Raw genomic sequence first — 285,472 nt, 5'->3', positions numbered from 1 at the left:
TGCACTTTTAATGTATGTTTTTCATGTAAATTTTATTGGAGTATAATCATCCATGTTACAGTGAATGCATCAAAAGTATATCTATTATTTTCATGTTTTAACTATATATAGTACGCATTATACCAATTTATCATTCTGCATAGCCTTTTTTTGTTTCACTCAGCATTATATTTTTGAAATTTATCCCTTTGGATACGTGTAGCTCTAGATGATTCATTTTGTCTGTTGTATAGGATTCTATAATGTGACCAAAGCACAATGTGTTTATCCAATCTGTTGGATTATAGGCTGTTTCCAATTTTTTGCTATTACAAACAGTTTCGCAATGAACGCTCTTATACATGTTTCCTTACACACAAACAGAAGAGTTTCTCTGAGCACATACCTAGAAGTGGCATGGGAGCTGCATATCTTTAAATTTATTCAAATTTCTCTTTGGCTATATTCATTCTACTGTTCAGCCAACCTACTGAGTTTTAAATTTGAACAATTATTTAAAAATTTCAAGATCTCTTAGTGACTCATTTTAGTAACAGCCTGTTCTCAATTTATGGATGTGTTAGCGTCTCCAGTCTCCCTAGGGATGGTAATCACACTACTTTAAAGACTTCTTTTTTGTGTGCGGTCTCTCTTAAGTTGTATTCTCTTTAGTCTTATGTCTTCTCTTTGTTAAGTTTTATGTCTGTCTTGCACAGTGTTGATTTTCCTCAAATGCTTGAGTGTTCTTGGTTTTCTGCTCACCTTTGCTTTAAGAATCCTTTTTTTTTGCCTGTTTCTGAAGGATGATTTCAACCACAAGATCTTGCCTCTGATCATCATTGTGAAGGAGTTCTGCCTATGAATGGTGTGTGATAGAAGTTGGTCTTCTTCCTATTTCCTAGGGTATCACTGGATTCCTCAGAGCACATTCCTCACTCTCAGACCCAAATGTGTTCACTCCCTATGCTGGTTTGTGTGTAGATTCCCTTGACGTCAGCTCCTCAGCACAAGGGGAGTGGTGGAGGGCAGCTGGGCAGAGATGGGTCAGCCTGGCTGCTCTAAACGCAGCTTCTCGATTGCTCAGTCTCATGATTGCCCCAGGTCCCCCGTGCTGCTCTGGATACCCCCTGATCCTGTTGACTCTGAGTTGGGAGCATTCCTAGAGCCACCCCGACTACTTGCACAGTGATGCTCTCCTTATGTGTTTTGGGCTATGGGCTCCTCTGTCAACCCAAGCCTACGTACTTTCCATCTTTCAGGAATTCCACAAAGTTTCTGATCCACTGAGGACTTTCTTTCTTGATTTATACAACTGTTACAATAGAATACATTTACATTAATACATTTTTTTTTTCTGTTATAACTAGAGATTATAACGGTCTGTCATTTTAATCCAGTCTCTCATGCTTCTTTTCTTTAAGTTCCACCTTCTCTGTCTTCCTTGGAACTCTTGCTCCTTGGGTCTCTCTGTCTCTCTTTGTGTCTCTGTCTCTGGCAGTGGTTCCATTTCTTTGTCTTTCTCTGACTCCAGTTCTGATTCTATTTACATCTTTCTCCTTGGCTTTTCTAAGCCTTTCTGCCTCACCATCCCCTAATCTCAGTGGCTGGTCTGCATCAGTGGGAGGCTCTGGCCCCCACGGCTGGCTGGCTCTGGAGCAGTTTGTGGGTGGGGGAGCCCCAGATTGCTGCAACGTGGAACAAGGATTTCCAACACATGCTCCCTCTGGCAGCCTGCCACCACAGCTCACTGCCTGCCAACATCACACTTCAACTTAAAGAGGGAAAACTGCCAGACCAATGTTTTAGCTACAGCCCCGTGTCAGGGTTGCATGGGGGATCTCACCGCAGGCCCTGCCAGAAGTTAGAGCTGTGAGGGGACTGGGGAAGGGGCTTGGGGCTGCTCAGTGTTGATGGGGGGTCCTGGCTGCCACTCTCTCCCATCTCACTCACACTGAATATCAGTAAGTTTGCTTGGAATGTACTTTGAGTGTCTCCCAGGATGGGGGCTCTTCTTGGGCTTAGTTCTCACCTGGGCAGGTAGACACCTCGTGATCCTGCTTTCTCTCCTGTCCTGTGCCATCCACAGTGTGGTCACCTCCTCCATCTCTGGGCAGAGTAGCTCTGTGCTGTGAACTGAGACACTGTGAGCTCAGGGAATGGTCTGGAACTGAGGCAGTCAGTGGAATCACTCTGGTTTTACTGGTCAAGAGTTAGGAAATGTCAGCATTTCCTAACATTTTGTTCTTACCACTGAAGAAGCATTCATTCTCGCCAATGAAGACATTCCCTTCCCTCTCAGTGCAAAAGTTTTTTCTTTTCTAGAAGTGTACCCCTGCCAGCCTAGAAGTGCCCATCCTTGCTGGTACAGACATGCCCATCGATTCTAGCAAACATAAGGATTCCTATTCATATCAGTGTAGAAGCACATCTCTCTGCTTGTGAGATGCACCCTTCCCCTCTAGTATAGACTCACCCGTTCTTTCTTTCATGAGAATCATTCCCAGTTCAACCACCTCAGATGCTTCTGTTCTGATCGGTGTAGAAACATCCACAGCTGTGCACGCTATCCTTGCCAATACAGAAGCACCCTCTTGCTGACTCCTGCCAGAACTCAATTTACATGTCTCTTCTTCCAGGCAGCCTTCTCATTCTTTCCTGCATGTGCAGAAGCTCTCAGTCAGGGCAAGGGAGAAACATGCTCATTTCTACAATGTAGAAGTTCCTGGCACAGTCAGTGCACTATTTATTATTCCTCCTAATGTGACTTAGTCCAGTGTTCCAGCAGGGATGAGCCCATTCCAGACTCAGGCATGATGCCTTTTATTTATTTTTCACTATCATTTGCAAAATTGGAGTGTAGTTGCTTTGGACTTCACAGGTGGCGCTAGTGGTAAAGAACTGGCCTGCCAATGCCAGGAGACATAAGAGACATGGGTTGGATCCCTGGGTTGGGAAGGTCCCCTGAAACAGGGCATGGCAACCCACTCCAGTATTCCCGCCTGGAGAATCTCATGGACAGAGGAGCCTGGTGGGCTACGGTCCATAGGATTGCAAAGAGTTGGACATGACACACATAGTTCCTTTACAATGTTGGGTCAGTTGCTGCTGTACAACAATGTGAATCAGCTATCTGTATGCAATATCCCTTTTCTCTTGAGCCTCCCTGCCATCCCAGTCCTCTAGGTCATCACAGAGCACCAAACTGAGCTTCCTGTGCTATGCAGCAGCACCCCACTAGCTGTCGGGTTTACACATGATAGCACACATATGCGGAGAAGGCAATGGCACCCCACTGCAGTATTCTTGCCTGGAAAATCCCATGGACGGAGGAGCCTGGTAGGCTGCAGTCCATGGGGTTGCTAAGAGTCGGACTCAACTATGCGACTTCACTTTCCCTTTTCACATTCATGCATTGGAGAAGGAAGTGGCAACCCACTCCAGTGTTCTTGCCTGGAGAATCCCAGGGACGAGGGAGCCTGGTGGGCTGCCATCTATGGGGTCACACAGGGTCGGACAGGACTGAAGCGACGCAGCAGCAGCAGCATCGCATATATGTCAATGCTGTTCTCTCACTTCATCCCACCCTCTCCTTCTCCACTCTGTGTCCACAAGTCCACTCTGTCTGTGTCTCTATTCCTGCAGATAGGTTCATCAGTGTCAAATCCTCCTTTTAAGAGTACAGTGGTCTTAGAGCTTCAAATATAAAATTAAGCACGCATGTGTGCTAAGTCACTTTAGTCGTGTCCAACTCTTTGCAACCCTATGGACTATAGCCTGCCAGGCTCCTCTGTCCATGGGATTCTCCAGGCAAGAATACTGGAGTGGGTGGCCCTGCCCTCCCTCAGGGATCTTTCTAACCCAGGGATCCAACCCATGTCTCTTATGTCTCCTCCATCGGCAGTCCGGCTTCTTACCATTAGCGCCACTTGAGAAGGCTGCGTGTAAGCGTAGCAGTACACATTCTAACTAGTATAGAAATAGTGATTATTGAGAACACAGAGGTTCCCAATCCTATCTGGGCAAAAGTGCCCATCGGTATGGAAGCATCTCCCGGTGGGAGTGTAGAGGCTCCCAGCGCTGCCAATGTGGAGACACTCCTCTGCCACTGGAGGCAGGCACCTGGAAGACACTGAAGGAGTGTGTATCAGCAAGGGAGGGCAGCTGGAAAGGCAGGGTGGGGAGAGGGAGCCACTTGATCAAACCGACAGCCTGGCGGAAGTGCCGGCTGCCAATATAAACAGATAAGCACTAATAATCACTCTTTCTTAAAAGCCCCACTTGCATGTCCCATTTTCCTGAAGACGCCACCTGCACAGCTGCTCCTAATCAAGGACCATTTAATTCGCTCCCAGATCATTGTCTGCACTAATTGTCTTAAACAAACCGAAGTTCATTTCACCTTATTCCCCAAAGGCCTGGAGGGCTTCTAATTACCTGTAGGTGCTTCTCCACACAGCCCAGCTTCATTAAGGATCACAATATGTTCCTCTAATACGTTTCCCATTAAAATCCAATGGGTTCCCATCAAAATGAGTTATGTCCCAAGAAAAAAATCCACTAAAATATATTTTAATTAAAGTGAATTAGATATTGCATATGTCTGCTTCTACCAACAGGTTGCACTTGGAACCAATGCTGGCAGAAAACTGAGGGGAGAGATGTGAAAGAGAGAGGATGAGAAGGGGCAAGAAAGTTCAGTTGTGGGGAGAAGAGTTTGGAATCAGACAGTGGCGAAGCTACTGGCATTGTGACTTTAGGCAGCCACCTTATCTCTTTGAGCTTCAGTTTCCTCATATTTAAAAAGGAGATAATAATTCCTAAGCTTTCAGTTTATTTTTGACTGGAATAGAGATCATATATATATATAGTGCTTCACACAGAAAAAAGTACTCAATAAATGTTACTATTATATAACATTATAAATAAATACTGTATTAGTCAGCCGTGCTGAGTAACAAACAACCCCCACCCCCTCCAATCTCAAAGGCTTACAACAACAAATCTTTATCTCTCAAAAGAAGGACTGCAGGTTAGCCCTGCCCCTTGTGTCTTCTTGTTCTGCAACCCAGGCAGAAGGATCAGCCCCTCCCTGGGATATGTCATTCTCATGGCAGAGGGCAAAGAGCAAGAGAGCAAGCTGAACTATGCACCTGTGTTCAAGGCTTGTGCTACACATTTGGGTGTCACGTCACTTACTTTCCAACGGTCAGAGAAATTCACTCATTTGAGCGTGGCCCTTGTGCTGAGAACACTACCCACTTACCAGGAGGCAGGGCAAGGGCGGGGTTTATAATCTTCCTACAGGAAAGGAATGAATAATTGTCAACAATAAAATAATATGCCACAATCCTATCACTAGTGATTATAGCAGTGTTTCTCAAGTTTGCCTTGCAATAAAATCTCCTTGGGATCAAAATAGAGAGACCTGAGTCCCAATTCAGAGCTACTAAATCAAATTCTCTGGAGGAAGGTCCTAGGAATATGTATTTTAATGTATCTCAGATCATCTTTATCATGAAGAACATTTGAGAAACATAGATTTATGGAATAATGGATAAAAACTTTGATTCAGAGAGATCTGAGATTGCAAATTGTCTCCACCATGTATTAGCTGCGTCATCATGGGAAAGATTCTTAACCTCTGAACCTCTTCATTTGTGATAACATGTGCAAACCATACAGCACAGTGTGGTACAGGGCAATCCTTCAGTAAACATTAGCATTTCCTATTTAAAAAATAACAATAATAATGATGATAATCAATACATTGCAATAAATAGTAACTCCAAGAACAATAGTATTAAAAATGATAATGCTAATAATAAATATAATAATATAAATATAATAATAATGTACAGGTAAGAATTCAACAGGAAGAGCTATCTACAACCATTGGCTTTTGCTCTGAACTTTTTGGTAACAGTCCTTGACCCCAGCTACACATTCGAATCACCTGTGAACTTTAAAACATCCCAGTGCCTTGACCTTATCCCTGGAGATTATGATTTTATTAGTCCCAGGGGTGCTCCACGCTGGTCAAGCTCCCCAGGTGTTGCTACTATGCAGCCAAATATGAAAACCACTGCCCTAGGGTCTTGCTACTCAACGTGTGGTCCAAGGACCAGCAGCATCAGCATCCTCTGGGAGCTTGTTAGAAATGTGGAATCTCAGGTACCACTTTGAACCTGAAGAATCAGAATTCAAAGTTTGACAAGACTCCTAGGTGATTTTGCACTTGCAAAATTTGAGAAGCGCTGTCTCCAAGGACCTCCTTCCCCACCCCCTGCCCCACCTCTGGCCCAGTGGTTGCATCCTTCATCCTCTCGGTAACATTCAAGGCTGATGTTCCATCTTTTTAATTTTTAATTTAATTAATTTATTCGTTTTTGGCCGTGCTGGATCTTCACTGCTGAGCAGGCTTTTCTCTAGTTGCAGTGAGTGGGGACCACTCTTCATTGCAGGGCACGGGCGTCTTCTTCTGGTGGCTTCGCTTCTTGTGCAGCCGGGTTCTAGGGGCACAGTCTTCAGTAGTCGCACTGTGTGGGCTCTAGAGCGCTGGCTCAGTAGCTGTGGTGCATGGGCTTAGTTGCTTCATGCCGCATGGGATCTTCCTGAATCAGGGATCGAACCCATATCTTCTGCATCGGCAGGCAGACTCTCCACCACTCTGAGCCACCAGGGAAGTCTGATATTCCGTCTCTAAAACCCCTCTCCCCCATCATCTTCTATCACACCACACACCTCTGGTTTTCCACATTTTTGGCTTCTCATCTTTTCCCTCACAAACACGTCTCTGTCTGCCTTGCTCTTCCTCTCACTGTCTCTGTCTCATTCTCTCTCCTCTGTCACTTTCCTTGTCTCACTGTCCCTCCTTCTGTATGACTGTCTTTCTCTCTCATCTTTCTTGCCTCTCCCATAAGCACATTTCAGTCTCTCTATCCAGTCTTTTTTCTGCTACTTTATGAATAGGCAGCCAAATATGGCCCCCTGACCCAGTTTTATGACTCGTTTCAAACAAGCAGCCAAAAAGGCAGCCCAGCATTTCTGAATCTCAATACCAAAGTCACAAGAGAGGAGCTGATTGGCTCCACTTGAGTCAGCATCCAGCCCTGGTCCAGCCAGCTGTGATGAGGGGAGCAGAGAGATGGGGATACTAACAGGGTCTGTGGAACTCTGCTCTGGGAGAGGGGCTGGTCTCCAAGGAGGGAGGTGGGGGGCTGGAGGAGCACAAAGGATGCTCACCACACCTGCCTGCCCAGGTGGATCCTCTTGGTGATCAGTTTTGACTTGAATCAAGCTTGACTTGCCCATCCCTTTGGCCACTGTTATCTGAACTTCCGGTGGGTACCCATTGTCTTCATTCCAGCACAGGCTTCTTCTAGTCTTGGAGCCTCAGCTTCCTCATCTATGAAATGGTGACAACAGCCCCTCCCAGGAAGGCAGTTGCAAGATCCTACATGCCATCATGTGGGCAGAGTGCCCAGGGCCCTGTTGGTCAAGGTACCATGACACATTCAAGTTCCCTAAAGTCCCAGAAGTTCCCCTGGTCTTCACCTGCCCACCCCCTCCTCCTTCTTCCTCTCCTGCCATCACCATGCTCCTCCACTTCCAGTGTGGTCCCCGGATGCCTTGTGGTCACAGTCGGTGAGACACACCACCCTCCTCACCACATTATGTATCACTAATTTGGAACACAGACCAGGGTGTCCTCACTTAGCTATTGAAACCACAAGCTCCGATCATCTTTTCAGTCAACTGAGCCTCATGGCTAGCCTGGCTGGGCTCCTTGCAGACCAGCCATTGCCACCCAGCCCTCCTACCTGAAATCAGGTGGGGGCTACCAGATGGTGAATAAGGGAGGCAGGAAACCCCAGTGTCTATAGGACATCAAACATTCCAGGTACCTCTGAGGGCCCGTTGCTTTATGTTTCTTGTTGTTGGTATTATTTTCTCATCCATTGAGCAAATGTTCCCCATCATCATTTGGGTAGGGGGCTGGTCACTGGAGACTCGGAGATGCAGTCGAACAGGTGCTGAGCTTGGGAACCTCAGCCCATGATCTAAGGCTGGCCAGGTCTCACCAGCCTATGGATGCAAAAAAAAAAAAAAATCACCTGCAGATACGTACCCAGTCCCCCAGCCCAGCTCCTTGCCCCAGAACTCCAGTCTACCTCAAACCCCCCACCTGCCACCCCCATGAGATAGTTCTGGTTGTCCCCAGTGGAGTCTTGCATGAGCCCACGAACCCGACTGGGTTGTGTTGCTCTCTGTTTCCTCTGCCTCTCTCACTGGGCCGTGGTCCTCTCTGGCCCTGTGGGCACTTAGGCTGGCCCTTGAGACATTCAGTCTGTAGCACCAGGCTCTGCTCCACCCAGACCCTGCCTTGGCCTCGGCCCAGCCTCAGCCCTCTTGAAGATTTCCATGCCCGAGGTCCAGGCAGTTCCTGGGTCTGTGACAAATCGCTTTATGCTTAGTCAGGAGGCCCCTACAGCAGAGGGGCCCCACAGTGATGCAGCTTCATTAGAAACTGCTTTTTCAGTTTAAACCGCACAACAGCTCTCTCCCTTGGGTGTGGCACCAACCTCACTGGGATAGTAGCAGTAGGGGCGCTTCAAATCTGGAATGCTCCTTTTTGCTCAGACCCTGTTGCATACTCCAGAATCCATGTTTTCTAAAGATTAATTCTCCCTTCAAGGCCCTGCAGCCTCTCCCTGTGCCCTGGCTTCCTTTGGCCATCCTCAGCTGCAAGCAGCAGAAACCCCAACCCCACATGCCGTCTCACAGAGGAGGCAGAGGACCCGAGAAGCAGGGCTCCTCCCAGGTCCACAGCTCTGTGCTGGGTCGGGTGTGTTGCTCAGCAGGTATTCACTGGCCACCCCCTCCCCTGGGGGGTGGGTGTACATCCCAACCTGCCACGCTGGCCATGGCCGTGGGGCTTTCTTTGGCCTTTGGAATGTGAGCCAAGTCCCTAAAGTGCTTGTGTGAGTTAGACTGTCTTCAAGCCCCCATGATCTCCCAGGAGAGGAGCTCTCTTCCACTCACTGCAGCTCCTTCAGCCCTGGCCCCAGAATAAATACGTGTGGAACAGACCGGAACCCAACCCACAGCCTGCAGTGTGGTGCCCAGCCCTGTCTGGAGTAGCTGAACCACAGTGAACCTGCTGACCTGTGACCTCAAGCACTCTCAAGAAAGCCCGGTGTCACTTGCTGGGTTTTGGGGATGTTTGTCTTGTGGCATTATCCAGCAACAGCTCGGGCACTCTGGGTTGGGGGTCACTTCCTACAGGCCTGTCCCCACAGGTCTCAGATGGCTGCTGCAGGGCCAGCAGTTACGTTCTCAGACAGCCACGTGGAGAGGCAGGAGAAGGGAGCTTTTCTGCACGTGTCTCTTGGTTTTCATCGAAAGGGACACATTCCCCAGAAGCCTCCTCCCCCCTTGACGTCTCCTTCTGTCTAATGGGCAGACACACTCATGTCTAGTGCCTGTCACCTGTGTTCTGATCCATCACTGACAAGAAAAATGGGCTCACCGAGATTGGGTCACGTTAGGGAACATCTCCTCTTACCTTGTGGTGGGGCAAGGGACTCCATAAATCGTAGTGATGCCTGGCGGTCAACCAGACTGAGCGGGTTCCATTAGCCAGGAAGGAAGTGGGCCACGGCAAGTGAGTGGGAACCCACAGATGCGGCCACAGACTCTTGTGGCCCCAGGAAACCGACAATCAAGAGTACTATTTCTTAATGCATATGTCAAACACCTAATGCACAAATGCATGTGTTAAAACAGCACTCTGATCCTTATTTCTCTGTGTTTCCAGCAGGTCCTCTCTCCATTTGCTTAGGCAGAGGTGGACTGCCAGATTTTTTGCAGAACCATTAAATAAAACATTAGGCAGACCTCCAAAACATAAGACAGATAAGGACAGAACACTCTGGTTTGTAGACGATATGCGTGTGTGACAGTGGGGGCCAGGGAGAAGGATGAAGGGAGACCTGACCCACATTTTCTTGGCTTCCCTCTTCAGCCCCTCCCACCCAGGACCACTGAGGTATTGCCAGAGAACCTAGGATTCTGCCTAAGTCAGTTAGGAAATCGTTGTATAGCAAAAACAAAAGCCCCATTTATTGAGTAGTTACCATGTTCTAGGCAATTGTGCATACATTTGCACCTTTAATCTGACAATATCCTTTATGCAGGGTTCCATTCCCTCCCTCCAAAGGGAACTGGCCTCAGGACCGTGCCCCAAGCTGGCAGTGACGTGTTTGGGAAGAACATTCATTCTGGAAGCCAGTGGTGGCTTTCGGGAGGCCTGGGTTCGAGTTCCAGCTATGACTTTGACTTGCCGTGTGTCCTCGAGCAAGCCTCTTAACCTCTGTTGGTCTCTGTACCCTTATCTGCACCATGACACATTGGGTTCTCATGCTCTGATGCCCCAGGACCTACATTGAGGCCACCTCCGCTAGCCTGAATTGACATGTGCTAGGCGAGTCCTCCCTGCCGAGGAGGCAGAAGCAGCCTTGAAGGGCTTGGGCCCCTTAGAGAGGAAGTGGATCTGGAACCTCTGCACCTCCACCCGCCCGCACACGCTGCCACCATCTGACCTGATTAAAACCCAGCCGGTGGGGCCTGCCGGTGACTCAGTCCCTTGCTCTATCTGATTGTCAAAGTCGATTCCTAGAAGTTGAAAGTCACTTCTCCTCTGCCGCTACCAGCGCCACCACCTCCCCCACGAGGCGAGCTCTAATTCTGTCCCTTCACCACAGAGCCAGGACGCAGGCGGTGACAGTGTAAGGGGCTTTCAGGGGAAAGTCTGGGTTGGAAATCTAGAGGTCAGGCCATGCTGGAAGGGGTGAGAGAGGCCGAGAACCATCCTCGCTGGGGAGGAAATAGGATGTGTAAGCAGGAGGGGACACAAGACTGCACTCACCAGCCGTGTGCCCTCAGATGCAGTATGTCATTTCTCTGCCTCAGTTGCGTGTAAAATAAACAGGACGACTCTCCTTCCCAGTTTTACTTCTCAGAGATAACCAAGGCTAATAGCTCAGAATGTGTTCTTCTGGACTCTTCTCTTTGCAGACACAAAGCCAGGAGAGGGACAGAGGGAAAGATGGAAATAGAGATGAGAAGATTAGAGTGGCCTTGACCATTGTAACCACAACAATGGGATCACACTGGACAAGGAAGCGGCAAGGATATGCGCATGCTATGAAGACCTGCTTTGGGGAGCGTTTTCTGTCTCCCTCACCAACCTCCAAGAGAATCACAGGCACGACCAGAAGCAGGAACTTGGCCTTTCTTGTCACATCCCAGCACCTGGAGTGGCGCCAAGAGAGGTGGGAGGCAGAGGAGCCGCAGCAACGTTCAGGGGCTACCACCACGTCTCATCCCCCGCACCCACCTTCCATGGCTGCTGTTCACTTCCACCTTCCAAATCTCCTTCTCCAAGTCCTGAGAAGGACACACCACCCCTGAGTTACACAGTGAAATTCTGGGAAACATAGTTTCGTTAAGTTGACACAAAGCAAAACCACCCCCCTCCAGATGCTCAAGATCCCTTGGGGTGACACTGTGACAGAGAGCAGGAGAGTGAGGTCATCTGGGGTACATCAGTGAAAGTGTCTGTTGGCCCTCTGCCCAGGTGAGTGTGAACTGCTCTGACTCTTCTGAGGAGGATGGAAAAGATCATTCTACAGATCGATAGTCACACTAGGTGCCAGCATCTATGGCGTTCTGATGCAGTATTGGTGATGGGGGCTACCACGTACTTGAGTCTATGGTGGTTCCCCATCATCTCTGATCTACTGGGTTCTTACAGGGGCTCCACTGCTGAACCGAATGGGGATATAACAGAAGCCACCACTCCTGTATCCTTCCCGTCTTTGAGGGTAGTACTAATCTCTGCCATTTCTCCCAGCATGTGGCCTACCTCTGGTTTACTATTTTGTCTAGAAAAGGGAGGTGCAATTTAGAGCCCTCCTCTCCTGTTATAAAGTCTTTTATATCATAGGGCAGGGAACCAATGAGAATTCTGCCAGCTATTAAGTATATCCATCCCAGTGACACACGCAGGGACTGGAGAGATGACCGTGGGTGAGTCTATGGCCCAACAGACCCACTGCGAGATGGACAAAAGCCAGCGCTCATCTGTGGCCTCCGTCCACTCAACAATGGCACGCGGGTGGTTCTGTGGTCTTATATGACGCATCCATTCTCATATGTTCACCCTCTGAACCTTTTGATCCCTTCTCTGCACTCAGCCAAGGCAGTTTTGTTATCTCCAGCTCCCTGCAGACCAACTATGCCTCATGTCTACATGTCCCAGCAGTGTTAGGAGTGTCTCAGGGCTCCTGAGTCATTGCAGAGTTGTTCAGTCACTCAGTCATGTCCTACTTTTTGCGACCCCACGAGCTGCAGCACGCCAGGCTTCCCTGTCCTTCACTATCTCCCGGAGTTTGCTCAAACTCACGTTCATTGAGTTGGTGATGCCATCCAACCATCTCATCCTCTGTCATCCCCTTCTCCTCCTGCTCTCAATCTTCCCCAGCATCAGGGTCTTTTCCATGAATCGGCTCTTTGAATCAGGTAGCCAAAGTATTGGAGCTTCAGCATTAGTCCTTCCAATGAATATTCAGGGTTGATTTCCTTTAGGATTGGACATTGCACAGTGCTCCTTGTCAATCTAGCCCTCTATTCTCCCTGCCCTGATAGAAGACCTTTAAGACTTCCTCCCAGGGGTGTTCTGGCTCCTTCAGCTCTTTCAGTAGATAATTTGTTTCTTCCTATTAAAGAGGAAATGTGAACTCCCTCAGACCACGTTGAGAACTGATTTTAGTTACTGGTCTGCATAACAAGGGGCTTCCCAGGTGGCTCAGTGGTAAAGAATCTGCCTGCAATACAGGAGACGTAGGCTCTATCTCTGGGTCAGGAAGATCCTCTGGAGAAGGAAATGGCAACCCACTCCAGTATTCTTGCCTGGGAAATCCTATAGACAGAGGAGCCTGCCAAGTTACAGTCACAAAGAGTCAGACATGACTTAGCAACTAAAGTTAAAATTTTCTGCAGAGCAGTAGGAGAAGTGGGGGATGCCATGGAGGAATCCACATCATTCAGAGAGGCAGGCACCCCAGGGCAGACCTTTGCATTGTCTGCCACCACCAGGAGACTCTAGCAAAGAAGAGAGACCATTTCTACTTTCCAGAGGTTCAGGGGACTTTGAGGCTCAGGTTTATCAAGCAAATCCACACAGATGTTCCCATCCCAGTTCTCAGGGCCCCAGCTTTCTCTGGCAGCTCTTCTATCAGCCTGGAAGATCCACAGGGGCTGTGAATTCAGCCCCTGTTCCTTCACTACTCTTTCAGTTAACTCTTGGGTCTGATTTTCAGTACAGTCTGCCCCCTCCAGCTTCAGGAATTAAGGGGTGATCAAAGCACTGCCCTGGCAACCTTCTGGCTTTCCAGCTGAACCCTACGATGATAGTGGGCTGACCTGAGCCTGTCATTTTCTTCCTTCAGGGCTGTCATGGCAGTTGACCTCAGCCAAACAAGTTTGTAATCCTTCAAGTTACCATTGTGCCCCATCTCTCAAGGGCTAGAGCTACTGGATAAACCAGTGCTTTCCCTTCCACCTGCACCTCTAATCCAGTAAGATGAGAGTCTCAGCAAAGATGAGGCTACAGCATCCCAGGTACTTGCTAATGGTGTCATCCCACTGCACTCAACACCAGCAGTGTGGTACTGGCTGCCGTCTGGCTAGTGACGGATTCCATTCCAGAAGCCCACCCTGAGAGTCTATTCCTACGACCATTTGCATTACCAACTGTCTTTGGTTGGGTGCCCCCAGAAGCAGATCCTGAGGCAAGGATGGAGTATAAGCAGCTAGTTTATTTTACAGTTCCTCCCATAGAAGGAAAGGCAATAACACATGTATTAAAAAGCAGGTTCCCGCTGCGAGCAGCTGAGGCTCAGGCTCCCTGGGACGCTGACAAAGCAGAACATGCCCTAGATGATCCTGCCCGAAGGGCAAGAAAGCTGGGGTATGTATCCTCCTGCTGCTGTGTACCCATGGCTGAGTGTTGCCCCTGGGGGTGTTAACAGCCCAGTGCTTCTGGCCTCTGATAACCAACTCTGCAACAAGGTGAGGAGGAAGCACCAGAGCGGATGAGCACAGGTGCCTGCATCTGACACCATCAGCAAGTGCAGAAGGGATACAGGTGGGGCACCCACAAAGGCTGCTGACACCTATCCGTTGAGAATCAATGTACACCACAGGCATTGAAATGATTCAGTTCAGTTCAGTTCAGTCTCTCAGTCATGTCCGACTCTTTGCGACCCCATGAACCGCAGCACGCCAGGCCTCCCTGTCCATCACCAACTGCCAGAGTCAGCATACAAAGAGCTGAATTACTGACAGCGTACTATACTTAAGCCCTGGGCACGGTGTTACTCATCTCAATAGCACTGCTAAATGACTGTTATTAGGATCCCCATTTTACAGATGAGGAACCGAGACACAGATATTGAGCCAGTGGCCCCAGATGGCAGAGCTGTAGATTACTGTACTTCAAGCTCCACCCAGGCTCTAACTGTGTCTGGTTTTCTTTAATAATGCATATGAATACATACTTAATATACTACATGAATGATAAATTAATTTCATATCTGTGTGCAGTAAATTCTCTGAGGGCAGGAATAAGATTTTTTGGCTTCAGTATTCAGAGTACCTAGCCCCTAGCTGGGAGAAGGCAATGGCACCCCACTCCAGTACTCTTGCCTGGAAAATCACATGGATGGAGGAGCCTGGTAGGCTGCAGTCCATGGGGTCGCGAAGAGTCAGACACGACTGAGCGACTTCACTTTCACTTTTCACTTGCATGCATTGGAGAAGGAAATGGCAACCCACTCCAGTGTTCTTGCCTGGAGAATCCCAGGGACGGGGGAGCCTGGTGGGCTGCCGTCTCTGGGGTCACACAGAGTCGGACATGACTGAAGTGACTTAGCAGCAGCAGCAGCAGCCCCTAGCTGGTATTCGACAGGAACTTATTGAGTAAATGAGTGAATGACTCAAGAAGAGATCAAGAACTAGCAGTTTCTTCCTCAGCTACTGATAACTGTGTGATTTTGGATAAGTCTCCTTCCTTGTGTGGCCTCAGTTTCCCACTCTATAAACACCCCACACTAACCCTTGCCTCCTAGCCATCCAGCCCCTTGCTCCAGAGCCATCCTTACAGAAGTTTCTGGATTCTCGTGGAGCCTAACACTCCATTAGCCTTCTCACTGCTCTCCTCCAATGACCCCATCCTGGCTTCATTTCTCATCTTGATCAGCCCCGCCATCATATCATCATATTCGCCTGGTGACACTGGACACTAATGTCATCTCACACCACTGAATATGGCTGGAGAAAATCACACAACAACATTACCAGGTTCCATTCTAAATTCATGACCACAGGCCTCAAATGGGCACTTCAAGTTGCCCCATGGAGCCCTCTGTTTCTCTTCTTTGGAGTGACTGCTTCTGGCTTTTCCCCTTTCTTCTCTCTGTCACACTTATCAGCCCCTGGTCACCCCTCTGGCTCTCAGTAGATGACCTCACCCCAGACATCAGTTCAAAGAGCAGGTGCCAGGAGCCATGACAGTCTCCTAATCATGCCCTAGGAGACTATCCCATGGTGCTCTAGGTGCCATCCCTCCCTCCTCCCATCTTCTCAAGAGAGTCTCCTCCTCCTCCCCTCCTCCCCCACCTCCCATCATCCTCTCTGTCACCCAACCCAAATGGCCTCCAGGGACGTGCTCCAGGGGGAGAGGCAGGAGGCGGGGAGCCTGCATCCACCGCTCTCTCTCCAGCCTCTGTGGCAATGTGCTTATCTGTCTGCCCTGGTCTGATCCAGCTTGAGCCACCGAAACTCCCTGTTTGATCACCCAAATGGAATCTCAGCTTCTCTTCCATTTGGGGCTCCGTTCAGGGACACACCCCTCGACTCTAGATCTGGGCCCAATTTCAGCCAGTTCAGAGAGGTTTGAGCTGGTTCAAGATGAATGCATTCAGCTAGGACCAATTCCAAAAGATTTAAATCAACTGCACCGGTTTATGTAGCTCAGAAAAATTCTGCTGATCCAGCAGGGCTAAAACAGGCCAACCCAGGGAGCTGTGGACAGGTAGGGTCATGGAGCCCCAGCCCACAGCATGTAGCTTGAGCCAGTCCAAACCTGTTTGCTGATCCCATCCAGTTTGCTCTGGTCATAGTGAGCTTTTTAAGAGGATTGGGGCCCCACACAATTTTGCTTGAAAAAAAAAAAAAAAGCATTTGGAAACCACCAGGGGAACGATTGCTTAAGATGCCTTCCAGCACTGTTCTTTTTTAAAAAATAATTTTTATTGGAGTATAGTTGATTTACAATGCTGTGTTAGATTCAGGTGTACAGCAAAGGGAATGAGTTATACACATACATGTATCCACTCTTTTTTAGCTCTGCTCTTAATGGCATCAAGTGCTAAGGAAAAGGCCAGTACTGACTTCTGCCTAGGCTGTTTTCTTTTTAAATCTTTTGTTTTTATTTCTTATTTTTAGAGCCTTTGATTTTTGGAGCAGTTTTAGGTTTAAAACAAAACGGAAAATACACAGAATTCTTATATAATCACCCACTGTCCCTATTATTGACATCTTGTATTTCTATGGTATGTTTATTACAACTGATGAACCAATATCAGTTCGTTATTATTAACAACTAAAGTCCATAGTTCACATTAGGGTTCACTCTGTGTGTTGTGCATTCTGTGGGCTCTGAAAACATGATATGACACGTAGCCACCATTATAGTACCACGTGGAATAATTTCACTGCCCTAAAAATCATCTGTATTTTATCTACTTATCCCTCCTCCCACCCACTGATCTGTTTACTGTCTCCATTTGTGTTCTTCAGTCACTAAGTCATGTCCAATTCTTTCCAACCCCACAGCACACCAGGCTTCTCTGTCCTTCACTATCTCCTAGAATTTGCTCAAACTCATGTCCATTGAGTTGGTGAGGCAATATAACCCTATCACCCACTGTCGCCCTCTTCGCCTGCTTTCAGTCTTTCCCAGCACGAGAGTCTTCCAGTGAGTCAGCTCTTCACATCAAGTGGCCAACATATTGGAGCTTCAGCTTTAGCACCAGTCCCTCTAATAGATACTCAGGGTTGATTTCCTTTAGGGTTGACTGGTTTGATCTCCTTGCAGCCCAAGGTTAAGAGTCTTCTTCAGTACCACAATTCGAAAGCATCAGTTCTTCAGCACTCAGCCTTCTTTATGGTCCAACTCTCGCATCTATACATGACTACTGGAAAAACCATCAGTTCAGTTCAGTTCAGTCGCTCAGTCATGTCCGACTCTTTGCGACCCCATGAATCGCAGCACTCCAGGCCTCCCTGTCCATCACCATCTCCCGGAGTTCACTCAAACTCACGCCCATCGAGTCGGTGATGCCATCCAGCCATCTCATCCTCTGTCATCCCCTTCTCCTCCTGCCCCCAATCCCTCCTAGCATCAGAGTCTTTTCCAATGAGTCAACTCTTTGCATCAGGTGGCCAAAGTACTGGAGTTTCAGCTTTAGCATCATTCCCTCCAAAGAAATCCCAGGGCTGATCTTAAGAATGGACTGGTAGGATCTCCTTGCAGCCCAAGGGACTCTCAAGAGTCTTCTCCAACACCACAGTTCAAAAGCATCTATTCTTCGGCGCTCAGCTTTCTAGCTTTGACTATACAGACTTTTGTCGGCAAAGTGATGTCTGCTTTTTAATATGCTGTTTAGGGTTGTCATAGCTTTCTTTCCAAGGAGAAAGCCTCTTTTAATTTCATGGCTACAGTTACTGTCTCCATAGTTTTGCCTTTTCCAGAAGGTTATAGAAGGTCATACAGTTGGAATAACACAGTATATAGCCTTTTCAGACTGGCTTCTTTCATTTAGCAATATACATTTAATGTTCCTCCATGTCTTGTCATGGCTTAATAACTCTTTTTTTTTTTGGTAGTAAAATATACATAACATAAAATTTTCCATTTTAACCACTTTCAAGTGTATAGTTCCATGACCTTTAGTACATTCATAATGATGTATAGCCATCACCAGAACTAACCCTCTCCAGAACTTTTTTCCTTTTCCCAAACTGAAATTCCACTTGCCATAAACAATAACTCCCCGTTCCTAGTTCATTTCAGTTTATTTATCCATTTACTTATTGAAAGACATCTTGATGGCTACCAAGTTTTGACAATGATGAATAAAGTGACAGTACACATTTGCATTGGGGATTTCCCAGGTGGCACAGTGGTATAGAATCTTCCTGCCAATTCAGGAGACGCAAGAGACACAGGTATGATCCCTGGGTCAGGAAGATCCCCTGGGATAGGAAATGGCAACCCGCTCCAGTATTCTTGCCTGGGAGAATTCCATGGACAGAGAAGCCTGGCAGGCTACAGTTCATGTGCCAAGAGCTGCACACGACTGAGCAACTGAGCACACACACACCCCATTTGTTGTTGGGGTTTAGTAGTTAAATCATGTCAACTCTTTTGTGATGCCATGGACTGTAGCCTGCCAGGCTCCTCCGTCCATGGGATTTCCCAGGCCAGAATACTGGAGTGGATTGCCATTTTCCTTCTCCAGGGGATCTTCCTGACCCAGGGATGGAACCCACGTCCCTTGCATCTCCTGTATTGGCAGGCAGGTTCTTTAGCACTGAGCCACTGGGGAAGCCCTATCCCCAGTTTACAGATGAGCAAACTGAGGCTCAAGGAAGTGAAAAAAGAACCCTTGCCTGTGGTCATGACTCTATGAACTGGCAGAGCCAGGACACCAAGCCAAGCTTTCAGGTTTTGAGAAACACGCAAGATGCAGGGGGAGGACAAAGAGATGATGTCCAGGTTTTCATCCCACTCTGATTTGCTCCTTTTTTCTTTTTGACGAAACAAATACATTTGTTTTCTGACCTAATCATTCTTGGAGGAGAGTCCTTCCCTTCCCAGTCACTCTGTCATGGGGATAGCTTGCTGACTCAAAGCCAACAACCCACATCCCCATCCACCTACACACTTCACTGCAAATCCCCCTTCCTCGCCCAGCTACAGCTCTGGACTCACTTAGAACCAAAAACATCTTCAAGTTGATGAATCCCTTTCTCTTACAGATCTCTTCTCCCCTTGGTGTCCTGTGACTATGGACTCCCTGGGAAGACCAAGAGGGGCAGGCCTGTAGGGAGATGTTGCAGGCATCAACTATTGTGGGTGGTTTTCCCTATGGTCAGTGGTGGACTCCTCAACAGAGCTGAAATTCATGGGGTCATGTCACTCTGGATTCAAAGGATTCTCAACCATCAAAAGGACTGTACCAATCCACACCCACAGCTCGGCCCCTGGGCCCGGTCGGTAACCCCCAAGTGGCCTTCCTTCTCTCCCCCACACCCTGCTTATTCACGCCATCCCCAAGCCCCCTTAAGTACCAATAATGGAAGTGCTTACTAGGCCTCACAACAATTCACCCTTATGTTTTATTTATAGCTGACAAAGCTCCAAGCAGGAAAAATACAATCACACTTTAAATAATGGAGGTTGTAGGTATTAGAGCTACACGGGCAGTTACTGGAGTTGCCTCCATGTCTCCCTGCAGACCTGACGGGGCGCGTGCCGACTGCATTTTTAATTTTTAAAACATATTTCTTTCCAAATTATTCCACGTTACAGAGGAGCCACATTTATGGGGGTGATAAATTACTGTAATAAAGTGCCTCTTCCTCAAATATATAGGACACAGCCACGCTGAGCACAGCCCGGCATGGGTAGCCCCGGGAGAGTGGTGGGATGTCCCACTGCCTCGCTTCACACTTTAATTATTTGGCCGATGTGTCCTACATTTTTAATACAGTCACAACTTTTCTTTAAGCAAAGAATTCAAACTGCCCACTCATTTGTATTTGTGTGTGTCCTTGTGCAGAGGGGCACACCGATGCGGGTTCCTGGGTGTGTGCCCATGGGTAGTGAGGCATGCATGGGTGAAAATAAATGTGTGTGGGGCATACGTGTGCATCTGTCTGTGAATATGCACATGTGCTGATGCCTGTTTTCACACCTGCAAACGTGTGTGTGGCGGCAGCTGGGTGCCCTGGTGCACATACCGGTGTATAGACACAGCTCTGAGGGCATAAGGCATTTGTGTATTGGCACACTTATGTGGACATGTCTGTGTTGGCTAAACGCACATGTTTGTGTACTTTTCTTTGTGTATACACAGCACGCTGGTGTGGAAGTGTGGGTTCAGGTGTGTTATTCTAAGCTGCCCTGCCTTCTCCTCCCAGACCTTCTTGTGCATTTGAATCATTTCTTCTGCATCAAATCAGTTGCCCTCCTTCCTCAAACTGTAAAGCACAGACACCAAGCCATGGGCTCTGAGGTCAGACTGCCTGGATTGAAACGGTCCTTACTAACTGCGGCACTGTGGGCGAAACTCTCAGTACCTCACTTGCCCCGTCTGTAAAATGGAGCTTGGATTAAGAGTACCTACCTCCTAGGACCGCTGGGAAGATGAATGCATCTAATATGTGCCAAGCAGCTCATGTGCAGGGAGCGCAAGCAGTAACTGTCGTTCTTCCTGACGGCCATGGCACAGGCTGCTGGAACCATCCTTGGAAAGTTACCTCCAGAAGAAAGCCAAGGATGGAAACCAAGAGTTGATGAGGGAGTGGCTTAGCTCAGCCCTTGCTCCAGTTCTCCTGGTAGGAGTAGGGCCTCAGGAGTGTCCCTTGGGAGCCTGTGCCTATCTCCACAAGCTTGTGGGTCCCAAAGGACAAGGCTGTGCCCATTTCATCTCAAGAAGAGTCCAGTGGAGCAGGCCCCGTGAGCATGTGTTGTGTGGGCAAACGCATGAATGGATGAACTGGGTAAGGGATGGGTGTAGGCAGTTTATTTGGGAGGCAGTGATCTTGGGAAGTAGGAGTGTGCAAATGAACTGATGACTCGGCGGGAACTTAGGACTCAGTACCCAAGTGGCTGTATGAAATGTGCCTGGAGTTGTCCACCTGGTGACTGGCAAGCTGGGGCACTTTGTCGTCCATTCCTCCCTGGGTAAGGGCTCTCCTGGGGACACTTCCAGCCCTGGCACTTCTGGGTGCCCTGTGAAAAGCTATCCAGCTCCTGTGGTACCAGAGAAAGTTTCAGATGGGGAAGTGGAGATGTGGGAGCTGGGGTGGGAAGATGCCTTCTGCGGTTAGGATGGGCCCTGCTTGGCAGGGACTTCAGAAATGGATCAGAGGGATACAGGCAGTGCATGCAGAGCTTCTGATCTGGGTCAGCATTGCATGTACAGACTCACAGATGGATGTGAGGGTGGACAGACGTGAATGCCCATGTGAAGGTTGGCAAGCTTTCTCTGAACAAGGAGGAGAGAAGCTGGTTGGTGGGGTGACCTTGAGGCCCACATCCTCCCCTCCAGGACAGATGAAGGCTCCCAAATTGTCAAAGCTAGAAACTCAGGAGGGGAGGCAGCCAAGAGGCTGGTGTCAGAGACTGCCTCTGGCAGATGTTCCTGGTCCACTCTTGACTGTCACACAGCAGGCCTGCCCCTCACAGACACTTCTCCTGCAGGACTGAAGCCCCTGCTCAGGATTGGAACCCAAGAAGAAAAGCAGGAATCAGAAAGCTAATTCTACAGCCTCATCTGTGCTATTCCTGGCCACACCCACCAGATCTGCAACCTCCTGGCTGCTTTCGCTTCCCCGCAAACACTCTTCTGCCTCCTTGACTTCGCATATGCTCTTCCCTCTGCCTGGAATGCCTTTCTCCCGTGGTCACCCTGGAAAATTCCTCTAGGAATCCATCAGGGCTCTCTTCAAATGCCATCTTCTGCACTAAGCCATCTGGCCCAAAGAAGCCCTCCCTCCCCTCTGCTCTCTGAGGACTTTCCTTGGTCCCCAAACCAGGATCCCTCTGGGGTTCTAATAATGTACTTGCTGGCACCCCTGTCCCCACCAGCTTTGGGCTCCTCAAGATCAAAAACCATGTATGTGTTACAGCTGCATTCCTGGGACCCAACCCGGAGCCTGGCTGGCCTCCGGGGCCTCAGTTGCCTCATCTGGAATTGAGGGTGATAATGGTGATATTATCATGGTGATAATGGGGTGATAATCACACTTACCTGATCATATTATTGTGAAGATTAGATGACTGAAATTTTAAAACGCTGTGCTTAGAACAGTCCCTGGCATGAGGTAAGCACTAGGTAAGTGTTGCTATCATCAATGTGCTTTGGAATGAATTTACAAGGCCTGAATGGAAGGGGAAACAGAATGGCCAGTGCTCACAACTGCCTTCCATCACCCCATTATACAGATGAGGACACCGAGGCTCAGGAAGAGCCGCACAGCTAGAAAGAGGCCGAGCCCGTGTCCTCCTCACCCTGGAGAGCCCTGTCTCCCTGTGTCCCTGTCTTTCATCCTCTTGGTCTCTCTTCCTCCTCCCCAGTGTCCTCCTCATCCCAGTGGGCTACAAGGGTCTGTCGAGGGGTGTGAGTAAAACATGGGCACTGATTCATTAGCAAACCTGGGATCACCAGCTGTGTGACCCTGTCGTGCTGGTGGTGCCCCCTCCCTTTTCCTCAGTTTCCCCATCATCTCTTGGGGACTTTGGGGGCCCTCTCCAAGGTCAAGTTTGCCACGACACTGGAAAAGCTGAAGCTTCATGGCTCCTCAGTTGCACAGGCTCTCTCTACATAAAAACTCACTTTCATAGGTAAATTTGTATTTGTGATTCTTTTGTTCTTAAAGATGGACTTTCAAAGGACAAGCCTCTGCAACGCCCCCAGCCTGAACCTGTCTTCCCCAAGACACTCTCTCAGGGCTTTCCAGCTGGATGTCAGCAAGGCTGGCAGTGCATCCACCCCACCCCACCCCACCCCATTCTACCCAGAAGTCAGTTCCTGCCCAGTGTCGGTCCTGTAGCACAAATGGGCACGTGGCCTTGGAGGAGGAACCTGGAGATCGTACAGTAAGTGAGGCTCCAGGTTGGGCTTGAACCCTGGTCTCTCAGCTCCAGAATCAGGCTGGTGCAGCTGTGGGGAAGCATGTGGGCTGTTCCTCACCCCTGAGTGCTCTGAGCTGTGGCTCAGAGAGTGACTGGGTGCCTCTGTAGGGGCCCAGGCACAGGGGCAGCTGTGGGTGGGGGTGTCCAGGATGGCTGCTAAAATAAGTAGCAGCTTCCTCTGAAACGCCTCTGCGGTCTGTGCAGGGGAAGGAAGTGGAGGCCCGGAAACAGGAGGAGGCAGAGAGGTGAGAGGCCTGAAGCTGCTGCCAGCACCTCAGCGACCAAGCTAGGGCAGCCCCCACCCACCCAGATACCACAGGGGGCCTGGGCCAGGCTGCAGCCTTGGAGCCTGAGGAGCTCAGGCCCAGCCTTAACACAGCCCAGACTAGAGAAGCCGTCGGGTGAATCTTGGCCTCCCCCAAAGCCTCCCCAATCCCTGACCATCTCTGGCCTTTTCTCTACCTGGAATGCTCTTCCTCACCTTTTGCTGTAAGACCCAACATGAATGTCACCTCTTTTAGGAAGCCTTCCCTGATTGCCCCATAGACACACACACAGGAACAGGTACCAGAGACCTTCACTGTAAATAGTGTATTCACCGTGACAGCGGGCATTTACTGAGCGCTTCATGTTTACTGAGCGCCAGGTGCTCTGCCTGGATGATCTACTGAATTCTCAAAAAACATGATGCTACGTTTCTATCAATAGCTTCATTTTACAGATGAGTAAAGTGAAGGTCAGAGAAGATGAGCGACTTCCTTGAGGCCACACAGTCAGATGATGGCCGAGCCGAGAGTGTAACCCAGGTCCGAGTCCACAGCTCGGTCATTTCACCAGGCGCCGTCCTCTTAGACTAGGATGTGAGTGGTTGCCCCCAGAGTAGTGTGACACACCTGCACGCGGGAGTCTGGGCTGAAATACTAAGAAAGCATAAGTTTCAGCCCCGCCTTTGCCTGCTCCCTGGAGTAGCTGGGACCTCTCATTGTTCTAAGGGGAGAGAGAAGGCCAGGTTGTAATCAGGAAGCATTTCGGTATAAACATTTCTGGTAAACTGTGAAGAGATCTGAGAAATAGGTCCAAGGCTTCTCTGTCGAGTTGCGTTTTCTGTTGATAGATCTGCCCCCCTCAACCCCACCCACCACCCTGTCAACTGTGAGCTCCTTGTGGGCAGAGACCAAGCCTTGGTTTATTTGTCCACTGGAGGTTGCTTGGTACCCAGGAGGCTAGGACAGACTTGTTAAATGAGGGAATAAATGAATGAATGAAGATGGGTCCCTCCAATGCCATCAATTAATAGGAATGGCATCATTCCAGCTTAAAAATGCTAGGTTGACCTCCCTGAGTGCCAGCCTGTATAGGTGCCAGGGGTGGCTGACCATTTGGACAGAGTCCAGCTCAGGTCAGTGTCTGGCCAGGAGGTCCAGGAAGACTTCCACAAGCTTGCCCTCAGCCAGGGCTACACTCTAGCCCCTCAGGCCCGGGTCCACGGCTGCCCCTCATGGCTTTTCCAGCCTCCAAAGAGAAGACCTCCTTGCTGCGGCTGCAGCAGGTCCGAAGCCTCCTTGAGAGAAGGAGGAAGTGAAAGTGCTGTGCGGGTGAGTCATCGGGGGGTCCTGGGAGGGCCCAGGGTCAGCGTGGAGGGAAAGGCTGGGCTGGAAGAGACGTCAGAGTGGGAAGCCTTCCCAGGGCCCTGGAGGAAGACCTTTGAGGGTGCCCCAAGGGGAGGGGCCTGAAATCACCCCCTGCCTCCCTCCCCACCAGACACCAGGATCTTCAGCTTGGAAAAGAGAATGTGCAGGAGACACCATCCCGTTGCATGTCTGAGAGCTGTTGGGGGGCATTTGGGGCCAGACAGGGAAGTCACAGAGGCCATTCCCACCCCGAGGGCCACACCCTGGTGCCGAGCGGTCTCCCGGCAGACACAATGGCTGACAACCCTGGCGGTGGTACTGGGCAGTGGTCAAGGCATGGGCTCCGGGTTTGGACCTCCCGACCTGGAGTCCCAGCTCTGCCCTCAATGAGCCACACAGCTTCTCTCCATACCCTCAACTTCGTCCTCTGTACAGTGGGGTCATGGTCCCTAACCTAGAGTGACATGATTAAATACATTAACACATGGAAAGTGCACAGAGAGGGCCTGGTCCAAGGAAACTCGCAGTCAACAGCGACAGTTGTATCAGGCACAATCTCCTCAGGAAAACTGAAACACTCTCAGTTTTGAATAGAGGGAAGATCACTGCAGATGGTGACTACAGCCATGAAATTAAAAGACGCTAACTCCTTGGAAGAAAAGTTATGACCAACCTAGATAGCATATTGAAAAGCAGAGACATTACTTTGCCAACAAAGGTCCGTCTAGTCAAGGCTATGGGTTTTCCAGTGGTCATGTATGGACGTGAGAGTTGCATTGTGAAGAAGGCTGAGTGCCGAAGAATTGATGCTTTTGAACTGTGGTGTTGGAGAAGACTCTTGAGAGTCCCTTGGACTGCAAGAAGATCCAACCAGTCCATTCTGAAGGAGATCAGCCCTGGGATTTCTTTGGAGGGAATGATGATGAAACTGAAACTCCAGTACTTTGGCCATCTCATGCAAAGAGTTGACTCATTGGAAAAGACTCTGATGCTGGGAGGGATTGGGGGCAGGAGGAGAAGGGGATAACAGAAGATGAGATGGTTGGATGGCATCACTGACTCAATGGACGTGAGTCTGAGTGAACTCCGGGAGTTGGTGATGGACAGGGAGGCCTGGCATGCTATGATTCATGGGGTCGCAAAGAGTCGGACATGACTGAGCGAATGAACTGAACTGAACTGAATACAGGGGATGGTGACTCAAGCATCAAAGAGCCGAGACACTATCTGAGAGACGCTGCCGCCAGAGACCAGAGACGGTAGGAAGCCTGGAGGCCAGCAGGAGGAGGTGACTTATCAAAGTGGAGCATGAGCGAGTAGAGACAACAGACACGACAGCAGGGAAGGGTTATGGGCCAAAGAGGGTGAGGAAAGAATCTGGAGGCGGGACAGGCCAAGAACGAAGGGATACAAGAGAGTGCTACAGATGCAGATAGACTTCAGTCCTGTTCTACTTCCTCGTAGTACCACCTTCGTTCAGAACCTTAATTTTACTTCTCAGAGCCTTAATTTCCTCACTGATAAAACAGAAATAAAATAGCATGTAATAGTACCAACCACTTATATGAACTTCAGTTCTCACAACAGTCCTGAGTAGCAGGTACAACTATCAATATCACTATTATACCCATTTCACAGATGAGGGAATGAGGCACAGAGAAATCCCGTCACACAGCTGGGAAGTGGCAGAGTAGATGTGACCCAGTCTGTGTCCTACTCTTAACCACTAGCCGCGGTTCACAATTTTACCATCACTGGCTCTCCTCCCAGCTGGTCTCATCCGACTCAATGCCTCTCTCCATCTCAGAATTTTACCACAGCCCCCAACTCAGATTGATAACCAGCATCTGCTCCCAACATCTGACTTATCACTTTCCTCCCAGGTTTGGGCCCCTGGAGTCCCACTGATGTGGGTATGAGCCCTGACTCTGCCATTTTCCCTCTAGGGAGCCTGGAAGAAGCCACTTCCCTTCTAAAAGCCTTGGTTTCCTTGTCTCTGGCCCAGGGAGCTTTGTCCTGAGTTTGCTGGGCTGTGGTGGGGACATCATGAAGCCACACTCAGGACACCTGGGGCACCGGGAAGGAGGTGCGGTCCATCAAACTCTTATCAGAAGTTAATCATATCCGCAGTCCTGGGGACGAGGCCAAGTATTTCTTTGCTTTTCCCAACAAGTCCTCTGCAGGTGCATCATGGGAAAACATGTTAGGCATTGCTCGTTTGCTTTCAAGTGCAACTGCTCATCTCCTGCAAACTGCTTTTCCTGGGCTCCTTTGCCAGGTTGAGCTAATGGGAAGTTCTGGGAGGAGATTAGAGGGTGGGAGAAGCCAGGATATCCACCCCACTGCCTCCACCCCCGCGTTCTCTGCTTAAATGGAGGAGGGGTGGTGGAGCACGTCGTTTTTCCAGCACTGGCTGCCGTCTTTTGTGTCTTTAGCTCCTAAAGAACCTTTGGTTCCTGCCGTGATACAAACCACTGCTAGGCAGTACCATTCGGCTTCCCTGGTGGCTCAGACCAGGGAAGAATCTGCCTGCAATGCGGGAGACCTGAGTTCAATCCCTGGGTTGGGAAGATCCCCTGGAAGACGGCATGGCAACCCACTCCAGTATTCTTGCCTGGAGAATCCCCATGGACAGAGGAACCTGGTGGGCTACAGTCCATGGGGTTGCAAAGAGTCGGACATAACCGAGCATCTAAGTATAGTACAGAAAGTATCATCACTTTCTCCACTTGTCACTTCTGCCCCTGCCCGAATTGGATTGCCTCACCATTTACTATTTGACTCTTCCCTCTCCCATGTAATCAATTCCCTGTATTAAACTTCCTCTGTTTGAAATACCAAGACTGGCATCTGTTTTTCTGTCTGGCTCGACTCACAGCAGGCATCTAGGATTTTCCGTCCCCTAGAATATCCTCCACTTCTCCAAGCCTGGAGTCTTTATCCTGGAGGGTTGGAGTCAGATCCCTGAGGGCATGCGACGGGGAAGTGGACAGGGCTCTAGCTCCTTCTAGCTCTTTGCAGTGAACCTGCTCTGAGGGGACAAAGCTTTCCGATACTAACGCTGTCTCCTGCAGCATAAATGGTGTGTGTCATGTGAGCGAGGCTGTCTCCTTACTGTCTTTTCCCAGAGGTTCTCCAGCACCAAGTCAGGGGAGAGGAGAAAACAGTGAAGGAGGCAAAGAATGCCACATCGGGCCACACTAGCAGAGGACTTGGATGGAGCAGGTATTCAGCAAGCCTGTCTTGTCTTCCCCCTTCAGAGTCTTCCCCCTTCAGAGTCGTCCCTGGGACTCAAGCCAAAGCCTTGAATTTTAAAACCAGCCCTAAGGAGAAGGCTTCCCAGGTGACGCTAGTGGTAAAGAACCTACCTGCCAATGCAGGAGACTTAAGAGACGTGCGTTCGATCTCTGGGTCAGGAAGATCCCCTGGAGGAGGGCATGGCAACCCACTCCAGTATTCTTACCTGGAGAATCCCATGGACAAAGGAGCCTGGCAGGCTACAGTCTATGAGGTCGCAAAGAGTCAGACACACTGAAGCAACTTAGCACAAGGGGAATGGAGGTTTTCTTCAAGCCAGGGCAGCTGCCCCAGGGGCCCACTCCACCAAGAGCAAAGGACCAAGGCACAGACTCTAATGAGTGAATTGAGGGTGTGGTCCTGCCTCCCAGCCAGTACCTCTGGGGCTCCCATTGAGGGCTGCTCACAGAGGTCCTTCCCTTCCCTTCCAGAGCACTGGGTAAAGGTCACTTCAGTCAGCCCTCTGACTTTAGCCCACAGCAGAAGCCAATCAGCTGGGAGACTCTGGTGGGTCTCTCAGATCCTTCCAGGTGTCTTCTATCTCAGGCTCTGGGTTCCTGGCTTCATCCATCACTTTGAAGCCTCGTTCCCCTCACCCAGGGACCAAAGCAAATCCGAGGATTTCTGGGCTCTCAAAGTCTCCCTATCTGCATATTCTTTGGGGCACATGCAAGGCCCCCACAAAGGTAAGAGGAGCCCCAAAACTGCTCCTGTCCAGCCTTACCCTCTGTGGTAAGTGGGAAATGAGGGCTCAGAATAGAGACCTGCTGGAAGCCTGCAGTCACTGGCAGGTTGTGGGGAGCCATGGTGGTGAAGCAGGTGATGAACTGGACCAAGGCCCCAGGGACACCCCATCCCGCATCGGCATTTGGACAAGCACCCATACTTCATGTCACTCACAAGTACCAGAGGACACAGGCATCTACAAACCATCATATGCCCACAGAGACCACAGGCTCGGCAATTTAGGGGCTCACACTTGCATAAACACAAGCAAACATGTGCACTCCAATGGGTAGACATACGCACCCCTGATGTGTACCCATCCGTGGGTTTATATCTATATGCATACTCCTCAGCCCACACTCATGTACACATGTCACTAGGGAATCACACCCACATGCACAATATCACATGTATGCAATCTGCTACACATCCCATAACATGAGCGCATGCAAACAACTCACACACACACACACACACACTCATTAGCTCGCCAAGGTGCCCTCAAACATCTGGACACACTTCACACTCTGCAGGCTGGTGAACTTATGCTTGTGCACCCACGTGAGCAGATAGACACCCCTCCAGGATGGCTCCCATGCTGGTGACCCTGGGGATGACCGCAGGTGCAGGTACAGTGATGCCGCCTGTGTGCACACACCTGGCCACACAGAGCCTCCTCCGCCTTCTCCATGGAACGGACCCTTCTTGGTAAGCCCTTCTCAAGGAATCAGCAGCCACCTGGCTGCCCTTGGGACTAAGAAAACACCCTGCTCCCTCCCCAGCTCTGTACCCTAAGCTGGGTGGCCTGGGTCCTGGGGGAGACGGGGAGGCCTGCCCAGCTCAAAGTCTGGGGCCAAAGTCTTGTTTGCAGGCACAGGACGGAAGTTGCACAACCTGCCCCTGCGGCCGGCAACCCAGCTCATTGTCTCCAGCTTCCCCTTGGCCGCAGGCCCAGGCCCAGCCGGCCAACCTGTTTCTCTGGGGAGGATGGGGATGGTGGCTCCTCTCTCCCCTGCCTTGGGAACTAGTGGCCAAAGGACACTCCACTGGCCCTCAGCCATATATGCCACTCACTGGAGGTGGAGATGCACAGAACTTAGAACCTGATCTCTCCTCTACCAGTTGGGGAGCTAAAACATAGGACAGGCAGGAGGTTGGCCCAGGGTGACACAGCAAGCTGGAGGCACAACAGGGCTTGCATCCAGGCTCAATTTTCTCTCTAAGTTTAAGAATGATCATGCAGAAGCTCAATAGTTCTCATGCAGATGAGCATCTGGATTTAGATGGAGGGGACCCCAGAGTCTGTGAGTAGGAACCACCCTTCACCCTCAATCCCCACCATGGCTAAGTTAATTCATCAGAAGATCAGTTTGCTGTATCACCAACTCATTGAGCTAACCAAATTTACCCCTACTTTAAAATACTCTTTTTGATTTGTAAAGTTTCTAACAATGCATATGAGATGAATCAGGAAGGCCCTCAAGGGCCATGGAAAGCCAGACCCCTCTTCACCTCTGGGAGCTACAGCTCAGGCTAGGGTGCAACCCCCTGTCCCTTGGTCTTTATTTCCAGTTTCCTCAGCAACATGGAGGTGGCTTAGAGATAAACAATCTGAAAATCCCAGAAATCTACAGCTATTCAAAACCATCCCATGCCTGCCCTATTTTCTCTCCTTCCTTCCCTTCCTCCCACTTCCACTCCCTCTATCCATTTTTCCTTCTGCCTTTGATTTTTCTCATCTCATCTAGTTGAAACTCACAAGGCAGGTCCTAGTAGGCTGGTATGATAGCCCTTATGGGCAGAGTTAAAGTTGGGTGGGGCAGCAGCCCAGTGGGTCAGAGCATAGGTCTATATAGGGGATGGAGCAGATGAACAATCCACCATGGATTAAAGGAGCCAGTTTTCTCAGGGACAGTTCAGTTCAGTCACTCAGTCATGTCCGACTCTTTAAGACCCCATGGACTGCAGCATGCCAGGCTTCCCTGTCCATCACCAATTCCCGGAGCTTACACAAACTCATGTCATTGAGTCTGTGATGCCATCCAGCCATCTCATCCTCTGTCAGCCCCTTCTCTTCCTGCCTTCAATCCTTCCCAGCATCAGAATCTTTTCCAATGAGTCAGTTCTTCGCATCAGGTGGCCAAAGTATTGGAGCTTCGGCTTCAATATCAGTGCTTCCAATGAATATTCAGGACTGATTTCCTTTAGGATTGACTAGTTTGATCTCCTTGAAGTCCAAGGGGCAAGGACATGGACAAGGGAGGTACAAATATGGAAAGGAGGACCCTGAAGAACCCTGTGGTGTTGGATTGAAGTTGGAACTATCAGTGAGCTGCTGCTGCTATCAGTGAAAGACATGCTTTAAGGTGTTTGTGCTTGTGTTTTCTTGGCTCTGTTCACGGAGAAGGTCTGAGAGTAGCAATGCTTCAGTAGCAATGAGCACACTTACCACCAAGATCATATTTTCAGAATACCATTCTCCCCTAAAAAGGAATTCAGCTCTTTGGAGGAAGAGTTGATTGCCAGACTGATTTAGAGAAAGTACTAGTTGAGGCTGGACATGTTGTCGTGTCAGAAGGTAAAGAATAAGGGGATGTGTCAAAAAGATACAAGAGCCATATGGAAGGGGCTTTTTCTGGCCAAATCTGGTGTAAATTGAATATCAAAATAAATGGTATGGCTGGATCACAGCCCATCGAATGAAACAGAAATCCATGAATCCACATTTCTAAACAAACAAATAAATGAGTACACGGACAGAAGAGAATGCTTTTCCCTATAGCAGAGTGCCAAACAATAAATGAAAAAGGAAACTCACCTTTTGGCAACTATTATGATTGTTATTTTAGGTCAGAAACATCAAAGACTACTAAAACAATAGAAGTAAATGGAGTGAAGAATGGGATTTTTACATCTTGATAGATACTTATTACTTACAAAAGTAACAAAGTATCTTTACAATGGGGAAACTGAATAAAATGATGAATTAATCAGTTAACATCACCAGTGTCAACAGATCAAGGTTGTGCAGCACTTGACAGGGGGCAATGAGAAAGCATAGCTTATTCCTGGGATAGTCATAACATGTAATCAGGAGGAAACAAACACAAAGTGAGCAACATTCTCCAAAACAATTGCCTTGTTATCTTTAAACACCAAGAGTGTGAAACTCAAGGCAAGAATGGAGGGAGACTGGAGGCACATAGACGGGATGTTAGGTTGGGTCACCCTCTACCCCTGGCATCACGGGGGCAACTGGTGAAGCTTGAATGAGGTGTCTGGGTGAAAGGCACATGCCATTCTTCGTACTATTCTTGCATGTTTTCCACAATGTGAAATATCTTAAAATTATTTTTAATCCCATATAGCATAACTTTATGAAAGTGTTAAAGGAGGCTCCTGGATGGATGTCTCCAAGAAAATGAGGAAGTGGAAGTGTTGCCTGATGACCTCATCTCCTAAGGGAGGATTTAGGATGAACTGGAATGAGCACCCAGAAAGCAGGCAAGCAGAAAACAGGAAAATGAACAATGCTGGGAGAAAGAGAAAGACTTTCAAGAAATAGTTGTAGGGATTCCCTGGTGGTCCAGTGGTTAAGAATCTATCTTCTGATGCAGGGGGATGTGGGTTTGATCCCTGGTCAGGGAACTAAAATCCCACATGCCTTGGAGACAATGAGCCCACAAGCCTCAACTAGAGAGTCCATGTGCTGCAAGGAAAGATCCCACATAATATAATGACCAGCTGCACATCACAACTAAGACCTGATGCAGTCAAAGAAATATTTTTCAAAAAGAAAAATAATAAAATAGTCATTATAAAAAAGAAAACACTTAGTCATGTCCGACTCTTTGCAACCCCATAGACTATACAGTCCATGGAATTCTCCAGGCCAGAATACTGAAGTGGGTAGCCTTTCCCTTCTCCAGGGGATCTTCCCAACTTAGGGATCGAACCCAGATCTCCTGCATTGCAGGCAGATTCTTTACCAACTGAGATATCAGGGAAGCAAAAAAAAAAACCAAACAAACAGTTGTAATCATAGTACTCTACATGGCTGGGCTCTCAACTGTATTTACATTGTCACAAAATAAACCCAGAATTTTTATCTAACCAAAACTTATGATATAAGGAAGATAGACCAGGAGAAGCAGGGAAGGAGATTCTACGGGAAGGAAATTCTTATCGTCCAAAGTAGGAAGATGATAGATTATATTTAAAGCTGAAAATCAAGAAATAACAATATATTTGGGATAGAAAAGAACTTTTTCTTATAACTTGTACCTTGTTTAATGATAATTGTGTATATTATGCATTAATTCCTTCTGTGTGTGTGTATATATATATATTTTATATATATAACTCAATGAAGAAAATGTCAAAATAAATTTATATAAGAACCATATGAGTCTGCTATTTAGAAGTATAAAGGAAGGAAAAAGAAACTGCTGTGTCTTGCTGAAAGCAGTTGCCCCTGGTGGCTGGGAATTGGGGGCAAAGACAGATTAGACAGGAGACTGCATCCAGAACAAAGTACATGTATAAGTTTAATAAAAGTTGAAATCAAAATAGAAAAATATAATGAAAAGAAATACATTTTGAGCAAAGCAGTAAATTTGGACAACTGGTGAAGCTGACTGTTTAGCAAAATCTGCAAAAGAATTCCCCAAATGCTAAAGTGCTGATGAAACATAAAGCTACTTTTTAAGAGATTAAAAAAAAAATCAGTCAATAATGAAAATTTCCCATGTGATACTATGGAAAAAATATTCATAGGGGATTATTTAAGAAGAATAAATGAACTAGAAGAGTAAATATTTTATGACCCTTAGCTTTGGCCACATTGAATAGACCTTGAAATGCTACCAGGAAGGAAATATGTCCGTTAGAAAAACGTACATTGAACATAAAAAGAGTATTACTTAAACAGGTTTTTGGAAAATCAGTCAATTTAGTAATATGGGCTAGTGGTCCTTCAGTGAGACTTTGGAGAACTAATATTGGTCAGATTGGCCTTCAGAGGTTTGGCGGGTAACCCTGCATCCAGAGACCTTTCCCAAGACCCAGTCCATTCTCACCCAGGTCCAGCACCAATCTCATCAGCAGTCTGTCTCCCTGGAGGAGAAGGTGCATACTCTTCTACACTACAACCTTCTTCTTCTACACTACAACTCTGTGTAGTGTAAACTTACAACCCTATTTTACAGATGAGAAAAGGAAAGCTTGGAGAAATGAATTGACTTGCCTGAAGCCTCATAATCAAAAAGTAGCTTAACTGGACTTGTCATATTGGTCCATGAACTCTAAGGCCAGGCTTCTCTTGCTCCCTGGCCCCTGGCTCTCCCACCTGCTGGCGCCAGACCTAATTAGAGCCTTGCTGGCCCCCAAGATGGGCTGGGAGGCAGATGTGTCATTAGAGCATGAGATGCTGGGAGCTCACACCATGTGTCATTATGTTTAATTACATGAGTTGAGGCTTCTGCGTGGGCTGGTGGAGCCAGAGCGTCTCTGTGCCCAGGTGACCAGGGAATTTCTGTAGCCAAGTACTGGGGCAGGGGCTGCTAGAGGTCCTTACTACAGCCCTGGGAGCAAGGCCCGTGTTTCCTGCGTCTGCTGGAGAAAGCCTTCTTTCTGAGGCTATGGGGAGGGTCTTGGTGGGAAGGTGCTGTCCTTCATGCCTCTCTGGATGTTTTTATCCAGACTCCCACCTGGGCAGGCAATGGAGTAGAAGGAGAGAGCTACACAAAGGGAACAGTCCCCAGGTCCCCTCATCCTGTCCCCAGACAGATACAGGCTCACACGCACACACACACACACACACACACACACTACATCAAAACATGGTTTTGCAACTTTTATCTGAACCTTTGGGTAAAGAGCTGGTTACACATTTATCAATGGCCTTGGGTGCTTCCTCTGGGGGAAGGGCAAGTGAGAAGGAATGTCGAACAGGAAGATGGGGTTTTGTCCTCTCTGGGCAGAGATGCCTGGTGGAAGCAACCATTTGCATATGTTCCACGAATAAACAGGTATTGAGTTGCTTCTGTGGGTCAGGCATTGTTCTAAGTACTGTTGTTGTGAGGTAAAGTTCCTGATTTTAAGGGGTTTACTTCTAAGGAATAAGAGACAATAAGCATACAAATAAACGTGCAAAGTACCAGATGGTGACAAGCGGTATACAGAAGTAGGGTGAGAGTGAGGAGCACATATTCATAGATGATGATTTGGTTGGAGAAACAGTCAAGGCACTCTCCCCTGGTTTGCCCAGCCAAACCCAAAGGATAGATGGAGAAAAACGTGGGTGGTAGAACTAAGGAGCTCATCACTGCCGCTGCCTCTTCCTCTTCGGCCTCTTCCTCTAATATTTCTTTTCTTTAGAAAATTAAATATTTTAAATATACATAAATTATGGAAAATTTCTGACAACTACTCATGTTTGAAAAATGAAACTTTAGATTTGTGAAAAACCAAAACCAAACTTACAAAGGCAATCAAAGCTCCCTATATTAGTCAGGAAAAGCTAGGTATGTGGTAATAACAAACAATCCCCAAAATCACAGAAGTTTTAAATAATAAAGATCTATTTCTGTCTCATCCTCTGTATCCAAAGATAGTTGACCGGAGAGAGCTGTATTCATTCAGGAGCCCAGACTGATGAATGGTCCCCATTTTATGGTGCTGTGATATCAGTAGAAGACTTCAGGATTCACTATGTAGAAAAGGAAGTATGAAGACCCACACGTTTGCCCGTGAATGCTTACAATTGGCAGGGGCATATGTCGCTTCTGCTCATGTTTCCCTGGCTAAAGCAAGTCATGTGTCTATGCCCAACTTCAAAAGAGCAGTCAAACATAATCCACTTATGTGCTTTGAAGAAGACAAGAGTTGACACATCGGTGAGCATTGTTAATATCTACCACCTTCCCCATCCAATTTCCATCTATCCCTCATTCCCAAGTATAAGCCCCATCTGGAAGTTGTTGTGTATAATTTTTATTTATGAGCTTTTGTTTAACTTCCGATACACCTGTGTATGCATACTAAGTTGCTTTAGTTGTGTCCAACTCAATAGCCCACAAGATTCCTCCATCCATGGGATTCTCCAGGCAAGGGTACCAGAGTGGGTTGCCACGCCTTCCTCCAGGGAATCTTCCCGACCCAGGGATGGAAGCCGTGTCAGGTTCTTTACCATAGTGCCACCTGAGAAGCCCTAATATACCTGTATGTATCAGTCAACAATGTGTGTGTGTGCTCAGTCGCTTAGTCATGTCCAGTTCTTTGCCACCTCATGGACTATACCGAGTCAGGCCCCTCTGTCCAGGCAAGAATACTGGAGGGGGCTGCCATTTCCTTCTCCAGGGGATCTTCCCAACCCAGGGATCGAACTCTTGTCTCCTGCCTGTCTCCTGCACTGGCAGATGGAGTCTTTACCATTTGAGCCATCTGGGAAGCCTCATCAGTAAATAATACATGGGAAGAAATCACAAAGAAAATTAGAAGATAGTTTTAACTGAATGACAATGTAAACATATCAAAGTCTGTGTGATGCAGCTAAAACAGTATAACAGAGGAAAAGTTATAGCATTAAATGGATATCTTAAAAAAAGATGAATGTACCAAAACCAAGTATCTAAGCTTTTAGCTTAAGAAACTAAACAAAGGAGAGCAAATTAAACCTAAAGCAAGCAGAAATTTGAAAATAATATAGATAAGAGTAGAAACCAGTGAATAGAAAACAGAAAAACAAAAGAGAAAATAAATGAAACCATAAGCTAGCTCTTTGGAAATATCAACTTGATAAATCTCTAGCCAGACTGAACAGAAAAAAAAAAAAGAGAGAGAGAGAGAGAGATACAAAAGTGAAAAGGGGAGTTCACTGGTGGTCCAGTGGTTAAGATTCCACACTTCCACTGCAAGGGGCGCCGGTTCAATCCCTGGTTAGGGAAGTTTCACACGCCGGAGGGTGTGCCCCGCCCCCCACAAAAAAGGAACATCCCTGCAGATCCTAGGAACTTTAAAAAGCTGTAAGAAAATGTTTATGACCAACTTTATGACCATAAATTTGACAACCTAAGTGAAACAAGCAAGGGAATTCCCTGTTGATCCATTGGCTAGGCCTCGGTGTGGTCAAGGGCTCCCCTGATAGCTCAGTTTGATTCCTGGGTTGGGAGAATTCCCTGGAGAAGGGATAGGCTACCCACTCCAGTATTTTTGGTCGTCCCTCATGACTCAGCTGATAAAGAGTCCGCCTGCAATGTGGGAGACCTGAGTTCAATCCCTAGGTTGGAAAGATCCCCTAGAGAAGGGAAAGGCTACCCACTCCAGTATTCTGGCCTGGAGAATTCCATGGACTGTATAGTCCATGGGTTGCAAAGAGTTGGACATGACTGAGCAATTTTCACTTACACTTACAAGGAACTAAGATCCCACAGACTATGCAGTGAGGCAATAAAAGAAAAAGAAAAAAAAAATGAAACAGGTGAACTCATTGAAGGACACAAACTATCAAAGCTCACTCAGGAAAAAATAGACAACCCAAAGAATTGTATATCTATGAAGGAGCAGGAACTAATGGCTAATAAAAGGTTTCCCATGAAAATATTTCCAGGGCCAGATGGCTTCACTGGTAAATTATCCAAGTTAAATTCACTTTTAAAAATGTCATTATACATAAACTCTTTCAGAAAATAGAAAGGGAGGGTGCTGCTGCTGCTGCTGCTAAGTCGCTTCAGTCGTGTCCGACCCTGTGCGACCCCAGAGACGGCAGCCTACCAGGGATTCTCCAGGCAAGAACACTGGAGTGGGTTGCCATTTCCTTCCTCAACTAATTCTCTGAGTTCAGAATTACTAATATCGAAACATGACAAAGACAGTATAAGAAAAGATAACTATAGACTTACATCCTTCTTGAACCTAGGTACAAAAATCTTTAACAAAATATTAGAAAATAAAATCCAGCAATATCTAGAAAGAATAATGCATTAAAACTAAGTGGGGTTTATCTCAGGAATGTAAGGTTGGTTTAACATTAAATAATCAAGGTAATTCACTATATCAACAGATTTAGATAGAAAAAAATATATCATCTTAATAGATGCATGAAAGGCATTTGACAAAATTTGAAACACACTCATGATAGAAAAAAGAAATTCTCAGCAAACTCGGAACAGAAGGGAACTTCCACAATCTATTAAGACCTACAGCTAACACCATACCTAACGGTGAAAGATTGAATGCGTTCCTCCTGAGACTGGGAACAATGCAAGGGTATCCACTGCCACCACTTCTATTCAGCATTGTATTGTATATCTTAGCCCATCCAGTAAAAGAGCAAAAAATAAATAAATAGCAAACAGATTGGAAAAGAATAACTAAAACTCAACCTATCCATTGACAACATGATCACCCATGTAGAAACCCCCCCCAAATTAACTTAAAATCTAATAGACATAATAAGAATATTTAGCAAGATTGCAGGCTACAGGACTGATATACAAAATTCAATTGCATTTCTATGCAATTTTTGAAATGAAAATTAAAAATCAGTATCACTTACAATAATGGCACCAAAAACATGAAAAAACAAAGGGATAAACCAAATGAAATGAAATTTGTACACTGAAAACCATTGTCAAGAGAAATCAAAGGGGACATAAATAAATGGATAAATATACCATGTTCATGGATCAGAAGACTCAATACTTTAAGATATCAGTTGTTCCACAATTATGAATAAACACAATTCCAATCAAAATCCCAGTGGGCTTTTTTTGGTGCATGCTGACAAATTGATTCTAAATTACATATGGAAATACAAAGGACTTGGAGTTGCCAAAACAATTTTGAAAAAGAAGGTGAAGTTGGGGGATTCACACTACTTCGTGTAAAGTAACAGTAAGCATGACAGTGTAGTAGTGGCCTAGGTTTAGATCTATGGATTAGTGCAACAGAATAGAAAGTCCTGAAATAGACCCCTACTCCTGTGGTCAGTTGACTTCTGGCAAAGGGATCCAGGTAATGAAATGTAGAATTAATAGTCTTTTTGTTTTTCAAGAAATGATGCTGAAACAATCATATATTTATTTTTTAAAAAAGAACTTAAAACTTTGCCTTTCACGATATGTAAAAATTAACTCAAAATGGACCATAAACTTAGTGTAAAATGTAATCCTACAAAAATTATAGACAATAATATAGGAAAATATATCTGTGACCTTGTTGGAAAAAGATTTGTCAGGAGGCAAATAGTATAAACTGTAAAAAACAAAAAAATTGATAAACTGCACTTCCTCAAAATGAAAAACTTCTGCTTTATGAAAGTCACTGTTAAGAAAACAAAGAGAAAAGCCAAAGACTGCGAGAAAATGTCTGATAAAGAACTAAGATCCAGAATTTAAAATCTTTTAAGTTATTTATTTATTTATACTTTTTGGCAGCACAGCCTAGCTTGTAGGATCTTAGTTCCCTGACCAGGGATTGAACCCAGCCCCTGAGCAGTGAGTGCAGAGAACTAACCAAGGACCACCAAAGAATTCCCTTAGAGTTCATTTAAGTTAACAAATGACCCAATAATAAAATGAGCAACAGCTTTGAAGAGACACTTCAAAGAAGACACATGGATGGATGGCAAATAGTGCATGAAATACTCAACGCCATTATTCAGTAGTCAATGCAAATTAAAGCCACGGTAAGTCAGCACTACTCATATATAGAATGGCTACAATTTTAAATCCTGACAACATCAACTTCTGGTAGGATGTGGAGCAACTAAAAAGATACACTGCTGGCAGGAATGCAAAATTGTACAGTCACTCTGGAAAAGAGTTTTGTGGTTTCTTATTTAGTTAGCTATATGACTCAATAATCCTACTCTTGGGTATTACTCAAGAGAAGCGCTAGTGGTAAAGAAATTGCCTGCCAATGCAAGAGACTTAAGAAATGCAGGTTTGATCCCTGGGTCAGAAAGATCCGCTGGAGGAGGGCATGGTGACCCACTCCAGTATTCTTGCCTGGAGAATCCCAGGGACAGAGGTTCCTGGTGGATTACAGTCCAAAGGGTCGCAAAGAGCTGGACATGACTGAAGTGACTTTAGCACGCAGGCAACAAAAACACATGCCCATACAAGAACTTGTAAATGAATATTTATAGCAACTTTAATTGCAATAGTCAAAACTTGGAAAGAACCCAAATGCTCAACAACTGGGGGACAGATAAGCAAAATTAGGCCATTTCCACATTGGAATACTGCTGCTGCTAAGTCACTTCAGTCGTACTCAGCAATTAAATACAATAAACTACTGAAACGTGGAACAGACTCAACATGGATAAATCTCAAAAGCATTGTAATGATTAAACAAGTCAGACACTGAAGTCTCACACTGTATGGTTCTATTTATATAACATTCTGGAAAACACAAAACTATAGGAACTGAAACCAGATCTGTGGTTTCCAGTAACTTGGAGTTTGGGTGAGGATTGACTACAAGGGAGCATGAAGAACTTCTGGGGTATTGGAAATGTTCCATATCTCAATTGCAGTGGTGGCTACAAGACTGTATTCAATTTCTCAGTTCAGTTCAGTCGCTCAGTCCTGTCTGACTCTTTGTGACCCCAGCAGCATTCCAGGCCTCCCTGTCCATCACCAACTCCTGGAGTTCACCCAAACTCATGTCCATCGAGTCGGTGATGCCATCCAGCCATCTCATCCTCTGTTGTCCCCTTCTCCTTCTGCCCTCAATCTTTCCCAGCATCAGGGTCTTTTCAGATGAGTCAGCTCTTTGCATCAGGTGGCCAAAGTACTGGAGTTTCAGCTTCAACATCAGTCCTTCCAATGAACACCCAGGACTGATCTCCTTTAGGATGGACTGGTTGGATCTCCTTGCAGTCCAAGGGACTCTCAAGAGTCTTCTCCAACACCACAGTTCAAAAGCATCAATTCTTCGGCACTCAGCCTTCTTCACAGTCCAACTCTCACATCCATACATGACCACTGGAAAAACCATAGCCTTGACTAGACGGACCTTTGTTGGTAAAGCAATGTCTCTGCTTTTTAATATGCTGTCTAGGTTGGTCATAACTTTGCTTCCAAGGAGTAAGCGTCTTTTAATTTCATGGCTGCAGTCACCATCAGCTGTGATTTTGGAGCCCCCAAAAATAAATTCTGACACTGTTTCCACTGTTTCCCCATCTATTTCCCATGAAGTGATGGGACCAGATGCCATGATCTTAGTTTTCTGAATGTTGAACTTTAAGCCAACTTTTTCACTCTCCTCTTTCAATTTCATCAAGAGGCTCTTTAGTTCTTCTTCACTTTCTGCCATAAGGGTGGTGTCATCTGCATGTCTGAGGTTATTGAGATTTCTCCCAGCAATCTTGATTCCAGCTTGGGCTTCTTCCAGCCCAGCGTTTCTCCTGATGAACTCTGCATAGAAGTTAAATAAGCAGGGTGACAATATGCAGCCTTGACGTACTCCTTTTCCTATTTGGAACCAGTCTGTTGTTCCATGTCCAGTTCTAACTGTTGCTTCCTGACCTTCATACAAGTTTCTCAAGAGTCAGGTCAGGTGGTCTGGTATTTCCATCTCTTTCAGAATTTTCCACAGTTTATTGTGATCCACACAGTCAAAGGCTCTGGCATAGTCAATAAAGCAGAAATAGATGTTTTTCTGGAACTCTCTTGCTTTTTCCATGATCCAGCAAATGTTGGCAATTTGATCTCTGGTTCCTCTGCCTTTTCTAAAACCAGCTTGAACATCTGGTTTTAGTGAGATTAGAGGGGAAGAATGATAAAGCAAACATACATATACATATATATATTTATATATAAATACATATATATATATTTATATGTGGTAGAGAATGATAAAGCAGATGTGGTAAAATGCTAACATTTGGGGAATCTGAAAGTATACAGAAATTCTTTGCTCCATTTTGCAATTCTCTCTAGTCTGGAATTATTTCAAAATAAAACATTAAAAATTATCTTTGAGACTTCCCTGGTGGTCCAGTGGCTAAGACTCCACACTCCCCGTGCAGGGTGCATGGGTTCGATCCTTGGTCAGGGCACTAGATCCCACATGCTGCAACTAAGAATTCACATGCCACAGCAAAGACCAAAGTAAATTAAAATTTTAAGTTATATATGATTGTTTTTGCATGATAAAAATGTGCATATATGGCACTAGGCAACATCCATGCTTTTACAACTTGATCTTTTTCATATCACATAATGGTTTTGAAACGTATTGGTGTTGATACATATACACATAGTCATCATTTTCACAGTCACAGGATAGCCCACTGTGTGTGTTTCACACTGTAGTTAATCTTTTCCCTGTTGAGGGACACTTAGGTTATGTCCTTTTCTCCTCTATTACAAACTGCTGTAGCCAGCTCCCTTACTTAGATTTGTTGTGCACAGATGCAAAAGTCTCTCAAGGGTTTAAACCGGGAGTGGAATTGCTGGGTCATTAGACATGTGAATTTTTACCTTTACTAGGGAATGTGAGGTTGCTGTCTTCAGCGAGCCAACCAGACAACCCTCCACCTGGGACCGCACAGGGCCTTTGGCTGCCATACTTCATCCTGGTTTAGGCTCATCCCTTCCTTGCAGGGATTCTTCATCCCCATAGACATAAACACTGAGGCTTCATGGTTTCTCTTTTGGTGATAAAAATGTGCTAAAATTGACTGTGCTTATCATTACATATCTGTGACTATACTAAAAACTAGATTTTTAAATGTGTTTCCTTTCCAGCTTTACTGAAATAGTATTGACATACTTGTTGTTCAGTAGACAAGCTGTGTCCGACTCTTTGCGACCCTACAGACTGCAGTCCTTTTGGCTCCCCTGTCATCCACTATCTCCCAGACTTTGCTCAAATTCGCTTCCATTGAGTTGGTGATGCTATCTAACCATCTCATCTCTGGCTGCCCCTTCTTCGTTTGCCTTCAATCTTTCCCAGCATCAGGGTCTTTTCCAATGAGTTGGCTCATTCACATCAGGTGGCCAAAGTATTGGAGCTTCAGCTCCGGTATCAGTCCTCCCAATGAATATTAGGGTTGATTTCCTTTCAGTTCAGTTCAGTTGCTCAGTCGTGTCCGACTCTTTGCAACCCCATGAACCACAGCATGCCAGGCCTCCCTGTCCCTCACCAACTCCCAGAGTCCACCCAAACCCATGTCCATTGAGTTGGTGATGCCATCCAACCATCTCATCCTCTGTCGTCCCCTTCTCCTCCTGCCCTCAATCTTTCCCAGCATCAGGGTCTTTTCAAATGAGTCAGCTCTTTACATTAGGTGGCCAAAGTATTGGAGTTTCAGCTTCAACATCAGTCCTTCCAACGAACACCCAGGACTGATCTCCTTTAGGATGGACTGGTTGGATCTCCTTGCAGTCCAAGGGACTCTCAAGAGTCTTATCCAACACCACAGTTCAAAAGCATCAATTCTTTGGCTCTCAGCTTTCTTTATAGTCTCACTCTTACATCCATACATGACCATTGGAAAAACCTTATGAACTATATAACACCGTGTAAGTATAAAGTACAAAGAGATGACTTGATGTATGTATATGTCATGAAATGATTACCATAATTAGGTTAGTTAACACATCCACCACCTCACCCATTACCATTTGTGTGTGTTTGTGGTGAACACTTTTAAGATCTATCATAACCCTCAAGTATGCAACACAGTATTATTAACTATGGGCTTCCCTGGTGGCTCAGCGGAAAAGAATTTGTCTGCCAATGCAAGAGATTCTGGTTGTATCCCTGGGTGAGGAAGATCTCCTGAAGAAGACAAATGGCAATCCAGTCTAGAATCCTTGCCTGGGAAATCCCATGGACAGAGGATCCTGAAGGGCTACAGTCCATGGGGTTGCAAAAGAGTTGGACACAACTCAACAACAACAATTATTAACTATAGCCACCATGCTGTACTTTAGTTGCACAGAACTTACTTATCTTAAAACTGGAAGTGTGTACCCTTTGAACACTCAAAACCACGGGCTTGTACCCTTTGAATGGATGAGTTGTATGGTCTGAGAATTATGTCTCAATAAATTTGAGATTAAATTAAATTTAAAAATTGAGCCTGGTGTGTTTTCCCTCTCCACTTCCTTTCTCTCTATTTTTTTTTCTTCAGTAATATTTCTGGACTATTCCCAAGCAATTCTTGTTCTTAATTCTCTATCTCTGCCTCTTTTTTACCAAATGTCCTTATTACGATCAGCCCATGAACTAAACTGCCAAAAGAAAGGATGGTACTGGGAGGTGGTGGGCAGAGGAGAAGTTACAAGCAAACACAAAATTCTCTCATCCACGGGGAGGCTGTGGACACCAGGACCAGGGTTAGAGTGAGGCAACCAGGGCACAATACGTGAGAAGACAGTCACCCTCAAGGCACGCAAGTACAGGTTGGCACTTGACGCTGATGCTTCCTTACATACGATTTACCACTGAAACCATTTTAAAGCATAAATCCAGGGGGTTTCAGTGCCTTCACAGTGTTGTAGAATCATCGCCACTATCTAGTTCCAGAACAGTCTCATCACTCCAGAAGGGAGCCCCATATCCATTAGCACTCCTTCCCCGTTTTCCCCTTGTGCAGTCCCTGGCAACCATTAATTTGTTTTTTGTCTCTACGAATTTGCCTATTCTGGACATTTTACGTAAATGGAGCCATACAATATGTGGCCCCTGGCTTCTCTTATTTAGCATAATGTTTTCAAGGTTCAAGCGCACTGTAGCATACACCAGTACTCCATTCATTTCAGTCAGTCAGGCAGTCAGTTCAGTCACTCAGTCATGTCTGACTCTTTGCGACCCCATGGACTGCAGCACGCCAGGCCTCCCGGTCCATCACCAACTCCCGGAGCTTGCTCAAACTCATGTCCATCGAGTCGGTGATGCCATCCAACCATCTCATCCTCTTGTGTCCCCTTCTCCTCCTGCCTTCAATCTTTCCCACCATCAGGGTCTTTCCCAAGGAGTCAATTCTTTGCATCAGGTGGCCAAAGTATTGGAGTTTCAGCTTCAGCATCAGTCCTTCCAATGAATATTCAGGACTGATCTCCTTTAGGATGGACTGGTTGGATCTCTTTGCAGCTCAAGGGACTCTCAAGAGTCTTCTCCAACACCACAGTTTAAAAAATCAATTCTTCGGCACTCAGCTTTCTTTATGGTCCAGCTCTCACATCCGTATATGACCACTGGAAAAACCATAGCCTTGACTGGATGGACCTTGGCAGAGTAATGTTTTTGCTTTTTAATATGCTGTCAAGTTGGTCATAGCTCTTCTTCCAAGGAGCAAGCATCTTTTAATTTCATGGCTGCAGTCACCATCTGCAGTGATTTTGGAGCCTCCCAAAATAAAGTCTCTCACTATTTCCATTGTTTCCCCATCTATTTGCCATGAAGTGATGGGACCCGATGCCTTTCAGTAGCCACATAGTATTCCATTACATGGATGGATCACATTTTGCCTCCCCCCTCATCTGATGATGAACATTTTGTTTCCATCTTTTTGCTATTGTGAATAATGCTGCTGTAAACATTCACATGCAAGTTTTTATTTGAACCCCTGTTTTCAATTCTTTCGGGTTTAAGTTTAGAAGTGGAATTGCTGGGCCGAAGGCTTCCCAGGTGCCTCAGTGGTAAAGAATCCGACTGCCAATGCAGGAGACGCAGAAGATACAGGTTTGATCCCTGGGTCAGGAAGATTCCCTGGAGGAGGAAATGACAACCTACTCTAGCACTCTTGCTGAGAAAGTCCCATGGACAGAGGAGCCTGGAGGGCTACAGTCCATAGGAGTACAAAGAGTCGGACACGACTGAGTGATTGAGTACACACACACACAAGTGCTCATCTATGTTTAACTTTTTAAGGAACCATCTCCTTACATTGGGTTTCCCTGGTAGCTCAGTCAGTAAAGAATCCACCAGCAGCTCAGGAGACCTGGGTTCCCTGGGTCAGGAAGATTTCCTAGAGAAGGAAATAGCAACCCACACCAGTATTCTTGCTTGGAGAATTCCATGGAGAGAGGAGTCTGGCAGGCTACAGTCCATGGGGTCACGAGAGTTGGACACAACTTAGTAACTAAACCATCATCACCACCTCCTTACATTGCGTACCTTGGGCATCCAGCTTGCTTCAACCTAGTCTAGCCCTCCTAACACTTGCCCATTTATGACTTTCATCCCCTTGTCCCCACCATCCCCGTCCACAAAAGCAGTTACGAGTCAGAGGGACTGACATGGGCAACAAACCTAAGTCACACGCAGAGGCCAGAAGGATGTTCTGTGAAGCTAGAACACAAACGGAGCGTGGCAGTGGGGCTGGAGGAGTCACCGGATGCCAGATCAGCAGGCTGTCACCCGCAGAAGCTGCGACTTCAAATCGCTGGCCGCAGGAAGCCAGGAGGAGAGACGCCATCAGGGGAGGGAAGGCTGCAAAGTCTGCCTTAAGATTCAAGACCTTCCAGAAACATCGAGGGAGGTCATTCTAGTACTGACCTGCCCTAACTCCATTCGGGAGTTGAGGTGAGCCCCTTCCACTCCTTGGGTCTCAGTTTCGAAGACTGGGAAGTGGACGCAGTAAGCTTCTGCTGTTGATTCCAGGTAGAGTCAGGATGTGAGCTGCCTTCATGATCTGTGCAGCGCAGGGTAGAAGCTTCCACTCAAAATGCCTGCCCAGGTGACTTCTAGAACATGGAACAGTTAAACCCTACTTTATTTGGCTCCACAGAAACACCTGAGAAATGTGTAGATTGAAATTCTATCAAGGGAGACTCATTTACAACATACAGGGGGGAGCTGACAACTCAAAGGAACCCAAGAGTGAATCCTCAGGCATGACGTTTGTGTTCAACAAATTGGGATTTTCATATATTGGGTTTGAGCTCAGCCAAATTCTGAAAAATTAGTTCAAACCACACAGAGGTGGAGGTGGAAGGACTTGGATGTCTATGGTTTTCAGAGCACAGGGACTTTCTCCAGAGCAATAATCTCATCTAAAGGAGGCCCAGGCCTCCCACGTGGGCTTGAGAGGAGAGGGCTCTGGGCAGAAGAGGAAAGGGGGTGCTGTGCTTTCCCCACCCCCGGTGCACGAAGCTCAAACCAGATTATATTAAGGCAGGGGGAGAGCTGATCTTACCTGGGGAATTTGTAGATCACCAAGACTGGCAGGGAAGGAAACAAAGGACTTTCTCTGGAGGGACAGGGGTATTTTAGACTCCACTTCAATCCCCACATAGAAAGAGAACGTCAGCCCCATGCTAGGCATTCGGTACTTATTACTCCATCTAATTTTTCCAATAATCCCTTCATTTACAAAGCCAGCAAGGGTCAAAAAGGTCAAGTGGCTTGCCAAGCTCAGCACTGGGGCCAAAATTTGAACCCAGATCTCAGGGCTCAAGGCTTGGGGCTGGTTCCATCAAGTCACCTTCAAGTCCCCTTGAGAGCTGCAAAGAGTCGGACATGGGGTGACATCTGGGGCAGAGAGGACCTACATGGGCAGGGCTAATGTGACCCTGTGGGAGGATCATTTCTGTCTTCTCTTTTTGGTTTGTCCTGGAAAGTCCCACTTCTTTTGCAGAACTACTTCCTAGTAACCTTATCTGGAATGGATGTCAAGGGCAGCCAAAGACCAGGCTTGCCTTGGAGGCCTGACAAGGGAGGCCTAGGACAAAAGGTCAGTCCGTCTCACATGGCCCTCCTCGTCAGGGCCCCGCAGGTGGGTGGAGTAAGTCTATATTCGTCAGCAACCCCCTCACTGTCCCGAGCAGGTGTCTGGCAGGGTAGGACAGAGTCCCCACGCTAAGGCTGCCCTTCCCCACACAGGGCTGCCTGGGATTCAGAGACTCCATGGAGACAGCAGGGACTATAGGTTGTGACCTGGGTTCAAATCCCAGTTTCATCACTAAATTGACTAAGTTTCCTCACCTCTCTGTGCCTTGGTTTCTCCATCTGTAAAGATCAGATGGAAGGGGTGAGCCATCATGAGAGCACGTGCAGTTTGTGAGCCTGTAGAATAAGCACTTCCCATCAAGGAATGGGAGCCGTTTGAGGTTTCCTGGTGCTCTTCCAGATCCTGGCCATCACCACCAAGGAGCTGAACCTATGCTGCTGTGGCCCTAGGGAGATACCCTGATGGCCCAGTCACAGTCCCGGCCCTTCCGGAGCTCATGGTCTAGGGAGGAGGCAGAGGGATACAGAAGACAGCCCAGGAGGTGGGAAGGAGAGACTTTATGGGGTCAGGGAAGACTTCACAGAGGGAGAGTCTAAATATTTAACAACCCATTTGTCATGGTCACTGACCAGTCAGAAAGGACACTGACTGTAAACACATAAGACCCATCAGTGTGATTATGAATGCCCTGGGAAGGGGTATTTGATTTGGGTCCTGATGGATGAATAGGAGTTCTTCAGACAGGAAAAAGGGCACTTCAGGCAGAGGAAACAGCATGTGCTAAGGCTTGGTGACCAGAAAAGGCAGGGAATATCTAGAACCATATGGCTGCAGCATAAAACGCAAATGGGGAATGGGAAGAAGAAGAGAGTGTCCTGAATACCACACTAAGTTTGGGCGGCACAGTTAGGACACTCCTGATGTGGCATTCCACCCCAGTGACCCTGATGAACAGGAACAGCAGTGGGAGTTTCCAGGGTCTGGACACTCCTCGCATCCTAGGCCCATGGCATCTACCTGAGGCAGTGGAGTTGCTTGGGTTTCTGGCTCCATCCTCCTGGAAGAGGGTCCAACAAGGGTGGGCCGGGAAGAAAGGCTCAGCAAAGGGCCCCAGAGTATCAACAAGGCCCCCTATCTACTCAGGAAAAACGCAAGGATGCTTGGGGAATAAGGGGCCTCATTCTAGCATAAGCTCTGCTGTTTACGTACTGTGATCTTGAGTAAGGCACAAACCCTCTCTGGGCCTTGGGGTCTCCATAGACAGCATGAGGAAGTCTGTTGATTTCTCCCTTGGAGATTAAGGGGGTGCCAAGCTGATCCTCTCCAACCAGCCACACTGCCTGGCCTGGTGGGAAGCATAAGGGATTCAGACTCAGGCAGAGCCAAGAGTGGGTCTCAATTTGGGGATGTCCTGAATCTTTGATTTTGAGCAAGTGTTAAGCTCTGGGTCTTCATTTCCTCCTCCCTAGAATGTGGACTTGATTGGCAAGGTCAGTATTGTATAGAATAAATGAGAACACTTGGGATGGCTGGGCAAGATAGCGAAAGTGTTAAAGTCTTGCTCCCTCCCGCGACTTCTATGGCTGTCCTTTGCTTACAAGTCTGCTGAGGCTGGAGGCCATTGGGGACTGAAGAGGAGGGCTGCACCGTTCACTCTTCTCCCAGGACACGTCTGAGTACGGAAGGGGGCACTATTAGTACTAAATAGATATAAGCCAAGTCTGTCCAGAGGAAGTGGGAATCTATGACCCGGGCGGTGAGACGAGATACAGAAATCAAGAAAGAGCTAGCTACAGAGAGGAGGGGAGGCGAGGCGGGAACAGGCACTGTGAGAAGAGGGAGTGAGGTCTCAAGCTGGCTTTAGGACATTTTTCTGCAGGCTGTGCTGACTAGCCTATGTTTAACTCCCCTCGCCAGTGTTCTAGAAGAACTTCAATAAAGAGCTGCTCCGCTTTGCAGCAGTTTGGGAATTGGTGGATTTGGGCTGGAAGATTTGTTTTTTTGTTTTTTGTTTTTTTTAATCTCATGCATTTGCTTGCTGGTTGATTGCTTCGTTTTCTTCTTGGACATGACTCCCGGCTGAGCTTGCTCTAGGGTTGCCCAGTTACAGCTGGGCTCTGCAGGTAAAGAGCTTTACGGTGCTCAGAAAACACTCATTGCTCAAAGCATATCCTTCTCCTTCCCTCTTCAGCAACAGCGCCCTGGCACTGGGACCCTGGCCACGGTCTTTGCAAACCCCCAGACTCACCCATGCCTGCCTGCCCTGCAAGCGGTCTGAGTCCTCCTGACTCCCCCACCTTTCCCCACACAAGAATCCTGAACTCTGAGAGCCGGCTGGATTGCTGTCCTTTCCGCTTCCTTTCTCTTCCTCTCTGTTGGGGGCTGGGCTGGGACGCAGCTGGCGGGGTTGAGGGAGGGGGGCTCTTCCCCAGACCGCTTCTCTGCACACCCGGGTCTGCATTCCACCATCCTTAATGCCTCCTCTGGGAGCACAGGCTTTCAGAAATCTGAGAAGAGCAACCAGCCGGTGCAAGCCAGAGGGAGGTGGGCCCAGACGGGTTGTGGAGGGGCGGGGGTGGTGGTCTTGGCTTCTGCCTTCACTGCAAAGAGAAACCTCAGGCCTTCCCATCCCCTTTCAGCTGCTCTGGGCTTCCAGGCCAGGGAGAAAAGAGGGTTGGCTTTTGCTCAGTCCACTTCGGGAGATGAGGGCCAGAAAAGGAAAGAAGTTGTGAGAGTTTGTAAAGGTACAGGGACTTTGCCACATCTACCTGGTGCAAAGGTTTCCGCATCAGGGACCCTTCATTGTCCCTTAGGCTTCCAGAACAACGGGGAAGACTACTTGTGGGACCAACCAGAGAGGTGGAGCTACTAGTCCGTGGTCACACAGCCAGGAAGTGGAGGTGCTGGAGTTCAAAACCAGGCTGCTTCTGTAGCACTGCCCCGACTCCAAGTGCGCGTGCTTCAGGCACAGCTGGAAATACGCCCTTCCTGTACACCATCCCCCATCAACCAGCAAAACTCTTCCCTTTAGGTATTTATTCATTCCAATGATGTAAGTTCCCACCTCCATCCCACTATAGTCTTGGGCTCTCAAAATGACGACTCAGTCCAGAAAGGATGGTTAGAAATTGATTTGTCCAACTCCTTCTTACAGATGGGGAAACTGAGGCCCAGAAAGGGCCGGGACTTGCTCATGCCAGACCCAGAGCTCCCAAGACACAGTCTGCTTAGGTGGAGTCTTGTCAGGCAGACTGACCTTGAATCCTGACTCTGCCGTTTATTCTCTGGGTGACCTTGGCCAGTGGACGTTACCTTTTTGAGCCTCAGTTTTCTCACCTATAAAATGGGTATCATAATACCTTCATTGAAAGGTTGTTGTAAAGATTAAAAGGGGTTCTAGGTTCAGACGCAGTGGCAAAGTTCCTGGCACACAGTAGGCACTCAGTACAGACCAGCAGCTGCCCTTCTTTCCCAGAGAAGCAAAAGGGAACCTTAAAGCACTGAGACTAGGGCTACCCTTTACGGGCCCTGCTGCTGCTGCTGCTGCATCGCTTCAGTCGTGTCCGACTCTGTGTGACCCCATAGGCGGCAGCCAGCCAGGCTTCCCATCCCTGGAATTCTCCAGGCAAGAACACTGGAGTGGGGTGCCATTTCCTTCTCCAATGCATGAAAGTGAAAAGCGAAAGTGAAGTTGCTCAGTCGTGTCCGACTCTAGCGACCCCATGAACTGCAGCCCACCAGGCTCCTCCGTCCATGGGATTCTCCAGGCAAAAGTACTGGAGTGGGGTGCCATTGCTTTCTCTGTTACGGGCCCTAAGTGCAGGACAATGGAACCCAGTGATGTATGAGAGCCAGTTTGCATAGGCTGGTGAGAGCTAACTGTTAAATGAGAGCAGGTTGTTAAATATTTGGGAATTGCAGGGCAGTTGTTGATAGGTTTAAATTAGCCGTGCCGGGAGTGCTTTACACCATTGAAATTGGCAAATGCAACATTACGGATTTTTTTTTTTCCTAGTAAAAGCATATAAGTATGGGATTTGCCGGAAGTAGGAAGTGACTCATGGTATCATTATGCTTATGTTACAGATGAGACCCTGGAGCTATTAATAGCTGTGCCAGCAAAATGTTTCTGCCTATCACTTATAAATTACAGTCTATTTCCCCACTGTGTGACCTTGAGCAAGTCAATAACCTCTCTGAGCCTGTTTTGTCAGACAGAGAAACCAAAGCAAATAACTGGCTTATATGGGCTTCCCTGGTAGCTTAGTTGGTAAAGAATCCACCTGCAATGCAGGAGACCCCAGTTTGATTCCTGAGTCGGGAAGATCTACTGGAGAAGGGATAGGCAACATACTCCAGTATTCTTGGGCTTCCTTTGTGGCTGAGCTGGTAAAGAATCCGCCTACAATTCTGGAGACCTGGGTTCGATCACCGGGTTGGGAAGATCCCCTGGAGAAGGGAAAGGTTACCCACTCCAGTATTCTGGCCTGGAGAATTCCATGGACTGTATAGTCCATGGGGTCGCAAAGAGTCGGATACGACTGAGCGACTCACTTTCAAAGAAAGGTAACCCTGGCACCCACCTTGCAGGTTTGTTGGAATTAGTAAAAGAAATGACAATTGTAAAAGGTAAAGTGCTAGTTTCTGAGTGTGACAAACAGCTGATACTAATATTCTTTTCAGCCAGGAGCTGGCTTGGTTTCTTCATCTCATCATAAGCTGGTGATAAACTTTCTCAATGAGGAAACTGAGGCTCTGGTTGGTGAGGTGGCTTGTTCAGGGCTGCGCTGCTTGGAGGCGGCAAACTAGGCTCTGAAACCTGGTCTGATTGGCTCCAAGGCTGGGTTTCTGCCAAGGGTCTTGGCCCCAGCCCAGTTCTGGGGGGCTGATTGCACAGTTGGGTTGTGGTATTTGGCAACTGGCTGTAGGCAGAATGTGTGAGGTCAAAATGGCTGCCTAGCTCAGGTCGGCCTGAGCAACTCTGGCTCAGAACCCAAAGTCCACAGCTTTGAGCCGAGCAGAGCCCAAACATGCCTCCTTCTTCAGGGGCTCTGGAGCCCCCCAGAACTTACTGCCTCATCTGTGGTGCACCTCTCGAACCATACATCCTGGCACAGGGGAAATCACCCTAAAAGAGCAATGACCACCCCAGACCAAGTTCCTCAGAAAATCCCCGAATGAAGAAAAATGGATTTTCTTTCCTAAGGATGGGTTAGAGCTTTTCTTCCCCGACTCCTGGCTCAGAGGGCTGCTTTGGGGCTGGGGGTAGGGAGTGGCAGTGTAAGCCGCTCCCCAGAGAAACTTAAACCAGCCTTTTCTGATTCCCACCCCTCCCTTCTGCCTCTTCACTCCCACTCCTGTTCTGCCAGCCTCCAGTCTTCATCTGGTCCCTCCTCTCCATGCCCCCCGAGACAATCCTGGCAGGTCCCGATGCCTGGAAAAATTACACCCATTCCCAGCAAGCCAGGGGCAGGGCTGGGAAACCCAGCAACCAAATGCCCGTGTCCTCCCTCAAAGCTTCCCTCACAGGGAAGATCTGGGGTCAATGGATAGATGGTGTCATCAGCCCTAAATCCAGAGGTGCCCTTGCTTCCATCTGTTCTGAGAACAACCAGTCCTGAGTGGGTCAGGGGAGCCCTCAGGCCCAGAGGAGACTTACCTTAGCCCCATATCCCAGGAGTTTCAGAGAGGGGCAACTAGGCCCCTCTCTTGGCCCCCAAAGTCAAGTGGACACTTGGATGCTTCAGGGAGAAATATAGCCAGCATGAGACCCTGCTGACTCAGTTCAAAGCAGAACTCTGGACCCATTAGATGGCCCCTTAAACTGTGTTTTAGACAAATTGGTTAACCTCCCCATGTTAATTTTCTCATCTGGGACATCGACACCAATATCACAGAGCCAATGCTTGAACTACTCAAGGGTGTGGCTCAGTGCCCAACTGAGATGATCAGTTATTTATTTACCTGGCAAGTTATTGTTTTATTTCAGCTGAACAACAGGGTGACCATATAATTTATTGTCCAATCCGGGACACTTCTGAGAGTGAAAGGGGACACTACCATTGATGCCAGGATAGTAGGCAGAGCCCAGAACCATCCTGGGCATGCAGGGACTTCCGGTCACACCACGAACCTTAAGGCTTTCTTGTGCCAGGCTCTGGGCACCTGCAGGCAAATCCATCACCACCGCTCCCCCAGGGAAGAGAAAAAATAAGTCACAGCCAGAGAATCGCTCAGCTCAATATCAGGAGGAACAGGCAACCAGAAGGCGAAGTCCCAGTGTTTTGTGAGTTTATGAAAGCCCTCCAGAAGCCAAAATGACATTTCCATGGTTCCCCATCTCCATGTCTGATGCCTCTAAAGCAGCCATAAATGTCAAACCTTTTAAATAGGTGCGCAGTGGCAGGGACTGACAGAACACCCACTCCCTGGTTAAATTAATATCAACAGTTTCTGAGTCTGTTTCCTTATCTGCAAAGTGGGCAGATGGGCATCACTAGCTCAAAGCGTAGTTGGCGAGGTCAATTAAGAGAACACACACAAAAGGCACAGTTCTTGGTGATCATTCCGTCAGGATTTTAATCTGTTCATTGAAATGCCAATCACTGGAGGTCGGTGGCGGGAGCTGCAGGGAGGTACAGGGGTGTAGTAACATCATCGAGTGCATCTCTGCCTCTTATTGGCTGCGTGGCCTTGAACCAGTCCCATCTGTAAAGTGAGAGTTGAAATGACAGGGTTAGGGTTATCCAAAGGACACCCCCTACCCCCACCCATCTTAAGGATGACAGTTAACTTGTATTGTTCCCACAGCCCGGGGCCTCCTGAGTGTAGGGTGTACCATGTTAAGCCTCTAGCAGACACAAACTTGGCGACTAAGGCTGTCAAAGGCTGGGGGAGAGAACGTTTAGCAGGTCCTATCACAGGATCAGCAAAGCAGGAAAAGCTTATAAGACGGCAAAAGGCAGAAGAGCCCTGACACCCTACACTTACTGTTTGGTTCCTTAGAAATTCATCTTAGCCTCCCAAGATCCTCCAGCTGAGGGGGAACAGCACTCAATTCTACAAAAAGCATTTTCAGAAATACAATTTCATGTGACCACTGTCATCCCGTGACAGAAGCTAACTGTCCCCATTTTACAGATGAGCAAACTGAGGCCTAGAATGAAGACATGGATTGGCTGAACTTGCACAACTGAGTTTTTAACTTTCAGAAGAACCCATGTCTGGGCTCTTTCATTGACCCAACATATCCCTGGAGTTGAGAATAATAACAACGGAAAAAATTAGCCCCCAAAGCCAAGCCTCACAAATGAACTTGGGTCCACTGGAGAAATGGCCCTTCTAAGTCCCTCCAGATGTTTTCGGTTTTTCTTGTTCCCAAATCAGACTGTAAATTCATGAGGGCAGGGCCCATGGCTGAAACGTCTGTCATCTCCCACCGTGTTTAGAACAGTACACAGAGCAGCTGCTTGCTAAATGTGGATTAAATGAAAATATTTTAAAATACTACGCAGTCATAAAAAAGGAAATAGTTCTTTGTGGAGTGATAGGAAGTTAGCCTCCAAAAACTGAAGGAAACACAAGGGGTACAGCACTGTAGATCAGATGCCATCACTTGTGTGAAAACGAAGAGAAGAAAAAAATACAGACACACATGTATACATACACACCCACACAAAACACAGCGTCTGGGAACAGAGTGTGTTTGGCAACACTTGTTCCCTCCAGGGAAAAGGAGATAACTGGGAACTAGGCTGCAGACTTTCCACCATTTTTTTCTGTACCTCTGAACTTTGAACTGTGGGCAAGTATTACATATTAAACTAAATAAATAAATATTTAAAAATTAAACGATCTAAAAATAAAGTTTGCTATTTCGTTATTTTTTTGCTTTTTAAAACTTTATTTCAACATAACTATGCTTATCAGTTCAGTTCAGTTCAGTCGCTCAGTCATGTCCGACTTCTTGTGACCCCATGAATCGCAGCACGCCAGGCGTCCCTGTCCATCACCATCTCCCAGAGTTCACTCAAACTCACGTCCATCGAGTTGGTGATGCCATCCAGCCATATCATCCTCTGTCGTCCCCTTTTCTTCCTGCCCCCAATCCCTGCCAGCATCAGAGTCTTTTCCAATGAGTCAACTCTTCACATGAGGTGGCCAGGAGTTTCAACTTCAGCATCATTCCTTCCAAAGAAATCCCAGGGCTGATCTCCTTCAGAATGGACTGGTTGGATCTCCTTGCAGTCCAAGGGACTCTCAAGAGTCTTCTCCAACACCACAGTTCAAATGCATCAGTTCTTCGGCGCTCAGCGTTCTTCACAGTCCAACTCTCACATCCATACATGAACACAGGAAAAACCATAGCCTTGACTAGACGGACCTTTGTTGGCAAAGTAATGTCTCTGCTTTTCAATATGATATCTAGGTTGGTCATAACTTTTCTTTCAAGGAGTAAGCGTCTTTTAATTTTATGGCTGCAGTCACCATCTGCAGTGATTTTGGAGCCCAAAAAAATAAAGTCTGACACTGTTTCCCCTGTTTCCCTATCTATTTTCCAGGAAGTGATGCTTATAGGAATACACTAATATGAGTTAATAAAAAGCAATTCAAGTTTAACTTATTCTACACAATTTAGACCAAAAACCTGGTACGTGATTTGCTTAAAAAAAAAAGAAAGAAAGAAAACACGACTTGCAATCTGGTTTGTTTTTCATCTATTAGAAATATATGTAAAAGATCCCCCATCAAATGCTGCTAAAGCAAACAAGAACCTTAGAAATTAACCTCTGTCTCTGAAAAATAACGTGTATTGCACTGTAAACGTTTATAAAACTGGTGCAACAAAACATTGTTGTAAAGGTTTGCTATTTTCAAAAATGAGGCATACAATGTCATGGAGGGGTGTGATGCTTCCTGCATTCCGGTCCTTACCAAAAGGTTCGATTGGTTTCCCAGCTTGCGCTGAGCAACGGGAAATCCTAGAAGGTCAAGGTCGCATTTGGCCAGTCAAGAAACTGACATTGGGTCACACAGGGAGTGAAGGGCGGGGCTGGGGTGGGACGGAGCCTTGAGTCCAGTTCTGACTGCCTCGCCAGCTAGTTAGCTGGGTTTGCTGCTCTTGAAAATCCCCGTAAACGCTTGTGAAACGTCTTGGTCAGACACACAGACGTCAGGAGGTGAGGAGAAACCCGGCAGAGAAGCGGCCCCAATTTCATAAGGTACAGTCTGAACCCCCGCAATGTGGTGACCTTTGCAAGTAACCACGGTGACCCTGAAGTTTATCATCTAAACCAAGACACTTTTGAAGTGAAAAGGTCTCACACTCTCAGAGGACGACAAGTATAAAGAGTTTCTGGGTAAACCCAGACCATCCCCAACAAATGTCCACCCCTGGGAAGTTGGCAACAGAACATTTTGGACAAAGGGCCTTCAAAGAAGGCGGTCTGATCCAGTACATTATGGCTCCCTCTTCCCCGACTACCACTCACCCAAAATAATGACAACAGTATAAGCTTTGGATAAGCCCAGAATCCATCTGGGCTGGATCCAAACCACCTTAGACTTTCTTCTCTGAGCTTCAGCTTCTTTATCTGTAAAACACAAATCCTGACCCCCGCCACACCACCCCCGCTTGCCTCAAGGGATACAGGGAGGATGCAGAGAAGGATGGAGAAGGTGCCCAGCAAGAGTAGTTTCTATTCCCCTAACGCCAAGAGATAATGAAACGACACGGGCTTAATCCTGAAACCCTTGAGGGTGAACAGAGAGCCGGATTCACAAATGCTGTGGGAGGAAGTGTCAGGCACCGTGTGTGGGGAGACGTTGATTCTAATTCTGGGAGTCGTTTTGCAAAGCACCTCTTCACGGTGACTCATCTGGGGACTCGCAGAAAAATCCTTTGCGTTAAAAACAAAAGTCGAGTGGGGCTCCGGTTGCACTGTACCCTTTCTCTCTACCAATCTCTGCTGTGTCTGGGGTAGTGAGGCTGAGGCAGGGCATTTGCAGGGTCTCTGGGCAGAGCTTAACCTGATTTTCCCCCAGCATGTCACCAGGGGCTGGGTCCAGGCCAGAGGGAAGGAAGTAGGAGGTGAGGAAGAGGAAGGCCAGGAAAACCGGGTGGAGATGACTCCCCTCCACGCCCCCAAGTCCTGCTGCTGCACCCTCCTATCTCTGGAAGCCTACATCGAGGCCCCAGCCCCTCCTTTTCCTGAAAGATATGCCCAGAGGGAGGGAAGACAGTGAAGGACTTCTTCAGTCCCCTAACACTCAGCAGCAGCCAACAGCTGGCTGCAGCCAGACCTGTCTCTGCTGCTGGCGGCTGGCTGTGTGACCTACGGCCCATGTCTTTACCTCTCTGAGCCTCAGCTTCCTAACTGGCAAATGAGGACATTGGGAGTATCTGTTACAGGGGCTCTGTGAGGATGGGAACAGACTTTACAAATGGTAGATTCTTACACATATATGTGTGGGGTGCTTCTTTTTCTCTTTAATAAGACTTTTTTTTTGGCTGCATCTGGTCTTGGCTGCAGCCCGTGGGATCCTCACTTGTGGTGTGTGGGCTCCGTAGTTTCTGTGCCTGGACTCAGCTGCATGCAGGATCTCAGTTCCCTGACCAGAGATCAAATCTGTGTCCCCAGCTTTGAAAGGTGGATTCTTGACCACTGGACCACCAGGGAAGTCCCCTCAGAGCTTCTTTTCTCAGAGGTCTGGTGCTGCTCTCAGTCTCCTTCAAAGAGGAATTTCAGGGTCTTGCTCTGTAGCTGACTAGCATGGTCCTTGGAACATGGGGCCTGTCCTACACAGAGGACCGTTTTCCTCACTCCCTCATGCAAACCTCCATTCAAATGTCACCTCATCAAAGAGGCCTTCTCCCAGTACTCTCTATGAGAAAGCACCCCTGGGGGGCTCTCCTCCCCCTTCCCTGCTTTATTTTTTCCACCAAACCTATTTTTCTTCCCATGCCAGACACTTTCCTTTCTTCCCTACCCTTTACCCCTAGACTGAAGCCCCATGACAGTCTGGGTTATATTTTCTTTATCACAGGATCCCAGTGCCTAGAATAGCATCTGACCCATAGAAGGCACTGGGCGATATGTGTTGTGAATGAATGAATATTTGCTGCACAAATATAGCCAAAATCACCCACCTACTAGTAAGACTGCCCTATATTGTCTCAGACCCGCTCCAGTGTTCTTGCCTGGAGAATCCCAGGGATGGGGGAGCCTGATGGGCTACCGTCTACGGGGTCACACAGAGTCGGACATGACTGAAGTGACTTAGCATAGCATAGCATAGCATATTGTCTCAGAACTTCTAATACTTTCTACTGTTTTATGCAACATTTATTTTTTATATTTAACTCTTTAATCTACCTGACACTTATTGTGAAGTATATCATGTGAGGTAAGGCTGTAGACAGATCCCCAGCTAACAGCTAACCAATCTGTAGAATGATCCACTTATTGCTGTCGGCTTGTGGAAGGGCTGGTTCCTCTGGACCGACTGACTGCTGTCCCTTCTAGTATCAGCAGCACCGAGGTATGCTGCTAGATTGGGCCTGCAGACACTGGACTCAGACCGTCTACAGTCCAGTTTCCAGCTCAACCACTTATCAGCTGGGTGACTATGGAAAAGGGAATTTGCTTCTCTCAGCTTCAGTTCTGATTTCCCAGGTGGCTCAGTGCCAGAGAAGCCAATGCAGAAGACACAAGAAGCATAGGTTTGATCCCTGGGTGAGGAAGATCTCCTAGGGTAGGAAGAGGCAACCCACACCAGTATTCTTGCTTGGAGAATCCCATGGATAGAAGAGCCTGGTGGGCTACAGGCCATGGGGTCACAGAGTCGGACACAACTAGACACACATGTAAGCTTCAGTTCCAGGCCTCATTTATGCCATCTGTAAAATGGGCACGAAAGCAGCACAAAGCCTCCTTCAAATAATGGCTGTGGGATTGAACAGCACCAGGCTGGCAAAGTGTGCAGCCCTCAGTCCAGCGCACAGTGGGTGTTCAGTTGTTGTCAGAGATTCCAGCCAGGTGAAACCTGCTCACTCACTGGGCAAACAGGCCCAGTGGTCATCCTCTGGTGCCCAGCACAGCGACCAAGCTGGGCAGCTGGCAGGCAGCCAGTATCAGGCCTTGGTTCCTGCCCTCCTGGGGGACACAGCACAGTTTTGCATGTGGAGGAAAAGCCCAGAGTGTGGAAACAGGAACTGTTCGGGCCAACTTTGTGGGGTGGGGTCCTCCAAGGAAGCGAAGCAGGGAACTGAGCTGCTGCACTTGGGCCCCCATGCGGACTCCTGTCTCCTCAGAGTGGGTGTTAGGCATTCATTAATAGCATCTCACTTCTTCCAGAAAACTTTGCACACTGACCTTTACTGGTTTGGGGGGTCCATGGAAGTGGGGAGCTACAGATGAGGAGACCTTGGCCCTCTGAGGGCAGAGAGCAGCATCTTCACCACATGGAGATACCCTTGGAGCCTCCTTTAGTGCCCGCGTTCAGCAGACGTGAAATAAGTGCTTGTTGATTAGCCAGTTTCAATAGGACCAGGGCTGTGACTGAGCAATGTTAAGTGGTGGGTACCCAAAGATGCATGGGAGGGTCCACGGGGCTGACTGACTACGAACCCTAACCCTAAGTGTCTAGAGTCTGAGAAGAAGGGGAGACGCTGGGCCCGACTCACAGTGAGAGTCTGGGCCTCAGTTTCCCCAGCTTTGAAATGGGGAGGGGTTCCTAGGCTACCCCGGCCGTGGAGAGGGCGCCGCCCGGCGCGCCCCCAAGCCTGCGTGGCGGCAGCGCGCACGAGCACAGGGGGCGGCGCGGTCCCGCGGCGGGGAGGGGCGGGAGCGCGCGCGCGGGCCCGCGCAGGAGGCGGCGGAACCCAACGGACGAGCGTGCGGCCGCGGCGCTACCAACTCGTGTGGGACCCACCGCTCCCGCCGGCCGCCCGCCGGTCCGCGCGCCGGTCCTCCCGCCGGCAGCCGAGCCCGCCCGCGAGCCGGTGAGTGGCCTGGGGCCCGGGGCCCAGCCGGATCGGGCCGGGGAAGGGGCGGGGGCCGGGCCGCGGGGCCGTCACCCACACGGGCCGAGGGAGGTGCGCGTGCCCGCACGCGCGCCCGAGGCTCCGCGGGGGAGAGCGAGCGGGTGTGCACGCGGGAGGTCGGGGCGAGCGTGAGCGTGCGAGTCTTGAGTGTGTCCCAGGCCGTGCGTCCGAGCGCGCGTGGGCGGCGTGTCCCTGTGCCACTCTGGGTGTGCTCGCGGGAGTGTGCGCGTGCCTGTGGCCGAGTTGGTGCGTGTGCACCACGGAGCGTCGGGGTCGTGGGGTTTGGTGTGAGTGAGTGCGTGGGAAGTGGGCCCGGCTCCCACTTAACCCATTTATTGAGTGTTTACTATGTGCCAGGCGCTTCATGTGAGATCTCATTTTTGTGACCGAGAATGTGTGGATTCTGGGGGGTATGTGCGTGCGCGCACACGTGTGAGTGTTCGCAAGTGATTTGTGTGCGTGTTTATGAGCCTTTGAGGACAAAAGCGTACATATGTGGATGTGAGGGTGTAACTTGTGTACAGGAGTGTGTATGTTTACTGTAGAGGCCGAGGGCCCCCTTTGCGCCCACCAGGCCTAGTGCCCTGATGTGCCTGCCGCTGGCTCCCATGCCAGGGAACGCATGGAGAGAAGTATGCCTGGCCTGGGCACCCAGTGGGTGCTGGGCCATCTCTGGTGAATGAGAGGAAGGGGTCAGATGTCACAGCCCAGCCCGGCCTGGGCAGGGCCACTGGCAGGACCTTCCCTGGGGCTCCAGACGGAGCTGGAGCCTCTTGGCCTGGCACTGGAGGACTTGTGTTCAATTTTCCTAAATACTCTTCTGGGTCCCCTGGCTTCTCTCCCCTCTCTGGCCCTGGTGCATTTTAACCCTTTCCTCAGGCCTGGGGTGCAGCTGACCCTGGGGAGACCAGTGGGGAGACCAGGGGTCCCGGGATACTTGTCTGTGTATGTGGGGGTCTCTCTCTGCCTGCCTTGCTAAGTAGATAGATCTTCATCTAATTTATTTGTATGGAGCCTGGGCTCCAGGAGGTAGCCCCTCAGATGGTGACAAATTGATCATAGCAGGCTTGGGACACAGTCTTCTGAGGTCTGTCCTTGAAGTTTTGATTGACAGGTTTTCTGTGTGTGCTTTATAAATGTTGAAAATCTCTGCAGTCGAAAGTCTTAACTGCTTTAAGGCAAACTTTAAAAACTGGAGCTCCCTAGTTCCTCTGGAGTGTCAAAATTCGGCTTGCCTTTCTGAGGGGAACATGTCGTCTTAGGAGCTCAGTGTGTGCGCAGGCGAACCTTGGAGGCACATTTAAAAGCCGTGGCGTTAATGGAAGAAGAATTTCATTGAAAGGGATGCAGAGCCTGCCGAAAGCGCCTGTTCCCCACGCTGCAGCTTACCGAGTGAACTTTGGACGTCTTCTTTTAGCAAACAAAACCTGGAAGGAAACAAAAACGACCCACATTCTTTTTCTTTTTTGTTCTAAAAAATGAAAAACAAAACCCACCTCTGGGTGTGCTGGAAAAGCGGCCTCCCCTTCCCCCAGCAAGGCCAGGCCCTCCCCCGATCCCCCACCCCCAAATAAAATATGCCTGTGGGGAGCTGTGGATGAGTCACTCGCTGGCAGAGAGCCCCACGGGCAAACATTTGGGAAGGTTCTTGCCTAACTTCCCAGAAGAAAGGCCCAGGATTTAAAATGGTCCCTGTGGTTTGTCAGCCTCTGCCGTCCCGTCTACTTCGGAAATGACTAAAAAGTAGTTTCTACCTCCACAAAATAAAGTCTCAGACTTAAGCAGCAGCCCAGGTTGGTATGGGTAGAGGGCCGCTCAGGTTTGAAGAAATGGAGCTCTGGCTTTGCCAAATGGCACTTCTGGACGTTTCAAACAAGAAAGCATGGGAAGGGGAGTCACATTTATGAAGCACCCATTGTGTGCTGGACACTGTTCTGGGCACCATAATCCTTCCAAAAATTAGGCTGTGGAGCACAATTCTGGCTTTAATGCACAAGGAAATTAAGGCTCTGAGAGCTCAAGCCATGTCCTGGGACCACAGAGAGGAGGTAGAGGCAGAATCCTGTCCCCTGCCTGACTTCAAGCCCATCCTGTTTCCACTGGACCAGGTGCTGAGTGCTTTAACGTACATACGCTTAGTATTCACTGTGAGGTAGGGGTTATTATCTCCATTTTACAGATGAGAAAACTGAGGCTCAGTGATGAAATGATGTGCATAATTTTATGAAAGTTACGCACCGTGGCTAATGGCCACCGTTTATTAAGGGTATTCTATGTGCTGAGCATGGGCCTAAAAGCTTTAAGTGCCTTATTTCATTCAGTCCACTCACCAACACCATGAAATGGGAACAATCAATGATGCTTGTTTTACAGATGAGGGCACTAGGGCACAGAGAGATTAAACAGCTTACAGAAGATTCCATGCTGATATGCTGTTGACCTTGAATTTGAACCCAAGCTTGACTGAGCAGAGCCCTTCATCTTCTCACTGAACCTAGAAAGTCACAGTGGCTGTGTACCACGTGTCTGGCGCAGTGTAAAGGTTTGGGGTTGTTATTCTGATCCTACAGAGAGGAAGATAAGTAACTTGGGCAAAGTCATCGACTGGCAAATGGCAAAGTCAGGATCCAAACCCACATCTCTGATTGCAGAGTTGAGGTTCTTAACTTTAAACCAGGTCTGTCTGCCTTTGTCCTTCTGTGGTTGCTTGCTGGGCTCCAGACTCCTGGGAGAGGTCTTCCTGAGGCCACTGCCATCCTTGCTCCTCCCCTCCAGCCCCTCTGGTGCAGGTGACCAACGCCCAGGGCCAGTGCTATCAGATAGGAAGGGCCACAGTTCACATTTCTTCTTTCCTCTGGAAGTGCCAAAAATTGGTTTCAGAAGGGAAGTGTCAAAACAATTGTCAAAAAGAGAAGAGTATTCCCTTCCCCTTCTCGGGTCGGACCAAGCCAGCAAGCTGGAGGGTGGAGAGTGGAGGGCCCTGGTGAGTCATCCGAGATTAAATATGGGTTGGCACCTCCAGTCTTGTGTGGGGAGGAAGCAAGCTAGGACACTGCCCTCAGGAAGAGCCTGGCATGCTGACCCCTGGTGATGGCGAGTTACCTCTGTGGGGCCTGACTCTCAATTCTGAACATCCTACAACAGCATCATTTCTACGTAGGCTTCTTGTCACTTGCCATTTCAGTCCCATGCCTGTCTCTTTTCCCAGTTCATTTCCAATTTACATCACGGTTTATATGACACTGTACTAGAATGGAATGCTGTGTGCGAAGATCTGTGTGGTTTGGGGTGTAGGGTGCCCCCGTGCATGTCCTTTGGTATTGAAAAGAAAAGGTATCTCTCTCCCTTCTGAGTGTGTTCTGCAAATTGATGAACATTTGCAAATTGCCTTGAGATGCGTTAATTTAAGGTGTGAAATAATAGATCTTGTGCGAAGGCCCAGCCACATTTCTGGCATGGTGGATTTCTCTCCCGTCTGGCCTGTGATTTAGGGAGGTAAAAATAGTCCTTCTTTCTACATTTTTATCTCTCTCTCTCTCTCTCTTTTTTTTTTTGCTGATGTCATTCTTAGGAAGCGGTTTTGCCCATGCCACGGGCCTTGCCTTGGCCATCTCTTTGGATGGTGGTCAGAACTTGGAGCTCTGGGGAGAGGGTGCTCGTGGAATGAGGAGTTGTCTGAGTGTTTGTGAAATTGGTTTGAAATGAGTGGGGCGATTCATGGCCCACCTTGGCCAAAGACCCTCAGTGGCTTTTTGGTACTTGGCCATTTTCTCACTTCTGACTCTTGGGTAGTGACAAGATAGTCTTTGGGAAAATGTTAGTTTAAAGAGGAAAAAATCAGGCCAATGGCTTCATCCATCCCTGCCTGATCTGGGTGACATCCATACAATCCCTTCCTTTGGCCCAAACTGAATTAAGCCGATGGCCTCCTCTGACTTGACATCCAGACAGAAGCAGACACTGGGGCAAATCTGTTGGTGGTGTAATTTCCTGTGACGTTCAGTTTGGGAACTTTGACTTGCAGAGTGATCTAGCGTTTTGACATCTGTCCCTCTAACAAGACTTGCTTGTGTGGAAACAGACCCTCATACACAACCTCTCCTGTTGTCTCCAGTTCTGGATTTTTCCACAGACCGCTTCTCTGGTGGTCTGGTGGCAAAGGCCAGGTCTCCGAGCCACGCCTTCTTGGCGTCTACTGCAGGATCACTGCACCCCAAACCGACTTGGCGCTGTAGCTGGCTCTGTGTGGGGGGTGCGGTGGGGGGCGAGTGACGCGCCTGACGAATTGAAAGGTGGCCAGCTGGGATCTGAAAGGCATTCAGTTCCAACGGCCTTGATCCGCGTGGAGCCGGTCTTTCTCTTTCTTAGACATCTGCGTGATGGTGACCTCACAGAAAAGAAAAAGGGGCTTTATGTAGGAATTCCATAGAGTGTGAAGGAATTCGACAAGGGAAGGGGGAGGGAGGCGGCCATTGAGAGCCTGCAGACTCTGTGTTTCCTTGGAGTTGTTTAACCCTCACACTTCAGAACTGGGCTGGGGGAAGGGACAGTGCTTATTTAAGGAGAACTTCTCGAGGCCCCTGAGTTGAAGTTGAGGCCACTAGTGTTTAGTCCCTCTCTGGTTCCTGGTTGTCCTCAAAGTCTTGGATACTGGGGATTGTCGGGAAGAGACCTGCCTCAGTTGTGTCTGACTCTTTGTGACCCCATGGACTGTAGAGTCCATGGAATTCTCCAGGCCAGAATACTGGAGTGGGTAGCCTTTCCCTTCTCCAGGGGATCGTCCCAACCCAGGGATTGAACCCAGGTCTCCCGCATTGCAGGCAGATTCTTTACCAGCTGAGCCACAAGGGAAGCCCTGCCAGGGGACACTGTTACTTTATAAACGAACTTTGGCTCTGATCAGTTTAGGCTGCACATGAGGAATTCAGTAGGCTTGCCATCCAGAGAAGACCTGTGTGCCCATTTTACAGAACAGAAACTGAGGCCCAGGGAGAGAAGGGCACTCACTCACAATCACATTACAAATGTGAGCTTTGGCACCCAATGAGTGAGGTGGGAGGCTCAGACCTGCCACTTGTGAAGTCAGTCACCTCTGGGGGGGCCTCAGTTTCCTCATCCGGAAAACAGGGATGGTGTTATGACCTCATAAAATGTGAGGGAAGAACTAAAATAATGTGTACAATATGCACGGCATGTGGGTAACATCTCGTAAGTGTTTAATGAGAGACTAGGAACTATTTAATTACCAAGGACCTGCCCAGGGTCACAGGGGCGGGAAGGTCATCTCTTTGTCAGAAACATTTTCAGTGCCCCTATATCTTGAGACTTGAAACAAGGCTGAAAGGGAGGTTGTCAGGGGGGCCCCTCCAGGTGCCGATGAAGCACTTTTCTCTGACCATGACCCTCAAAATAGATTGTGGGGGAGACAGTGACAATTTGGAAAGACACAGGATTTAAATGTCAGGGTGGCCCTGGGCATCTCAGGGAAATGTTTTGAAATCGGTGTTTGGCTTTCTTGTCTACCTACCGTCCCTCCTCTGTCCCACCATGGCGAGGAAAGTGAACCTTATAAGTTTTTGGTGTGTCCTCTTGGAGTTGGAGGGTCTTGGGAGGCCCGGAGAGCTGTGTCAGCCTCGGTGTGTTATTAAGCGAGGCATATGTTTTGTTAATTATTTACACAGTGTCAGCCCCGTCAGAGGTCTGTGCGGACAGAGCAGCTGTCATAGACCTGGGCCGGGACAGGTTGTTCTCGGTTGGAAGTGAGCAGGTGGCCCTCTCTGCCAGCAGGGTCCTCACAGAGGGTCTGCGCAGCGAGGGCTGAGGGAGTCTGCATGTTTGGCGCCCTCTCTTAAGCTTCCCTTGTGGTTCAGCTGATAAAGAATCCGCCCGCAATGCAGGAGACCTGGGTTCGAACCCTGGGTTGGGAAGATCCCCTGGAGAAGGGAAAGGCTACCCACTCCAGTATTCTGGCCTGGAGAATTCCATGGACTCTACAGTCCATGGGGTCACAAAGAGTCGACATGACTGAGTGATTTTCACTTCACTTCATTTAAGCCCCTGGAGTTCCCTCAAGCTGGATTGTCTTCTCTGAGAGGAGAGATTTTGTCCCTCGGGACTGGCCACCTTCCTGAGGTGGCTTCTGTGTTCCTTTGTCCAGCTCTTCACATCCGAGACCCTGCCATGGTGTTTGTGGTGACGGAAGGGCCTCAGCGGGCTCTGGAGATCTCTGAATCCCGTACCTCCCCAGCAGTCGCCTCAGGCTAGGGCTTCACATGGGCCCAGCCTCTACTTTCTCATCTGGCAAATAGGCCAGTAACACCAGGAGCCAGGCTCTTGATTCTGGGGCACTGTTTGGGGTGATTTGCCTTAGAAATCCAAGTTTAGGATTAGAATTCTGAAAAGGAAGGTCCTGGGATCAGAGCTTCCCCTGAGAGGCCACTAAGGATGAGGGGACATCACCTCCCTGAAGGGGGAGGGGGCAACCCAACTCGTCTTACCTGTTTGATATAAGGAGGTTTTGCTCAGGCATCATTTTAATAAGAGAAGGTTCTTATATGAAATATTCAGAATCTATAAATCCTTAGAGACAGAAAGCAGATTGGTGGTATGGGGGGCCAGGAAGAATGGGGAGAAACTGCTTAATGGATACCGGATTTCCTTTTGGGGTGATGAAGGTATTTTGGAGTTAGGGAGAGATTGTGGTTACACAACATTAGGAATGTATTAAATGCCCCTTAAGTTTTAATTTTCAAATGGTTAACTTTATGTGGAAAAACATTTTTATAAGGAAAGTTTCTGATGCTTAAAAGTAAAAGCTTAAAAGCCTCTCATTTTACAGATGGGGAGAATGAGGCTCAGAGAGAGGCTACGACCAGCCTAAGGTCTCCCACACAGGCTGTGGTGGTTCTGTGGCTGAAATCAGATCACTCTCTAAGCTTTCAGGCTACGGCTATGGTCATCGCACCTGGGCCCAGGCTAGGGTGAAAAGTTCGATATGGAAACAGACCGCTCACTGTTGTGTGGGTTGAGTGGACTCCATTTTGTTAACCAGATACGCCCTTGCTGGCTGCTCTGTGGTCATCTGTCCACTCATTCACTGAAGAAATACGTCCTGACATTCTGGGTCAAGTGTTAACCCTGGGAGCTGGCATCGAGACCCTCTAACGGCCCCGCCCCTGGGCTTCTCGCCACCTGGTAGGGACAGAAGTTGCGTCATGACCCCACTGTGGGTGCTTGTGAACAGTTTGCAGCAGGCACCCTTTGGGACTCACTATCTGGGGAAATGGGCGGAGGGGAGCTTCCAGGAGGGAGGGGCTCCCCAGCCTTGAGGGAGACATGAGGTTTGCCAGCAGGATGTCGAGGCCTGGAGGCCTGAGGAGGCTGAGATAAAGGGCGGGTAAAACTGAGGGTGGGTGGGTGGGTGGGGCCGTGGGACGGGGAGCTGGGAGCTGACTGGGGTCCAGGCTTGTGGGCAGACCCCAGGCTGTGCAAAGCCAGGAACTTCCTGCACTTCCTCAGCCTGTGAGTCCTTCAATAGAGCCTTTGTCCCAGACACTCACTACATGTTACATTCTGTTGTAACCCTTTATGTGGATTAACTCACTTCATCCTCCTGCGGTTCTGTGACTCGGGTACCGTTATGCCCATCTGATGGACAAAGAAACAGAATCCAGGCTACGTGGTTCTAATCACCATCAGCCTTCGTGTTGTGAGAAGCCTGTGTATGTGTGGCCTGGTCTGAAGGCTGCCGTCTGGAAGTGCCCGTTGTGTGGGCTGTGAGTTAGTGGCTAGGCCCAGGGCATTGGAGAGGGCCTCTGGGCAGCAGGAAGGAAGAGTATGAACCAAGAGGCAAATAGTAGGAGAGGAAGTCCCCCGGAGCCAAGTCCCCCGGCATCTGTGAGGTTTGGTCTTCAATGCAAGAGCAGGGGGGTCCCTGCTACTTCTGCAGCCTTACTCTTCACCAATGTCCCCCTCATTCACTCTGCCCCAGCCACACAGCCTCCCTACTCTTCCTCAAACATGCCAAGCGAACTCCTACCTCAGGGCCTTTGCACTTGCTGTCCTGGCTTCATGAAACCCTTTTCCTCCTAATATTCCCATGACTTGCTCCTAGTCTTCAGCAGGACACTGAAAAAGTCACTTCTCCAAGGAGACCCACCGTCCCCACCCTGTCAGGATGAATCCCATGTCCATGGCTCTCCGTTCCCTGGACTGGTTTTATTTCAAGGCCCCTACCCGCCCCTGGCACCATGTTTGTTACCTGCCTCCCAGAATGGACCGTGACTCCGTGCGGGTGCGACTTGGTCTGTGGGCCGCAGCTGCACCTCAGTGTCCAGCACTGCACCTAGCAGTAGCAGATGCTCAATTAACTTTTGTTAATGCATGGAGAGTTTTAAGTGTGTGAGTGGCAGAATCCTCAAAGAATGTTTAGGGACTTCCCTGGTGGTGCAGAGCTTAAGAATCTGCCTTCCAATGCAGGGGGCGTGGGTTCAATCCCTGGCTCTATGGGATCTTATCCCATGGGGCAGCTAAGCCCCCACACCCCTACTCGAGAGCCCACAACTTGAGAGCTTGTGTACCACAAGGAAGAGCCCACACAGCCAAAAAAAAAAAGAATGTTTATATAGAGTTACCGAGCTGGTGGCAAAGTTGACTGGCTTTAGGGACCCCTCTTCATTCCTCCCAGTGGGCAGCAAAGGGCTGAGTTGTGTGTGACAGAGCCTCCCTGTGCAGAGGTTTCTTACAGAAAGACTCATCCTTGGATTATTCCAAGAAGGAGGAAGCTAAACACAGAGGTTCCTGCCCAGAGTTGTGGGGGGGCTGTTCTCCTTCCTCTGCCCCTTTTCTGCAGAGGTGGCTCCAATTCTGCAGATAGTCTGTAGAGGAGGGGCTTTGGGTAGGATTGGGTGGGCACCATGTCTTAAAGCTGTGTTTTCTGTCAGGCACACTTATTTTTTTAGAAGACATACCTTTTGGGGGCTTCTTGGGAAAGGGGTAGAGATTAACTCTCCCAAGCACCTTGGGCACAGACATTTGCTATGCAGCGAATGAACAGGAGCCCCGATTCTGCCCCCGTCCAGAAAGCAAAGAACCCTTGGTTGAAAAAGGAGACAGTTCCCTAGCTTGGTGTGGCCTTGGTAAGCCACCAGGGTGGGTGCCCCGATGGCAGGACCACTGGGCACCACATGACAGACAGACTGGAAGCCCACCCCATGTGTTTGGCGGGTCCAGCCAAGTCTAGCTGGATTTAGTTACACCACGATCTCAAGCGTGGACTTGGAGTGCCTGACTCAGTATGTGTGCATTTCCTTTGTTCGTCTCCCCCAGGAATTTTAGTGGCCTTTTGTGTTTGTTTTAAATGCCAACCTCTTCAGCCAACCCAAGAGGAAATGAGGACTGGGGTTTTGTGCCAGAGGCTGGGGACAAAGGTGGGGCCTGCCCGTTCTCGATGGTGACAGAACGACATTTGGAAAACACACAAAGAAAATACTTGTACTCTAAACCAACAACTTTCATTTGCGAATATTTTTATGATCTCCTGGGACATCAGGCGTCAATCGTCTATAGGTTGGACACATGACCACTGTTTCCAAACACCCAAGATGGCAGTGGTCTGTGAAAGCATTTTAGTGACATTTGGGGACAGAAGAGGCAGTTTGGAAGAAGGTGTTTGGTTGATGGTGTGTGAGAAGTTCCTGGATGCTAGCATGGCTTAGGGGGTGGCATCTTTGAAACTGCACAGCGCTGAAAATTCCGGGACATATGGTCACTGTGATGTGCTAATGTTAGCAATCGAGATATTTAATTACCCAGAAAAACCCCTTTGCCTACCCACTACGTGTTACTGGAGAGCTTTTATTTCTCAGGAGGTGGGTCTTACACAGTATAATTCGGACCAGCAGACAGGGAGTCATTATCCCTCATTCATTTATTAGCTAATTAAGTGATTTATCTGGTCACGCATTTATTCCTTCAATTGCTGTTGATCCAGCAACATTCAGTGGATCCTACTGCAGGCTGAGCCTGATGCTGGGCACTTGCAGGGGGCGGGGAATGAAACAGGGGAGCAGTTATAACTGAATCCCTGCTGGGTGCCAGCCCATCGGGCAGTTCTGTGGGCAGCAGGTGAATTAACTTACATCCCAGTGGACATTTGTAGAGCACCTACTATGCGCAGACCTGTGAAGATCCAGAAAGGGACATGACAGCATTCAAGGGGTTTGAACTCTAGGCCCATCTCATGAGGCCTTTCTTCAGTCCCGGCCCTCCGCTTGCTGTGATAAACCTGGCCAGCCACCATTCACAGGCCACACAGTGACATCCCCGGAATGAACCAGAAACAATCCAGAGGCCCCAGGAACCGGCGTGAGAACAAGGCATCCCCTTCACACGTGACGTCTCAGTTCAGCGTCTTGCCACCACCCAGCGTTCTGAGACAGAATGTGAGATCTCGTGGTTGGCTAAATACATAAATATTTTATGTCTCGATATTCTGAAAATGAAGCCCAAATGCGCAGAACTGCAGCACATCAGTGCTATAGATCATATGTTATAATAATCTGATGACATGTTGTTTAAATATTTATGGACTGATGTGACATGACAATGGGGGGAGAGAGCAGTCTCGGAGCAGAGTCGTGGCAGATGCTAGGAAGGAGGGAGCAGACTTGCCCGGTCCCGAGAAGCGTGTGCGATGCTCAGATTTCTCATTGAGTGATCTGGGGTTTCACGGCCATGGTGCTGGCTGTGTGCTGCGTCCTGCACGCACATCACCTCACTTACCCCTCACAGCAACCCCCTCCAGGATGGGACTTTTATTAACCCCAAGTTACAAATGAGAAACTGAGGCCCAGGGTAGGTCAGATCTGCCCCAGGGCACACAGCTGGGGGTGGCTCAAGGGTGTAGTCTGAGCTCTTCGCTTCTGTGAATTCCGCTCTCTCGGTGACGAGTCGTGTCAGAAAAGCCTGGTTGACCCCAGGCTCGGTACCAACTGGACTTTACAAACTGTAGAAAGGAAGGGGATGTCTGTAAGAGGTCAAGTGGGAATACAAACCCCAGGAATAAATATCTACCCCAGGACGAGGCCCCTGCAGCCTGGAGCTGGCGTGCAGTAGGGGCTCAGGATACGGCCTCCACCTTGTTTTTGTTCTCTGTTGGCTTTGCAGTCATTTGGGGAGGTCACCGCTGACTGTCCTGCTTTAGTGTCTTTGCCTCTGCTGTTCCCACTCCCTGCACTGTCCTCACCGACTGGCCAAGGACACCCCTCCAGCAAGGGAGCCCCTTCAGTCTCCAGTAGCCCCAGGAGGTGAGTGAGGGGGTCCTTGCCTTACAGATGAGGGGCCCCTGCCCACCTCCCAGAGCCAACCCCATGCCCCTGCCTTTGGGAGGCATCCTGCCTATGCCAGCTCTTCCCTCCACACCCTCCCTGCCCCTTTGCTGGACTGGCCCTCCCCACCTGACGGTGCTGCCAGCGGTCCTGCCCTGTGATCTAGTTGATCGTCACCTCCCCACCCTGGTCCACAAGACAACCATAAGTGACTAAGGATGGGACTTCAAAGGACAAGACCGGGAGGCAGGGTGGGTAAGGGGTGGGGACCTTGTTCTAAGAAGCTCCTTAGGCAGTGATGGCCTTAGACCTGGCAGCGGTGTCTTCTAGCTCTGCCAAGGCCCAGGGATGTCCCCAAGAGGCAGTAAGCAAATGGAAGGCAGGGCCAGCTATGTAATTTGGGGGCCCCGTACAAAATGAAAATGTAGGTCTCCTTGTTCAGAAAGCAGGAAGAAAGCTTTTTCCTTCCCTTTTCAGTCTCTCTCCCCACCTGCTGTGATGTTTTTAATTTGCTGTTTAATGCCATGATACCTTGGGCACAGGGACCCTCACAGGGCGAATATGGATCCTAGCAGATGCCACTGGCCCTACCCTATGGCTCGGCAGGCAGATGCACCTGACCGCACCCCTCGCCATGCCTGCACCCAGACCCCTGTCAAGAGTGGAGAATGTCAGAAGTTACTGGGAGTTGGGGGGCGGGAGGATGGGAGCAGGCAGCTGTGATCCTGGGCAAGGCAGGACCACTCCAACTCTCCAAGCTGAAGCTCCACACCCCCAGCACGTGCAGCATTGTTCCACAGGCTTCACTTAGAAAATGCAAGTTCAAAGATAAAGTGGGCTTTCAAGAGAGTGAACACAGAGCATGAAACCCCAAGCAAGGGGCTTCCTGCTGAGGACAGGGCCAGATGCGACGATGTGGCCACTTGCCCATGAATCTGGTGCTGATGGGAGGACTGTAACCTTTCAGAAAGAACAAGGTCCCTGTGTCGGGTCTCGGCCCAGGACTGAGACCAGTCTTACTGGAAGGGAAAGTTCTGCTGCAGGTACCTTCTGCAGACCGCTGGCCCCGGATGTGACTGCTGTCCGGTGGCCTGCTGGCCTCCCTCCTCACCTTGGGCCTCTCGAGAAGGACACTTTGTGATCATGGGCCCCGTCGGAAATGCCCCCCTCCCTGCTGTAATCCCTTCTGTCGTTGCCGGATGTTCCTGCATTGACAGACCCATCCCCTCTAACTTCCTGAGTGACAAGGGTCAGAAATCAAATGATAAGGTTGCTGACCTGCTTCCTCGGGAACAACGCCAAGCAGGTGGTGCCCCGGAGATCAGAGGGGGCTGGGCACTCGAGTCCACTGGCCACCCACGCTGTTTCCAGCCCTGGAATCACGGTGAGGTGGGGGCATGCAGCTTCAGGACGTCTGTCTGGCCACTCCCAAAAACATGAATGAGGGAGGCTCAGGAAAGTTAACTAATGCTTAGTATTCAGTACCTACTGTGGACTGGTGATCTGACCACCTGCTTTATCTGTGATGCCTTAGTTAACCTTTGCAACAATTGTAGGCTCCCCCAATTTTCCTGATGAGGATAACTGAAAGATTCAGAGAACGAAGCCATCAGTACAAAGCTGTAAGCCACTTGGTTTGAAAATAGATTTGAACCCAAGCCCAGATGACCCCTCAAACCACTGCTCTGCACACAGTCCCAGCCACGGCTGGGTGGCTGGGTCACTGCCTGGCTGGGACACTGCCCCCACCGCTGTGTGTGCATGGGACGGGCAGGGAGCTGGACCCCAGCGGCTGCTGTCTGCAGGCTCCTGCCTCTGGGAAGTCACCCTTCTTGGCAGGGAGCCGTCCTGAAGCTGCAGCTCCATCTCTTTTCCTCCAGGATCCAGCCAGCCCTGGGGCTACTCTTAGGATCGGAGATGAAGGCAGGAGAAGGTGGGTTAAACACACTGGGATGCAAGTCACACCTCTGCCTCTTGCTCACCGTGTCTCCTTGGCTTGTCGCTTCCCACTGGGGCCTCGGTTTTCTCACTGCAAATCAAGGGGTAATTTTAGTTCCTGTCTCAGAGGGGTTTTTGTGACCCCATATACAAAATGGGCATTCAGCAGTAGGTGGCTGTTTTTGTATTGGTAATTCATGGCACTGTGGGGCAAGGACTGCATCTTGGTGGCACCTGTGACCCTTGAGAGCACCTCTCCATGTTGGGACACTTTGGAAGTCCCTCAGCCCAGAGCCACCCTCCCCAGGGAGTTCATCCCTTTCTTGCTTTGCTTGGTTATTCATCGATTCCACAGATCTGGACACTGACCTAAGATGTATAACGATCAAGAGACAAGATGGAGCTGGCACTTCTGTGGGGAGAACAACCAGAAAACAAGAAATGGGGGAAGTAGGTCACTGGCCCAGGGGTTGGAGACAGATGACCGGGGGCCGTGGGCTTGGGGACTCAGAGTCCCTGGGCTGCCTGGTGGAGTGATGGTCCCCGAAGTCTCCCAGAGAAGGCAGTTGCTGGGGATTTAACATGCTGCCTGTTGTTCAATGTCCTTGCTCTCCCAGGGGGCCTGGGTTGGCCTCTTGGGGTCACTTTACCTCAGGTGTCTTTGAGAATGTGGTTTTCCCAGTTGGGAGGTGGGAGCGTCTCTCAGGCTCCCCCAGGACTCTCACCGGCTCCTTCTCAGGGCTACTGGTCCCTGGGGCCACGCCAGGAAGGCCCTGACTAGGTATTACCGCACTGACTCCCCTTGGTGACCCCGTGATGCAGGTTCTTTTGGTCCCATTTTACAGACGAGGAAAAGGAGACTGAGTCATTTGCCTAAGGGCTTCATAGTAGGTCTGTGCCTGAGCCGGGATTTGAACCCAGGCCTTTGACGCACAGAGCACACACCCTAAACCGCTCAGCTCTAGTCGGAATGGCCTACTATGTGTCTGAGCGGTGCTGAGATTAGAAAGGGCATCAGTGCTCTAAGTGGACTGAGAAGTGACCATTTCCCAGGGAGCTGGGTTTGCACTTACTCCTGGCTCCCAGGCTGTGGGGTGGGTGCTGGGGATCCTTGTGTTAGGGATGAGGAAGCGGGGGCCCAGAGAGGTTCATGGCTTGTCAAGGTCACTGAGCCCCAGGCAGCCTGACTGCAAGATCACTTGCTGTGCCTCTCGTTCACCTTGGCTATGTCCATCCCAGCTTTGACCTACATACATATTTTGCATTTGGACAAACTAAAGCCCCCTGGGCTTCCCAGGTGGTGCCAGTGGTAAAGAAACTTCCTGCCAATGCAGGAGATATAAAAGATGTCAGTTGCATTCCTGGGTCGGGGAGATCCCCTGGAGGAGGGCATGGCAACCCGCTCCAGTCTTCTTGCCTGGAGAATCCCATGGACAGAGGGGCCTGGCGAGCTGTGGTCCATAGGGTGGACACAACTGAAGTGCTTGGTATGCATTTACAAAGCCCCCAAGATAATTCAGCAGTGTGATCCCAAACTAGGGAGAGTGTGAGCCGTTTGGGTCATTGTGGAAATGGACACCCCGTCCACAGTGAAGTTGCATTTGAGATCCCACTGATTCTCAGGGCAGGAAAAGCCGGGAGAGATTGATGGTGGTTATGATGGCCTATGGGTGTGAATTCCCCTGGGGACTGATGCGAGGGCCATAGGGCTTTATGGTATCTGGGACATCAAGCCTTTTAAAAGAAAATGTTCCCAAAGCTGTCCCATCCCACCAAAGGCAAGCAGTCCTTAAACGGCAAAGGAAGAGCTGTGTTCCGTGTTCACAAAATGGTTGAGCTGGCGTTCAGGCCCATTTATTTAAACCCAGAGTCGACGAGGCTAAAGACTTCAGCTCTGAGTGGCAGCTCGCCGCCTCTCTTGCAGCAGGGGAGCGTAATCTTCAGGGTTTTCTTCCCATTTACGGGTTTTTGTGTTGTTGTATATTTGTAAAATGAGGCTTCTGCTGGCAAAAGCAGGTTTTAGCGAGCGCGGCAGCTCTTTCAAGACCTAATAAGGCCCCAAAGGAGGGTGTGTTCCGGCAACACTTTCCTCCCCTCCGGGGGCGGCTGATTCCAGCTCGCTTTGTACACTTTGGGCACTGGGTACCATCCGTCTTGCCTCCCATTAACGGAATTACCGCCATCACTTCTGCGGGACAAGATAGGCCCTTTGGAACTGCCTTGGGGACAGAGGCAGGAGCAGCCGCCAAGCAGTTTTGCTTAGAGGGGAAAGGAAAGAAAAAAAAGAGACAGAGAGAAAAAACCAATCTTCTGCACAGATTGATGGTTCCTTGGGTCCTGAGAGCCCGGGCTGAGGTGGAAAGGGGCAACAGGCTGCACCGGGACACCACCCGGAGGAAAGTGGGCAAGCTGGATGGCCCCTGTCCCCAACACATAAGGAAGGGCTGGTCATCCTGAACTCACCCCTTGAGTTCAGAGGAAGGGAAGGAGCGGGACCCAGCATTTGGGGGGTCTTTGCATATGCCTGACCCTGCACCGGCTGCTTTGGGCGCGTCATGGGAAATGGGTGTCACTGGCTCCGTATACAGATGAAACAGAAGAAGCTCAGAGAGTCCAGGAACTCGCTTCAGATTATTTCACATGTGGTGGCCCTGGGTTCGTTCGTTTTCCTGGGCCGCCCCCTGGAGAACAGCAGCGCCCCTCAAAAGGTGACGAAGTAGCAGAGTGAGGACTCCAAGTCCAGACGCCTCTGCTTCACCCCCCAACACCCCCAATTCCACACGGCCGAGCCAGCATCTCGGGGGACTTTGCTGTTACACAATGAAGCTGAACCTGTCTCTTCATCTTTGTGAAATCAAGTCCCTCGTGGGACTGTGGCGAGGGGTGGCCGAGGAGGTAACAGCCACGGAGCCCAGAGCGGATTGGTGTTCAGAACTGTCCATGCCAGTTGCCCACCCTCCCCGCCACCCCCCGCTTGCCAGGCCCCCTCCCTCTGCTGTGCTGAACTCAAGGCTCTTTTGGCCTGTAATGCCTTGCTTCTCGCTTCTCAAACTTCACCACCTTCTGGAGGCTCCTCTGACGTCAGGACACTGCTTAGGGTTTCGCTTTGGGCCCCAGGCCCCGCTGTGCTTCCCTCCTAGGCATGTCCCCTATCCCCTTCAGGCCCACTGACTGGTCAGTCCCTTGACTTGAAGCCTCTCCAGAGCTGAAAGTCCCTTTCCTCTGTGGTCCCAGTGCCCAACCCAAGGCCCGGCCCAGCGAAGGTCTGGGTGACAGAGAGAGGGGGAAGAAGTGGTACACCCTTAATTTGCTCCTCAGGCCCTGCTACCATGGAGACAGCTGAAACTTGGAGACTGTGTCTAGAATCCAGGCCTCTGTTGGGGGCAGATGGGTTGGCTGGAGGGATGGAACCTGTCCTGTGGGGTGAAATTTTGTGACTCCTACACCCTGTGGGCCTGCTACAGGTGATTCCTTAAAGAAGGGTTTGATCCTGTGGGTGATGACCCTGTGGTCCTGTGATGACCCAGAGTTTGATCCTATGGGCCATGGGTGTTGGAAGGGTCTTGAGTTGGGGACTGGCTCCCTGAAGCCCATGTGGGACGGTGCTGCAGAGAGGGGATGGGGGCTGGCCTGGGGAGCAAGGGAGAGGTGGGCAGCCTGGAGCCGAGGTGAAGAGGGGCCTGGTGTCAGCACTCTGGGCTCCTACCCAGAGACCCCTGTGTCTTGGCAACAAAGCCAAGGATGCCGGTTCGAAAGAATGGTCTGTCGTGGCTTGAACTGCTTCAGGGCCTTGGGAATGATTCCCAGGTCTTGGGAGTGATTCCTCATGGGTCCGGCCTCAGTGTCCTCCTCAGTGAAGAAGGGGTAATGAGCTGCCCTTTGACCCTATACCTGGATTTGGGGTGGTGCTGGGGGGAGACCAGGGCCTGTAGGGGGTCAGACTTGAGAGTGAGGGAGGAGAATCAGGGAGCAGTAGTGAATTCCTGCAGAGACTGAAGGGGCTCTTGATGCCCCAGTGGCTTCGCTGTGAGCAGGGGCCCTGCGTGTGGCTGGGGCGTGTTGGGAGGGAAAGGCCTGGCTTAGGTGGAGGCTGCATGCCACGTGCCTGGTGCCTCCTCTGCAAATGCCAGTTCTTTCCTCTTAACGGTGTGGAATTATTTACATAGATTTATCAGCTATCTTTTTGAAAAAAAAAAAAAAAAAAACAACAACTTCCCCCTACTGCTACTGTTTCTTTTTAACAGAGCATGCATCAGGGCTTTACACGTGCTGTCATCTTGCAGTCCTCACCTTGTAAATGGCTTCGTTTTATAAGTGGACTCAAGGCTCAGAGAGGTAAAGTGACTTAGCCAAAGTCACCCAGCAAGGATCTGAACCCAGATCATCTCCCCTGGAAGCACCTGGGGATCCATAGGGGTTAACCAGTTTGGGGATGGGAGAGCTAGATGGAGGACACCAGATATGCAGGGGCCGGAGGTGTGAAACCTCCAGGTGCCAGGAAACGATAAGAGGCTCCATGGAGTCAATGTGTCGGCTGGGATTAGGATCAGAGGTCAGGAGGCCTTGGATGCTACGCTCTGGAATGATGACTTGATCTGGAAGCTTTGAAGGTTGATAAAGGAGGGAGATACAGTCAGGACAGTGTTTCTGGTGGTGTGTGTGGAAAGTGGTCTGGTGTTATGGAGGGTGTTCAGGCCAGGAGACTGGGAGGCTGGTGTGGTTGTCCGTGTGGGCTCTCCCAGAGCCTCTCACCTGCCTGCTGCTGAAATTCCTCCCAAAAAGAACCTTTGGCTCTCTCCCACCCACCGGCCCAGCCCCTCTGCTGGGTGTCGGGGTGGAAGGCCCCCTCACCTCCACACTCTCAGCCTCTTTCACAGCTTTCTTGTGAAAAACAAGGCCGACGCCTATCAACTTGCTGGGGACAACGTGCGAATAAATGATAAAATATGTAAAGCTCACAGCAGCTGCTTTGGGAAGGGGAGAAAAAGTGCCACGGATGTGTTATTTCCCCTAAATCCGGATTTCTGCATTTTTTTTCCTTTCCGGGCATGAGAAGCTGGAGTTAATGGGAGTGTGTCCGCCCGGGAATACATTTATTTCCCCCGATTTTCAGGCGGTCTCATTAATCTGTTAGAGACCCAGTTTTCTAATGCGCTTCCTGGGAGCCCGTGGTATCGTCACTGTGATCGAATTCCGACTCTCTCCTTATTGATTGATTGATTAGTCTGGAGGAGGCAAAGCTGTTCGTATGAGCAGCTCTGAGCTTTAATGTTTGTCTGTGGCACGTTGTTGTAGGGTTGTGGGGGGAGTGGGCCGGGGTCCGAGGTCCCCCTGACCCACCCGGTCATTGGCCTGGCTTGCAGGTGACCTGTGGCACGCAGCGAGGAGCCAGCGTCAGTTTTGGTGTGAGGCTGCGTTGAAGGGTCGGTGGTGCCTGGAGGGTGAGCTGGCTGCTCCCTGGAGCTGTCTGGGCATCGTTTCCACAAAGCATGAGCCTAGCTTAGCCCAGGAGCCCTTGCACGCCCCCTCTCAGAGCCAGGTAATGCCAGGGTGGTTCCAGAGGAGATGAGTCTGTCCCAAGGGGCTGGGCGTACCCCTCCCACCCTGGTCCCTCACAGGGCCCAGCACTCACTTGGGATGCAATCTAAATATTTTTGTCTTAAAGGGATGAATGAGGGTGACTGGACTGACGCGTTAGTTACTGTCTGGGTGACTTCATGTGCCCGGGTGGGGTCTCATTTCATCATCACCAGAACCCATTTTTCAGCCGAGGAGACTAAGATTCAGAGAGGTGAGGATCGTGCCTAAGACACCCAGCAGAGAAGCCTCGGCCTGCTGTTCATGAGACGTGTCTGGCCCTCCACTCTGGTTAGAGCACCAGCCCCTCTACTTGTTAGCCTGTCCCTCTTTCTTTAAAAACTATTTATTTATTATTTATTTGGGCTGTGCCGAGTCTTAGCTGTGGCACTTGGGATCTAGTTCCATGACCAGGGATCGAACCCAAGCCCCCTGCACTGGGAGTGCAGTCTTAGCCACCGGACCACCAGGGCAGTCCCATAGCCTTACCCTCTTGATGCCAAGCTCCCCAAGGGCTGGACCTGGCTGCCCAGACCAGGTCCATGCTCCCTCCTCCCTCTTCCTTTCCCTGAGCTGTGTTTTCGCAGGGGAAGGCAGTAGCCGGGGCAGGTGGGCCTCCTATGTGCCACGCACACCCTGAACACTGCCTCCACGGTCTCATTAAACACGGCAAGTGAGCTTCTTAAGGAGGGCTCCCTCCCCGTTTTCACATCATGAAAAGCGAAGCTCAGAGAGGCTATGAAACTTGGTCAAGATTTCCCAGCTGATAGGTGAAGGACCCCAGCTTTAGATTCAGGGAGGACAATCGCCTGCTGAAACAGACCTGCTGGTGGAGAACGGGTGGTTTTTTGTGGGCTGACCAGGGGCGTGGTGATTTAGAAGGCTTGACTTTTTCAGCGGTCTAACCTGGGGGCGTGATGACGTCAGAGGCTTTCTCACCAAGAAAGAGCAGGGAGTCCGCTCGGGTCAAGCAGGGTGACCGGGGGCTCCCGGGGCCCCCTGGGACACATGGGGCAGTAAGGCCCCCAAACCACACCAGTCTCAACCACCTGCTCCAGCGTTTCCCTTTCTGGCTTCAGTTGCCCTACTGATTATTTGCTAAGCAGTTTGCTGCACGATCTGATTTAATTGTCCCAGCGACCCCATGAAGCCTTATTTATTCCACCCCAGCCCGCTTCTCAGCTGCGTTTCCCTCATAGCACTTATTGAGTCTGAAATGGCCGCGTCTGTTTGCTGCTGTGTCTGGATCCACCTCTTGACCACACACCTCTAGAGGGACAAGGCTCTCTGCTTTGTGCCTCAGACAGCCCTTGGCTCTGTGAGCTTCTCAAGAAAAGCCTGGCAAATGATGACGGAATGAAGGAACCTCGTTTTCTTGGCCCACAGAGCACAACTCTGTGCCCTTGGTCACCCGCCGGGGCAACGTGGACCCCCTGCCCGTCGGGGGCCAGCTGGGGCCTCTCTTGCTGACCAGCCTTCAGCCTGGAATACCAGGTGTGCCTGGGTGCCCGCAGGTTCACGCCGCCCAAAGAAACTTTCAGACTGCGCCTGTGGCTTTGGATCGGCTCAGAAAAAGCGTGTCCTGTGACTGCTCAAGGAATCTGGGCATTTAGCCCAGAAAAGAGTGTGTTTCCTGGCTTCCTGAGAGCTGGGGCCCACCCTGCCCCTGGCCTGGGCGTGTAGAAGGGGAGGGAGGGAGAGATGGACACCAGCCCTGGAAAGGCGAGGACGTCTGGCCTTATCATCTAAGGTTCCTGAGACTGTCCAGGCAAGGCCACCCCAGCACGGTGGGGCAGAAAGTTTCCCCAGCGTTGGGGGCATCTCTAAGATGAGATTAGCACTCTCGAGTTACTGGAAAAGAAACATTCCTTGAACTCAGACAGCTTGTGATCCCCAGCGGCTCTGCAGGCCACCTCACTGGTCACCACGCGGTAGTCGTGGGTGCAGTGGTCACAGAGCTCAGGGTGACTGGCCTCCACTGGGTCATTGGGCCGCCCCCTGGGGCCAGATGTTTCGAAAGCCACTCCCCGCAACGCCAGGCATCTGGCCTCTCCCTCCAAGGCTGGGCGCGGGTTTACGAGGTGTCTTTGAGGAAGGCTGGAGTCATCCGGCCCGTGATGTCTGCTCGTTGCATAATTTCACAATTCGGTTTTCTTTTCACAAGAAGGGTCAGTGCTTCTCTCTCCTTCTCCCTCCTCCTTTTTCCTCTTTTATTTTCTTTCCCTCTTGATCCTCCCTCATTGACTGGCCCGGAATGCCTCCGCCCTCTGGCTGGGAGATCACTGAGTCCTCAGAGGAGATTAACTGGAATTACCCACAGGTTAACTGGAATATACTTGTCAAGTCTCTGAGATGGAGAAACCTCCTTTTTGTACTCAGCGGAGAGTGGAGGAGGCCAGCCTCCCTTTTCCTCAGCGAGGATTTAAAAAAGTCACCCAGGAGGGGCACAGCGGCTGGAATTTGGTTCCCAAACCCCAGACCCAGGCCAGGTCTGGGGCTGTGCAGCTGTCTCACTGATCCTTGGTGACGTGAGAAACTTAAGGACAGGCCTGGCCTCAGCTGCTTTCTTGTGTTGGGTGTCCTTTTATGCAGGATGGTAACGACAGATAGAAATTATATTCTAGATGTCAGACAGCGCTGGCAACCTTATGTCCATCTTCAGAATTTGGGAGGATCTTTACAGGCCTGTGAAAGCCCTAGGCCCATGCTCAGTCACTCAGTCGTGTCCGACTCTTTATGACTCTGTAGCCCACCAGACTCCTCTGTGCATGGAATTTCCCAGGCAAGAATACTGGAGTGGTTTGCCATTTCCTCCTCCAGAGGAATCTTCCTGACCCAAGGATGGAACCTGTGTCTCCTGCATCTCCTGCCTTGGGGGCAGATCTTTACTCCTGAGCCACAGGGGAAACCCATCACTAATTAACTTCCTCTGAAGCACCCGAAACAGAAGTAGAGTCTGAAGGAGTCTTCGACGCCTGGAGAAGCCGGGGAACCTCAGCTGCAAGTGGAAGGCCAGCTGTGCTTGTGGGGCGGTGGGGGTGGAGGGGAGCGTGTTGGTTTCCTTGAGCTGCTATGACAAATCCCTGCCAGTGGGGTGGACTGAAACAATAAAAACTGATTCTCTCACAGTCCTGGAGGCCAGAGGTCCAAAATCAAGGTGTTGGCAGCGTTGGTTCCTTATCGAGGCTCTGAGGGTGATTCTGCTGGGTGCCTTGCTCCCGGCTTCTGCTGGTTACCAGCAGTCCTTGGCGTTCCCTGGTGAATACACACACCTCTCCTATCTCTGACTCTGTCGTCATGTGGCCGTTTCCCTGTGTGTCTCTGAGTTCAGGTTTCCCTCTGCTTATAAAGATGCCAGCCATTGGATTTAGGGCCACCCTAATCCTGTGTGACCTCATCTTAATTCAGTTGCGTCTGCAAAGACCCTGTGTGAGTTTTGTAGGGATGCTGTCTGACCTGGTTCAGGGCTGAGGGTAGGGCATAGCTGAGCCGTAGTCCTCTGGACTGTCTGCGGCCATTTGCATTGGGTTAACCAGGGTACCCAGGGGTCCCGCCAGCATTCCCACGGAGGAGACAGATGTGCACAAGGACCCCAGTTCAGGAAGGAGAGTCATAACCCCCAACTGTAAAGACTGAGAAACCCTGGAGGTGACCCGGGCAGGGGCTCGCTGACCCCAGTGCTCTGCATCCTGGACTTGCTGGCCACAAGCATTTAGTCCTTCGGTGGCACCAGCCCAGGTAGCTTAGAGCCAAGAGCCGCTCCTCTTCCTGCACGAGCCGCCAGCCGTGGCCGGGCTCCCCCGTCAGGGAGAGGGGCCCCTCCCAGTATGACAGGGCCCCACCACTCTGGGTGGTGCATGCCAGTGTGGCCTCCGCCTGCTATGTGGGTAAAGGGCAGCCCGCAGGGCATGAAGGAGGGATCCCAGGCTCTTTTGTTTCCCCAGGGACTCTTATCTCTTTTGGCAAAAGCCCTGTGACCAGTCGTTTCCGGAGACACGTCCCAGCCTGACACCTCCTGGCCAAGTGATCTTGAGCAAGCAAGTCCTGGGCCTCTCTTCATCTCTCTTGGCCTCTCCCGGGCGATAGTAGAGTTTCCAGCCGGGCCCGTTTCTGAATTAGGGAACGCTGCATGAGAGTTTGTAACAATCTTTTGTGAATCTTTCTGGTGCCTAGCACGGAGCCTGGCACACAGTCGGTGCTCAGTGAATACTCAGCAAATAGGAGAGCATGTCTCGGAGCCCAGAATGTACACTCCGTGGCCCTCCTGAGTTACAGCCCCAGAAGGGTCTCTCGAGAGGGAGATTCTGTAGGCATTTCCTTCCTCCTGTCTGTGACGGTCACCGGAGATGACCAAGGCAGGGGTGGGGAGGTTAGCGTACGGAGGCTTGATGCTGCTGAACTGTGATGGGGGCTTTCATTCATCACATAACTCATTGAGTAAAATCATACCTCAACTTGGTACCATGGGTGACAGAGTGTGAAAAAGAGCCTGGAAGAGGAGCCTGGAGACCCGAGTTCTGGTGCTGGCTTTGCACGCCTTACCGGCTCTCTGCGCTCAGGGTCGCTCCCCCCACCTCCCCGCCCATTTGCAGAGCTGAGGCCACGGCTGTCGTAGGGCCTCTGTCCCACACCTAATGCTGGGCCCATCCAGCTTCCAGGCCTTTGCACAGGCTGTGCCATCTGCCTGGAGTGCCCTCCCACTGCTCCTCCGCTCAGAGCAGCTTCCTCTTCTGAAGAAACAACCCCCCATTCTTCGGGCAGACTGCAAGATGCTTCCTTGTGTTTCCACACTCTGGGTGTGCAAAGCAGCAGTCACACTGGCTTGTAGCTGTGTTGGCTTGTGAGACTCCTCTCTCTCTCTCTAAATGGGGAGCCCCACTGAGGATGGACACTGGTTCCAGTACCTGCTGGTTGATTGAACAAATGATTGAAGGTCCTTGGGCCCATTACTTCTCTGCTCCAAGCCTCAGTTTCCTGTCCTTCTGCTTTCAAGCACAGGAAGTGGGCTGGTAGATTCTTTGGGGGGTTATTCTTAGGTCTCTGGTGAGACATGAGACCTCAGATGAGTGGATTCAGGGTTTTTCCTGCTCCCAGGAATAGAGCAGTGCCTTGGCGGTGGCTGTGAGTGTGTTTGATGAATGACTGCCTGCTGTTGGTGCAGTGGTAGAACACTGTGTGGGAGATGTTCTGGATTCTCCGTGCAACATTCCCGCTTAGTGGATTCCAGTGTCTTGGGAAAGCCTAGATTGCGGCAGCCTCGACGGCATGGTCCTGACTGCCGTTGCGTCAACCTTCTCCACCTATCCCTCCGCAGGGGTTCTCCCCACTTTGAGAGGGAAGCGTGTGTGCTTCCTCTAAACATTCTCTGTCCAATGCCTGAGACTCCGTATGCACCCGCCCCGCAGAACTCCCCCTGTGCGTCCTTGTCTGGCTGGAGCTCCCCTTCATAATGTGGACGGCAGGCTCCGCCGGGTTCATCCCCATCTCCCAGGCAGGCAAGGAATTTCAACCTCCACCTTTCCCAGCTGTGGGAATCGGCACCTCTGTGAGCCTCAGTCTCCCCATCTGCAAAATGGAGATAGTAATGCCACTCTGGGAATGACCCGGCGGACCCGAACACGTGACACAGCGCGTGGCTCGGAGTGGGAGCACGTTCTCATCATGAGTGCGTCTTCCTGGAGAGATCCGAGTGACACAGAGATCAGCAGTCTGTTTGTCGAAGCCAAAAAATGTCCGTTGTCTGAAGAATTCTGTTTTGGAAGACAAGCCCAGGTTTTGGGTCAGAACCTTATTCCCTCAGGAATTTCACGGTTGAGCATCCAGACAGATTTTATAAGCTTGGTGACCACCCAAGCCTTTGAGCCTTCCACGTGGATGTTCCCAGGTCAGGCTTATTCGGGAATCTCTTGCCCAGCTGGGCTGCTTGTCGCGTCGGTAGCATCATTTCCAAAGAGCAGGTTCTGTCTGGCTGTGAATAGATGTTTTTCTCTGTCTTTCTTGGATGTCTGAATGGCAGTCTCCCTCCTGCGGTCCCAGAGGCCGACCTGAGCGTAAAACTCCAAAATGGACATCAGAGCAGGGTCATCCATGCCTGCTCGGACTCTGGGCCCCCAGTGAGCCTCAAAGAGGTGGGTCAATGGCTGCTGTGACCTGGGAGTTTCCTGAGGGTCTCCCGGGGTGTGGTTATAAAGGCTGCTGAGCAAAGTAAAGGAATCAGAGTTCGTGGACAAGGTAGCAGCTGAGAGCAGCAGGCAATTTAAGAAGGATGGCTCGGGGTGTCTAGAAATCTGCCTTCTGGCATCCAAGACACAGATGCAAAGCCCCTGAGGGCAGGAGGGACTCTGGTGATATGCCTCCTGCAGGCTGAGGGCTTTGTGCTCAGTGGTTAGAGCCACAGTACCTGAGTTCATACCCCAGTTCTCCCACTTATGCTGGACAGCACACCTAACCTTTTTGTGCCTCCGTTTCCCCCTTGTGTAAAATGGAGCTAATTATGTACTATAAGGGGGTCAGGAGGTTAACCTCACTTAAGTGCATTAGAAGAAGGCTCAGGGCGTAGTAAACTGTTGTTCAATCACCAGGTCGTGTCCAAATCTTTGTGGCCCATGGACTGCAGCACTCCAGGCCTCCCTGTCCCTCACCTTCTCCCAGGGTTTGCCCAAGTTCATGTCCATTGAATTGGTGGTGCCATGCCACCATCTCATCCTCTGTCGCCCTCTTCTCCTTCTGCCTTCAGTCTTTCCCAGCATCAGAGTCTTTGCCAATGAGTATCAGTAAACTGAGGCCCTGAGAGAGCAAGGGGTTCATCCGTGGTCATCCAGCAAGTCATCGAGCAGCCAGGCAGAAACTCATGATTCCTCATCTCGTGGACACTCCCCCCCCCTCCCTCTGCCCCCTCAGTCAGACTGTTTCAACTCGCCTTCTGCAGAGGAAATCGCGTGACCCCCTCAGCCCACAAGAATTCAGACTGTACAGAATTTCGGAAACCTCTTCGGGCTGGCCAGGGGCCTTGTTGCAATTCCATTCAGCTGCTAGTTCTTTTTCCTTCCCTTTTTTTCTTTTGAAAGCTGCAGAAGCTTTCCTTTTCTATCTTCTCAAAGAGAAAAATTAACCTTCTGGCAAAGGAATTTGAACTTAGGTACCTGCTCTGTGTCTCTGAACCAACCCCTGCCCTCTTTCTGAGCCTCAGTTTCCTCATCTGTAAAATGAGAAGAGTTCCCTCCCCCCACCCCCCGCCTTGGCTGGACGGCCCCCACCTGCCAGCCGGTAATTGCTCTGGGGACAAGTGAGCTGAGACGTGCCACCCAGAGCGCGGATCCGCGTTGACGGTCGGGTGAGCGCTGACTAAACTAAAGCTGGTGACGCATCCTTCTAGGAAGTGAGGTGAAACCCACCAGAAATGCTGCCCACTTCCGCCCACCTCCTGGTTGCAAAGGTTATTTGAGTCATCAGAGTTGCCTGTACTTTTCTCACTGTCTTGTTTCAGTGAAATGCTCCTCGGCCCCTCTGGGCTGATGCCCGATGGCCAGGACTGTCCCATCTGCAGACGTCAGGACCGAGGGGCTTGGCGGGCACCCCAGCCACGAGCTCTGGAGGCTGCCAGCCCAGGGGGTGAATCCCAGTTCCCAGGCTGGTGACGCCACCCCTCTCTGAGCTTCAGTCTCCTTATCTGCGAAATGGGTGGGTGAGCCCCACCAGCAGGGTGAGCTGGCAAGCCCCAAATAGGTGGACGGGAGACCCCACTCATGCTCTCTTCTCTCCTGCTTAAGAGGCCCTGGCTCTTCTGGGCTCCGGCTGGGGCACTGGAGATGTTTATAGGCCTGAGTCCTCCCTGACTGTGGGGGACAGAGGGACATTCGGCCAGGCCAGGAAGTCTGGAGGCAGACCTTCACCCATCAGGGCCAACAGCAGCCTGAGTGCAGCCCTCTCAGCCTTCCAGTGGGGAACCACGGGCCCAGGCGGGGAAGGACCCAGAGCAGGGAGGCCGTGGAGCCTAGACTAGAACCCGGGATCCTAGACCAGGAGTCCCTTTGCCCTGGGTTCTCCTGGCACCATCGGGGGCCAGCCTGGCTGAACCTGGGAATTTAGAGATGGGTGCCATCATGGGCCTGGAGTGGAATTGGGACTGAGCCCTATTTTGATAGGCCCTGGCAGGGCCCTCAGGCAAGTCATGTCCAGCCCTGAGCCCCTATTTCCTCATTTCAGAAAGAGGCATGTATCCTGCTGGGCCCACCTCTCAAAGTTGTCCTGAGGCTTCATAAGATGGTGTGGGTAAAAATCCATCTGCAGACCAATCAAGAACTGTCCAGATGTGAAGAATTTGATAATTGTCATCCCATGGGGCTTTTCTGTATCCCTGTCCCTCAGTGCCTGGTACAGAGTAGGTGCTCGTTAAGTGTTGAATCAATGAAGAACAATAGGTATCATTTATTAAGCACCTGCTACATACTAAGCATCACCCAGGGAACTTGCTGTGAGGTGCTGTAATCCTCACAACAACCTTGGATTGCAGGTATGTCCCCATTTTACAGATAAGAAAGCTGAGGCTTAAAAAGTAAAGTCATTTATCTAAGGTCATGCACAAGTGGAGTGTGAGGAAGTCAGGATTCACACCTGACTCTAAAGTCCGTGTGTCCTTCCTGGTGCTCACAGTGGCCTGCTAGGTCGCCCTCTCCCTGGGCTATGCTGGTGTTTAACAAATAGGTCCCCAGGCCAAGGGGTGGTGGGGTGGGAGGGAGAGGGATTTGCACAAAGCCTTGATTTGTAGCATTTGCCAATTTCCATGGAATAAATATCCTACCATGCCTGATTGCAGGCAACCAACATGATAACTGTCTCACAGAACCCCTGAGAATATAGCAAGCAGCCCCCCACAAGCCAGTAGTCATGGCTCCAGTACCCGTGCACCCCTCCACTTTGCAGCCCCTCCCATGTCCAAGGAAGGCCACCGTGTTAGCAGCGCCCCCTCTGTGGGACGACAGACTGGAACCAAGCAGATGGCTTGGGTGGGCATACCTAGACCCCTCCCCACAACCCTCTCCCTTTAGAACCCCTAGAGCTCCCTGGGGTCTCAGTATCACACAAAGACCTGGGGAGAGGGGGATGAATGAGATGCGAAAGCTGATCTGTAGCACCGAGACTGGAATATTAAGGCCTGCCAGCCCCACCGTGTGCAATATTCCTGCCAGGCCCGGAGCAGAGCCCTGTAAACGCTGGGATATAATGGACAATAAAAGTCGCTGGAAAATAGTGAGTCTCCTAGGACCACTGTCATCCCTGCCACACGCTGCTTGCTGCAACCACGAGCCCTGTGATCATGAGGCACGATCGTCATGTAAATATATAGGGTCTCTCGCCAGCCATGGGCCAAGATTTATTTTATTGAGACAGTGCGGGGAGGGAGGCGGCTCAGGTTCATCGTCCTGGTAACTTTGTAAAATGCTTTGCCATCATTTCCAGCTTCCTGGAGAATACAGCAGGAGCCAGTGTGATCTCTCCCATTTTCCCCCAAGGGGGGACAATCCCTAGAGGCGAGGTCACCTCCTGCCTCATTCACAGGTCATGAGATCAGGGACCCCTGAGGAATGAGGACCAGCCTTGTTGTGACAGTCGGTTCACAGAGTGAGTTGCCGGAAGTAATTGTGGGAACATTGCTGTTGAATGAGCGCTGGTTCTTTATGGCGATAACGGTAATCATAATAGTAGTAACAGCCACATTTATTGAACTCTTGTGTATGCCTTGTCCTGCTAGTCCTGAGCTGCTGGTGTTCCACCTGCGTATCCTCCACTTTGTCCTCATAACAACCCCATGAGATGGGTCCTACCCGGCCCCTGTTTACAGAGGAGGGAACTGCACAGAGGTAGCCCAAATTCCTGTGGCTGGACAGAGGCAAGTGCAGGATTTGAACTTGGGGCTGTCAGAATCCAGAGTCTGTGCTGGGCTGTCTCACCTCACTTCCGGGCCCTTGGGTCTCAGATCAAATGCCACCTGCAGATCCCTGCAGCCCCCTTGATTGGCCCAAGTTGGAATCAGTGGCCCCTGCTTTGATTCTGCAGTGTAGTTAAGCACTTTGGTCTGGTTCCCCCACGACCACAAGGATTCAGGCCTACCTTTCCATCCAGGCTCTGTCTCTCTCCAGCTGGGACATGTCCGGCGAGTCATGTGACCTCGCTAGCCTCAGTTTCCTCATCTGTCAAATGGATGCACTGTCTGCCTTGTAGGGTGGCTTTGTAAGCACACATGCACCCGACACCCCTCAAGGATCTGGCCTGCATCTCTCATCTAACAGGTGCTCTGTGTGTGGATGCCCCGTGTACACATTCCACCTCCATGGTTGTGTGTCTGAGAGCCAGGAGGCCTCTGAGCCGTCTCCCCACATGGCTGTGACTTGTCACGAGGGAGCATGACTTGTGGGGAGGGCAGTGTGCAGGGCCTGGGGGTGCTGACAAAGCCTTCCAAGGCCAGAGAGAGAGTCCCTTAGCAATCCCAGACCCAGATGGTCTGGTTTTCCTCCCAGACCTGAGCCTGGGATTAGATAGAGGCTCCCAGAGCTCAGATACAGTCCACGCCAGTGAGTTGCAAATCCTCCGTCAGCCTCATAAAAATTGTTGGCCCATGAAGAGCCCTCCTAAGACTGCAGAGCCTGACCCACCATGTTGTAGGTGGGGAAACTGAGGCCAGGAGATAGGCCATGACTTTCCCAAGGCCATGTGGCCCTTTGAGATTCCCAAGTGAGTCCTGAGCCACCACGCCACACCCGGGGGCTCAGAGCAGGATTCACCCTCGAGGAGTTAAAAATGGCCGCCTAACTTCCCAGGCCAACTCAGGGACCGCTGGGGTCCTGGGGATGGAAATGCGACACAGGAAGGTCCAGGGCCACACCAGAGATTATGTGCTGGCCCAGAACTCCTCAAGGGGTGGCAGGACTAGAGGGAGGAGACACCGTTGCCCACAGACTGAGCCACACTGAGCCACACGGAGGTCATGTTGGAGGCTCATGGTGACCCGGGAGGCTCTGAGAGTCTGGGGACCACTGGGACTATGCCCCTCAGCACAGCTCCGCCCCCTCTTACGAGTCCCAGGTGGACAGGTGGGGGGTGACTGGCAGGGCATATGTGCCCACAGGCATGGAAACTGATCAGAGCCAAGGTGGACTTCTGGAAGGTTCTGGCTACTCCAGTCAGGAGGAAGAGAAAGACTCCCATAATCTGTGTTTCTCCAGGGTGCTAGTATGTCCTAGATGAGCATCCTGGAGGGCATTCCTCTCCAGCAAACAGCAGGCCAGAAGCAGAAGAGAAACAATGGTTAGGCAGAAAGTGCCCAACCCGAGGGCCTGACCGGCCTGTCTGGAGCCTCTACAATGGGTGCAGGCGGATGCCTCCCAGCTCGCCGGGTCATGAAGGACAGTCCTCGAAGGGGTGCCCCATGTACTGGGGCTCCGCACACCCGCAGACCTGTGGACAGCTGGCCAAGGGCCCAGCCACAGCCACCCAGGGGGCCGACACCTGGCATATGCCCGACAGTTGGACCCGGCTGGTGGGGAAGGTGCGCTGGCAGGTGGCCGAGCCCCAGTGCCAGGATCCGGCTCCCTGTGTCCTCCGGGGCCTCAGCTGCCATATGCCCGTGTCAGTCCCAGCGGTGGAGCTGCAGATGGGGCCCAGGGTGGAGCTGGCTCTCATTCTGGAGAAGGAGGCAGGTGCCGGCCACGGGAGTTCTTTTCGGAGACAGAGGGCTGGAGCGGGCCTGGAGGCGTCCCTGTCTTCTCTCACGTGCCTGCAGGTCCGCCAGCCTCCATGCCTTTGATCCCACTGTGTTCTCTGCCGGAACTCACCTCCCCTCTGGTGCCAACCCTGGTCATCCTTCCAGGCCCCCCCGGACTCCACCTCACTTAAGGAGCTGGCCATGACCTTGCCTGGTTCACAAAGTGAGGGTCTATCCGGCCTTTCCTTGGGGGCTGTCTTACTGCTCTGTTCTGGCTTGTGATTATCTGTCCCCGGGTTGCTGGGTGCTCTCCTGCAATCCCATAAGAGCAAGGGGGTTTCCATCTGTCTGGTCTTGGGGTCACCAGTGGTCAGCACTGGCCCTGAGCAGAGACGGCAGCTGGAAGGACGTGTGGAAGGAAGGGAAGGTGGGAACTCTGAGCTCTCAGTTTCTGGACGCACGCAGCCTGGTTTGGGAGAGCGTGGGGCCAGAACGTAAGGATGTAATGACACTGACTCCATTGACTGGGGCTCTGTCATGTGTCAAGCCCGGGGCTGAGCATTTCCGAGTCCCGTAATGTAGCCCTCCACAGTCTGGGGCGCTGTGTACTCTTGGCGTGTCCCCGTTTTACCCGTGAGGGCCCAGGGCCCACGCAGCTGGGGCGCGGCCAGAGCCAGGACTTGAACTTGGTGCTGCTGCCTACCAAGGCTCTCATCTCTTAGGCAACAAGTCTTTTTGGCTTAGCTCACAAAAGAGAGATTAGAAAGCGTTCAGCTTTTATTTTTTTAATTTGTTTGGCTGCGCCAGGTCTTCGTTATGACACACGGGTCTGGTTCCCTGACCAGGGATCCACCCAGACCCCTGCCTAGGGAGCGTGGAGTCTTAACCACTGAACCACCAGGGAAGCTTCTAGAAAGGGTTACAGTTTTAAAGAGACAGCAAGAATATTTATGGTTCTTCGTGTTTGCTGGGCCCCAGTGGGAGTGGGTGAGGATGGAGCACCGGAGCTGAGGGCAGGACCCCTCTTCCCTCCAAGGCTGGTGTAATCTCTGTGTCTGCGGTCCCGGTTCTGGGTTCTGGGTTGGGAGTGAGGGGGTGGTGGAGCCTGCAGGGCAGATTCTGCTGCCTGACCGTGTGGGTGTGGAGTGGGTTTAGGAGGCAGGTCCTGGCCAGGCGCTGCCACAGCTGTGTCTGTGGCCCTGGGCCAGTCTCTTGCCCTCTGGTCCCAATTTCCTGGAGAGTAAAATGGGGGAATAGGACCGAGCGATCCCAGAGTGGACTCTGGTTGCATTCCAAGTCCCTCAGCTTCGGGTACACAGGTGCTCTCTCTTAAGACTGACTGGTAGCCGCTGCCGTCAGATTCCTGTCCCTGGTGAGCAGCGGGCTCCCTGGTGGCAGTGACAAGTTCCTTTCACCACAGAGGTGGCAGCCGGAGCTATTTTTGGAGCAGCTCGTGGTGGGGGAGTTTCCTTTTGGCAGTGGCTGGGGATGGGAGTCTTGGGCAGGGGAAGTCCCGTGCGGAGACCAGGCTGGCCCCTCTTCCTCCACCAGCCCTGGCACGGAGAAGCCACCCAGATCTCCAGAGGTCCTGGGACCGTGTGAGCATCTACCTTTCAACCCCGAGCCGACACCTTCCCGGAGCTCCTCAGGAGCCACTTTGCAAGGTACTGGCCTTTGCCCTGCCTCCCACTGTCAGGAGCCCCTCACCCTCTCCAGCCCCCTGGGGCTGCTCTCTTTGCCCTTGAGGGTGTGCCTAGCGAGTGACAGGGAGGCCCTAGAGACCTCTGGGGCCTGGGCTCACAGAGCACTTGACCTTGGCTGCCTCTCTGCCACCGCTGTCCCCTTGACCACACACCTGGTGGGGACTGCCAGTGGGCCAGGGCCATCAGCCTGGCATGGCCTCTGTCACTGCCCAGGTTGGAGGGGTTCACACTGGGTGATTCCGGACTTTCCAGAACTCCCAAGGTTACGAGGGAAGTGGAAAAAGTACTGATAACTCTTCCCTCTCTGGTGTGGGTTTTGGCTTCCTGGGCCCTTCCTGATGTCTGAGCAGTGAGGACTCCATGGAAGTTTCTTCTGCTGGGAATAGCCATCTTTTCAAACCTTAAAATGAGAGCAGGAGAGAAAATTAGGGGAGGCCAGGGGTTGAAGAACTTCCCCTGTGGGATTATGGATGTCCTCCTGGGGCCCAGGGCGGGCTTTTTACAAGCACTGAGCCTGCATCTCCCCAAGGGTGGCTCTGTTGGGCTTCCCCCTCAGCTGTTGGTTGGCAGGGCAGTATCCGTGGTCTGAGACAGGACACAGGGCCAGAGGAACTTCTGCTCTTCCAGGCTTCTCCCTCCTGCCCCCCACCTCCGTGTTTATGTACTAGATCACCCCCCGCTGGGGCCACAAGGAGAGTGATTTCGTCTCTGCCTTTGAAGAAATTCTCCATTTGAGGGAGAGGAAAACGTGGGAACAGGCAGTGATGGCATAGAGACCAGGCCAGTGGAGACTGGGAGTCACTCACTCACTGTCTGAGGGAGTCCAGGAAGGCTGCCTGGAGGAGGTACCCTAGTTTGTGCCCAGAAGGAGGATCCAGGTTTGCCAGGAGGCAGTTTATTCCAGGCCAGGGGAAGCAGAACCTACCAAGGCCTTGAGGAGAGAGCAAGTTCGTTTCCATGGCGGATTGGGGTCCTTGGGATGGTGGGCCTGCCCAAGGGAGACCCCCAGCTCCATGGTCTCCAAGGATGGCACTGGGCAAATGAGATTAAAACCCAGACTTCAGAGAGTCGGAGCTGGGTTCTGACACAGGTGCACGCTGTTGCCCAGCATCACCAGCTTGGCAGGTCACTTGGCTTTTCCGCTCCTCGGTTTCCTCATCTGTAGGAGGGTGGTGCAGACTCATGGGGGAGCATGCTGGAGTGCTCCAGTCACTCCCCGGTGCAGAGCACGGCTGGGCAGATCTTCCTTCACCACGTCCTGGCGCCAAAGGCCTTCCCGGGGAAGAAACCAAATGCCTCATTGCTCTGAGAGATGCTGACGGTTCCTACATTTTCTTTTGCTCACAGAATTGAGTTTTATTACTGAAGGAGGAAAAAGTAAAAGGTGATCGGGAGCCTCCTTGATTTTAAAAAGGCTCAGGAAAGCCCCGCAGTGCAGGCATGGTGTGTTTTCAATTGCCTGGTGACCTCTGCCTGATCTGAGACCTCGGGGAATCTGAGCATGGAGGCAGGTGTTTCTTGCTTGGGGCATCAGGAGGATGCAAGGAGCCCTGCCTACACTGACTGGTCAGAATTTTACTCAATCAGCTCCCACTGGACACCCGTTTTGTGCCTGGTCCTGGGCGAGGCCTTGACGGTTTAGAGATGACTGCTGAGCTCAGTCCCTGCCTTGAAAGGCCAGCAGAGGAGGAGGGCAGAGTGACAGAGGGAGCAGTTTGTATCCAAACAACTGGACTTTAGGGGAGAAGCCTGTGTGAAAGCCGTCAGATGGGGAGGGGGGCCTGGTACAGCTGACTGCCCCTGGGTGCCTACCCCAAGGGATCCAACTGTGTCCACTCTATGGATGCGGGAGGGGGTGGAGCTTTCACAGGGTCCCACGAGAAGTCTGAACCTGATTAGGGCCCAGAACCCAGTCCTGATACAGGAGACGACCTTTGCCTCATGGGAGGTCCTAGGTTCCAGGCAGAAGCTGCAGCATGGAAGGACGTGGAAGGTTCAGGTTGCTGTGTGGTTGGGATGGGAAGGTCCTTACGTGCAGGGGCCTGGGGCGGGGTAGGCTTGCAGGACAGCAGGCCAGCGCCAGCTGGACAGAGTTTGGGATGCCTCGCTCAGGAGTGTGGGCCTCTTTCTGGGGAGTTGTTTTGTTTTTTTTTTTGGGTGGGGAGCAGCAGGTTGCGATTTGTGTCATGTTGAGGGAGGGAACCTCTCTTGATGGGAGATTGGGTCATCAGGCAGAGCCGACTCCAGGGACCCCACTGAGAAGGGCCCAGGCCAGCAGAGGGCAGGGTCTCTGGGTGAGTGCAGACTTGTCTGGGGAAAGGACCAGCAGCCTAGATGAAGCCCAGGTATGGGTTGTGAGAGAGGGCGAGGCATCCCTGTGATGAGCCTGCATTCCCACTGGCTTCCTGGGCAGACAGGAGACCCCATTGCTGACATGGGGACCCAGGGAAGGGCAGGTGAGTCCTCAGTGCCTGGGACTTTTGGTAGTCGGGGTTGGGAGCTCTGGAGAGAGGCCCTGGGCTGGAGAGAAATGGGGGTGAGTGGTGGGTGAGGAGATGCAAGCCAGAAGAGAACGACGGGGTGGGGGTGCCAGAAGGAAGGTGAGCTGAGTGGGCAGAAAGGCCCCATTGCTGGGTGGGCACTGCATTGTCCCTTCAGCCACTGGCCTCCAGGTTCTGCAGGCCCACCCTGTGGGGAGACCCCGCTCCCCTGAGGAGGGGGCTTAGGGACCTCTCTGCACAGGCCACACCGCCCTTCCAGGGGCTGCATGTGGCCCCAGGTCTCACAGAAGCCAGCCTCCTGCTGGTCGTGGAGCCATGGAATCTGAGTAGTGAGTGTGACTTTGGGGGTGGGATGAGGGGACCCAGGACCAGTCGGGAAGCCAGACACCGTCTGTGGCTCTTCCCCTGCAGCTCCCCGGCCCCTGTAACTCTGGCCTGAGATTGAGCTGCTTCCTGTCAAGTGATGAATGGGCAACGTCTCCTTATCTCAACCCCAGAAGAGAAGGGGGGCTGGGATGGGGGAAGCAGCAGCCAGAACCACACCCCTGAGCTGGAATTCATTCATTCCCTCCCTCACTGTCCAAGGAAGTATGGACCAGAGGAGGCAGGCACACTTTGGTTTCAAATGTCAGTGCTGCCTGCTGCCTGCTGAGTGACCCTGGGCCCGTCACGTAACCAGTCTGAACTTTCGTTTCCTCCTACGTGGGTTGTAGCAGCCCCCGCGCGGAGTGGCTGTGGGGTGGAACCAGGCGTGTACAGCTCTTGGCATGTCCCTGGTGCGCACACAATGAGGGCTCCACTAGCGTGGGCTGTCATTAGGACTGGTCCCTGTGTGGGGGGCGATCCTTACTGCCCAGGCCTCACGCGAGGACACCGGGTCATCAGTGGTGTCCCTTTCCCTTTTACTCATAGCCTCCCTGGTCTGAGGAACAAACGGCAGACTAAATCCAAACACCCATCTCCTTAGGGTCACGCCCCACTTTAGTAAGAGCCCTGCTGAAGGCCAGGGCGGGAGGCATGTGTCCAGGGGCTTTGCAAAGGCAGCCCCAGTTCTCGGAAACACTGAGGAGGGTGTTTGCTTTGGCAAATCACGTTTTCCCTTGGAGCCTTGGTTTCCTCATCTGCAAAATGGACCTGGTGGCACCACTTGGGATTCCTGGAAGATGTCAAATTACGCGGCCTGCGGAGGCATTGCTGTGGGTGCTGGCTGACGCTGAAGCTGGTCTGGCCTTGACCTCCCCAGTGGCCAGCCTGTGAACTGCTTGGCCTCCTGCTGGGCTTCAGAGTCCATCTGTGTAGGGGTGTGTTGGGCCATGCGGGCCTGTGGTGCCTCTCCTCCCTCTGCCACCCCAGCAGTGGGCACCTTTCCTAAGCTTGCATGGCCAGCATGGAGCTTGCTGGACCAGCAGAGCTAGCCCCTTGTGCCCGTTCTGGGGTCAGGCCACTCCTTCTGTGTATGTAGGAGGGTGGGGAGTCACCAGGTTGGCTTCTTGCTTTGGAAAAATGACTTGTGAAGCTTTTCACTCAGCTGGCAGGAATAGAGAGGGGCCTTCCCCAGAGAATGGGCAGAGGGTACGGCGTCCAGCTGAGACCGGGCCTCTGGGGTTGTCGGTGAGGTTCTTCTAAGGGTGTGGCAGCCTCTCAGCCTGGGAGCCACACAGGTCTTCACCAGCTCCACCCCCAAACCTGGGGTAGTGACGACCCTGCCCCTGTGGACACACCAAGAACGTGGCTCTGCATAAAGCCTGTGACCTGATTGCATACACGTGTGCACATGCACGCACACGTGCAGAGAAGGGCAAGTGGACACTCGCTGTTCCCACTTCAGGGCTAAGGAGCATGGTGAGGTGTAGACAGATACTGGCACCCCCACGACCCTGGCACACTCAGGCCTCCAATCCTGGCCCAAGCTGGGTCTTTGGTCTGAGCCTTCCTGGTGTCCTGGGTCGTTTTTCCTGGGAGGATAAAGCCTCAGTGAGCCACCATCGTCCACAAAGTGTGGTATTTGGCAGGAGGCGATGGAGGGACATGACTTTGCCCTAGAGGAAGTTTTAGAAATTGGGAGACAAGCGCCAGGCGACAGTGGTGGTCAGAAAGTCCTCTTGGGGAGCCTAGGAGCCCAGCCTGGAAGCCAATCCCTTCCAGGAAGTGCCCAGACTAAACCCACTCACCCACCTCCTTAGGGTCACACCCAACATTAGTAAGAGCCCTGCCAAAGGCCAGGGCCAGGAGAGCTTGTCAGGGGATTTGCAAAAGCAGCTCCAGGTCTTGTAAACGCTGAGGAGGGTGTTTGCTCCAGAGTCACCCCAAAGAAGCCATGCAGTGGAGTAAAGAGATCATGATCTGGGGTCTAGCATCCCAGCTCTGTCTTTTACTGGCTGTGTGACCCTGGGCAAGTCCCTGCCCCTCTCTGAGCCCCAGTTCCCATGTCTGTCGCATGGAGTCAGGCCCTCCTCCACTGTCCGGAGGTGGTTAGTGGAAACGATGCTGGTAGCAGCTGAAGCCTCAGCGGACCCTCCTCTGTCCTGAGGCGTTTACATCTGTTAGTGCAGTTAATTCTCAGTGACCCTCAAAGGTAGATCTTAGCCCCATTTTCCAAATGAAGGATTAAAGGCAGCCAAGCCAAGATTTGAACCCAAGGCAGGTTGGGCTCCCAAACAGGCCCTGGGCCTTCCCCACCGAGCTCATCCCCATCCAGTCCCCGGGCACCTGGGGGACAGGCATATGTGTGAACCCAGGCTGGAGAGCCCTGGAAGTGCAGGGCTCTCACTCCCTGCAGAAGAAAGGCCCTCTGTGAGGTGGCGCTCAGTGTGGCCTGCGGCTCCGGGTCTCACATTCCACAGATTTTTGGCCCCTGACTTGGGCTTGGCAGCCTGGGCCCCATTGTTCTGCGACTTGGCAGGAGCCATGAGACAGGCAGCTCCTGGAGGTGCCCTGTGTGCAGAGTCCTTACCCTGCTCTTTGCGTCTCATCCCTTTGCCTTGATCTTTCTGCAGCTGAACCCCCTAACAAGGGGTTTCTGGCAGGAATTTCCAGGGGTATGAAAAAAAGTGAAAGTGTTAGTCGCTCAGTCGTGTCCAACTCTGCGACCCCATAGACTGTAGCCCGCCAGGCTTCTCTGTCCATGGAATGCTCCAGACAAGAACACTGGAGTGGGCCTCCATCCCTTCTCCGGGGGATCTTCCCGACCCAGGGATTGAACCCCGCTCTCCTGCATTGCAGGCGGACTCTTTACTGTCTGAGCCACCAGGTAAGCCCTGAGATATAGCCACACAGGATGCAGATCCACTGAAATCCATCACCCTGGAAAACCCTAAGAGGCAGAGGCTGTCTTGAGCCTGGGTGGTGCTTTGGAGGCAGAGTAGGGTTCAGAGCGTTCTTCTGTAGCTTATTCCCAACATGGTATTTTGTGTTCGCTCTCTGAGCCTGAGTCTCCGCCTGTAAAATGGGTCTTTCGACAGCCCAGGCTAAGTGGAAGAGATCTGGCACTGGATGCCTTGGAGAGAACCTTCACTTCCTTGCTTCCTCTCCATCCCTCCCCCTCTGTCTCCGTCCTCTCTGTGTGGTTCTCTCTGGCACTTGGGGGTGCTGTGACTTGCAGACTCCTTTCCTGGAACAAAGGCCCTTCCTCCTCACAGGGGCATGAGCTGCAGCCAGTTCTATTAGGTTCTGGACAGAACCATTCTTAGGAACAGGAAGTTACCCCAGGGGGTTGGCAGACCAGGCATGCGGATGGCAGTACTGCATCCGCTCGGTGCCATCCCGAAGAGAGAGAGCTCTGGGGTCCGTGTGGGGGAATGGCCCCTCATGGCCCACCACCCCCGGGATCACCCCTGCCCACTCAGCACCGCCCCGTTTGTGAATTGGGGGGCGGGAGTTGTTCTGTGGGGACTGCTGGAAAGGAAGATGATGTTCTGCTGGTAAAGGCCTTGGGGGTGCAGAACCAGGGGTTTGGGGCAAAGATGCTGTCACAGGTCTGCACCCTGGCTCTGCTACATGTGATCTGGGCAAATCTCTTAACCACCCTGGGCCTCAGTGTCCTTGTCTGTTAAGTGGAACAGTAACAGAATCTGTCTCGTGGAGGTGATGTTAAGAGATGATGGGCTAATGGAGGTGAAGGGTATGTGGGCCCCAGCGTGATAAGGACACTCAGTTCAGTTCAGTTGCTCGGTCATGTCTGACTCTTTGCGATCCCATGGACCGCAGCACACCAGGCTTCCCTGTCCATCACCAACTCCCGGACTTCACTCAAACTCATGTCCATCGCTTAAGTGATGCCATCCAACCACCTCATCCTCTGTCTCCACCTTCTCTTCCTGCCTTCAGTCTTTCCCAGCATCAGGGTCTTTTCCAATGAGTTGGTTCTTCACATCAGGTGGCCGAAGTATTGGAGTTTCAGCTTCACCATCAGTCCTTCTAATGAATATTCAGGACTGATTTCCTTTAGGATTGACTGGTTGGATCTCCTTGCAGTCCAAGGGACTCTCAAGAGTCTTCTCCAATACCACAGTTCAAAAGCATCAATTCTTCGGTGCTCAGCTTTATTTTTACTCTTTTTGTTTATATTTTTACCTGTTGCTGCACATGGGCTTTCTCTAGTTGTGGCACGTGGGGGCTACTCTCTAGCTGTGGTGAGCAGGCTTCTCGTTGCAGTGGCTTCTCGTTGTGGGAGCAGGGGCACAGGCTCAGTAGATGTGGCACGTGGGCTCAGTTGCCCCGCAGCATGTGGAATCTTCCTGGACCAGAGATCGAACACGTGCCCCCTGCACTGGCAGGCGGATTCTTAACCACTGGACCACCAGGGAATTCCTATTACTGTTACTTCTGATGAGCCCAGGGCCCCTTACTTTTGGGGCCTGTGTGAGAAACGGGGTGAACTCCTGAGAGCCTGCAGACCACCTCTGGATACAGGTGTTAGATGATCGCTACATGGGGACGTGGGAGGTGACGTTGACAAATACCTCCTAGGTCTCTGCCCAATGTGACTTGCCCAAAGTCCCAGCTGGGGAGTGACAGAGCCAAGCTATAAACCTAGGCCCGCTGGCCCCAGGAGGCTGAGTGGGGCAGGACATGGGAACTAGAGATGGCTGCGTTGTGGTTTCTAACCCACGTAGTCTCTGAGCAGGTAGGCAGGTGAGCGAGTCACGCGCGGACCTGGCCTGTGGGCCGCACCTGGTGCCTTCCGAGATAAAGACAGAACCTTCTTGCTGAAGACAGTTCTCCTCCAGCCTCCCCCCAGAGGTCTCCCTAAGGGCGGAGGACGGTGAACATGTCACCCCGAGGGGTCTAGGGGTGCAGCCTGAAGCAGCTGCAGAGCCTGCAGGAGTCTCCGGTTTTATCTTAAAATTCATGCGCATTTTACATTTTGTTCCCTCTGTATCCAGCTTATTGTCGCACACATTTCCCTCCTGAGTAACAGCACTGCCCGGGGAAGCTGCTCGTGTTTATCTGTTTATCCCGGGGCTTTTCGTACCCAGGTCCTCACTGTGTCACCCAGGGCAAGGGGGTGGGGGGGTGTGCACTCCAGTGCAGAAGCCCAGGCACAGATGGTTGGGAGGTGCTGAGAGGCTGGGGGCCCATCTGCACTTCAGGAATCCTCCTCAGAGGCCCTTGTGGAGGAGGAGACCCAGAGGTCCAGGCGGAGGGAAGCCTGGGCTGGGCCAGAGGCAGGGGGAAGGGGGTGGGAGAGACTTCAGAAGTACAGGCACACCCTGTAATACCCTCTGAGGGACTCTCATTAGAGAGATGAGCAGAGAGCGATATCGAGAGATCCACCTCTGTCTACACATACACATTAGGATGAAGATCATAAAATGCCATGAAAATGAAAACTGATAATGTTTGTCACTCAGTCATGTCCAACTCTTTGTGACCCCATGGACTCTAGCCCGCCAGGCTTCTCTGTCCTTGGAATTCTCCAGGCAAGAATACTGGAGTGGGTTGCCATTCCCTCCTCCAGGGGAATCTTCCCGAGCCAGAGATTAAGCCTAGGTCTACCTCATTGCAGGCAGAATCTTTACCATCTGAGCCACCAGGGAAGCCCCAAATTACCATGTGTGGGGGTCAAAACTGGTGACTTCACAGGGAGGAGAGCATCGGGCCAGGCCATACTGGGCAGGGGGTCTCAGCACCCGAGACTTCCTGCTTGGCTGAGGTGGGCACCACCTATGGACAGTGCCCTGCCCCACGTGGCCTCGCTTCCTGCCATCTACTAAGAGAGGGGTGCGAGGGAGGAGCTGGGCCTGTCCTGGGGACACAGGAAGGTTGGGCACTGGACAGCACTGTGCACATTCTAGGGAGGCTCTTGGAGGGCAGAGCCAGGGAGGCCAAGAGTCAAGGTCAGCGGGTGATTCAGGGCTTGGTGGCCACACTTTGACAGGTGTCATAGTCATCTCGGAGCCTGGGAGGGCTGGCTTGTTGACTGCCAGAAAAAACTACAGTGGGGAGAAAGGAAGAGCAACATGTGACCAGGTCTGCAGGGCTCTGACTGTGCCAACCTCAGTTGTGAGGGGGGTGGGTTCGGTGTGGGTTCCTTCCCGCTGCCCAGACCACCCCCTTCACGTGGGGCATGTGTGCACTCAGGAGACACGTGCAGCCAGGCTTGCCGACCCCCTGGACCAGAAGCCTGTCAGCTTGGACTTCGACTGGTGGGGATGGCCAGGGATGACCAAGTTACACATAGGTGGCGATAGGCAAGGTCCGTTCAGAGAGAAAGATGGTGTCCGGGTTCGGGTTCTCCAGAAGTGGATGCTGAGACGAGGCCATGTGGGCGAAATCATGAGGGAGTAGGGGAGCAGACAAGCAGGGGGTGTTATTTTAGACCAGCTCACCCCGCTTGGGTGTCTACAGCTCAGAGTTGTCCTGACCAGGGGCTTGCACACTCGCCCCTTGGCCACTGATTCCTGGGGATGGGGACTCCAGCACTTTAGAGGGTGTAAACAGTGCTGCTCCAGTAGCCTGGCCAGTCCTTCCGGGTTCTGTTTGGAGTGGGTCAAGGGAGAGGTGCCCGTGGGAATGCCAGGGCCATGCCTGGTGGAAGGAGCAGCAGCCTAGTTGGGGGTGCTCGTCACTTGCCTGCTCTGCACCCCATCTTCCAGGTGTCCCGTGGGAGCCCCGGCCTGGCCCTGGACACTGCGTTAGGTGCTGCAGAAATGCTGGTGCTTGAGTGGAGGGCTTTCCTCCTGAGGAGGAAAAGGGGCTGTACAGCCTCTTCTGTGTGCCTGGGCCTGGGTCCTACCCAGGCCATGCCTGTCTGCTGGGAGTGATACTGAGATGGCCTTCAGCTCAGGCCTGGGCACACGACAGGTGCTTCATCACGGACAGCTACTGCGGTTACTATGGCAACTGGTGGCTGGCATCCTTGCCTCTCCTCTCTGAGGGGGCTTCTGATGTGGCTACACCAGCCCTGGAGGTTGAGGGAGCTGCTCCCGTGTGCCGAGGGCTCTGCCTCTGCCTGGAGGTTTGTACAGGACTGTGAGTGGGACCCTCGGCCTTCCCGGTGTCTGGAGTGCCAGGGCCCAGCAAGGATGGGGACGGGCGGTCCTTCTTGATTTGAGACTTGCAGTCTGACTCAGGGTCGGTCTCTCTTGGCCACTAAGTTGCCAACGGGGATTGTATGGGGTGAGGATGGAGGTCAGGCCTGGGGGACAGTGATGTGGAAAGAACAGGCTATGGAGTCTGGCCCATGTGGTGTTGAATATGGTGCCTCTCTTGCTGGCTGGCAGGCCACCTTTGGGCTTTTCCCGGCTCAGAGCCTGCTTCCACCTCTATCCAGCGGGGCTGATCCTAGCAGCCTGGTCGGGACAGCGTGATGGAGGGAGGTGTGTCACGCAGGCTGTCACGCCCCAGCGCTGCCACTTCCGAGCCACATCACCATGGGCAAGTTACCCGACAGCTCAGCCCCTCAGCCTGCACATCTGTAAAAGGGGGCAAGTGAAGGTGCACAGGCCTGTGTGTAAGAAAGCCCTCATTTTCTGTTGCAGCCCGTGCCCTCGCGAGGCTGGCATGCAGGATGGCAGGACAGCCCAGCCACATGCCCCATGGAGGGAACCCAAACAACCTCTGCCACACCCTGGGGCCCGCGCACCCTCCTGACCCACAGGTAAGCCCTTCTCCATCATTTGCAGTGCATCGGAGAGTCTGGGAGGATCACTGATCCCTGAGGCTGCTTCATCCCGGCCACAGGAGGAAGCCCCTCAGCAACCCCCAGACACCTTGAAGGCTTCCCGTTATGGAGGCAGAGTCACTGCCTGATTGTTCAGTCCTCCACCTGTCAGCCACACTCACAGATGCCCTCTGGGCTGGGACGCCTGGCATTGGACCTGCCCCTGGGGTTTCCATGTGAACGGAAGGGCTTTATTTCAGAGGGATCAACGCTGGTTAGAAGGACAGACGTAGAGGGAGTCCTGGAGGCCTGGGCAGAGTGAGGGGCGCAGGGGAACAGGCGGGGCGCACCTGGGATCAGAATGTGCTTCCTGACTGAGCCGGGCTCCTCCTTTCTGGTCTCAGCTGTGCTCTGGCTCTCCCTACGGGGAGGGGAGCCTCTTTGTCTGGAGGCAGCAGAGTTTCAGGGACACTGGTTCCCTTCCACCTGCCCCACCTACCCTCTGTGTAGAACTTTGGAGAGCCAGGCAGCCTTTCGCAGCTTTTCAGAAAGTGGCTTCTGGGATTCTGGGCTGCCCGCACACCCCACACCTTTCACGTTGCACCTTTCCCTAGGGTGCCCTCCTCGACTCCTCCAGGCCTCAGTCCAAATGCCGCTGCCCCTGAGGAGCCTTCCTGTTCCCCTCCCTGCTCTGTGCTGCGCCCAGACCTGTGCACAGGCGCTGGGTCAGGGCCACGATCGCATGTACTGGAACACTGCCTCTCAGGTCTGCCTCCCTTCGTAGACAGAATCTCCTGGGTGGGGCTTCACCTGCCAAGTTCGTGAGCTGCATGCATCCACCCAGGACACGGTCGTGTGCTAACAGAGCCAGGTCTGCTTTTAGGGAGCACACAGCCTCACGGGAGAGAAAGACAAGAAAGAAAGCAGAAGAAACTGGGGGCCATGGAACTCCAACAAGGCATGTGGTCTAAACTAGGGAACCAGAGAGGCCTCCTGGAGGAAGTGGCTTGCAGAGACCTAAAAGGGGGACAAAGAGCTTGGCTGGACAGACTGGCCAGTGCCAGATGCTGTTGGGTGCTGTGGGCAGCCTGGAGTGATGAAAAGTAATTGTTGAGGGTTGGCTTTTGTCCCAGGCCTATGAGACCTAAATCAGGAGGAGATTCAGAGAGAGCCACCTTCCTGAGTCTTGTTAGGATTGTCACAGCTTCTAACTGCCTAGTTTTGTTGGAAGACTCCAGGTGGACTGGTGTTTGACCTTCTTGGGCAGGGTTGCCATGTACAGTTGTACAGGTTCTGCACTGCCCAAAGGTGCCTGGCCAAGGCAGCAAGGTGAGTCTGAAGTCCTTCTCCTGTACCTGAGCTCTTATTCCGCTGTGCTTCCTGGTGTGAGACTAATCAGCCCAAGGAAAGGTGCACCTCTGTAGATTCACAGAGGTGACGTGTGAAGTACAAACTGCATGTGTGTGCACACAGGAGGTCCACAGGCAACCGTGCTGCTCATCCTCCCATCCCAGGCACCGGCTGGGATGTAGGGGCCCATTTTCTCAGTGAAATGTGAGGAGGCAGGTCCCAGAAAGCTGGGAAGCCCATAGACACTGCTGGTCCAGGGTCCACCAGGACACTTCCCCAGTGGCTGGGGGCAGCGGGCCTCCTCGGGTAATGTAGCAATTTGTCACATTAAGTCATTCACTAACAATTGAGTCCCCCTTGATTAATCTCCCAGAATTAGCCAGTTGCATTTTGAGCAATTAGGGTTAATTACAGCCTCATTTGGCAGAGCAGAGAGGCCTGTAATTATTTCATGAACAAGGCGAGGAGGTGGTGGGCTGCGGTGGCAGCACCGTCCGGGTGTCTCTTTGCACATGTTGGAGTGGGTAATGACGTAGTTAAGTGTAATTAGATATGATTACTCAGCATTGGCAAGCGGCTGGCGGGAAAGGTGCCCCCGGTCCACCAGTATCTGGCCAGGTCTGCGGAACTGGGGCGCAGCCACATTGACGCTGGGGCTGCTGCAGGGTGGGGCTGGAATGAAAAAAGTCAAGCACTCTGTCTCCCCTCATCTCATAGAGCACTGGTCTTTAAACACTGTCTGGGGAGAGATCATGGCTTGAATCTTGTCTGTTTCAGGACATAGAAACACCTCAAATTGATGGCACAGGCATTTTCCTTTATGGCAGGAGGCACTGCTGTTTCCCTGAAGTCACCTTAGAGAAAAGAGCCAGACTGCATGATGGCAAGAATGCTGTGCTCTGGACCAGGCAGGATGTGGTTCCTCACTCTATTCCCTCACTAGCCAGGTGACATTGGGTAAATGACCTCTCTGAGCCTCAGTTTCTTCTTCTGTAAAATGGGGCCACAGAGTGAGATGATATGTTTTAAACACCCAACATGGTATTCAGCATTGTGGGTGTTAAGGAAATGGTATGTGATTGATCTTACTCTTATATTCTAAAAATCATTTTAGTTTTCACAGCTCAACAGCCCAGGGCTGGAAATATCCCCAGTGTAGAAAAAACAATTTAGTTAGCATGCAAACTCTGACTTTTGTTAACCTTCTGTGTCCAAGGCTAGTGGTTTGTTCATCTGAAGGAGCTTTCTAGCTCTGGGTGCTGTCAGCCTATGAAAATAAGTTTGCTGAACCGGGTAGAATTTTATGTGAAATTCATATAGACTTGGAGAAGCTGAACATGCTTGCTTTTATGGAGGTTTCAAACGAATGAATGAATGGAGTTGAGAAACAGCTTAAAATGCCCCTTTGGTTTATGATTTTTACCGGTTTGCTTCAGAGCATTTTCATCAGGAAAGAAATGCAAGGCTGAGCTGACCCATTAAGAACCATATGAATTTCCAAGAAGGAGAAAGGTGTTCTTGTCTGAGAAAGCCTCAGTTAATGTGTCTTCCATTCTGGAAAGTCTTTGCAAACCTGCTTGGGACATGCCAAGTTCAGTTATATTCGTCACTGTTCGGAGAGAGGAATGTGCGTATGTTCAGGGGATGGGGACAGCTGTCACTAGTTCCGCATGGCACCACAATCTTCATGAAAATCTTCCTAAAGCAATAGTGGTAGATAAGATTTAATGATCAAATATTAATGGCCATTAAAATTCAAGAAGTGTTTGCCAAGTGTTATAAATTCAGCGAGTGCTTGTCTCCTTTCTGCCTTGGGTCTGCTGGGGAGCCCTTCACATAAGTAGATAAAGACCGTGTAGAGGAAAGGCTCCCAGGGAGGGATGAACTGATGCAGAGGGAGCCTGGAGAATGGGGTGGCTTGTTTTGCCCCAGGGATCAGGGTTGATAAGGAAAGCTCTAGAAAGGAGATGACATGTGGGCTGATGTTGATCAGGAGTTTGGGGTATGACAGGGAGAGGCGATGTTCAGGAAGAAGAAAGAACCCAAGCTGAAGGTGCAGGATCAATCGGGTTAGATAAGCATTTAAATACCTGTGCTTAGGTAAAGTAGCACAGCAGATGCTTATGAAAGGTCTGGAATCCACGCTGTCATTTGGCACTGTACCTGCAGCAAACAGGAAGCCTGTTATGGATTTAAATTGACAAGGGGTTGGGGTTTTTTAAATTTTTTTTTATTTTTTAAGGGGTTGGGGTTTTAGGTCCCTGGTAGCTGGTCATGAGTCAGGTGAAAATAGGAGGTCACATGATGCTTTGACCTTAAATGGGCTGGACACGAGGAGGGAAGATTCCAGAGACTTCCAGCAGTAACTGAAGGGATGAGGGGGAGAAGGAGGTCGAGGACGTGGCCAGCCTGCTGGCGTGGGAGCTGATGCTTTTCATGGTTTGTTTCCCTTCAAGTCTTTGCTTGTTAGTTGTTGGAGCCGGTTCCAAATTCTCTCATCCGTGTGTTTAAGCTCAGCCTTCCCAGAGCTTGGTTTGTGAGGCTCGTCCTGGGGGCGCCGCCACAGCCGAGATGATGTTAGGTTTTGTCATCAGGCGTCTAGATGTTCAGGCTTCTTGCTCACCGTTCCCATGAGCCGATGGCACAGAGCTGAGTGTAGACAGACTTCCAAGTTGAGACAGTCTTGGTGGTGGTTGTACCTACATTGCAATGCCTGGCACTTACCTCATTCCATCCTCCTACCAAGCCAGAGGAGGAGATCTTATTTAAAACTCCTCTCTGCAGGGGAGGAAATCGAGATGTGTGGTAAGTTGTCCGTCTTGCTACCGAAGGGAAAGCCAGCAGTGACTCCAAGTCTGGTGGCCACACAGAGCCCTTCTCGCCACTCGGGCTGCAGGAGGGGAGGCTGGCTTCAGGTACGAAATTAGCCAGACCATGAAGAGCTGAGTGGGTCTGGCCTCATAAAGAGTCTGACAATATGGACTCTCTGTAAATCGCGCCCTTCTTTTGTGCCAGGCAGATTTAAAACACATCGCTGTATACACATACACTGAATCCATTAGAAGTTCCCGGCACACAATGTCAGATGTCTTTAAAGGTGAAGTTCGTTTACAGGAAATGTCATTCTGATGAAGTGTGCTTTTTAAAATCGTAGAAGCGGTTGCCTTAAAATTAATGATGCATTGCAAATATCAGGGAAAAAAGACCCATCCAGTGTAAAGATGATTAAAATTCAGGTCAGAAGTCTGACTTAGTCAGGCTAAATTTTTTAATGAGATTTCAGAAAATTAATTGGGCGGATGCATTTTTATTCTTTTAATATGTGATTTTATGCTCCTGTTTTTTTTTTTAAAGGATTTGTCGATGGCTGAGGCTTACCGTGGTTCAAACATTTTAAACTCAAATTAACACAGGGTGAAGGGTGTTTGTGGCCTAATTTGATCTGACTTGGGAAAGAGAGCTAGGTTTCACCAAGCTTTCTGGGGTGGCGGTATCCTGGAGTGGCCCAAGACACCAGGTCCCCCTGCTGTTTGTCTGATGTTGTCCTCCCATCTCTTGGGAGACTGGGGTCCGGGCTAGAAGTGACTCAGGACCTTGGCCATGTCCTTGACTCGTGACCCCACCAGATTCCTCCTGCTGCCCAAGGAGTTGTTCCCAGGGGTTCCTCCTCTCTGAGATCATTAGTGCCCCCTCTCAGGCCCACTGCCACCTCCCTGTCCCTCCACCCCATCTCTTCTACCTTTGGGGGAGAACTAAGGGGCTCCCACCATGGGGAAGGGGGATGAATAGTCAGAAATGGCCTCTGGTGCCCACAGCACAGCCTAGAAAGGGGGGCAAGCCTGTCATCTAGTTCTTTGTCCTTGGCAAACAGCTCTGAGTGACTGATGGAAGGACAGTCAAGTCAGAGGCTGCAGGTACATCCATCTCACCCCTTTACTGTAGCCAGAGGATGTCGGGTAAATGACCTCTCTGAGCCTCAGTTTCCTCATATGTGAAATGGGGCTATGAAGACCTATTTAAGTGAGATGGTGTACTTTAAACACCCAGCACCATGGGTGCTAAGGAAACGGGATGTCATTGATCTTGGTCTTGCATTTTAAAATACATTTTACTTTTTATAGCAAGAGAATCCGGAGCTAGGAATATGCTTAGCGCATATTGGAATGGGAATGCAAGTGGTATTGATAACGCCAGCTGACAGTTCCCTGTTTATTCCCTGGGCCAGACTCCCACCTGGCTGGGCACTGTGCACACCCTGCCTTTGTTTCTCCCCAGCCCCTGGGAAGTCTGCATTCCTCCAGACATTCTGCAGTGCCAAACCAACAGTAATAATAGCAACAAACATGATAATAACACCAAATATGCAGCATTTCCTTAGTATCGGGCCCTCTTCTAAGTGTTCACTCATTAATTATTTAACCCCCAACAGCCCTCCGGAGGGTTGTTGGACAACCCTCATCTCACTTAAATAAGTCTTCATAGCCCCATTTCACAGATGAAGAAACTGAGGCTCAGAGAGGTCATTTACCTGACATCCTCTGGCTACAGCAAAGGGGTGAGGTGGACATACCTGCAGCCTCTGAGTTGACTGTCCTTCCATCAGTCACCCAGGGCTGTTTGCCAAGGACAAAGAACTAGATGACGGTTGGACAGATGATGGTTGTCCAACAGATCCCAGCTGGACAGATGAGGAAACTGAGGCCCAGAGGGCTTGCTAGGAAGTAGCAGAGCCAGGACTTGAACCCAGGCCTCCAGGCCCCAGTGTCAGCATTTCGGCAGACTGGGCCAGAGTGGCAGTCACCTCTCTGCTACCCTGGGCCCTGGGGTTGTGTGTATTTTCCCTAGGAGGCAGAGTGGGGTCCCCGATGTAATGGGACAGTATTAGATCAGCCATTTTCAGAAAGGCCGTCAGGAGGGGTGACTGTCGGCCCCGCCGTCGTGTGGGCTGTTTGGGGCCAGCCCTGTCTTTGCCCAGCAGCTTAGAGCTCCCAGACCCTCTTCTCCTGGAGGTCCTGGGGCTGGGTTTCTAACATCCCCATCATGGCCCACCTCTCTCCCCTGCAGGAACTTGCCGGGGGCCCACCCAGGAGGTAGGTGGCAGCAGGAAGAGGCCTGGCCTTTGGGGGCAAGAACTCAGTTCAGCTGTTCCTTTTCTGCTCTGAGTCCCTGAGTTAAATTGGGGTCAGGACTCTGCTGGCTCAGGCAGCTGCACCCCCAGAAGCCCTGCGTCCCGTAGTGACCCCTGCCTGAGCAGGGGTCCCCTCAGGGACAAGGCCCTGTCCTGACCCCAGTGGGGGTGGCAGCAGCCCCCAAGCCCCCTCATGCTGCACTGCCCCCTGGGTAACCTGCCCCCTCCTGGAGCCTTCCTCTAATTAGGTTGGATGGGTTGTGATAGGAAATGCAAATCTGGGTCATCGCATATTCAGAAGTGCAGGGCCGTCAGCCAGGCTGGCTGGGAGGTCCCTATCCTTTGGGAGCTTTCAGCCGTGGAGCTGGACCACATGGCCTCTGGGGAATGTCCTTAAGGTGGGTAGAAAGTGCCAGGGACTCTGGCCACTCATCACTCTGCGTTGGTAGAAGTAGGACCCTTAGAGAGCACGCCCTCCAGACCCTCACTGTCCCTAGGGAAACAGGTGGGGCAGAGAGACCCTGCCCCATGTCGCCGGACAGCGTGCCTGGCTTTCCGTCATCTGGGAGTTCAAGTCCCAGCTCCCATTGCCTGGCTGTGCCTCAGTGTCCTTAATCATAAAGTGGGACCGATAAGCCTTGTTTTACAAGCTGTTAGGGGACTTCAGTCGTTAAACCTGTCTCATCACCTAGGACACCAGCAGATGCATGGTCGGTGCCGAACACACGAGATGGCGTGGCGCTATTGTCCTGACCACGTGTGGTTCCTCCAGGGGCCCAGAGCGTTGCCTTCTGGGGGGCGTGGTTTCAGCTGTGCCCACAGAAGTGACAGTGGCCGGGTCACAGAGTCCCTCCTGCTCCCGGCTGTTTTGAGCGCATTTCGTTGTGTCCTTTGACACACATGCCCAGGCACCTGCTTGGCAGGTCAGAGCCCCAGTTCAGGGGGCACAGAGGGGACTAAGGTGGAGGCCCATGGTGGGGGCACAGGTGGGGCTCAGGAGGCTGAAGCTGGGAGGCCTGACTAGTCACAGGGTCTTGACAGGAAAGCAGAGTTGGGTGGTAACATGTACAGGGTGAAGGGAGTATCCTGTCCTGGTTCAAATCCCCGGTGTTACTCGCGGTAGGGTCTGGAGCCTCCCCTCTGAGCCTGTTTCCTGAATGGAGTCGCAGTGACGTCTGCTCACAGGGTCCCAGGAAGCTACACGCACAGTGCCTGGCACATAGTACATGCTTAGTAAACGCATGCTGCTCCTCTTAGGTGGACACTGGGTGTGCAGGTAGGTCCATTGCTGAGACTAAAGAACTTACCTGGCAGAGTCTAGCAGGTGGTGGGCGAGAGCACCATCTTCCTCCTCCACCAGCCTACCCCCCTGCTCAGGTCCCCAGGCAGAATGTCTTAAAATCTCCCATCAGGGGAGGTAATTATGCCTGGAGACTTGAGTCAGGGTGGGCCCAGCGATTGCAAGCTGCAAAGCTGAGTTCCATCTCTCAGTCCTGGCAACAAGATGCCCGTTAGGGTTTCCTTGGTGCAGAGCTGGGCCATGGCAGGTGCAGAGGTGGGGAGTAGCCGCTCAGGCTCCAACCCCAACCTCCTCATTCCTGCCCCGCCCAAGCCTGTCCGTAACATGGCTGCAACCGCTAAGCACTTACTGTGTGCATGGCTTAGCAATCTTGCCGAATTCTTGTAGCCACCCTACTTCTTTTACCCTACGGACAGGAAACCGAGGCTCAGGGTGGCTTGTGTAACCACCAAGGTCACCAACCAGTGACCCAGGCTGATGGGCTCCACAGCCAGTCACACGGGGGTTCCCAGGGCTCCTCCAGGAATGACTGGTCTGCTCTTGGCATTCCTGGTGGGGAGAGTTCCAGAACACAGCACAGGGGAACTCCTGACATTCGGCCTCTCAGAGGCTCTGGCCAAACTCTGGAGGAGGCATTTCCACTTCTGAAAATACAGCGGCTTGCCCTGCTGTGGGTGGGGGGTGGACCCTCAGGCTTTCTTGCCCCACCCCTGTTCCCCTGAAGGAACTCTGCACACCTTTCTGCACACCTACTGTGTGCAACTCATCCAGCAGCAACAGAGACCCCATCTTCATGTCACCACCCAGTGGGGAGGGTCCTCAGTGGGGGTGATCCTCCACCTGAGAGTGGGGGTGTAGCAGGAGGGAGGGCCCACCCTGCCAGGCTGTCGTGGGGCCTCCTCTGCCCTTCCCCCCCGCCCGCTTCCAGGGCCCAGCAGTGGCTCCCCCTCCTCTCCTCTTCCTGAGACCACCTTTGCAGGTGTGTTTTGGGCAGAGGGCGGACCTGGCCACTGTGCCTCACCTGTTTGGCTCCATCCTGGGCAGGTCCTGCAGCTTAATCATTGCCTTCAGCACTGACCCCTGGAGGGTCATCACGGTGCCCAGATTCTTCATGTTGCCATAAAGGGGACAGTTTATCCAAAGAATGGGCTCCGAGTGTCAGGCTGCGGGTTTAACCTGCGTGTTCCCATCTCTGTGGTGGGAAAGCTACCCCGGGAGGGGAGGTTGCTGCTTCGTGGGGTGACTTGAAGGGTAAGGGTTGGGGGTGTGTCCTGGAGCCCTGGGGCCGACAGGACCCCGCAGAACCTCCCTCCCCTTGGCGGTGTGGCTTTGCTAGTTGCTGCCTTAGATGTTTATTGCACCTGCTCTGCTGGCCGGCTCCAGCAGGGACAGAAAGCATTCAGGAGTGACCAAGGCAGATGAGGCCCTGGTCCTCGAGAGTGGAGACAGAAACGAACAAAGAACAAGTGATCCGATACTGAGGGATGGAGACAAGTGTGTGAAGGAGCCCAGATCTGCAGAGGGGCATCGTCGGGATCAAAGGGAGCTGGTGTGGAGAGTGCCAAGGGGCGAAAGGGGCTTTGATAGTAAGGGGGCGATCAGGGTCCCTCCACCCTGAAAGGCTGTTGCCAGGGCTGGGGAAGGGGTAGCACCCACCCCCAAACCCCGCCCCAGGTCTCAGCCGTCCACTCTGCCTGGCTGGTCACTGATGCCCTCTGTCCTTCCCCTCCAGAGGCACCCCAACGCCCTGTCTTTTCGCTGCTCACTGGCCGACTTCCAGATTGAGAAGAAGATTGGCCGAGGGCAGTTCAGCGAGGTGTACAAGGCCACCTGCTTGCTGGACAGGAAGACAGTGGCTCTGAAGAAGGTGCAGGTGAGCCAACAGCGCCGTGGGGTCAGAACCACACGGCAGGAGCCGGCTGGTGTCTGAACACTGTGGCCCTGGGCTAGTCCTGCCTCTCCCCTGCAAAAAACCCGGGAAACTGGCACTCTCCTCACTCATGGGGCTGTGGGAGAATCAGGCGGCCTTGTCTTTGCGAAAACTCTCTGTGAACCATAAAGGAAAACAAGGATGAGCACATGCTGAGTGCCTGCTGTATACTGCGTTATGCTGGAGCTCACAGAATCTTGACAGCAGCTCTGTGGATTGGGGATTTATCACCCCATTTTTCGGAGGAGGAAAACTGCAGACACGTGAATAACTTACCAGGGCTGGTGGGGGAAGCTAAGTGGGAGCTGAGGCTCAGATCTGCAGCCAACTGACCCTCTCTGGTAGCTCTGGGCTACTGCCTGACCTCTGAGTCCCTTCTAATCGAAGGAGTGGGGTCAGGCAGATGCGTTCTATGCAGCAAAGCCCAAGGAGGAAGCTGCTCGTGAGAGCCTTTGGGCCCCTCTGAATGGCTCTTTTCTGCAGGAAATGGCCTTGAGTCCTCCAGCAGGGCTTCCACAGCCCCTCGACTTGCTCATTTACCTTAAAGAATGAGATTAACTGGCTGGGCAGAGGACGCTCAGGAGAGGGAAGGCAGTTCAGACACAGTGACGAGGTGGAGAGATGGGCGAGGAAGCCCCGCCTGAAGCCGGACAGTGTGATTCTGTCCTTGTGGATCTGGGTGCTGCACACGTGGCCTGGGATGGTCGGAGGGGACACAGGCTCCTCGGTTCAGAAAAGGCCCATGTTCTGCACTTTGTCTGCCAGGGATGGGCTCACATGGTTCTCTCTGTGTTGGTTTTTAGTGCTGGGATGGGTTCTGCGGGCGGGCAGCTGTAGTGTCGCCTTCCGGTTTGTTCCTATAAGTTAGGATGTGCTGGGAGGACCCACATGGAGTGAACACGGCCTGGGGGGCATCAGGGGGTGCATGCTATACCCCTTCTTCAAACTTGGTCCACATGACTGCCCAGTGAGGTCAGGCTGTTGGCCCCATTTATAGACGCGAAGACTCAGGCTCCAAGGGTGTTTCCTGTCCTACCCCTTACCGGTGCATGAACTTAGCAAGTCACAGGACTTCTCTGGACCTCAGTCTCCTCCTCTGTAAGTTGGCCAGCATTAACCCCCACCTCATAGGAGCTGCTGAGATGATTGAGTGGGAATTGGTCAGCACAGTGCCTGGCACGTGATGGGCACCCAGTTATCTGAACCATTGTTCTTACAGGGTTCCCGCTGCAAGGAGGCGTGAGAACCCAGACTGGGGTCCCGGGCCTTGTGCTCCCTCTGGGGCTCTGGGTGCTGGTTTTAACCACTCTTTCTCTGTCTTCTCTCTCTCAAGATATTTGAGATGATGGACGCCAAGGCCAGGCAGGACTGTGTCAAGGAGATTGGCCTCCTGAAGGTGAGTGCCCTGGGCCGAGCAGGAGCCCCACGCTTCCTTAGGCCAGGCTGGGCCATGTCGTGACCATCACAGCCCCTTAGCCCTTTAAATTCAGAAACGACGTACTTTGGAGGAGGGCAGCGGCTGGTTTGTCCTCCTGTGGCTGAGTGGGGACCCGCCTCGCCTCTGCCCAGTCCTCGCGGCGCCCCCAGACTGGCTGTCCTTGACCCTTGCGGATCTGGATGTGGCGGCCGTGGACCAGGCTGTTGGGGAAGGAGCGGAGGTGGGTGTTGGGTCCGACTGCGGTTTGTCTGTCTCTGTCTCCCTGTCGGTCTCATCCCATCTTTGCGCTCAGCCTCGTGCCCTTGTATTTCCATGCGGTGGCACGCACGTCTGAATATTCAGCCAGGTGCGTTCTCTTCTTCTCTCCCGTTCTCGTGCTCCCTCCAGGAGATGCTCTGTGCCAGGGAGACAGAGCCGAGCCAGTCTGGGGCACTGGGCAGAATTAACAGCCGAGCACGGGTCCCCGGGTTCTGAGAGCTAGAGGAGCTCGGGGCCCCTGAGGTGTCCACCTGTTGGACTCTAGCCAGGCCTCCAACAGGGAGGAGGCAGGATGCACAACTGGGGATGGGTCCCCCGGGAGTAGCTGATGTGCCTGCCCCTCTGTGAGCAGAAGTCCTTGGTTCCACCGGAGCTGCACAGGGTTGTGTGAAGGACAGACCTGCAGGGCCCGTCCAGGGCGAGGGGTGGTGGTGGTGGATGGTGTCTATGGTCATCCTTTCCCCCTTCCTGCTGGATTCCCCTCTGGTCTCCTGAGAGTCAGAGATGACAGAACTTTCTGGACTAGACCTATTTCCCTGGTCTAGGGGTGGCTCTCCCTGGGCTCTGCCCTCCTCCCCTGAATCTCAGGTTCAGGATTCCACCTGAGAATTAGGAGGTGATGGAGGAGAAGAAAAGGGATGGGCTTTGGAGGCCCGGGATCCTGGATTCAAATGCTGATGTCTTCGTTTACAAGCTGTGCGGCCTTAAGCGTATGACTTAACCTCCCTGAGCCTCAGTTTGCCCATCAGCCCAATGGTGAGAATGCCGGCCTTACAGGATATGGGCAGATAGAGAGAATTAAATAAAATAGTATCGGGGGAGTTCCCTGCTGGCCTAGTGGTTAGGATTCCAGGATTTCATTTCCGTGGCCTGGATTCAGTCTCTGGTTAAGGAACTGAGATCCTGCAAGCAGCGTGGCATGGCCAAAAAATAAATCAATGAAAAATTTTTAAAAATAAAGTAGTGTCTGAAGAGGGCCTGGCACAGGAGAGCACACAGTCAGCACTGACTTGGTGTCCTCTGTCCCCACATAGAGAGAGAGCTTGCTTGGCAGCTTCCTGTAAAGTGGGCTACTGGTACAGTCAACCATGGCACCCTCCCCCGCCACCCCACCGCCCAGGGATTCCCAGGCAGGAGGGAGAACAGACAGGCGGCAGATGGTGACCTTCGGGTGATGCTGGCAGACCCAAGGGCGCTGGGGAAATCGTGCAGGGCCCAGGGCCTGGTCTCAGAATCTGGAAGGCTGAGACAAGCCTGCTGCAGGAGCCCTGACAGCATGGATGGGCGTGCAGATCATGGTGGACTTGAATGCCACATTCAGGATGTGAGACTTGAACGTGGGGACAAGAAGGGGGCCCAGCAGTGGCTGAGCGCGAGGTGTCGTGGCCATATGGGAGTTGTGGATGCTCGCAGGGGTGGCCCTTGGCTGTGATGGGTCCCAAGGGGGAGGCTAGAGGCTTGTAGGGAGGTATCCTTAACTCCAGCCATCACAGGTCCTAAAATACTCTTCAGATAACATTTTGAAAGTTTTACTAAATGATTAACTTTGGACCCAGTTGTGATCCCTGAAACTGATTCCCCAGCCCTGGGGAGTGGCTGTCTGGATCACACACCCCTGTCGCCCTACTCGTGGCCAAGAACACATGTGTGCTGCTCACATGAGTAAGGGATTGTACACGTGTGCACACCAAGCCAGCCTGTTTGGTTCTTGGGCTCAGAACTGAGTGACCACAGCCTCTTCGGTGAGGCTGCCCCAGGTGACATGACCTGGGCCTGCCTGGTGTGGGGTCTCTGACCCTCCCCCAGGCTGCATTGCCACTGAGCGTGGTCAGCTGCGGGCTTTGCAGGCAGATACGTCCCTTGCTCACTAGCTCTGGGGCCGTGGGTAAGCTGCTGACCACTTGGGGCCTTGGTTTTCTCATCTGTCTAAGGGGTTGATGACGAGAATGCTGTCTTCAGAGGTGTTGTCGTGGAATTAGTGAGAAGATGCATTGGAAGGACTCAGTGTAGCATCTGGTCAGAGGCAGCCCCCGTTGCCATGGTTATAACCTCTGCCACCAGGCCAGCCCCTTTGCAGAACGTGACCCACCTCTCCAGCCTGCCTGTGGGAAGTCAACAGGAGGTGCCAGGGCACGGGATGTTTCCTACAATGCAGAAAGAAGCGCGGTCCTCAGAGGGGCCACTGCGCGGCATCGTTCATGCTGTTCGCGCCAGGACCAGTGAGAGGCTGCCAGGCGGGGCAGGACAGTGACGCACAGCATAGATACGTGCCCCTCACGCCGCACCTTCTGGGCCTTTGGGAAAATGTGCTTTCAAGTGGCCTCTGGGTGGGACCCCCGCTGGACCGGCTGACCTTACTGTGGCGGAATATTTGAGTCCCTCTGCCTTCCCTAGATCCTGGAGTCATTTCAGTATAGTTTCAGTTATAAGGAATGCCAGGGTCTCCTGTCAGCCAAGCAGGGGCTGACTTCCGGCCAGTGGGGGTGCGGTCCTGTCCAGCAATCACACAGGCCACGGTGATCAGGCCAGAATCAGGGCTTCATTACTGAGCACCGTGCTCAGGGCAGCTCTCACACCAGGAATGATGTTTTCTCAAGATTTCACAAAGGGTGGGTCAGAAACTGAGAAAGTGGGAAGGAAGAAGGAAGGAGGTGGACACTTCCAAGTATTCCAGGACCACTGAGTACAGAGGTGGAGTGGTGGGGGTCTGGCCCTACCCTGGAGGGGCCTGGGTGGATGTGATGATGAAGAGGAGGGAGAAAAGGGTCATTTCCACAGTGTCTGTTGAGTCTTAGCTGCGAGTGGTCACCATGTAGATATTTCAGGGGTATCAGCCTGTGTAATTTTCACAGCTTCTCTGCAAAAGATTATGCCCATTTTACAAAGGGGACACTGAGGCTCAGGGATGCAAAATGGCTTTCCCCGTGTCACCCAGGTCTGCAGGCCATTCCCCCCAGATACTCGCCTCTCCAACTGTATCATCTCTCACTGGCTCCATCTCCCTCTTTTTCTCTGTTTGGGCAGCAACTGAACCATCCAAACATCATCAAGTATTTGGATTCATTCATCGAGGACAATGAACTGAACATTGTGCTGGAGCTGGCGGACGCGGGCGACCTATCACAGATGATCAAGGTGAGGGTGCCTGGCGGGAGAGCTGGGTCTCGGGGTGCTGCCCAGGTCAGGTGCCCCCCCACCTCAGCCCAGATCCCCCAGTGCTCTGGTCTCAGGTAGAGGCAGCTGCTCAAGGACACTCGCCCCCCGTCCCCCCTTGCTGATGCCCAGAGGCCTCAGTTATGGTCCCATCCACACTTGCTGGGAGAGGGTCAGCCACGGGCAGAAAAGACCCATCTGGGGTCCCTCACCACCCCAGCCCACCCATGGGCTCATGGCCACTTTTGCCTCGCAGAAGGGATGGGGCATAACCCCCTGTAGGTCAGACCCCAGGTCTCAGAATCTGGGAAAGTGTCTTCTGCCTCATTTTATAGACGGGAAAACTAAGCCCAGAGAGGTTGGAAGAGTTACCTGAGGATCCCCAGCAGCATGGGCACAGACCCGTGCCAGTGACCCAGGTCTCTGCTTCCAGTGGCCCTCCGGTGGCATCATCCCCAGGGGACCTTCCTGAGCCCCTCAGCCCTTGTGAGACATCTTCCTTCCCATATAATGGCCGAGGTCAGGGATCTCAGAGATTTTGAGCAACCTGCCAAGTCCCACAGGCAGCCCCCAGACTGCCCGTTCACCTCCCCCCCGCCCCGCCTTGAGCCCAGAACTGGGTCCGCCTGAGCCTGGACACGGGGACCTTCACAGCTCCACCGATGGGGCACCCACTGCAGGCCACAGCCGTGCTGCGTGTATGCCTCACTCACTGAGTCCACACTACCCTTAAATAGTGAGGCTCAGAGAGGTTTTGTCACCTGCGTGGGGTAGCACAGTCTCTAAGTGGGATCCCTGGGCCAGCACGCTCAGCTCCACTCACCCCGCCTCCTTCAAGGTCGTCGCTCCCCGGCTGGCTGGACCCTCATCCACAGACCGTGTTGGTGGGCCTGCATCACTCCTCCCCCGAGCCCAGTCTGTCCCTAAGCTGGGCTGGGCCATGCCCGAGCCCCCACCCTGCTCTGTCTTTCCCACCAGGCACTGGGGATTGAATGATTGCTCGGTGCCTGCTCTTCTGAAATTTGGCTCCTAGGAATAGGGGCATTTCTGGGAAGCAGCATTACTTGAGCTGTTATCACCTGCTTTTATACTTTCATTGACATATTTTTTTTTTTTTTTTTTTAAATTTTTGACTTGGTCTATTTTAACATTTTGCAATTTCACAACATTTGAAGAAAAACTTTTATTTAGTACCTTTTTTTTTTTTGTTTATCTCTGTCTTTATTTTTTTTATTTTTTTTTTTATTTTATTTTTTTTTACCATGGGTATGTTAGTTATTTTCTATTCATCCCACTTGCATAATATCTAAGACAGAACTATGTCATACCATATTCTTTTTTTTTTTCTGAAAAATTTCACAATATAATGTTGATAGTTTACAGAAGAAATTAAGAAAAGAGAATAGTTTCTAATGTTTATCCATGTATTGACTGTTCGTAGTGCACTCCTTCCTGTATTTCCCAGTATTGTTTTGATATTATCATCATTCCTTTATCATTTTTATAGCTCTTTTCTCCTTAGCTTTCATTTCTCTGAAGGTGTTTTCACTCCATTTCAAAAGATACTTTCAATGAATATCTATTACAGAATTGACAGCTTTAATTTTCAGCACTTTATTTATTTTTGCTTTAATGCCTTTTATTGCCATACCTCATTTTACTGTGCTTTGCTTTAGTGAGCTTTATAGATACATGTTTTTGTTTTTTTTTTCTTGTTAATTTTCTTTTAGTTGATTTTCCATAAGTGTGAGTGGGGTATTAAAGTCTCCCACTATGTTTATTGATCTGCTGGCTGGCTCCTTTTATTGTGTTATTGTTAATTTCTCAGAGAGCTTGCCTTACATACTGTTGGGTGGATATGTTGACATATTAATGGGTTTGCAGGGATGTTAATCTCCACGCAGATCCCTGGTGGAAACAGATGTGCTGTTTCACATCTCACTTCTCCCCCGCTCCCCCCACTCTTTTTCTCCTTCCTGTGTCGTTCTCTCCCTGAACACCATGCATCCAGACCTGCTCTGTGCCCACCCCCATGCTGCTGGCCTAGGCGCGGCCCTCAGAGAGCTTGCCTTCTGATGGGAGAGCAGAGCTGTGAACGAGCAGTCATGAGCAGCAGTGAACAAGCCAAGTTCAGGGTCTGTGGGAGCCAGGGAAGGCTTCCTGGAGGAAGTGACACGTTAGCAGGGAAGGCTTCCTGGAGGAGGTGGCATGTTAGCAGATACCCGAGGGGAGACCTGCAGCCTAGAGGCAGAGCAGCTTGTGCCAGAGCCCAGAGGGATGGAAGCCCAGGGTCCACAAAGCACTTTTGTCTGGTCAGGGTGCTGCACCCTGTCAGCCCCTGTGGCCCTCAGACCCCCTCACAGCCTCTCAGCTCATGGAGGGGGCTGGAGTCAGACAATGGGGAGTTGGGGGTGCTGGGGAAATTATAGATCCCTCCCCTTCCTGAACCTCAGTTTCCACCGCTGTTGTGGGGGCCTCATCGGGGAGGGCTGCGTGGGAGCTGCAGGGCCTGGATGCAAGCTCCTTCCAGCCAGAAGAGACAGGAGGGAGGCATGGTGGCATCCAGCATCCTTTGTACCTGGCCTGGGGTGGTGCCTCCCCTCACCCCGGCTTCCCCTGGGCCAACCCTGACTCAGGGTTCAAGTCGGTTATTCACACCCTTGGTTTCTGGGGCGGTGGCCCAGCTTCCAGGTGCTTCAGGCCCTTCTGTCTCAGGAGCCCTCCTCCTCACATGGCCTGGCACCTCCCTCCCTCTGTCAAGGGCCCCTCACCCTCCCCTTCCCCTGCTGAGTTTGTGGCCCTGCAGGCAGAGCAGCTCAGACAGGCAAGGCAGGGCAGTAGGAAGACCCCGGGCCCAGGGTCAGACACACCTGCGGGATGACCTGGGCAGCTCCCTGTACCTCAGTTTCCCATCTGTAATGGACCCAGCATAGTGCTCAGGGCCTGGGAGCAGCTGTTTCTCCGGCCTTTCCTTCTCTCTAGCTGCCTCTGGCTTTTGGAGGGAACAGGGGCCTAGGCAGGGCTCAGCCTGGGGCCACACTGAGTCCTGGCCTGACAGGGAGGCGGCTGGCCAGCAGACCCTCTGTCCCAAAGGCCCCCAGCCTCCAGAGCCAAGCAGCACCGCCATGGCCACGTGCCGGCGTTATTTACGATGGATGGTGAAGCCGGAGCTGCTGCCACCCCAGAACCCACCAGAGACTCCGCGCCTTCCCGCTAAATGTCACCCGTACCAATAGGACGTGACATTTAGAAAATCACCATGCACAGCCGCGCACGTCCCCATTTAAATGCTATAATGAGGATTAGCTAACATTAGGGTACAAATAACACCGCAGTGCGGCCCACTGTGGAGGCCTGAGGTGGTCCTGGGGGAGCTCTGTGCCGGGAGCCAGGGGCAGCTGACTCATGAGGTCCCCTCCCAGAATGGAGCCTTAGAAGAGCCTCATGGGGCTTTAGAGCCAGTCCAGGGGCTTCCCACTATGACTGTCCCAAGGTTGGAGGTGTCCACGTCTGGTTCCAGCTCTGCCGCCCCTGCTGGATGACCCTGGGCAAGTTCCTGAACCTCTCTGACCTTGGGCCTTCATCAGGTGGTTACTGGTACCATTAGAAGTGGGTAAAGAGCTTGGGCTTCCCAGGTTGAGCTGTTGTAACTCTGCCCCTTACTGCTCCCGTGCGGCCCTCAGTTTCCCCATCTGTGAGATGGGTGCAGCCATCACTGTGGGGCTCAGCACAGAGGCTGCACATGGCAGGTGCTTAGCAGAGGTTAGCTCGGGTCCCACCTCCTGCCTCAGGCTGCGAGTGTCCTGGGTCTTCCCTGTGCCGGTCTGGCTGCCAAGTCTTCACCTCTGGCTGCTTTGGGAAAAGATGGTTGCTCTAAGTGAACAGAAACTAGGTTCCAAATGACGGGTGTGTGAATTATGTCCCCGACCCCTACGGGCCTGGCCCACAGGAGATCCCCCTGGAGGGATGCTGATCTGAACAGTGGACGAGGACATGTTCCTGGTTGATTGAGCTCTTTCAGGACCCTTGGTTACTTACAGATCACTCAGTGCAGCCTGGGTAGGTTTTGAGTTTTAGGCTTTTGTTTTTTGCTTTTTTTTTTCTGCAGTGTTAAGTATGATTTCCCAGGCAACAAAGTAGGTTGTGCCTGTTGAAACTGGAAGGTCCATTTGAGACTGTCAGGCCCGCTTCCTGGAGGTCCTTGCCATGCTTGTTCATGGTTACATGTGCTGGCTCCCAGGAAGGGAGCTGGGATTTAAGCACCAAGCAGGTCTTGGGTGCCCCCATCCTGGGCTGGGCCAGGCCCAGGGCAGAGAGCCCACCCCAGTCACTTCTGCAAGGAACTAATCCCTGTCGGGCAGTGTGGGAGGAGATGGACGTGTGTCCAGGAGACTCCAGGTAGAGGGTCATAGAGAGCAGCCTTCAAGATGTGGTCCCAGCATCCCTTCAGCGAAGCCATCAGAACAGCCCCTGTGTCCAGGCCAGCCCCGCCTTCAGGGAGCCCCATGCTGGTGCTGGGGGTGGACACGTGACCCCTGGAGCCGGGACCCTACAGCGGCACTCCCAGGCTCGTCACCCAAGCCTGTCCGTGTGTCTGTCTACCCCTCCGCAGTACTTCAAGAAGCAGAAGCGGCTCATCCCGGAGAGGACCGTGTGGAAGTACTTCGTGCAGCTCTGCAGTGCCGTGGAGCACATGCACTCCCGCCGGGTCATGCACCGCGGTACGTGCCGGGGGCCGCGGGACACAGCCTTCCCCTCGGCTCCTCCCGGCTGCTCGGGACAGCCTGAGGAGGGCGACCGCCTTGTATCCCCAGCCGGTGGGTGGCCAGCATCTTGCCTGTCCTTACAGCGTCAGAGAATGGGAGCGGGAGGCCTCAGGCTTGACGGCACCCTGGACCTTGTGCCCCTGTCAGGGGCCTCCCCAAGGTGACAGCACCAAGTGCCATGTAGTCACAGGGACCTCAGGAACAGGGGCCATGCTCAACACATAATCTCCAATCCCCGAAACCAGCCCGGAGCCAGCAAGAGGGGCCTGCAGCGAGGGTAGGGTGGGTGGAGAGACTGGCAGGGAAGTCATGGCTAGTTCCGGTACTGCCGCCAGCTCTGCCTGGGAGGGCAGGGAAATCATCCTGGAAAAGGGAACTTTTCATCTGGGCTTTGAAGTCTTAGTAGGAGTTGGCTGGACAGAGGAGATGAGTGTTTCTGAGAGCTGACATCGTCCTAAACTGTGAGCAAAGAGCCTGTTGGGTGCCCAGCAGAGTGCTGTGTGCTTTAGCTAGATGACTTCACTGATTCCTCCACTTGTTCATTTTGCCTGCATTTATCAGTGTCTGCTGTGTGTGAGGCACTGCCCTGGTGACTGGGGAACAGCACAGGTTACCTCCCTGAGCACCTCCTTCATCTGTTATACAGACCTGCATAGAGTACCCACTCTGCTGTAAAAGAAGAAACGAGAACAAAAATCCCTGCACTCCTAGACCTCACAGCAGCCCTGAGCTGTAGTGAAGTTAGACCCATCTTACAGATGAGGAAACTGAGGTTACATTTCTCAAAGTCCCACAGCTGGGCAGAGACAGGGCCAGGGTCTTGGCCTGAGAGAGCAGGACTGAGGACTAAACCCCCATCACCTGAAGGGCCCCACTCTCTGGCCACCCCCAGGCCTCCTCCTCCTTCCCCTTGCCACCAGGCAACCTCACTGCAGACCCCACACCAACCCCCCTCTCCTTCCCCTGCAGACATCAAGCCTGCCAACGTGTTCATCACGGCCACGGGCATCGTGAAGCTGGGCGACCTCGGCCTGGGCCGCTTCTTCAGCTCAGAGACCACCGCGGCCCACTCCCTAGGTAAGGACAGGCCGTTCACACCCCAGCAACCCCTAAGGTCCTGGATGATGTGGGGAGTGCGAACCCTGTCCCTGGGGTGCCTTTGGTTAGAACCTCCGATGTTCTGCTTCAGAACAGTGGCCAGAGGGGAGTAAACCAAGGACTGGAGGAGCCCAGGACGCGACCACCGTGTCCTCACGAGCTCATGTTTTAGGGATAGGGAGGTGTGGCTCCATGGTCGCAGAGACCACCATGCCATTTTTCTCGCTGCTGCACGGTGTCCCATCGTGTTTGGGTGTGGTGGTTTTGAAGCTCTCGTCCCCATCTGACCCTGGAGGACCCCTGGCCCGGCCTCCCTAGCAGCTGGTGCACCGTGACTCTTCTGTTAGGTCAGAACAAAAGGATGTTCAAGGACCTGCCAACACGTGAGATCGTGACACTTCATTCATTCATGTACATTCAGCCCGTTCCTCCTGCTGGGGATGTTTGGGCTATTTACAGCTTTTGGCTTTTAAACCGGCAGTTTCAAAGCTGTAGGAGCCCAGTGCTTTCATGGTGGAGGTGACTTTGTAGCTGAAGTGTGGGAAGTGACCAGGAGCCCAGGAGGTACGGAGGAAAGGATGGCATGGGGAGGGTCGAGGACCCATGGGTGGCAAGGAAGGCAGGCGGGGCCTAGAAGGCTGAGCTTAGTGGGAACACCATCCCGGGAGCGCGGGGGCACTGAGGGCCAGACGCCGAAGGAGACTTGGAGGTCACATGTGTGTTTCGGGTCATGTTAAGCACTGTCCAGCTTCAGAATCCAGATATGTGAGCGAGTAAGTGAAGTCACTCAGTCGTGTCTGACTCTTTGCGACCCCATGGACTGTAGCCTACCAGGCTCCTCTGTCCATGGCATTTTCCAGGCAAGCATATGGAGTGTGTTCCCATTTCCTTCTCCAGATATGTGAGCAAATGCGAAACTTGGACGGCTGGAGAATTTTACACTTGATTAGAAACCAGCGAAGTCCCCAGTGTGTGTGGAACACAGAAGTAGGGTCCCCTGGGTGCTGTGACCAGGGCTGCATGGGAACATTTCAGGCCAGGGCAGGGTGCAGGGGCATTTCCCCGACCCCCAGCAGTTCCTGGCTCTTTGCCGTGGCGTCTGCAGGGGACGGTGCCTGAGACTCATCTCCCCCATTCGGTGCCGCATCCACAGGAGGGAGCTGGTCCTGTGCACAGGCCGAGCCCCTCGAACACTGCTCTGTTGTCCACTCGCATCCCCCGCACTCCGTGGCCCAGCCAGTGCATCTCCGGTCTTCCTGTGCGCTACACCCCTGAGAGCCTGCGGCGTGCCAAGAGACACACAGCAGCCTTCTGGAAGACACGCTTTCCTGGTGGAAACTGTCACTGTTCATACAGGTCCTGATGGCTCGAGGCTCTCAGGGTATAGCACACAGTCTGGAGAAACAGGCTAACTCAGAGATCAACAGCTCCCAGCTGGGAACCGGAGAGACTGTGAGTGTGTGTGACTGTGTAAATGCGTGTGTGTATGTGGTTGTTTTGAAATCGTCATCCCTATCTGACCTCAGAGGACCTCTGGCCCGGCCTCCTTAGCAGCTGGTGTGCTGTGGCTCTTCTGTTAGGTCAGAATGAAAGGATGTTTAAGAACCCGCCAACCCTTGAGTTGGCGATGCTTCGGTCATGCCTCAAGTAGATGTCAGGGTCCATAGGCTCCTTCCTCTGCGCTGATGAGGAATCTGAAACCCAGGGAGCTTGAGGGACTCTTCTGAGTTCTGTGATGGCAGAGCCGGGCCATGATACGGCCCTCCCGGTGCAGCACCTGGTTCTTCCAGGAGCCCAGGGTTGGGGGCCCTGGAAGGATCTGCCTCCGGAGCTCGGCCACTGACTCCTGTACCTGGGAGGAAGCCGTCTCTTTCTCGCTTCCCCATATCCTTCTCTTTGGGGAAATCATTGTGTCTTGTCAGCTTGGGACTGTTTACCTCTCTGGTGCAAGGGCTTCAGAAAGGCCAGAAATTCAAGGGAAACCGTCAAAGAGCAGAGTTAAAGCCACTGCCTCCTGTCCCCTGTCAGTCAGGTCCCAACCCTCCTCTGTCCCGCCGGGGAAAAGACTGCGGCACAAGTCAGAGCTGGTTAAGATCACATCGTGAGGAGCGGGCAGAAATGCGGGCTCGTCCAACAGTGTGAGTTTATCGACTTGGACTGGTGCACTTATTATATTAATGAGAAGGAATTGGAACTTGAGAAAAGGCTGCCCGGGTAAGCCAGGCTCTTCCCACAGCCTCTGAGTGGCTGTCGGGCCTCATGGTAGGTGGAAGGAGCCCTCCTGGGGCCGTGTGCCCATCGAGCTGAGAGGCCCGCACGGGCTCAGCAAGGCCCTGTGGCCAGAACCGGGGGCTAGGCCCCACGAAGGCGACAGTGCCAAGCCATAGCCCAGGTCTGAAGTCTCGGAGACCAGGAGAAAAGACCCCCTTCCGTGGCGAGGTTCCACCACACACAGCTGTCCCATACACACATTCGGCGGGGCAGCAGGCTGCACGAACTGCAGGTGCCTCATGACTCAGGACGGACTTGGGGGGCAGAGCCTCCCGCACACCCCATGTGTGGGTGTGAATTATGCATCCATTGGCCTCTGTGCACCTACTACGTGGGGGATGTTCCGAGGCAGCCACGTTGCCCCAGCAACCACCTTGTCTCCAGAGGCTGCTGACCCAGGGTAGGGCTTATGCAAATCCCATCTCCTCCTGCCGCCTCCTCCCCCACCCCCTTCTGCCTCCATATTTGCTAACACGAGGCTGGCATGAAAGGGCATTAGTCATGCCATGGCCGGGCTGACAGGTGCGGTACCCAGCGGTGGCAGAGCGGCTGCCTCGGTGTCAGGAATAGGAGCCGTAATTAGAGCGCGGAACAGAATGAGCGTCAGACGAATTACCAGGCAGCAGATCATATTTGTCAGGAAGGATTGCATACATAAAAATTAAGTGACAGTACACGCCGGCATAATGAAAGAAAAATGAAAGATTTGCCTACACACAGCTCACAAGCTACAAGCAAGTGTCTCGCTCCGAGCAACGGCAGCAGCTGCAAGACAAATTGTGGGGCTGGGAGAGCAGGCTCTGCCCGCTCTGCCATGAGACCCGACGGCCTCGGGCTGGGATCGGGGTGGGAGGTGAGGCAGGCTCACATTCAGGCCATTACCGCTCCCCACCCTTCTTTCAGGGGGGCTGGAGAAGACAGGTCCGGTTGGGGGCAACCCTTGTCAGGTACCCACGGTAAGGCCGTTTTCCATGTCACTGACCCCTGGCCTGGCTGTGGGGCATACATAAATCCTTCCTTCGCCTTTCCGCAGGCCGAGTGCCCTGGTCCTGGGCTGGGTGCAGGATGGGAGGTTACGGGAACATGAGGTGATACAGCCTTCCCTGCTCTCGGGGGGTTCCCAGACAGACCCAGGGTGGCACTGTGTGGGGGGGCAAGCAGAATGGTATGCGGCGGGCCCACTGTGTGAAGGCACAGTGCTGGCTGGCTGACTCAGCTGTGCCCGAGGAGCAAGGGTCCACTGGGACCTGGAGCTGCCTTGGCCCCTCCCAGGGGCTTTATTTTCATCTTCTGAAGTCACTAAACTGACCAAGGAGGTGTGTTAACAAAGAAGACATGGTTTAAAGGATGTTTGAAAAACATGTTGCATCTTAAAAATGTGGACCAGTGAGGCTTAAAATCTTTTGACAGATGAGGAAACGGGGGCACAGAGCAGCACTGCCATATCCCTGTGGTCCCCAGGCAAGCAGGGGCTGGAGAGTCCTTTTGGGGCTGGAAAATGTGTTTAGCATCTTCACCACCAGCCAAAGCATCTTCATGTCCCAGGTGGTACCTTGCTTAGTGCTCCAGCCGCCCAGGGAGGTGGGAATCCTCAGAACTCGTTAATAGGGGAGGAAGCACAGGTGCAGTGAGGCGAGCACCTTCGCGTTACCAGGTGGCGCTCCAAGCAGAGCCACGTGGCAGGTGGGGGCGTGGCCACGTGGTGGGCGGGGTGGTGCCACGTGACAGGCGGGGGCGTGGCCACGTGGTGGGCGGGGTGGTGCCACATGGCGGGTGAGGTGCGGCCACGCGAGAGTTTCCATCCAAGGCTTCCTGCGCCATCTTGGGGTGAGCCCCTGATAACTGGGAATGTGGGGTGCCGTGTAGCCTGGCAGAGTCGTGCTCCCTGACCCTTAGATCTGTTAGCCATCCTCCATGGGGGGAACTACCAGTAGGCAGATATTTATAGGGATGTAAACAATCTGGAATCAAGTCGACGCTGGTAGAAGTACAGTGTTTCATCAACATGGCTGCTTCTCGGGAGGGCTGTGTGGCCTGACCTCGGGTCGGCTGGTAACTTAGGAGGACTTGGTGACAAACGGTGGCACATGGACAGGGTGTTCGTGTGTTGTGGTCCCAGTGTTGGGCGGAGCGGGGAGAGTCTGGAGAGGGCCCGGAAGCTGAGGACTTGGCTTTTCTCTCTTGGGGGATGAGAAGCCCTCGGCCTAAGGCAGAGACGTGGCGCCTGCCTTGGGGTGCAGGATGCGGGGCGGGGGCGGTGAGAATGGGCAGGACAGTGGGGCAGGGGGGCTAAGCCAAACCGTTGTCCAGGTGAGGTGCAGCAGTTAGGACAGTGGCCAGGGGACCAGGGAGGAGGGGAGCCCCCTCAGGAAGTGAGGCCTGATGTTGTCGGGGGCAGGGAGGGAGTTTCATGGGTCAGGGCCTCCTGCAGCACAGAGGAGTCTGGTCCTCACCGGCTCCCCTGCCCTCTTGGGTACCCCCAGCCCTCCTTTCCTAGGACCACCCCCCTCCATTGCCCAGCCCCTGGGGTCTGTAGGGAGCAGAGCCTTCCCAGAGCTGTTGCTTCCTCCTGTCCGTGTGCCAGGAGTTCAGACTATCCCCATTTTTCTGAGATAGATACCAGGGCTCCAGAATGTGGCAGGGAGGACCCCCACGGACCACTGAGTTCACCCCGTGTTCCACTGGAGGCAGAGAGAGAGGGTCCGGTTCTCTGCTGCAACGGGTCCAGGCCTGGCTGGGGTGCCGCTCTGGGGGTGCATGTCAGCGCCCCCACCCCCTTTCCCAGCCGTTTTCAAAACCACCATCCGGGGAAGAAGTGCAGCCCACAGATGCCAGCCTCCCCTTCATGTGATATCTTTGCCTTTTTCATATCTAATGAACATGTTTCAAACACTGTGAGCATTTCAAAACACAGCAAAGTTTGTTTTGACAGGAGTGGCGCATCTCGGGAAGCGGGGCCCTTTAATCAGCCTCCGCTTTGAGGTCCCACGTTCTCCTCTGATATCTGCCGGGTTTGAAATCTGGGAGTTCTAGGTGAAGACGCGGGGAAGGTCAGGGTTTGTTGGGCTCCTCTTTCATATGCAGAGCTCCGTCCCTGGAGGGGAGGGTGGGAGCAGGGCTGGGGGCTGTGGGGCTGATGGGGAGATTGCTGGCAGGGGATTTGAGACCCTGGCTGTGCGCTTTCTGCATCTGAGCGTCTCTGCGAAGGCTTTGTCGCTGCTCTGCCGCTGGACGTGCCCACGGAGGTCCCTGCCTGGCGTTTAGGGCCACTGTCTGCGGAGGCTCCTCCCCCTGCCAGCTTCTCCCTCTCTCCCCCAGCACCCCTGGGAGTCGGGGTCACTTCTCCAGGGCCTGCTGCAAGCTGGGAACTTCTTTGAAGTCTCTCATTTTATCTTTAATGTTATCTTTCATAATGTCTGGGCACTTACTGTGGGCATAAAAGTAGAGTTTTACAGACTTCATTCCCTGGAAAAGCTGACACAACAGGAAGAGGTGCTGTGTTCACCCCCTGCAGCTTTGTAGTTTGAAGAGCCCTCCAGTGAGGCAGAGCACCCCAACTGTAAGATGCAGAGGCCCCTCCCCTGGGTCAGGGAAGAGGCCACACTTCCCTCGGTTAGCACTTGGTGGATTCATGGCTCCACAACGTTTCTGAGCAGCTGAAAGGAGGGCCAGTGTGGGACGCTGCAGAGCTCCTCTCAGTTGTATGATATGCTCCAGGAGGTTGTGGGAGATGCAGGGGCCAGGGGTCCAGATTTTTAACAACCTCTTTCAGGTGATCTGGTTACAGCCATTGGTCAGTCGACTCTTTCCTTGTTCTGCTGCCTCCTCCTGGACACTTGCTGGGACAGGCAACTCACTACCTACTGATAGACCCACACCTGGGAGGGTCCAGCAGAGCGTTGGGGCTCAGTTAACATTGGATGCTGATGGATGGATGGATGGACAGAGAGATGAATGGATGGAGTATGTAGTCCTGGCATTTTAGAAGAAAGTACAGATCTCATCAGGATATATTTGCCTTTTCCCCCTCATATCCGGTGGAAATGAATAAAAGCTGAAGGAGCAATAAAAAGGTAGGTTGAGAGGAGAGGGGAAGATGATGCCCCCAGCTTTCTCTCCCCGGTGCCTCCAGGCTTTCACCCCAAGCAGGGCCGAGGCAGGCATCTGGAACCTCAGCAGAGGGACAGGGACATAAAGGAAAGGCCCCGATCCACTGAGCAGCTGGCCCTCCCTAGCCAGGGGAGGGGGCGCTTTGACTGACCTTGAGAAGCCCACCCAGAAGCGGAGGCACAGCTGAACTGGAGGGCAGGCGGGGGTGGCCAGCAGGGGAACTTGAGCAGGGGGACCAGCTACTCAGAGTCTTCACTTTCAGATGGGCCTGGCAAGGCAGCCCTGCCAGGCCAAAGCCTGATCACTCAGCAGGTCTTCTCTCCCCCAAGTCCCTCCTGTGGGGACCCAGGAGGATCGAGAATAAGCGAAGGGTGAGACAGGGTGGGAAGAGGTGTCAGGGCCAGCCGACACTTCTGGCTAGGGAGTGGGGTGGGGGGTGGTTGGCCAGGGGTCTTGGTGCAGTGCAGCCAGACAGTGGACCTGCTGTCCCTCACTGAGGACAGGGCCTGTGACCTGCGCCATCTCTGTGTGCACCCCATCAGCCCTGTGTGGTGGTTCTGTGTGGGAGACAGTCCTCACCTGGTAAGCATGTCCACCCACCCCGAGTGCTGGATCGCTTGCCATTTGGTCTGAGGTTCCCACTGTTAGGGGAGAACTGTCTGGATTTCACCCTGTGGTTTGGATATGACAAGTCATCCGTTTCACACTTGCCCGTTCATTTTCATTTTGCTCCCTTGTGACCAAAATGTACAAGGGGTTGCTACTAGAAGTGCAGTTTGCTTATAGAATCCCACGTGGGTTCATTTGCTAACTGACAGCTCTTTCTGCTAAGTAGCAATTAGCCCCCTGATTTCAGCCATAAAGTATGCATATAGCATGACACAGTTCTTAAAACTATTTAAGTGATGGCTGCTGTCCTGGTTTAAAGATTATTGCCATCAAACAGTGCTTGGTAACCCAGTAAAGCAATAATCAGCTAGTCCCTCTTGGACAGACATAAGTAAATAGTGCATTAGGCTGCGTTTAAAAGTGTTTATGCTCATACATACAATCTGATACCATGCAGATGGATTCATTGACTTGGTGACTAGATGCTTAGAGGGCACCCGCTGTGGCCTGGTCCCGGGGAGGGCACTGGGACGCTTTGGTAACGAGATCCTGCTCCCAGGGTGCTCAGGCCGGGAGCAGGAGTTTCCAACACTGTTCATGGCCTCTACAAGACGGGCACGACAGAATTTCTCACCCATCTCCAAAGAGAGGGGAAAAGCAAGACGATAAGTTTCAAATAGCTAAACTTTCTCAGTGTAAGACACTGTCCTTGATCTTATTGTTTCAGTGTTAAACTGAGAAGTAGTGACATGAAGTGGTAGTTGGGATTTTGTATTTCAGATCAGATCAGTCTCTCAGTCGTGTCCGACTCTTTGCGACCCCATGAATCGTAGCACGCCAGGCCTCCCTGTCCATCACCAACTCCTGGAGTTCACTGAGACTCATGTCCATCGAGTCAGTGATGCCATCCAGCCATCTCATCCTCTGTCGTCCCCTTCTCCTCCTGCCCCCAATCCCTCCCAGCATCAGGGTTTTTTCCAATGAATCAACTCTTCGCATGAGGGGGCCAAAGTACTGGAGTTTCAGCTTTAGCATCATTCCTTCCAAAGAAATCCCAGGGCTGATCTCCTTCAGAATGGACTGGTTGGATCTCCTTGCAGTCCAAGGGACTCTCAAGAGTCTTCTCCAACACCACAGTTCAAAAGCATCAATTCTTTGGCGCTCAGCCTTCTTCACAGTCCAACTCTCACGTCCATACATGACCACAGGAAAAACAATAGCCTTGACCAGACAAACCTTTGTTGGCAAAGTAATGTCTCTGCTTTTGAATATGCTATCTAGGTTGGTCATAACTTTCCTTCCAAGGAGTAAGGAAGGAGCCCAGAAAAATAAAGTCTGACACTGTTTCCACTGTTTCCCCATCTATTTCCCATGAAGTAGTGGGACCGGATGCCATGGTCTTTGTTTTCTGAATGTTGAGCTTTAAGCCAACTTTTTCACTCTCCACTTTCACTTTCATCAAGAGGCTTTTGAGTTCCTCTTCACTTTCTGCCATAAGGGTGGTGTCATCTGCATATCTGAGGTTGTTGATATTTCTCCCAGCAATCTTGATTCCAGCTTGTGTTTCTTCCAGTCCAGAATTTCTCATGATGTACTCTGCATATAAGTTAAATAAGCAGGGTGACAATATACAGCCTTGACGAACTCCTTTTCCTATTGGGAACCAGTCTGTTGTTCCATGTCCAGTTCTAACTGTTGCTTCCTGACCTGCATACAAATTTCTCAAGAGGCAGATCAGGTGGTCTGGTATTCCCATCTCTTTCAGAATTTTCCACAGTTTATTGTGATCCACACAGTCAAAGGCTTTGGCATAGTCAATAAAGCAGAAATAGATGTTTTTCTGGAACTCTCTTGCTTTTTCTATGATCCAGCGGATGTTGGCAATTTGATCTCTGGTTCCTCTGCCTTTTCTAAAACCAGCTTGAACATCAGGAAGTTCACGGTTCACATATTGCTGAAGCCTGGCTTGGAGAATTTTGAGCATTACTTTACTAGCGTGTGAGATGAGTGCAGTTGTTCGGTAGTTTGAGCATTCTTTGGCATTGCCTTTCTTTGGGATTGGAATGAAAACGTAAACACCTTTATTGGTAAAAATAAGTTGCCTTGAAACGCCTTTGGCCCATGACAGCCTCAAGTCTAGGCCCCTGCCTTGGGGCAGCCATCACTTTCCCAGTCCAGCTCATCAACAGGCCTCTTCTCCCCCGAGGGTCCCCTGTATTCCCACATCCTCCTTCCTAGGGTCATCAGTCTACATCTCAGTCTCAGCCTCTGCCACACTGGACTGTGGCTGCCTTCATAGACTCTGACCAGAACAGCCCCAGCCACCGTCAGATTCTTATGGCCAGTATAAATGTCCTCTGTGTAACAGTCTTTAAAATCTGGCCTCCTGAACAGCTGTCCTTCAGATGGACTGATGTAAGAATTTCAGATTCTTACATAAATCTGTGGTTGCAAATCCAGGTTCCTACGCCCCCTGCTCAGCCCTGCCAAATCAGCTGCTCTGCTGCAACTTGCATGCCTCTGGTGATGAGGAGCTCACTACCCACCAGGAACTCCTTCCATGCTTGCCCAGCTTGTCTTTAAATGTGCCGCCTCTGCTTTTTAACTGAGACATGATATGCACACAGCAAAGCTCTCTCAAGCCCTTTCCTGAACATTACCCCCATAAAGTAATTTTTCCTGTTTTGGATAAAAATGAAATCAAATAGTGGTATTCTTTTGTTCCTGGCTTCTTTCCCTCAACATTGTGTCTGTGAAAACGGTCCCTTTTGTGGTATGTACCTGAGATTTGCTCTTATTCATTGCTGTTTAGCGTTCCCTTGTGTGAATAGACCACATTATCAATCTATCCTTTCTACTGTTGATTACCACTTGTTTCCAGTTTGGGGCTATTACAAATAAAGCCATTCTGCGAATTCTTGATCATGTCTCTTGATGGACAGAGTACTCTTCTCTCGGGCACATACCTAGGAGAAGAATTGCTGGATTTTAATGGCGGCAGTGTGCAACTGTAGTACAGTAGACACTGCCACATGGTGTCCCAGGGTGAGTGTGTCTTTTTATGGCCCTGTCAGCAATGCGTGAGGGTTCCGGTTGCTCTGCATACCGCCACCTTAGTTATCTAAGGCTTTTAGCTTAAACCATTCAGGTGGGTAGGTGGTACCTCATTGTACTTTTAATTTGCATTGCCCTAATCAGTAATGAGAAATATAGCTTCATTTCACATGCTTATTGGTGACTTGGATAGTCTCCTCTTGAAATGACTCTTCAAATATTTTGCTAATTTGAGGGAGGGTGGATGTTTGTCTTTTATATGTTGATTTATAGAAGTTTAAAACTATATTCTGTCTATGAGATCATCGTTGGGACAATTTTCTTCCTGTCTGTGGCTTGCCTTTTAACTCTCAGTGGTCTTTCATGAACTGAAGTTCCTAATTTTAATGAAGTCCAGTTAATCAGTCTTCTATGGTTAGTATCTTTTCTGTCCTAGTTAAGAAATCTCAGGCAGGACATGTTGATTGGTGCTAGTAGCCAAGGGTGGTGGCCAAGAGTTCAGTTTCTGGAGCCTGAAGATCTGGGTTTGAACCTCAGTCCTGTCATTTTTCTGAGCCTCAGTTTCTCCATCTGTTAAATGGGCTCCCATGCCATGGTTGGTCAGCAGTCACCATGGTAGCTTTCACTGCTGAGAACCTTATCTGAACTCTTTTGGGATTTAAGCAGTCACTTTTAGAGGATACTTGGTCAATTGCTTCCCAGAGCCTGGCCTCTGTGTCCCCCTACCCTGGGCAATTAGAAAGAACAGCAGTCCTCCACCACCCAACCCCAAGATGGATTCTCAGGTCTGAGTGGGTCCCTGTTTCCAGGAACTTTTAGGGCCCCACAAGCATGGGGCCCTGCAGTCTGACCCAGCCCTCTCACTTGTCAGAGGAGGGGACAGGAAGAGAGGGCAAGGGGGCTGCCCAGGATCCCAGTGAGGCTGAGGTCAGGCCCCTCCCACCCCCCCACCCCGCCTCCCCGCTGCTCAAAGCATGAGCACCTGCCTGTCCCTTTGCTGTGTTTCAGTGGGGACACCGTACTACATGTCACCAGAGAGGATCCATGAGAACGGCTATAACTTCAAGTCTGACATCTGGTCTCTGGGCTGTTTGCTGTACGAGGTGAGTGTACGGCCCGCGCCCAGTGGCATTTAGAAGGGTGAGCGTGATGGGCACCCAGCTGGGGCAGGGCTCACCTCACCAGCTCGGTGGAAATCCGGGATGCACGTCTGCCTGTGGCATTGGTACCATCTGGGTCTGGTCCTTCACCAGTCCGCTCTGCCCAACGTCAGCCTGATTAGCACTGTCGGGCGGGAAGGGGTTAGAGGGATGGCCAGTGGCAGGCTGGGTGCCATCTCGCCCCTGGGCTGCTCAGATCTGGGAAGGGAGACAGACTGGAACCAGACAGAGTGTCCAGTGTCTGCTTGTTGATGGAAGGAGCACAGGCAGGGGGATCTGGTTGCCCTGGTTTCCCTGGTAACCAGGGTGATTCTGTTCAGTCTGTCCTTTACCCGTGGACCAGACCCCACGCAGGGCCCCTGTCAGCTCGGGCCTATGCCTCTGAAATGCTCCCCACCAAGGGGTGGCCACGATCTTCTAGGTTCAGACCGTGGGTCACCCTAGAGACCACCAGCCTCTCTCCTGAGCTGTGAGACGGAGCCACCAGATGGCCATTTCCAGATCTGGTGGCCAACCTGGATGGAGGGACAGGAATGTTTCTGAGTCTTATTAGGCTCAGACATGAGACAACATGAGCTTTTGCAGCTGCTGGAGGTGGCGGAGTACTTTAGTATCTCCAAGTTGGCGGTCACACCCTCCTGCTGCCATGGCCCAACCCCTGCTGGGCAGGTCTCCTGTCTGTAAAATGGCAGTGGTAGCATCCTGCATTGTCACAGGCCAGGTAAATGAAATAACATTTCATTTTATTTCAGGCTTTGAAGGGCTTTGAAGACCCTCCAGGGCTGAGAGACACCAAACATGCTTTGGGTTTAGAGTTGGAACCTTGATTATTTTTCTGCTTTCCTGGGGTGGATTTGAGCATCCCTGAAATCTGGCTTAGAACCAATACGCTGAAGAATCTCCCAGGGCAGCGACATGTTGGGGTAGCATCAAGGGGCCACCAGGAGTGTTTTGGAGTTGCAGAGACTTCTTTGTTTCCTTGGGAGTTCTGGCCCTGGGAATTGACCTCGTGGCCCGTGGGTATAGACTTCAGGAGTCAGCTGCCCGCTGCTGAAGCACCAGGACTGGGGTGGCTATCCATCAGAGTCTCTTGGTGCTGAGATACCTGCTCACTGCATTACAGATTAAGGCTATGAGATCCAAACGCTGATCCCTTTACAAGGTTTAAACTTCACAGCGTCTTTCTTTTTAAGCCAGTGGCCTGCTGTTAATAGCACACATTTCATTTTAAAGAGCAGCCTTGTGGTTGAAGATGAGGCCACGTGGAAGTGTGGCCCTGGTGGCGTTTGTGCCTGAGTCCCCTTCTCCTGGAGGTGTGCCGTGTGGGTGTCCCACTGAGTCCTCCTGACGGTCTGTGGGTGAGCCAGGCCCTGGTGATCAGAGGTGGGGAGCAGACCGTGTTTCCTGGGCCTCACAGGGGCATCTGTTGTAGGTAGAATTTTTTGTAAGCACCAAACAGGAGTAGCCCATGGAGGTGGTGCCCCCCAGGAGCTGCAGGGCATCAGGGCTCAGGGGCTTCCCCCGCCCCAGGGATGAAGAGGGCTGAGCTGGACTGCTTCCTGTGTGGGGAGCTGTGGTGGTGACTGGGTGAGAGATGAAGGGCCTGGTGTGGGCCCTGACCTCAGTCTTCGCCCGTGAGGGCCCAGGAGCTGCAGGTGCAGGTGTAACGGGCTCACACCTGGCTCATGAGGTGAGGACGGCACCCGGCTTGGAAGGCCCTGGGCGGTCGGGGGTCAGGTCAAGGAATCGCTCTTCCTGCCCCTCTTGCTGCCCCTGAGCCCCTGAGCCAGTGCATGTGAGCAGCTGGCCATATTTCCCTTTTCGCTTCGGCCAGCGGGGAGCCAAAGTCCAGCTGTCACCCATCCCCACGGAGATGTGGCTTTGTCCTCCTGCCCTCATGACACTCACCTAGTCCAGGTGGTGCTCTACTTCTCTGTGCCGTGTTCGGGATTTCTGTAAGTCACTTCCTGCCTCTGAACCACGCAAGTCTCCAGATGGAAACAAACAGGCACGCAGGTGGCCGGGATATAACGGCCCTGCTCCTGTCCTCGGGGCTCCCGAGCTGGTGCCAAGCCGTCCGCACTGGTGCCCGCTCCCTAGAGGCAGACACTGTCCTCGAGTCCCTGCCATGGGCACCTGAACACACGTGTAAAGAGGGAGCATCCATAGTGGCTCCCCAGCCTGGAGGGGCTGGTTTATTTCAGTATTGATTTGCTGGCACTGTGTGGAGCTGTGTGACTCGCAGCCAGGCATGGGAAGTCAATGAAATCAGACGAGTCCTGCGTGCGAGGGGACAGCTGACCTAAACCCAGTGGCTCTGGATCTCCGACAGAAGAGGGCTGGTGTGGTTGGCGTGCTGGCGCCTCTGAGGGCGGAAGGCAGTGGGGGCTCTTCCCCAGGCTACCACCCCCAAGCCCTGTGGGAAAACAGAACTGGATGTTTTCCCAGCAGACAGGGAGGGAGACGCACCTGAGCCCAGGGCCATGGTAATTGGAAGGAAGCGTCCCCCAGACACGGCTGGAGCCCCCACTGCACAGCCTGTGGGGCACCCTGAGGGCGCCAGCCTGTAGAGCTGCAACAGGCTCTCCCACCCCCATGGCCCCCACCACCCGCAAATCACTTCCAAGGCTTCTGAGCGGACCCAAGGGAGCACCCCTGGGCCAGGGCGGCAGGCGGCAGCACAGAGCCAGAGGAAACCTGCGCACGACAGAGACAGGCTCACCCTTCCCTCCGATCCCCAGAGTGGACTGGGAGTATCAGGAGTCCCCGTGACAGATTACCAGTTGGCCTGATACAACATAAAATTATTATCTTCCCCTTTGGAAGCCAGAAATCCACAATCAATTTCCCTGACTCAAGGCAAGAAAAGGAAAAGGCCACCTACATTCCTTGGCTTGTGATCTCTTCATCGTATCACTTAAGTCAACTGACCTCTTGTGTACTCCAGTCTCTCTGCTTCTTCTTATAAAGATACTGTGTTTACATGTAGTAGGGCCCACCTGGATCACGTAGGACTCTCCCCCTATCTGGGATCCTTAATTTCATAACATCTGCCAAATTTATTTTGCCATATAGGCAACACATTTGCCGACTCCTGGGATTAGGATGTGAACATCTTTGGGGACCTTTATTCAGCCCACCACATCACCTTCCACCTGGGCATCCAGATGTCCACTGAAAACCTCCTGAGGTCACTTGAAGATGCTGATGTCGCCCCATGGCTAGTGAGGAGCCGCCACAAAGCTGGCCTGCACCCCTCTGGTGGGTGCCAAGTAGGATCTGTCCTGAAGAGGTCAGCATGGGACAAACAGGCCAGACAGCTCAGCAGCTGGGCGCCGCACTGCCCTGGACATTGGAGTGGATCCCAAGAATGACACCAGGCCAGTCCCAGCTTTGCTGTAAGGGAGGAAGCGGGCTGAGAGGGGTGGAGAGACTGTCTAGGGTCACACAGCAAGAAGTGGCCTACATGAACAGTGGTACCCAGGCATAGATACCCACCCTTCTGTGAACAGGAGCCGGGGAAGTGGTCCTTGTGGAGCCAGGGCCTCATCCCTTCTCCCCAGCCAGCAGGGGAGGCATGACAGTGGAGAAAGAGATGCGGGGCCTCAGCTCAGAGCCCCTTTTTCGGGGAAGGACTGGTTGTGAGGAGCCCCCAGCAACTGCAGTGGCCCCTCCAGGAGCTCCCAGCAGGGATGCCTGAGCTTGGCCTGTTGGAAGGCCTGGTGCTTTGTTTTCATTACCTGGCACGCCCGTGGAGGCGCTCAGCAGGCCACCTGGGCTCTGCAGAATTTACTTATTTACATGGGAGCTCAGCTCTGAGCGTGGAGCTGAAGGAATCAGGGTCCTCAGTGGGGGGCCTTCTCACAGCAGCCTCAAGGCTGAGACCAGCAGAAAAGTGGGCCGGAGGGGGAGCGAGGGAAGACTAGGGTGGAGCTGTGCCTTGTGTGGAATCCTGCTTTATTCTAGCTTGAGCCAGAGAAGGGTCTGGGGAAGCAGGGCAACAGACTGCTTGGCAGCTAGCCCCTGGGGTCAGCCTTCACTCTTGGACAAGATTGGGAGAAACTGGTGATGAGACGGATGTCTGAGGCCCTGACAGGGCCGGAGTCAAAGGCAGTTTCTGTCCCCTCTGAGTCAGAGACCACTTCTCCTTCTGACATCTCAAATCACACACCAGTTTCCCTGAGCCCTCCCGGCGGGGGCAAGCGCCCATACTCGCCCATCTCTCTGGCCATGTGTCATCCCAATGACACCAGGGAGGAAAAGTTCTGCATCTGAGGAGCAGTGCTGAGAGCCGTAGCATTGGCAGTCCTAACGAGGCAACCATTGTCAGCCCCGAACAGCCATTCCTTCTCTGCTTCGACCAATCAGAGGTGGGTGGTCGCCGGTACAAGAAGATCTCGACATCCGGGCTAATCGTTCTAATCCCAGTGTCCCCAGCAACCCCAGAGGTTCCTTCACAGCATGATGCTCTGATCCGAGTGGAAGGCCCGTGGCCAGCAGCTGGAAGGGGAGCGGCCTGGGGAGGGGGAGCAGGGGGATGCTGCTTCCACTAGAATCTGCGTGTATGGATGTAGAAGCCACTGTGAGCCGGGGAGGCTGAGAGGGCTCCTCTGGCAGAGCTCACTGCTGACCCTGTTCAGAAAGCATTTCTGAAACTGGGGAAGGCGCTGGAGGGGATGGAGAGGTTATCTGCAGGGAACGGCATGTACAGGGCTCAGGCCTCGCCATTCTGGGGCCCTTTTGTGCAAATCAGATCAGGCTGGCTGGTTGAAAGGATCACCCAGTCCCTGTCCCAGGTCAGACACATGAAAAACCAGAGCCCGTGTTAGTGAGGCCAACTTTAAACATCCTTTCTACTTTGGACAGAAACACTTTCCAGGAAAATCCGCCTTAATCCACCTGCCTTGACTTGAAGGGCACCAGATCACCCTGAGTGACCGCCCTGGAGCCTCAGCTGCTCTCTGCCGTGGCAACAGATGTCCCTTTGAAACTGCCCAATTAACCCTTTGCACCTGAGGTTCTCGTTTTAATTATTGGAAATAAATCACCCAAGCGATGCCATTTTGCATGCTAGTTGGAAAAGACAGTTCCCCATTTCTGCATACCCCTCCTGCTTTGCCAAGTGCCATGGCCACTCCCTGCAGCCTTCCCATGGGAGGTTTCACAGTCCAGGTGGTCTGCAGCCCTCCTTAGAGGGGCCCAAGCCCCTGGTCAGGCGGAAGAGAGCGGTAAGGCTCAGCACCCCTCTGAAATCACTCAGCCAGGGCCCTGGGCCCACAGGTGCTGCTCTGGGGAGACTCCTGACCTGGGTCAGAGGAAACCCCAGGTCTCCAGTCCACACCGCCTCTCCAAAGGCCATTTGGAAGCCCAAGGACACTGTGTGGGGTCTGAAGCCCCCTGTGCCTCCTGAAGGAGGCAGGCTATGCTCTCAGGGTCAGCTGACCTATTCACAGGCTGAACAGAACACGGGGGCAGGCCAGGGAGCTAAAGCTTCCGGGCTACCTACCACGTTCTGCCCTGAGATGGGGTTCACCGGCCCACCCTCCGGAGCCTGACAGGGAGCAAGGATTCCTCAGGTGTCCCGGAGACTCTGGCTGCGGTCCACATACAGAGCGGCCCTGGCACCGGCTCCTCGAGGGGAACCAGGGCCGAACGGCCAGATGGGCACAGGTACCTGACGGTGCTTGAGTAGCAAGAGGAGTTGGGCTGTCAACTGGAAGCAGGAGTGACAGGCGGCACTTTAATCCCATTACAGCTTCATCAGCAGATGGGGCCAGTGGGCACCTCACTGGGCCGCCTAACACGGCCACTCCTCGGTTCCTGTGTCCCCTTTGAAGACACCCCCAAGGGTGCTGAGTGGTGAGGTGGGAAACTCAGCTAGTTCCCTGATGGGGCAAGAACCCGCCAGGGCCTCCACAGCCCCTAGGAGAGGGCCTGCTTCCAGAGTGGAGCCGGAGGATGACAGCTCGGGTTAGGACCCTCCTCCTGTGCTGGCCAAGGCTCACCGCCACCCTGCAGGGGGAACTGTGTCAATCTCAGATGAGGAAATGGGGGGCCAGGCCCACAGTGTGTGTGTGTGGAGCTGGGTGGGTTTCAGGAAGCTTCTGTCTGCAATGTCTGTTAAGCCCAGGGTCCCCGGCCCTGCATTCATGGGCAGCCAAACAGCCCTGCGCCCTCTGCTACTGTCTGGATGTGCAGCTTTCAGGCAGCAGCAGCCACTGCCCAGAACCCTGGGCTTCCACAGCAGCTCTGTGATGGGCTGGAGCACGGCCAGAATGAAAGCCAAAAATGCCTCCCCACCCCCTCCACCCCACACATCAAATGTTAGCCCTTAGATAGGTTCAGTTCAGTTGCTCAGTCACGTCTGACTCTCTGCAATCCCATGAACCGCCACACGCCAGGCCTCCCTGTCCATCACCAACTCCCAGAGTTTACCCAAACTCATGTCCATTGAGTTGGTGATGCCATTCAACCATCTCATCCTCTGTCGTCCCCTTCTCCTGCCCTCAATCTTTCCCAGCATCAGGGTCTTTTCAAATGAGTCAGCTCTTTGCATCAGGTGGCCAAAGTATTGGAGTTTCAGCTTCAGCATCAGTCCTTCCAATGAATATTCAGGACTGATCTCCTTTAAGATGGACTGGTTGGATCTTGCAGTCCAAGGGACTCTCAACAGTCTTCTCCAACACCACCGTTCAAAAGCATCAATTCTTCGGCACTCAGCTTTCTTTACAGTCCAACTCTCACATCCATACATGACTACCGGAAAAACCACAGCCTTGACTAGACAGACCTTTATTGACAAAGTAATGTCTCTGCTTTTTAATATGCTGTCTAGGTTGGTCATAACTTTTCTTCCAAGGAGTAAGCGCCTTTTAATTTCATGGCTGCAGTCACCATCTGCAGTGATTTTGGAGCCCCAAAAAATAAAGTCAGCCACTGTTTCCACAGTTTCCCCATCTATTTGCCGTGAAGTGATGGGACCAGATCTTAAGTTTTCTCAATGTTGAGCTTTAAGCCAACTTTTTCACTCTCACTTTCATCAAGAGGCTCTTAGTTCTTCACTTTCTGCCATAAGGGTGGTGTTACCTGCATATCTAGGTAGGCAGTTTCCTAAATTTATTTCTCAAATAGACATCCTCCCATGAGTGTCTTCAGAATTGCTCTTTAGAAATATAAGACCATGTGACAAGAGGAACCCACCAGTCCCAAGCACAGCTCCTCCTGAGCAGGGCCTGTCTCCCCATGCCCTGTGTACTTACGACCAAAATCAGCCCCTGGGAGCTGGCCCTCAGGACACAGATGCACCTTCTTCGTTGCCCTTAGTTTTGTCACTGAAACCTTTGTCCCTTTTAATGTGCTTATGTAACAAGGATCGTGTTAAAACGGCCTCTTGCTGTTGCACCCCAGCTTCCTCAGGATGGGGGGGAGCCTCGATGGACAGCCGCTGCAGTGAGGACCTGGAAGCACCCTGCCCCGGAGGAGCAGCCCCTTCTCCCCTGGACCTCAGGGCCAAAAACTCCTCTCTCACCCCTCTCCTTGCAGATGGCAGCTCTTCAGAGCCCCTTCTATGGAGACAAAATGAATCTCTTCTCCCTCTGCCAGAAGATCGAGCAGTGTGACTACCCGCCTCTCCCCGGGGAACATTACTCTGAGAAGGTGGGTCTGCAGCCGCCAGGGCTGGGCCTGGTGAGCTCCGACGACCAGCAAGGCTCCAGGAGGGGCTGAGCTTGGGTTCACTTAACAGGGTGCAGAAGGAAGTGACTTCTCCACTTCCTGGAGTGAGGAACTCAGGGTTGGGGGCAGATTAAGAGGCAGATCTCGGGGACTTGGTGTGGCCCCCGACAGCAGGGCTGCAGCCCACCCAATGGATAGGAACCAGCAGGAGCTGCCCCACGTGCCCCCTTCTGACCATTTGGCTCCCAGCCCAGGGCTAGAGTGAGGCTCGCTGCTCTGCGACCCCGAGACGGGCTCAGACAACAGGAGGTACACAAGGGGCGGCAGGGCCTCGCTGGCCCCACGCTATGATGGGCAGCCACGTCGCTCCCATGAGAGGAAACCACAGCAAGCAGACCTGCATCAGACCCTTTGGTGGGCTTATTTTCAACATTCTACACTGAGGACAGGGGCTCTGGATACAGACTCTGACAAGTCTGGCAGTCAGGCTGTGATGGATAAGGCTGTGGGAGAGCGTCTTCTGCCTCAGGTCCCTCTTCTTAAAAGCAGGGCTGATGTTTTGCCTTCATGGATAAAAGGTGAGGAGGAGAGGAGAGGACAGGTTTACAGCCCAGAGTGGTTAACAGTGTAACATACTCACCCTCACGCTTCTTGGGCGAGTCACTGAACTGAGTCTGTTTCCTCATCTGTAAAATAGCGGTAACCCTGGAACCTCCCGCAGAGGATTGAGGTTATGCAGGGAGACGTGCTCAGTCCAGCACCAGGCTAACGTCTACCACCACCATCAGCCAGAGTAGCCACTGGCTGTAGCAGAGCCTGGCTCAAAGGAAACGTTCCACAGGTCGTGTTCAGGGTCAGTACTAGGGGGTGTGACAGGGAGTGTGAGTCTCCCTGGGCTCACCCTGCAGGACCACAGGCCATCGCCTCACAATAACAGCAGCTCACATTTAGGACTGATGAATCCCCCTGCCCCTAATGCCAGTTTACCAGGAAGGTTAAATGACTCAGAAGGGTTAAGTAACTTGCTTGTGATGAAAGCGTTTGACCCAGATGACCCTGCACCTAGCTGCCATGCCATCCTGTTTCCTGAGGGTGTAGCCCTCTTCCATAGCCAGTCATCCAGCCAAGGCGAGGCAGCGTCTGGACTGCTCACTTCACCACTGTGAAGGTTCTGGAAGGAGCAGTCCTTGCCCACCAGGCCGTAGCGACCAGGTGTCCCAGTGTGCTAACCCTGCATCCAAGCAGGCTGACTAGAGGGGCCTCGGCCACCCTTCTGGCAGCCTTTGTTCCCACGCCTGCTGGCTCTGTGGACTCCCCGCAGCAGCCAGAGGGCGGGCAGGAGTGCACACCCTAGAGTTGCTCACTGCACTCTCTCTTGTGGCTGTTGCTTCAGTGGCTTGCAGAGTTCTCCTGCGACCTTTGGAGGAAGTACTTATGCTCTGGGGTGGAAGTTGGTAGGAATGGAGAAACTAGTTGAGTTGTTCACCAACTTAACAGTTGCACTGGTTTTTCTTCCCCTTGTTTGGACTTTTTTTTAATCTATAGGTATTTTTGGTCGTGCTGGGTCTTTGTTACTGAGAGGGCTTTCCTCTAGTTGTGAGCGGGGGCTGCTCTCCAGTTGCGGCGCACGGGCTTCCCCTTGCAGTGGCTCCTCTTGGTGCAGAGCGCAGGCTCTAGGGCATGCTGGACACGCAGGCTCAGTAGTCGCAGCTCCAGAGCACAGGATCAGTGCTTGTGGTGCAGGGGCTTAACTGCTCTACAGCATGTGGGAACAGGGATCGAACATGTCTCCTGTGTTGCCAGGCAGATTCTTTTCCCTTGAGCCACCAGGGAAGCCCTGAATTTGGAATTTTGTTGGAATTTGTTAAGAAGGTTGGAGTCATACTACCTGGAGCACATGACAACTTCTCTGGGCCAGTTTGCCAGTTTGTCAATGGGAACTGTCAGCTCTGTCTCATAGTTAGAAGCTGGAATGAAGGAATTCTCATATAGCCTTTGGCCCTCTTCCCTCTCAAGTCAGTCCTTCCACCACCCAGAGTGCTTCCACCCCAGAGCACCTGGCTTTCACCAGCTGTGTGCAGCTCCTGGAGGTGTTAAATCTTAGCACTGGAGCCCTTCTGCACACCTCACTTTTGAAGTTCTGTCTCCTTTTAGGAATAAGACACTGTTTTCTCTTCAAAATTTTCAGGCACACACTTGTTCCCAACTGTGTGGTCTACTCGCAGACTACCTTAATGTGGTTTTCCTGGGCACTTTCACACGTCACAGGCCAGCCCCAGCCACTGCCCCCAAACACTGAGGTTCTGGAGTTCGGTCTTGCAGGCTTGGCTACGTCTGGCCAGGAGCTTCCCAGTGTTTATAAAGTAGTGAAATTCTCAGTAAGGCAGCACACAGGCTGAAACCTCTCCCAGGGGGAGGAACCCCAGATCCCTCAGCCTGGAACAGCTCAGGAGTGAAGCAGGATGCACACCACCAGACCCACTGGGCCAAGCCCAGAGTCTGTGTGAGCCCCCTAAGTCAGGATCTCCCTTCTCCCTGCTGTGCCTGGCCAGCCCTTCCAGCAGCAGGTATTTAAATGAAAAAGAAAAAACTGCAGTGAGCCCAGTGATGCAAGTTAAGATGTAGGCTTTCTAAGGTCATTATTTTAATTACCATTAAAATAATTGGCACTCTGGCTATCAGAAGAATGGAGGTGATCAGAGGCTCAAGGTACCCCTCCCCCACCCGGAGGCAGGAGCAGCCTTCAGTGTCTGTATAATTAAAAGCTCCGTCTTTCATGAGCACAATAAAGAGGCCAGGGGGTGGGAAGACTGCAGCTCCGCTGCATGTTAATGCATTTATTATGATCAATAAGCCCTTGCCTTGAGTTTTGTCCTCTGCTTTGGGCGTCTGCATGACTGACAGCAGACACACACACAGCGCACACATTACCCAGCAGTGGAGACAGCAGAAGTTCAAAGTTCTTTGGAGGCAACACTCTCAGGGTCTCCAAGACCTGGCCCTTGGGACCAGACAGGCCAAACACTGGCCCTGCTCGCCCACCACTCACCCGTCTTGAATGTCTTTGCTCATTGTGTAGGTACCGTGAGGGTTAATGAGTTAACGCAGAACCTCAACAAGGCTGCTTGGGAGTAATAGGCATCGTCTGTCTTTTGCAGTTACGAGAACTGGTCAGCATGTGTATCCACCCTGACCCCAACCAGAGACCTGACATCACCTATGTGCACCAGATTGCCAAACAGATGCACGTGTGGACTTCAAGCACCTGAGCGTGGATGCAGCGTGCCTTCTCAGAAGCCACACCTTACCTGCCTTACCTGAGTCTTCTCCAAAGTGGCCACCTGGTAGCTGGGACCAACTAAGACTAGAGGGTTCAGCACGTTCCCCAAAGAGGGGCCCAGGCTTCATAGCAGATGCTGAATACAGGGCTGCTGGGGAGGGGCACTGGTCATGTGTTACTGGTGGTCACATTTGAAACTCCTTTCTTTAAACTGTTGTGAACACTCTCAGCTGGGTTGCCAGGGGTGGATGGTTCAGTGAGCCACTGACACACCCCTTATATCTGGACTGTAATGTGAATCTTTCGGATAATTCCTTCAGTGACCTGTCAAGGTTTCTAATAACAGGAGAATACAGGAGACTCTCTGATTTGTAGTGAGCCTTTTTAAATGGATAGTGGCAAGTTTAGCTCTTAGAATCTTTTCAAACAATCAAGCTGTGTGCTTAATTTACTCTCTTGTAAGGGAAGAAAGTGGAAATATTTTTTTTTTAAGTAGAGTGGAGATTTTCCTAATATTTTTCTCTATGTTTATAACTTGATAAATGACGACGAGGTGAACCCAGCATCTGACATAGAGGCAAACAGTATTTGAAAGCCATGAGTGTTCTCTGTGCAGTCAGCTCAGCCCTCTTCTGAACACCCGCCAGCACCAGGCCCTCATCACCGGCTTGAATGCTGGCGGTTCGTTTAATGATCAGTGTGAAGTGTTTTCCTCCCTGAGAAGGAAGCATAGGAAATAAAAATATACGGGCTTTGCACTGGTTCTGCACCTTCCTGGCATGACCCTGGGCAAGCTTCTTAACCTCTCTGAGACTGTTGCCTCATCTACAAAATGGACTTAATAGCATCTATCTTCAGGGTTGCTGACAGAATTTGAGATAAAATATGTAAATTTATCTAGCTCATGGCAGATGATCCAAAAATGGTAGCTACTCACCCCTTCACAAAGCTGAAATCCACGGACCATGCAAGTCAAGAGTTAAACGTACAACTGTATTATTTGTAGAAAACCAGAAGTGTGTTCACTTATTTCTTACTCCCAAATAGGATTAACTGTGAAGATTAATTTATAAATGTGAACTTAAGGGAAACTGAAGCTCTGAAGGAAGTAGTTTGAATTTTGTTTTTACACTCAAGTTAATCCTCAAATGGTCTAATCGTCGCTCACTAACTTGGTGACAGTTCAGCCCTCCAGACAAGACAGCGCATGTGTCCGCCCCACTGGTGTCCTGGTCAGGCCTCTATGGGGACAAAGGATTTGGGTCTGGCCAGTGTGCCGATTTCTTGTGTGAACTCTGTTCTACTGTAATACTGTCGCGTTTGAGAGATTTTCTTCAGATGCAGCCTCTGCTTTGTACTCATCCTCCATGGTTGAAATAAAATGGGTAAGAGGGGTCCTTCTGTGAATGCGTATGATTCGTGAGTTCTTTTAAAACAGCTTCACACTGCAGCACAATCTCTAAAGCTGCTTTTAAAAACACAGTTTCTCAGGCCCCAGACACTGAGTAATCTGGGAATTTTTTTAAGCTCCCCAGATAAGTTTGATAAATCATCAGCCAAGTTGCTATCCTAAATAATTGCATTGTTCTCCCCACCCCACTCCTGGCAGTTTAACCGGGGCAGCTTGCCCAAGAGTGGGTTCACTCTGGGAGACCATGGCACTGGGCCTCTTTCTCGTGTCCCCCAGATGAGCATGCCCTGGGGGACAGTCAGACTCTGTCTGGCTGGCACTTAGCACTGAAAGTTTTTCCTGATTCCAGGCAGACTTTTTGCAAATATTCTGCTTATGGCTCTCAGAATCCCTACTGTGTCTGTCTCCCTTGGCAGGATCAGCTTTGGACACAGATGAACTAGCTTTCTGCATGCCATCAACTTTCGACCCCTTGAGAACAATTCTGCTTAGTACAAGGACCCTCTGGAGGTATACAATTTCAACCATTCAGCAGGCCTGAGTATTGGGGAAACAGTCATTTCCTAACTTAGGGATAGTAAGTCCCAAGCATTCTTGAGTTGTCTGTGAAACTGGGCAAAGTGGAGCCCACCCAGGGTCACGCAGCTAGAGCAAAGCAACACTGTCCACCTACCTGCTTGTTCTTGGTGCTCAGAACTGATGAGTGGTTCTTTCCTACTTGGCTGTGCTGCACTCATCCTAAGCAGCAAAGAAAAAGAAGAAGCCTGGGACTACCCTGAACAAAGAGAAAAGTAAGTTAGCAAAGGGGTGGGAAACCACTAGCTCCGACTTCAGCCACTTAATTTTGTTTTCATTTTTTATTGGGTTCATTCAGCAAGCACTGGCCGAATGTCTTACAGGGGGAGCCTCCACTGCCCCAGTCCTCCAGAGCTGTAGCCCGCCATCCACCGACCCCATTCAGGACGTGTCCATTGTTTGGACTGTTTCTTCCAGCACCTCAATTTCCAGGGTCGTGACTTTTTCAGTGAGGACGGCAGTGGTCCCTTTCTCACACCTGTACCGGCCAAACCTAGTGAGAGAAATACAAAAGCAGAGAGTTAGGATCCCCTAGGGGCCTGACGGAGGGCTGGAGAGAGGGACAAGTACTTGGGGGAAAGCCAGCCTACACTGGAGTCCTGGCTTTCCTGACTCCCAGTTCTTTGAAGCGGGGGGATTCGGCTCCCCCAAAGGTCACTTTCCTCGGCTCTCAAGTGCTACAAAATGGGGCTACAGGAAGACAGGATGCACGTGGAAAGAGGTAAGATCGAGCACCTGGCACTAAGTGGACCCTCAGATTTCCTTCCCCACCTCCCCATCCCCAGGAGATGCATTTGTTCCTCTGCCTTCAAGCTTCAACCTCCCTAAAGCATTAATACCCTTCGGTAAACAGCAGGAAGCCAATCCTTTCATTAAGGTGCCACTGCCCCAGATGACGTAACCGTAACCTTAAACATGGTAAAAATATCTGGAAGCATTAACAGTACAAAAATGACCCGCAGCCAGACTCTGGGCTTGTCACTGTTGACCACACTCGAGACTCAAGAAGGGAGAGCTAACTGTCCCTAAAGGGACACAGTAGAAGGGACACATTTGGAGAAGGAAATGGCAACCCACTCCAGTGTTCTTGCCTGGAGAATCCCAGGGACGGGGGAGCCTGGTGGGCGCTGTCTCTGGGGATGCACAGAGTCGGACACGACTGAAGTGACTTAGCAGCAGCAGTAGCAGCAGAGGGCCACAGTAGATACCACTAACGCCCACCCAACACCACTCTGCTTAGGTGAATGAAAGGTTTCTCTGAGCAGGGCAGCCTATAAGATAAAATCTGAATTGCTAATTTCACAGTGGGACACTGTCGAAGCAGCACAAGTCCAACTGTTCCTCTCGCCTGTCCGCAGCTGAGACACTTTCTGTCCACCTGATGTGGACTAAGAGGAGGCTGTTGGCTGTGCCGTGACCATGTGCTCCTTGAAAACGCATCCTCTCACCTGGGAGCTTGTGCTCAAAGAGGGCAGGAGACAGAAAAAAGGGTGACATAACAGAGCTCTGAACAAAAACAGGAGTTTGCGCAGCCAAGTACAGTGGGCCTTTAGTTCTGCGAAACCTTCCCACAGTCCCCACTCTGCTCTAGAAGGGCCCAGGCAGCGGCACCTCCTTCAGGTGTCCCCCGCCCCCGGCTCTGGTGTGGAGATAGTGCTCCTTCCCCCGACTGGATGGACCCTTGGTGGCTTGTGGCCTTGGAGCCAGAGCCCCACAGGACTCCTGTGTGCTGGACTCCTGAACCACAAAGTCTGTGGGAGGAGTGGAGAGCCTCTTCCCACCCTGGGTTATGGCACCTGGTTTCAGCAGCACAAAAGGAGCACGTCTACCTGAACCAACAGTGGGCTGCAATACCAAGCTGCAGAGGAGCCAGTGCGAACATGCAAGGCCAGGTCCAACACAGCCCAGGCCCGAAAGGTTGCTTCCCTTCCCACCTAGGGCCTGAGGAATCCCACAGGCTCAGCAGAGATCACCCTGTCCAGCCCCAAGGTGATCCAAGACAGGTGCCCAGAGTCCCCACCCCAAGCCAGAGCTCTTCTCTGCTGTGCTGTCCCACCCGTCTCAAACACCCCGCAGGTCCACGATGCTGAGCACACACTGCACTGAATACCTGCTACTTTTCAATGTTCTTTCCTTTCCTTGTGAATTACCTGACTTGGAGTTGAGTACATGTGGTGGGAGTTGAAGCAGCACTGAGGAAGGGGGTGTGCTTGCTCTCCTCTGGCCAAACTTGGGGCTGAGTTTCTAACTGCTCCTGCCTACATTCAGATGAAGGCCGCTGGAGCAGAGCTCAGGAGCCACGTTTTGAGTGGCTCAGCCTCCAGGAAGAGGTTAGGCAGCTGCACAGCCGTTCGAAACTGCTGCTGAGCCGCTCACCTGCCACCAGGGCTGGCCACTTTCCAGTTACATAAGCAAATCGATGCGCCCCTCGCCCCCCTCACCCATTCTGAGCTGGGCTGCAGCGCCAGCTCAGCACATGCCACACGCTAAGGAAGTGGCACGGCTCCCTCCACAACAGGAAGAAGCACCAGTTAGCTCTCAAAGGCTAACTTCTGGAGACTATTTAACCAATGGCTGATAACCATTTCAGACTCTTGGACCACTCTGAGAAAAAGCTATGGGCTGGCTGCCCTGGAACATGTACCTTCTCACAGAACTTCATACAGAATTCAGGGGCATCTTTAAGAAAGCAGAGAAAGGCTGGCACGTGCTGAATTCAAACCTCTCCCCATAATCCGCAGTCTAGGAATCTGTCCACTCAACAACTCCCATCAACATTTTACAGATTACATCACTTTCCTACACTTGAAAGCAGTTCACAGTCATAAATACGGATTCAAAGGTCTGCTGAGTAAAGCTGGCCTGGGTACACTGGCTTCACATGGGTACACATAAAAGGAAGTCCTGTTCGGATGCCATGAATATAGTCAGGGTGGCCACAAGGGGAAGCCTTCACTTACCTGGTCCCCTTCTTATTGGGCACAGAGTACGGACGGAGAAAATCCAGCTTGCTCTTGCTGATGACACACAGGTCAATGTTACTTCCAGACCCCAGGTCGTTGAAGATCCCGGCTGCTATGGCTTCACTTACTAGCTTCTTAGCTTCCTCCTCCTAAGAAAGAAAATAGCAACAAGAGTGTTCCCAGTCGAATGGAGGGCCTGCTCTGATGTCCAGAGTGCTGTCAGAAACAGTAAGAGAAAAGGGGAGGGGAAAAGGCCAACCTGTGAGGCAGGCATTATTTTTAGTGCCCATTTTATTAATGAAGAAAAGGTCTCAAAAGTACTTCAATGATCTGCCCAAGGTTCTGCAGCTGGTAAGCAAGAGAACCAGGCCTTTCAAATCCTTTATGCACACACGCCCTCTTCAACAAACTTTCACGTCAGACACCCACCATATAATAGGACTGTGGGCTGACAGCAGCTTTTTCATCTAAAACAGGGGTCTGTAAACTTCTCTAACAAAGGGCGAGGTAGTAAATATTCTGGGTTTGTGGATAGAGTCTCCGTCATAACTACTCAGTCACAGTAGCATAAAACAGCCACAGAATATGTAAACAAGTGGGTGTGGCTATGTGCCAATACACCTTCATCAAACAAAAACGGGTGCTGGGCCAGACTTGGCCCACGTGCTGTAGTCTGCAGACCCCTGATCAAAAATGTCAAAAATGGTTGGAATCGGCCTCCTGGTAACATAATAAAGTCAATATCATGGTAAAAAAGATGAACACCAAAACACAATTCTGGGGAAATGCTAGCAGAGCCAAGGCGGAGACCTCCTGCACTAGAGAACCTGTCCCCTCCCACTAGTAAGTCTGCATGTTCGCTGAAGTGATTCCTTTCTGGGAATCACTCTGTTACTTTTCCTTTAAGAGCAAGTCTTAAGTCTCCAACAATTACTGGTAAGACAATGCAGATTAATTTATTTCTTATTCATGAAGCACCAGATTGAAGTCACTACAACACAGAATATTAAGGGCTAACAGGTAACTGAGAAGAAGCTGTGAGAACACCGGCTGGGTCAGCAAAACTTCAGGGAGGGCCTGCACACCAGGCACTCAGAAAGCAGAAGGCAGGCGCCACAGGCAGCAGGGCAGGACCGGGGGAACACCAGATTCAATCACTTTACATAAGGACCAAAAAATGAACCAATCTTGCAAAGAAGAGACTTCAACCTGAGCTTCAGCCCCCTTCCCCATACATGAGGGCATGGAGTCCAACCTGGCAAGCTGAAATACAGAGCTCATCCAAGCAACATCCTTGGAGAAACTCAGATGCCTGGCCCAAATTCCAGCCTGAGATCAAAGAGAGCGAGTTCACTGTCTTCAAGTCCTGAGAAGAGGGCTTCTGCTGCTCAACCTGCCCAAAGCCAGTAAGTAGGATTCCAGTGACATGAGCGCCCTCTACAGACTCAGAGAAGGCCCTGCTGGAAGTGGGATCCTCAGCAACCCAGCAGCAGGGGCTGGGGGTTATTCTGATCTTTATTCCACCAGGTTTTCCCACTTCCTGAGTGGCACCTATGTGGGCTCAGTAAAATGAGTTATTCTCTTGTGCATATTCAGCCCCACAGAATTCATTCAAACAGGATCCTCTCATTAGAAGTTCTCTCCTGGGATTCCCAAGTCTATGGAGGTCAAAAGCCTTACTGGAAATCAGTGAAGGTGGGAGCAAAGAAAGCATCTTAGAGGGGGAGGTGGCTGCTGCTACCATTCAGTTCAGTTCAGTTCAGTCGCTCAGTCGTATCGGACTCTTTGCGACGCGATGAACTGCAGCACACCAGGCCTCCCTGTCCATCACCAACTCCTAGAGTTTACTCAAACTCAAGTCCATCGAGTCGGTGATGCCATCCAGCCATCTCATCCTCTGTCATCCCCTTCTCCTCCTGCCCCCAATCCCTCCCACCATCAGGGTCTTTTCCAATGAGTCAACTCTTTGTATGAGGTGGCCAAAGTATTGGAGTTTCAGCTTTAGCATCAGTCCATCCAATGAACACCCAGGACTAATCTCCTTTAGGATGGACTGGTTGGATCTCCTTGCAGTCCAAAGGACTCTCAAGAGTCTTCTCCAAAACCACAGTTCAAAAGCATCAATTCTTCGGCGCTCAGCCTACTTCACAGTCCAACTCTCACATCCATACATGGCCACTGGGAAAACCATAGCCTTGACTAGACGGACCTTTGTTGGCAAAGTAATGTCTCTGTTTTTGAACATGCTATCTAGGTTGGTCATAACTTTCCTTCCAAGGAGTAAGCGTCTTTTAATTTCATGGCTGCAATCACCATCTGCAGTGATTTTGGAGCCCAAAAAAATAAAGTCTGACACTGTTTCCCCATCTATTTGCCATGAAGTGATGGGACCGGATGCCATGATCTTTGTTTTCTGAATGTTGAGCTTTAAGCCAACTTTTTCACTCTCCTCTTTCACTTTCATCAAGAGACTTTTTAATTCCTCTTCACTTTCTGCCATAAGGGTGGTGTCATCTGCTTATCTGAGGTGATTGATATTTCTCCCGGCAATCTTGATTCCAGCTTGTGCTTCCTCCAGCCCAGCGTTTCTCATGATGTACTCTGCATAGAAGTTAAATAAGCAGGGTGACAATATACAGCCTTGACGTACTCCTTTTCCTATTTGGAACCAGTCTGTTGTTCCATGTCCAGTTCTAACCCTTCCTTCCTGACCTGCATACAGGTTTCTCAAGAGGCAGGTCAGGTGGTCTGGTATTCCCATCTCTTTCAGAATTTTCCAGTTTATTGTGATCCACACAGTCAAAGGCTTTGGCATAGTCAATAAAGCAGAAATAGATGTTTTTCTGGAACTCTCTTACTTTTTCAATGATCCAGTGATGTTGGCAATCTGATCTCTGGTTCCTCTGCCTTTTCTAAAACCAGCAAGCTGCTACCATAGAAACAGCAAAAACCAACCACTAAGTTAACAAATCCAAAACCATTCCAACTTGTTTTGGGGGACCCGTGGGGGGGTCCGAGTATCAAAGCACCTTGCTTATACCTCTGCTCCTGACCTACCACCTCCTCTCCTCTCCTCTCCGCTGTTTCATTTCACTGCTGTTCTCATCACTGATGCTGGTGCCCTGAGCCAGCCAACAGTACCTAATGGTTGTTACAAACACTGCTGGTACCACTCAGGCCTGCAGATTTAAATTTCCCAAATTATTTAATACTTGAGGATGGGGATGGAGAAGACTTACAGAACCTGAAATATACATGTACTGCTGCTGCTGCTGCTGCTAAGTCGCTTCAGTCATGTCCGACTCTGTGAGACCCCGGAGATAGCAGCCCACCAGGCTCCCCCGTCCCTGGGATTCTCCAGGCAAGAACACCAGAGTGGGTTGCCATCTCCTCCTCCAATGCAGGAAAGTGAAAAGTGAAAGTGACGTCGCTCAGTCGTGTCCGACTCTAAGCGACCCCCTGGATTGCAGCCTGCCAGGATTCTCTGTCCATGGGATTTTCCAGGCAAGAGTACTGGAGTGGAGTGCCATCGCCTTCTCCGAGGCATGTACTGCTCACATCAATCCATTACAATCCACTGATGCCAAGATGCCAAAAGTGCTGAGACTGCAGGTGTGACTTCCTCTAGTTTTCAAATATTCTTTAATGTGAGTACATGAACTTACAAAACTTAAAAATTTTTTAACTTAAAAATTAATACAAAATATATTACATACAACCTGAGTTACTCATAAAAGTAGTTGCTTTTAAAAATTGGGGAAATAAACCTTTTAAATTCCTCCCACTACCACCCCTTCAAATTCTAGGAAAGACAATTCATTAAAAAAGGAAATACCTCAAGTCTCTGATTTTTTTTCCTTTCTGTAGTCCTACCCACCTCTCATATACACAGGACTGAAAATGTTAAAGCACCTACTATAGTGTGTCAAGTACTGAGGTAGACTTTGATGATCGTCGTCATTTCTACCCCTACCCTTAACTATCTTCTGAGGTTGGTATTGTCAGAAACCAAGGCAGAGAGAGAGCCAATGACCTGCCCAAGGTCACACAAATAATTAAAACAGGACCCTGGGCTCTAGGGCCAGAAGGCCATACCACCACCAGCTCATAGGTAACCTGTCTCAGCTGTGAGCTGTGCTCCTGAGCGAGTTGGGAACGGACAGCAGCCCCTTGATTCAGGGTGTCATTCCTCATCAGCAAAGACCTTCAGAACCTGAGCAAGTATAAGAGAAAGATGAAAAGTAAAAGTTGCTCAGTTGTGTCCGACTTTTCGCAAACCCATGGACTATATACATGGAATTCTCTAGGCCAGAATACTGGAGTGGGTAGCTGTTCCCTTCTCCAGGGGATCTTCCCAACCCAGGAATCAAACCAGGGTCTCCTGCATTGCTGGCGGATTCTTTACCAGCTGAGCTACCAGGGAAGCCCAAGAGAAAGATGGTGGTTGCCAATTTCTCACTGAGCCAACTCGCAGACCCTCTGATGGTCACTTCCATGGTGGGGAAAGCACTGCCCACAGACCACCACCTAAACATTTCTACAAGGTGATATGGCAGAGATGAACATTAAGATCCAAAGTCTTATTTCATATATTCCTCACCTCCACCAAAAACCCTCAAAAGACAAATAGGGTGAAAATTACCAAGGCTTTTCTGTCTGCCCATTATTTACATAGTTAATGCCTTCAACAAATATTTGCAGACACCTACTATATTCCAGGAACTGTATCTTATGACAAATATGGTCCTTTACCATAGTATCTCCATACCCAGAATTCTAGACATATATGCAAATATGCTACTGGGCATATTCATACTGTGTTTTCTTTATAGTGGATTTTCACAATTAAACAAGTCTTGTCTTTAACACGTGCTACCAAATATTTAGGGAAGCTATTGAGAAAAACCACAGACTAAAAGCAAGAGGTAGGGAAAACACATTTTTATCTGTCTCTGGGTCACAGTAAGTGCAGAAGCATTGTTTCTTCCCTTAGGATTCATTCTTCATGAGGAAACCACCTCACTTTTCTGGAAGCAGCGAAGGGACCAGAGTTCTAGGAAGCATCCACTTGGGGACAGCTGCTACACATGGGATGTGACCCCAGCTGGTAAGACCCAGTGTGAGGCGCTCTCCCACTGCCGGGCCAGCAGCCTCCCCTGGCCAGCTGCTTGTGGATTTACATCGCTAATCACAGGGGAACTTGGATTCAATGTATCCGCAGAGCAGCCGGACTCATCCAGGCTACCTTCCCCCACTAACCCTCCCCCGCAAAAAAGGCTCTGCAGGCCAATGGCAGCTTCCTTTTACTTTGAGCTGCTCAGCCAAAAGATCACCATCATGATCCCAGTGCTCAAAAGTTAGTTGAGCAACCCAGGTTCAAGGTCATCAGGCGGGGTTGGAGGCAGACAGAATGTGTTTCAGTCTCCAGCCTCCTACTTACTTATTGCTGTGCACCCTTGAGCAAGTCATTTCACCTCTCTGAGTTCACTCTCCTCCTCTGAAATATAGATGATAACTTAAGATTTATCACATGATTACTGAAACAGTCATGGGACTGGCACATGGCTATTGCTTAAAAACTGGTAACTTATTTAATCCAGCAAGCCAGAGGGCTCCAAGGGACATAATTTATCTCCAAGGAGTGACTGCCTGTACCAAACACCAGGCCAGGAGAAGGAGGTCCAAACAAACCTGCTGGCAACCCTTCACACAGTGCAGTGGAGAAGTTCCTATAATAATTAATCCAAGCAAAAAGCACACTCCCTAAAAGTTCAGAGAATATAAAAGGGGCACTTCCTGCTTTATGGCTACAAAGACCAAACTAACTGGGAATATCAGTCCCCCGGGCCACCCCTGCTTCTTAAATGAGATTACAATAAGAGTGATGTACTGTACTACGAGTCAGCTGTGACAAGCAGCACTTTATAGAGCTATCTGTTTGTCTCCATCACTGCATCACACAATGTGTCCCTGGACTCCAATGTGCAGCTCCATTTACCGCTACATGACAAATGGGCAGCACTTGTAAAAGGCACAAAGAGGTCCGCATCGGCCATGTAATGGTCACCACAGCTGTACCCGAGTGCTTGAGGGGACAAAACAGACCCCCAAGTTCATTAAACTGACCAGTAATGCATCTTTCGAAAAGTGCCTTAGGAATCGTACAGAAAAGGCTAAAATAAATAACTCAGCATGGAAGGCTAATCTGAAATGGTGTTTGATAAATTATTTATAACACAGGCGATTGTCTGCATTTAATATTGGAGCTACTAGTAGCATCTTTAAAAGATGATTTATGGGTTGTAATGCTATTAAACTTTATATTGGCCCACTGCTAGCTATAAAGTCTGCTGAGATTTAGAGAATGAGTTTTAAACTGTCACTGCAACATCAGAGGAGATGGAGACTGTATTAAATCTTTACTTTAAACCTGTTATCTAGAGAGTTGCGTTTTGTAGACACTCACAAACTGATAGATTACCTCGGCATCCACAGTGGTACAGGTCCAAAATAGTACTGCAAAGAAACTTATCCACATTCTTGTCTACAGCAACAGTCAGATCTCTCTTCTCACTTAAGTGACTTTTAGATTGGGAATATCACCAGAGTGAAATGTAGGGGATCTAGCCCAATGGGCACCCTGGACAGTTCAGCATCAAATTAATACTCTTTAAATAAACCCTCGACATGCTACTGTTGTGCATTATGAACAGTGCTTTACTTATGTTGGGGGCAGGCAAAGTACTAAATATGCATCTGAGTGAAAACCCAACCTACTATTTTAGATACAGCTGCAGAATCTGAAAACACACATATATGGCAAGTCATTTGAAACAACAGATTTGTAACTAAAAATTTTTAACAAGTTAAAATAAAACTGGTTATTTCCTGGAAAATACATTCCATTTATGTGGCTGAGGTGCAAATGTTAAGCAGGTTGAAAAAAAGAGAAACACTCAGCCTTTTTCATAACAAATGGCACTCCCTGGCACTCTTGTTTTCCAGACCATTTCAGAGGTGCCCCTTGCTTTCTGTGCCACTGGCACACCAAAAGCCGGGGGCAGTGGCTCTCCTGCCTTTGCCTGAGGGGAACAAGGATGTGGGTGGCATCACAGCTGAACTCTCCCACAATTTTCATCAATTTTCCTATTTGCTATTAAATCTACAAGGACCATTTAGTTCGTAACAGTTTGCTCCTTTACTAAAAAGTAACGATTTTACTCAGTAAGAACTGAAGCAGTCCAAACTCCATCTTGGAAAATCTGCATAATCTTTTGTTGCTTTGACTTGAAACAGTAAAAAACGCTATTTCTCTGATGATCGCAGCAGAACAGATAAAACTCTGGGTGTGACAAGACTCTGGACTCTAAAAAGAGGACCAAAAGCATGCTGTTTCAATCCCAGCAGCTAGCACAACGCTTGGTGTGAATATCAACAAATGAAAAAATGAAACACTGATTTCAAATGCATTCACAGCTCTGCCAAAACTAAAACATGAAATTGATTATGAAACAAAGATCAAAAAAAAAATCAATACAAAATGGGGGAATTTCCTAACTTTATAAGTCCAAACTGGGGACCAGGGAGCAAGAGCATTCAAAAACAGTCTAACAAACAAGAGGAAGAGGTTTGGGCAGGACATTCTGCAGTGGCCTACTGAGAAGCCGAGGTTCTGACTATGCCACTGATGTGGCCTGAAGGAGTCATTCATGGCTGACGGTTGAATAAAATTTAAAGAGCTCAAAAAGTGTTTAAAACCGGTCCCCCAAAAGCAGTGTGCTTCCTGTACTTGTAATAGGCCTGATGTATCCCCCTGTATAGCCACATACTTTATAGTGGAAAAGGTTAATTTTTTTCAGACTGGACTGTGTGATAAAAGCAAAAGTGTCTGAGTTTTTGTTTTCAGCTTGAGCTGTTTGGGTAAACACGGTCTGCCTGCGTAAACATCTGAACTGTCTGGCGCAACTGAGTTGCAGCTGGTACTGAGGGTGCCCAGAGTGGGGACTGATTTAGTGACTGTGTCTTTAAGGCCTAGATGGTGCTGCCATTTCTCTCCTTGTGGCATCCAAGAACTGTGTGACGCAAATAATGAAGGGCAAGCCTGCTGGGCATTCATGAGTGATTTAAAAGGATTTTGCCCAAGATGGGAAGGGGAGTTCATATTCAAGGACCTGCCAACCAAGTCCCTGCCAACTTGGACTGCCCCAGATCACTGAATGGCGCAGAAGTCTGAGCATGGCTCAGGCTAGGAGAGATGTGCAAGGCTGCACAACTACAGTGGGCCAAAAGAAGACGAGAGAAGCCTGGGAGAACTGGGTTACTAATGAAGACAGGGCTCAACTCTCTCTGAGCCACAAGGGCCAGTCGGAAGAATAGGGACAATGCCTCTGCCCAAGGGCTGCTGGGAGGAATAAAGGGACGGGAATGCCCTAACAAACAGACTTTATAAACAGAATTGGTGCCAAGTTCAAGGGCAGAAGGAAAAAGACGAGGCTGTGAGAGAACTAACATGGGCACCCACCACATCCCTGGGTCTTAGCCAAACACTTATGTTACCTTATTTAATCCTCATCATTTCCGCCTGTACTGCAGAGGAAATGGAGGCACAAGGAAGGGTAGCTGGTGCATTCAGAGCACACATGCATGCTTAGTCGTGTCCAACTCTCTTAGGCCCCATGGACTGCAGCCCACTAGGCTCTTCTGTCCATGGGATTTCTCCAGGCAAGAATGCTGGAGTGGGTTGCTATTTCCTTCTCTAGGGGATCTTCCTGACCCAGGGATCAAACCCACGTCTCCTGCATCTCCTGCACTGCAGGTAGATTCTTTACTACTGAGCCACCTGGATGGCCACTGAAGGCACACAGCTCTGTATAAGTGGGATTCAGGGATCCGTGCCAAGTTAAGTGTCTGGCATCACCAAAGCCTATGTCTTCCTATCCCACCACAGGAAAAAAGACAGTGGGCAAGAGGCTCTGCTGGATTCTGAGACAAGCGAATGGAAGGAAAAACACCTAGGCTTCCAGAGGGAAAAGGACCAAGAGAGATGGGAACATACTGCTTTCCACAAGGAGAGGAAATCAGCATTCACAGCATATGTGTATACAAATATACATTTCCAAGGCTGCACTGAATCAAATATAATCAGAGGAGTTGGGGGAAGACTAGGTTTAAAGAAAAAGTGAGAAATATGTTCAACAATCCTTCAAATGAAAACCAAGCTGCCCCAGGTAGTAATAAGATCTTAGTAATACCTCTCTCTCTCTCTCCATAAAACAATGCGGTCAGTGATAACTCTGCCAATAAATTCCTGCAGATACTGCAAGGGCTATCACCAGAACAGAGGGGAGGCACTGAACAGAGTGGGTTTGTTTCTTGGGTCTCAACAAAGGTACAAAGGAGCCATGTTCACATCGAGCCTATCTACCTCCAAAGTCTGGAGGGTGGGAAACCAGTGCAGAATGTAAAGTGTGTGGGAAGGCTATGGGCACTGTTACACTACCAGATGCTGCTTCTACAGCCTCACAGGGATTAGGAGGGACTAGAAGGAGGTCCAAGCAAGCTCAGAGCACTCTTGTTGAGGGCATTTAAAGATGACCACAAATGAAGCAGATTTCAAATGATGCAAAACCCCTCAAAGAAAGGTACAAGTTAGCTTAGTTCAGCACGCATTTACTAATGCTCTGCTCTGATACTAATACAGTCCAGGGACAGTGTGCCAAACACTGGGTATAAGGCCTGAACAGATCAGACCCTGCCCACGAAGATTACAGAGTCCAGAGAGGAAACAAGTACAACATGAAGAGTTTTTAAGAGACAAGGCTGACAATGGAACTATGAGAAGGGTACAGAGGTCTCGTAGGGCACAGGTGATAAAGACTGGGTTGAGGCTTGACACACATGTAAATGGCAGCCAAGCCAAGGTGTAGAAGTGATGGCAGGGGTAAAGCCATGAAAATGAGAAGGACATAGGTGTAGGCAGGTAGCTAATTCCACATGGCTGAATCCCAGAGAGCCTCGTGGGCCACAGAGAGAGCTGATCCTTCATTCCAGTGGGAGACGAGGAAAATTTTAAACTGGCAAATGATGTAGTTAGATTTGTGCTTTTTGAAACTGCAGCCTGGAAGCAGTGGGGGAGGAGAGGCCAAAGGCAAGCAACAGGAAAGCAAGTGATTGGAGGGCCTAAGCAGACACCAGGGAGGATCAATAGCAGGAGAGGGAGGCAGATGAGGGGGAGGAAGAAGGAGCACAGGAGAGGGAGAAGCAGAGAGTGCCACTCGGACTTTCAGCATCAGTCACGGACACTGACCAAACTCTAAACAAACTCGGTCTTCACAGAAAGGCCTCTGTAACTTCCTGGCAGCTATTTTTCTGATGGGTTGATGGGAGACAATGGTCAAGTTAATACATATCCTGTGGCAGGAATTCTAAAGGGTGTCACCATAAAGGGACAAGGCAGAGCCAGTGAAAGTATCCTGAGGTTGTTCTGGAAAAAAATGGCCTGGGCTGGAACCAACCTGTAAATGCCACTTCATTGGTGGTAGTGAAGTGAAGTCACTCAGTGTCCAACTCTTTGTGACCCCATGGACTGTAGCCTACAAGGCTCCTCAGTCCATGGGAGTTTCCAGGCATGAATACTGGAGTGGGTTGCCATTTCCTTCTCCAGCGGATCTTGGTGGTAGGGGCTCCCAAAATACTCCTGTCTGGCCCCTGGAATGTAGTAGAAAGAGTAGAAGGGATTGGTTGACAATGGGGGCAAGAGCAGAAAGACTGTAAAGAACGAAGCTCTAAGGGAGATGTATGGTCACAAGGGTTTGGCTATGTTCGAGGAGCAGCTCTAAAGAAGCAGAAACGGACAGGCAGAGAAAAGACAGGGCAGGTGAGTCGGATCAAGGCCCCTGCCCATCACCTTCTCCTGGGACCCCAGGCACACACAGTCTGCAGATACACTGCAGTTACTTAAGCATCTTGGGGTAGGAAAGCCTTCCTAAAGGGCATAAGGAAACTTCTGGAGCCATTGCATATATCTGCTATATTGATCATGGTGATGGGAGATGGGAGGAGGGGGAGGGATGAGGCAGAGGCAAAGAATCTGAGAATGAAGATTCAGGAGATTCAGCTATGAATCTAGTCTTCATACTTACGAGCTACGTAAAGTCACTCAACATTTTAAGTCCCAATTTCCTCATCTGTAAAAAGGCCTAAAACCACCAGCAGCAGGGTGGCTGTGAGGATTCAAAGACTCCATGCACAGAAGCTGCAAGCATGGTGCCTGGTATGCAGGAAACCCATGATGATAGCTAACCTGGTTCGATTCTACCCCTCTCTCTTAATACACACATGCGGTTATCAAATTAACCCTAACCCTTTCAGAACTACCAATGCAGTGGGCAACCGAAAATAACTTAGTACTTATTACCAAAAATAACTTAGTAACTTAGTACTTTTATAACTTCTAGTTCAAAGCAAATCAATTATGAAAGAAGCAATTATACCGCAAATGTAAATCAAAATGATACCCTAAGACTGTGCTCACACGCACATCTTCCACACAGACTTACTGCCATGTCAATAAGAAGTGTACTAAACAACACATTTTCACTTGTTACATGGCACTAGAAATTCTCTTCTAAAAGGAGAAAAGAGAACTTTACATTCACTGTTTGCAGGCACTGTGCCAAGTACATTCTTCCACTTATTCTTCCAAATAACCCTTTAAGATAGCTACTACCCTTTTGCCATTTTACAAACCCAGGAAACCAAGGCTCAGGGAGGGAAAATGATGAACCCCAAAACACACAGCCAACTGGAAGGTCTGAGATTCAACACAGTTTTGTCTAACTTCAGAGCCCATGGATTTTTGACTCAAGACAGTAGAACCTCCAACAATTAGCATCCAAAAACAGCAATGACACTCGTTTCGTCCTTAGATATAACTGATTACTCACTCGTGGATTTATCTTTTTAAAGTACTTTACCTCTGAAATTCTTCAAAGTTGCAAACATATTGCTTAAATAATGCTACTCTATCATTCCATTATTCATCTGGCTTGTTAAGAACATCCTGATGAATTTTTCCAAAAAATTCATACATTCATCAAATTCTAAAGCAAAAGCCTATCAAATTCACTGAATCCAGCACTACATTTAAAGGTTGATATCTCCCTAAAATACACGTATAAAAACTTCTCAGCAAACAGAATGAGTCAAACTGCTCTTTAAACCACCTTGTACGTCAATAAAAAAAGATAACCATTTAAGTTCATTTTCCCATCAGGCCATTTGTTGATTGCAAATCTTAATTAAAACAGGGACTTCCCTGGTGGTCTAGTAGTTAAGACCTCACCCTCCAATGCAGGGGTGCAAGTTTGATCCCTGGTCAAGGAACTAAGATCCCACATGCCTCATGGTAAAAAAAAAAAAAAAAAAAAACATAAAACAGAAGCAATACTGTAACAAATTCAATAAAGACTTTAAAATGGTCCACATTTAAAAAAAAAATCTTTAAAATAAAAACAGAGTAGGCATGTCAATTATACCTCAATCTTAACTAAAACAGACTGAGAAAAGGCACTTTAATTTTCTTTTAACGTTCTGGGACATGAAGTAGCCAGAGGATGAGAGCAAACTTTTGTTAAGCCTGACTGTAATTTACAAATATGATCCTCCTAATAATAATAATCCCTTCCGGTGCTGACTTAAGCCCATTTTACAAATGAGTTTTATCTTTTACAAACTGGGGCCACAGGGGTTACAGAAGAGGCAAAAACCAATCTTAAACCTAGAACTATTCAAAGTTCATGCATACACTTTCCATCATGCCCTATTCTTACTCCTGTCAATCGAATTTATCTTCATTAAGAGACACCAACCTATTTGTCAAGGAATCAAAGTTAACGAGTCCTTAAGTCTTTTCAGCATTCCAGTATCACCACAGTTCTGATATTTAGAAAAAAACTACATTCCAATATTTATGACAGGGTGACAACAACTGTGAGTGTGACTGTGGTCTACAGACACAATGTTCATTGCAAATATTTTCAAAAACCTGGACTACTAGGTTGAATTTTAAAATATCTATTTAGCACAATTTCGTATTTTTAAAATTTTTTGTTTCTGCACAATTTCAGGGTTAGGGGAGAGTGGTATAAATTACCTCACAGAAACCCACAAGTAACATTATCTGCTAAGGTTAAAACTTTAACTACCTTCCTGAGGTATGCTGCTGGGGTCTCATTACAGCAGGTAATCTCACATTCTGCCACGCACAACACACTAAGTACCAGCATCTCCCAATTACACTGCAACGTAAATCTCAAAGGACATTTGAAAAGTCTACACAGCTCCTGCACCCACTGCCGAAACACAGCCACCCCTAATGGAACGTGGCAGCTTTCTCAACTAAATATTCACATGCAGGGACAGGGCTGCTTAAGCTCGGCCCTCTCCCACACTGAAAAACGGATGCTAATTAAAAGGCCACACTGACTCGGGAAATGACCGCTCAGACAACTTGAGACACTGTCTGGAGTTTTGTTTTCCTATTTCCAAACATGTTCAGCTGCCTGAACTTCCAGAGTTACACCACCGAGAGAAAGTCACAGCAGGAGCCCGCACACCTCTGTACATCGTGATGGCCTTCTAGAATAGCTTCTTCTCCTCTTCAGACTCCCCACCCCACCCCTTCCCTAATCCCCAAGACAAAAACAATTTCAAGTGACGAAACACATGCTCTTTGAGGCCACCTTAAAGGCCCCCAGACAGACCTCACCAATTCCTCTTCTGCCCTTATAAGTACCATTCTCGTACTTTCAGTACTGTTTGTGGGCCTGTTCACCCCAGTACGCTGTAGATGTCTCTAAGAAAGGGACTCTGCCTCATAAGCAGGCACAGAACTTGGCGCCTGGTTGGAGAGAAGTAAGACTCAGGTGAATGCAACTCAAGTCCACCCTTCACATCTCAGAATGACCATCACCCTCAAGAGTTTACAGAAGCCTAATGGCAACTCTAATGGGGACAGAGATGTGCTGGCGGTGCAGGTACCAAGAAACTTCTGCTTTCTTTGCCCACTGCTCTTCTGCCTTTGCCAACTTTTATGTGTCTGAGAAGTTTTTGAGAAAGCACTTAAAAAAAAAAGCCTTCAAAATAGCAGAGGTATCCAAGGTACATTGTTCTTAGCGTAATCATTTGGCTATTTTTGGAACTGTCTTTACTTCAGCTAGCAAAATCTAGACTTGATCTAGGCTGTGATGCAAGAAAAATAACTGTCATAGGAATAGTAATGGCTTTGAAATATCTCATCTAAGCCAACTTTCTCATGCCTCTTAAGAAGTGCCAATCCCTTCAAATATTGGCAGTTCCATTTATTCAGATCTTCCGATACATAAAATTTGCTGACTTTTCCCCCCTTAAGTTGATGCAGATATACGAAAACCATAAAGCTTTTTTCTTCTTTGGCTAGAAACGAAACTCTGCCTGTGCAAATTATAGGGGCATTTTAAAATTACCATATGTTTTAGATCAGAAGGTAAAAACAGGACAGCAGCCCATGAAAACTTTCCAGCCCAAGAAAGCTTACAATTAACTCATTAAAATACAGCTCAAGCCCTCAAGTTCCCTTACTCTTGTAGGTAGTGGTCCCATTTAACATTTAAATATCCTGAGTCAGTAAGTATACCATTTTTGTGTTCATTTATGTGTACAAAGTAAACACACATCGGTACCACATTTCAATATTTAGCTCCAAATGTTATTTTAAACTTAATTTTTCCACAGAGCTATTTGATTTTTTAAAAACAAGAAGATGAAACTTCCCCCAAATTCTTAATCACACTTCAGTGTACATTAACGAACATGTAATGTGTGGCTGCTTTGCACGCCCACATGCCCACCGCCTCCCCCTGTCTGATACCGCACACCACACAAGTATAATAAACCATGTTAATATTTCATACCACCGTGAAATATGCTGGAGTATCAATTCAACATCTGCTGTCTTTAGGGTCCAGGAGTCCCGCAGAGACACTTTCAATTTGTAATTGAGTTCTATGCTGAATTAATCAGCAGTTTATCTTTTTACTAAAATAACGTCTTCACCACTAACCCAGATTTACATTAACAATTTATGCCAAATTACCTGCCAAGGCAAAACTTATAAGATTCTAAGCTACCATCTAGTAACACTCAGTCCTATATTTCATTTCTTATATTTCTCTAACCTGTACACAAGAAAAGTAGAAATCCATTGTTCAAGAGCTTGCAAGCCTCCACCACAGATGACCTCTTAGTTTGTGACACAGAGCTTCACTTCTGACAGTGAAATACAACCAGGAGAAGTGGAAGGTGTGTGTTCGCATTTTCTCCTTTATGATTCAAAATTTTTACAAAGTAAGATTTCCAGAATGGAATGAAATCAGTAAGAAATAAAAGAGCTTCTTTTATGTCTTTTCCCAAGGAGCTGTGACATTCCAAATCCTGGCTTGGCTTAAGTAACAGAAAGAGACAACCCACATAAAGCGAGCATTTTTAGTACCGTAAATTATATCCCTGAGACCCAAGTCAGCAAAGGCAATTCAATTTGATAAAGAGATGGATAAAGAAGTCAAGTTTCTCTTTGATACCATGATACCAAATATATAAGCAATAACATCTTCCTTTTAATTCCACCCGTGTAGTTGAAAATCACCAAACATTAATTTCTGTTCAACATTCCCTTAGTTCTTGCCTCTCTGAATCAAGAGACTGGTCACAGAGAAATTACATTCTGTCTGCTGGATCTTTGCCACAGGTGTAGCAAGCAACACACTTTGTGAAATATTTCTCCTATATAGTATATTTTCCCCCACCTTTCACAGTTACAGGAAATATGTAAAGTGAAAACATCTCAAATGGAACACCTGCTCCAAAGAAATGCATCATAAATAATTACTGATCTACTACCAAGTAAACAAATCCCTTGTTTTCAATCTACTTTGCCAATAGCTGTTTAAAGAATTCCCACCATCATACAGAACGGCCTCTTTCAACACAACCTCTGGATTATACCACCAAATGTATGCATTCAGCTGGTACCCAATTAGCACCTGCTGATTGATTACATATTATTGATTATTTAAGAAAATGAAATTCAGTGCATATACAGAAGAGCAGAAGACATGGAAAAATTTTTACACAGAAATATTTTTGGTGGAAAAATCAACAATGAATTCTGAAAGTCAATAACTATGGAAGTATACCATATGCAGTGTTTTCATTACTCTTCAAAGAATTAGAAATGGAGACCTTCAAATTTTATACAGGGTCACTTCCCTGAGACTTGTTGATTCTTGAATTCCCGAGGCCTTGCCCCACGTGGCCATTTCTCTCTCTAATTTTCTGTTTTACTGCATCCTATTCTCATTTCAAGAATTTTATGAACCTATATATTATTTTAAGAAAGAGATTAAACTGAAAGGACTGAAAGAATTTTAGACTTTACTGATGCTTTATTAAGCAGGACTCAGCCAAGTGGCAATTTCTAAATCAAGGAAGACTAGGAATCCTAGAGAATCAAAGGGAGAGAAGCCATATGCACCAGCAACACTCTGCATGTCTGTGTGTGTATGAAAGTCGCTCAGTAGTGTCCGACTCTTTTGCGACCCCATGGACTGTAGCCTGCCAGATTTCTCTGTTCATGGAATTCTCCAGGCAAGAATACTGCAGTGGGTTCCCATTCCCTTCCCCCAAACTCTTGCATGGTGAGGAGCAAAGCCCTGCTCTTGAGTCATCATGTGAAAGACCAAAGAAAAGTTCCACGTGCCTTGCAAAACACCATACAATGAAAATATGAGCAAGAAGAGTCAAAGGAGGAGCCTTAACTCAAGAAGCCCTCTTTTGCCTCTCCAAAGCTGGCCCACCAGTGGGCTCAAATTCAGGAAAACAAACTCACTTTTTAGAAAGGGATCAACTCAAAACACCTGATTCTGGTGAGAAGCTTAAACTATCAACAGTGCCTCCTCATTATTTAGTCCAAAGGTTTGAACAGTAATTCTCCAAATCACTCACTGAACCGTAAGGCCAACTTTAAATTTATTAATTTCTAAAATTAAGTCTTTAACTCTACTACAAGTAATTCTATAAGGGCCCCAGGGACTGTATCTTCAGGTTCTAACATCTCTTAAAACTTTTTTTCTTTCACATTAAATACAATGAGAAAACCACTGGGGAAAATTAATATATTTTTGATCTAACAACAAAGACACAATTTACTATGTCTAATGCTTCAGGTCTTAAGGAAAGCCAATAAGCAGGAATTATGACCAAAAGCAAATGACAGAAACAGTCTCAGGGAAAGAAAGCCTCTAAAACGGAACTTTCAATAGTTAAACAAATATACACACATCCGAATTACTGCCCAAATCCAGTGCATAAAGAAGTGTATCAAGTGTTTCAATAGTTACATTTCAACATTTCCATAGCTGCATTAGTTGTTAACCAATAACGAATCCATCAAAACAATGAGACACCAACTCACACCCACCGGGATGGATGGCTGTAATCAAAAAGCCAAATAATAAATGTTGGCAAGGATGTCCAGAAACTCTACACACTGCTAACCCAGCCACATTGTAAATCAGTCTGGTTCAAAAGGTTAAACACAGAGAGTTACCACATGACTCAGCAATGCTACTCTTAGGCATACAGCCAAGAGAAATGACAATATATGTCCACATAAGACCTTGTACACAAATGTTCATACCAGCACTGTTCTTAATGGCCAGAAAGTGAAAACAATCCAAATATCCATTAATTAATGAATGGGTAAATAAAATGTGATATATCCATATAATGGAATACTATTCAACCACAAAAAAGAATAAAGTATCAATCCATGCTACAAAGATGAAATACTACAAAAATACTTTAAGTTAAAGAAGCCAGTCACAAGACATACTGAATGATTCCTATTATAGAAAATGTCCAGAATATGCATGTCTGTAGAGACAGAAAGTAGGTTAGCTGTTACCTAGGGCTGGGAAGGCTGAGGGGAAATAGGGAGTGGCTGCTAATGAATATGGCATTTCTTTTGAGGGTGATGAAATTGTTCTAAAATTGATTATGCTGATAGCTGTACAACTCTGTGAACATAAACACCACTAAATTGTACACTTATGGTAGGTGAATTGTATGCATGTAAATATTATCTCAATTAAGCTGTTATTAAAATAATAAGGCATCCAACATTTTTAGACTAGAGAACCTAAAAACAAAAAGTCAAAACTCTAGTGACACGTCACCCATCAGTCAAAGAACTCACATTCTGATAGTAATTTTTTTTTTTACAGAGATCACAAGAGACAAAAATGTCAGCACAGATTCTTAGGAACATCTTGTAAGAAAGAATTCTGGCTTTAAGTATTTTTTTCCCCCAGATACAGAAGACACCTAAACAGATAGTGTAGTACCCAGACAAACAAAACCTTAAAATCTAAAAACCTAGAAAAGTGAGTCAAGTACAGCTTATCGAGCTGACATCTATTAAACTGCTAAAAGCAAAACAGTCTTAAACACCATCAATATCAATACAGACCACCCCCCCAAATCACTGTTTATGATGGCTATCAAGGGTCAGTGTATTTTTTTTTAATTCTGCATTTACTTAAAACTCCGTGTGATGCTAGCAGGGTTCAAGTCACACAGGAAGGTGCTTCGGCTAAACACTGATCGTTTTCCTTGATCTCCATTGTCTGCTGTGTGGGTTCCGCCAGCAAACCTCCCAGCGAGTGGTCACCTTCCTATGGAGTCATTAAACCTCTGACTGTCAGCTGGTGGGATTAGCCAGCAGCTTCCACACCTGAGCCCCTGTGGCAGGGACAGAGGCATTTGGATCAAGATCACTAATGAATACAGAATTCATATGCCGCTTGTCAGGGCTCCTGAGCTCAGAGTCGCACAGATGCAACCTAAATAAGACGGAGGACAGAACAATTGTTGACGAAGATTAAAAAGTTTTGGCAGTTGGGGTAAAAAGAACACCTCATTATTCAAATATGATAGTCTTGCTTATTTTTTATATTTTTGGTTCAAGCTACTCATGATTTGCCTCAAATGGACAAATGCCATTCACCAATATTTAAAGGCTTTTTGGTCTCATTACTAAATCTGAAGAAGGCTACGCCATCTGAACATTAGCTATATAAAGAAAAACAGCTCCTCTGTAAATACTTGAAAACTTTGGGGAAAAAAACAATCTCAGGATATTTCCAGGAGAGGACAATTAAAAGGTGAAAATAAATTTTGATAAAGTCAAAGAGAAAAAAATCTTCCACAGCCAAATGACTTACTTATATTTCATAGTATCTCTATATTTCTAACTTTGTCTCTTTCTATCCCTGGGGTCCTTCCACTTGCTGGGCTCACCAAAGAGGTTAATACACCTCCTCTGACACTCATCTGGCTTCCTGCCATCTTCACAAGACCTCATCAGAGAAAAGGAATAGCCCGAGTGGCCCACACCTCTGCTCACCTAGAATAAGATGTCTTCCCCACTCTGTTGTCAAAGAATTACAGGCCTACAAAGCACAGAAGAGCACGGTGACCGATCGCATTGGGGCCAGACTGACCAGGGTTCAAACCGTGATTCTACCTGCCCGGCTGTGGGACTTCAGGTGAGATATTTCACCTCCCTACACCCTATTTTTCTTCTCAACAAAACAGGGATAACAAAGTACAGACCCCACCCAACTGCTGAAAAGTAAATGAGACAATGCAGAGAAAGCTGTTAGAAAGAGCATGGCATAGCATAAGCACTCAAAAAGCATCAGCTATTATAACTGCTGTGTTTTCAATACCTTCTCTCTATAGCAAAAAGGTGAACACTTCCACAGCCTGTGTTATGTGTTAAAGAGGCTTCTTCTACTGCCATTATGACCACTAGCTAGGCCTGGCTCCGATTTTAAGCTTTCAGATGAAAAAGAAGAATCAGATCTATCTACACCATGTTATAAATCATCAAGCCTGACTCGAGTACAAATAATCATGTTAGTCGTTGCTATGTGATGTTTGTATCCTACCACTGAATTACTAAAAAAAAAAAAAAAAACAGAAGCAGCTGCCATATTTCAGAGCCAATTTTGTGTGAGCCATCATCTGAAGTGTTTTACAGACCACACCCAATCCTGACAGCAACCCACAGACAGGTCTCTGGGTCCCCAACGTCTAGATGAAGCGTGCCGGCCGTGGCTTGCCCAGAGTCATGCAGTGAGTACAGTGGAAACACTCACAGCCCAACTCTCCAGCTCCTAAGCTCCCATGACCCCTTCCATGTGACCACACTGAACTCATGCTCTGTGTTTCCCTTCAGGACCAGTCTATGTGTCAAACTGAACAGATTTTTTTTTTAATCAAAATAATGCAGCTCTCTTACATCACTGTCCATCTGCAAAATACAAATAAATCCGAAACTTCGGTGTCTTTCTACTATTAGACTTAAACACACAAAAAAAGCATTTACTTCTATAATTTGCTATCAGAATACCATATTGGTATCAACTCTTTCATTAAAGTGGATCTATAGCTGCCTGCAATGACAGATTAATTCTGTTTCCTCCATAGCTAGGTGTTTGGCATCACGTTTGTGAGGTAACCACAAGCCTTTAGGGCGATAGCAGCCCACATCTTTAGCAATCTATAAGGGCTTCTCCAGAGGCCAGTGCTTGCTGAGTGATGAAATATGACTCCATAAATCAGACGGCTGAAGTGGCACTTGTATACGTCACCATCTATCTTCGCAGCCTCCCTCTGAAGGGTACAGGGTAAGAGCTTATCCCTCGGTATTGCGACCAGAGAAAGCACCATCACAGTTGGCACTGACTAAGCATGTGCTACTTAAAACTGAAGACACACTAAGACTGGAGGAAAAAAAAAAAGATCCTGCTGGTGTTAGCATGCCTCAGGCAGTGGTAGAAGCTTCAGCAACTCATCTTCAAAAGGCAGAGAGCCAGAGCTCTAGAAACCTGCAAAAATTGGCTAAGCCTGCAGTCTTCATTTCTTTAAGTTGAGCATCTTCAAAGTCTAGAATTCTAACTGTAGGGCACAGCAGCTGCCACTGCAGATCTGATCCTCTCAGCTTTTGGCAGCTCTCAACTTGAGATTCTAGCAAAAGAATTTTTCAAGTTGCTATTATTGCCTGTCACGGATTTATAAATATTGTGCACTATCTGCTGTGGCACGGCTCTCATGGGACGCCGGAGCATGCCAAATGCATAACAGAATGAAAAACAGTTTCTATTCTTCAAATAAATGCTAATTTTTTTTAACTGTGCTCACATGATGTGTTTGGTGACCAACTTCAATAGTACAGAATATGTATCAGAGAGGGGGAAAAAAGCTGATTGTCTTTTCCAGCAGCATTCAGCTGCTACTTTCATTAAGCTTGTTTAATTAGATTCCAGATGCTAATTTGCAAGTCGATACCAGAGGGTGCAGGACAGTTTGCCTTTGAATCATCTCCCTGTGATGTGAGGGTCCTGCCGCACCACCACTACCCTTCAGCGGCCCTCGCTCGCTTTCTGACAATTAGCGCAAAGAGGGGACAGTATTGATCTTGACAGACTAAATATTCATCTTCTACCCATTTTAATGAATTATAATCTTCAAGAGTTTAAATTTCTCACTGGGCCAAATGAAAACATCCCTTCTTACAAAGAAACAGGATGGAAGGAAAATGAACCTAAGTTATCAGATTCATTTCCTTAATTCTTTCCCCACCCTAAAATAAAATTTTTTATTTCAGCAATTTTCAAGTTACAGATTCACAAGAAGCCAATTTCATATTTCCAGGTACAGTGATCAAATTCCTTACACTTAACTGGCAAGTGGACTCAGAAGGCCAGTGTTTATCACTAATTTCCTGTCTAGCCAGCCTGTGGATAATAACCAGGATAAGGGGCTCAGTTCTTATGCCAGCCTTAACAATATGGAAAAAAAAATCCTATGGCAATGGCTCCACGGAATGCATCATCACCTAAAAAAAAATAATACAACCGACCCACTCCTCTGCTAATACATAGGTACTATGTCTGAATAAGCACCTTTGCTGGTAAAAACAAAGCATGAGATTTACCAGCAGTAATATAATTTTTTAATGCCTTCATTTTTATCAGTCTGGTAACACTGAAGGTGAAGTTATCAAATTGCTTCAAAGGAAGGTAAATCTGGGACCACCTAAGTAAAGTTGCTTCTGATGCCTTTTTACCCACTCATTCGACAAATACTGGCAGACTACCTACTACACATCAGTTACCATACTAAGCGTGAGCAAACAGCCAACAGGAAGAACAGCTCCTGCCCTCAGAGAGCTTCCAGGCTAACAGCAAGGAGAAAACTAAGAAGACGAGCATCCCAAGACCAGGAGAGGCAGTGTCAGGGCCACAACTGGACAAGAATCTTAAAAGGTTTTTCGTGGGCCTTAAATGCACAGTTAGCAGAAGTTTCTCTAAAACCTTGAGTTAGGGCTTTTGCCCGCGAAAAGTCATTGGTTCAGACTACTTCAAACAGCAGAGGCCATCCTAGGCATTTATGAATCTCAGCTGGGCTTCACTGTTCTGGTTTTGGGCCTGGAATTTCCCAATGAGCATCTGCCCTTTGCCCCATCTTCACCTCGCCTGTGTACTTAACAGGGTGTCTGCTTTGTTGACTCTGCCCTCAATACTATGTGTTATTTGAAAAATATACTAGTTATCTTCTTCTGTTATCTCAAAACACACACACACACACACACACACACACACACACACACACACACAGGTTCAGCACTTTCCAGATGGGAAGAAGAAAAAGTCCCCTCCATTTTCCAGGTGGTTTCTGATGACTCAGACTTTGCCTTAGCTCCAGGTTATCCTGTCTCGATTCTACAAACGTGTACTGAACATTAGGAGCTGAAGAAGAGAGATGATTTAATGACCCTGCCCTCAAGGGTCTCCCTTTGTCAGTGAGTAGGGGAGATGGCCCTGAAAACAGCCATAAAACAATGGGACGGGTGTGTACCATGCAGCCCAGGAACACAAACAAATGAGGAAACAGGTGCGAGCACGGCTGGCAGACAAGCCGCGAGGATTCGTCCGCAAGCAAGTCCACGCTGTATTCAAAGCCGAGCAAGCAGGCGAGAAGGGCTGAAGTGGAGCAGGAACGGAGACCTATGTTTCCTCAAGTTTAATATTCATACCCCTGGGCTTACTCATGATGGTGATACATGAATACATTTTTTATTTATATTAATAGTATGCACTCATTTTCATGTGTCTTAGGGGGAAAAATAACCAGCACATCAAACCCAGGATTTCATGGATATAAACTGTATTTTAAAAATAAATTTAAATTAAAAAGGTGAACTAGAGTGGCTGGAGGGAAGTGAGTAAAGGGAACTGACAGGAAAGGAGCACTTCTGCAGCGAAGGAAATGCTCTGTCTTGATCTGACTGATGGTTACTTGGGTAATTACAAACGCCAACATCTATCGTACTGCATACTTCATCTCTGTGCGTTTTCTTATGTGTAAATGATAACTCAATTTATAGAACAGTGAGCTGATGAAAAAGAAAATTTTCAAGAGAAGTTAACAGTACAGGTGGCACCCAGACATGGCAGAACTCTTAAATGCAATGTGCAAATGACAAGTTCAAGACCAGCCCTGTACAATGAAAATATGTGAATTATATATGTAGTTTAAAATTTTCTAGTAGCTACATTTTAAAAAGTAAAAATAGGTGAAAAAAATTGGTATTTTTACTTAACCCAATATACTTAAAATAGTATGATTTCAACATGTAACCATATTACTAACAAGATATATTTTAAAATTTTTTGTTCCAAGTCTCTGAAATCTAGGATGTGTTTTCTACTTGCAGCACCTCTTAGTCCAGACGAGCTACCCTCAAGTGTTCAACAGACTCGTGTGGTTGGTGGCTACCGTACCAGACCGTGCAGCTAAAGACAATGAGAAAATATTAAAAGTTGTTAAGGAAAGAGGAACTTCCAGTCCATAAATACTATAGTCTAGATCCAGCACTGTCTAAGGCACAGGTCTGTAGTTTAAATTAAAAAAAAAAAAAAAACTATGGGCTTTTTCTAATTTAACAATAAAGCCAAGAGTTTGTTTCATGAGTTTGGCCTAAAAATCACTGTTTGGCAAACAACTGGTTATTATGATAGCCTAAAACTGACCCCTCCCAATGCAATTCTCTATGAAGTGAACTGCAGTTACTGTCCTGGCAATCCATGCAAGACTTGAGAGGCAGAAACACTCTCCTGGGTTTCTGTTTGAGACACGTCCAGAATCCTTTCCCCTACTGAAGGGAAATAAGCAGACTTAGTCATCCAATCCTGTAGTCTCAAAATAGGCAAGAAAGAGAAGTTATGGAGGGCTTCTTGCCACAGAAAGAAAGCCTCCCTGGAAAGAAGGAAAATAAAAAGTTTGGAAATTTGAAACCAAACGTTTCCACGAGTTCTATGCAAGTACAGAGCCAGGAATGACACCCTGGCTGAGCTCTCTTTCACAACAAAGTCACTAAAACAGGGTCCTCTCAACCTCTGTAAGCACTCTCCGCTTCCAATGAAACCACATCACTTAATCTTCACCAAAAGAAAGCAGAGTGACCAGAGTTAGTTGCTTGGTCTTCACAATAATTTCAGTTTCTATTAACATCCTTTTAGATTTGTAAAGTACATTACTGTCTCTGCCTTCTATTTACTTTTAAATTCACTTCACTGGAGAAGCAGGCATTACTAACTTCTCCTTAATAAAAGTGGTTTTTGTTGACTGTTGGTCTGTGTCAAGTTCCAACAACTTCACAGAATAAAAACCACTCCTTGAAATAGTAAATTTAATTAACAATATGAAATGGGAACTTGGTCAACCTGTTTCAAAGTCTCACAGCTAATACAGAAGTGGTCTGAACTACAGATAAAATTGATCTAAGAAACACTCTTCAGATTGATAATATCAGAAATTTTATTGAAGGGATGATTCACATTTCCCCTCACAGAAATATTATATTCATGGCCTTTGAATCACTTCAACTCCAAACTCTAAATAAATGATATAAAATTACTTTAGCAGAGTGTTAAAGTCACTTTTAATATACCTCATGCTTTCAACTTTTTCTGCAGTTCTCATTTTTCTTTAACACATGGAAGTCCCAATCAATTGGAAAAAGACATAGCTTTCAAGAACATTTGAAAAGATTAATGTGGTTTAAAGGAGGGCTTGACATTACTGAGGTGACTTTCTCAATGAAAATCATCAGAGTCTTTCTCCCTGTACCTGTGCTAATTCTAACGGATTTGTGGAGACTTAGGAATTCTTCTCCTTTAGTTTGAAGCCTAGGAGATCATTTTTTCTTTTTAAGTGACCGAGTATACCTTATTTTTCCTCTATACTTAAGAACCCAAACAGAAAATAATGCTGATATGGGAATAAATGTTCACATTGAGAAATGAGAAAGGAATTCTAATCTCATTTACAGTTGATACCTAGACCTTTTTACTATTCTTAATTGGAGCAAGACTATTGTTTCTAGAACAAAATACCTAGCTGAATTCTATCTTTAATCACATGCTTTAATTCCTGCAGATATCCAAGGAAGGAAAGAAAAGCAGCCATCAGTGACCACGTCACTTATGTGTGCTCTCCTCAACACACCAAGGGTTTGGTTAGTGGCTTCTGGCAGGAGACCCTGTCCTGGCTGGGCAGCATCCATGGCCCTACATCCTCCGCTCTCCTGGCACGTGGCCCAAACCTGAGATGAGGGCTCCAAGGACACTCGAGACTGCTGACAATGAGCTCTACAGAAGGACAAAACTTTTTAAACATGCAACCTTCTCCAAAGATGATTAGGCAAAAAGTAGTATCAAAAAGTAATTCCCAGAAACACCCTCTGGTGTCTACATAATACTACTACAAAAGCAGGAACAGCAGAAACCTACACATTAAGAAACAGGGTAAACCACTCATAAAACAGCCTAATAATTGTTGAAAACAAGTTGATACTCTCCATGAAAAAATTTAACAGCTATCAAAAAAACAAGGGCAGATAATGAGGGTTGCCTTCAGAACGTAACGTGGCTGCGAGCTGGTTCAGCAGCGAGGATAAAGCACTGAGAGGGGTAATGTGGGACCACAGAGTAACCGAGCACGTGCAACACCGCCTCAAAACTGACAGTCAAAGGCCGCCTTGCTCCTGGAGATCTGGGGGGTCTGCTGAGTGGGGGGCACATCTACCATTAAAGCAGGCACAGGTGGAATGTCATTCAGAAGATACCACCCTCCCCATTACCCAAGAAAATAAAAGGATCTCTTTGTATGTGAGACATGAGACATACCATACTCTGAGAATAGACCCTACATACAGGGTACTGTCCCCATCCTCTGCCAGATGCAGAACGCTCTAAGGGGTTTTTCAAACTGCCCTCATTTTCAGGCCAGGTGTGTGGGACAGGATGTACAGACATACACACTCTATTCTTAGTGAGAAAACCTGTTGTTTTGAGACACTGTGATAGTGCATAAGAAAACATCCTACACTGTCACACATTTACAGTCAAGACGACGCCCAGACAGCCCAAAAGCCAGCAGGAAAAAGTCAACAGTGCAGCCTCCCCAAGGCTGAGGGAGAGCCCGGCAGGGCCACTCCAAAGTGAAGCTTTCCCGAGTAACCAGTCTTCCCAGCAAACACACTACCTGTGCCAAAGAGCATTCCAACTAACAGCAGCAGTACTCTTCAAACTTTGGAGGAATCAGTGATCAATTCGCAAATGTCCAACATACGAGAAAGATCATCTGAAAGAGAATAAAACTGTAGGGACTTACATACCTCCATGTCTGGCCTGAATTTATCTTCAAACACAGCCATCGCTGCCAAGGAGCCCGAACCTATAGGGAAGAGAAGATGCGTGTTTACTTAGCATATTTACAACTCTCAGCTTCTCCCTCTCAAGCTTACTGTGGGGCAGCAAAAATGGCAACACACACCCAATGTCACAGTCAAGCACAGTATAAACAGTAATATGACAGGGCCACAACACTCAGGCAAACACTGCTCTTCAGAAGCCTGGGGTCTCACTCACCACTATCTCAGGTGAACCTGCAACTGGCCCCACTTCTAACCTACTCACAGGAGTAACTGTAAATTATTCACAGTGAAGTCCTGAAGCAAGAAAATGAAGTTATGGATAATTTGTATTTGTTCAAAAAAGTGAATGCCACTTAATTTCATATATCCTGTGCTGTGACTCTCTGCTTCACAACTGTGCCTTGGCAGGCTGCTGGGTATAGCGCTAAATACCAGGCCAGTTAGAAAGAAGAGATTGTTTTAATGAGCTGGCCCTGGTAGAGTCGCCCTGACACACGGGGAAGAAACTCAGCACCAGCAATGGTAATAGGACTGCACGTTGCAGCCACCAGGTTATTCCAGCTACATCTGTAAAACACTTTATTATGTGGCATTTATTTAGAGCTATTATTTTTAGTTTGTACTTTGAAGAGTAACAGCTGAGTAGACAAAATGACAGACAAAGAAACAAAAATTTATTATCACAATAGCAAATGGCTGAAAGGTTATGCTGCATAGATATTAACAGATAGCAAATTTCTCCCTACAAAAGCAGGATGTAAAGGCATTACAAATAAGGATGGGCTCCCTTTGAAGGGATGCAAAAGGCAGCTCAGCACCACTGGAAAATTTAAACTTGCTTTGTTCAGAAACCAGAGAATCTTTAGAAAACCATCATCTTGTCTTTACAGGGTTCTGGCAATATTTCAGGATACTCTACTTTTGGAGAGAGGATAGAGTTGCCCACAATTTTTTACTCCAATTAGAAGATTTTTTTGGCATTTATTACTTTTTAACTTGTTTTGCATAACACTATCTATTTAGCTGGGTCACAGAGAAAACCATATTTTCTATTTAAAATGATTTGTGTACACCGCTTGACCACCTCAATGGTTTAGCAAAGGAAAAAGGCAGCGATTAAACAGTTTCAAATGAGGTGTCCTGCTGATTTTATCAAGTCTGCTGAATGTATAATGAAAAAGAAGAAGCTGACAGCATTGCTGCATTGAGAAAATACAGACTAGCTTATCTGAACCATTTAAGGAGGTCCAATTATAGATCAAATTTAAAGGGTAGAAACAGCAGATTTACAGACACAAATCAATGAACATGGTAATCCCGATGAATATGACAGATGCTCCTGTTAGGGAATACTGCTGCGGTTGAGGATCATTACCTTCACAGCACCGGATACATCACATCTGAAGCAGTGGGAAGCGACGAGTGTAGACGGCATTACAGGCAATGACTATTCATTTAAGCTTTGGGAGCAAAAGGCAACCCCATTTCCCCTCTCACAATTTTTTTCTCCTCTTTTAAAGAAGAAAAAAAAAAGGAACCTGAAGAGATATTAAAAGCCCTTTGGAAAGGAAACAGAAATTAAACAGATATAAAACTAGTGTGCCCAAATAAAACTAGATATATCTACCCAAATTTACCAAAACCCAGCCTTGGAATTTCATAGTCTATGTGTCCTGGAAAACCTGGAAAACAGAGTCAAAGTCCACCAGCGCTTTAAGACGTACACATTTACTCTGAGTTTCAAGGATCAGGGGGAAAAGTAACCTAAGTTCCTGTTTTAAGGCATGAGTGAGAACCAATCTCGAACTCCACAGTAAAAAACAAGCTGGTTTCGTGTGGAAAACAAAGGACAACTATCACGAAGAAACAAGAAAACTGCAAATAAGGAAACCACAGGGAAAAAAATACTTCTTTCCCAGCCTGGTCCAAGAATATCTCTGCAAAGAGCCCAAGGATACACGCACCAGAGGCCAGAAATACATGCTGGAAAAAGACAGGGGAAAGATGGCTATTTACTAAGAACTAACACATTTGTGGAAAACTGTAATCAGTTACTGTAAAAGGAAAAACTCAACTGACCTTAAAGGCATCTTTCCCTAAAGGATACAAGCTCTGTATTTTCTCCTGGGCCACCCTCCCTTTGACAGTTTCACAGTAAATTAATTTTACTCTTACTTTTCCTGAGCACATATATTTCCTTCTGCTTAGCTTCATCTAAAATTTTAAGACATGAAAAATATTTCCCTCCCCAATATAGTAATTCTTCCTTTATCAAAAGCTTTTTTTCTCCATGAGAAACAGTACTGAAGACAAACTCTCTCTAAGTGAAAGTGCATGCTAAACCTAAACTCGCAGAAAAGAAAGTCTATCAATGGAGTGGATACTTCTCACGTTCTCATCTGACCGTGATGTTCAGAGCTGGAAGGCGTAGGAGAGGCACACACAGAAGGGACACAGGGACCCTTACTGTGCTGTACCTCTGCTTCTCCACTTACAGCATACTCCCAACACACACTCCCCAACACACACACACACACACAGGTGTCACACACGTGTGCACAGAGTTGAGACGCTTTCAGGAAAACAAGAGCTTGATAAACTGCCTGATGCTGTTTCCTCTGAGATCAAAGATAAGCAGACTCCAAATATATCTGAAAAGAAAGGGAAATTCAACACTAAAAACAATTTCTCAATCACTTGCAAATTAGCTCCTGGTCCTAGCATTTTAGGAAAGGAGGACTTTGGCGCCCCCTTTTCAGAAATACACAGAAATGTCAGGAAATGTAGTGCACTGACGTGGTCAACAGGTTTCTAGGAAACTCTGTGTGTCTGCTATGCAGAAGAAAGAAGACAGAACTTCAAATACGACTGCAATCACACAAAATGGCAAGAGAACAACATGCAAATCCTCATATAATTTCAAGGCAATGCATCCAGGGGAAGGAACTGGAAGGAGCTAGCCATTAAAAAGAAAAAAGATGGTAAACTCAGTGAGACTTGTCTTTTTAAATATAATTTCATTCAAGTTTTCCAGATTTTATTTCAATGCCACTTAAAACTATATACAATAAACCATCAAGACAAATTTCATGTTAATAAGGCAGCCATCTGACTCACAAAATGTTTAAGTATTTTATCCCATTTTTCCTATAAACCATTATAACATCTGTAGACATTCCAATTATTTCAGCATCAAACCTACTAACCTCTTACTCTCATACCCAAAATCAAGGCAAAAATCCCTCGGAAGGAAAAACCCTCTCATTTTTTTACTCCAAAAGCAAGGCCACCTTAGACAATTAGTCAGAACGGCCTGGTTTCCCATCAAGGAATAAACAAACAGAAAAGCCAGGGGGCAGTGGGCCAGGCACAGGGGCGCTGCTTTAGACAGCAGGCACTGTCAGGTGAAGGAAACCGATGTCAGAGGGCCTACACTGTCCACAAGTGCAGGAAGGGGTCTAGGAGCAAGGGACGAGAGGCCTGCCCTCAACTCCTCTAACAGGAGAGAGGAGGCAGCCAAGGACAGGAAACAAGAGCCTCTGCCTGAGCACCCACCAAGGGCCACACATCTGATGTTATCATTTTGTCATCCTCATAACAACCCAGTGAAGTAATAAAGCTTCCTGTATAGGATTACAGGACTAACAGGCACAGGCCAGGATTTCTGTCTCAGGTGTGACCCCATGTCATTCTCTCAAACAGAAAGTTCTACAGGCCACAATACAGCTCAAAGCAGACACGCATGACCTTCCACGATCAGGTCTCTGGCTCCCTCGGCCACCCCCACCTCCCCAATATCCATACACACTTGACACCCCACCAACACTAAGCTGACAATAATTTCTTAAATGTCCAGACCACTTCAAGTCTATGTTTGACACATGCTCCTCCCTCTGCCCCTCACAAGCCATAGAACTCGGAGACACCCGTCCAACCTCAGCTGAGAGATGACTTTTTCCCAGAAGCCTTTCTTAAGCACCACACCACATCTTAAGAGATGAGAGTGGATCACTTTCATCTCTGCCAACTTGTCCATCCCTTCACAGCTGCATCCCCCAGACCTAGCAGTCCCTGGCACACAGTCAGCACTAAAAAAAAAAATTGCTGAATTAGACTGGGCTGATTTCAGTACAACTGTTCAAATGGAGGAGCTGGGGAAATAGTGGGCCCTGAAAGAGTGACTACAGCAGTAAATATCTTGATAAAGTGAAACGGAACATTTGTTACCTAATTTACCATACTAAAACGAATATAAGACAAAATCAAATCTAAAGCAAGTCAATTTTCAAAAGGAAAAAAGCACTTTAAACCCACAAAACCATGTCCTATTATACATCCCAGTCAGGTCTGAGCTCTGTGATATTCTCAGGAGAGAAATGCCCTCCCTGGATTTCTGCCTTCTTCCACCAGAGCTCTGTCTCCTCAGTAGTTTCCAGGTAGGTGCTCCTTAGCAACCTCCACCAAGTCTGCCTTTGTCAGCCCACCCACAGTTACTGAGTGGCCAGTGTTGTTTCCAGAACAGAGCTCTTTAAAAAATCAGAAAAACCAGGTACAAGTCAGGGACTGGCATTTAGAGACGGTGTGCACAATGCTGAGATGGCCACCTAGTTACTGACTTACCTCTGCATCCACTGTCCTTTCCCAAGCTCTGCCACGTCATCCACACACACCCACCTGCTCAACCACCACCTCCCAAACCAGTCGGCAGCCAGCCGTAGGGAGAGACCGGGATGGAGGTCAGGGTACACAACGCCACCCTATCGTCCACGGGGGACAAGACGGCTCTGCACTGCAACATCCACTGCGGCCACCTGGCTGTCCGGGTTTGGTGTTCATCAGAAGGATTCAAGAGACGCGCTGGAAAGCACAGTCTGCTCCCCACCTCTGCCAAGGCCTGACTCACCCACAGACATTCAGGATGACTCCATGGGGCACCCAGACGCAGACCTCCAGGAAAAGGGGGCTCAGGCACAAATGCCACAAGGGTCACATCTCCAGCCATTCTTTCAAAATGAAGTATCTGTCTTATAACATTTAGGCCACTGGCTTTAAAAAAGACTAGCATCTGTAAACAATGTAAAATGTGAGTCCTGAAACTCAGAGATATGTGGGACACATAGGGCATTAAAAATTAAAGACTTCACAGATAATACCCTCATACACCAACAAAGCAAATGACACAGCAGTTTACAAAGAAGAAAACAAGAGGTCTATAAACATTTAGAGACACTGCTCAAGTTCACTAGTCATCAAAGAAATAAATACAAATAGAAACTAAATAGCCTTTTTTTTTGACTTCTAGATTAGCAAACATTAGAAAGAATAATACCCAGTGCTGACAAAGATGTAGTAGAAAGGGCAATCTAATATATTCTTGTAGAAGCACAAATAGAACTTTTTTAACCCACAATTTAGAAGCATCAATCAGAAAGCACAGAGCTACAGGTACCCACCAAACCAGCAATTCTACTGCTAGAGATAAATCCAAAAGAAATAAATAGTAACAACCCAAATGACACTTTGATCACAGTTTAGACGATAAAAAACAAAAAAAATAACAACAAAGACTGGAGGTCAATGTAAAGGTCCAGCACCAACAATCATGAGATAGGGAAAACAAACAAATTCATATACATGGTGATTAAACACAACAATAATTTTTGGCAATGTCCATAATACAATATTACTGAGGGAAAAACATGTTCTGAAGCAAAATTAACAGATATGCTTATACAATACATATTATACACACGTGGAAGAAAAGTTTTTAAAATTATGTTTATTTCTGAGTTGCGCTGTATTCTTTTTGCTTACTTGTGTTTTCTTATTTTCCTTCAATGACAAGGTATCACTTACAATTTTTTAAGATACACACTTGAAGAATTCGACATCGTGAAGGGATGAAAAAAGACATCCCAGAAGACCAAGACCTTGCCGGCTGTCACAGTCCTGCTGTGTAGTAGCAGCAGCAGCAGGCAGCTTGGTCCTGAAATCTGCAGAGAGGGGCCTGCAGGTCAACCCATGCAGGAATCAACAGTCCCAATGAACAACAGCAATCAACTGTCACAGATGGATAAATACACAATGTCTCTCTACCAGTCCTTAGCAGGGCTTCCTCAGGACAGGCACCAACACCTTTTAAAAAGAGGTAAAATCATCTTAACAATGAAGTCCTCTGAGGATACCAGCACCAAGCCAGATCTCACTTATCCAGAAGTCTGCCATGTGACAACCAACTTACTAAACAGACCCCAACAGACACAGTGGACCTGGTGTTTATTAAACTTCAAAGCACAGTCACAAGAGTTTTTTATGCTCCTCAGACATGGCAGGTAAGTGCAGCCCCGTTTCACAGAAAGGAAAACTGAATCCTGGAGACAAGGAACTTGCCCAGATCACACAGCAGACGATTAGCAAATCTGGGAACATGAGCCCAATCGTCTGAATCTAAAGTGTCCAACATGGCTTCTGTTCATCATGCTGTCTCTCAGACTGCAAACCCAAATGCCTGAAATCAAGATTAGCAAGTAAGCATGAAAACAGCTCCAGTTTTCTTAACTCCCTTAGCCCCAAAATCATGCTTTCTAACTTTTTGCTTAGATTTCAGCAGAACAATTAACACACATCTGGATACAGTTAATTTGTGTTTTACTTGGAAATTCAAATGAGACTTGGATTTTAGTTAAATGTTTTAAATGATTAAACAGATGCCATTCACTATTTACCAATACTACTCAAGTACCAAAGTATTTATTTTTAAATAGCCCCATTCAAAAAAATTAAATAAAACAGTGAAGTTACTCTCCATTTTGTAAACCCTCTAAGGGTGTTTCTGATCTTAATTTATCAGCATTACTTTAGTAGTTCAATTTGAACCTGTTTCTAAGAGAACAATCCATCTCAGGACAAAACTCAAAATGCATCGAGAAAATTCTACTGAGATACTGCTTTTACCTGTTCTATATATTTAAAAAACATCCACACTAATATGGCTTAAGGACAGTGGGATTAAAAAAAAAAACAAAACATGAGATTATACTTTTAAACATGTCAGGGTTAACTAAAAGTACGAAATTAAACCCAGCAATTGTAGAATCTATTTTATTAGACATGCTGAAGAAACTATAAAAGACAAATAATTTTCTAAAACCTGCTGCTCTCTCAAGTCAAACTCTCAAAAGGTCATCAGGTAGAAATCTGCTTTTTCTAATCATGTCTAGGCTCATAAATTCTCACATTGGGGAAGGGAAAAAAATTACCAAGGGTTTTTCTGTCCCTGACTCTAAACTCCTGTGGTACAGGTAATTCCTCATTTTATAGACAAGGAAAGTGAGGCTCAGCTAATTTAAAGTCAGCAAGGGTAGCCGAGATTCAAACCTAGGTCTGGTGGCTCTCCCTTGTGGCTCACCTGGTAAAGAATCCACCTGCAATGAAGGAGATCTGGGTTAGACCCCTGGATTGGGAAGATCCCCTGGAGAAGGGAAAGGCTACCCACTCCAGTATTCTGGCCTGGAGAATTCCATGGGGTTGCAAAGAGTCAGACACGACTGAGCAACTTTCACTGGTGGCTCTAGCCCATCCACTTTTCAGAAGGTGAAACTCCCCACTCATTGTCTCAAACCAACCATCCCAGGTGCCCACTGGGTGGCAGGCTCCGGGACACACAGATGCACAGGACGTGCACAGCTCTGCGCTTCCTCCCTGCTTTCCCCCAGCACCTCATTGAGGCCCTCGAAGCCCTGCAGGGCTGCCAAACTGCTCCAGGAGGCACCACCTCATCAAGACAAGGTGAATGATGCCCCAGAAACGACAGGACAGCAGCCCTACTGCCCTGGCTGCCTCCCCAACACAAAGGGGAGGATGACAGAACATGTCTTCCTCATAGGCTGGCTGAGATCTGAACGAGATGGCACGTGTAAGACAGGATGCCTGGCACACAGTAAAAAGCTCAGTAAGAGCAAACTATTACAAATACTCTAGGACAAGGTTCCTATTCTCTAGGGGCTCTTTTAGACAATCATACTCAACAAGTCTCAGGGTTGGCAGCTTTAATAGAAATGAAGGTCCTTAAAATTTCTTCCCATGAAGTTCTGAGAGGAGCAGGAAATGGATTTCTACTGCTTTCCCCCCAAATCAATTTAACCAGATCTTTTCAGGAAGAAAGCTGCTCCTTTTGGTAAGAAGCAGTCCATTTTAAGCACCCAAGGACCTGTTTGCCACTGTGGCCTGCCAGGGTGTAAGATGTATGCAGCAATAAAGGAGCAAGGCAGAGAACGTTCTCATCCATCAGTGTCAACTCTCCCTGACAGAGCGCTTACTCACACCTGCTCATTGTTAGTCAACTGGCTGCTCATCCTGGACAAAATTTGGTGCTTTCACAGACCCATGGACTGGGATCATTTTTCACCCTGTTCTGGTCTACAAGGCCTGGTCTCCTGGTGTTGGTGCCTGCTCTGCAGGCCAACACCGACAAAGTGTGAAGAGCTGACTTGTGAAAATAAAACAATGATGGTGCTAGGGGAACACATTCAGCCACTAGAGAGCAGTGGGACTCCTCTCAGCGCCTGGGAAAACTCAGACACTGACTTGAAATGGTTTAATTGTATGCATGCATTTCATTACTTATAATTAAACCATTTCAAGACTTATCTTGGCCAAAAGCTTCGTGGAGAGGCAGGCCAAGCAATCAGACAATCTTGCATGGGTTGCGGAAATCCATAATCGTCCTTTGTCAGCATAAACAGTTTAATTTGATGTTTTCACTCCTGAGTAAGCACTGAGTATTACATTTAAACCCCTCGTGAGGGGAAAGAATGCTTCCTTTTCATCAGCAAATGTACCTCAATGTCAGAGTCAATCTTTTATCCCCAATGAATAAAAAATATATATATTGCATTTAATATGCTAGGAAAGAGATTTTAAAGCATCCAACAACATTTTCACTCAGAAAGTAATTTCTCAAGAAATGCAGTTCCTTTTCTAAATGTAATGTAGTAAAAAAGGAGTTAAATTTTATTCTAAGTAAATCATTTTAAACACCACTTAAAGGGAAAGGGGATTTTTCTTATAACTGTAACTGCCAACGTCTCACTGACCTGACAGGCTATAAACACTTATTCTTAAGAAAAGACTAGCATTTGGGGCATTCAGGCCTAAAAAGTGAAGGTTGTGTTTTATTAATGTATTTCAATGAAATACCACAATGTGTTAAGGCCAGAAAACTCAGAGTAGTCAACTAACTCTATGTTGAAAGGATAAGACGGAGGATGAAAATTACCTTAAAATTATACTGCCTTTCCTAATCAGGCTCCCACCCTCATCAGGCCCTGCCAGGAATCAAGCTGCCCCTCAGCACCGCCGACCGCAGGGCGCACACTTCCCTCTCCCGCTATGGGAGCTTGAGGCAGTCGGAGCTGACAGGCCTTCAAAGGCACCTTTACGCCGGTCCACATTTCAAAACAGCTTCCCAAATTGCAAGTTAATCCCTTTGCAGGCTTTTCCCAAGTTTCCCTGTCCTTCAGAACCCTCAAGGACAAAGGACCACAGAGTTTAACAATTTATAAAAACACACTTAATCTTAAGTGTAGGTAAAGGTTTATCTTGTCCACAGAGCCTCGGGTGAATAATAAAGCCTATATACTAGGGAAAATGTGCAAAAGCACTGTTGCATATTTTTTCATTTTATTCACCTGTATTATCTCCATTTTATAGATGAAAAACAAACAAAAAATTAAGATCACAGAGGTAAAGGACCCTAACCAAAACCACACAGCTAGTAATGGTAGATCTGGTTGCCAGCAAATCCCTAACTATATGACCTCCACATGAAAAGTCTTCTGATATATAAAATGACTTTCCTCTTGGTCTGTCCAATAAAGAAGTAAAGATGACCAAGCACTAGGTTATATTAGCAAGAATAAGAGAGTACATTTTGTAGTAGGGCCAACTTTGAAAGAAGAGCAGGTAAAGATGAACTAATTAATAATTAACCTCAGTCTCTCTGAAATAGGGTTTAAAGCAAAGGACTCAAAACTGTGCGCAATGCATTTAACTTCTGAAATGTACCCCTGGCAAGGGCTTTTTTTTGGCTGTAAACTAAGGACTAAATTCAAACTACAAAAGATTTCGTGGTAAAATGTCAAGAGTAGAAAAAACAAGAGGAAGAGCATCCTAATATTAATTCAATACCTCACTACTTGACGTAAAAAAAGAAACATTTAATATTTTTTACACAGAAGCAAGAACAAAGTCCACACTAATCAGAACAGATGAAGAACCAGCAAGGACTGGCTCTGTTACACTCCCTGAAACATGATGAATTGTAGAAGTAAATATTTTCTCATTTCCTAACATAACGGCACCATCTATTGGCTTAGTACCACCTTTGCAACAACCAGGAAATCAAGATGCATAATCCAACTTTCATGGGCTTTTGGTTCTCAGTTACTTAATTCCTGGCATCCCATAGTGGTATAAACTTTAAGACATAAAATCCATGCATCACACATTTTAAATCTTCTGAAATTCATCTTATTTAATCAAAGCAAGAAAAACTGCCAGGAAAATCTTAGTACACAGAACTGCACACAGAGAATGTGTTAGCACAAAAATTATCAAAACACCATGCACCAAACACCAATGATGTTTCACACACAAAGATTTTTACATGTGGTACCTTGCTTAATCCTCACATTTCCCATGAACAGACCTTAGAACCTCCATTTTCCTGAAGGAGAAATCAATGCTCAAATAGCTAATCAACGTTGCACTTGGATCTGAACCCAGTCTGACTACAAAGATGAGCTCTTTTCACAACCCCACCCTACCTTGAAAAATGAAAAATGATGCCACAGCACATGTGCAGGGGAAAGCATGTAGTGCTTTACAGAGCATGTTCACACATGTGATACTGCAGCGTCCCAATGATCCAGTGATATCAAGTAAAAAAAAGTCAGTCAGCTTCTTTTTAGAAACGAGGGGTTTGAAGTTCAGAGAGGTTAGATGACTAGCTCTGGTCAAGTATGTGCCCTCTGAGAAGGCTTTTACACAGGCCACTGAACTAAATACAGTGCTAAATCAGAGTTCACATCTGATTTCAGAGTTGAAAATTAATGTGGAAGAAATATTTGCCATCTTGTAGTGCACTGGTCTGATATACATAGCACAGGAAATTTTTTAAAATCGAGTCATGTGGAGGTAATAAAATGCCTGCGTGAAGGTTGCACTTTAGAGTAAAAATATGGAGAAAAACGGTAGGTCTGAATTCCCTACTGATGTTCCTAAGTTCCAACTTAATTCTAAGACTCTTCTTTGCCCACAAGGTGAGACATCTGGTATGTTTACTCTGTCACGAATCTTTTTAATTGCTAGGGGGCTCTGTAAACTGGGACTTAAGAGGTACATTCCAGTAATTAGGAAATTGTATAGTCAGTTCATCTGGAGAGAGAATTTTACCTGGACGGCCCTGGCAGTGACCCAAAGCCTTCCCTAATGGTGCATATCAATGTTTATTCCTTAAGTTAGTATTCTTAAATTGTCCAAGGGCCTCATTTCCAGGAATGTCGTGCTTTAAATTTCATTCATATTAATTCTCTATGTGAATAAGTGGGCAAAATAAAAATTTTATATACGCTGCCAATGCAGCTACAAGGAGCACTGCCAAACTAATAGCAAAAGATGGTCCCCAAGCTTCTCCTGACAGTACTTCAGTTTGTTTAATAAAGAAAAGCTGGCAAGTTAAAAGAATAAGCTAATTAATCTGAGAATTAAAAGAACCCACATTTTGTCTATTTAAAAAAAAGAACACCAAAACCCTTTTCCCTTTCTTAATAAAGAAAAGTAAAAAAATCTTGCCCAGTTTTCCACAATTCCACTCATCGATCACCTGCAGTCTCCCGCAAATTATGTTCTTAAAGAAGAAAATAATTAAATGAAACCTAAGGGGTACATTTTTCTTTTTTTGAGAATGGATCAAATCACATTTGGCCTGAACCACCTGCCACACACCACTCAGCAACAACCAAGCCAAGGGGGAAAAGCCACAGAGACCCGGGGTTCCCAAGCCAGACCACGCACCTCCAGGCTGTGTGACCTCGGCACACCTCTCTGAGCCTCAGTATCCTCATTCATAAAACAAGGATGATGGCAACCACCTCAGAGCAGTGCAAAGACTCTATCAGTAAAGGATCTCTCACAGCTGCCGGCACCGCAAGCGGGAAAGCTACCGGATGAACACAGCTATCATTACAGACGGCATCCTCCTCACAAGATAGGTTTTAGGACAGAAGCTGTCCGAGGGCCACACCATGAGGCGTTTGATGTCTTCTTCTCTTAAGCAAACCCTCAGGAAGGCGAGCCCTCAGCGAGGAGGCTCCTGGACCCGATGCTCAAGGAGCTGTGCCAGAAGGTTAAGAGATGCGCAAGACGAGACAGGTGTCTTCTGTTCCATGTAAATTAAGAGTAGCCTTCAGGCGCCTGGCTAGTCACCAATAGGCCCGTGGGTAGACAAAATTTAGACACCCCTGTCTTATGGGTAATTTGTAGCTTCCAGCTCTTACTGTCAAATAACTCAGGAAAAAAAAAAAAAAAAAAGATCCATTACAAAGCTCTCTTTTTATTTTTCATAATAAAAAACTTGGTACTTTCACTAAAACATGAGAATTTACACGAAATACTCATTTTCTCACTTACAGCACGCTTAGGGAAAGCCTCAGTCACCCAGGGAATGTTAACGCTCAGTGGGCACATTTCAGTTAGGAGGGCCTTCTATTTCATCTGTGGCTGGAGGTTTGCTTTGTAGCTCACCCAAAGTAAGTCACATGAATTAAGACAAAAACCACCACATTTTGGCATTTCTGGGGTTCTCTCTCAATATTGAACTCCCCATCTCCTCAAAAAAAAAAAAGAGAGAAGAAAGGAAAACAACAAACACCTCCACGGGAAGCCAGAACAACTCCTTCATCAGGAAGAAAGGCAGCCCAGCACAGCTCCCACCACAGGGAAAGAGGCGTCAAGCCCTGCTCAAAAGTGAACAATGGCTGAAAGAAACGAAGAGAATGACAAAGACAAAACCAGGACAGCACAAAAACTGTTATTTTATTTCACATTCTCTGATAAAAGGCTGCTCTTCACAATGGACTTGGATTAGAGAGAAACAAAATATAAAATTCATGTTGTCTTCGGATGGTAGAATTGTGTATAATTCTGAAAAGTTTCCTTTGATACTATAAAGCTGTTTCAGTAAATACTGTTTTTAATATGCAGGACAGAAAATCTTCACAAAGGGCAGTCAAAAATATGCCAAACAAATAAATGCCCCTGGGAATTTGTGTAAATATTTTTAGTATTCAGAAGCAAGGCTTAATAGCTTAATGAAGTAACATCTGTAAGATGATAAAAATCAAAGCAGCTGTGGTAAGCTCAGGCGTGCCTGGGCTGAAGGACAAGGGTTCAAATCTCAGCTTTGCTGCTCCCAGGCAGGGTGGTGACGGGCAGGCCAGTGAATCCAAGTTTCAGGTTTTGAGAGCATCCCTTGCAGGGAATTATAACTGAAAATAATGTGACAGCACCAGCAGACACTGGCACAGGGACACCTCCAAATAAGCTTTAAATTAAAATAATACAAAGCTAAAAAAAAAAAAGACCTATCATATATGCAATGCTTTGTACTGTTCTCTTACGGCCCAACTGGGGCCACGCCAACGGAACACAATCTAAACCAACCCTCCCCTGGGGCTCCATAACCTGTTCACAAACAACAAACAGCAGTTAAGGCTTCTAACACTAGGATTCATACATACACAACCACGTTAGAGAATCAGAACATTAACTCAACATCTAATAGTCACTGAATCACAGACTCTGGGAGTAAGACAGATTCTACTGACAGAGATCTCCGACTCTTGCAGGGGCAGGAAGGACAAGGGCTGGGACAGCAGAGGACGGACAAGGTTGAATCCTGGAATCAAGTTTCACACCAAGTGCCTGGAGACGGACTGAGGCAGCCTGAGGCAGTCGCGAGGGAAAGGCTTCTGGGTGAGGCCCTGGATGAGGAGTATGAACATTCAGAAAAGGCATTTCTGAAAGGAGGCAGCACGGCAGCAGTGGGGAGGAGCAGCTCACAGGAGGGCGCGGGGCCTGTTGCCACAAACGCCTGAGGTACAAGGGGAGGAGGAAGAGGAAATGAAACAGGAAAAAGGGTCCAGAGCCAGGCTGGAAGGGAGGTGACGCCAGCAGAGGAGCACTGAGGTCGAGAGCTGGGAAGGAACTGGCACTGAGGAGCACGGGAGAGGATGGTCAGAGACTGCAATGGGGCCAAGTGGCTGGTTTCTGAGCGGTCTCCAGGACAACCGTGGTCACCCCTGGACCCATCCACACTCTCAACATTTCCGGCCAGATGTTACCTCACTCAGCCTCCAGACTTCCCCATGCCAATCCTCCTTCCTAAGCCTGCCCCAACAACGAATCTTATCCTATCATCTCCTGCTTGAAACAGCAGACGGGAACGTCCACGACACAGACAACTCAGCCTGTACGATGGGACTCTCCGGACTTGCTCTCCAGCCGTGCCTCTCCTCCACCCTCCTGAAAGCCCAGACATCCTCATCCCTCCCTGTCTTTGCTTCTGCTGTGCCCCCCACATGGAGCACTCCCTTCACCCATCCAGCTAAACTCTGGCCTTTGACCATCCTGGTCCCTTACGCACCGCAGGGCCTGAAAAATCTTTCTCTGGCAGGTAGGGAGCAGGGTGGCAAATTCCTGGCTAATTCCTACTTACCATTCAGGTCTCAGTTTAAGAGCTACTTTTTCCCATCTTTCACCTACCAGACTGGCAAGAATACCCAAAGTAGGAGAACTTATAAGAGAAAGGCATTCTCACATTCTCCTGGTGGAATATAAATTACTGCTGCTGCTGCTAAGTCGCTTCAGTCGTGTCCGACTCTGTGCGACCCCAGAGACAGCAGCCCACCAGGCTCCCCGGTCCCTGGGATTCTCAAGGCAAGAACACTGGAGAGGGTTGCCATTTCCTTCTCCAATGCAGGAAAGTGAAAAGTGAAAGTGAAGTCGCTCAGTCGTGTCCGACTCTTCTGGACCCCATGGACTGCAGCCTACCAGGCCCCTCTGTCCATGGGATTTTCCAGGCGACAGTACTGGAGTGGGGTGCCATTGCCTTCTCCAGGAATATAAATTAGTGTTATCTTTTTGGAGGGCAGTTTGGCAACAGCTCTCAAAAGGTAAGATGCACTCACCTGTCACTTTTAGGGGCTGCCCAGAAGCTGTATTTCCTGTGTCTGGGGAACCCCACCACTCTAAGAACAGATGACTGAACTTTACCCACCATCAGCAATCTAGCGCCCACCCTTTCCTGAAGAAACTCTCTGACTGTGAGTGAGATGGCAGGAAGCCTCAGCTCTGGATGAGGCAGCCGGGGCAGCAGAGTGAGGAGAGAGCAGGCCTACGCCAGCCAGGCCAGCAGTGCTGTCTGCAGATTCTACCTTTGCCTGCAACGGGCCCACGCGGCAGCATGCTTTCTGATACTGTTCTCAGCCCCACACCCAGGTCTTGCCCTCCCAGCTATTCTGTGAGTCATCTACTATCCTTAAAAAAAAAATTCCTCCTTTCCTAAATCATCCAGTGATTCTAATGCTTTCAACAGAGAATTCTGAGCAACATGCATGCCCACCCTAATCCAGAAACTCCACTACCAGGAATTTATCAGATGTATTTATACAAGCTCACCAAGACACACACTCATCAACAGGACAAATGGTCACTTAAGTCCTGGTACAGACATACAGTACAATTCTAGGACAGTGTTATTATAGATTTGATATTGATCTATAGGCACTGATACAAAATTTTCTTTGAAACAAGTTAATAGGAATGGAACAATATTTACAGCATAACTTCAGCAGTGTATTTTTAATAGGAATACACAGATAGATAACAGATAATAGGGATCTATAAAGGTGGATCATAAAATGCCTCCTGAGAAAAAACACAGTAAACTCTTAACACTGGTTACTATGAAATAGGGACTTATCTTTCACATATTTTCCTGCACTTGAATGTTTGTCATGTTCATAAAGTACTTTTCATTTGAAAATGTTTTCCTGTCACTTGTCCAATAAGGACTTTCCAAATACCCATTATCCACATACTCCTTCCTGTTAGAAATTCTCCCTTATAATTTGTTCTTTTCCTCCAGGGCACTTAGCACAGCGCATTCTTTCAGATTAATGTGTATTTATTAATGTGTACTAGATTCCTGTCTAATTCCTGTCTCACACACAAGACTATAAGCCCTGAGGATAAGTGCTGTCCTGACCACTACTTTCCCAGTACCTAGCACATGCATGCTCAGTGGCTCAATCGTATCCAACTCTCAGAGACCCCAAGGATTGTAGCCCACCAGGCTCCTCTGCCCAGGAGATTTCCCAAGAAGAATACTGGAGCGGCTTGCCATTTCCCTCTCCAGAGGATCTTTCTGACCCAGGGACCAAACCCATGTCTCCTGCATCTCCTGCAAGGGCAGACAGATTCTCAACCACTTCGCCACCTGGGAAGCCCCCCGAGCACATAGTAGAGGCTAAATAAATTTCTAATAAATGAGTGAAAGTAACTTATCCTTCTTTTAAGATTCAGCTCAAGTGAAGTGAAGCTTTCTCTTCCAGTTTCCCCCTTGGGCCTCCACGGGCCTTTGTACCTACTGCCCTTGTCAGTTTATACATCTATCTTCCCCCTTTCACTGCGAGTATGTTGAGGGCAAGGATCCAGACATCCACTGCTCTGTGAAGCCTGCTACAGTGCTGTTACACAGAAGGCACTCAAGAAATAGTTGATAAATAAATGAACAGATGGGAACAAACAAACTAAACCTTAAAAGTAACAACTTACTTGTGTCTCTAAAATCGGATGTTACTGGTATCTTGCTCTTCTTAATCTTCTATGAAAGCAAAGCCAGACTATGGAGAGTGATGATTTCTAAGCAGAAGTGTGGAGCCGTCACCGTGGACTCACACTGGACTTGGAGGGAAGCAAGATCACTGGTGGCCAGGACAGAGCACTAAGTGGACTTGCAGGAATGAAATGAGCAGACACAAATCTGCTGTACTCACTTTCAACAACCTTTCCTAAGTTTGGGATGATGCTCATAAGACAAATTACTACAGTTCAAAAGCAACAGAAACCAACTCAATTTTCCCATCGTAAAAATGAAAAGGCCTTGTATCAATGTTAAATTTTCTGATTTTGATGATGTCATCAAGGTGATGTGAGGAAACATTCTAAAGGATTTTGAGGTAGAGGGTTATACTGTCCACAATTTATTCTCGAATGGTTACACACACACAAACACAAATAGTAAAAATCCACCAGAGAGCGAGCAAGAATGTGGTAAAATGTTAGGTGACAAAAATGAGTAAAGGGTATATATGACTATTCACTGTACATTCTTATTACCTTCTTGCAAGTGTGAAAATTCTTTTAATTAAAAAAAGAAGAAATGAAACTACTTAATAGAAAAGACTATTCCACCTTTACTACCATTTAAAGGCACCAGATGGGGAGAAATAAAAACAGTATCTTGATGGGGATAACAAATAAAATGGAACAAAGAATTCAAAACAATTCTAAAATTACTGTATCTTCATTTTAAAATAACTATTCCATATGGTATCTGGGGGCAAATCATTCTTCTCACAAACAGGGAACATCTGTTGTATACAAACCTCATAAGAGGCTTAAGTATTAAACGCAATGAAATAGCAAAGTCTCACACTAACAATTTTCAGACTATTCAAGGCAGCAGTTATCCCCGGCTCTGCAGAGCCAAGATACCAAGACAAAAAATGTGAGAGTTAAACAACATCTAGAAAAGCGCCGGTTACACATGGCCTGTTCAAATTAGATACATGCAATTTCACTCAGAAATTGAGCATGAGAGTTACATTCAAAAATCCCAACTCTTCTAATGTAATTTTAATCACTTTTTTTTTTAGTTATTAAAAAACAAATACTCATCTAGCATTTAGAGCTAAAATACAAATGTACCTAAAATGTGTAATGACCTAAAAAGTGTAGCTACTATTTGTAGAACCGGCACTGGGCCAGATGGTTTACATACATTATTTTTAATCATCGTAACCTGTACACATGGTGGGTATTATTGACACCATTTCAGAGTGAGGAAATCATGGTTCAGAGAGGAACCTTAAATGTCCAGGATCCCTCAGAGATTAAATGGCAAACAGAGACTCTGTCACTTAAAAACTCTCTGCACGTACCAGGCCTGTTCCCCCAAGGCAGGCCTCCAGTCTAGCCTTCCTTCTGCCTGGGAGCCCCTTCACTCAAACCTCACCTTCTTCACGAACCTACTGTAACCTTCCAGTTTAACAGTATTATCTGGCTTCCACCCCAACATTCTCAAGTCCCCTTACACTGCATTAATTTTTTTTTTAACTTTCTGTTTTGAGATAACTGTCAATTCACAGGCAGATGTAAGAAATAATAAACCAAGTTTTTGTACACCGTTAACTCAGTTTCCCCCAAAGGTAGTATCTCGCATAACCGTGGTATAATATCACTTATATTATGTTTTTTTCTCCTAGTATTTATTGCTGTCTAACATAAAGCTGTTGTTACTGTCTGTCCACTCCCACTAAAATATAAACTCCTTGTAGACAAGACATTTAGTCTAAATTTTGTTCACTGCTGTATCTCAAGCACACGAAACAGGCCTAATGCCCAGGAGGAAATCAACAGATGTTTGCAGAAGGAATCAAAGCACATTGTGCTGCCTCTTCTATCAGGAAATAAACCAGCTCTTTTAGAAACTACTTTGGTAAATAAGAGGATTCTGAAACATCAGGGAAACATTACACTCACCCATGGTGACATAAGGCAACTTATCAGTTGATCCATGAGGATAGATGCTGTAGAGGTGAGGTCCAGTAACATCTACTCCCCCCAAAACTAGGGCTGCACCAATGTAACCTTGATACCTGATGATCAGAGCATGCATAAGAAAAAAAAAAAAAAATGAGTTTACATTGCTTCACTGTAAGTTATTCAAAAGCTGCATGAGAAGTCAGACAACAAAAAGTTTTTCTTTCACTACTATTGCTTCATTAAATAGCTACTGTTCTGATGGGGAAAAAATACGGAATGGAGCAAACATACCTGAACATCTATCAGTCAAAAAAACTGTAAATTGTATGAAGCACCCATGTGCTGTACATCATCTCTGCCTCACAACCCCCTTCAAAAGAAGACACTATAGTTCTTATTGTAGAGAAGGAGAAACCAACCCAAAGACATTAGGAAGTCTCAGAGCCAAGCGTGGCTTACTCCGAAGACCACGAACACCCCTCCCATCAGACCTCTGTGATTCGCAAATAAGGTCCCTTCCAAGTCAATACTGAATTGTCGCTAAACTAAAACTGTTCAAATTATCAACCTCACCACAGGAAAATCACTTATGTCAAAATACCTTTCCCTTGAATAAATCCACAAAATTATGGCAGATAAGAGCTCATACTGAGTAAAAGAAATAAGTATTTCATTATGCAGGGAAGTGAACCATGAAATAACTCCATGACAGTTTATAAACCCATTGCTACTGTCCACAGTTTAAAGTCATCTCTCTCAGGAACATGGGAGAGACATTTTCCACCAGACCCCATCTGTTTAATTCTGCACATATTTGCTCCTTTGGACCCTCTACTTGGTTTGTTTTACACTTCTATAGATTTCTTTCCCTATATATGGATCAATTTTTTTTCCATTAGAACTGCTATACTGGATAAACATGCTGGATTTAAAGTTCTCCAGTGTAAGCCTTTTGGAGAAGGCAATGGCACCCCACTCCAGCACTCTTGCCTGGAAAATCCCATGGGCGGAAGAGCCTGGTAGGCTGCAGTCCATGGGGTTGCGAAGAGTCGGACACGACTGAGCGACTTCACTTTCACTTTTCACTTTCATGCATTGGAGAGGGAAATGGCAACCCACTCCAGTGTTCTTGCCTGGAGAATCCCAGGGATGGGGGAGCCTGGTGGGCTGCTGTCTATGGGGTCACACCAAGTTGGACACGACTGAAGCGACTTAGCAGCAGCAGCAGCAGTTTAAGCCTTTAGCTCTTTGGGAAGAAAAATGAAACTAAAATATGCTGAATTTGCCTGATGATACAATCATTAAAATTGATACAAATAAATTAACACAAAAACCAAAGTCCTAATTTTAGATTGTCTGAGACACAGTTACCCATCAGGAAGTGTTCTAGGTCAAGTCCAATACTTCCTGTGTCCCTTGATTACCAATACATTACTTCAAATCTTCCATTTATAAGTGAAAAAATAAAAAGCAGGGAAGGATTTTAGAAGCAGTCTCAAGAGGGAAGACAGGCCCAGATAGGGGAAGAAATTGGTCCTAAGCCACATGAGCTGGCAGCAGGTTCAAGAGTAGATCTCGGAACTCTGGGATAAGAAGTCAGAGAATCACCAGACCCACCACTCCCACCCCAGCCCAGTGCTTGATCCATATATACATATATATATATATATATATATATATATCCAAACAGACTGTTTAGTTAAAGTCAATAATAACCAGCTAGTTCCCTTCCAAGCTAAAACATAATCTGCTTGATGCCTTTAAAAGAGTCTAAGCTATTTTGGCAAGTCAATGAAATCCTTAAAAATTGATCCAGAAATTCTATTTCCAGGAATCTAATTCTAAAGATATAAAAGGACAAATATGCAGAAATGAATTCATAAGAATGTTTACTGCAGTAACTGTTTATGATGCTAGAAAAGTGGAAACAGTCAGAACTACCTAAACTAATACAGCTAGCTATACAACAGAACACTACATAATCATTAAAAATCAGGACCCGTTTTTCACACACAACTGATGGTAGTATAACTTAGAACAATCTCTCAGCTACAATTTTGGCAATATGTATTAAAATGTTAAATGTTCCTATCTTTGACCCAGCAATTCCATTTCTAGGAATTTATTTTAGAATATAGCCTAAAGAATTAATAACACAAGCACCTAAAGATTCTACACTCCAAAGGATCCACAGAATACCTTATAATTAAACATCTTAAAACAGGCAATATTGTTACTCTTTAAAAATTGGTTAATAATACAGATTACTGTGATCCAACAAAAATTAAGATGTTGCTCAATGGCTCTTAAATTTTTATGGGGCATAGACCCCTCTAAAAGAGTGATTAAAACTGTGGAATCCTCACCCACAACAAGTGTACACAGATGTTTTTCACTCTTTCAGGAGAGTTACAGGTCTATAGACTCCTCCACAGGCTCAAAGTAAAATCCCTAGATGCTGAGCTAGCTCATCTACTGATGGGAACAATACCATAATACACTATTATGTGAACAAGGCCAGTTACAAAATAACACAGAGCAGTATTCCACTTTTGCAAACACATATATGAGCATGTGTATATGCAGAGTATGCTGCTGCTACTGCTGATGCTAAGTCGCTTCAGTCGTGTCCGACTCTGTGCGACCCCATAAACGGCAGCCCACCAGGCTCCCCCGTCCCTGGGATTCTCCAGGCAAGAACACTGGAGTGGGTTGCCATTTCCTTCTCCAATGCATGAAAGTGAAAAGTGAAAGGGAAAGTCGCTCAGTCGTGTCCGACTCTTAGCGACCCCATGGACTGCAGCCCACCAGACTTCTCCATCCATGGGGTTTTCCAGGCAAGAGTACTGGAGTGGGTGCTATTGAAAAGGTCTCAAAAAGCAGATCTCAAAGTTTCATAGTACATGTGCTTCAGTGGCAGAATGTCAGTTGAAATCTATTTCCTTCCTGTCACATTTGTTCAGTGTCTGAATTTTTTACAATGATCATACATTACTTTTATAATAACTTATGAAAAAAAGATTATTTTCTTTTTGAAATATTCCAACATGGAAATTACTCAAGATGCACTCGTAGGTGAAAAGATCAGGTTATATTACCAACATAACCTACAGACAGAAAGCACAACTGGGATCCCATTCTGGTAGAACAAAATATGTATTATTAAACATGGAAAAACCCTGAAGAGTGTACATTAACCTGTTAGCATCAACTGCTTATGCGTGGTAGAAATTCAGATAATTTCTGTTTTTTTTTTTTTTATCTATCTAAACATATATTAGCTTTTTTACTGTGAACATGCACTTACGGAAAGAAAGACAGAAGGAATGATCAAATGAATGGACAAACAAACAAAAAGATTAGAAGCATTAATGTATATACAAAGCCAAAATGTGATTCTCCCTAAATGGCAAAGTTTTAATTTTTTCTTTGGGCTTTTCAGTATTTTCAAAATTTTCTACAATGGATATACATATCTTTTGTTAAGGGGGGGCAAAAAGTACAATAAGTTTTTAAAGCCTCTGCATATTCAAATAGTTTCCAGAATATAGACTAGTATATCAAACATTTCTGATAGACTCAATAAGAAGGTTCCATATTCAGAAGGAACAAGTATCATTTACATCTTCTACATCTAGTCAACGAAGAAAAATAAAACTACTGTTTAAGTAAGGAAAAAGATGCTCACTTCTGTTTATCAAACCCTCTTTTCTCACTGATTCACATACAAGAAAATGGATTATTTAGGAGGAAAAAAATAGCAATAAGAGTACACCCTGTACTCTATTTCAGCCTCTGAATGAGGATCTGTGTATCAGGCCCTGTACAAGGCACTGCATAAGCTTGGTTCTTTATTCATTTCCTCCCCAAAAGTTAGAGAAACAGAACTATTATCCACATTTTATTGAGGTAGAAACTGAGGCTAAGAAGAGTGAAGTGAACAGGCTAATGTCACACAATGTAAGCACTGTAGACAAGATTTGAAGCAACGTTCTAAAGTCAAAATCTATGCTTTTTTCCCCCCCATACTAGTGACTCACTTTATGTAACTAGAAAAAATGTCAAAAGACAGAACCATAATGATCCTGGCATAAATTTTTAAGTTTTCTTCTCAAAACTCTGATAAAATTCAACTTTTACACAGTATGTTAACCAAAAGATCAAACACTGAAACAAGAGATTTTAGAATTTCTGAAACATTCTAAAGAGATCAACAGAAACATCTAGCTAGATTTAGCTAAATGCTTTAAATGACATTGCAAGCAATCTTGAAATAGGCTACTTACTGTAATTTTACAAGCTTAAAAATTGTTTTAAATGTAATGCACCACACAAACCACAAGAGGGAGCTTTGCATTTAAAATCAAAATCACAAGTGTCCAGTTATCCTAACAACAGATGTACTTTAACAAGTTTTCACACTGTCCTGGAAGAATCTGATAGGTGATAATTCTTTAGTATTAGGATGATGATTACATACATAAACAAATGGAAATTGCTGACATAAAGACTCAGTACAGTCAGGGTAGGAACTGGATAAGTATGACTAGGCTTCCTGCCATATGACTCATAAAGCCTGCTATCTTCCACTGCATAAAGCGGGAATTATTCCACTGGCCTTGCTGCACAGCTACATTAAACCTCATGTCCACTTACTGAGGGCCCAGGGCCATGAAGACGAAGACCTGCAAATTCACGGGAAGGCACAGGCAGATAAGAAATAGGGAAATGAACCACAAGGACTGACATACCAGAACACACGCTCTCACTTCTAAAGGCAACAAGAGCCAATCAGTCCCAGATTACAGCCCACTTTATATGAGATTTTATCGGGAAAAAAAAAAAAGCTGGAAATCCATATTTTAAATTCAAAGCTCCCAATTTATAATTATTTGCCACTACTTTTTAAATACACTATGTGACCCAAATGAAATTTCTCTACAAGCTGAATATGGCCTGTGAGCTGCCAGCTTACAATCTTTGCTCTCTGTTCCTGCCCCCCTTTAAAAAGTCTTATGTAGGTTGCTTCATGAATGATGAGGGCCAGAATAAAGGCCTCTGATCAACTTTTCAAAAAATTTTTAAAAGGCATCAAGGTGTCCCTTCTATAAAGAAGGAAGAGGAGAGAATTTGTTAAAGGTAAGGCAGGCACAAAATGAGAAACCAGTGTTACAACTCAGGACTAAATGCCTCGGCTATTTCCTAAGCATTATTATATACCACACTGCCTCTCTTCTCTTTATGAGAGCAAATGAAAAATGGACTTAAAATGTGAAAAGTGTCTAGACCTATACAAACACAAAGTGATGGTGTGACTATTAAGGACTAAAGAGAAACAAAACTACTAAGAGGGACTCTCTATGGGAGTCAGTAGGGAGGGAAGGTTAAGGGCAGGCAAATGACTGCACCTCTTTAAAGTCTCAGTTCGTTCACTTATAATTAGAGATGTTAACAGCCCAATCGCGGAGCTAAAAGGATAAAGTGAGCTCATGCATAAAGCACTTAGCACACAGCCTGGCACAAACAACTAAATGTTGGTTGATATTCATACTATTATACCCACTCACAGCTAACTACAAATTGTCCCTTTTCATTTCACTGTTACCTTGCCCCTAAAAGAGGGAGAGGAAATAATCATTTGTGCATGTTCACAAGATGAACTTAAAGGTTCCTTCCAGCTCTACCTTTCTAAGAACAAAAAAGGTTTTTGTATCCAGCAATACCCTAAGCCTCAGGAAATTATTCCATTGGTCACATGTGATTCATTTATCGAAAAAAAAAAAAAAAAAAACAGACCCCATAAATTCAAATACATTATCAAAAGCCTTATGAAATTAAAGTGGCTTTTCAGCAACAACTGATTTCTGGATTAAATGTGTATTTCTGAATGCTTTTTCTCTAGCTTCCAGGGCTCCCTTGGCTGAAAACCTAAGACATGAGAAAAAGATGCTTATAGAAATCCCCATCCTGAAACCTTACCTGAAAAGCATCTGCTTCAGCATCCGGTTGGCCGTCACAACTCTGGGAAGGCGGCCAGTGGAAAGGGAATGGAGCTCCAAGTTGGAAGAAATAAGCTGGGTTGTCATGTCTGTGTCCGCTGCTGTCCCAGCACCACAACAACTAAAAAATACAATTAGAAGCAGTGTGGCTGAAATTTAATTACCAAAGGGCTCAATTAGAAGTGGAGCTTCTTGGACAACATCCACAAAGGTGAGGGACATAGACAGATGTTTTTCAGTAAACATGCACTGTTACTACGCTAACCAATCTTAAATAAACATAAAATTAAAAGTGCACATCTAATTACATGTAAATATATTTTCTGTAGCGCAACGGAACCTTTCAAATCATTAGTTTCTATGTTAACAGTGTGCATTTTATGGATCTAAGAAAACACTCAAGTTGTACAAAAGAGTAAGGAATGTTAAAAGTCTTACAGTTTACATCTACCAAATATCTACTACTAGGTACCAGTCATTCCAAAGTGTTGAGGATAAAGAAAATATGACACAGTAACAGCACTTGATTTCAAAGTTGAGTATAAGAGACATACACTACAATATAGTAGCACAGGTAGAAAATGCCATAGGAAATTGGAGGAAAGAGCAATTCTGATCTTCGAGGTTTCATTTGAGCTGGATTTGGAAGGAGAGAATAAAAACACTATACAAACAGAGAAGAAAGAGTATTTCTAAGCAGAGGGGCTCCAAAAGCACGGGTAAAACAGCTTGAACATGAGAAGAACAGGGACATGAAGGAGATAGAGACAGTCCAGGTATAACTGGAACATAGGGTGATAGCAGCTAAATAGGATGAAAAGATAATCTTTTTGTGAAATCATACATGACTTTTAATATCATACTAGAGTTTCAATTTTATCCTGAAAGCGGTGTGAAATGTGAAAAATCTCTTGAAAAAATTTTAAAGAGGAAAGGGAGATCTATGAGATCTGTGTTTTACAAAACCCAATATGGCAGAAAAGTGAACAATAGAGAAAAGACCAAAAGCAGAGGGACCATTTAAATGACAACTGCAATAGTCCAGCTGAGAAAAAAGAATTCAAACCAAGGCCTCAGTAGAAGGATAGGAGGGAGTGGATTCAAAATGCACACAAAAGGCAGAACTGGGTCAAAACTGAACTAAAGCAAAAAGAGAGCTAGAAGATAACTAGTTTATGTCGACGGAAATGCCATTTAAGGGAGACAGAAAGAAAATACAGACTGAACAACAGGTTTTATTAAGAAACAGTAAATGCAATTTTACCCCTGATATGTTTACAAATGAGTTATTCAACTAATCAATACTTACTAAATGTTAGGAGATATGAAGTGTATTTTTGAACAGTTCTTGTCTGCAACAACCATCCCTTCAGTTGCCCTTGTATCTGCTCCAAGAACTATGCCATCCTGTTTTTTAAAAATATATACTTTTAAACAACTTCACATATACAAACAGTCCTCTAGTTCAGGAAAAACAATACTGACCACACCCTGCTCCCTGAACCACTCCCCCCACCCACTGAAATATTGTGCTATACTTTCAGCATTCAAGAAAAGGCTTATTAATAAGCATTACTGGTTGAACCCTCAGTAGACAGTAGAACTATCATTTCTGTTTTTAAATGAGGCTCAGAGATTCAGTAAATTCCTTACAAATCACGGAGCCAATATGAGAAAAGTCTGGATTAAGATGCAGAAATCCTTCCATTAAATTAGCCAGGTCTGTCCATTTCTTTTTTAAAGATGTCACTCTTAATCTCTAACAACAACAACCAGTTATCTCTTTTGACCCTTACAACAATTTAGATCAGGAGTTATTATGGCCACCTGGACGGGAAAGTGTGGTTGCGAGAACGAAAGTGACCTGCACAAAGTTAGAAGCAACAAAAAAAGGCTAAACAGTTAAACAAATCTCGTTTCTCCCACTACATCATTCTGTTTCCTCAAATAGTAACGTTAAGACAGAAAACTGGCTTCCTATCGAAAACTGCAAAGCGAGGTAAGAATATAAATTGTCGATAAGTGCACAAAAAACTGACACTCTCTCCTAAAAGACCTCTTCCTGATGTAGCAGGCTGTAAGATGTGCCCTTCCTCACACAGCCCAGAGAAGTAAGAGAGACCAGGCGGCCTGGTTCCTGCTGCTCTCAGCCAGCTCCGGCTTACCTTATAGACCACACCTGCGATGGTCGTCCCAGTTTTCCGGGCCGTTGGAAGCTTGTACCCTTTTTTTGCAAAATCGGCTTCCAAGACAGCATTTCTAAGAGCAAATGAGAGAATAAAGCGTTGAAGGCCAGGACCACATTGTGCCGCACCGGCAGGAAGAGTATCTAATAGGGAGCTCAGGAGAAGGAAAAACGACTAGCATTTGCTTTCGCGCCCATATGTTGGCTGGTTCCCCCCCACCCCCACCCCAAAAGAGGGCTGTCCCGATTTACTGCGAATAGAGTGTCTGAGAGGACCTGCACCACGCCTAAGGAGACGGAGATGGAGGGTGTCCCGGTGCGCTGGGAAAGTGGACGAGCGGACCCGGCCTCAAGAGAAAGCCACGCTCAGGCCCAGATTCCCCTGAGTCACAGGGGCCGCGGGCCGCGGGCCCCTTCTGTCCACCCTTCCTTCGGACTTCCTGGCCCAGACCGCAGCCCAACTGCGACCCCGACACCACACTCCTACTCCCGCCCTGAACCCGGCCCCGGGCAAGGCCACACCTTCGGCAGTTATCGAAAGAGAAACCTCCAACCGGTGGCTCATACACTGACACAGCCGCCATCTTCCCGAAAAAGTACTTCCAGGCCGGGGCGGGAGCCAACAAAATGAACAAATCACTTCCGGCGCCACCGGCGAGCTAGAGCTGAACGGGCGGAGCAAATTCCGTGCTTGGGCGATTGATCTTAGAGGTACGGGCTCCTAGAGGAGCCTGGAGATGTTTGGAGTAGAGCGCCTCAAGTAGAGTGGAGGAGAAACTGACGCCCGGAGTAGGGGGAAAGGACTTTTTATCTAAGGTGGACACGCCACAGACCCGGCATCCTGCGGTGTCTACGGCAAATTCGATCATGGGGATTCAGAGACAAGCACACCCAGTTTCCAATTTCTCACTAGACAAATTTCCACAGCCCCACCGCCTCCTTGCAACTCTGAATTTGTTTCCTCTGCTGTCAAGTGGGGAAAACAGCTGCCTAAAAAGGTTACTGTGAAATAAAAAAGAAGCCTGGAAAAAAAAACTGCTTAACATCATTAGTCATTAGAAATCACAGTGCGATACCATTGCACACCCACTAAGATGTTGATAATCAAAAAGACAGAAAATAACAAGTGTTGACAGGGATGAGGGAAAACGGGAACCCTCATATGTGCCTGGTGCAGTTGTCCAGAAAACAATTTGGCAGTTTCCCCCCCCGCAACACACACACGGAATTAAACATAGACATAGCAATTGTCTCTTAGGTATATATCCAAAAGAACTGGAAACAGATGTTCACAAAAACTTGTACACAAATGTTTATAGCAGCATTATTCATAATAGCCAAATAATGGAAACAATCCAAATGTCCATCAACTTGATGAGTGGATAAGCAAAATGTGGTACATCAGTGCTACAGAATATTATTCATCCATTAAAAGAAATGAAGCATTGACACATGCTACAACCGAGATGAACTTAGAAAACATGGTACTAAATGAAAGAAGCCGGACACAAAAAGCACATATAGTATGGTTCCATTGCTATGACATGTCCTCACTAGACAAATTCATACAGCCAGATAGTAGATTAGTGGTCACTGGGAGATGGGCCGGGGCTCCCCAGGTGGCTCAGTGGTAAGGAATCTGCCTATTCAGGAGACACAGGAGACTCAGGTTCCGTCCCTGGGTGGAGGAGATCCCCTGGAGAAGGAAATGGCAACCCACTCCAGTATTCTTGCCTGAAAAACCCCACGGACAGAGGAGCCTGGCGGGCTGCGGTCCACGGGATCGCAGAGTCGGACACAACTGAGCACAAGGAGACGGTGCAGGAGGAGAAAATGGGGAGTGACTGTCTGATGGATACTGAGTCTCTTTTTGGGATGATGACAATGTTCTGAAATCAGACACTTGTAACGGTCACACAACATTGTGAATGTACTGAAAGCCACTGTGCTGCACATTTTTAAATGGTGACACTTTTGTTGTATTGATTTTATTTCAGTTTTTAAAAAGCTCCTGTGAAAATTGAAAACTGTACATAAAGAGCATTTATCTTGGCATGTAGCAACTTCTCCATAAATAGCTATTATTGTTAATACACTCATTTCATCCTGCCAACAAGCCTCAAAGGTAGCTATATAATTCAACTCATTCTATTGATGGAAATTAAGATTCATTAAAGTAACTTGTTCAAATTTACATAGAAATAGATCATAGCCCCAATAATTGTGAGAAGAATTAAGTTGTTCATTCAGCAAATATTTAAATGATTCAACTATAATTAAGTTATTCACTCAGCACCTACTATGTGTCAAGCTTGTTTCTAGGAATGAATAAATGAATGAATGGCATCTCAGTCACCCAGAACCATGCCTATCACAACTATGTGTTCAATAAATATTTGTCAAAGGTTAAGTTCCTTTTCATTACTTCTCTGGCTCTTTTGTGTGACATTAGGAAAATGACAAACCTAGACAGCATATTGAAAAGCACAGACATCACTTTGCCAACAAGGTCTGTATAGTCAAAGTTGTGGTTTTTCCAGTAGTCATGTATGGGTATGAGAGGTGGACCATAAAGAAGGCTGAGTGCTTTCAAACTGTGGTGCTGGAGAAGACTTTTAAGAGTCTCTTGGACTGCAAGGAGATCAAACCAGTCAATCCTAAAGGAAATCAAACCTGAATATTCACTGGAAGTACTGATGCTGAAGCTAAAGCTCCAATACTTTGGCCCCCTGATGCAAAGAGCCAACTCAGTGAAAAAGACCTTGATGCTGGGAAAGATTGAAGGCAGGAGGAGAAAGGGACAAGAGAGGATGAGATGGTTGGATGGCATCACCGACTCAGTGGACAGGAGTTTGAGCAAACTCCAGGAGACAGTGAAGGACAGGGAAGCCTGGCGTGCGTGCTACAGTCCATGGGGTCACAAAGAGTCAAACACGACTTAGTGACTAAACAAAACAAAGGAAAATGAAGTCTCACTCACCTGCCTCCACAGGAATCTACTGATGAAAAAGCATGAGTATCTCCTGGCTCACCAAGTTTCTGCTTTGTTGAATGTGAAAAGTAAAAGGACAGGCTTTGTTCTAGAAACGTCCCCCTCCTGATGAGAGAGGCTCAACTCCGTAAGACCTGGATAGGACAGGTCATAATTCAACATGCCCCAGATGCCACAGGGTCAGTAAGTAGAAATAGTAATTGAATTTAAGACCACTTTCACAACGTTCATCACACTCTCTCACACCTGCTCTGGGCTCAGCCCTGAGAGAATGAACACAAAGGTGAATCCAGTGGAGTTCCTCTCCTTCTTGTTATGGATTGAATTGTTCCCTCTCCCCAAAATTGATACACTGACGTCTCAAATTCCCAGTACATCAGAATGTGATCTTATTTGGAGAGAGGAGGTAATCAAGTAAAAATGAGGTCATTGGAGTAGATCTTAATCTAGTAGGACTGAGGTCCTTTTCAAAGGGGAAATTTAGAGACCGACCTTCAAACATGGAGAACACCCTGTGAGCATGAAAACCACTGGAAGCTATGTAAGAGGTCTGGAATGGCCCTCAGAAGGACCATACCTTGCCAATACCTTGCTTTCAGACTCAGACTTCTAGCCTTCAAAACTGTGAGACGATAAGTTTCTCTTCTTTTCTTTTCGGCTACACCTGCAGCTTGCAGGATCTTAGCTCCCCAACCAGGGCTTGAATCCCGGTCCTCAGCAGTGAGAGTCTGGGTCCTTACTGCTGGACCACTGGGGAATTCCTGACAATACTTTTCTATCTGTTATTTAAGCCATCCAGTTAGTGGCACTGTTACAGCAGCCCTATGAAACAAACGCACCTCATGAGTTCACTGTCAGAGGGAGGAGAGAAGGGCCAGAAAGACTCACAGCCCGGTGTGCTAAGGGTTGGGTGGAGGATGGATGCTGCAGAAGCCAAGAGGCTCAGAAGGACAGAGCGGGAGCTCGTGGGGTGGGAAGGCAGGAAGGACAGACACACGAGCAAAGGTCTGGGGTATGGGACACACAAAACCAAACAAAAAGCCCTGGCACGCTTGGTTTTCAGGAAACAGTGATGAGGTGGATGCGACTACAGCAAAAAGAAGCAGAGCCCGCCTCCCACCCCCTCCCGCGAGAATAGTGGTGGGGCATCTGTGTCCAGCCCTGGGGTCTGGGCGGGAGCTGGAGGAAACTGGGAAGGATGTGGAAATGATCTGTGATCTCAGTTTGTCCTGGGGCATTTCTCTTCCTAACTGGGTCTCTCTGGTATGGTCTTCACACCCAGACAAGCTGAAGAGGTGGCGTTGTCTTCCATCTTCTGGAGGTGGCTCAGCAGAGGCAGCCAGAACCCAGCAGAGGGCGACAGAGAGCCTCCAGGCAGCCTGGACCGGCCCCTGAGACAGCCAGCCCAAGGCCCTGAAAAACTCCACTCTGTCTGGGGCAGAGCCGTAGGGAGGGCAGCTCTAGACAGGTCCCCGGCACCCAGAGACCCTGCTTCAGCCTCCCTGTCCAGCATGACCGCTGCGCCCTGGGACACAGCCCAGTCCTGAACCTGGGCCTGGACACAGTCCCATCTTAATCCCTGGCAGTGCCACCAAACCTGACTGACTAGTAGAGCTCACTTCTGCTCTGGATTTGGCTGTGTGACCTCAGGGAAGCCATCAGGCTCTCTGTGCCTGTTTCCTAATAATATAGTAACAACCAACATTCCCTGTGTGCCCCCCACAACCTGTTCTAACCACTTTGTGTACCAGGTCTCATGGTCATCCTAGAATACGCCAACACAGAAAACAGATGATCCAGAGACAGACACAGTGCCTGCCTTCTGGGAGCTGGCAGTCCCTAAGGGTCAGGCATCACCGTCCCACTTTACAGGTGAGCAAACTGAGGCCCAGAGAAGTGAAGTCATGGGCTCAAGATGATAAGTGGCACACAGCTAAGTAACAGAGCCACAGTTTGCACCACATGCCTCCCAGCCCCAGACCAGGCACAACACCACTTCCCTGACCCTGGCAATTACAGTCCAGCTGGAACCCAAGCTCCCGAGTCCCTCAGGGCTTTGCTAGAACAAAAGCAAGCCAAGCTCAGCTCGTTCCCAGCTGCGTGGTTGGAGGCTGGTCTCTTCATTGCTCATCTGTTTTCACGTATATAAAATGAGAACGCATTGCAATGTTTCTCTTGCCTTGTGCATACCAAGTAAGAACATGGAGTGTGAACTGTAAAGCACCTCATTCATTCATTCAGTCATTCATTCACTATTTGTTAAACCCTTCCTTAGTGCCTGGCTCTGTGCTACATCACAGCCTCAAAGGGCACTGGTCTGGGAACTGCATCTCTGGTTCACCGAGCTATGCACCCTGAGTGCCAGAGCATGGCCAGGAAACGGCTCCTAAGAGGGCATGAGGCAGCAGGGTGGGCACCCAGAGGACAGGAGTGAGCACGGAGGCCAGGAGACCAGAGGAGGGTTCAGCTGTGCACGGCCCCTGTGCCTGCCCAGATTTTCCAAGGGCCTGGCAAGCACCCTCCGCCAGCCTGCAGGCTGCTAGGAGCCCAGCGTGGGATGGGCCCTGGAAGGCTCACCCCCATCCTCTATCAGGATACACACACATCCGGGGGTGCCCCCCACAAGGAGACTTGGCCATCTTCCCATTGCAGGGAAAGCAGCCCATGATGCTCCCGGTTGCTAAGGCAACTGGGCCCTTGTTTTTCCTTCTTCATAAATAAGCTATAAATAGACAGGGCAAACCTGGGCGCCTTCCTTTGCATGAATTAGAGCAGCTGCTCCCGGCTCCAGGGTCCTGGCACAGCATTCAAGTGCCAAGCCTTGCTGCAAAGGCCACAGAAACACAGCTCCAGTGGGAGCACACGGCAAACACAGGGCAGCTTCGGGTGTGAATTCCCCCCACCCTCTCCAGACTCTACTGGGGCACTCAGCAGATTCTGGGGCCCCGCCAAGACAATCCCAATCATTGCAAGTGGGACCTGAGATGAGAGTTTATTTAACTACTTAGCCTCAGCAGATGAGAAGAGCCGAGTTTGCCCACCCAGCTGATGATGAGCAGGAATGGGTATCCTCCCTTCTTCCCATCAAGGGTCTGCACAAGTCACAAGGAAGTCATGAGAATACATCCCATTTTGAAGGGCTTCGTCGGCTGACTCAGAAGCTGGGCCTGTCCTGAGGGCACTGGGGAGCCACGGGAGGTGTGCAAGCGGAGAAGCACTGCAACTTCTCTTGGAAGAATGGGATTCCCACTTGACGAAGAAAGTTTGAGCAGAGTGTCACCCAGAGACAGGGTATCCTGAAGGTTGCTGGACCACAGTGACAGATGCTTCCTCAAACCAAGCCTCTGACTGTGTGCCTCGATCTAGTTCCCTATCTTCACCATGGTCTGGACATGCCATGCCCTCCCACAGCAAGGCAAATGCTACCTCATTCATTCATTCATTTAGACATCCCTTAAACAAACTCCAGTTCTGTGTCTGGCACTGTGCTGGGCTCGGGAACACAAAGACTCTGCCCTCAAGGGAAATGGATACAAGAATCAATATAAGAAGCCTAGAGGGCCAGAAAGTTCTGATAGAAATTTCACAGGGTACAAAGAGGTTCAAAAGAGAGAGGACGGCTCCCCCGGAGGAGGAAAAGCAACAGTAAGTGCATCACAGAGAACATGGGATTGTAAACAAAACTGAAAAGATGAGTAGGAGTCAGCTAGCTGGGGTTGCAGGAAAGAGAATGGGAGCTTTAGGAGGTAGAGAGTCTGAGCAGACACTTGGAAGCATGTTGGAGGGCATTCAGTGAAAGGGAGTGAGAAGCCGGAAACTCAGCAGGGACCAAGGCAGGCAGGACCTCATGTCCGTGTATCCTGCAAATCAACTTGGCAGCTGGTCAAAGGGTGGGGTAGACAGGGAAACTCTGGAAATAGGCCATGCGGGAGGAAACTACACTCATGGGCCAGGGAGGAGGTGAAGATGATCTGAATAAGGGTGGGAGCAGTGATGATGGTAAGAAGGGAACAGTCTCAAGAAATATTACAGAAGGTCAAACGGGAGGTGGTCAGAAGTGAGATGGGAGGAGCAGCAGAAACGGAAGAGTTGATGTTCTCCAGGGGTCTGACTTGGGTGGCAGGATGGGTGGTGGCAGGAAGGTCACGTGGGTGCCTTTGGGATATATTGCATTGGAGGTCTGGTTGGGGAGGGAGGTGCAAGACAGCAGGGAGAAGGCCATGCAAGTCTTGAGTGTGAATGAGATGCTTCAAGAGAGTGGGCAGAGGCAGAGAAGGGAGCCAAGGACAGAGGCCAGGGATGGTATTGCTTGTCATGCAGGTAAGGATGAGGAGCGGGCAAAGGGTGGAGAGAAGAAGCAGGCAAGGAGGCAGGCAGGGCCCAAGGGAGAATGACGTCATAGCCACCAAGTCGGGGGAAGGGGCTGGAGACAGGGAGAATGGCCAAGTCCCAACAGTCCAGTGAGAGAAGGATGAAAATGCATTTGTGGGAACATTCTCATCAATTAAGAAGCTACTGTCATCAAATCGATCAAAGAATTTTTCCTAATAATAATCCTCAGTGTTAGCGATGATGTGACAAAATGAGCACTTTTGCCATCTGCTCATGAGTACAACCTTTCTGGAAAGCCACTGGCCAAAATAATTCAAGATCCCATACAACAAGTACCTGAATTAGCAACATCCTATTGTACCCTTCAAATTTTGTTAAGAGGGCAGCTCTCATGCTAAGCAGTGCAGTTTTTTGTATATCAACTATACTGCAATAAAATAGTTCCCTTTCTCTCTCCCTCTCTCCCCACTGAATCAACTGAAAAATCATGCAACACTCCACCCTAAATTCTAGAGGACAAATCTCGAAAAAACAAAGGACATTCTTTTATATAAACACAATACCACTACACAGATTTAGTTTTACTTAAGGATTCAGTATTTCTACTTAATATTCAATCCACTTTAAAATTCCCCCAGTTATCCCACTAAAACCTCAATGATTTTTATGATCCAGGATCCCATCAAGTTCTCACACTGAATTCAGTTGTCAGATAAATACTCCTGCAAAGTCTCCTAATAACCAGGGTTTTCTCCTACAAAACCACAATACCATTGTCACATTCCGGAAATGTGATATGGGCTCAGGATTATTATCTAATATCCTGTCTACCTTAAAAAAAATAGCTCAAGATCCTTAAAAAAGTTCAGAACATTTAACTCAGAACTTCCCTCTATGACTCTCTCCTCAGACAAAGATAGGGGTGTGAAACTGTGCGTTGTGACATTATTTATGATAGTCCATATTGGATGTTATAGTGGATTATATATCAGATCTATATTGGATAATGTATTATATACATTGGCTATATGTTGACTAATGGATTACATACATTGGATATTATAATAGATTATCATAATAAAAATCTAGAAACCACTTTAATGTCAAACAACAGGTGAATGGCTAAATAATTTATGATGGAATATACAAAGCCATTAAAAATTATGTTTTCAATGTATGTTTAATGACACAGGGGAAAGAATGAGAAATGGGGCAGAATATATACGGCTCCAACTTTATAATGTATATAGATGTACATTGTGTTTGTAAAAAATTATATTACAAACAGTCATAATACGTTGCTGATGGTCATTCTTTTTTTTACTTTTTTAGAGAATACTATTTTACTTATTTATTTATCTTTGGCTGAAGTACACAGAACTTCCCTGACTAGGGATCAAACCCGTGACTCCTTCAGTGGAAGCACAGAGACTTCACCACTGGATCACCAGGGAAGTCCTCCAGTCATTCTTATTTTCCTCTTTGAGCCTCTGCCTTTTTTCCCTCCACTTCTCTCTCCCTACGCATTACTTATTCTCAACTTTTTTATTTTGAAGTTTTTCAAGCCTTCAGAAAGTTGCAAGAGTAGTACAATGAACCATTCTCTCTCAACTTTCTCTCCCTGCTGAATCAAATTGAAAATCACACAATGCTCTATCCTAAATGCTACAGGACACATCTACTGAAAACAAGGACATTCTCCTACACAAACACAATACCACTATAAGGATTTAGTATTACTATCTAATATTCAGTTCACTTTCAAACACCCGCAGTTATCCCAATAAAACCTCTATGATTTTTATGATCCAGGATCCCATCAATTGTCCCAGCCCAGCCTCCTAATAAGCAGGGCATTCCCTACAAAACCATGACACCATTGTCACATTCCAGAAATGCGGTATGTGTTCAGGATTATACCCTAATATCCTGTCTACAGGCAGTTTCTCTGATATCATGATTTTTGTGATCAGGATCCAATCAGGGAGCTCCACTGAATTCAGTCTCTGTGACTCTTTAACCTTCAATCTGGAATAGTCTCCAGGCTTGCTTTTTGTTGTTCATGAAAAGGCCAGGCTAGTTCAAAAGAATTTTCTTCAACGTGGACTTGTCCAGTGATTTTGGCAGGTAAGCATTTTTGACGGGAGGTCCTCATAAGTGATGTGTCTTTTCTCCAGGCACTACATTAGGGGGCATTGATATTGGCTTGTCCCAAAATTGGCGGTAAGTTTAATCAATTGGGTAAGGTGGGGTCCGCCAGGTTTCTCCATGTGTAAGGCTAATTTTCCTCTTTATAATTAAAAAGTAATTTGCGGGTAATGCTTTAAGACTGAGTGCATAGCCTATTCCCAATGGTCTTTGACCCAATGGAAATGGCACTCATTGATGATTTCTACCCAAATCCATTTTTACAAAACCTGTGTGTTCTTTTGCAACTGCACCGAGGAAAGGAAAAGGAAGGGAATAAATGTCCTGATTTTAGAAGGGAAAAGTGTGTCTGTCTGTCTGTCTATCTGTCCCCAGTTCTCCAGGCCTCTGCATCCCCTTTCTTACCCTTTATCTTCTCTCGTTGAGGTAGAGTTTGCATACAGTAAAATGGACAGCTTTGAAAGACACAGTTGGATGGGTTTTGACAAACGTGTAATCAGCACCCAACCAAGATACACAACATTCCCACCAACCCCAGAAAGATCCCTCATGCTTCCTCCAGTCAGTCCCTCATAAAGGCAATCACTTACTAATATCTCAAAATTCCACAGCTTCACACAAATGAAATCATGCACCGAGCACATGTCCTTTAACTGCCAAATAAAATGGTGGTGGAAAGCCTGGCAGCGCTACCATTGCCCCCAAATATTTCCAAGGCTTTCGGAGAGAGAAAAAAATCAGGACACTGGTGACCCTCTGTGGGCTCTTTCCCCAAACCCCTGCTCCCAGGCTGGTGACCGAGAAAGGGACCCAGACCAGGCTCATCCCCTCACCCAGAAAAAAAGCATCTTCCATGGCCCAGAAATGATGGCTGAGAAACCCCACTGGACGTGGCAGAAGGCTCTGTACTCAGAGTGAGGCTCAGACATGCTGATGGCCCCCAGCCCCCCGACTGTGGGGACCCCCCAGGGGACTGCAGTCCTGTCCATCTGCCCGCAGGAGCGGTAAGCAGCACCAGTGGCCAGCCGGCCCCTGCATTTCTGCTGTCAATCTGCCCACTGCCCTGGGTTGTTTACTGGAAGCTGGCCTCCCTGCCAGGGTTCAAAGCCCTGGCCCTGGGCGCGTCCGCGGCAGGAAGCAGGCCAGGCGGTAATTGGCAGCGCGGCTGAGCTCGGCGGCCAGCACTGACCCGCATCCTCCTCCAGCGTCGCCTTTGAGTTGCTTCATACTGACCTTCCAGGCCTGCAGGGACTTCCTGTTCAACACCGAGCCTGAACCAGCAACAAATTACTCGTTCCCCAAGAAATCTATTAAAAGGTGACAGCAGTTCCGGGGCCGGGGGCCCCCCGCACAGGAAGCCTAATATCTTCTGTTCCCAAGAGCCACTGGCCGACTCCTGCTGAACTTGGGCCAAGGGAAAAGAATGCAGACATGAGGAGAAGGTGCCATCCGTGAGGCCCGTCTATGGCTTTACTGGGGGGTAAGGGTCGGGATCTGGAGTACCCTGGACCTCAGGTCCAATCTGCCACTTCCACGCTGTGTGACCTTGAGCAAGCCACATGGCCTCTCTGAGCCTTCCACACCCATAAAGGAGAGAAAAGCCCACCCTGTGCGTCAGCAAAAAGCTGGTGAAGTGCCAGGCACATGGCAAATGCTATTCTCTGTCAGTGCTGCTGGCTCAGAAGCAGACTGATTTATTGCATTCTGTAGCCAGAGAGAAATAAGCCCAGAGTGACCCACATGTGTCTGCCCCCGTCCTAAGTAAGGCAGGGGCTAAACCAGGAGATCATGTGGAGTGGGTCACGTGCAGCTGGAGGGTCTAGGGGGAGGGGGAGGACAGCTGGAGGATCAGAGCTTTTATCACCTCCAGCAAGGTTCCAGCTGATCGATCATCAAGTCATTGCATGGAGGAAAGGAATCAATGGGTGAATGTCCATGTCACTGGTAGGTGCCGTAGGCTGAATAATGCCCACCCCCAAACGTGCTGATGGCCAAGTCCCTGCAACCTGTGAAGATGTTACCTTACATAGTAAAAGGGACTTTGCAGATACCATTTAAATTAAGGATCTTGAAATGAGAAGATTATCCTGGATTATCCAGGGGGGCCCAGAGTGATCACAGGGGCCCTTATAAGAGTGAGGCAGCAGGCTCAGACGCTTCCCTGGTGGCTCACAGAGTAAAGCATCTGCCCGCAACGCGAGAAACCCAGGCTTGATCCCTGGGTTGGGAAGATCCCTGGAGAAGAAAATGGCAACCCACTCCAGTATTCTTGCCTGGAGAACTCCATGGACAGAAGAGCCTGGCGGACTAGAGTCCATGGGGTCGCAAAGAGTCGGACAGGACTGAGCGACTAACATTTTCACTTTCGCTTTCATCAGGCTCAGAGTTGAGGCCTGAGGTGCGAGTTGAGGGAGCGACATCTGCAGTGGACCTCGATAACATCGAGGCTGCAGAATCACGTAAATTCTGTCCTCTAGGCCTCGTTGGGCTCAAACTCCAATGTAGTGTTTTTACCATAGGATGAAGTGCTGCTGGGCCCACTGTCCTGATGACTTGGAGGATCAGAAAACACCAGTTCACAAGGGACAGCTTAAATCTCAGGCTACTCGATGTGGCATGGTCATCAGTCTCTTCTAGGGTCCAACAGGTTACCAGGTGCTGATTTTCGAAGGGCGAGTAGCTCTTGGCAACAGAGGTCATGGGCTTGCCTAGTTAAAAGAAATAATTTTTAATAGATACTTTGATTCATTTGGCAAATTGCTTACTTTTTAAGAGACTTAATAATTTTAAATGGAACTGGCTTTTGGAGAACTGGTTTTTAGCAAAATTGTTCAGGGCTGGCTGGATTCCAGTACATGAAGATGCCCTGGAGAAGGGAATGACAACCCATTCCAGTATTCTTCCTGGAGATTCCTTGGACAGAGGAGCCTGGCAGGCTACCATCCATGGGGTCGCAAAGAGTCGGACATGACTGAGCGACTAACATTTGCACTTTTTTTTTTCTCTACTATCTGAGCCACCACATAAAAGATGCCCTAAAGATGGTCTCCAGAACTCTGTCCTGATCTTGGATTTGCTCTCTTCTGGGCTGGCTTTGCTTTCGCTTGATTTTTCTCTAAAATGTGGCAGAGAGGACCACCACTCCTCTGGTTTGGCTCTCCCAGTTAGATGAGCACAGGAAAGTTTCCCAGAAATTCTAGTAGAAGACCCAGTGGGCCACCTGTCTCGTGTGCCCATCCTAGGGTGACTAGCCTTGGCCAGGAGCATGGATACCCTGACTGGGGTATCCTGGTAACCTGGGCTACAGGCCCACGTGTGGTAGGGAGAATTATAAAGCTGTCCCCTCTCCTGATTTTCATTCTTGATTATTCACCAAAATACTAACCTAAGCACTATATGATATTGATTTTATGTGTCACCTTGGCTGAGCCACCGTGCCCAGATGTTTGGTTAAACATTATTCTGTGTAAAGATGTTTTTGGATGAGATTAGCATTTAAATTGGTGGACTTTGAGTAAGGCATGAGCTTCCCTGGTGGTCCACTGATTAAGACTCCACCCTTCCACTGCAGAGGGCACAGGATCAATCCCCAGTTGAGGAACTAAGATCCTGTATGCCACCCAAAAGGGAAGGAGGGGAAAAAAAAATCTAATTACCCTCTGTCATATGGGTGGATCTCATACAACCAGGTGAAGACTTTAATAGAACAAAAGACTGACCTCCCCAGAGCAAGAAGGAATTCCCACCCCAGGTTTCAGACCCACTTAGGTCAGGGGTCTAAGCTCCTCTGCTTGTACCCATGGACACAGCCCCTTATGACAAGGTGGCAGCTGTTGTTTCTGTTCCAGGAATTTCTCCAGCCCTCCCTCCATTCATCTCTTCATTTGGGGGCTTCTTCGGTTTCCATCCCACTACTCAGGTGACTTTTATAGCTCAGATGGTAAAGAATCTGCCTGTAATGCAGGAGACCCAGGTTCGATCCCTGGGTCAGGAAGATCCTCTGGAGAAGGAAATGGCAACCCATTCCAGGATTCTTTCCTGGAGAATTCCATGGACAGAGGAGCCTGACAGGCTACAGTCCATGGTGTCAAAGAGTTGTGACATGACTAAGCAACTAACACACACACACACACTCAGGTGTTTGGAAAACTGCCCTGAGTCTAGCCAGCCTCCCGGGTCAGACGTGGAGTCGGTTGCATGTAAACCCCCAGCAATCGTGGAGCACAACCCCTGGAGCTGGACAGGAGGAAATAACTGGATGAAGATCAGGGCTTTCAGGCCACCGGGCTGAGCTCCCTACCTGGAGCCGGGCAGGTATCATCACAATGAATCCTTGTCACAGCGCCACCTGGTGGGCAATAGGATCCTCACTTCTTGGAAGGAAAAATCAAGGCTCAAAGAAGGCAAATCCATGTCCAAGTTCAGCACCCTCTTCCAGTTACAAGTGACAGAAACCGAATTCATCCTGGCTGGAGAAAAGGAAGCGCTTGCTGATCCACGCAACCGGGAGGTTGAAGGATGAGGCTGGCTTCAGCCACCCTTCTGCCTGGGGGATTTGGTGAGGTCCTCATCTCCCCCTGCCTCTCTGTCCTTGTATCTCTTCCTGTCTCCCACTCTTTTTCTCTCTCCTTCCACCCCCCACCCCATTCTCCCTCACTCTATCTCCTATCTCATGAGTGCTTTGCTCTCAACTGACTTTATTTCCTCCCACTTCATATGGATAGAACAGAAAAGTGGCCTGTGACAGAGACAGAAGCCCAGTTTTAAATACTTGAAGCAGCAAAGCATCCAGGTGATAAATGAGCTTTTTCAAACTCCCTTGCAACAAGTGATACACAAATAGAAATATTCTATAGTAATCCTGGAAAGGCTGCCTAAGGGAAGGCAAGCTGACTCAGCTGGAAGAAGCACCTCTTTTGCTCTTCTCCCCTTTCTGCCTTCCTGTTGCCTAAAATATGGGTGTAATGGCTGGAGCTCTGGCAGCTATTTTGGGCCATGGGGTGAGGCTGGATGTCAGTGCTTGTCATATGAGCCCTGAACTGACCACCATAAGTCTTCTTTTACATGCAAAAAATCCCAAATAGTTGCATGTTTAAGCCACTTTTATTTGGAATTTTTTCTTATATGCAGCCAAACTTAAACCCATGATATGTGACCACAAGCAGCTCCAGGTTCACATCTTTCCAACTCCAAAACTCCAGAGTCAGGACTCCTGCTCTTCTCACTCACCAGGCACCTCGTGAGCTCTGAATGGCACAGCGAGGGCCACACACGACTAGAGGAATGGCCAAACCATGTCCCAGGCCCATTCTTGGTGTGCTTATGTTGCTTATTTGCTTTTGAGGAGAGACAGCTGGAGTGGAATCAGAGGAATGGTGAGCAGAGGGGCATTCCCCAAAAGAAGTGGGTGTGCTGGACCCCTAGGATGTGACAAGTGCCCACCACAGCTAGTGTACGGTGAACCCTAGTCTGCCTGACTCCCAAGCAGGACACTCTCCACCCTACTCTCAGTAGTTCAGAATTAACAGAAGAGGCTTCCCTATCTGTCCTCTCGGGTACAGGACCGTACAGGAGCCCACTGGGGTTGGCCTGACCTCTCTCAAGAAAGTTCATCTAGAGGCCAGTGTGTGGGGTTGAGAAGACACAAGTGTAGAGCGCTCCAAGGTCAACCCGGAGAGCATGTCTCAGGTTAGCACTGCCACTTACTTGTGGGGGACGAGTGTGACTGTTAGTCAGAATCAAGGTCAAAGCCCACCTCAGCCACTCCTGCTGTGTGTCCTCCAGAGAGTCCCTTCACCTCTCTGAGCCTCATGGTAACTTCCCAGTTTCCATCTCCAGGCCTGTCTTCACTCCCTCCTTCCCAGCCCTATACACACCTAGACTTCCATCTTCTTCCTCTCACCTCATCCACCCACCTTCCTCCAAAAGGCCCACCACAACAGCTCTCAGCACACCCAGCCAGAGCCTTAGCCCGGACATGCTGGCACAGCCTCCTTGATGCCAGGATAGTCTACTGTGGCCTAAGGAACAATTCAACTGTCGGATTTGTCCAAATTACCAAACATGCAAAATAAACAACCACCACCACCCCAGAGTCCTGCCCCTGAAAGCCAGGGACAGAAGTTGGCATCACAGATGGGCTGGGGGCTCAACAACAACCACCCCAGTTCCCTGGTGAGGGATGAGCAGGTGGTAATGTCCTAAAGTCCTGGTTCTTTGTCCCTGGCTCTGGTTGCCCAGGACACCGTGCTATCTCCTAAGGGTGCAGGCAAACTAATGACCTCCTGGGGAGGCAGGCCTTAGAGACGAAGCCCGGCAAAAAGGTCGACATTCGTTTTCAAATTATCGTTATTATTATTCCATTTTTATTATTGAAACATTTATTTTCCACCTTGATTATTAAAGCACTACATGCTCATAAAAAGAATAAATGAATAAACTATAAATGTAAGTCTCTCGTAATCAGAGTTGGGGTCAGAAATGTCTCTTGTGTCAGAAACAGTCCTTGATTAAGAAACCAAAAAGGAAAAAAGGAAAGATACATAGGACTTCCTTGTGGTCCAGTGGTTAAGAGTCCACCTGCCGGTACAGGGGACACAGGTTCAATCCCTGATCTGGGAGGATTCTACATGCTCTGGGGCAACTAAGCCCGTGCACCCCAACTACTGACCCTGGGCTCTAGATCCTGCGCTTTGCAACAAGAGAAGCCACCGCAATGGAAAGCCCACACACTGCAACTGAAAAAGCCCTTGTACAGCTTCAAAGACGCAGCACAGCGAAAAATAATCAGAATTGTTTTTTAAAGAAAAAGAAACATACACAAATGTGATTCCTCACTTTGTCGTCTGTAGGTGGCTGTTTCTGGGCAGCTGTGTTGCTATGCTGAGTCCGTGGCCAGAGACTCACCTGTCCTTGTGCTACAGAGACTGGCTGGGGTTCACACCTGTTTGGGCACCCCGCACAGGCCCTGGTGGAGAGGAGGGCTCAGTGCACTTGTTGGAAACACAGAAGGAAAGAGGGATAGGAGGAGAAGGGAGGGAGGGACACCCCCCTACACAGTCCCCTGTGAAAACAGAGGGACATACAAAATCCTGCAGGGACCAGGGAGAGCATCTCACTCCACCTGGGGCGGGGTGGGGGTGGGGGTAAGCAGCCAGCATCCCTGAGTCGTAAAGCATGACTAGGAACTTTCTAGAATTTGTAGACATCCACCAGGCCGAGAAACAAAAAGAAGGCAGGGTAAATGCAGAGTCAGAGAGACGTTGAGGACATGAGTCTGGGCCTTCGTGGAGAGCCTGGGACAGCCAAAGGAGGGTTTTGGAGAGGAGAGGGGCTAGGAGAGGTTGAGGACATCGGAAAGGACTTCCTGAGCTGAGCTAAAGGGCATCCTCTCGACTTCGGGGAAGCCACACTGGGCGCTCAGCGAGCCTTGGCTGAACCATATTAGGAGCCAGGGGCCCCAAGTCCCACACTAGAGGGGCAGCAGCCCCAGGATCCCATCCCCTACCAGGCCCCCGGGCAGCGAGGCCTCCCCTCCCGCATCTCCAGCCTGGTGTTTTTCTCTGCACTTGATGAAGTTAAAATGAGCCCTCTCTGGGGTGACTCGCAGGCGTTCAAATTGGATTGGCACGCAGACATCGAGCAGTTGGTGGCAGGAGCCAGGGGACCCAGAGAGCAGGTTTTCGCTGGAGGGGACGTGAGCTTTATTTCCCTCTTGGTTGCTGACAAGGAAGCAGCTGTCCTTCCCTGATTATTTTTACCGCGAGTCACAGCCGCTAATGCCCAGCCTCCCCGGCACCCGTCCGCCTGCCGGGGCCAGGTGAGGAGTCCCACACCCCGGCCTGCTCTGCCGTGAGCCACGAGCTCCATCTGCTGCTGCCTCCACACAAGACCAAGAAACAGCCCTCTGCCTTGGGTGCAGGTCCTTCCATGCCAAGCTGGGGTCACAGCCCGGAGGAGCGAGAGCCAGAGCAGCCTTGAAGAATACTCGAGTACAAAAAAAAAAAAAAGAAAGAGAAAAAATTTCATAACCAGTTCCCCTCCTCTAACACACTAGCCACGCTGGCTCCTTTCCTTTTGTTTTACCTCTAGCTTTCAGTTTGTTGAGACTAAACCTGAATACCACTTTCCTGTTTGCTGCTGCTGCTGCTGCTGCTAAGTCGCTTCAGTCGTGTCCGACTCTGTGCGATCCCAGAGATGGCAGCCCACCAGGCTCCCCCGTCCTTGGGATTCTCCAGGCAAGAACACTGGAGTGGGTTGCCATTTCCTTCTCAAATGCATGAAAGTGAAAAGTGAAAGGAAAGTCGCTCAGTCGTGTCCGACTCCCAGCGACCCCACAGACCTGTTAACTAAGCACTTCCAAATCCGTCATGTCATTCCATCCTTGAAAAGCCCAACAGGTGGGTGTCATTAGCAGAGGAAACTGAGGCCCATAGGGGAAAGGCTTGCCTGAAGTCACACAATAACATAGTGTGGGGAATAGGATTGGAACCCCAGTCTGTCCAACTTCAAATCTTGTACACTATCCACTATATTTTTGAGTCTTTGCTCATTCATCAGTTAAGAACACTCTCAGCAGCAGCTAACAGTAACAATGCTTTCAATAAAATGGGGGTTTCTTTTCCTTGTATACCAAAAGACTGGCCGCAGGTGTGTTCCTGCAGCACAGTGATGTGATGGACCCAGGCTCTTTCAACCTTGATGCTCCACCATCCTCGATAGGTTGCCTTTTAACAAGCTTGCTGCCTCATGGCCCACAAGAAGGCTGTTGCAGCGCCAGGCATCTTGTCTAAATTCAATGCAGAATGAGAACAGAAGAGAGGGATGGTGAAAGCTGTGACAATCCCATTTATCAGTAAAGAAAGATACTTCCCTGAATCCGTCCAGGAGACTTTGGTTTATATCTTATTGGTAACATGGCTAGTCACAGCTCAAGGAAAGCTGAGAAAGTAAATATTCTGAGAATAAAGGAGGAGGACAGTGGGAAGAAAATGCTGTGTTGGTCACCATAGTATCTGTCACAGTCTACATAGAGTGGTGTTTAGTTACCACATCACATCTATTTTTTGCCTTCTGCTTTGTTTCTTTTACCGTTAGGTCATTTGCAGCTTCTTTATCACTATGTTGTTTTTATAATTCTCTGTCTCTCTCTCTTTTTTTTTTTTATTTTGGCTGTGCCACATGGCATGCAGAATCTTTGTTCCCCAACCATGGATATTACCCATGCCCCCTGCAGTGGAAGGGTGGAGTCTTAACCACTGGACCACCAAGACAGTCCCATAATTCTCATTTTTAACGGTTTAATAGTATTTTTCAAGGGGATAAGCCATAATGTACTTGTTGGGCATAGGAAGCTTCCAATGTTTTCAATACTATATATAATGCTGTGATGAACATTTTCATGTTCATTTAGTTGGGTGCCTCCCAAACATAAATCCCACACGGTAGACTTACTTAAATCAAAGATGTTAATATTTTTTGAATAAAAAACGTTAATTTTTTAGTCCCTTGGACAGCAAGGAGATCAAACCAGGCAATCCTAAAGGAAATCAACCCTGAATACTCATTGGAAGGGCTGATGCTGAAGCTGAAGCTCCAATACTTTGGCCACCTGATGCGAAGAGCCCACTAATTGACTAAGATCCTGATGCTGAGATGGGCTTCCCTGGCGGCTCACCTGGTAAAGAATGTGCCTGCAATGCACAAGACCTGGGTTCCATCTGTGGGTTGGGAAGATCCCTGGAGAAGGCAACAGCTACCCACTCCAGTATTCTGGCCTGGAGAATTTCATGACTGTATAGTCCATGGGGTTGCAAAGAGTCAGACACGACTGAGCCACTTTCACTTTCACTGATGCTGGGATAGATTGAGGGTGGGAGAAGAAGAGGGTGACAGAGGATGAGGTGGTTGGATGGCATCATCAACTGAACAGACATGAGTCTGAGCGTATCTCACTCCAGGAGACAGTGAAGGACAGGGAAGCCTGGTGTGCTGCAGTCCATGGGGCTGCAAAAAGCTGGACACGACTGAACAACTGAACAATAACAAATATTACTCCTTATTTCTCCTCTTAAGACTCTATTGATTTCCAAAAGGATTATGCTATTTTATATTATGTCACAATATCTGGATGTATTGATTTTACTTCTGTGAGCCCATACAGAGTATATTATCACTTTTTAAAGGTTTTTATGAAATTGGTATCCTAAAATGACACCTTAATATTGTTTCTGTTTTTATTGAATAAAAGGAATAAACTGAGGACTATTTTTCCCCTTATATGTTTCACTTTGTATTTCCTCTGTGGTGAAGTATTTATTCATTTCTTTCTCCAGTCAACATCTGGAGTAAGAAAACTAGTTTTATAAAAACCATACTGGTACTGGTCATATTACAACTCAACTTTCCCACCAGATCCTGCAAGTTCCTGCGAGGAAGGCAAGGTAGGGAATAGGATCCAAATCACAGATGAGGGAACTGGGCTCAAGGAGTTTGTGCTTCTACTAACAGGCAGAGCCTCCATCTCTAAACCAGCACTTTTCTTGTACAGCATTGCTTTTTTAATTGGGGGAAGGGGGTTGCTTTGCTTTATTTTTGTTTTTTGTCACACTGGGCAGCACGTGGGACCTTAGTGCCCTGACCAGGGACTGAATCCATATGCTCTGCTTTGGAAGTTCAGAATCTTAACCGCGAGTCTGCCAGGGAAATCCCAAGTATTGCTCTTTTAAAAAAATAACAATAACGGCTTTATCGAAATATAATTCACATAGCATACATTCATTCATTTAAAGCACCCAACTCGTTTTTAGTACATTCATTGGAATTGTGTGAAATTGAAAGTGAAGTGGCTCAGTCGTGTCCAACTCTTCACGACCCCACGGACTGCAGCCCACCAGGCTCCTCCGTTCATGGGATTTTCCAGGCAAGAGTACTAGAGTGGGTTGCCATTTCCTTCTCCAGGGGATCTTCCCAACCCAGGGATCAAACCCAGGTCTCCGGCATTGTAGGCAGACACTTTACCATCTGAGCCATCGGGGAATTGTGTAATCATCACCATAACCAATTTTAGAACATGTCATTGCCCCCAGGAGAAACCCTGAACCCACCACCTATTCACTGTCACATCGGGTGGAGGTAAAAACATGTTTAAGCTTAGAGAAAAGAGATGGAAGGGACAGGCTCCCATTGAGGAAAGTGGAAAGTGAAGGAGACATGTGGTTCCAGGAACTTGCTCTGTGACCACACGTCTCTTCCCTCTGGTTCTTGGTTCCCTCCTAATACTAACAGGTATTTACTGAGCACCCGATGTGTCCAGGCTCTAGGCATCTCACAGATGTTCCTGATCACTCTCTCTAAAGTGTGGTGAAGGGCCCCATTTTACACAGCAGGGAAGCCGAGACCCAGAGAGGAGACTTGGAGTCTTTTGTGTCTCTAGGCTGGCTGGTGGCAGAGGGGCCTGGAGTGGGGGTGGGGGAAGGGAGGGGGTCTGACTTTCAGCTCAAGGCCACTACATCAGCAGCCTCCAGCTCCCCACTTCTGGAGCTGCCCCAGTGACAGGTGGGGACAGGTAGGGGGAGAGGAAGGATGGGAGTGTCTGTGCACCGGCCACAGCTGGTGGTGCGATTGCAGGCCCTGGGAGCCCATTAAGCCGAGTCCTCTTCCCACTGCCCTGTGACTCACGCCAATCAGAGCATGGGCTCACACGCAAACCTCAGAGTCACAAAGTGTGTGTCCAGGTGTGTCGAGATCTGTGGGATTGTTTCTTTAGTGCTTCAACAAAGTGCTGCCTCTGTCAAGCTTTTGCCAGGGGCTGGGGACGTGGAGGGAAGGCAGACAGTTCCCTGGCTTTTGGAGAGATTCAGGAGCCCATGAAGCAGCTTAGGATGCAGGGAAAGCATCCTGGAAGGTCTAAGCAGACACCTGAAGGATGAGTAGAAACAAGCCAGAAAGGACTTGGAGGTGGGGTGCTCCTGCCTAGTCCCGGGCAGAGGGACTAGCATGTGCAAAGGCCCAGGGGTGAGAAAGGGGAGCTGTTCAGCCTGACCACAGGCTGGGCTACCGAGTAAAGGGGAAGAGGCCCAGTGGGGAGGAAGGAGGGCAGAGATGGGTCAAGTCAGCCAGGTGCCCAGGGCTGGATTTTCTCCTGGAGCACCAGGGAGCCACAGAAGGGTTTTAAGCAGTGGATGGGGATTTTAGAGAAACTGCTCTGACTGCCCAGGGGAGAAAGGACTGGAGCAGGTAAGAGGGGAGGCAGGTTCCAGGCCTGTCTGGGTTTCTCAGTACCCTGAGTATGTGGAGGTGTGGGAACGGCAAGGGAGCCGGTCTGTAGAGCAGAAGCCCATCCTGGACAATAGGTCCAGGTTGTGGGGCTCCTCCAACACCAATACTCACATAGCTCTTCTCACAGCCACCTTCTACGTCCCTGATAGGAAGGAGCGATTCTCCACCTTTGGTGCAAGAAGACACGAAGCAGAGATACTTGCCCAGGTCACATAAAAGTTGGTTGATGGCCAAATTCCCATTCTGGGGGGCTTGTTGTAACCCCAAAGTAAAAACATTCCAGCTGCTGGGCTCCTTCTAAAACTCTTAGCCCCAGACCAGGAACAGTTTGGCTGAGGGACTGGCCCAGGGCCAGGCCCCCGGAAGGAGGACCCTGGCTGTCCTCACCACCCTCCATCTACTCAGACAATGAGCCCAAGGGCCCCATGGCTATCACTCACCCACAGCCTCTGGGCTTTGTCTATGGAGACAAGGGGCCTGTCAGAGCCGCCTGCCCATAAAGCCAATGAATGGCTCTTGGCTGCCCGTCAGACAATACCCAGGCTCTGGGGAGGTGAGATTAGGCAGGGCCACTGTCCAAGCCAGTCCCAATGGCTCAGGATCCACGAGCACACACCCCCAACCCTACTGGGTTATCTCCAAGAGCGACTCCTGGGAAATGTGACCCCAAGGAAGGGAGGGAGTGAGATGGGAGCCCCAGGGGTGGGGGCGTTGCCAAGGATGGGTAAGGTCATAACTTAGATTACAGGGGGGATTCGGGATGGGACAGGAAGGCCAGGAGGACCAGAAGGCAGACAAAGGAGGCTGGGAGGGGTGTAGTGTAGTGTTAGATGTTCAGCTGCATCCGACTTTGCAACCCCATGGACTGTAGCCTGCAAGGGTCCTCTCTCCATGGGATTCAGAAACCAAAACCCTTCTATTCCCTTTCTTCCAAACAGGGCTTCTCCCTCTCTCCCTGTTTCCCATGTTACCTTTTCCCCCACTCTTTTGTCTGCATGCCTTGTGGGATCTTAGTTCCTTGACCAGGGATTGAACCAGGGTCCTCCTCAGTGAAAGCCACTGAGTCCTAACCACTAGATCACCAGGGAATTCTGCCTGTGTTACCCGTTGCATGACCTGGATGAAGGGTTCCAGGCCAGCTTCTCCCACTGGCCAGCTGTCTAACCTGGGATGAGAGCTCTGAGTCCTCATCTGGAAAATGAGCATGACGGCCCCTCCTCACATGGGGTTGAAGGTAAAGGGGATGAGGTCTGTAGGGGACCAGTTCAGGACACGCAGGAGGTGAGGTGCTGGATGCTCCCTCCTCATCCTGCCTGAGATGCAAGTGGGGAGTCCAAGATGCCTCGGGTTTCCACAAACTTATCCGAGACTCACCAGGTGCCCTTTCTAATAAGAGTGACTTTACCTGTGTGTTGTGGGGAGTTGTGACACGGGTCCCGTCCAGAGACTGATCCCCTCCTCCTCCATGACTCAAACACCTCCTGCCGGCCCGCGCCTGCCCAGTCCGGAGCGCACAGGCAGGGGAATCGCCGCAATGGAGGGCTAGGGCCAAGGGGCGGGGTCTCCTAGCGCCGCCCCGCACCCGTTGGTCCTGCGGGAGCTCCAGGAGGAGAGATCGCTGACGCCAACCTCTGGTCCCTGAGACCTCGCAGAGATTGAGCAGATCCCAGGCACCAGGCGAAGCCGGTGAAGACCCGGGCTGTGAACAGGGGCGGGATCAGCACAGGTGAAGGGGAGCCCTTTGCGCCCCCCCCCCCCGCCGGGGCCCATCAGCCTACGAGGGACTCCCCACTGGCCTCTTGTGAAGAAGGGACGTGCAGTGGGGCGACCAAACTTCGCCTCTCTTTTGAATGCCAACGAGTGTTCGGTGAGCAAGGAAGGGGGGTGCCAGGGAGTTTGTGGGGACAAACACGGACAAATGTGAACAGAGGGGCGGGCAGTCAGCAGTTATTGAGTCACACTGTGTGCCCGGACCAGACTCTTAAAATTCCCCAGCGACTTGGGGTTGGGAGTGGGACCCTGAGGGACACAAGTGCTGTTTAAAAGAGGGGAGGAAAGTGACAATAAGTTTGGTGCTTTTCAGAGTCCCAAAAGTGTGACTCTCCGTGTCCTCCCGGGCTGGGGTTTGATTTTCATGCTTACAAAGTTTATCTGGGAAAGGAGAAAGGGAACAAATTATCATTGGTGATGGCTCTAGACTTCCAGGTGACCTGAGGCCAAATGGTGGGACCCAGTGGGGCATGACTTCACTTCCAGTGTTTTCTGAGACCATTTGTGCCTGACCAGGGCTCTTTCAGACCTGAACCCCGCCCCCACCCCCACTAGGCTGCCAAGAGCAACCCCAAATCACCTGTGATTAGGGTCTCCTCAGCTAACTACAGCACCTGGCAGTGGCAGGTCTGCCGCAGGTGCTGGGTGGATGGAGTGACAGCGAGCTGATTTGTAGATGGTGTCTCCGAGGGAGTGGGAGGTCAGTCTGGGAAGGAGGGACAGCGTGGCCAAAGGTCTGGAGAAGGGATGCGGATTGGGGAAATGGGAGCAGTGTGGGGAGCAAGGGAAAGGTGGCAGTGTGGGGAAATGATGAGAGCCAGAGAGCTCAGCAGAAGCCTGATTGCACAGAGCCTTGAATGCCAGGCTGAGAAGCACAAAGAACACAAGGAAACCTACAGGGTCGGGAGCTCACTCTCCCTCCCTCCCCTCCCACCTAGGAGACCCCGCACTTGGTTTCCATCCCTCTCCAGCCAGGGGGCTGTTGCTGTCCCCACCCTCCTCCCCACCAGCTCACCAGGGATACAGTGTTTCCCAGCTGCAGTCCTGGAAGAGGCTCCTGGAGATCATCCCTTTTGTGCAAGTGAATGTCACCCCTCCTGGGGGCCATCCCATCCTGGGCTTCCAGCCCAGTGGGGTCTGGGAGCCAAACAAGGGCCAAGATGACAGAGTGGGTAGCACAGCAAGGCGGGACACTGAGCTGCCTTCCTGTGCTTTTTTCCTTCCTCAGTCTACACCAGCCACGCCCGTGATCTCTGCTGTTCCTCACCTGCTCCTCCTGCTGGATCCAGAATGGCCCCCTGGTGCTACTGCCTCCTAGCCTTCCTGGTACCTGAACTTCCGGGAGGCAGGGGGTGGAGGGGAGGAGGCCAAGGGGATTCAAAGCTGCTAGGGTTCCAAGTGGCCACCTCACATCATGAGGTAACTGCAAAGGTTAAACAAGCTAAGCCCCTGGCACAGAACTAGAATAAAGCATCCAATAGATGCTAGGGCTTCCCTGGTGGTTCAGAATCCACATGCAATGCAGGAGACTCAGATTCGATCCCTGGGTTGGAAAGATCCCCCAGAGAAGGGAATGGCAACCCACCCCAGTATTCTTGCCTGGAGAATTCCATGGACAGAGGAGCCTGGCAGGCTATGGTCCATAGCATTACAAAGAGCTGGACACAACTAAGCGACTAACACTTTCACTTTCACTTCAGATGCTAGGAACAGGCTCAGGGCAATGAAGTGACCTGCCTAAGATCACACTCTGGATGAATCCAGGTCTGACTGCAGGGCCTGCAACCTCCACTGTACCCTGCTGGAGCACACAGTAGGCATTCAATAACAGCACATATGGGTGTGGGGATCTAACTCAGACCCCACCTGTCTTCTCTCTCAGATAAGGAGTTTCTCTGGGACCCCTTCCAACTCTCCAGGTGAATTAAGGAACCCTTGGGTCACAGGTTGGTATGAGGGATGCCCCAGAGAGGCTCTCCCCTCCCCCAGCTCAGCCAGCCCCTGGTCCATGTGCCACAGTGGCCTGGAATGCAAAGGAAGGAGGATGTGCAGTTTAGTTCAGCCCCACTATACCAAGCCCTGGGCTGAAAGCATCACTCATGTCCGTCTCATTCCTACCACTACACAGATGACACGACAGACCCAGCAAGGGGACAACACTTGCTAGCATAGCCAGGGTTCAGCCCCATCCAGCCCCGAATGTCTCCAAGCCCAGTGTCCTTGGCCCTGTCACCCCACTCACCCGGCAAGGGTCAGATGCCCACACACTTCTCCCCCATAGACCCTTCTCCCACCCTGCAGGTCCAGTGGCCCCTGGAGAGGTAGTGGAGACTGCAGATGAGGTGTGCAAGTTCCCAGGGCAGCGGCTGAGTTGGTGGCAGGCCCAAGAGTCCTGTGAGCAGCAGTTGGGCCACCTGGTACTGCCACCCCCAGATGAGCTCCTTGCTGCGCAGCTGCCTGACCCCATCTGGGTGGGCCAAAGAGAAGCCCCTCTGCAAAGACCCCCGCAGAGGCGTGAGTTTGGGCCGGGGCCTGGAAAGTAGGGGCTGGGGGGGAGAGAGCTTTGGTGACCTCGAGATAGCAGCCCACTGTGACAGGTTTGTGGTTTGAGCCCAGAGGAGGTCGAGTCGCAATCTCAGATTCCCTTGTCCTGGACTGAGAGTAGAGGGTTTAGCCCGTGGGTTAGGGGCACTGGAGCCCCCATTTCTTCCTTCCCGAGGGAGGGAGGCACCCGAAGCGTAAAGGGGCGGGCTTTGCAGATGTGACAATGGGCTGTCAGAGGCGGGACGGTGTGTGCAGGTGGGAAAGCTGAGGCGGACGTCTGTGCATCCCCGCAGGCGCGCGCTCCACGGCCGCACTGATGTTCAGCGAGAGATCCGCGGACCGGGCGGCTCGACTTCGGACGCCTCTGCCAGCGCTGGGGGCGCTGACAGCATGCGCGCACGTGCAGTGGGACGCCACCTCGTCCGACCCGGCAGCACTCTTCTCTCTGGCTGTGCCCACGCTGGCCAACGCGCTGCAGCTTCGAGCCTTCGCCGAGCCGGGCGGAGCCGTGCACGCGGCGCTCGTGGTGCGCGGGCATCACGCGCCCTTTCGCGCTGCCTTCCGAGCGGATGGCCGCTGGCATCACGTGTGCGTCACGTGGGAGCAGCTAGGCGGGCGCTGGTCGGTGTTCGCCGACGGGCGGCGACGCTCTGGGGCGCGGGGCCTGGGCGCCGGCCACCCGCTGCCACCTGACGGCATCCTCGTGCTGGGCCAGGACCAGGACTCTCTGGGCGGTGGCTTCTCAGCGCGCGACGCCTTCAGCGGCAACCTCACCGACTTCCACCTGTGGGCCCGCGCGCTGAGCCCCGCGCAAATGCACCGGGCACGGGCCTGCGCGCCGCCTCCCGGCGGCCTGCTTTTCCGCTGGGATCTGGGCGCCCTGGACGTCACACCCTCGCTGCTGCCGCCGGTGTGGGTGCGGCTTCTCTGTCCCGGTACGGCCTGCCCCGCCTCCTGCTGCCAGGCCCCGCCCACCTTTGGCTCCATCCACCACCTCCTGGCTTCCCTACCCACCTCTGCCAACCGGGCCACACCCAAGTCTGGCCACGCCTTCTCCAGGCTCCCAGTACCTACCTGGTACCTAGTCATAGCAGCCTGGAGGGACTCGCCCCGCACCCCCGCCCCCAACCCCGCGGCCGCCTTGCTCCACCCAGTGCTGGTTGCGGCGCTCCTCTGGTTCCCACGTCGCCTCCTAACCCCAGGATCGCACGTCCTGGTGCCCCCTCAGGCGTGCAAGTGCCTTCAAGGCCCGAATGGGCTGTGGGTCATGGAGTCGATGGGGAGCCAGGAGGCGGCTCTGACACCTCTCCCACCCTGGCCAGTGCCCTCAGAGGAGTGCCCTACGTGGGACCCAGCACCCCACACCGAGGGCTCTTTGCTCTGCCTGCAGCCACTGCCCTTCCTCTGCTGCTACCGTACAGGTGCGCCGTCCGCCTCTGTTGAAGGGGACGCTGGGTATGGACCAGTGTAGGCTGAGAGGGGAGCAGTTGGCACAGCCTGGGAATTGGGAATCTTCTCAGCATCCTGGGGCCTCGGTGAAGTCTAGACCACAGATAAATGGGGCCATTCTGACCTGGGGGCGAATCCCAGATTGTGGGATTCACCTCAAGAAGGTGGTTTTGCCATTCTGTGCCTCAGTTTCCCCATCCAGGACACTTAAGTCTCCAGACACACCGCCATCAGTGTCCCCATCTTCTGCAGGCGGCACAGGGTGGATGGGGCACCTCTGGGGAGGAGGTTGCCCAGGGCTTAGCCTGGCATCCACTGCTTTGCAGAGAAGTACCGGCGGCTGCAGGACGCCCAGTCGTGGCCTGGCCAGGATCTTATCAGCCGAGTCAATGCCTTGGCCAACGCCATTGTGGTGAGCCCCCTCCCAGGGGCACTTTGGGTGGCCTCTGTGAACCTCAGTGTCCTCATCTAGAAAGGGGACACCCTCCTAACGTGTGTGCAGGAATTAAGGTTGTTCATGTACCCATGCATTCTGAGAGCTGCGGGCTCATGAGTAGTTAGATCTGTACCCACCAAGAAGACAGGCAGAGGCCAAGCATGGGCCCTGGTGCTGGGGTGGGGGGCTGGAGGCATCCCCTTATGACAGCCAGACCCACCATCAGTGGCTCCTCTGCCCCACAGCTCCTTCCTGACCCTCTCTCTGAAGCCCACGGAGACCTGTCCCTGACGGAGGCCGCCAGCTTCCTGAGAATCCTGGAGGGAGTCCTGGCAAAGGAGGCAGCTCCACTGGGGCCAGCAGCACTGCTGGCTGTCCTGCACTTTCTGAAAAGAGTGGCCGCCCTTGGGACGTGGGAGCCAGAGCCCACGACAGGGCCCTGGGAGCAGCTGGGCCAGGCCGTCATGTCTGTGGCCAGCCTGGTCCTGGAGGAGCCGCTGGCTGGTGTGTGGCTGTCAGTCAGTGAGGTGAGGCTGGCAGGGCTGGGTGCCACAGGGGCCTGGGCTCTGGTTCCTACCTTGTCACCCGTTTGTGTAGCCGTGGGCAAGTCAGCACCCATCTCCGAGCTCCATTTTGCCATCCATCTGGAGAAGCTCCTCGTTTTCCTGTTTTATAAATTGAACTTCCACAAACAACTGCTCTTGAACAACAGCTTCTGAAATTAAAAATTAAGAGCCACTAGTCAACAAGGGCCTCCCATATCCAACAATCACTGACCACCTTAAGTGGGAGGTCCTCTATACTAAGTGTTCAGCCATGGAGAATAGAAGAGACAGATAATGAGGGTGTTGGAAATCTCGTCATGACAGAAGTGGCTGTAGACCTGGGAATCATCAGCTCAGAGAAGGGAGAAAACATGGGGTTGTGAACATCGCCTTGAGAGTTCTGGGGCTTCAGAAGCAGGCATGGTCCCCTGTGACCTCAGAACAGAACTGAAACCTGGGTTTGAGGGTGGGGTGTGGATGGCACAACCCAGGAGGCTGATTCTGTGGGATGTTCACCTCTCCAGGTGGTGCTCCCCATCCTGGGGAGGGTGTAACCCCACATTTTACTGGGGATCTGAGACACTATGGCAGACTGGGGCAAACTGGACTCTGAACCTCAGGTTTCTTCCCTGGAAAATGGGGATGGTCATACCTGCCTTGCTTAGGCAATAGAGAGGAGTAGGTGTAAATTAGGTGACCTGGCCAGCACAGAGGAGGGGTCCCAGCCATGCACGATCCCCATCCCCGCTCTGTCCTCATCAGCACCATCCAGCAACACCCCGGCCCATGGCTTTCTTTAGGAAGCTAAAACTTGAGCACCTGTTATAGATCTAACACCGAGTCAGACCAAAGAAGCAAAAGGCATGGCTCTGCCTTCTGAGTGTGCCCCATTGGCAAGCAACCTACCAGCAGGCAGAGAGCACTGTGGGGCCTTCAGCTTGAGTCGAGGACAGTGTGGCTTAGGACTGGGTTGGAGAAGCCGGAGAAGGTTCATCAGGCAGGGCCTCAAATGTCAGGCTGAGGATCCAGGACTTGATCCTGGATGCCCTCAGGCAGAGCCTCTGAGAGTCCAGAGCAGGCAGGCCACCTCCCAGATCCGTGAGAACGTGTTAACCCCAGCGGTCAGGGCAGGTGGCAGTGGGGTGGGGAGAGTGAGAGGGGCTGAGCTGCGGCCTCCTCCCAGGTGGCTGGCGGACCCATGGCCTTGGTGGCGAGTGTGCAGCGCCTGGCACCCCTGCTGAACTCCGTGCTGTCCTCCGAGCGGCCTCGAATGCACCTCCAGCACCGCCATGCTGGTGAGCCTGCCCCAATCTGTCCCACACAACTGGGCTGCGTGTGGGACCTGGGTTCAGACATCCTCCTCAGCCCTGGTAACTGGGAGCTCTCTGACTCCCACAGATACTCCTTTCTGTTCCTGCCCTGGCCCATGCTGTGCCCTCCATCCAGAATACTCTCTCGATCTCCTAGCAAACTCCTGTACATCCTTCAGAACCCTGCTTGAGCATCAGCTCTGCTAGGAAGCCTTCCCCAGCTTTAGCTCTCTCCCAACAGTCAGTTCCTCTCTATGTTACCCTGGTGTTTTGAACATATCTTTTGTTGCTTTTGTGGCAATTAATATGATTCAGCCTGAAGCTCCCTGAGTGCCAGGGCTGTTTCTGAATCATTTCTGCATCTCAGGACCAGACTCCGTGAATGTTTGTATAACAGATTGAGTGGGCAGGCATTGACAGTCGAACGTCAGGCAAAACTTGGGTCTCTCAGGGGCCCAGTGGTTTCTGGCGGCTCACTGATATTCAGGGTTTGCCCCCCAGCGACTCCCCCTTCTCAGCCACCCTGTCCCCCTGGACTTGGAAATGTCAGATTTACCTCGGGCAAGTTGCTGAGCCACCATCCAGGAATGGTGGCCTCCTGGGTGTGTGGCAGGGAGAGAGGAAGCAGACCCTGCCAGCTGGGCCAGCCCAGCATGAAGACCTGCCTCCTGAGGTGCAGCCACTCAGCCCTGTTTGACCCCAGGCCTGGAGGTGCGGCGCCTACACCTGAGGGAGGCCAGTACGGAGGGCTACGTGTTCACAGTGCCCGGAGGGCATCCAGAGGGGCCCGGCCACATCCTCATCCCTGCTGCTGAAGTGAGGCGGCTCCTTGGGAAAGGTGGGCAAGGCGGACAGGTGGTGGGACCCTCTGGGGTCTGGGTCAAACCTCAGCCCTCAGAGTTCCTAGCTCTGCTCTTCTGAATAAGTCACCGCAACTTTCAGAGCTGTCTCCTCATCTGTAAGATTAGTACTCACCTCACTGGGTTGTTAGGAGCTTAAACACCTACCCCATAGTAGATGTTCACTTAGTCTCCTCCCCTCAAACCGCAATCAGTTTCTCTGGATGCCACCTGGGGTGGAGGATTAAGATAAGGGGCAAAGGGCTGTGGAGCTGCCAGTTTAAGCACGTCAACTATAGCTGGTTGAAATTCTGGCTCTGTCCACTTCTTAACTGTGTGATCTCTAGGAGGTCATTTAACCTCTATGAGCCTCGGTTTCTCTGTTTGTAAAGTAGGCAGAGCTTTTCCCTCGGGACCAACCTGTGGTGCCTGCTCAGTCAGTGGGTGGGTCTCAGGCCTCCTCCTGTTCATCCAGGCCTCTCTGGAGTCACCGTGATCCACAGCTGGTTCAGCTCGAGTGTCTTCCAGCACACCCTGGGGGCCCCTGGCCAGGAGCCACAGGCCCCTGACAGTTCTGAAGAAACAAGCAGAATGCAGAGGTGGGTCCCACCCAGTAGGCTGCTGAGGGCCTGGATGTCCTCCCCAGGGAAGGCCAGGCCTCTGTCCCCTCCCAGAACCCACCCCCATTCTGGTGGGCAAATCTGCCCTTGGCAGCCCAGGGCCAAACCTGCTCACCCCTGACACACACAGATTTCTAGGCCTGGCAAAGATGTGCTGGTGGGAACATGGCTCGACTCCTGCCTGGGGTCCCAGCTCCAGTGTTGAGTCTCAGGGAGGGAATAGAAAATTAAAATGTTAGTCACTCAGTCTTTGTGACCCTGTGGACTGTAGCCCATCAGGCTCCTCTGTCCATGGAATTTTCCAGGCAAGAATATTGGAGTGGGTTGCCATTTCCTCCTCCAGGGGATCTTCCTGACCCAAGGTTCAAACCCGGGCGGTCTCCTGCATCGCGGGCAGATTCTTTACCATCTGAGCCACCAGGGTAGCCAAATTGCCAGCAAGAAAGGAGCCCAGGTGCCCTAATTCCCCACACAGGGCTCTTGCTAATGTTTCTTTGGACTTAGGGGTATCATCTTTGATGACCTCAGCCACGTGTGACCTCTCCCCCACAGACACCTGGTGCCCTTAAAAGCTCCCTTTCTCCCCACAGATTCCTAAGCACCCAGGTGGGGTCAGCCATCATCTCCTCTGAAGTGTGGGATGAAACTGGGGAGGCCAACACAGCTGTGACCTTTCACCTGCAACACCAGGCCCAGGTACTGTGTGGTGCTTCTGGGAAACAGCCACCTGGGACAGTTATCCTGGTTTTGTGCCCTCCACACACACACACACACACACACATCCCAATATTTGTTCACTGGAGAACCAAAGTCTAAAACTGTTCAAGAAGAATACACATCCACAAGCCATGCCATTGTCTTTGAGAGGGGGGGAAGGGAAGTAATGCATTGCATGCTTACTTTATGGCAGATGCCTTAAATAAGTAGCATTCATTTAATCTTCCAACTGCCCATTCCACAAACAGGAGCTTAGGAAAGCTGGTGTGCCTGGTGCCGAGCTGGGATTTTGTTATAGTGTTTGTTTAAGTGGCAGAGCTGGGATTTTGTTATAGTTCTTCATGGCTCAAAAAACTGGTGGTTCTTATCAGATCACACAAGGCAATGTGAGAGCCCACCGTGCAGTGTGCTTTGTAAGCATGAAAGTAGCCTGAATGTCCATCAGCAGGGGACTACTTTAAAAGCCTTGTAGGGACTTTCCCAGATGTCCAGCGGCTGAGACTCAGAACTTCCACTTCAGGGGGCACAGGTTGCATCCCGGGTTGGGGAGCTAAGACCCTGCATGCCACACAGTGCACCCCCTTCCCCAACAAAAGAGCCTTGTAGAGCTACAAATAGAATATCAGCTGAGGTTATGTAAGGAATGGGGTATTCTGCTATAAACTGACACGGAAATATCAGCAGGATATGTCATTTAATTCTTTACATGTAAAACACATTCCTTCTTGCTTTTGAAACTTTAGAGCATTTCAGGGAAAGTTAGAGTCTGCTTTCCCCAAAACCACCAATCCTGGACACATGTACACACACACACACACACACAAATGCACTCATACACCACAGCTTATGTCTTTTGTATATCATCTCAAGACTTCTTAAAAAATCAATCTGATTAAAGTACATAAATCTACATACACTAAACCATCCATTTTAAGTGTACAATGTGATCAGTTTTGACCAGTGTATATACTCATGTACTGCTGCCCCCAGTCAAGATACACAACTTTTCCACCTTTCCCAAAGGCTTCTTCAAGCTCCTTCCCCGTCAGCCTTCCCCACTCTGACTTTCCTAAAGTGTCTGTCTGTCTTTCCTAAAGCGTCATATAAAAGGAACCAAATAATGTGTACTGTAGTCTGGCTTCTTTTGCTCAAATGTTGGTTTTGAGTACCATCTATGTTGTTGCCTGATGTTCATTATAATGGTTTTGTATTGACATCTCATTGTGGTTCTAAGTTGCAGTTCCTTGAAGATCAATGATTTTGAGCATCATTTTATACACTTATCAGGCATTCATATATCTTCCTCCGTTAAATATAAGTTCAAATCTTTTTCCCAGTTTTCATTCATTTTTTTAATTAAAATTTTTTTGAGATGTCATTGGGCTTTTTAAAAAATAGGAAATATTCTTTATTTTTTTTTCCAAAAATGTTTACATTAGTCTGCTATTTGCTTTTCTGATTACTGACATTTCTCCATGCAAACCATATAGATCCTCTCTCTTTTAATTTTATTTTTGTACTCCCTTCACCCTTTTCTCCCTACCCCTGCCCCACGGGCACTGGCAACCAATCTGTTCTCTGTATTTTATGATCCTGACTATTTTTTTATAGAGTCCCATATAAGTGAGATCATAAGGTATTTGTCTTTCTCTGTCTGACTTATTTCACTTGATGTAATGGCCTCAAGGTCCATCATATTGTTGCAAATGGCAAGATTTCATTCTTTTTATGGCTGAATAATATTCTGTTTTATATATGTGTGCATGCAGGTATGACCTAAATCAAATCCTTTACGATTATACAGTGGCGGTGACAAATAGATTTAAGGGATTAGATCTGATAGACAGAGTGCCTGAAGAATTATGGACAGACATTTGTGACATTGTACAGGAGGCAGTGATCAAGACCATTCCCAAGAAAAAGAAATGCAAAAAAGGCAAAGAAGAAGCAAGAGAATCCCAGAAAAACATCTACTTCTGCTTAATTGACTACACCAAAGCCTTTGACTGTGTGGATCACAACAAACTGTGGAAAATTCTGAAGGAGATGGGAATACCAGACCACCTTACCTGCCTCCTGAGAAATCTGTATGCAGGTCAAGAAGCAACAGTTAGAACCGGACATGGAACAACAGACTGGTTCCAAATCAGGAAAGGAATACGTCAAGGCTATATATTGTCACTCTGCTTATTTAACTTATATGCAGAGTACATCATGAGAAACGCTGGGCTGGATGAAGCACAAGCTGGAATCAAGATTGCTGGGAGAAATATGAATAACCTCAGATATGCAGATAACACCACCCTTATGGCAGAAAGCAAAGAAGAACTAAAGAGCCTCTTGATGAAAGTGAAAGAGGAGAGTGAAAAAGTTGGCTTAAAACTCAACATTCAGAAAACTAAGATCATGGCATTTGGTCCCATGACTTCATGGCAAATAGATAGGGAAACAATGGAAACAGTGAGAGACTATTTTTCTGGGCTCCAAAATCACTGCAGATGGTGATTGCAGCCATGAAATAAAAGACGCTTGCTCCTTGGAAGAAAAGTTATAACCAATCTAAACAGCATATTAAAAAGCAGAGACATTATTTTGCCAACAAAGGTCCGTCTAGTCAAAGCTTTGGTTTTTCCGGTCGTCATGTAAGGATGTGAGATTTGGACTATAAAGAAACCTGAGCGCTGAAGAATTGATGCTTTTGAACTCTGGTGTTGGAGAAGACTCTTGAGAGTCCCTTGGACTGCAAGGAGATCAACCCAGTCCATCCTAAAGGAAATCAGTCCTGAATATTCATTGGAAGGACCGATGCTGAAGCTGAAACTCCAATACTTTGGCCACCTGATGCAAAGACCTGACTCATATGAAAAGACCCTGATGCTGGGAAAGATTGAAGGTGGGAGAAGAAGGGGATGACAGAGGATGAGATGGTTGAATGGCATCACCGACTTGGTGGACATGAGTTTGAGTCAGCTCCAGGAGTTGGTGATGGACAGGGAAGCCTGGCGTAAGGCACTCCATGGGGTCGCAAAGAGTTGGACACAACTAAGTGACTGAACTGAACTGAATATTCTGTTTTATATATATATACATATATATATATATGCCTGCGTGCATGCTAAGTTGCTTTAGCCGTTTCCAACTCTGTGTGACCCTGTAGAATGCAGCAGGCCAGGCTCTTCTCTCTTCGGCAAGAATACTGGAGTGGGTTGCCATGCCCTCCTCCAGGGGATCTTCCCAGTCCAGGGATCAAACCCAGACCTCCCGCATTGCAGGCAAATTCTTTATCAGCTGCTTTCAGGGAAGCCTGTATCTATCTCTCTCTCTATATATATATACACACACACACCACGGTTTCTTTATTCGTTCATTCATCAATGGACACAGGTTGTTTCCATATCTTTGCTCTAGAAAATAATGCTGCAGTGAACATGGAGATGCATATGTTAATATATTTTCTTTTGAAAAAACTTTTTATCTTGTGTTGAGCTGTAGTTGATTAACAATGTTGTGATAGTCTCAGGAGAACAGCGAAGGGGCTCAGCCATACATATACATGTATCCGCTCTCCCCCAAGGCCCCCTCCCGTCCAGTCTGCCACATGACATTGAGCAGAGTTTCATGTGCTATTCAGCAGGTCCCTGTTGCTTACCCATCCTAAATATAGTAGAGTCATATATCATTTGTGAGTTAATATTTTCATTTTCTTTGGATATATACAGGAGTGGAATTGCTGGGTCATAATGCCAAAGAATGCTCAAACTACCGCACAGTTGTACTCATCTCACACGCTAGTAAAGTAATGCTCAAAATTCTCCAAGCCAGGCTTCAGCAATATGTGAACCATGAACTTCCAGATGTTCAAGCTGGTTTTAGAAAAGGCAGAGGAACCAGAGATCAAATTGCCAACATCCGCTGGATCATGGAAAAAGCAAGAGAGTTCCAGAAAAACATCTATTTCTGCTTTATTGACTATGCCAAAGCCTTTGACTGTGTGGATCACAATAAACTGTGGAAAATTCTGAAAGAGATGGGAATACCAGACCACCTGATCTGCCTCTTGAGAAATTTGTATGCAGGTCAGGAAGCAACAGTTAGAACTGGACATGGAACAACAGATTGGTTCCAAGTAGGAAAAGGAGTACGTCAAGGCTGTATATTGTCACCCTGCTTATTTAACTTATATTCAGAGTACATCATGAGAAATGCTGGACTGGAAGAAACACAAGCTGGAATCAAGATTGCTGGGAGAAATATCAATAACCTCATATATGCAGATGACACCACCCTTATGGCAGAAAGTGAAGAGGAACTCAAAAGCCTCTTGATGAAAGTGAAAGTGGAGAGTGAAAAAGTTGGCTTAAAGCTCAACATTCAGAAAACGAAGATCATGGCATCTGGTCCCATCACTGCATGGGAAATAGATGGGGAAATAGTGGAAACAGTGTCAGACTTCATTTTTGGGGGCTCCAAAATCACTGTAGATGGTGACTGCAGCCATGAAATTAAAAGACGCTTACTTCTTGGAAGGAAAGTTATGACCAACCTAGATAGCATATTCAAAAGCAGAGACATTACTTTGCCAACAAAGGTTCGTCTAGTCAAGGCTATGGTTTCTCCTGTGGTCATGTATGGATGTGAGAGTTGGACTGTGAAGAAGGCTGAGCGCCAAAGAATTGATGCTTTTGAACTGTGGTATTGGAGAAGACTCTTGAGAGTCCCTTGGACTGCAAGGAGATCCAACCAGTCCATTCTGAAGGAGATCAGCCCTGGGATTTCTTTGGAAGGAATGATGCTAAAGCTGAAACTCCAGTACTTTGGCCACCTCATGCGAAGAGTTGACTCATTGGAAAACACTCTGATGCTGGGAGGGCTTGGGGGCAGGAGGTGAAGGGGACGACAGAGGATGAGATGGCTGGATGGCATCACTGACTCAATGGACGTGAGTCTGGGTGAACTCCAGGAGTTGGTGATGGACAGGGAAGCCTGGCGTGCTGCGATTCATGGGGTCGCAAAGAGTCAGACACGACTGAGCGACTGAACTGAACTGAAGGCAGTTTTATTTTTAATTTTTAGAGGAACCACTATATTGTTTCCATAGTGGCTGCACCAACTCACATTCTCACCAACAGTGTACGAGGGTTCCCTTTTCTCCATTTCCTCGCCAACACATGTTCTTTCTTGTGTTTTTGGTAACAGCCATCTTAACAGGTGTGAGGAAATATCTCATTGTGGTTTTGCATTTTCCTTATGATTAATGATGTTGAGCGTCTTTTCATGTACTCATTGTCAGTCTGTATATCTTCTGCCTGTGTTTAACTGGATATTTCAGGCTTTTAAATATTTTTGCTATGACAAGGAACTTACCACCTATGTTTTTTTCCTAGCAGTTTTACAGTTTCATGTCTTAAATTCATGTCTGGTTCTGTGTTGAGTTAATTTTTGTGTATGGTATAAGACAGTGAAGTGAAGTCACTCAGTCGTGTCCGACTCTTTGTGACCCCATGGACTGTAGCCTACTAGGCTCCTCCATCCACGGGATGTTCTAGGCAAGAGTACTGGAGTGGGTTGCCATTTCCTTCTCCAGGGGATCTTCCCAACTCAGGAATCAAACCCTGGTCTCCCGCATTGCAGGCAGACGCTTTAACCTCTGAGCTACCAGGGAAGCCTCAAGTAGCCTTATACTACTGGTATAAGACAATAGTCAAGTTTTATTCTTTTGCCTGGAGTGAAGTGAAAGTCGCTCAGTTGTGTCCGACTCTTTGCAACCCCGTGGACTATACAGTCCATGAAATTCTCAAGGGCAGAATACTGGAGTGGGTAGCCTTTCCCTTCTCCAGGGGATCTTCCCAATCCAGGGATGGAACCCAGGTCTCCCACATTGCAGGCAGATTCTTTACCAACTGAGCCACAAGGGAAGCCCAAAAATACTGAAATGGGTAGTATTCTTTTGCCTATGGCTGTCCAATTTTCCCAACATCTTTTATTGAAGAGACTGTTGTTTCCCCATTATATATCCATGCCTCTTTTGTCATAAACTAATTGACACAGAGGTTTAGTTCTGAGCTCTCTCTTCTGTTCCATTGATCTACGTGTCTGTTTTTATGCCAATCTCATAATTTCTATATCTTTGTAATATTGTTTGAAATCAGTGAGCGTGATGCCTCAAGCTTTGTTCTTCCTCAATTTTAAAATTATTTGTATTGCTATTGAATTGTAAGAATTCTTTATGTATTTTGGATATAAGCATTTTTTGAGCTATATGTTTGTACATAATATCTCCTAGTCTGTGGATTGCTTTTCTTAACAGTGTTTTTGAAAGATAAGTTTTAAATATGATGAAGTCCAGTTTATCAGTTTTTCTCTTGCATGGCTTATGCTTTTTGCATCACGTCTAGGAAAACTTGCCTATCCCAAGGTCACAAAGATATTCTCAAAGGAGTTTACACTTTAGCCTTTACATTTATACCTTCATTTCAACTCATTTATGGATATTGTGTTGGGTAGGGGTTGAACTTCATATTTTGCTATATCCCATTCCAACACCATTTGTTGAAAAGATTATTCTTTCTCCCTTGAATTATCCTGTCATCTTTTGGAAAATCAATTGTTCAAATATGTGTAAGTCCATTTCTGGGCTCTCTATTCTATTCCCTAGATCTATACACTAATCCTATATGTCCTGATTAATGTATCTGTATGGTAAGCCTTGAAATCAGTTCATGTAAGTCCTCCAACTTTGTACTTCCTTTTCAAAACTGCTTTGGCTGGCCTAGGGTCTTCACATTGCTGTATACCTTTGAGACTCAGGCAATGGTTAAGAATCCGCACTTCCACTGCAGAGGGCAGAGGTGATCTCTGGTCAGGGAAGTAAGGTCCTGCATGCCATGTGGCACAGCCAAAAAAACTTTTTTTAGAATCAGCTTGTAAATGTCTGTGGAAAAACCTGCTGGGATTTTGATTGGAACTGCACTGTATCTCCCAAATTGAAATAAGATGATGGAAGAGCATCTTAACAATGAGTCTTTCGCCCTTGATCAAGGTATGTCGCTGAGCTTATTTAGATTTTCTCGCATTTTTCTCAGCAGTGATATCTGGTTGTCAGTGTACAGATCTTGAGGGTTTTTTGTTGGATATACTTAGACGTACTTCTAGTTTGTACGGGCTTCCCAGGTGACTCAGTGGTAAAGTATCCACATGCAAATGCAGGCGATGTAGGTTCCATGCCTGGGTCAGGAATATCCCCTGGAGGAGGAAATGGCAACCCACTCTAGTATTCTTACCTGGAGAATCCCATGGACAGAGAAGCCTGGCAGCCTACAGTCCATGGGGTCGCAAAGAGCAGGACATGACTTAAAGACTGAGCATGCATGCACCGCTAAGTAGTGGAGAATTTCTGATGGTTTTGTAAATGGTATTGTTTTCTTAATTCTACTTTAAATTGTTCATTTTAAGTTTATAGTAAGGCAATTGATTTCTATATAATGATACTGTATCCTGCAGCTTTGCTAAATTCACAATACTTCCGGAGGCTCTCTTACAGAATCCCCAAAGGATGGACATTTAGTTCATGCCTAGGATTTTGATATTAACCATAATGCCAGCCTGCAACTCTCCTCATTTCACCTTCTTTGTGCCTTCCCACTGGCATTTTTCTCCAACCCCTGCACCCGTGATTTATGCTGGGCAACCCCCAGCCCCTCAAACACAGGAGGTCACGTCTCCCTGCATCCACTGATCTCTCTCCTTGCCCACGTGCGCTCACATACCTGCCCTGTTCTTGTTGGCTGCCCTTAGGCCTTCCCTCCGAAGCTGGTGGAGCCTGTCTGTGCTTTCTGGAACTTCAGTATCAGGTGAGTTTCCAAGTTCTTTAAATAAGGCATTAAAAAATAAAAAAGACATCCCTCCCACTTGAGGATGAGGCAGGACTCAAGCGGGTTTTTAGCCTCCATTCATCAACTTCTTTGTGGGGGTGGTTCCAGGCCCCACTCAGCTGGGGATAAACTGGGGCAGGAGAAACTGTTACTCAGGAGGTAGTGAGCTCCCTGTCATAGGAGCTATGTAAGCCTACTCTATGGGCTTAGAGTAGGGAGAGACTCATCTGTGGAATGGGTGTTAGAGTTGATGATATATCCAAAACCAGGGAATGAAGATCAGTCACTGTTGCTTAGTAATTAATGCAGTTAATACTGATCACTGGTTTCAGCCCCATCCTCCCATTTCACAGATGGGAAACAGAGACCCAGGGAGGAGCAGTGACTTGCCCAAGGTCATATAACTGGATAGAGGCAGGGCACTGAGAGAGCCCAGGGTTTCTGGAAAGGCTTCCCCCTGCCCCCACCCCCATGTGCAGCCCATCTCAAGAGCCCTCTGTCCCCTACTCACCCCAAGCCCAGACTCAGGGGGCTCCTGGGCCACCACTGGCTGCTCCGTGACTGCCATGTACCAGGGCTCGACCGCCTGCTTCTGCAACCACAGCACCAACTTTGCTGTCCTGTTGCAGGTGTATGACGTCCAGGTGAGTGCTGGGGAGGGGGGCAGGGGAAGGTGATGTCAGGACCGAGTTTTAAAGGATGAACAATAGTTGAATAGAAGGGCATGCCAAACAGAGGGCCACCTGAACAAAGGCAGAGTCAAAGTCATTCAGTCGTGTCCAACTCTTTGTGACCCCTGGATTTATGCAGTCCATGGAGTTCTCCAGGCCAGAATACTGGAGTGGGTAGCCTTTCCCTTCTCCACAGGATCTTCTCAACCCAGGGATTGAACCCAGGTCTCCCGTGTTGCAGGTGGATTCTTTACTAGCTGAGCTACCAGGGAAGCGCACGGAGGCTAGAAATGGCAGACCAGTTATGTTCTAGAACTTCGATGAGTCTGGGGCTTTCAGTGCAATGTCTGTGGTGGGGGGTGGTGGTAGGCAAGGTGGGCCTGGGTCAGATCACACAGACCTGGAATGCCAGGCTCACATGCTTGGATGGTGGTCCTGTTGGAGAGGATGTGTGGAAGCAGGTGAAGCATGTTTGCACGAGGGAGCCTGCAGTGCCAGGAGTGAGGCTGGGGTGGTGACAGAGGGGAAAGCAGCGAGGGGCCTAGGAGAAGGGAGGGACCCTGGACCAGGGACCAGTGGGGAGACCGGGAGACTGGGCTGAGGGAGAGGGGGTCCAGGGCCACTAGAAGATGAGAGACTCATTTCTGAGGAGGCTCAGGTGGGCAATAGATTTGGGGGACCACATGTCTGGGGTCCATGGGGCCTGTGGCCTCGTGCTCAGGGCAGGAGGGTCTTAGCTGGAAACAAGAGCTGGTAGGTAAAGCCGTGGCTGAGATGCAGTTGGAAGTGAAAGGAGCTTCGACCACAGGAGCCCTCTGATAGGTACCAGCATTTACAGACTGGGGGTGGGGGAAGCCAAATTCCAGGAGGCCAAGCGAGGTGGGCTGGCTGGAGCCAGAAAAGGACTCAGTGGTCGCTCACCAAGAGGTTGAGTGAGGTGGGCCCGAGCCCAGGAATGCTGGGGTCACTTGGCGTGTTGGGGAGCACACTAGGAAAACATGCCATCTGATGCAGTTTTCCTGTGAAAACAGAGCGTGGACCTTTGACACATCGTAAGTAATTTGTGCCAGCTCCGTACTCCCCTCAGCAGGTGGTCGTCACATGCTGTCTCCTCCCCATGGGTGTGTCGGCCACTTCCTGTCCAGTGCTGAGAAATCGGTGCAAGCCAGCCCCCCGCCCCGTTTAGGGAGAGCTAGCAGAGGAGGACAGGCAAACGCTCATTATTAAGTGCCTGCTGTGTGCAGGCCTGTGCGTTGGGGGTGGGTATGGGGCAGTGGGTGTTGTTCTGGAAGTGGCGGGCGAGCCGGGTGAGGCCTGGTCCCATCAGCGCAGGGTGGTGGTGGGCTCCTGCCTCCGAGGTCTCTGTCCCTCCCCAGAGAGGCCCTGAGGAGGAGTCGCTGCTGAGGACGCTCTCGTTTGTGGGCTGTGGCGTGTCCTTCTGCGCCCTCTCCACCACCTTCCTGCTCTTCCTGGCGGCTGGGTAAGGCGAGCTCACCACCTGCTGTGGCACCCTGGGCCCACCCCACCCCTTGCCAGCCAACCTCCACATCCCTCCTTGGAAGGGCATCCACCCTTGGTCCAGGTAGACCCCGCTCCAGGGCCCCCCTGGGGCTTGGGCCCCTGTAGAGCCGCCCTCTCTGCCTTCATCAGCCAGCTCACCTGGACGTGGGTGGGGCTGGGGCTGAGGGGGGTGGGGGTTGGTGGTGGTGTCCCCGTTACTACCTCCCCTGTCTGTTCAGGGTCCCCAGGTCAGAGCGGGCCACGGTCCACAAGAACCTCACCTTCTCCCTGGCCTCTGCCGAGGGCTTCCTCATGGCCAGCGAGTGGGCAAAGGCCAACAAGGTGGGCAACCAGCAAGGGGGGGCTTGTGAGCTCAGGGATGGCTGGGAAAACACCTTCAGCCTTTTCTGGGTTGCCCACCCCCGCCCCCTGCCCCATGTCTGCACCCGGCTCCCTCTCCAGGGAGGAGTAAGGGCTAGAGAGGAAAAACTGAATGTTGGAGCTGGGCCCGGGGACCTCACCCACGCAAACTGCTTTGGGTTGGCAATGCCCGGCATGGACAGGGGACCCAGGGCGGGCCACACCCATAACTGGCCTCAGTGGGGATCGCCCACCCTCCCGTCCAGGTGGCCTGCCTGGCCGTCACAGCTGTAATGCACCTTCTCTTTCTGGTCGCCTTCTTCTGGATGTTGGTGGAGGGGCTGCTGCTGTGGAGCAAGGTGGTGGCCGTCAGCATGCGCCCTGGCCCTCGGATGCCTCTCTACTATGCCACGGGCTGGGGTGAGGTCCCCCTGCCCCTCACTCTTGTTCTGTTCCCCTCAACCCTGCCTTGCATGGCCTCCGTTATGTCCAACACCCACCGCCCCATGCCCACCACCGTCCCACACTCACCCTCTTCACCATCACCCAGCACTACGCGGCACCCAGCACCCGTGTCTTGACATAAACTCAGCTCCATCAACCTCCAGCTCTACCCAACTCCAGTTCTTAATCCTCCTCCACTTCAACCACCTCCGCTCCTGGCCTCCAGCACTGCCTCCCTAATCTGGGACCAGCTAAGCCCATGCCAGTCACCAGCCTCCAACTCTGCTGATTCTCAGCCCTAAGGCCTCAACTCTGTCTCAGCTCTTCCACTTCCCAACCGCTCAGGGCTCCGGTGACACCCACAAGTATCAAGCCCACCCAACCCCACTCCTGGATCGCCCAGTGCCGCCAGCGCACCCGCTACTGTGGGACGGCTGGGGGCTGCCGCTCGGGATGGGGGCTGGCTCCCAGGGAGGACCAAATGGGTGGCGTGGTCCTGAGGTCACTTCTTATTCCCTTAGGTGTGCCTGTGGCCATCGTGGCCATCTCCCTGGCCATGTCCCCGCGTGACTACGTGGCCACTGGGCACTGCTGGCTCAATGTGCACACAGACGCCATCTGGGCCTTTGTGGGGCCCGTGCTCTTCGTGCTGACCGTGAGCGGAGAGGCCCAGGGGTCCTGCCGGGGTGGGACAGGTCGTGGGAGGGGGAGCCCCTTTTGCGCTCTGACACCAGATCTCCAGGCCAACACCTGCATCCTGGTCCGGGTGGTGATTGTCACCGTGTCCAGTGCCCGCCGCCGCGCCCGCATGCTGAGCCCACAGCCCTGCATGCAGCAGCAGCTCAGGATCCAGATGTGGTGAGACCCCAGCTGGGGGAGTCAGAAAGAGGTGGGGGAGCCAGGTGTGAGCACGTGTGAGTCCAGGGTGGGCGTGTGTGTGGCCATGTGCGCTCATGAGTGCAAGGCTATAGATGGGGGTGTGTGTGTGCAATGTGTCCGTGCTGTGTGTGCACACGTGCTCATGCGTGTGGATGGTAATGGAGCCTGTGTGTATATGAGGGGCAGTGTAGACGCCAGCCACTGTCCTGGGGACTCACCATCCACAGAAGGTACTGTCTCTGGTGGAGACAGGTGGAGGCGACCCCTAAATGAGGCAGGCTCTAGAAGTTCAGGTTCAGAGTAAGAGTCTAGGTCTCTACCCCCGCTGGAACCCCATCACTCTATGGGACCATATCTTGCTGGAGGGCCCACCCCCCAACACCCCAGGCCTTCCTCTTTGCCACTCTATCCTCTGCCAAGGGAAGGGCAACCCAAGCCAGTGGGGCCTTAAGAAGCATGGTCACCCCCCGGGGGCCTTGAGGAGGGCGAAGAGGAAGCCCTTTCAGATCCATGTCCCTTGGACCCACTGTCCAGGCCTCAGCCCTCCCCCTGGACAGCTGCCACTCCCTTCCCTTGAGCCAGGCTTGGGATGAGCCAGGCTTGGAACTGGGATCCCACCTTCCTAGTTCCACCACCCCTACTCCCTACCACTCTGGGTGTCTGAGCTTTCCAGCTACACCCAAGTCCTGAGCCGCGGTCCCTGGTCTGCAGCTCCGGCCCCTTTCCAGATGCATGGCAGGGACTGCCCTCCCCAGAACCCTGTGGGGACCCCCCCGGGGCCCCTAGCCTCCCCAGCCCAGCCTCTGTCCTGCAGGGCCACAGTGAAGCCGGTGTTGGTCCTGCTGCCTGTCCTGGGCCTGACCTGGCTGGTGGGCGTGCTGGTGCACCTCAGCCCGGCCTGGGCCTACGCCGCCGTGGGCCTCAATTCCCTGCAGGTACCTCCGGGCCCTGGGCCACACATGAGCTCCGCAGGCGTGGCTGGCTGGCCAGGGGGCTGGGGAGGGAGTGTCCTCTCTCTCATGGTTGTCACCAAGGCATTGGGGACATTGCTGGGGGGAGGACGGACAAGAGGGGACTGGGTCAAACCTCCAATCAAACAGCAGAACCTCAGGGAGGATTTTGTGGCCCGTTAGACAGCTGAGGAAGCTGAGGCCCAGGAGGGGTTGGCTAAGATGCCCGGCATCCTGACGCTCAAGGGCGCAGCAGAAGTCCCAGCCTCCAGGCTGTGCTCCAGCCACTTCAGGCCTCGGCAGGAAGCTGAGCGGGGCGGGGGGGCCTCTCCCCTTGGCATCTGCGGGTGGCCTATGTGGGACAGCACGAGCTACTCCACCAGTGAAAACAGCAGTTTAGAAAAGGTGCTGCTTGGAAGGACATGACCCACGGAAAAGTGCCATGGGACTGCGGAAACCCCACTGTGCGCCTTTCCGGTCGCGTGTCCTGGGGCCACAGAAGTGGGTCAGACCAGGCACCCGTCCTCAGGAGTCTGCAGATCTATGGGGACTCGGGCATGGACACAAACAGCCACCACCAGGGGACTGAGTAAGCGCTGGGAGGGAGGACAGTCCAAGGAGAGCCCACCCTGCCCCTCGGCCTCCCTGCTGCCTCTAGCACCTCTTCCTGTGGTCTGCGCCTAGTGCTCCAGGGTCCTGGTCCATGCTATCGTCTCCCCCTGGGCCTTGGGGACTCGCCGCCCTCTGCCGACAGGCGTGGGACTGGAGAAAGGAAAAACAGGTGGTGGGGGAAGCAGCAGACAGCTCGGGAAGGATGGGGGTTGCGCCGGAGTGGGGCCGGGAGAGTGAAGAAAACCTGGGGTTCCCACACTCTTCGCAAAGAAGCACGGCTCCCGCAGACGTGGCAGGGCTGAGCAGCTGGGGACACAGACGGACACGGAGAAGCCCTTACGGTCGGCCCACTTAACAGAGAGACCCTGCCCAGGTCTCTCCACCCTGCCTCAGAGTGGGGAGGGCAGCAGCTTCCTGTTGCTATGGCAACTGCTCCAGCTCCATCCCTGCCCATGGCCCTGCAGCCACGGGGCCAGAGCCGCCCTCACAGCCCTCGCCGCCTCCCTCTCAGGGCAGGTCCCTTCCTCTCTCGGTGTCTCGTTACTTGTCTCTGAGTTTTCCCTGAGATTCCTTCTCTGTCTCTCGGGCTCTGTCTCTGCCACAGTCTCCTCTCCCTGTCCCCTTTTCCTCTGGCGTGGGTCTTACCTGGCTCCTCTGGGCCTCTCTCTACATCTCCCCTTCTGTTGGGCTCTGACCCTGTCTCTTGGTCCCTTCCCCTGCCTCTCCCTCTCTCTGAGGGTCACCCCTCTGGCCCCCCACCCCCAGCCAGCCTCAGACCTTCAGGTCTGGTGAAAGGCTGTCTTGTGATGGGTCATAAGGCATGCGACCTGAGCCCGCTCTGATGTTCCCGTGACTGTCTCAGGGCAGCTCCCAAGTCAGCTCAGAGCCACGTTCTCTGAGTCCTTCCTGGATGCTTCCCTCTCCAGGCCTGGCCTTTCCCTCTCCTCTCTCTTCCATCATACCTGCTGTTTCTCCGTGTCGTACTCTCCCCGCTCAACCTCCAGCCTCATCGCTTTCTCACTGTCTTGGGGCATAAACTGGGCAGGACCTGCCCCAGGTGACCAGGGAGCAGGGATGGGGCTGGAGGGATTGAAATCTGCCTGGACTCATTTATTTGCTTTTGGGGGTGATTTGTTTCCGTCTGGCCTCTCTGCCAGGTTTTGTGCTGGAAGAGCAGAGCCTCAGTCTTGTGACAGGTTGGGGCTCACACCTTCCGTGCCTGAGGGTCTTGTTGGAAGGCCTAGACAAATGGAGACAGGCCTCAGTTTCTACATCTGTATAAAGGGAATCATAATCTCCACCTCATGAGATCACTGTTGGGTTCCATTGAGATGATATTTGCAAAGACCAAAGCATAACCTGCTGCAAGATGGTTTCATTCAGCCATTCAGCATGTTCTTCCCCTGTGCCTCCCCTGTGCCCGAGCTGGGCTGCATGCTGAGACCGTGGTGGGGCACAGGATCAAAGAAACCACCCTTGGAGGTCTCAGCCTGGGGGCGCAGACAGACACCAGAGCCACACAACTGCAGTACGGTGCGATTGAGACTGAGAGGCACAAGCGGCAGTCAGGGTCGTGTGGGGAGGCAGGGTGGGCATTCCCTGGAGGCAGTGGTGCTCAGCGAATGCCTGAATGCTGCATGGAGAGAGGGGAATAAAGTTTTAAGTTAGGGGAGCACAGTGGAATCAGATGGAGGGAGACATGGGGTCGGGGGAGCTGGTGAGAAATGGAGCAGGAGGGAACATGGGGGCCAGACCATGCAGGGTCCCCAGAGCTGGTGTGAGGAGCTCAGACTTCCACCCAGGCCTGGGAGGATGTTAGACAGGTTGCTGGTGTGGTTGGATTGGAGTGAATGTTTGGGTGTGAGGAGTGGCGCTAGTGGTAAAGAACCTGCCTGCCAATGCAGGAGACATGGGGTTGACCCCTGGGTTGGGAAGATTCCCTAGAGGAGAGCATGGCAACCCACTCTAGTATTCTTGCCTGGAGAATCCCGTGGACAGAGGAGCCTGATGGGCTACAGTCCATGGGCTCACAAAGCGACTTAGCACAAGGACTGAGTCAAAGGAGATGAGATGGGGGACACCGTGCGGAGAGCTGCAGGGAGAGTACCGGCCGGGTGTGTTGGGCTGGGAGCCCCCAGGGTCTGGCTTAGGGGCAGCGTTGGGGCTGGTAGCGACCCAGTTGGTGCCTGGGAGCTGGGGAGAGTAGTAGGGCTCTGGGGCTCCAGTTCTCAGCCCTGGGAAGCTAGAGGGCCTCAAGGAACCCCACATTCCCTCACCTGTGTTCCCTTGTCTGAGCCTCAGGGGAGAAACTGTTGCCTTTTGCATCGTCCTAGTGGAGAGTGAGGGAGTCCTAAGCTTCACCAGCCACCTGCGGGTGGAGGCCCACACTTAGGCCTGGGACACATTGCTCTGTCCCCACCCCCGGCCCCAGGACCCTCTCCATCAAATGGGGAGAATGAACCTCCCTCCACCCCCTGCCATGGAGCTGCTGTGAGGGTCAAGCATGCTGGTGCTTGGTGAGGGGCCAGGGCTTTGTAGTCCTAGAATGTGTGGGGAGGAGCCGCTGTGACTCCGCCTTCACACACAGCAGGAGGCAAGTCCTGGCTGCATCCCGACTTTCCAGATGAAGAAACAGAGACTCAGAGAGGCATTCAGCTAGAGGAAAGCTGAGTGCCAAAGAATTGATGCTTTTGAACTGTGGTGTTGGAGAAGACTCCTGAGAATCCCTTGGACTGCAAGGAGATCCAACCAGTCCATCCTAGAGGAGATCAGCCCTGGGTGTTCATTGGAAGGACTGATGTTGAAGCGGAAACTCCAATACTTTGGCCACCTGATGCGAAGAGCTGACTCATTGGAAAAGACCCTGATGCTGGGAAAGACTGAGGGCAGGAGGAGAAGGGGATGACAGAGGATGAGATGGTTGGATGGCATCACCAACTCGATGGACATGAGTTTGAGTACACTCTGAGAGTTGGGACAGGGAGGCCTGGCGTGCTGCAGTCCACAGGGTCCCAAAGAGTCGGACACGACTGAACTGAACAGTCAGGATGTAGTGAGGTCCCTGCCAGGTCTGCTGTTCCTGGACCTCACTTAGCCTTGCAGCTTCAGGAGGTGGTGAGGCCGTGAGGACAGGGCAGGTCAGGGGGTGGGGCGTGGAGGGATAGAGGGCAGAGAGGCTGCCTGCTGACCCAAGACTGAAGGCATGGGATCCGGCAGGGCCAGGCCCTCCTGGTTCTTTTTACCATGGAATGCCACAACTGCCCACTCCCCATCACGGGTTGGCAGACAGGGCAGGACTTGTGTTCACTGGCCAGTGTCTCTAAATGTCTCTGGGGCTGCCTGTGCTGTGGTGCCAGGCCAGGCAGTGGGAGATGGGGGCCTCCCAGGCGGTCACCCACCCTCACCCTGGGTCTGTCCCCAGGGGCCGTACATCTTCCTGGTCTATGCCGCCTACAACGGAGAGGTGAGTCCGGGGACCCAGGCTGCTGCTGGGGTGGGATGTGGATGGGGGTGGGTAGGGCTTACTTGTCGGGGGCTCTGCACCCAGCCCGTGGGGGTCGGGGAAGGGTCCCAGCCCTGCCCCTGCCCCATCCTCCAGGTCCGGAGCGCCCTGCGGAGGATGACTGAGAAGAAGGCAGCAGAGGCATTCACGGTGGGCAGGCCTGGGGGCCAAGGGGCGGGAGGTCCTACCTCTGGCAGGGATCCCAGCGGTGATGCCCCTTCCTTTCAGGCTCGCTCCAGTCCCACGGGCCCGGGGTTCCACTCTAGACCCTCGTGTCCCTGGGAGGTGGCCAGGGATGACCCCAGAGTCTTGGCTCCACCCCAGAGACACCTGGCTCTTAGAGGTAAGACCACAACCACCCTCCAGTCCAAGTGCTACCCGGTGCCCCAGCCTCCCCAGTGCTCAGCCCAAGCATCTGAAAGACAAGGAGACAGGCCCAGGGAGTCCTGTGGCTGCAGGGCCTGGGGGTGGCTTATAAAAGGCTCCTTACCTCCTACCACTCCACCACCAGGCAGCAGGGGTCCCTGGGGCCCAGCCCAGAGGCAGAGCTTGCCAGAGTTGCCCTCCCTGGGTCATGCAGCAGAGGTGTGGGGGGTTCCTGAAGGCAGGTAGATGGATGGGGTTCGGCGCCCTGAGACAGGGCATGGGTTGGATGACTTCAGGGTCAGGCCAGGAATTGGTATCCCAGCTCCTACTTCCCCTGCTTTGCGCCTTTGGGCGAGTTACTTTCCCTCTCTGGGTCCTGGTTTCTTCAGCGCTAATTTACAAGGTGAATTTTTGAGTGGATTCTTAAAGAGTTTTTTTTAATAATGAGGTCCCTGTTCAGGGTAGGGGAGCAGAGAGAGACAGCCTCCTGCCTCGGTCTCCTACAGGTTCACCTGCTCAATTGTCTTCCCCCTTCTAGGAACCCATGGCCCCAGGATCCCCACAACCTTCTCCTCCATTGCAGAACCCGAGAGACCGGTGAGGCTGGGTCAGGGGTGGCAGGGCTCAATCAAGGGGCTGGCAGTTGTGACCAGAAGGGTTAGGGAAACCACAGGGATCAGCATGGGGCTGGGGTGGGGGCTTCTCCTGGGGACCCAGGGGGCCTCCTCCGTCAACTCCTAGACTGAAGGGTGCTGGGAGCAGTTGGCAGAACCTGAATGCCAAGGCCCCTGGGGGTGGAGCAGTCATCTCCAAGGTAGCCAAGGGCCCCCAGAGCCAGAGGAGCAGAAGGAGAGGGGGACCAGCCCCTGATGGGCCTCCTCTGTCCTCAGGCCGTGGAGCTGACAGCATTCAAGGCTTCAGGTACGGCTCCCACACCCCAGGTGGGGTGTCCCCCTTTTTCCCTTGGTGCCCGGACAGTCCCTCAGCCCCACTGTGTGGAAATGGAAGTGATTTGAGAAGCAACCCCACCCGGCCTCCCACAGTTTGAGAGGCTCTTCCTGTCTCATTCTGCTCCTTGTTGGTGCCTAAAATTCCCCCACTAGCGCCCGGTGGGCTTGGTCAGTGCTCTGGGGAAAGGCTTTCTTAGGGAGTAAGTTTGGGACCCCTTCCCTGGCCAGTGCTGCTGGGACGGCAGGGAACCATTGGCCTGCCTTCCTCTGTGCGCCCCACGCCCGCCGCCCCACTTCACCCACTCTTAGCGCTCTGGCCAGATGCCTGATGGTCTGAGAGTTCTTCCAAGCCCAATGAGGAGCAAGTACTTTCCCCAAGGCCTCAGTTTCCCCATTGGACAGCTGATGGGGACGTGATGGAGTGGGGGGTGGGGGCCTGTGGGTAGCAGGGCAGGGCCGGGGCCACCTGCTCAAGGAGCACTTATCCTGGCCCGAGGGAAGCCCCTGGGGACCGTGGTCCCTGGCCTCCCACAGTCTTGAACCAGAGACAAGCCTCTGAGGGGCCGACTCAGCACTGCCCCGCCTCCGAAAGCTCGGGGTTCTTTCCAGCCAGGTCCAGAGGCAGGTCTATGGAGCTCTCAGTGGGGCTGAGCTCTGTGCTAAACCTGGGCATCTGGTGGCTCCTTTCATGAGGTGACTAGGGAAAACAGGGGTGTGGTCACCCTCCCATTGTGCCGCTCAGAACGCTGAGGCACAGAGAGGAGCCCTTGACGAGCCAGGGGTCGGGCCCCCACCCCCACAGATGAGGACACTGAGGCAGCAGGAGTCACGTGGGGGTAAGCCTAGGCACATCTGAGCCTGGGTCTGTATGACCCCAAACTCCCAGCCGACCTGCGTCCAGGCGGATGTCCCAGTCCTTCCGTGTCTCAGCTTCCCCTTCTGGAAAATGGGCTGGAGGCGCCCCCTGCAGGCCTGCCGGGAGGGCGCAGGCGTCCTGCAGATGGGGGGCGTGCTGAGCAGGCAGAAAGGCACCCCCCACCCCAGCCTCCCCACCCATCACCCCGCTACACACCTCGGCTCCCAGCCCCCCAGCACCCGCCCCCGCAGGCGCAGCGTCTGTGGGAACAAGAGAGCGGCAGAGGCGCCTCTGCGCTCAAGTGACAGCGCCTTTGTCTCCGCTGAATGGGTGCGTTGCTAAGGCCCCTCGTAGCAACAGAGCCGCTTCCACCTCGGCCTCGGAGGGACCCCCATCCCGCTCCGCCCTCCAGATGCCCTAGGGCCCCCCACCCCACCACGCGACCCACTCAGGTGGCCCGAGCAAGAAGTGCAGGGAAGTGAAGGCTGCCTGCTGGGTATCCCTCCCAGGCCTGCTCCCGCCCCTCCCGAAAGCGCCTGCTGCCCCCTGCCACACACACACCCCGCACCCCGGCATTGCAGGTGTTCTCCGGAGGGAGAAACTGAGGCTCGGAGAGAGGCTGAGGGAGACTGCCAGGGTCACCCAGGCCAGAATCTCACCCAAAGTCTCCCCCAGCCTCAGTTCCCAGCCCTCTCCCCATCTTGGAAGGGTGGGGCCCCATCTTGCTTCTCTGCCAGCCCAACCCACAGGGTACACTTGCCTCCCAGGTTTCTAGAGACAGTGCATGGGGATTTTCCTGCAAGCTCCTCTTGGGGACCTCTGAAAGCCCACTGGGGGCCCCTGCCGACCTGCGTGTGGACCACCACCCTCTCCCAGGGCCTCAGCCTCTCCCTCCTGCCAGGGGAAACTTGGCCCCAGAGCTCCCGCGTACCCCGCCAGGTCCCACGGCTCTGTCCCCAGCTTTCTGTCCGTGACCGCCCCTCCCCTCTACCCCGCCCCTCCTGCTGCGAAGTTCTGACAGCCCCCTGGTGTCTCTGGTAATAAACGGTACTGTAGTGACCTTTCCTTCTTTGGGGTCACCCTGGCCTGGGGAGGCAGATGAGACGCCAGGCTCCCTGGGAGGAGGGAGGAACAAGCTACTCTTTGACTTTTCGACTCAAGATGGACCCCATTTCACCATCAGGGTAGGTGTGGCCAACACTAATTAGCACCTACCTGTGTACCTGGCTGGTGCTGAACCTCAAACCACCTCAGAGTTACCTCAGCCCTGAGACCACCATCACCGCTATTGTACAGAGAAGAACTCTGACGCTCGGGGAAGATCTCCATGACTCATACCTGGGTCTCCTAGGCTGGGTGACATAGAGGTGAGGGGTGGCAGTCGTTGTGAGGAGCCATCCAGGCAGCCTGCTCAGAGGAGACACCACGGCAGGTGGGGTGGCTTCAGGTCAGATGTGTCAGGGCTGCGAGAGGACTTCCAACTCGGAATCTGGCTATGGGTCTAGGTCTTGGCATCACTGATTCTGTGGCCTCGGGCAAGATTCTTCTTTGAGACCTGGTCTCCTCGTGGGCGGAGCCAGTTTCAGAGCGAAGGTGAGCAGTAATGGTGAGGGCTTGGCACCTGCGTGGGCCCCAAGGTAGGGGCTAGGTGAAGGAGAGGCCCAGGGTCTGGTCTTGGGGTGCAAGGCTGTTAACAGCATCCTGCTGACCTCAGCTTGACTCCAGCACTTCTTGGGCCAGAGGCCATGGCGCAGCTGAGGGGCATCAGAGCATCCGCTGGGTGGAAGTGGGGAGGCAGCCATTCCCCATGCAGGTGAGTGGAGGTGGGGTGGGGTTGCATGAGAAGAAGCCCGAGACCCAACAAGGTACAAGCTGCTCCCGGTTCCCTCTGTGACCTCAGGGTCACTTTCATCCTGGGCCCTGCCTGCATTGAGTCTGAGATAAAAATCTATTCAGGGTATAGTTAACCCACCGCACAACACAGGGGTCTGGGTATTTCATTCTGGGGCTGGGGTTTGAATTCCTAGAAGCCTAGTCCATCATCTGCAGAATGGGGGACATCAGACCCACTCCGCAGGGACATGGAGCCATCCTGTGTGTTAGTCCCAGTGCCCAGCATGCAAGGCACTCAGGAAAAGTTGGCCATTGCCAAAGAAGGATGTGACAGAGAGCATGGACACAGACCCTGCAGCCCAGGGGCGGCGATGTCTAAGGTTCCGAAGGTCCCAGGCAGAGAGAGAAGACAGCAGCCTCGGTGGGGAGGAGTATAGTTCCTGCCTGCCCAGGGAGGATCCAGCAGGACCCCAGGAGGAGTGGCGGGCCGGGCATCACTGCTGAGGTTCACCACCAGGGCACTCAGCCTGGCCTGTTAGGCAGAGCCTACTGCCCACTAATGTGAGAAAGGACTGAAGGGGCCAGACCCTGGAGAGGCAGCAAGAGGGTGGCGCTGAACTGGACGGGGCACCTGGTAGCCCCCACTGCCGTATTTGCAATATCCTGACTCTTCACTCCCCTCCGGAGTGCCTCTGCCTCCCCACACACTAATCATATGGGTGGGGGTGGGAGGGTGGGGGCGGTCAGGGCTGGGAACCAAGGCGTCCTTTCCAGTCTCCGCACCCCCTGCTCCACTTCCTCCCCACAACACATTGTCTTTGCTCTTTAGCCAAAATAACCTCTTAGGTCTCCAAGGGCTTCCCTCATAGATCAGTTGGTAAGGAATACGCCTGCAATGCAGGAGACCCCGGTTTGATTCCTGGGTTGGGAAGATCTACTGGAGAAGGGATAGGCTACCCACCCCAGTATTCTTGGGCTTCTCTTATGGGTCAGCTGTTTAAGAATCTGCCTGCAGTGCGGGAGACCTGGGTTCGATCCCTGGGTTGGGAAGATCCCCTGGAGGAGAGAAAGGCTACCCACTGCACTTAGGTCCCCACACACTGCTGGTTGACGCCCCTCCAGCCTTATGCTCACACTGTTCCCTCTGCCTGGACTGCCCCCAACTCCTGTCGAGCTGGCAAACCCCTGGACATCCTTCAAAACTCAGTTTGGAGGACACCTCTCCTGTGAAGACTTCCTGTCCCCCCAGGAGCAGAATCAACCATTTTGTTATCTTGTGCAGTTACACGATGTATCACATCAGGTTACGATCTGATTAAGACACTCTCCCCTACAAGACTAAACATTCCCCAGGGGCAGGAACCAGGGTATCTGAAGGTGCTACTGCCAAGGTGTCTGCCTCAGGCTGCCTCGCCCTAAAAGAAGTGCTTGCTCCTAATCTGCCCAGAGGCACGGGTGGAGCAGGAGTGACTCTGGGAGTAAATTAGGTTGGTCAAGTGGGTCAAGGATGGAAGCTTGCATCTGTGGTTGGCTTTCTCAGTGTGTGACCCTGGAGAGGACAACTCATCTTAGTTTCCTCGTCTGTAATCTGGGGCTGCCACCTACCAAAGTGACTGCGAAGAGCGGATGGGCCGGACCAATGGACAAGGCAGGTGAAGTCCTGGAAGGGCACTTGGAGCAGACGAGAGGAAGCAGTCCTCAGAGGGGGCCTTGCTCACTGCTGCCACTAGGTGGCTTGGGTTGGGGGGAGTCGGGGAATCAGTGAGAGGGGCCAGGCCCAGGGCCTGTAGGCCTCTGATGGCAGACAGAGAAGAAACGGCCAGCGCCCTGAAGGCAGGTGGGCCCCAGCAGGTGGCCGCCTAAAGTCCCTTGCCCTCTTCTGGATTATAACCCCTGCCTCACGGGGCTCCTGGAGGAACAGTGAAATGACGGGTGGCACACAGCAGATGCTCACTCAATGACTGTTCCCTCCTGCCCAGGGTGGCAGCTGAGATGCAACCAGGGTGCAACTGAGGCTGAGGCTCTGGGAAGCCCAAGCCTCTTCCAGGCCTCCCAGGGTTAGCAGGGACCCAGGGATGAGGTGGGGCCCCAGTAGTGCCTGGTATCCCCCTCCCCAGCCCCCAAACCCCATCTTGCCTCCCCCAGGTTTTGAACCAAAGGTTACCTGGGTATCTCCTTCATCCCATTTGGAGCATGGCCCTGCCCTAGATAACCCAAGCCTATTTGGGAGGCTCTGCTTTGGCCCCAGAATGTAAATAGGCAAAAGTAGCTGGAAACTAATTGCAAAATTTATTCCAGGGCTGCAAGGGTTGGGGGGTTCTTAAGGGCACTTCTCATTTGGGGGCTGGGGGATCGCCAGCCTGGCCAGGGGCACGTGTTTCAGAAGACAGGGGTGGCGACTGAGACAGGGTGCTGGAAGGCGGGGGCAGGGATGCCCAGCGATCTGCAACTGGGCAAGCTGAGCACAAGCCGCGACAGCATCGTGAAAGCGGGACAGACCGTGGACGCCCGGCCTGGAGACGGAGGACACCGAGGCCGCTCCCTGGTGCCTGGCCCTGCAGAGGGTCTTTCAGGATGTAGGAGAGGAGTTGAGGTCCAGCTTCAAAGGTGTGCAGCAAGGAACCCAATGGGATGGGGCCAGTGAAAGACGGTTCATCAGCAATGTCCCTGACCTGAAGCCCCGTACACTCTCCCCCCAAGATCACCCCGATTCCCACTCACAGAGACTCTGAGCTCCCCACAGGCCATGTTGCTGTCCACCTAGTGGGGTAGAGGGACAGGCTCTTCTCTGGATTGGAGTGGGGGCTCAGGAATAATGACCCAGCACCACCCCTGGGTACTCGGTATGAGGGTGTCTGGAGAGAAACCACGGGCTGTCCTTGGTGCTAGTACCCCCAGTCTCAGACCTCAGATCTGTCCCCTGCCCCTCCACATACATACCTTTCAAGGAGCACCTAAATTAAAATCAAATAACAAAACAAAACAAACTTCTTGACTACAGCCTTGCAGATAAATATCAGCCAGGAGGGCCAACTGTGAACAGGGCTAGAATGCCGATTGTGCCAAACCAAACTTCTCCTCTGGCGGGAGAGGGTTAGAAAGATGATTGTAGCAAAATACTTTTCAGATAACAACTGTCAAAGTTCTCCCCTGCAGACGTCAGATGGAGCAGAGGGTTTAGGGAGGAGGTCTTTTTGTCCTAACCAGTCTCCCAGTGTCCTCCAGGGCCCAACAGTCCCCTTGCCTAAGTTTGCAAACTCTGTTATCCTTAGTTTACAAAACAGAGGGCTTCCCTCTTGGTCTCCAGGAGGGTCTGGAGACCCTCTCCTCTCCCGCCTGCTGATGTCCACTTGACCTCTCTCTGCCTCTGCTCCCAGGAGAGGACGAAGGGATGACCTCTGACTCAAGGGACGTTGAGGCCCACCAGGGAATCCGAACCTCCTCCCTGGGCCTGGGATCCAGACTCCAGGACAGACAGCTGGGAGCAGGGGGAGGGAAGGAGTGGCTAGCAGCCACCTCCTTGGGGCACTCTGAGTAGCAGGCAAGTGCCAGCAGTGAGTGGGGACCACCTGCCCTCAGCCAGGCCCTGCTCACCCTCGCCCACCTTCCCAAACACGGGGCTTCCCAGAGCTGAGGGGCAGCGGCCTACGTGGTGGGGTCCTGGGTCAGCGTAATAAAAATAAACCACCTGGAGGCTGCGAGGGTGCTGCGACCCGCCCCCTGGCCCCGGCCCGGTCCCCCTCCCCCGCACTGGCCCGAGTTCAAGTCTGCTTGGCCTGCAGCATCTCGATGAGCAGGTTGTTTCGGGGCATCTCGTTGCCCAGGTGCTTGTGGTACAGGTACTCCTTGGCCTGCATGCTCAGCGCCCGCACCTCCACCAGGCACAGCAGCAGCTGCTGGAACTTGTCCCCGCAGTGCGGGTAGTGGCACAGGGTGTAGTCGAGCAGGGCGGCGTTGGCCTTCTCCTGAGCCTCCTTCACCAGGCTGTGGTTGTTCAGGAACTTCACATCTGCAGAGGGAGGAGCCGATCACCAGTCCCGTCATATCACCGACGCTGTCGCTGGCTTCACCCACACCAGCGTCCCTGCGATCACCAGACGTGGGCACTGCCACCACAGTCTCCCCATCGCCGCCACGGTGCCATGCCCGCAGTTGGCAGACACCAGTACCAGCATCCCTGGTTTTCACCCACATGGTCCCTGCCGCCGTCAACTACCAAACCTCAGTCGTTCCTGCCACCACCAGGGTCACCATCACCAGCGACACCTTGGTTGAACGCCACCACCAGCAGCAGTCACCACTGCTGACACCCCTGTGGTTGTCACACACTCGGCCACCGCTGGTCACCCAGCCACAAGCACCTGTCACTGCCGCTGCCGCCACTGTCATCATGCCCACCGCCGCCACTGTCCTCGCGCCCACCGCCACCATCACCGAAACCATCGCCAACCTCCCCCAGTCCCTCCTCGGATCTGTCTTTGAACCTCTCGATTTCTTCACTGGCAAAAAGAGCACCAGTAGCATCTACTTCACAAGACGGCTGTGAGAGTTCAGGGAGCCTGTATCCAGAAAGTGCTCAGAGGAACAAGCGTCTGGCGCTTTCCCAAGGCTCCCTGGGTTACTGTCACTGTCACTCCTCCTCTCCCCACGTCCGTGGCCAACACCATCCCCCACGGTCAAAACCATCCTGTCACCATCGTCTCCAGGGAGTGACCATCCTCATCAGCACCCCACCACCATCATCACCCATCAGCACCATCCCAAGAGGCGAACTGTGAGTGGAGAGAGTGGCAGGCACGCTGTTGATCCACCTTCTGACCCATCAAGAGGCTCCAGCACCCCAAGGAAATTCTCTCACGGGGCCATGGGGAGGGGGCCTTGGATGCTCACTGCAACAGTATTTACAGCGATCGGGAGGTGGCCCGGATGGCCGGGCGGGGGCTACACCCCCAGGAGTCCTGTGCAGTAGGCAGAAGTAATAGAGCAGACACAGCACTGAGCAAATGGACAAACCCTTAAAAGCCTGGGGCTGAGTGCGGGGAGAAAACAGAATAAAAACAAAAAAGGGAGATTCAGAATGAGATCTATAAGGGAACACCATCTTTGCTGCTGTTGCTTAGTTGCTAAGTCCTGTCTGATTCTTTTGTGGCCCCATGGACTATATTCCGCCAGGCTCCTCTGTCCGAGGGATTTTCCAGTCAAGAATACTGGAGTGGGTTTCCATTTCCTTTTCAAGGGATCTTCCTGACCCAGGAGTCAAACCCCTGTCTCCTGCATTGGCAGGTGGATTCTTTACTGCTGAGCCACTGGGGAAGCCCAAAAGCCATCTACATAACTTAAAAATGCTTGCAAAGGACTTCCCTGGTGGCCCAGTGGTTAAGACTCAGAGCTACCAACTTAGAGGCATGAGTTCGATCCCTGGTTGGGGAACTAAGAGCCCACATGTCGCCCAGTGCAGCCAAAAACAACAAAAACCAAAACAATAAAAAATGCTCGCACAGAAAACACGGACATTGTGTAAGAACAGGGACAAAACATAAAGGGACAATTGCCGATGGGAGGGAGAGGTGGGTGGCTGGGTAGCTCTGTGTGGACCAGGGACAAAGGAGTGTGGTCCTGCCCAGAGGCCCAGTGAGGAGACAAAAATCAAGTGTCTCCAGTGTGAAATGGATGGTGGTTGAAATCCCAGCCCCACTGCTTAGAATTGGTGGCCCGCGCCCTATCCTCTCCTGACCTGAAGGCCTTCGTCCTCTATGAAAGGGGCCACGCCCCCCTTGAGGCAGGGGAAGCTGCACAGGCGCCTGGCCCCCAGGGTGCCCATAGAGGGCCAGTTTCCTGTCACAGGAGCCCTCCTCAGCTCCTGGGCAGCATCTTCAGCTGGTGCCCTGGCTAGGGGCTACCGATCAGCAGGAACCCACAGATCCTGTCCGCATCCCTGACTCCTAGCCCCGTGTGGCCTGGGATGTGGCAGCCTGTGGTTCAGAAAACAGTCGTCCATCCACTTCCCCTCGGCTCCCACTGCTCGCAGCCCAGCCGCTGCGGGGGAGTCTGGAGCCCAGCATGCGCAGCCCTTGGCCCTTCTAATCCCTCTTAACACCCGCTGCGCCAGGAGGGCTGGATGCTCCTGGCAACCCTGATCCCCAGCCGCCCCCAGCGTGCCCGTCGAGGCCTGTGTTGTCCAAAGTCGGATTTAGGGAAATCCGAGCTGGACCTCGGGCGTATGGCAGGATCTGGGCACTCCCCCGCTCCAATCTTTCCCCCATGATATACCCCTCCCCTCATATACTAAGTGAACCAGGGTCATGTTCTTCCTGGCCTCCCCAGAATTACCATTAGCCCATAAGGCACCTTTGTGCCAGTTATACAGAAGGTCCCCCGTACCTCACAGAAAGACAGGTGAGGGGCATGCAGGCTGGGTTTCAGGCTCTACCTTCCCCTGTCTAGGCGCCCTTGTTCAGTTAAACAACCTGTCCAACTGTACATGACTGTTCCCTAGCCTGGTCCTCTCCAGACTCACTCAAAGGTCATGGGAAGTCTCCCCACCTAACTAGCCTCCCTGGGGGCAAGAGGTGCCTACCAGTCCCATCCATTTCCCAATCTCTTTTCAACCCCATCTACCTTCAATTCCTACCATCCCCTGGGCTGGGCAATTCTCCAGTTAGTCTTCTGACAATTTACAATAGGAAGCTGGGGGTCCAGAGAAGGGTAGGGACCAGCTCAAGGCCACACAGAAGGCAAGGGGCCCAGAGGAAACAGGAGGGTGTGGGAAGGACTGGCCAAGATGCTGCAGTAGAGGCAGGAGTGGGAGGGGGCTGGGGAGGACCGGAGCCTCGGCTTTACCAGGATTTACTGTTCCCAGCAGCGGTGTGACAGGGACAGCAGGGCGGAGCACTGGATGGGGAGGTGCAGGCAAGAACAGCTTTCAGGGACACACCCCTCCTGGCAGCTCTCAGCGGGCTGGAGACCCCACTGCCCCCCGAGGTGGACTGCAGGGCTGGGGGAGGGATGCACCATCACTAATTGAGCCCCAGCCACCACAGTGCAAGACAGGAAAGTCGTTTTCCCAGCACCCGCCGCACCTTCCCTGCCCACCTCCATCAGTTAATCCCTACAGACAGGAAGGCAGGCAGGAAAGGGTGTCCTTCACGCAGGTGTTAAGGACAGTGGAGTGTGCCTGGAGCGCGCAGTGGATACCAGAGCTGGGACTCGAACCCAGATCTCTCTGGCTCCCAAGCACTATGGGTAAGCAGGGGCGGGGTCGGGCCTGGACATGGGTTCCTGGGGGATTAGATGACATGATGACCTCATGTTCCATCCAACCCAGGAGTCCAGTCCAAGGACCACCCAGCCTGGGGCCCTTGGTTTCCCCAGGGAGACTTCTGGACTCCCCCTTGGAGGGGAGCATGATCAAGCTATGCCTCTTCTCCTAGCCCCCCTCTAAAGGGACTGCTCTGAAGATTCTCTGGGATGACCATGTGACAGAGCCTACATCCCTTTGGACAACACACCCTTCCTCCCTTAGTCACAGAAACCTGAAGATGTCCCCTCCTGTGTTGGGGGCTCAAATCCCAGCTCACCAACTGGGTGACCGGGGGCAAGTCTCTTCCCCAGTCTGAGCCTCAGTTTCCCATCATCCGCACAATGGGGGCAAATTCAGCTCTGCGTCTCAGGGCAGCCAAGAGCTGGACCTCATCTGCTGCCCCGCTATGAGCCATGAGCCGCCAAAGGTTGGAGATGGGCCTGCTCAGCAGTCCCGGGGGTGGGTGGGTTGGGGGGGAGCTGGGAGATAGCACCCCCACCTCTGAGAGCAGCCCGCTAGCTCCGCGGAGCCGGGGGCCCCCAGGTTCTCAGAAAAGCCCCCTTTTCACGGTTTAATTGAATATTTGAATAATCCTTTCATTCCAGCGAGGCATAAAGAATGTTGTCCCAATAGCGGTGACTCAGGCAGGCGCCCCCGCGCACAATGGCCCCTCGAGTGGGGCTGCTATTCAGGCCGCCTTTTGTTGGCGCGAGCAGTGGGTAAATTGCAAACGCTTAAGGGAATGCTGCTGCCGCCGCCTCAATGCAAGTCAGGAAATCGAATGTTAGGTCAATCCATTAAGCTTCGATTAAGTCCTCTGCAGAACAATGCCAGCCGGGCCCATCTTCATAAACACCGTGATTGCCAGGAGAGAGGCACTAATTTTAATTAAACCTCCTTACCTGCCTTCGCGCCTGCCTGAGCTGGCTATTTAGACACCAAATGGCACCCTTCTGTGGAGGCAGGCGAGAAGGGGCCGCTGGGCGGAGGGGCAGGGTGGGAGGGCAGGGCAGTTGGAGTGGGGGGACAGTCATCGCACGGGTTCAAGCTGAGCAGCCCAGGGAGGCGCTGCCCCGGGGTGATGCTCAGCATGCCAGCTGAAGGGCGATGGGCAAGTGGCCACCCCTCTCTTGGTTCCCAGTTCCCTTGGGGACCCCAGTCTGGCTGTCTGGGTGGGATCCTGGGAGTAGCCCCCTCCCACCTTCCAGACTCAGGGCAAATCTTGCCCCTCATCTTGCCCAGATGTATCCGCTTCTCCCAGCCCCATATCCAACCTCTGGCAGGGTTCTGGGCTGCCGTAGGCATCCTTTTCCCATGCTGCAGTCAGAAGGACCTTTCCAAAACACAAACTAGATCATGATTCTCCTGCTGCAGATTCTTCCCAGGGAAGCTTCAAGGTACTGGCCTGGCCTTCAAGGCCTTGCACAGCTCGGCCCCTGCCTGCCTCTCCAGGCTCCTCTTCACCCTCTCCCTGCCCCACAGCTACACCCGAGCTGTCAGGATTCTCCCCATCCCTCTGCACCAGCTATTCCTTCTGTCTGGAATGCCCTTGCTGCGGCTTGCTTTGTTTCTCCCAGAATACTCCTGCTCGTACAGCAAGGCCCAGTGCAGAGGGCCCTCCTCCAGGCAGATTTCCCCAATATCCAAGCTATCATTGGTTTCTCCTCTTGGGCCTAGCCCTGCTCACGCTGGACTGCTCAGACTCCTCCCCTAACCTAGAACCTGTCAGCCAGCAGCCTCTGTGGCTCCCTGGCTTCCTCTCACTGTGCACCCAGGAGCTCAGAAAAGCCTGGGTCATAGGTCTTCTCCCCTCAAAGCCCCAACATTCTGGCCCCCACCCGGAGGGTCATTATCATGACCCAGGTCACTCCCCACAAAGAGTGAGATAAAGAATGAGATAAAGATGGAGAGAGACTTATTCATGCATTCACTTCCTTCCCTAGCTTGCATTGTTAGAGGCAAGATCCTGCCCCCACCCTCCACCATGGTTGCTCCTACCAAGCCCTGCAGCCTTGCAGACAAGCCCCCTCCAGCTACCAACCTGTTGTGCCAGAGTCAGGAAATCCAGCCTAGGCACCCAGGCCCCTGATCACAGCCTAAGCACAGGGCTTCCCCCAGTCAATACTCCACTAATCACCCCACTCCCAGCCTTTATCTTACCCTCTGCTTCCCCAGCTGCCCCGACTCTCAGGCAGGCACACACTTGCCAGACTGTGACTATGATGTCATTTCCCACAAAGACAACGTCTCTGTCCTGCCCTCTCTCCAGGTGACAAGGCATTCACTTCCCTCTGTTCCAACCTTCCATCCCATCTATACCTCTGCTAAAAGATGTATTCCCCCTAGCAAACTCCTACTCATCCTCCAAGACCCTGCTCAGATGTCCCCCTTCCAGGAAGCCTTCCAGGCAGATCCCTTGCTCCCCATCCCGGATTCCCCATCTCTTTGTCTCAGCCCTGATGGTGCTGGGCAAAGGTGTCTCCCAGACTGGGAGCTGCCTGAGAGCGGGGGCACAGCATCACTGGACACAAGGAGGGCACTGGACATAGCTTGCTGGGTGAAGGAGGACAGAGGGAGGCTGACCTGATGAGAACCCAGAAGGAGGGTGGAGACGTGAGTGGCACAGGTTGGGCCAAGATCAGGAGGGCACAGGAGGCAGACACCAGACACTTGTGGAGCTGGGAGAACTGGTGGCCTGGGCTGCCTTCTGCCCCTGCCCGGCTTTTTTTTCCTCCTTGGCACTTACCACAGTCTTCCAGGTGACACATTTTACTAGTCATTTCACTAATTTGTATAGTTTACTAATCATATTATGCTTATTGTCTCATCTTCCCTTGAAGACAAGGATTTGGGTTTGTTTCTTTGTTTTTTTGAGTGAGTGAATGAAAAAATGAATGAATGGGCAAAGGGGTCTGGGCCTCAAAGACACCCCTGGAGCAGGGAATTAGGAAAAGCAGGGAACCTCAGGACGGGAACCAGGGGTCAGAAGCTCCTGAAATCACATGGGCATTTTCTGGGGGTGGCCTGGGCACTTCCCTAAGGCTTTCAGCCAAGAATTTACCAAATTCTCAGGAGAAGTCCTTATCCCATAAACGGCAAGTCTTAGACCTATCCTGGCCCTCTGTCCTCCCACACAGAGAAACTCAGGCCCAGAGACAAAGCAGGCCCTGGACCAGGTCCCCTCACAGCTTTATTCACGAAGGGAGGGGGCCTGGCTTCTTCGAGGATGCCCATCAGAGAACCGCTCCACCTTGGGGTCTCTTCGCCAGCCCCACCTCCACCCCACCACCTGTTATCCACCTGACCCCCAGGCCAGGCCTTGCTCAGCCCACTCACCGAGGCTGAAGAGAATGAGGAACTTGAGGCAGACGAACTCCTGGCGATCCAGCTGCAGCGCGTGCAGCTGCAGCACCAACTCCTGCGCCCGAAGCACCAGGCTGTGCAGCAGTGAGCCCGCCTGGGCGGCCACCGTGGTCAGCTCCACCTGGGCGGGCACAGGGCAGGGTCAGCGCCGCAAGGGGAGGGCGTGCAGGGCAGGCACTGTTCGGAGCCTGGGGGTCAGGGGTGCCCCGCCTAGGGGCGGGGCCGGGTGGGAAGGCCTCTCTTCAAGTCCCTGCTCCCCCGACCCCTCCCAGGCTCGTAGCTCTGCTCCCTGCATGGAGCCAAGACCCCCACGCAGCAGAGCTGACATCAGGCAGGTGGGTGCGGAGGGAGCGCTGAAGGGTCCTTCATGCACGAAGAGCAGCCGCCAGATCAGATCTCGTGGTGCAGCAGCTTGTGTGCTGTGAGGTGGCATCTGCAGTGAGTGCCAGCTTGTGCTGGGTGTGGGGGCGGGGGCAGGGCGGCTGTGCCCGCAAACACGTGGATGCGGCCCCATGACTGCCCCGGGGGGCCGCATATGGACACCTGGATGTGGCCACACCTCAGCTCACGTTCACACACATGCAGGGACACACTCACAGGGTGTGAACACACACACACACACACACACACACTCTCTCCTATGGTCGCATCACAGGGTAACACACATACATCCACGCGCCCATGTATATGTTCTCACTGACATGGTGAGGGGCAGATCTCAACATCCACCCACTTATGTGTGTGGAGATATCTGCACAATAAAATACAGCCGCAGGGTGCACACACACAGTCCATGGCCTCAGAGACGTCCACCCACCTGTTGGCAGGGGCCAGCACTCCTGCCTCTCACTCACTTCACGTGCACTCACAGGTGGCTAGCTTTCTGCTAGCCGTGGATGGCCTGAGACACCCAGGTGAGGACAGGGGATGAAGACAAAGGGCTTGGGGTGGAGGTAGGGGGTGGGGAGCAGGGCCGTAGTCTCCGATCTCCACCCCACCCCCACTCCAAGCACCTGTGAAACCCACTCCCCCTCTTGTATCCACGCCTCCCCCCCCCCACACACACACACCAGGAGTGATGCTCCCTCCTTAGGTTAGACCCTGGGCATCAGCCTCCCTTTCCTTCCTTCCCCTTCCCTCCATTTCCCCTCCACCCTGTCTCAGCCCGTCTTTGAATCATGCCCTCCCAGGTCCCAAGTGTTCTGAGCAGGGGGTGGCTACCTTCGTTTCCTCTTCACCACCCATCCTGCCATTTCCTCAAATACAACCTGGCTGTGAACTTCCCCACTTAAAACTCTTCTGATGCCCCCTGTTTGATTTCAGGAGCGAACCCAACCCCACCATGTCTCCCATCCTGGGGTGCCCAAATTCTGACTCTGAGCTCTTTGGGGCCCAGACCCCTTTGCCCATCCAACCATCCATCCATCCATCCATTCAGGATTTAGAACCTGCAGGCCCCTAGCGAGCCCTCCAGCTTTATCTCGTACCTTATCTCAGCCCCACAGGGCGCCTCCCCTCCAGACCCTCCTCCTAGCGGCCTCCGGCAGCTCTGCAGCCCTAACCTGCCTCTCTGAGCTTGGTTCATGCAGCCGTCTCCTCTGCATGTGTGGAGGTGGGGACTGTCCCGCCACCCCTGTCGCTGCCCGACCAACCCTTATTCACTCTTTCACTACTCAGTGCCACCGCCACCTTCTCCCAGAGCCTTCCAGAGCTCTGAGCTGCTCCCCCAGAACAGGGCTCCCAGAGGCTGGCTCCTCTCCAGGTCAAAGCTAGGGCTGGTCAGAGGGAGGTCAGGCTGGTGGGCATCCCGTGAAGCTGGGGAAAGGGCTGATATTCAGCGGTGTCTAGGGCCAGCCCTGGAGAGGCCTAGGATCGCTTCTGGGCCCAGAATTCTGGAAGGGCATGGTTGATGGGGGGGTGGGCGGGGGGCACAGTAGGGTCTGGTCACCTCCTGCCCTGTGACCAGCAGGATGCTGCCCTCCTTGCCATGCTGAATCTGACGGTAGATGTGGTCAAAAACCAGCAGCTCGCTCCAGCAGTTCTGCAGCAGTGTCATCTGGTCGGCCACCTGCAAGGAAGAGGCACACCGGGGTCCAGGGTCCAGTCCTGCTGGGGACCTTCCCCTCGCCCCTCTCCCACCAGCTCTGAGTTCAGACGCTCAATGGTGCACGTGACCCGGGCAAGTTGCCCAGCCTCTGTGTCCAGTCTGCCCATCTGTCTTCCTCATCAAAGTAAGGTACAGGTCTGGCAAAATAATAAGAGGGTCCAGTGGAGGCACGCTGGACTTGGCTGGGCCTGGCTGCAGGCCATGGCTTTGCCTCTTACAAGCTGTATGATCTTAAGCAAATTCTGTCACCTTTGTGGGCCTCAGTTTTCTCATCTGGAAAGTAGGCAAAGTATTAGAAGGTGGTCCGGCACATATTAAGCCCTCAGTAAATGTTAGCGCATAATGTCACTTCACACTTTGTGAAGGATTCCTTCAAATGCAAGGGAAAATTAGTGTTAATTTTTCCTTCTGCCCATTTGGCCTGTGGTCACATGTCTAGCAGCCTCAACCACTCCAAAAGAAGCCATGTCAGAGGGCTTCCCCTGGGTCTTGTGCAGAACCTTCAAGCTCAAGCCTGCAGCCCAGCCCAGGGAATGAGCAGGTGGCTGGCAATGGTCTACATCGGAAGGAGGAACAGAAGGGTACACAGGGCCGATTCTGAGTCCCTAGGCTGTACTCGGGGGCACTCAGTGTGAGGGCAGGGACAGTCTTCCAGCATGGCGATCGCCACACTCTAGCCTGACAGTGACAGGTGGGACTCAGGACCATGGGATGCCAGAACCAGAAGGACCCTCGAGGAACCCCAGCCTAAACTATTTCCAGATGAAGAATCTGCCACTCAGAGAGGGCAAGGGACTCTCCAGGAATCAGAGAGAAACAGAGCCAGGCCAGGGCCACGGCCAGCAGTCTTGGTCCTCAGCTCACAGCAGGGATGACATTGAACCCTTCTGGGTGTTCAGAACGGTGCTGGGTGCAGTGTGTCCTCCTGGGGCCACACAGTGCAGACTCCAGTCCTTCTCAGCATCTGTGGCTCATGGACCAGCCACCGTCTATGCAGCGGGTACTCCCTGGGCACCTTCCGGGGCCATGCCCTGCACTGAGTGCAAACTACAACATCGAGTCTCGTTGTTACAGCTCCACAAGTGTTTGTGGTAAGTACTGCTGTTATCCCCAATCTACGGAAAAAAGGGGGATTCGCTGGTGGCTCAGATGGTAAAGAATCTGCCTGCAATACGGGAGACCTGGGTTTAATACCTGGGTTGGGAAGATCCCCTGGGGGAAGGGAATGGCTACCCACTCCAGTATTCTTGCCTGGAGAATTTCATGTATAGAGAAGCCTGGAGGGCTACAGTCCATGGGGTCACAAAGAATTGGACAACAAAGAGAAAGGACATTGAGCTCAGAGAGATCAACTAACTTACCCAAGGTCACACAGCTCCTTCTGGTTCACTTGTGCTTTTAACCACTAGGTATGGTGGTTGCCACCCTTGCCACCCTTGAGTTCAGGGCATGTTCACTACTGCCCCCAGAAAGCCTCCCCCTCCTCCCAACTTGGCAACTACAACATCTCATGGTGCTATTCATGGCTCTTCTTCATATCTTCCCTGGTAACCTGTGGGATCTGCCAGCAGGATTGGTATCCAGCTCATCTCTGGGCCCCCAGAAGAGGGGCGTCAGTTTTGCTTGATGAACAAATATGTGTTCCTCAAGACATACACAGACAGCCCAGAGGAACCACCCTCAACCTGGAGGCCAGAGGCGTCCAGGCAGCCCCCGGCCTGTGGGGAACTGGCCCAGACCTGACCAACTGCCCAGCGGGGGGCGGGGCGTAGAAGCCCCTCTTCCCCTCTGCTCTGCTCTTCTCCTGGGGGTGGCCCTGGAGCCAGTCCTCAGACAGACAGGAGGAGAGAAAAGTGGACAAAGAACAAAGCAAGCTGCCGGACACACAGACAGGTTCCTCCCGGACTCGCCTGCCCAGCCCTTCCCAGCCCGCACAGCTGAGAATAAGAGGAAGGGTCTGTCGCTACCCTGCTCTGCCTTCCCATCCTCCTGCCTCCCCTCACCTCCATGTCAAGAACCTACCACTCCCCCTCCTCTCCCAGCAGAACGTCCGTCCTAGAGCCTCATAACTGTCTGAACAAAAAAAAAACACCCGGGCCGGGGGAACCCCAGGCTCAGGCAGAAGTAGCTCTGAATGGGAGAGGCCAGGAGAGACAGCAGGCGGGGGGCACCTGGCCTTATCTCACCTCAGGAAGTGGCCAGCCCCTGGAGCGCCTGCCCACCCCTTCCAAGGAGGGAGGCGAGGCTCAGCAAGCACCTCAACCAGGCCCCGTTCCCCGTCACCTCCTGCTCGGGGAGTCACACTGGCTGTTTTGGCCAACCCAGATGGAGACAGAGGGTGTGCAGGGGTGGGCTCTGCCCGCCCCGCCTCCCCACCCACTGGGGCCCTCGAGAGCAGACACCCTTGTGGCTGAATTAAGGGAACAGAGGGTGGGGAGATGGAAGCACATGAGATAAGGGGGAGAATTAGGAGATAAGCTGGGTGAGCTTTGGGCAGAAAGCAGAAGGGGTCACAGTGACCTGGCTGGCCAAGCCCCGGGAGCAGACTCTGTACCCAGACCTCGGACCCCGGGAGTGGGGGCAGCCCTGCCACGGGGGTGGAAGGGGCGCAGGCAGAGAGATGCACTTTGGAGGCTGGGCGTCGGCGCCCTGTGTCTTCTGGTTCCCGCTTAGCCACACACTCGGCCCTGATTTCCTATTCTGAGAGATGGGAAAAATAAATCCTCCCTCTTTTGGTTACAGAAAACAGCGGTGTCAGTCGTGAGGGTTCCCAGGTAAGTTATTCCAGAGACACTGCCCACCTCGCCTGGGTTCCCCTACCCATCAGCTAAGCAGTTGCGCCTTCCAGACGCTTCACTCTCACTTTGCCTAGATGGACACACAAAGATACCAAACACCAAACATTCCTCACACAGAGGAAAGCGCACACACACACACACACACACAAGTGCGCGCACACACACTCCCCCTTTCATTAAAAGGAAAACCACAGGGCCAGTTCCTCTCCACAGGAAAGCAGGTGGCGAAGAGGCTCATTTAAGCAAAGAGGGCTGGTCTTCACCTTCCATGGGCTTCTCCCTAAGCAAAAGGTTCTTCCTCTACCTTCGCCCTGGCAATCAGGACATTCGTAGTCTCAGCCCTGGGGTCCCTCATCAGCCCGGCCTGTCTGCTGGGCCCACCAGCCGCCCACCCCTTCTGCCAGTCCGCCACAAATCTTCCTGGAGCCTTGACACTTTGCAGCCTGCCTCAGAGACTGGGTATTTATGGGTGCTGAGATGACCTCCCTCCCAGCAGGCCCCCCTCTGGAGTCCCCTGGGGTCTGATCGGTCTGGCGGTCGAAGGCCAGCGGGCTCTGTAATTCTCCAGTGGCTGACAAGCCATGGGCTGGCCGTGGCGCTGTCCCGGCTGAGTGGTTGGCGGGCTGTCATTTGTCAGCCCAGGACTGACAGAGTTACTGTCACTTAAATGAAACTATATATCTAAGCAGTTAAATGTGTTGCCGATTGAGGGCCTCGGAGCAGGGCGTCAAGGGTGCACTGATGTCAAGATGGGTCATTAGGCGTTCTTGGCCCTCGTCTCCACCTCCCTGATTGCTATCTCGCGTCCTCCCAGCTGTCCCTCAGGGGGACTGTCCAGAGAGGCTGCCTGCCTGGGCCCTGCCCCCACTGAGCAGTGCGCACAGGTGAGTTTCTGCTACCTTGCAGGTACAAAGCTGCTTTGGAAGCACAGGGCAAGGTGGGCCCTGTCTTCTCTTAGAGCCCTAGCATGCTCAGAGGAGCATGGACACAATATATCTTTTCTCCTTCTTCCTGTCTCGGCCTGTCCGCCACCTGCAAGGTTAGATTCAGTGGGACAGCAGCAGGGGGTGAGGGAGAGAGCTGAGCCCCGACTCACTGAACACTTCCTGTGCACTGCGCCCTGTGCTAAATTCTTTAACCTGCCCCTGCTCACCAAGCCCTTCCAACAGCCCTATGAGGTGGCCATTATGTCCACTGCCCCCTTTTCACAGATATGGAAAACTGAGGCCCAGAGGATAAAGTCACCAAAGGCACACAGCAGATGAGTGGCAATCTGGAGGCTACACACAGGCCTCCTTGCTTCCAGTCTGTGTTTCTAATCTCTGTGCCACATCATATTTAGCACAACGCAATTGCATGAGATGGAGCATCATGCAGAGACAGAGGGACATCAAAGCTGGGAAAGAGGATGGAGGAGGGGAAGCCCAAGAGGGCATCCGAAGCCCCCAGTATCAGCTCAGCAATGACCTCATGCCTTGCCCTGGGCAGCGAGATGTCATCAGCATCACAGGGGACTGAGTGGGTCTTTCTAGGGAGAGCTCCGGCTCTGTGGTGGGAGCCGGCCTTCCCTGGCTGGCTGTCCATCACCCACCACTGAAGGACCTACTCCTGGTTCAGGCTCTGCTTCCCGCCCTCCCTGCCTCTCCAGCCCTGCCTCAAGTACTGCCTGGGGTTCCCTGACGCGTGATGCCTTTTTGCATTTCTGCACCTGATGTTGTTCCCATTTCCTGGAACACCCTTAACCTTTTCAGACTGCTTTCTGGAGAGGGGCAGATCAAAGAAACCTCTCCTAACTTTCTAAGACAGAACCATTTGCTCTCCTACTGGGCTCCCTTGGCCCCTTTCTTTGGCTCTCAGAGACCTGGGCACCCCGTGCCCTGTGTTGGCGTTATCTATGTGCATGTCTGTCTCCTCCTCTGGCCTGCAGCCCCCTGGGTCCCATCCATTTCACTGTCCCCATGCACAGGCCACGGGTGGCCCTACTCTCAGAGCACCCTCTCTGCTGGCTGCTATGATGCGTCCTGCCCAGAGGTGAGAAATGAAGGGTCAAAGGGGAGAACAGAGTCACTCGGCTCCCCTCCCACTTTTCAGCTTCCCTAGCTCTGGCTCTGCAAACACATCAGCCCAGGACTTATTGGACCAGTGGAAAAGAAGTTCCATATGGCTGATAAGAGGCCCTCTAAGGGCTGGGCTAGTACTTATCTGCAAGTCTCCTTTACAGAGGTTGGTAACCTGGGCTTGATTCAGAGACTCTGGGAAGGGGAAGCAGGAAGGTTTGGACCACAGAGAAGCCAGAAGCAGGAAAAAACACTCAGCAAAGCTGGGACAAAAGCCCTTCCCATCCTGCGTGAAAAACCCCTGAGAGACCAGGATGGCGGCCAGAGGAAGTGCCCTGCCCCTGGATCCAGGGTTCTGGAGGGCCAGGAAGGCTCCGTTCCTCCTCCCCTCTGCACTGGGGGCTCATGGGAGGCTTGGAGGGAAAGCTGGCAACCAATCCAAGGGTCTTGGGACCCTCATCCCCCACTCAGGGCCTCCAGGCATGAGTAGAAGGCAGATGGGACTGTTTGAGGCCCTGCCTCTTGTTCTGTCCATGAGGTCGGCCTAGAGAGGGGGCATGGGTGAGAAGTCCCACCCCACAGCAGACACGCGGCACATCCCCAGACCTCAGACACGACAGAGGCCCTCCATAGTAGAAGCAGAAGCCATCGCTGCCAACTCTTGACTCCCAGAGCAACCCAGGCCCCCGGCCCCACAGTGCCTCATGGGTGCACAGTGCCCAGCCTTCATCTCACCCCTCCCCCACCCCACGTCCAGCCCAGCCCCGGCAGGCAGTGCCCCCGGCCCATCCGGCCACATGCCCCTGGAGGAAGCCCAGGCCTGCGTGGCGTCAGCACTGACAATGCTGCTCAAGGCTGCAGTGGCTCCGCAGGGAGGGCAACAGGCCCTGCTGTTTACAGCCAGGCGGGCAGACCCGAGAGCTGCAGACAGCAACAGGCCTGGAGTAAAGGCCCATCGTGTCTTGGTCTAAGCCTGGGAGGATGGGCTTTGGCCAGGCTTGGGGGTCTCTGAGGTTGGCAGGACACCCTGGTCAGAGGGAGCCAGGGCACTAAAGGGGCAGCTCTCAGCCTTTGAGCGCTTCAAACCACTGGGCGGGATGAGTGGGATGTTCTTCCATGTCTGGCCTTAGTTTCTCCTGCTGCTTTTCTGCTTATTTTAGCCACAGGTATCCCAATCCAGGGGAATGGAAGACCTTGCAGCCAAAGTATCTGGAAGATGAGAGGTGGGCCCTGCCATCCCCTACTTATCCTGGCACCTAGCTCTCCCTGTACACGCACACACACACATTTACACCTAGGACCAACCACCATAGGGCTTCCCTTGTAGCTTAGTCGGTAAAGAGTCTGACTGCAATGCAGGAGACCTGGGTTCAACCTCTGGGTGAGGGAAGATCCCCTGGAGAAGGAAATGGCAACCCACTCCAGTATTCTTGCCTGGAGAATCCCATGGACAGAGGAGTCTGGCAAGGCTATAGTCTATGGGTCACAAGAGTCGGACACGACTGAGTGACTCAGCATAAGCACACCAACCACCATGCATGAGAAATGCGGGATAGTTTCACCTTAGGTAGGAAGGAGAAGCACCCCAAACTGAGATACTAACACCCCTTCTATGATATCTGAGGCTCGTGGGGAGTGGTGGCCTCTCCAAATGAGCGGACAGGAGGGCCTGGACTCTCTTCCTGATGCTGGGCTGGGACAGCCAGAGACAGCTTCCCCGGGACTCAGCTAGTCCTTTGGGAGAATCTAGAGAAAGAGAAGTGTCCAGAGAGTCGCAGACTGGGAGAGAGAGAGACTGAAGGGACTAGAGAGAGACAGGGAAACAGACAGATAGCACACCAGGGAGAGAGACAACAGAAAGAGGCAGAGATGAAAGAAGCAGAGGCCGTGCGAGATAGATACCCAGGAAACAGAGAAGGGGAAAGAGGGAGGGGTGAGTGGGGAGGAGGGAGAGGGGCAGGAATACTCCTCGCTTCCCCAGGGTGGCCTCCCTGTCCCCTGACACAGCCTGAAGCCAGTGGGTAGGCTAGTCCCACCCAAGGGGTGTCCAAGACTGAGACTTAGACAGCTGAGAAGACACCCCAGATCCAGCGGCCAGCCAGGTGGGAGGAGGGACTCACCTCCAGCTCCTTGAAGACCATGCACCTGCGTGCCCAGTCCACGATGGAGATGAAGGTCTGGTCGGCCATCCTGCACAGGAGGCTGAAGGGCGCAGGCTGGTCGGGGCGGCCTTTGGCCGGTTCCTGCAGGCAGCCCACGATGCGTGCCCGCACTTGGTCCTCATCTGGCTCCAGCTGCAGCAGCTGGAGGATAAGCTCGGGCACACCAGGCCCCCCCGAGAAGGGCTCTGGGTAGCCGTAGGGCGGCCCGGGCTGTGGGGGGCTGGCATAGGGCTCTGGGTACTCAGACTTGATGGCGCGGCCAGGGAAGGCAGGGTAGAGGTAGCCAGCCAGTGGCCCGTGGGCGCTGGGCACAGCCATAGGCAACACTGGGGCCCCAAAGTCGCCCAGTGGCCCAGCTGGTGGACCTGAGGCCAGGCCCTTGGGCTCAGATGCATGCAGGCCATGGGGCAGCATGTAGTCCGGTGGGGGAGGGGGCGGCGGGGGCACCCCCACTGGGGGGCCTGTCTCCAGCTTGAAGCCATTGGCTCGAATCTGTGCCTTCTTCTGCTGCTTCAGGGCCCGGTCCCGCTTGTACATGGGCCCAAACTTGTTCCGGCCGCCTCGCATGCGGTCAGCGCGCACAGCTGTGGGCAGAGGCAGAGGGGGGCAGGCTCATCCCCTCCAGGCCACCCTCCCTACCGCTCCACTCACAACTCTTTCCCAAACGGATCTGATTGGGCCTCTCCCCAGCTCCGCACCTCTCATGGCTCCTCCGGTGCCCTTAACCTGCCATTCACAAGAGTCAATCCCCTAACCTGGCATTCAAGGCCCTGGTGCCCTTGCCACGTTGTCTAACCCTCACGAGCCCCAGTCTCCTTTCCTTTCCACCTTACTATCTCTCTGCATCTCTGCTTGGCGTGTCCCCAACCCTGCCTGTGATATTCCTTCTGTCTCAAAGCCTTTCCATCTCTGGTGCTTTACTAAACACCCAAAGTGTTCTGGGTTCACAGGCAGCATCCTCTTCTTACCCAGATGTCTGGCCTCTCATCCCACTGAGTGCTATCATACCCAGGCTGAGAACTTCCAGGGGCCCAGCAATGGGCTCAAGTGCCCAGCACAGGGCCTGGCAGGGAGGTGGTGACGGGAAGTGGGCTCTGGTCAGCCTCATTCCCAGGTGGGTTCCCAGGGTCCAGCTGCTTCTTGACTGTCTGCCTACCTCTGTTGAACCCCTGTTGCAAAATGACTCAGGCTTCCTCTGCTGCCTTCAAATTTGAAGCTGAGTTAAGGGCTGGCTGGGGCTCTGGGCTGGGGGAAGGGACCTCCCTTGCTGACCAGATGTCCCTCCGCCTGGCCAAGAATGTGTCACCAGCTGGACCCAACAGGTGTATCTCTGCAGCCGAAGTGTGGCCCCTGCCCCTGCTCAGACAGGACCCCACCCTGAGCTCCCAGAGAAGGGAGAGGACAGGAGAGAGAGGCCAGTGCTCAGCAAGGAGGGTGTCCCGAGGCCCACCCGGCCAATCTTCCTGCCTTGGGAATGGGCAGCCCTGCTCCACTCCCTCTGGCCCAGGAGCTGGGGACCTGGGCTCTGGGGGCAGGACAGGATATCCCCCTTCCATCGGGAGCCCTTCCTCTACGTGGCAGGACTTTTGGCCCCGGCAGCTTTCAGAGCCACCAGGGGCCTTCTACATTGTTTAAAAACTTTAACCAACAGCTGCCTGCTCGGCGCACAGCCCGGCTGGGGCCAGCAGGGTAGAAGCCTATGACTGTCCACCCTCAAAGAACGTGAGTCTTTCCTGCTGAAGCGTTCTTCCTCCCCTCTGGACAGACAGTTAGGGGTGGGGGTGGGGAGACAAGGATGGGCCTGGGTTCTCTGGGAGCACTTGGTCCCCACTGCCCAGCTCTCTAGGGCCTGGCTAGGGACCTGCTGAGTGAATGAACTGAGTGAACCTTCTGGCTGGATGGACGGACGAAGAGATGAGTGGTCTGGGTGAGTGAGGGCTGCACAGTGATGCTGGATGGATAATAACATCAGTAAGGATAACAATAACAGCTAACCTGTTGAGCATTTTCTACATTTCAGGCACCATGCTAGGAGCTTTTCATACAATTCTCTCACTAGCTCAAGGAGGAAGGTACTACTGAAAAGCCCCTTCGTGGTAAAGAATCCCCCTGCAATGCGGGAGACCTGGGTTTGATCCCTGGGTTGGGAAGATCCCCTGGAGAAGGGAAAGGCTACTTTCCTTTCTCCAGTATACTGGCCTGGAGAATTCCATGAACTATATAGTCCATGGGGTCACAAAGAGTTGGACAGGACTGAGCAACCTTCACTTTCACTTCACATGGGGAGTCTGCAGCTCAGAGGTTAAGGGACTTGCCCAATGTCACCCAGCCTGTAAGTGATGGCACTGGGACTTAAACTCCAGTAAAGGTACTGAAAACCTTGGCTCTGGCTTGGTGTTGGATGTCAGTGGGGGTGTTACAGAACTCACAGAGGGAGGAGCTCTGTGGGGCTCTGCTCCCAAGGGCTGGGGAGAGGGTCCTCTTTCTGGGGTTCACTTTTGGATACTTCCCAACCCCACCCCAGGCTGGTCCTATGCGCATCCCTTCAGCCAAACCGGCATCGGTTCTCACCCCTCCCCCATAGGGAGGATCGGCCCTGATTTCACGTGAAGGACTAACTGCCTGGCCTCAGAAACATCAAGAAGACCTATGGTACCCTCCCCTCACCCCTTCTCCCATCTCCACCCCCTGCCCTCTCGCCGTCAGAGGTCAGGGGTAGGAGGCACGGCACTCGCACCTTCCAGGCGCATCCCCACCGTCAGGCACTTCTGGAAGCGGCAGAAGGGACAGCGCTTGCGCTGAGTCTTGTCGATCTTGCAGCTCTGGCTCTCGGTGCACGTGTAGTGCTTGTTGTTCTGCACCGTGCGCTTGAAGAAGCCCTGGGAGAGAGGGGAGTCAGCGCAAGAGGGGGACAGGCTCTGTCTCCCCTTCCCTGCACCTCCCAGCCGGGCTTTCCGCCGCGTCCCCGCTCGTGGCTCACCCGCCGCCGCCGTTCGCGCCTGTCCCCTGCCGACCAGCTGCCCGCTCACCTTGCAGCTCTCGCATGTGAGCAGCCCGTAGTGGTAGCCGGACACCTTGTCCCCACACACGGGGCACAGCTCGTCCAGGTCCTCGTCGTACGAATAGTCCATGCCCACGGCGTCCGCCTGTGGAAGGAGGAGAGGTTCATGGCAGGGCTGGACGGCCGCTGGTGGTGCGGGGGGACCTGGGCGGGGTGGGTCCTGCGTCCCCGCGGCCGCGCGCCCCTCGGTGCCCTGCTTACGGGCCGGCCCCTGGGCCCCACTGCAGCGCCGGTGGTCAAGGACGCCTGTTGCAGGCCCCCAGTGAGAGCGCCATGAGCAGCCGACAGCAGCACATGTGTCCGGAGCAGCTCCCGTGCGTGCGGGGCCCTTGCTGGCCCTGTGTCCGCGCTCCTGCCGCGCCCTCTCCCCACCCTCCCAGGGGCTCCTCCTGAGTGGCCCCCCACCGCGGCCGATCTGGGACTGTCAGATTAAATGCGCTTTGATCCGGATTCGTTCATTTAAGAACAAAACCCCGATTCTGAGAAAACGCGATGAGCTCGCCAGCCGGGGAGATGCCATTGAACCCCGGGTGGAATGGGGCCCAAGCGTTCTGGGGATCGGATGGGGACGAGGGAGACAGAGGCAGAGTCTGGGAGACCCAGAGATGGGCAGAAAAGAGAGCGAGAGACACCGACCGTGGCTACTTAACTGAGAGAGTACCCCCGGGACGACGGAGACAACGAAAATCCGAGAGTGACAGAGAGGCATTGATGCAGAGTCAGAAAACCTGAGGGAGACAAGAAAGGTGAAGAGACAGCGAGACAGAGGTAGAGACAGAGAGCAGTGGAGATAGAGAGATGAGAGAACGAAAGAGACACACACAGAGGGCAGAAAAAGAGAGATCGGAGACACTGGGGAACAGAGGCCCAGAGAGAAAACCTCGGAGAGACAGCTGCAAAGCCAGAGACACAGTTGTAGATGAGAGACAGACCAAGACACCGGAGAGACAAGAGAAACCTGGGAGATACCCAGGCAGAGAGACAGAGACACTGAGAGAAAACCTGGAGAGACGGAGGAGCCCGGCCAGGGGTTCGGGGACGGGGTTAGCGGTCGGACCCCGGCCCGGAGCTCAGAGGCGCGGCCCGGCAGAGTCGGACCCGGACAGGCGCTCGAGCTGAGAGGCGGACAACGACGGCACCCGGGAAGAGAGCCCGAAATCGCGGAGCTGCCAGGCCCCCAGGCCAGGAGAGACAAAGCCCGTGGGCGGCAGCCACCGACACCGAGACCGAGGCCGTGCCACCGAGACGGGGACGTCGGGCGGAGACCGGAGAGGTGGGCGCAGCGGGGACAGCGGGCGCCGGGCGTGGAGCTGCAAGCCGGGCGCGAGGCGCAGAGACCTCGGACGGAGACCCCGCGGGCCCCGAGAAAGAGGCCGAGCCCGAGGCGGGGGAGCGACCTCGGGCGGAGAGTCGAAGTCCCCAGGAGGGAAGCGCGCGGAGCCTCGATGGATCCCGCCAGCGCAAAGGGGCGCGACGGCGGCTACAGCCCGCCCGGCGCCCACCTGGCGGCTCCTGCGAGCAGCAGCGCCCCGCGTCCGGCCACCGCGAGCCCCGCACCTCCTGGCCGCGCCGCCGCCGCCGGCGATGAGCCGCACCCGGGCGCAGCGCCGCCCGCCCGCGATGACGGCCGCTCGGGCCGGGGGCGGGGAGGCGGGGGCTCGGGGCTGGCGGCGCGGGGCCTCGGCGCTTCCCCACCCCGCCTCCCCGCCCCCGCCGCCTCCAGGGCCGCTCCGAGGCGCACCTGGGACCCGGGCCCCTCCACTGCCAGTGCGCGCTGCGCGAACCCGCCGCGCCGAGACCAAGGGCCGGCCCCTCTATATGGGCTCTTGCGGTATTCGGGGGCGGAGGCCCGGCCCGCGCCCTCCAACGCCACCGAGACGGGTTCGTGTCTTTCCTCTCACCCTCTCGGACTCCCATCCCCATCCCGGCCCCCGGAGCCCGGGCGCCCGGGAATCTGAGCAGGTGCTGGGCGCCTGGGAGCCTTGGGCCACCCTCCTGTGGTGAAAGGAGGCGAGTCCCTGTTTGCAAATCCTGCTTAGTCTTGGTGAGGGCCACGCTGGGGGCGCTGGCCGTTTTGCAGCATGGAAACAGGTAGGGCAAACGTAGGGGACCATGGCCAAGATACCGGCTCAAGGCTAGAAACTGAGTCCCCACCCCACCCCCACCCAGGCACGTTTTCTCAATGGAGATTTAAGCAAATCTCCCAGCCCTAGTTTCCTCATCCGTAAAGTGGGAGTGATGCCTGGACTTTAAGGGTGGCTGTGCGGATGAACGGAAGCAGTGTTGGCAAAACACACGCCTGGCACTGCGGAATCGCTGAAAGCATCCAGATGGGAGATCTGGGGCAAATTCTTCTCCTTGAGCTTCGGTTTGCTTGGCTGGAAATGGGAGTCGTAGTAATTCCACCCTGAGAGTTTTCCGAGGTCTGGTGAGGACTCAAAACCACCGAGGGCGTGGGAGCTGGGAGAATAGAACCCAGGGGCAGGAGAAATCTCTCTCCAGTCCAGTTCTGCACTCTTACTTGGGCTGGGAGCAGGGCAAGAGAGTGCCCGGCAGCCCTAGGAACAAAAGTGTCCTAGGGACCTCGAGCCGAAGGGCTGAGCCATTGCTCTGAGCTGGAGGGGGTGGGGGGCGGGGAATCTATTCAGTCACTCTCATTTTTCAAATGTAAAAAATTGAGACCTGAAAGAGGAAGATGCCCGCTTGCATCCTGCCCCTGCCCCCTCGGGGCACCTAGGGTCCAAGAAAGTGTTGCAAACAACGAAGCCAAAAAGGCATGATCTTCAAGCGGGCAAATACCACAATTAGGCATTTGCAGCTTCACAGCCGCCCCAAAGGCTCAAATGTGAAGGCTCAGACCCTTGGCTGCGGTCAGCTTCGTCTGGGCCTGTGCCCCGAGGCCTCTGGCTTTAGCTGGAGCTGGCGCCTTGGTCCTGTGAGCCAAGGCCTCAAGACCCCACGCAGACCACCTCCCTTCTCGCTCACCCAGCTGATGAAGGACAGATGCTGCGGCCGACTTGTGAGGCAAGCTCGGACAGGTCACTTGGCTTCTCTGAGCCTCAATTTCTCCATATATAAAATGGAAAAGGTAGGCCCTACAGAAGAGAGTCTGTGGTTTCCGTGGGAGTCCATGGACCGGTCTTGGTGAGGAGGGAGGAAAGAGCATTATTGCAGACCTCTCCACCCGCTACCCTAAACCCCTGAGAAACCAGAGTGTCTGCAGGAGCTGGGGCGTGGGGGCCGCTGCCACTCAACGGTCAGGGAGGGGCCCTCAGAAAGTGGCAACCAGGAGCAGCAGAGAGGGAAGGGGGTTGAGGGGGAGGGCTGGGCTGGGCTGGGGAATCCCGTCAGCTCCTCTGGGATGGAGCCCACGGGGGTCTCCTAGACCTTGTTGAGCAGGACTCAGGCAGTGTAAGCACAGGCCTGAGCTGGGGACCCAGGTGGGGTGGGGCCTGGGCTCTGAGCCAGTTCTCTCCTTCCCCTTCCCCTTAGATCCCCTCTCCCAGAGGTTCCACGGTCACTGGCTGGGAGCCCTTGTGTTGACCCTCCAGGCTTCATTGCACCCACTCCTCACAGCCCCAGGTTCTAGCTGGGGAATCACTGCCCTCACCCACCTACCCAGGGAAGCAAATTCAGACCTGGCCCAGCCGCAGAACCCAGAACCGGGACTGACAGATGGATGCTAGAGACAGACGACTGAATCCACACAGAGACTCAGAGACATCCGCAGAGACAGCACAGAGTCACAGGCAGGGAGACGCAGAAACCCAAAGACAGACCCAGGGACCATGGACGTACATCCAGGCTATGAGGCTTGGGCCAACGCAGTCCTGGGGACACCCGGCCACCCGGGGACAGCAGGACACCCCACAGATCCCCGTAGGCCCAGCTCCTCCCAACAGCCAGCCAGGGAAAAGAAGGGGTAGTGTGGTAGGAGGGCAGGTCTGGGGAGATCCCCGGCCCCTTTCCTGCCCAGAGGAGCGGGCACCAGTCACTCAGCAGAGCAGGCAGTGGCCGGCCCAGGCCGCAGGGAGGCACTGAGGAGGGAGGCTGGCCATTAGAGGCCTGGGCCCAGGCCCTCACTTACGGAGCAGAAGGCGAGCTCGCACGCTGGATGAGGGTGGCCAGTGGGCACCGGGGGTCCGAGGGGAAGCTCCAGTGGCCCAGGTGGGGCGGTGGTGACCGTGGGCACACGGAAACTTCTTTACGCCACGGCGGGCGGCGGGCGGACAGTAGGCTGGCCCTGTCCGTCCGTCCTCCTCCTCCTCCCCGCCCTGGGTGGGGGGGCCACCGGAGGCCCAATTGGTCTCTGCCCCCACGTGACTCTGCAGGCCTCTCTCCTTCTTTGTTGGTGTTTCTCTTCATTTAGGTCTATTTTTTTTTCTCCTAAAAGAAAAAAAAAATACTCCTATCTATCTCGGGGCCGCGGATGGGGGCGGAGGCCAAGGCACTCTGGAGGCCTTGGCCAGCTGGCTGTTCCAGGCCGCTGTGGCAGTGCAGAGGCAGGGACCCCACGTAGGCGGGTAGGCAGCCCCGCTTGTTAGCGACTGGGTGGGAGTGGGGCCTGATTTATGGGCAGCTCCCCCACCCAGCCTGCAGCCCGGCCTCTCTCCCCTTGAATGGCTACCTCCCTGGGGCCTGGCCCAGCGGGGTCCGGCCTGGCCCAGACATGTGAGGGGAGTCAGGTTGGGCTGGCGTGGAGGCAGGGTCACAGATGACTCGACCAGGTGGCCCTGCTGCTTTGGCCTGGTCTTTTTACTCTTTCAGAAGATGAAGAAAGAGGGGATGAAAGGCAAGCAGGTGAGCTGACTGAACACCTCTCGTGTGTACAATTTAGTCAACGTTGGCTTCTCTGGATGTCACCATCCACAGAGGGCTGCTGATAGTCCCGGTCAACAGCTGGGGAAGTTGAGGTTGGGCTGAGACTGCCTGTAGGGCCAGGTGGTTGGTTACAGTGGCTCCAGGGATAGGACAAGCGGGTAACTAGACCAGGATAAATAGGGCAGAGCAGAGGGAAGGGATTTTTTTTAAGAAGGTCAGGCCTCCCCATGCAGCTGAGGGTGTCGTCCAATCTCCAGACCCAGACAGGTCCCA

At 50.6% G+C, this 285,472-nt stretch overlaps 4 protein-coding genes across 7 annotated transcripts; 2 read left to right on the top strand and 2 right to left on the bottom strand.

Annotated features, from left to right (window-relative positions):
• Window positions 1-60,217: 60,217 nt before the first annotated feature.
• On the top strand, window positions 60,218-147,246 carry NEK6 (NIMA related kinase 6). 2 transcript variants are annotated; one of them, XM_070379011.1, is made up of 11 exons: window positions 60,278-60,377; window positions 71,586-71,725; window positions 103,149-103,267; window positions 112,781-112,921; window positions 114,312-114,374; window positions 117,699-117,809; window positions 122,440-122,548; window positions 123,563-123,670; window positions 134,744-134,838; window positions 142,438-142,551; window positions 145,728-147,246. In XM_070379011.1, the coding sequence occupies exons 3-11, from the start codon at window positions 103,178-103,180 to the stop codon at window positions 145,836-145,838; spliced, it is 942 nt and encodes a 313-aa protein (XP_070235112.1). In that variant the 5' UTR covers window positions 60,278-60,377; window positions 71,586-71,725; window positions 103,149-103,177; the 3' UTR covers window positions 145,839-147,246. The 2 variants fall into 2 exon arrangements, with proteins under 2 accessions (XP_070235113.1, XP_070235112.1); XM_070379012.1 differs by lacking the exon at window positions 71,586-71,725 and having other exon boundaries at window positions 60,218-60,377.
• Window positions 147,247-148,098: 852 nt separating this feature from the next.
• PSMB7 (proteasome 20S subunit beta 7) lies at window positions 148,099-205,429 on the bottom strand. Its single transcript, XM_005893063.2, has 8 exons — window positions 205,278-205,429; window positions 204,736-204,829; window positions 203,880-203,977; window positions 202,551-202,691; window positions 196,569-196,684; window positions 177,645-177,703; window positions 150,797-150,948; window positions 148,099-148,329 (listed from the first exon to the last, which is right to left on the bottom strand). Exons 1-8 carry the CDS (start codon window positions 205,337-205,339, stop codon window positions 148,218-148,220), a joined length of 834 nt encoding a protein of 277 aa, XP_005893125.1. The 5' UTR covers window positions 205,340-205,429; the 3' UTR covers window positions 148,099-148,217.
• A 24,137-nt stretch (window positions 205,430-229,566) lies between these two features.
• On the top strand, window positions 229,567-256,715 carry ADGRD2 (adhesion G protein-coupled receptor D2). Its single transcript, XM_070380183.1, is given in 25 exon segments — window positions 229,567-229,602; window positions 230,159-230,222; window positions 230,578-230,790; window positions 231,114-231,755; window positions 232,143-232,241; window positions 232,596-232,681; window positions 232,951-233,232; window positions 234,434-234,545; window positions 235,264-235,398; window positions 235,875-235,998; window positions 236,610-236,715; window positions 245,098-245,117; window positions 245,119-245,251; window positions 246,655-246,758; window positions 247,018-247,120; window positions 247,405-247,558; window positions 248,104-248,237; window positions 248,325-248,440; window positions 249,276-249,396; window positions 253,445-253,486; window positions 253,622-253,675; window positions 254,430-254,488; window positions 254,633-254,812; window positions 255,772-256,027; window positions 256,599-256,715. Coding segments are annotated over 25 exon segments (3,492 nt in total).
• A 3,081-nt stretch (window positions 256,716-259,796) lies between these two features.
• Window positions 259,797-284,722, bottom strand: NR5A1 (nuclear receptor subfamily 5 group A member 1). 3 transcript variants are annotated; one of them, XM_005893061.3, is made up of 7 exons: window positions 284,466-284,722; window positions 280,347-280,463; window positions 280,055-280,196; window positions 277,276-277,901; window positions 270,142-270,261; window positions 268,167-268,314; window positions 259,797-261,539 (listed from the first exon to the last, which is right to left on the bottom strand). In XM_005893061.3, the coding sequence occupies exons 2-7, from the start codon at window positions 280,446-280,448 to the stop codon at window positions 261,292-261,294; spliced, it is 1,386 nt and encodes a 461-aa protein (XP_005893123.1). In that variant the 5' UTR covers window positions 280,449-280,463; window positions 284,466-284,722; the 3' UTR covers window positions 259,797-261,291. The 3 variants fall into 3 exon arrangements, with proteins under 3 accessions (XP_005893123.1, XP_070235110.1, XP_070235111.1); XM_070379009.1 differs by lacking the exon at window positions 284,466-284,722 and adding an exon at window positions 281,881-281,967; XM_070379010.1 differs by lacking the exon at window positions 284,466-284,722 and having other exon boundaries at window positions 280,298-280,435.
• Window positions 284,723-285,472: the final 750 nt, after the last annotated feature.

Source organism: Bos mutus, chromosome 11 (genome assembly GCF_027580195.1).
Source record: "Bos mutus isolate GX-2022 chromosome 11, NWIPB_WYAK_1.1, whole genome shotgun sequence".
NCBI lineage: Eukaryota > Metazoa > Chordata > Mammalia > Artiodactyla > Bovidae > Bos > Bos mutus.
Note: the sequence above shows the minus strand (reverse complement) of the source record. Positions and strands in the feature narration are given on the sequence as shown.

What these genes read in the sequence shown, in the direction of transcription:
- NEK6 (XM_070379012.1), top strand. Translation starts at nt 103,178, where the DNA reads ATGGCAGGACAGCCCAGCCACATGCCCCATGGAGGGAACCCAAACAAC. An exon ending in CCGCCGGGTCATGCACCGCG is followed by an intron (nt 122,549 to 123,562) that starts GTACGTGCCGGG and finishes CTTCCCCTGCAG; the next exon opens with ACATCAAGCCTGCCAACGTG. An exon ending in TGGGCTGTTTGCTGTACGAG is followed by an intron (nt 134,839 to 142,437) that starts GTGAGTGTACGG and finishes CTCTCCTTGCAG; the next exon opens with ATGGCAGCTCTTCAGAGCCC.
- PSMB7 (XM_005893063.2), bottom strand. Translation starts at nt 205,339, where the DNA reads ATGGCGGCTGTGTCAGTGTATGAGCCACCGGTTGGAGGTTTCTCTTTC. An exon ending in TCTTTCGATAACTGCCGAAG is followed by an intron (nt 204,830 to 205,277) that starts GTGTGGCCTTGC and finishes ATTTGCTCTTAG; the next exon opens with AAATGCTGTCTTGGAAGCCG. An exon ending in CTGAAGCAGATGCTTTTCAG is followed by an intron (nt 196,685 to 202,550) that starts GTAAGGTTTCAG and finishes TCTGATCATCAG; the next exon opens with GTATCAAGGTTACATTGGTG.
- NR5A1 (XM_005893061.3), bottom strand. Translation starts at nt 280,448, where the DNA reads ATGGACTATTCGTACGACGAGGACCTGGACGAGCTGTGCCCCGTGTGT. An exon ending in TCACATGCGAGAGCTGCAAG is followed by an intron (nt 280,197 to 280,346) that starts GTGAGCGGGCAG and finishes CCTCTCTCCCAG; the next exon opens with GGCTTCTTCAAGCGCACGGT. An exon ending in TGCTGGTCACAGGGCAGGAG is followed by an intron (nt 268,315 to 270,141) that starts GTGACCAGACCC and finishes GTGCCCGCCCAG; the next exon opens with GTGGAGCTGACCACGGTGGC.